Here is a 288,358-nt window from a genome sequence, read left to right on the forward strand (position 1 = left end):
TCTGTTTGTTATCAGTAGGTCCAAGATGTTATCTCCACGAGTCGGTTCTCTGTTTAATTGCTCGAGGTAATTTTCGGATAGTGCACTCAGTATAATGTCACTCGATGCTCTGTCCCTACCACCCGTCCTAAACATCTGAGTGTCCCAGTCTATATCTGGTAAATTGAAATCTCCACCTAAGACTATAACATGCTGAGGAAATGTATGCGAAATGTCTTCCAAATTTTCTCTCAGTTGTTCTGCCACTAACGCTGCTGAGTCGGGAGGTCGGTAAAAGGAGCCAATTATTAACCCAGCTCGGTTGTTGAGTGTAACCTCCACCCATAATAATTCACAGGAACTATCCACTTCTACTTCACTACAGGATAAACTACTACTAACAGCGACAAACACTCCACCACCGGTTGCATGCAATCTATCCTTCCTAAACACCGTCTGTACCTCTGTAAAAATTTCGGCAGAATTTATCTCTGGCTTAAGCCAGCTCTCTGTACCTATAACGATTTCAGCTTCGGTGCTTTCTATCAGCGCTTGAAGTTCCGGTACTTTACCAACGCAGCTTCGACAGTTTACAATTACAATACCGATTGCTGCTTGGTCCCCGCATGTCCTGACTTTGCTCCGCACCCTTTGAGGCTGTTGCCCTTTCTGTACTTGCCCGAGGCCATCTAACCTAAAAAACCGCCCAGTCCACGCCACACAACCCCTGCTACCCGTGTAGCCGCTTGCTGCGTGTAGTGGACTCCTGACCTATCCAGCGGAACCCGAAACCCCACCACCCTATGGCGCAAGTCGAGGAATCTGCAGCCCACATGGTCGCAGAACCGTCTCAGCCTCTGATTCAGACCCTCCACTCGGCTCTGTACCAAAGGTCCGCAGTCAGTCCTGTCGACGATGCTGCAGATGGTGAGCTCTGCTTTCATCCCGCTAGCAAGACTGGCAGTCTTCACCAAATCAGATAGCCGTCGGAAGCCAGAGAGGATTTCCTCCGATCCATAGCGACACACATCATTGGTGCCGACATGAGCGACTACCTGCAGATGGGTGCACCCTGTACCCTTCATGGCATCCGGAAGGACCCTTTCCACATCTGGAATGACTCCCCCCGGTATGCACACGGAGTGCACATTGGTTTTCTTCCCCTCTCTTGCTGCCATTTCTCTAAGGGGCCCCATTACGCGCCTGACGTTGGAGCTCCCAACTACCAGTAAGCCCACCCTCTGCGACCGCCCGGATCTTGCAGACTGAGGGGCAACCTCTGGAACAGGACAAGCAGCCATGTCAGGCCGAAGATCAGTATCAGCCTGAGACAGAACCTGAAACCGGTTCGTCAGACAAACTGGAGAGGCCTTCCGTTCAGCCCTCCGGAATGTCGTTCGCCCCCTGCCACACCTTGAGACTACCTCCCACTCTACCACAGGTGAGGGATCAGCCTCAATGCGGGCAGTATCCCGGGCAACCACAGTCTTAGTCCGATCGGGGGATGCGTGGGACGAGCTGGCCGTCCCCGACAAACCCCCATCCGGACCCCCACAGTGATGCCCATTGGCAACAGCCTCAAGCTGTGTGACCGAAGCCAACACTGCCTGAAGCTGGGAGCGAAGGGATGCCAACTCAGCCTGCATCCGAACACAGCAGTTGCAGTCCCTATCCATGCTAAAAACTGTTTTGCAAAGAACGTCTGAACTAATCTACAGAGAGCGCAAACAAATCGACAAAATTTAAACGGTTATTAAAATACAAGATTGCCTAGTAAATGCAGTAATGCTGCTACTAACGCACTGCTGACACACTGCTCGGCAGGGGAAGGAGACTACGCGATTTTACACTATTCAGGTACTAAAATGCGATGCTACAACTCGCAAATACTATAATACGCCCGAAATTTATGTATCAAACAATGCAAGTACCAAAAACACTCAAAGAAATTAAGAATTAAACTATGTAAGAAATGAGTGAGCTAGGAGTATACGACTTGCTGCTGCAGCTGCTTATCCAACGGCGGCAGGGAGCACACTGACTGACCAACCGACACTGGCCGTTCAAAACAAAAACTCTTTCAGGTCGACTGCTTCGTAGTCTAATATATTCGTCTTTTCACTCTATCCACCTTTTTTATTCTTCTACTTCCTATTTTCTTCTGTCGTTCCACTGTATCTTCGGTAACTGTCCTTAGAACTTCTTTTCCTCGCAGTATATGCCCCATACAGTTTGCTGGGGGGCGTCTCGGTGGCGTTCCTCTGGCTCCCAGGACACGTTGGAATCTGTGGAAATGAGGCGGCCGATATAGCGGCCAAGGCTGCAGTCTCTCTTCTTCGGCCAGCTATTCGATCGATTCCCTTCGCCGATCTACGGAGCGTTTTATGTCGTCGTGTTGTTCTTTTATGGCACGCACATTGGTCGACACTTCCCCAAAATAAATTACGGGACGTGAAAGCTCTTCCCTGTGCTTGGACCTCATCCTCCCGAACGCGTCGTCGGGAGGAGGTAATTTTAACTAGACTCCGGATAGGGCACTGTCTTTTTAGCCATCGACATCTTTTAAGCGGCGATCTTCCCCCACTCTGTCCCCACTGCTCTCAGCTGTGGACGATAAGACACCTTTTAATTGAGTGCCCCTATTTTACTCCGTTACGCGCCCGTCTACAGCTGTCGCCTGATATATCGTCCATTTTAGCAGATGACACGCGCTCGGCCGATCGCGTTCTCGAGTTTATTAGTGCCAGTGAGATGACGTCAGTCATTTGAAGCTTTTTTTGGGGACAACCAACCCCTTTCTGTAGTGGATTTATAAGTTTTCCTTCTGCTTTTAGTTTCTCCAATTTTTTGAGTTTCGTTCCCATTGCTGCTGGTTTCCATTTTCGTTTTTTACTGTTTCCTAAGTCACGGACCGGGCGCTAATGACCAAAGAAGTTTTGCGCCCTAAAACCAAAACAGAAAAAAACAAAAAGTTTGCTTGCCTCTTCTGTTGCTCCACTTTTCTTCAGTTTATCGACCTTACTTATTTTCTCCATTTACCTAAAACTTCACGTCTCGTGTTCTTAAATTTTATTTTTTTCTCTCTTCTTCGATGTCCAGCTTCCACATGTGCACAGAATAAAGAACAACACTCCACAAAGAGCATTACACCAAACTTTTCTTTAATTCCAACCTCCATTTTGCTGCATAATAAGCATTTCTTTTTCTGAAAAGCTTGCTTTTCTATTACAGTTCTTAATTTTATTTCTTTTTCACTCGTATAGTTATCAGTTAGCATGCTCCCCAAATGTCTGTACAACATCCTCTTCAACTTGACCTACTATACTTTCATCAACCTTAGCCTTATTTGAGTTGATTTCCATTTCATACTCTTATAACTGTTCTTTAAATCTAGGTGTGGTTCCTTGAAAAGATAATATTTCATCTCCAAGCAGTACCGTGTCATCAGCAAATTTGATGCTGTTTATTTTCCCGTCTCCTGTGCTCCACCTTTCTCTAGTTCGAGTGTTGTCATTATCAAGTCATCGTTATATGTGGTAAACAGAATTGGTACCAGATAACACTACTATTTTATTCATCTTCTGATTTCATTTCTTTCATTCATGGAGCCTGTCTGCTCTGAATATGAATCCTCAATTAGTTTCCTCCCTTTTGAGTTCACCTTCTTCACTTCAGCAATCTCCTTCGTCTTGTTCCATTTCTACCTGCCAAAGGCTTGCTAATTGTATGAAGCACAGACTCAATCTTTTCCCTCTTTCTATATGCAGGCTGGCTCTTATTAACGTTTAAAAACCCCCGAAGTGACGTAGATGACGCTGAGAAGTAATTTAATACATGACACATGGTGCCGCACATGACGGGCAATACCCCGAAATTCGATAAAAAATTTTGAACGTATGGCGTCACAAGACGACGTAGCTCGCCACACGTGCAGCCTATCGGCCTGTCACACCTGATTATCGGACCCAAGTCATGTATTCACGTAGATTGTGGCTCTGTGCCTACCTGCGCGATTTTAGCGTGGGGCTCGAATTTTGAGTCTTGCGTCTGGTAGGCAGTATTTTTTTCATTGCGTTAGACAATTATGTGTTTACATCGAAGTTAGATTTGTTATTTTATATACCGATCTCACGGTCGCTGCTGGACAGTCGGAAAGTGCAGTACAACAGAAACCTATCATACTACGTCACAAGTTACTTAGTATAAGATTCCGGGTTTCATCGCAAGCACTAAATAACTAACGTACTTTTTACTGAATAAAGTTTGTAAACAAAAAAACAGTACAAAAGGGAAGGAACACAAAATTAAAACAGCTTTCGCTTTGTTACACCGAGGAAAATAATTTTGTAACTTTTAAGTTTATAAGAGATCACAAAAGATGTTCGAAAACAGAGTAGCCTAGCGGAGCAATGTGCAGCACTGCTCCCTACCGGCGAGCGTAAGATTGTCAGGCGCATGAGCGGCGAGGTAAGTCATCTGGTGACGTCACGTGTTGAACATCTGTCATCCACATTTGGGGTATTTCTCGACATTTGCGGACCCTTGTGTCTTGTCTCAGCGTCATCTACGTCACTTCGGAGCTTTTTAAACGTTAATTAGAATCACCCTGTGTATTTCACCAATCATTCAAATTAGTCCAATAATATCTCTTGTACCTCTCTCTTTCCTGAAATCAAATTACTCTTCCCCTACGTTCTCTTCCACTGTGCGTACCAGTCTGCAATTCAATATTTTCGACATGTTTTTGACATCATGAGAGAATTCTATGCATTTTTTGATACCCGATTTCTTGGGCACTGGAACCATCACTGTCTTGATAAAGTCTTTCAGTCATATACCACGTTCGTATATGGCTTTGCTTAATGAGCGGCCAAAATAAAATTGGTCCGAAAAGTGTTTTAGACATTTCGTGGAAACGTCTTCCAAACAAAAAAGACCTCATATAACGACGTCAACGGTGGAAATTTATTGAACTCTCGTTAAAAATCAATTCCTCTGTTTATTAGCTAGAGTAACTTATTTTTATCAGGCATATTAACGTTTTCCGAACCATATCCGATAGAAAATTGAACTTAAATCTTGCTACACTACACAGACGTACGATTTCTGTATCAGTTGGTGAAATGGGTGAAACGTAACAGATAATAGCTAGTAAGAAGTGTCCCATAGTCTTTTTTACTGAGATTCCGAAACCGTCTCACAATTCCTCAGTATTCTCCTTGCAAATGAAAATGCTAGATGACGCTGTGTTCTAAAGCTCCCAATAACATTGTATCTATAATTCACAATTCTTTTCTTCTTTTACTCGCCAGAGTCAATTTTTTTTTAAAAAAAAAGTGAAGAAAGAAGATATGCATATGTATCTCAAATTTAAATCCTTTACGGCAGAACGGGAGTCTAAAAGTCTCTCTCAGGTAAGTCTATTGTACTTAGCAGGTTCCTATTGTAAAGTAGCACCTGTAATACGGTTGGTGATTAATAAAGATCTTCAATAATTTTTTACCAAACTGCGCTTCGTTTCCTCCGTCTTTCCCTCCCGTTCATAGTACGATACTAAGTAAATGAAATCAGTTTTTCGAAAAGGATTACTTACGAAACGTACATGCAACCCATCCTAGAATATTGTTCAAGTGTTTAGGACCCATACAAAATAGCAATAAAATGTGATATTGAATGTATACAAAGTAGGGCGACACAGGTTTATTTGACCCATGGAAGGGCGTCACAGGTATGCTGAAGAAATTGAACTGGCAGGTAGACGCCAAGAATCCGTGAAAGCTTACTAACAAAGTTTCAAGTACCAGCTTCACGTGATGAATCTAGGAATTTGCTTTAGCCTCCCAGGTATTACCAAGACAATATTAATCTGATTATCTAATTACACAGAGGCGTTTAAGCAATCGTGAATGTTCCGTACGTGAACGGGAAAGTCCCAATGAATGGTACAAGGGAAAGTACCTTCTGTCATACACTTCACAGTGGTTTGCGCAGTACAGATGTAGATGTGGATCATGTGGATCACCCCTTCACCCCATGCCCCCCCCCCCCTCCACCCAGACAACTGGGCATGCTCTTGCACATTGCACAGGCGTATGTATTGCGTTGGTGCAAAATAGTTCGTAGCGTTTTTCCGTAAGTTTAACACAACACATACATATAACAGAGACTTTAGTTATCAATAATATGTTCTCCTTCACTCTTTATAAGTCTGCCAGCACTGGGGTAACTGCCCGCAGCTCGTGGTCGTGCGGTAGCGTTCTCGCTTCCCGCGCCCGGGTTCCCGGGTTCGATTCCCGGCGGGGTCAGGGATTTTCTCTGCCTCGTGATGGCTGGCTGTTGTGTGATGTCCTTAGGTTAGTTAGGTTTAAGTAGTTCTAAGTTCTAGGGGACTGATGACCATAGATGTTAAGTCCCATAGTGCTCAGAGCCATTTGAACTGGGGTAACTTTTCGATTCCGCGACTGTAGAAATCATGTGGTTTTTGAAGCGAAGAACTCGTCGAGCCAGGTTCGGGCCGCATTTTCTCCGGGAAGGAAGCTCCTTGAAGGTTATTTGATAGAGAGAGGAAAAAGTAAGCATTTAAGAGCACAAGATCGGGTAATAAGGTGGGAGCGGAATCACTTCCAAACCCGACTATTGTACAGTGTTTTTCGTTAGTCTAGCAGCACATTGCGTCTGCAAGACGTCACTGTTGTTGGCAATAAATGTCAGCAGTGATGGTTACACCCAGGGGAAGCAATAGTTGGTACGCCACACCGTCGTTGCTCCACCAGATGCATATCATTATCTTTTGTGGATGTGCGCAGCTCTTTGTACTGGGTGTTGCATTTTTGTTACGGCTCAACCAGTCATTTCATTCCCTTAGGTTAGCATAAAGACGCCACTTCTTGTCACCAGTAACGATACAGAGTAGGAATGGTCGGTGTTGTTCACGAGCTAGAGATGCACATACAGGGTGTTTCAAAAATGACCGGTATATTTGAAACGGAAATACAAACTAAACGAGCAGCAATAGAAATACACCGTTTGTTGCAATATGCTTGGGACAACAGTACATTTTCAGGCAGACAAACTTTCGAAATTACAGTAGTTACAATTGTCAACAACAGATGGCGCTGCGGTCTGGGAAACTCTATAGTACGATATTTTCCACATATCCACCATGCGTAGCAATAATATGGCGTAGTCTCTGAATGAAATTACCCGAAACCTTTGACAACGTGTCTGGCGGAATGGCTTCACATGCAGATGAGATGTACCGCTTCAGCTGTTCAATTGTTTCTGGATTCTGGCGGTACACCTGGTCTTTCAAGTGTCCCCACAGAAAGAAGTCACAGGGGTTCATGTCTGGCGAATAGGGAGGCCAATCCACGCCGCCTCCTGTATGTTTCGGATAGCCCAAAGCAATCACACGATCATCGAAATATTCATTCAGGAAATTAAAGACGTCGGCCGTGCGATGTGGCCAGGCACCATCTTGCATAAACCACGAGGTGTTCGCAGTGTCGTCTAAGGCAGTTTGTACCGCCACAAATTCACGAATAATGTCCAGATAGCGTGATGCAGTAATCGTTTCGGATCTGAAAAATGGGCCAATGATTCCTTTGGAAGAAATGGCGGCCCAGACCAGTACTTTTTGAGGATGCAGGGACGATGGGACTGCAACATGGGGCTTTTCGGTTCCCCATATGCGCCAGTTCTGTTTATTGACGAAGCCGTCCAAGTAAAAATAAGCTTCGTCAGTAAACCAAATGCTACCCACATGCATATCGCCGTCATCAATCCTGTGCACTATATCGTTAGGGAATGTCTCTCGTGCAGCAATGGTAGCGGCGCTGAGGGGTTGCCGCGTTTGAATTTTGTATGGATAGAGGTGTAAACTCTGGCGCATGAGACGATACGTGGACGTTGGCGTCATTTGGACCGCAGCTGCAACACGGCGAACGGAAACCCGAGGCCGCTGTTGGATCACCTGCTGCACTAGCTGCGCATTGCCCTCTGTGGTTGCCGTACGTGGTCGCCCTACCTTTCCAGCACGTTCATCCGTCACGTTCCCAGTCCGTTGAAATTTGTCAAACAGATCCTTTATTGTATCGCTTTTCGGTCCTTTGGTTACATTAAACCTCCGTTGAAAACTTCGTCTTGTTGCAACAACACTGTGTTCTAGGCGGTGGAATTCCAACATCGGAAAAATCCTCTGTTCTAAGGAATAAACCATGTTGTCCACAGCACACTTGCACGTTGTGAACAGCACACGCTTACAGCAGAAAGACGACGTACAGAATGGCGCACCCACAGACTGCGTTGTCGTCTATATCTTTCACATCACCTGCAGCGCCATCTGTTGTTGAAAATTGTAACTACTGTAATTTCGAAAGTTTGTCCGCCTGAAAATGTACTGCTGTCCCAAGCATATTGCAACAAACGGTGTATTTCTATCGCTGCTCGTTTAGTTTTTATGGCCGTTTCAAATATACCGGTCATTTTTTAAACACCCTGTACATCCACCATGTAATTGTGATTTTTGCTTATGTCACGTGGTACCCATACACTCGATTTTTGAACCTTCCCCATTGCATGCCAATGTCGCCCGAGGGTGGACTGATCACAGTTCATCACATTTGCCAGTCCTCCAGTACACTGATGCGAATCATTGTGGATTAATGCTTTTAAATGTTCTTTAATAAAAACCCCGAAGGTCTTCCTGTACGTGGAGAGTAACTAACGTCAAACACGATCCTCCTTATAACCACAAAATCCTTATCTAGTCGTGTTCTGTCCACTGCTGTTATCTTCATACATGACACATATGTTTCTGGCTGCCTCCGCTGTTACCACCCCTCTATTGAACTCAAACAAAAGAATGTCGGAAATGGCACTCCATTATCTAGCGCCCAAAGCTCCGCTCACTATCTCCAAATGGCAACATTTAAACTCACGTAGCAACAGTGAACTACAAATAAAAAATTACTGTCGATAAATAAACCCATAGCAACCGGAATATCAACATACAAACCAAAAGCGCTACGAACTTAAGCGCCAGACTAATAATGCAACACAAATGTGTAATGATGGATTTCGTTTTAGTGTAATATTGTAAACTTCTGTCATCGTTTCAGTACTGCGCACAAACCGAAAAATATGAATCTCGACGTCAGTTCTATATAAAGATCACGTGAAAGTTACATTTACAAACAGCTATGCCCAAGCTTCATTGCCAAGGTTGACTAAACCCTCAGTGGTGTTGAGGAAAATGTAGTTTTGATGTCCATGCATGTCTTATTTGTTTTTTCGGGGCAGATTTCGTGAGCCGTGACAGCTGAAATAATTGACAACAGGGAAAATAGTGCTCGAGCTGTCTAGAATACATCTATTAACTACAGTGAAGTAACATACAAATGATCGCAACTGATTGAAATTTGCATTTATGTGTGTGTGTTTGGAATTTACAGGCGCTCAACGGCGAAGTTATCAGCGTTCTTACGAATATTAAAAGAAACTAATGTGTATAAAAGGGCTAAAAACGTTGTCACATTGTGAGGAGATAACTTACAAAATAACACACACACATTCACACCTACCTCAATCCCATTGACACGCACAACCACTCCATTTCACAGGCCGTAAGACAACTGAGAAAGGATGCAAATTTCTAAACCTGGGATTAAGCCGTAAAAAACAACATGTAAGTGTTACGGAGATACTTCGGAAACTCTGCAGGAAAATTTAGAAAACCGGTATTTGAAGCTGACTGCCGAACCATTTTACTGCCACCAACATACATTGCTCGTAAGGACAACGAAGATAAGAGACAAGTAATTAGGGCCATACGGAGGCATATAGGCAGTCGTTCATCCCTCGCTCTATTTGCGAGTCGAACAGGAACAGGTACCATCCGCCACGCACCGCATGGTGGCTAGTTGAGTATTTATGTAGATGTAGATGCAGACGACAGAGGAGCTGTACAGGGAAATTTAAATGGCTGACCACTTACAAGAAACATGGATGAGCCAGTCACTCTGCTAATACATTAAGAACATCTTCCCAAAATTTTAGGAAACAAGTTAGGCTATCACAAAACCTTAAAAATCTAAGCACATTCATTTGAATGTCTCTTCAAACACAGGGAAAATTTGCCACTGCCCTCAGGTCTGAAAATAAAACACAGTCTAGTAAAACGTGGCTTACAGTGATCTATACGTCACATGCACCACACATAGGTGCTCCTCTCGCCGGAGCAAGAAGCCATGAGCAATAGGGCTGCTGCCTATACGAAGACGAACAAGGAGGTCCTCATCCTGCCTGTATGGCTAGGAGCGGATACTCCACGGCCGCGATGTGGACTTTACTAGACGCAACTCATTGTCTGTCACTTTCAGCCACTTTTCTTCCCATTGACGCATGACTCTGAACCTCAACAGCGAAGTAATTTATATTAAGACAACACAGCAGGTTGAACTGCATCAGGCAGATTAGGCCAAAATTATTTGATGTGACTGGTGTGGAAGGTTGACCTGGCTGTTATAAGTGTGTGAGAGTTGAAGCTGTGTGTAATACACTTCTCGGTGTCAAAAAGAAGTGGCGCATGCGGAAGTCCTGGAATCACGACTTCGACAGTGAGTCAAGTAAGTACGTATCCTAGCTGTAACGCTTTAGTTTTCAAAAAAATATGCCCACTAGACTGTGCTACTGAGGTGTGAAATTACTATTGTTTTCAACTATGTTGTTTTCCTTGTTAAAATGAAGGTGGCCCAGAAACTTGTTTACACTGAAATAGAGGCATCCTTAGGCGTACCGAAGACTGCAGTACATTCGGTTTTGCATCGTTATTCAGCTGTCGAAAATATCCGTTTCCGAGGGATTCCGAGGATTTGTTGGGGTTTCTTCCCATTCCACCCATCTATGGAGCGATAAAAGAATGCTTAAATGCCCCTGTGAGCGGAATAATTGATCGAATCTTGTCCTCACAGCCCCACAGCAGCGTTACGTAAGGGGTCGTAGTATATTCCTAGACTCATTTAACACCGCTTCTTGAAACTTCCTTAGTACACTCTCTCGAGACAGTCTGCATCTATATTAAAGTACCTGCGAGTTCAGTTTCTTCATCATCTCTGTGACATTCTCCTATGCGTCAAAGAAACCTGTAACCATTCGTGCTGACCTTCTCTGTCTAGGTTTCAGTATCTCCTGTTAGTCGTATTTGGATCGCGTCCCTCACACTAGAGCAATATTTTAGTCTGGATCGCACGAGCGGTTTGTAAGCCATCTCCTTTGTGGACTAATTCCATTTCTCCAGTATCCCACCAATAAACCGAAGTCTGCCACCTCGTTGATATATGACTGAGCCAATGTCTTCATTCCATTTCAGGTCTCTGCTAAGTGGTACACCCTGGTATTGGTAAAGTTGACCGATTCCAACAGTGACTCGTTGATACTGTAGTCATAGGTTGTTGTTGTTGTTGTTGTTGTTGTTGTGGCCTTCAGTCCTGAGACTGGTTTGATGCAGCTCTCCGTGCTACTCTATCCTGTGCAAGCTTCTTCATCTCCCAGTACCTACTGAAACCTACATCCTTCTGAATCTGCTTAGTGTATTCATCCCTTGGTCTCCCTCTACGATTTTTACCCTCCACGCTGCCCTCCAATACTAAATTGGTGATCCCTTGATGCCTCAGAACATGTCCTACCAACCGATCCCTTCTTCTAGTAAAGTTGTGCCACAAACTTCTCCCCAATTCTATTCAATACTTCCTCATTAGTTATGTGATCTACCCATCTAATCTTCAGCATTCTTCTGTAGCACCACATTTCGAAAGCTTCTACTCTCTTCTTGTCCAAACTATTTATCGTCCATACAAATACTTTCAATATGGACTTCCTGACACTTAAATCTACACTCGATGTATTTCTCTTCTTCAGAAATGCTTTCCTTGCCATTGACAGTCTACATTTTATATCCTCTCTACTTCGACCATCATCAGTTATTTTGCTCCCCAAATAGCAAAACTCATTTACTACTTTAAGCATCTCGATTACTAATCTAATTCCCGCAAGATCATCCGATTTAATTCGACTACATTCCATTATGATCATTTTGCTTTTGTTGATGTTCATCTTTTATCCTCCCTTCAAGACACTATCCATTCCGTTCAACTGCTCTTCCAAGTCCTTCGCAGTCTATGACAGAACTACAATGTCATCGGCGAACCTCAAAGATTTTATCTTTTCTCCGTGGATTTTAATACCTACTCCAAATTTCTTTTGTTTCCTTCACTGCCTGCTTAATATGCAGATTGAATAACGTCGGGGATAGGCTACAAACCTGTCTCACTCCCTTCCCAACCACTGCTTCCCTTTCATGTCCCTCGACTCTTATAACTGCCATCTGGTTTCTGTACAAATTGTAAATAGCCTTTCGTTCCCTGTATTTTACCCCTGCCACATTCAGAATTTGAAAGAGAGTATTCAGTCAACATTGTCAAAAACTTCCTCTAAATCTACAAATGCTAGAAACGTAGGTTTGCCTTTCCTTAATCTAGCTTCTAAGATAAGTCGTAAGGTCAGTATTACCTCACGTGTTCCAATATTTCTACCGAATCCAAACCGATCTCCGAGGTCGGCTTCTACCAGTTTTTCCATTCGTCTGTAAAGAATTCGTGTTAGTATGTTGCAGCTGTGACTTATTAAACTGATAGCTCGGTAATTTTCACATCTGTGAACACCTGCTTTCTTTGGGATTGGAATTATTATATTCTTCTTGAAGTTTGAGGGTATTTCGCCTGTCTCATACATCTTGCTCACCGGATGGTAGAGTTTTGTTAGGCCTGGTTCTCCCAAGGCTGTCAGTAGTTCTAATAGAATGTAGTCTACTCCTGGGGCCTTGTTTCGACTCAGGTCTTTCAGTGCTCTGTCAAACTCTTCACGCAGTATCGTATCTCCCATTTCATCTTCATCTACATCCTCTTCCATTTCCATTATATTGTCCTCAATTACATCGCCCTTGTATAGACGCTCTATATACTCCTGCCACCTTTCTGCTTTCCCTTCTTTGCTTAGAACTGAGTTTCCATCTGAGCTCTTGATATTCATACAAGTGGTTCTCTTTTCTCCAAAGGTCTCTTTAATTTTCCTGTAGGCAGTATCTATCTTACTCCTACTGAGATAAGCCTCTACAGCCTCTACATCCTTACATTTGTCCTCTAACCATCCCAGCTTAGCCATTTTGCACTTCCTGTCGATCTCATTCTCGAGACGTTTGTATTCCTTTTTGCCTGATTCATTTACTGCATTTTTATATTTTCTCCTTTCGTCAGTTGAATTCAATATTTCTCCGTTACCCAAGAATTTCTACTATCCCTCGTCTTCTTACCTACTTGAAACTCTGCTGCCTTTACTATTTCATCTCTCAAAGCTACCCATTCTTCATCTACTGTATTTCTTTCCCCCATTCTTGTCAGTCGTTCCCTTATGCCCTCCCTGAAACTCTGTACAGCTCTGGTTTATTCAGTTTATCCAGGTCCCATCTCCTTAAATTCCCACCTTTTTGTAGTTTCTTCAGTTTTAATCTACAGGAAATTTTAGTCTCCCTTCACTATCTGAATAATTTCTTTTATCTCATCCGACATTTCTTCAAATTCTTCGTCAGCCGCAGAGCTAGTTGGCATATAAACTTGTACTACTGTGGTAGACGTGGGCTTCGTATCTATCTTGGCCACAATAATGCGTTCACTATGCTGTTTGTAGTAGCTTACCCGCATTCTTATTTTCCTATTAATTATTAAACCTACTCCTGCATTACCCCTATTTGATTTTGTGTTTATAACCCTGTAGTCACCTGACCAGAAGTCTTGTTCCTCCTGCCACCGAATTTCACTAATTCCCACTATATCTAACTTTAACCTATCCATTCCCATTTTTAAATTTTTTAACCTACCTGCCCGATTAAGGGATCTGACATTCCACGCTCCGATCCGTAGAACGCCAGTTTTCTTTCTCCTGATAACGACGTCCTCTTGAGTAGTCCCCGCCTGGAGATCCGAATGGGGGACTATTTTACCTCCGGAATATTTTACCCAAGAGGACGCCATCATCATTTAATCATACAGTAAAGCTGCATGTCCTCGGGAAAAATTACGGCTGTAGTTTCCCCTTGCTTTCAGCCGTTCGCAGTACCAGCACAGCAAGGCCGCTTTGCTTAGTGTTACAAGGCCAGATCAGTCAATCATCCAGACTGTTGCCCCTGCAATTAGTGAAAAGGCTGCTGCCTCTCTTCAGGAACCACACGTTTGTCTGGCCTCTCAACAGATACCACTCCGTTGTGGTTGCACCTACGGTACGGCTATCTTTATCGCTGAGGCACGCAAGCCAAGCCTGCCCACCAACGGCAAGGTCTATGGTTCATGGGGGGGGGGGGGGGGGGGTGTATAGTCATAGGAAACTACGTTTATTCGTTTCATGAATCGTGCAGTTTAACATTTATGAAAATTTGAAGCAAGTTGCCAGTCCTTGGACAACTCTGAATATACAGGGTGAGTCACCTAACTTTACCGCTGGATATATTTCGTAAACCACATCAAATACTGACGAACCGATTCCACAGACCGAACGTGAGGAGAGGGGCTAGTGTAATTGTTTAATACAAACCATACAAAAATGCACGGAAGTATGTTTTTTAACAAAAACCTACGTTTTTTTTAAATGGAACCCCGTTAGTTTTGTTAGCACATCTGAACATATAAACAAATACGTAATCAGTGCCGTTTGTTGCATTGTAAAATGTTAATTACATCCGGAGATATTGTAACCTAAAGTTGACGCTTGAGTGCCACTCCTCCGTTGTTCGATCGTGTGTATCGGAGAGCACCGAATTACGTAGGGATCCAAAGGGAACGGTGATGGACCTTACGTACAGAAGAGACTGGAACAGCACATTACGTCCACATGCTAACACCTTTTTATTGGTCTTTTTCACTGACGCACATGTACATTACCATGAGGGGTGAGGTACACGTACACACGGGGTTTCCGTTTTCAATTACGGAGTGGAATAGAGTGTGTCCCGACATGTCAGGCCAATAGATGTTCAATGTGGTGGCCATCATTTGCTGCACACAATTGCAATCTCTGGCGTAATGAATGTCGTACACGCCGCAGTACATCTGGTTTAATGTCGTCGCAGGCTGCCACAATACGTTGTTTCATATCCTCTGGGGTTGTAGGCACATCACGGTACACATTCTCCTTTAACGTACCCCACAGAAAGAAGTCCAGAGGTGTAAGATCAGGAGAACGGGCTGGCCAATTTATGCGTCCTCCACGTCCTATGAAACGCCCGTCGAACATCCTGTCAAGGGTCAGCCTAGTGTTAATTGCGGAATGTGCAGGTGCACCATCATGCTGATACCACATACGTCGACGCGTTTCCAGTGGGACATTTTCGAGCAACGTTGGCAGATCATTCTGTAGAAACGCGATGTATGTTGCAGTGCTCTCCGATACACACGATCGAACAGCGGAGAAGTGGTACTCAAGCGTCAACTTTAGGTTACAATATCTCCGGATGTAATCAACATTTTACAATGTAACAAACGGCACTGATTACGCATTTGTTTATATGTTCAGATGTGCTAACAAAACTAACGGGGTTCCATTTAAAAAAACGTAGGTTTGTGTTAAAAACCATACTTCCGTGCATTTTTGTATGGTTTGTATTAATTACACTAGCCCCTCTCCTCACGTTCGGTCTGTGGAATCGGTTCGTCAGTATTTGACGTGGTTTACGAAATATATCCAGCGGTAACGTTAGGTGACTCACCCTGTATATGAAGTTTCTTTCACACTACTCCATTATATACAACAGCATCATCTGCGAAAAGTATGAGGTTAGGATTCCTGTTGTCTTCAATGTCAGTAATATATAATATGACCAACACACATCCCTGCGGCACACCCTAAGTTACTTCTACACTTGCCAATGACTCTCCAAGATGTTATATTGATTCAAACCTTTTCGGAAATCGTGAAATACTGCAGCTACCTAACTAGCCTTAATTCATAGCTTTCAGGATGACAGGTGAGAAAAGTGTCAGCTGGGTCACATATGAGCGATGTTTTCGTAATGCTGGTTGACATATATACGTACGAACCAGAAATTAGGCAGCAATCAATTGTTTCTATATTCTCCGTTCAATCGGAAACATAATTAGCCGTTCGTTCGAGAAGCACTTCCAAGAACATTATCTCTGTATAAATTGAATATGTCCCTATTATTACTTTGAGAGATTCTAAGAATAGTTAATGCTGAAATGTTTAAGGCAAAAATAATCAAAAGTGCCACATTCAGGTTCTATAGAATTTGAGCTGTAGCACAGTAATTCAAGAATTGATTTTTTTACGCAAAAACATCGAATTAAGGTTTCAGAGCGCACATTAATCTGATTTATCAGCTAATGACAATTACTCTCATGGCCTCAACAATGTGTTGAATTTTTCCAAAATAATGTTTTTCGGTACAAAAATCAGACTTAAAAATTGTCCACAGTTGGTTCGAACGCACGCAAAACAAATTTTAAAGGCGAGTAAAACAATTTGCACCAAAAATGTTTTTTTAATTTAATTTCTTTTGTCAAAACTTGATAGACGGCCTTCGCATTATCACTAACGCTGCAGATCATTTATGATATGGCCCTGTGAAAGCCTGGAATACCCGGAAAAACTTTTGAAGCAATTAAAATAAATCAACGAGATCAGACTGCGTCATTTTGTACTTCGAGCTGCTGATGTTGCAGGGTCTCTTCACAAATATCACATCGCTTGGGCTTTGCATCAAAGCAAAAAAGGACCATAAAGTATCAGGCTTCTATCACGCTTAGTTACTAATTTCTACGGCAAGTAATTGTATTAACTACTTCCGTCCCACATAACGAAAGGAATTGTGCGATAAAATATTTAATGGTAAAGGAACCGAGACAGTGACAGTTAATGTGAACATTAAACATGTCCACAGCGTGAGGATTTCACTTCCGTTACTTAAACTACACAGCGACTTTTCGCGCAGTCGTTTAAATGATACTGTAACTATTTAGTCAAAGTACAGGCAAATGCATGTATTAATGATGTGTTCGTTAGATGGTTGTAGTGTTTATCGTGAGCAGGGATTCCGCTGTTTCTGCGATTCGTATCGCGTGGTAAGTTTGTGCAAAGATGACACATATACCTTAGTTATAAGTCGTGTTGTGTGCATTATGTCATCCCAAGTGAAAGAGTACACGTGAAAATGGGGTAATTTATGGTCTTTTGTTTTCTCGAGAAACCGTTGCGAAATAAATCAACTCTGCAGGGATTATTAGGTTACTATTAAGCGATTACGAAGCAAGTGCACAGCGATGAACTACGCTCAGGTTAAAATTCTTTAGCTGAGTGTAAGAACATCGTCCGGTACACGCTCGTCGCAGGGACCTTCTCGTGCAGTAGAGTTCATTTTAATACTGTGTTCCATTACACTTCGCATTAATATTTGAATATTCAACTAACAATGGAATCCAGCTAGGTGCTTGCTGTAGTGTATGATTTCTCTTTACATGTGGTTATATCGTTAGCTGTGCTGTGAGATGTTTAACAATCACTCTCAACTCTTCGTTCTCTGGTTCGGTACGTAGCACGCCCTGTCAAAAAACATATAACATCAACATTTTGCGTTAATTTTTGTAATTTATTAAGCGGGTGTAATGTAAAATAGTGATGAGGAGATGTGCTGTGTTTCTGCGCCAAAGAAGAAGATGGAAACAAAAGAGTTCCCAAAAAGTGAGGGACCTCAGTGCAGGCTTCAACTATATCGCACTGCGTGGGAAAATCCAGTATTTCGTGGATAGCGAAGGACCCTAGTAATGCCTATAAGATAAAACACTGTAATGATTTTATAGCACCTACTCTAACTGTATTAAAGAAACACATGCAGTCAGAAAAGAGTATTAATAAAATTAGTAGTATCACTGAAAAATCGTGCGCAATGTTTTAATACGTTTTATCTGAAAGCAAGACAACGTTCCACAAACAAATTATGGAAGCCCAGGTTAAAATTGTCGCTTTTCTAGCAGCTCATGATGTTCCTTTTAATGCAACTGACCATTTGATAGCTATGTTAAAAAATGGGTTTCTTGATTTTAAGATGGTGTAAAATGTTGCTATGTAAAAGAACAAGAGGACGTTTATGATAAGAAATAAAAATTATCTTACATTTCCAAGCCTTATTCTCCATTCTGACAAATGAAACCCCTTATATTGCTTCAGTTAGTTCTGCTTGCATTGTTTTGGGCTATTATTAAATAATAGAAAGCGAAATATCAAGCAAACTGTTCAATTTGACTGAAATAATGACAGTGCCTGTATTTGGGGAAACTGGGGCTAACTTGTATGAAACACTCACTCAAACATAAAGGTCACTGGTTTTGGCTCAGATGGTACACTGCTATGATGGGGAAGCACAATTCAGTAGTCAGCTGAATAAAAGAATTTCTTCCTGGAGTCGTATTAGCAAAATGCATTTGTCATTCAATTCATTTGTGCGCTGCGTATGGCTGCAATGCGCTTCCTGGTCGTTGTGAGGAACTTGCAAGAGATGAACATAACTACTTAAAACTAAGATGCAAACGGCAATGTCAGCTAGCTCAGTTGCAAAGTACATAAAATACTACATCCAACGCACACTCGTAGGCTTTCACTTATTTCTGTTATCGAACGAATTTTGGAGCAGTAGCCTGCATTTATTTTATATTTATTGTCAGTGGGCAACATAAAACGTTAATAATTCCAACGAGATCCTAAACTTCCTCTGTGATACATTTATTAAACTGTATTTCCAATTTCTAAAGTGGATTTAGTCCAAATTTAACACAATGAGTGCTTACTTCCAATCTTCAGAAGTTGTAGTGCTAAACGTAAGAAGCAAATGGAAAATATATTTTAAAGACGGTTTGCTAACTTATATGAAACAATATAATCACTTTACATCCTCTAGAGCTGCAAATGAGGCCTTTTTTCTACATTAACGGCATGGATTTGGATGTAGCATTGCAGGAAGCAATGAAATCGAACGATGTTTTGGTCATATCTCACCTCATAAGGAAATTTAGGGAGAGATGTCGCAACTTCTTAGTTCGTAGATGTAAAGGAATTCAGATGCGGTTTAAATTTACTTACTTTCTGTTGGAGTATTTCCTTTTATTATCTCCAAAAAGAGCCTTGTCTCGTACAACAGAAGTCACACCTACAGTAACGGAACTTGCAGATATTGTACCATGAGTTTAAACCACCTGACATGCAAAAAATGAATCATTAAAGGCGCTCTTTGGCCTTGGAAGTGAGTCCAGCAGTTGTTTCTTCGAAATCCTTAGCTGGTGGATTTTGTCGTAAGTATGTTTAGCTATTCTCAATAATATGCTGTTGTTTCAATCCGTATACCAAGGGAACAGTGTTGTGCCATGCTTTAAATGTATGTAAATACAGGCCTAATTAAGGGACAACGCGCATATTTTTCAGGTTAGACAAATCTAATCCAATGACAGTGTGCATTTGTGTGGTTCCTTGCGTAGTGTGTCCTGGCATTCCACAACAGAATGCGGGCGAGTATTCAGATACGATAAAAATCATTATTGCCAGAATATAGTATACTGTATGGCTGTTACTGTTACCATCCTTATTGGCAGCTAGTAAGATTATTTGATGAACGAGGAAGAGTGAGAGATGAGACATCGAAATTTCAAAATTTCCAATATTATTTTTTAAAATTAATTTCCTTTTAAATATTTGTTTTCAGCAAGATATTCAGAATGAAAACCAAATTGAGAAACCAGCTGTCTACGTCTACAATGAATGGAACTCTCCTGGCATCAAAGTGCATCAAATGGTCCGGCAAGTGCTGCACTACATTCGAGCCAACCAAGCCTAACACGGGAAGAATGACCACCGCTCATCCTTACCCACTGAAATATGTAGATGATTTTTGTAAGAGTCCAGTTATTATCACACGATTTTACTGAAGTCCGTGACAGTGAATGGATTCATTTAGACGATTACAAACAGTCCTAGCAGTGACATAGTTTGTTTTATTGTATTTTGTTAAATAGTTTTAATGTTTTTAGTAATTTTGTAACGAAGGCCAATTAATACTATCAGCATGGGCCGAAATGGTAGTAGGTGAGTAAAGACTGTAAAATAAAAATGTATGATATTTTCAGTGGCAGTATGATATTTTTTTAGTGGGTTGTATGATCCGTTTGCAGTGACTTCCTAATAATACCGCCAGGCGGTTACTAATCTCCTTTGGAGCCTGCTGAAGAGGCAGAGTAGACGTCTACACTCTGGACTGTAATGACGTCTCTTAGAGCCTACTCAAGAGGTAGAGTGGAAATCTTAGTTGACTGATCTGTGCACCTCCTCGCTGTTGTCCCCTGCCCTCGGTCTTTCCTTCCACAATTATTTTCTCGAGATATCGATATCTTCTCACAATGTGGCCGAAGAACTGGAGAATTGTTTTGGTTGACAGGAGAGAAGATAGGAGACGCCTGGAGAGTCTGGAAACGATCCATATTGTGCGCAGTATCCTGCTCCAGCACCATAGCTCAAATTCGTCAAGACGCTGTTTGTCTCTGGCCTTAAGCGTCCATATTTCGCAACCATAAGAGAAGGCAGAAAAAACGAGTTTTTCAACTAGCCTGATCTTTGTACTGTTTCTTACAGCCCTGTTATACCAGATTTTGGTCGGCTTCCTCAAATCCACTTGCCGCAACTTGCTCAGTCTTCTTACCTCATCTTCACAACTTCCCTGTCGCAGATGGTTGACCCAAGATAGATGAATAAAATAAAATAGAAAAAGCACGCCTTCCAGTTCTCTTAAGGGGCTCCGGAACGCCCTATACTTGCAATGTTAAAGTAACGCTTATAAATTACATCTTTCCTCACAAAGTATTTAAGGTAGGAAGTTGAACTTTTTACAGATTATTTATTGGAATATGGGCTACAACTTAACACAGGGATTTTACAAAATTTTAGTTCAGTTATTAAAGATGATTTTTTTCAATTGTAATGAAAATTCACAACATTTTTTTGCAATTTTTTATTTATATATTCAAAAATATACAGTTTTTTGGAAAAAGGCTGTGTTAAATTATGCAGAAGGTACTGTGTAACATTTACTGAAAGTTTGAAACAAATATGTGTGGAAGATCCTTAGAAAACATGTAATTAGTATGAGAAAATAAAAGTTTTGGGAATCGAGCGACAAAGATTGGAATAACTTTTTACTGCATTCCAGGTCCATAGGATGGATTATCTTCATCCTCTGCAAACTCCTCCTCCAGCTTCCTCTTGTTCCTCCTCCTGTTTACTCTTGCTTGTATTTCTAGACTCTTTACAGCCCTGTCTGCAGGGCCGAAGGCGTTCCTTGTCTAAAGCAAGCATCGCTCGTACCATGTTAGAACCTATCTTCACTCCCATATTTCTAAATAGCTTGCACCTTACAATGTTGCCATCATTGAAAGTCGCAACAGCATCATACACACCAAAGTGAAGTGTTTCTATTCCAACAAATACAGTCTTGGGGATTCTCGACCATATAACACTATTTACACTTTCATTGGGGTTTTGAGTTTTTCCGTGAATACACTTTTTCAACAGTTCAGGTGCTGCTAAGTCTCTGAAAATAGGTTTTATCACCTCCATTATTGCATGAGGCAGACTATGCTTATGAGTGTACACTTCACCAGTTAGCAATCCTTTGTTATATTTACACCAACTGTCTTCTTCTTTGGGACACAAGCTATGTTGGGGATTTTCATCGTCTTTATTGTTTACAGTAATAACACATACCTTTGGCTTTCCAACATTTCTCCTTTTCTTAAAAGCCTTCAGAGGATTTCTAATAACTTTACTTTTACTCATTATTATACTTCAACAAAACAGAGACTCAAGAAACAGAATTAATTACGAATATTTTCGAGATAACGACAGAGTAAATAAACATGAAACAATCGACAATCACACCAGCGATATATATTGAACCATCACAGGTTAGCCACAACACATACTTTATCTCACATCACTAAAATGTACCTGATGAACACGGACGTTAATAATAACACCATTTGACAGCAGTTTAACAGCGCCACAGTGGGTCACGCCCATGTAGAACACATTTCAAAAAAAAATTAAAAATAGTTGTAGTCTTCGGAATTGAATAAATTGTATATCTATTAAAAGGTAATAGTCTGCAGATTCAGAAAACGCAAAAAAGTAAAAATTGAACTTTTCATGATTTTGAGCCTTTCCGGAGCCCCTTAATAGACCTGTGAGTTGGACCTCCGCCGTCTGTAAATAGCTTAAACTACTCCAGTGTTCTTGCTGGCTGAAAGGTTGCTTACCAAAAGCCCCCCTTAGGATGCGGTAAGTCTGAGCTGCAGTTCTGCGGAGCGTAAACAAAAGTTAATGCAGAGCCATTTCGAAATTTGTTGACACAGTAGAACGCGGTGGAAACTAGTCAGCAACAATTTTCACACCAATGCCCCCACAAAGATGGCAAGAGACACAGTGTCAATTGAAAGCCACAACTAGTGGTGTCTAGCGGGACAAGTTTGAACTGCTGATAGTTTGGGCGCAATATTCAAATTCTCAGAAATTTTTGGTAGTGCTTCATATGTACTAGCAGTCAAAAGTTTTCGATAACCCACGGTCAAAACTATATACTTATTTCAGTGTATAAACATATTGTACAAACTAAATAGACAACCAAAATAAATAATTTCTTTCTTTGTCATAAGTGCAATATAAAGTATTTTAGATTTTAGCCTCTTCATAATATCCACCCCTTGCCCTCAGACCCAGCAGAAACTCTTGGCACTCTGGAGATGAGATTTTGTATTGTTTTTGCAGATATTACAACTCAACACGTCCGTAAATTATTCCATAGATCTTTAACATTAGATGATCTCAATTTCTTGATGTCCCCGTCAAGTTCATGCCATATGAGTGCAATGTGACTTAAGTCAGGTACCTAACTTGGCCAAATCATATTCTTCAGTTCCTCACATTTCTCTTTTCTACTGACATATTCTCTGCACAATTTAGAAGCATGTTTGTGGGATCATTTCTGCGGTACAAACCCATTACGAATAAGTCTCTTGCCAGATGTGACTCCATTATTGGTCAGTATCCTCTGATATCCTCCATCTTTAATGTTCCATTAATTCTCAATAGATTACCGACTTTATCACCCGCAAAACATCCCCAAACAATGAGTAACCCATCGCCATGCTTCACCATTCGTGTCACACATTGATTCTTCATACGGTCTCCTCGAAGTCGACAAACAATAATTCCAAGACGGCTTCCGAACACTTCAGTCTTAGATTCGTTCCTGAATGACAGACACCGAGCGAGGTGGCGCAGTGGTTAGCACACTGGACTCGCATTCGGGAGGATGACGGTTCAATCCCGTCTCCAGCCATCCTGATTTAGGTTTTCCGTGATTTCCCTAAATCGCTTCAGGCAAATGCCGGGATGGTTCCTTTGAAAGGGCACGGCCGATTTCCTTCCCCATCCTTCCCTAACCCGAGCTTGCGCTCCGTCTCTAATGACCTCGTTGTCGACGGGACGTTAAACAACACTAACCTAACCTAACCTGAATGACATCTTGGAACTGTAGTAAATTTGGTTTTTTGGTAGGTAGTTTATTTTTTAAAGTTTAGGGGGATAGGAACTCGTGAATGAGACTACCCCTGATTTTCGATCCAAAGTAAAATTGCCAAAAGAAAATTTATTTCTATGTGAACAAATTTCTATTAAAGTTTCCTAAGTCGCCAAAAGAAAGTGTTTTTAATGCAGTATTGAGAATGTAACTTTTCACGACCGTATCGGACAATATGGGTCAATTTACTACAGAATTAACAACCTTGGAGAATTTTTTAGATTTAACAGAGTGAATTTGCTTTTAGAATCCCTTTTTACCTAATTTTACAGTAGGCTGTGTAGATCTTCGTTTTCTCTTGATAGCTGCTGGCCAGTCTCCGTTGATTTTCTCCCTCCGATTCTTGAAGTAGGTAGGTATGGAAATGATTTTTTTCTAACTCTTGATCTTGCTGTTTTTTATATTCATTTATTGCTTGTACTTATTTACGACCATACGAAATTGAGTTGCAATGAAATCTGACATTATCGAATCTTCAAACTGGTCAATATCATTTACAAGAATACATCAGTCACTTGCACTGTTCCTATGAACTGCTCTACGTGTTATCACAGTAAGAGATCTTAATTGCAACCGCTGCCGCTCTCGACTGGCGGACGTCTATCAACGCTAACGCACCTCTTTGGTCAGAAATAGCAATGCCTTGTCTTCGCTGCTTCCGACCAAAGAGCGCGTTTACAAGAAAATTTATTTATTTATTTTAATATTAACTTACAAAAATGATAATTTAAATAATTAATTGCGTAATTTCATTTGAATAAAAAAAAATAAACATTTTCCTTTTTCGTCATTTGCGTCAGTGGGGAGGGGTCTGTTCCACTACAGAACATAGCTGCATGCTCCAGTTTTTCTGTTACTGTGCCCACTGCAAACTCTTCACCTTATTTTGTTTGCGAAATAAACGTTGTTTTGGCAGCAGTGCACCCCTTTAAATCTTGTTCACAGAGACGGCGTTTCGCTGTTGAAACAGAGATAGGAGCTGCTCGCTTATTGTTTACTTCCTCGCGAGGTTCTGGTGTAGTGCGTGTCCTCCGACGTTTACTCTCTACACATATGAACAGATCTTCCCTGTATGATGTTACTTGGGGTCTTCCAGATCGCGAAACTCTTGCATTGCAGCCAATTTGCTCTAAGTGCTGCAGTGTATACATCACTGTCGACTGGGCCGCTCCAACTTTCGTTTCTGTTGTGTTATTAGAATAGCCTTTCTGATGCAGAGCTACAATTACATCACCTTCTTTTCAATTCCATGTCCTGGTTTTGTCGCATGAGATAATATACTGTGAACCTAGTCGCACACCGCTAGATGCACACTGTGTACTGTTAACTAATGCAAACTGATTGATATGCAGACAGCTGAAGGAATGACGCCTATTCGAATGGAACTACACTAAGTGATCAAATGTATCCGTTATGCGTTTTTCAAAAATGAAATGGCTCTGAGCACTATGGGACTTAACATCTGTGATCATCAGTCCCCTAGAACTTAGAACTACTTAAACCTAAGTAACCCAAGGACATCACACACATCCATGCCCGAGGCAGGATTCGAGCTTGCGGCCGTAGCGGTCACGCGGTTCCAGACTGAAGTGCCTAGTGAGCTGTCACTAGGCTCTTCAGTCTGGAAGCGTACAGGCCGATGTCTTGACAGGCCGACCTCGTCGTTAACTGACAAAGACCGCCGACAACTGAAGAGGGTTGTAATGTTTAATAGGCAGACATCTATCTAGACCATCACACAGTAATTCCAAATTGCATCAGGATCCACTGCAGTTACTATGACAGTTAGGCGGAAGGTGAGAAAACTTGGATTTCATGGTCGACCGGCTGCTCATAAGCCACACATCACGCCGGTAAATGCCAAACGACGCCCTCGCTTGGTGTAAGTAGAGTAAACTTTGGACGATTGAATAGTGGAAAAACACTGTATGGAGTGACGAATCACGGTACGATGGCAGGGTGTGGATATGGCGAATGCCCAGTGAACGTCATCTGCCATTGTGTGTAGTGCCAACAGTAAAATTCGGAGGCAGTGGCGTTATGGTGTGGTCGTGTTTTTCATGGAGGAGGCTTGCACCCCTTGTTTTGCGTGGCACTATCACAGCACAGTTCTACATTGATGTTTTAAGCACCTTCTTGCTTCCCACTGTTGAAGAGCAATTCGGGGATGGCGATTGCATCTTCAAACACGGTCGAGCACCTGCTCATAATGCACGGCCTGTGGCGAAGTGGTTACACGACAATAACATCCCTGTAATGGACTGACCTGCATAGAGGCCTGACCTGAATCCTATAGAACTCCTTTGGGATGTTTTGGAACGCCGACTTCGTGCCATGCCTCACCGACCGACATCGATACCTCTCCTCAGTGCAGCACTCCGTGAAGAATGGGCTGCCATTCCCCCAAGAAACCTTGCAGCACCTGATTGAACGTATCCCTGCCATAGTGGAAGCTGTCATCAAGACAAAGGGTTGACAAACACCATACTGAATTCCAGAATTACCGATGGAGGGCGCCACGAACTTGTAAGACATTTTCAGCCAGGTGTCCGGATACTTTTAATCACATAGTGTATTTTTTAGCTAAAGGCATGTCAGTTTTACTGTGGATACTCACAGCATTCCTCTCTGTGAATAAACAGTCAAATACACAATAGGGGAGGTTACTCTTTACATGTTTATACTTGTTTTATTATCTGAATGGGGATAGGATACAATACCCAAAACGAAATCCCTGATATACCCCTCCCTCCCTCTGAGCGGATTTCCCCTCCTACTCCCCCTCCATCTCTTGTGCCTTCTTTCAGTGTCTCTGCGCTCCCTCCTGCCCTGTCTTCCCTTTTCCTCTCCCGCCCCACGTGTCTCCTGCCTCTTCGTGAACCCACGGTTGCCCCTCCTCTCTTCATCCCGCCGCTTCCCCAGCTGCCCCATGCTCTCCCCTCCTTTTCCATCCTCTCTGACCTTTCCCTCGGCAGGTCCCACCTGGTAGTTTTCTTCTTCGTCGTGTGTACTCCAAGTGGGTTTTAAGTGTGTTGTTTCCGAGTGTTTTTAATACTGTGGCCGACTTTTATCCTGTGCCTGCGCATCCAGTGACTTCTCTGTGTTTTACGAATCGCCGTGTTTTTTAACTTTCTGGTGTGTTTTTTTAACTGTCCCCAATGAACGTCTACATATCAGTGTATTTTTACCTCCATTTTCCCCCCTTACTCTGTTTTATGTTCCCCCTTTTTTACCTCCTTATGTATGTATTATTTTATTCTTGTTTTAATTGTCATGTCACTCGGCTGAAGAGCGGCGGATTGTGCTGCTGACAGCCCTCCCCTGCCCATATGGGGCAGGGGAATGAAATCACAATAAAGAAAAAAAAAACAAAAAAAAATCCCTGTTATAACCACGAATCCATAGGTGTGATAGGTGATCGAAAGCTTTCGACTGGTAGTGTATATGAAATAAAATTAGGCCTTTGTGCACAGATTAATAATTAGCCCAATGATGGATAGTGTACTTAGCCTTTGGCGCCTGCCGGCAAAAGGTGCCACGGTACAGTACATCCTCTGTACCAATGGCTCTTAAAAACTTAGTAAGCGGGCTTTCGTGGGACGCCTGTTTTGAAGTGCTTGTTAATTCAAGTTTTTCAGCATATTGAGTCAAACAAATCTATAACTAACGTTGCTGCCCATTTCTGTATACATTCGATTTCCCCTGTTAGTTCTACAGTGAGAGCAAAATATTTCATGCATCTCAGAATGGGTAACCCAACTTACATCAGTCATACCCTGGGACATGATATACAGGTGATTTAGCTGCCACTACCTATGGGTTTTATACCACCCGCAACGGCTTTAAATAGCAAGAGCAAGATTTTCATATTGTCTGCCTCGCCATGCTCTATTAGTCCTAGAGAAAAAGTAAATAGGACCGTTAACGCCTTAGTCTGGCTGACTAGCGGTAGAGCTGTATATATTGACGTTACATAAAAAAATATATTTGGGCTGCGCTGAAATCCCACCGAGTGCGTATTATTTGTCTCGATCAGATCAAGCAATTATGTGCTCCCCGACGTATTGAAACACAGCTACACGTAGGGATATATCAGTTACTATTTCGGTATTAATCATAGCTTCAGTACATACACAACACCAACATCTCCACTGAAGTTTTTCAGTTTACTTGAGCCTAATAGTTCGTAACAGAGCGATAATTGGTTAGTGCGGCAAAGAGTACTTATGCACGCCGCGTTCCTTGGACAATCAATGTCGTCGAACAGATATTTACGGAGTACACAATATTGAATGGATTGCAAGAAGTTATTAAAGCAGTAATAACACTGGATGCTGGTTTATTGCACTATTTTCACATCCTAACATTGCCGTAAGGAAGTAGTTTTTTCTATCTGGGTGGAGTTAATGACGTATACTTCAGTCCAAGACACTATGCAAGTTCCAGAGTCCATTAACTGATTTTACGAAAGTTAATTCTTTTCTCACAATTCGGTTTCAGAGTTTAGTCTCTATATCGGTCCATCATTAAAATTTCTAACTTTGGGTAATGTCCAGCCTTTTATCGAATTTTTAACTAACTGGATTCTACGTGATATCCTATTTGAAGTTCCTGATTTACTTCTTACAAGTTCAGTGCGTCGTAGTAGATCGCAAATCTTGGGCGTTCAAAAAACAATCTCGTCGCGCCCACGTATTCGAGCACACGCTGAGGTGCGACTTGCTCCGGCAGACTCTCGTAACACAGTAACAGTGCATGGCTCTTTCGTAGGTATTACACATGATTCTCTAAGAGTACTCATAAGGAGTATTCTTTGAGATCGTTCGTCCTACTCCGTGATTTCTAATTACGGTACTTTGTGATCTGCTATGATTTTATTTTGAAACTAATGGTACTCTATCTTTTTTATTTCTTTCTTTTTCAAAACACTAAGCTACTTGGTACGGAATTTTTTCTATCTACGTGCTACTATTCAAGCAACATTATTCCAGAAGGGACATTTTTTTCTTTTTTGAAACTTGGAACTTGATTTTTATATTCTTCATTTTTCGTTCAAAGGAAGCGGCGTTACAACCTATCTGTAGGAAATTTAATGGAGTTAAAATCTTGTACTGGGAGAAAAAGATTGAATAATCAACGAAAGGATAACGTTCTACGAGTCGGGGCGTGGAATGTCAGAAGCTTGAACGTGATAGGGAAACTAGAAAATCTGAAAAGGGAAATGCAAAGGCTCAATCTAGATATAGTAGGGGTCAGTGAAGTGAAGTGGAAGGAAGACAAGGATTTCTGGTCAGATGAGTATCGGGTAATATCAACAGCAGCAGAAAATGGTACAACAGGTGTAGGATTCGTTATGAATAGGAAGGTAGGGGAGAGGGTATGTTACTGTGAACAGTTCAGTGACCGGGTTGTTCTAATCAGAATCGACAGCAGACCAACACCGACAACGATAGTTCAGGTATACATGCCGACGTCGCAAGCTGAAGATGAACAGATAGAACAAGTGTATGAGAATATTGAAAGGGTAATGCAGTATGTAAAGGGGGACGAAAATCTAATAGTCATGGGCGACTGGAATGCAGTTGTAGGGGAAGGAGTAGAAGAAAAGGTTACAGGAGAATATGGGCTTGGGACAAGGAATGAAAGAGGAGAAAGACTAATTGAGTTCTGTAACAAGTTTCAGCTAGTGATAGCGAATACTCTGTTCAAGAATCACAAGAGGAGGAGGTATACTTGGAAAAGGCCGGGAGATACGGGAAGATTTCAATTAGATTACATCATGGTCAGACAGAGATTCCGAAATCAGATACTGGATTGTAAGGCGTACCCACGAGCAGATATAGACTCAGATCACAATATAGTAGTGATGAAGAGTAGGCTGAAGTTCAAGACATTAGTCAGGAAGAATCAATACGCAAAGAAGTGGGATACGGAAGTACTAAGGAATGACGAGACACGTTTGAACTTCTCTAACGCTATAGATACAGCAATAAGGAATAGCGCAGTAGGCAGTACAGTTGAAGAGGAATGGACATCTCTAAAAAGGGCCATCACAGAAGTTGGGAAGGAAAACATAGGTACAAAGAAGGTAGCTGCGAAAAAACCATGGGTAACAGAAGAGATACTTCAGTTGATTGATGAAAGGAGGAAGTACAAACATGTTCCGGGAAAATCAGGAATACAGAAATACAAGTCGCTGAGGAATAAAATAAATAGGAAGTGCAGGGAAGCTAAGACTAAATGGCTGCAGGAAAAATGTGAAGACATGAAAAAGATATGATTGTCGGGAGGACAGACTCAGCATACAGGAAAGTCAAAACAACCTTTGGTGACATTAAAAGCAACGGTGGTAACATTAAGAGTACAACGGGAATTCCACTGTTAAATGCAGAGGAGAGAGCAGATAGGTGGAAAGAATACATTGAAAGCCTCTATGAGGGTGAAGATTTGTCTGATGTGATAGAAGAAGAAACAGGAGTCGATTTAGAAGAGATAGGGGATCCAGTATTAGAATCGGAATTTAAAAGAGCTTTGGAGGACTTACGGTCAAATAAGACAGAAGAGATAGATAACATTCCATCAGAATTTCTAAAATCATTGGGGGAAGTGGCAACAAAACGGCTATTCACGTTGGTGTGTAGAATATATGAGTCTGGCGCCATACCATCTGACTTTCGGAAAAGCATCATCCACACAATTCCGAAGACGGCAAGAGCTGACAAGTGCGAGAATTATCGCACAATCAGCTTAACAGCTCATGCATCGAAGCTGCTTACAAGAATAATATACAGAAGAATGGAAAAGAAAATTGAGAATGCGCTAGGTGACGATCAGTTTGGCTTTAGGAAAAGCAAAGGGACGAGAGAGGCAATTCTGACGTTACGGCTAATCATGGAAGCAAGGCTAAAAAAAATCAAGACACTTTCATAGCATTTGTCGACCTGGAAAAAGCGTTCGACAATATAAAATGGTGCAAGCTGTTCGAGATTCTGAAAAAAGTAGGGGTAAGCTATAGGGAGAGACGGGTCATATACAATATGTGCAACAACCAAGAGGGAATAATAAGAGTGGACGATCAAGAACGAAGTGCTCGTATTAAGAAGGGTGTAAGACAAGGCTGTAGCCTTTCGCCCCTACTCTTCAATCTGTACATCGAGGAAGCAATGATGGAAATAAAAGAAAGGTTCAGGAGTGGAATTAAAATTGAAAGGATATCAATGATACGATTCGCCTGATGACATTGCTATCCTGAGTGAAAGTGAAGAAGAATTAAATGATCTGCTGAACGGAATGGTCTAATGAGTACACAGTATGGTTTGAGAGTAAATCGGAGAAAGACGAAGATAATGAGAAGTAGTAGAAATGAGAACAGCGAGAAACTTAACGTCAGGATTGATGGTCACGAAGTCAATGAAGTTAAGGAATTCTGCTACCTACGCAGTAAAATAACCAATGACGGACGGAGCAAGGAGGACATCAAAAGCAGACTCGCTATGGCAAAAAAGGCATTTCTGGCCAAGAGAAGTCTACTAATATCAAATACCGGCCTTAAGTTGAGGAAGAAATTTCTACGTCTGGAGTACAGCATTGCATGGTAGTGAAACATGGACTGTGGGAAAACCGGAACAGAAGAGAATCGAAGCATTTGAGATGTGGTGCTATAGACGAATGTTGAAAATTAGGTGGACTGATAAGGTAAGGAATGAGGAGGTTCTACGCAGAATCGGAGAGGAAAGGAATATGTGGAAAACACTGATAACGAGAAGGGACAGGATGATAGGACATCTGCTAAGACATGAGGGAATGACTTCCATGGTACTAGAGGGAGCTGTAGAGGGCAAAAAATGTACAGGAAGACAGAGATTGGAATACGTCAAGCAAATAATTGAGGACGTAGGTTGCAAGTGCTTCTCTGAGATGAAGAGGTTAGCACAGGAAAGGAATTTGTGGCGGGCCGCATCAAACCAGTCAGTAGACTGATGACCAAAAAAAAAAAAACTGCGACACATTTTCACTTGAGGTTGTAGTTTTCGAATTATTTAAGAAAAACGTACAAAAGTGACCTTCAAACTTGTTTTTCTTCAATAACTCGAAGATCATGGCCTCCAGGTATCCCAATACAAAATTTAGGTATATTAATTTCCAATAAAAAGATCCTATTGATGTTTTCTGTAGGACTAATTGTTTGCACCTAGCAAGAGAGAAGTATGAAAATCTCACACATGGTTTTTGATGACGTTATGGATTGCATAAAACCCATAGGTAGGGGTAGCTGAATCACCCTGTTTAAGCTGAGTTACCTATCAAAAAAGTTTGACAAAATGGTTTATTCATTTTATCAATGAAATACTTATCAGTATGTGTTCTCTGGCTATACTAATTAATAAAAATGCTCAATTTATTACACATTTGTAAGTCCACCATGAAGTATCACACATAATGTATCAGGAGCATCTGTGCTGAAAAAGTTAGAAAATAATCAGCCAGAAAATAGAAATGTCGACTTATGTTAGTAAACGCCCTCAGGGATAAGACATCGCCCAAAGGACTGGGGTCCACAACTAACTTATGGCCATGCATGTAATTTCACATTTACAACCACTTCATTATCAGAATCAGTTTCATGACTACCATCAAATGTTTCTTCCTGCATAGACAAACAGTCTACCCTACCTGCTGCATCTGTACGAGATGCCGGCCGAGCGGTTCTAGGCGCTACAATCTGGAACCGTGAGACCGCTACGGTCGCAGGTTCGAATCCTGCCTCGGGCATGTATGTGTGTGATGTCCTTAGATTAGTTAGGTTTAAGTAGTTCTAAGTTCTAGGGGACTGATGATCTCAGATGTTGTTGTCCACACTACCATTAGTTATTGTATAGGCAAAGGTGGAAAAATGGGCCCCTGCTGGTATTATGGGCCCCCTACATATTTGGAAGTACAGACCATGAATTCTAGCGGAGAGCACATGAGCTACTAGAACTAGTTGCCAAACTTCACTGTAGAGTATGCAGACGTAGTAACTGTCAAGGTTTGTGAGTAGTTGTGCTGTGAATTTTTTCGCTGTCATCAAAAGTTTGAAAGGTTAGTGTTTATTTGAATAAAACTCAAATTTCTAACATGTTATTACTAAAACTAAGGCAAGGTACGTATTTGGCTTGTTGTTGGGATCCCGTTTTACATTAATTAACGTCGGTTGCGAACCAAACTAACTGTAGGCAAAATTGTTTTTCCCAAGATGTCGAGGGTGGATATATGGGCCCCTTTTGCTGCTGGTATTATGGGCCCCTTAAAATCAATCAGATTTTATGGGACCATGTACAAATATTGCTTCTCTTTATGTTTCAGATGCCTCGAAGACATCTTGTACCATCAAAAAAAATCGAAACGGCAATCGTGGGACAAAGAAAATATGTCAAATGCTATTGTAGCTATTAAAGAGAAAAAAAATGGGGTTGAAAAAAGCGGTTAAAGTGTACTCTGTCCCTCGTTCTACGCTCCAAAGGCTTTCACGAATCGATAAACCGGTCGAAGAAATAGTTAATATTAAACTGGGCCGTCCACCGGTTTTACCACAGGGACTTGAGGACGAACTGGTTAAATATCCTCTCATTGTGGAATCCAAATTCTACAGCCTTACCAGAAATGACGTCAGGCGCATGGCCTATCAGCTTTGCACAAGAAATAAAATCCCTCATCCATTTGTAAAGGGCGAAGTTTCTGGTCGAACTTGGTTTGACCATTTTATGTCACGGCACAAAAATATTGTCTATTTTGAAGCCATCCGCAACTTCGATTTCACGTGCTAATGAGTTTAAGAAACAAGTTGTCGACAATTTCTTCAGTTTACTTGAAGCTGCGTACAGTAACTACAAATATCCTGCAGACAAAGTTTTTAATGTAGACGAATCAAAAAATGGCTCTGAGTACTATGGGACTTAACTGCTGAGGTCATCAGTCCCCTAGAACTTAGAACTACTTAAACCTAACTAACCTAAGGACATCACACACATCCATGCCCGAGGCAGGAATGGAACCTGCGACCGTAGCGGTCGCGCGGTTCCAGACTGTAGCGCCTAGAACCGCTCGACCACCCCAGCCGGCAGACGAGTCAGGTCTTAGTGTCGTTCAAAGAAAAATTTCTCGTGTCATCGGCCTGAGGGGAAAAAGGCACGTTGGTGCATTATCTACAGCTGAAATAGGATCGCTTGTAACGTGTAAAAAGATGCTTATGTGTGTGACTATTGTGGATAGACTAGGCGTAGGCAGTGAAAATCATCCCACCAGTAGACTAATTAACAATGTTCAGAGTGAATCTTTCTTTCATTATATACAAAAATTAAATAAAACTTTTTTTTCAAATTTTTGTTTCTTTTTATTTCAAACTACCTTGGGGCCCATATTACCAGCACAAATTCTTGACGCAACAAAATGCAGACTATCAGGAAAAATAAAATTTTGTTTCAACTATTAAAAAGTTGAACCAAAACACGTCGTAACTATTTGCAGGACATACTAGAGAAATGCTTTATGTTAATTTGAGGTGATTATACTAAAAATAAAAGGTGTTATATAAAAAAACAAAGTGGGGGCCCATTTATCCACCTTTACCTCTAGTAGTGTTCGAAACAGCAAAAATACTAGCTACATCATCTGCATCAGAGTCTCTTCCAAATTCTCAATCTTCTGCGTGCTTTTCTGTAAATTCTTCCCAACAACTCATTACACCTCCATCTGCCATGGAACTACGCCGCCTCATGAAGTTATTCTTATATACCTAAAAGAAATATTCATGAATATCACTATTATCCAACTGACTACAAAAACCAACTACAAATGACTACATAATACGAGTATACATTCAATTGTACGCATAATAGTTCTCATCATGTTGAATATGTTCAGTAATTATCCTACATGTGCACTGTCATCGGAAATAATTCGTGGAACAGTATTATCTGCAATGTTCATTCTTCACTAGAAGAAGCATTTCAGAGCATTAAATCAGTAAAATATTATGTCACTAGAGGCTAAATTCACGACAATCTACGTAGGTTGGAACTTAAATAGTGGCAACACTGCTGTGGAGACACTATGCAATGGAATCTACTAATATCGCTGATAGCACACGTTGTTGATATACCTACCTTACCTCGCCCGTCCCAAGTCACCGGCGTGCGCACGTCCGAGGGAAACACAGTCACTTGTAAGCGATCGGTCTAACGTAACGGTGTCACTATTTTTTCGAAACAGGAACAACGGAGTTGAATCAAGATTGAATGTGCCAGAGGTCGTACAGCACGACAGTGTCATCAAGGTCTTCAAGAGGCGTGCGAGGAATCCGCATTGCCGTACGGAACAGTGGCACCTTGCGTACAGCGAAGGTCGGCAAACTGTGGCAGACATGCATCGGGCAGGGCGTCCTAGCGTCTCTGAAGAAGAAGAGAATGCTGTTGCCGCGTTAGTGGACAGTGATCGACGCCATGCGATTCGTGAGCTCGCCCACGAAACCGGATTAGCGCATACGACTGTGCTTCACATCCGGAAGTAACGTCTGGGCATGCGAAAAATTGCATCACGATCGGTTCCGCATGACTTGACGGAAATGCAGAAATGGATGCGTTACGACGCTGCTCAGGCGTCCTTGGAGGGCTGTGAGCGCGAAGGAGAGGCTTTCTTACGCCGTATCGTAGCACTGGATGAGACACGGGCCACATCGTAAGAGCCAAAACTGAAACGCCAATCCACTGAATGGCGTCATTATGGGGCGAAAGTCGAAAGTGCGCCAGAGTCCCAATATGGTGAAAGTTATCGTCATTCTCGTGTACGACTGTGATGGTGTTATCCTAACGCATTACGTTCCTCCACAGCAAACCGTCAATGCGCAGTATTACTGTTTGTTTCTGGAGCATCACCTGTGACCAGCTTTGCGAAAGAAGCGGCGACACTTCCTGCGCAATCCACCCATCATTTTGCACGACAATGCGCGGGGCATACAGCGCAAGCTGTTGCGGCCCTGTTTGGCCGATGGGACTGGGAAGTACTTTACCATCCACCATACTCTCCGGACTTAAGGCCTTGTGACTTTGATTTGATTCCGAAGATGAAGGAACCACTTCGTGGCATTTGCTTCAGAACTGTTCCAGAGATTCGACAGGCAGTAGACCGCTTCATTCGCACCATCACCAGAACAGGCTCTGCTAACGGTATACTAAGCCTTCCTCATCGCTGGCAACGGGTTCTACACAACGCTGGTGACTACTTTGAAGGATAGTAACAGGTGCAAACATGTAACTCTTTTGTATCGGTTGTTCAAACGTTCAAATGTGTGTGAAATCTTATGGGACTTAACTGCTAAGGTCATCAGTACCTAAGCTTACACATTACTTAACCTAAATTAACCTAAGGACAAACACACACACCCATGCCCGAGGGAGGACTCGAACCTCCGCCGGGACCAGCCGCACAGTCCATGACTGCAGCACCTTAGACTGCTCGGCGTATCGGTTGTGAATAAATAGTTGCCACTATTTAAGGTCCACACCTCGTATTTGCTTATACGTACGTCGGGGAAGAAAGCTAGCTGTAAATACGCTTAGAAACGACCCTCGTTTTGATTTTACACTTTATACGTAGAAAAACTTAACTTGTTTATAACGGAAGATATAAGAAGAGTAAATCTAAAGGTGTCAAATGCTCAATGAACGCAAGACCAATCTGAAGATGAGTGCCTAAAACGCCATCGGTAAGTATTCATACCTTTACTCACTTGTTCGCTGCCATCTCAAGCATTCCGACTTAGAAACATGAAAATGATATTCACACATATTAGAGAAACTATTGTGAATGTGTTAATATCAATACAGTCAAATGTTTATATTAAATATGTAGTGTCGGCAGACTTGCCAACACTACGTACACTAATTGAAAGAGGCGGTCAAGATGCACGCGCTAACTCACGAAGGATGGAGTGAGGTCTGAAACAGGATACGTAATGAATGTTATAAAGAAAAGTACGTAGCTCCTTGAATACTTAACTTTTAATACATCCTTGTATACATCGTTCTTGATGAGACATCTGGAGATTGTGGCGATACAAGTGAGACTCTTTAGATACAAGCTATCTAAGGCTAATGGCGCCTTGCTAGGTCGTTGACATGGACTTAGCTGAAGGCTATTCTAACTGTCTCTCGGCAAATGAGAGAAAAGGCTTCGTCCGTGTAGTCGCTAGCAACGTCGTCGTACAACTGGGGCGAGTGTTAGTCAGTCTCTCGAGACCTGCCTTGTGGTGGCGCTCGGTTTGCGATCCTGACAGTGGCGACACGCGGGTCCGACATGTACTAATGGACCGCGGCCGATTTAAGCTACCACCTAGCAAGTGTGGTGTCTGGCGGTGACACCACAAAATAAAATAATAAATAGGATTTAGGACGTGTGTATATATACCAGATGATTCATGTAGCCCTATCGCTGTCGTTTTATTCAGCCTGCAATGTAATATCTGGCACGCGCGAAGGTTTCATATTCTATCGCTCGCTGCGAGCAAATTATTAGCCCTACATAAAAAATGTACAGGACTTTTTTGTAGAAAATTTAATCTAGTTAAATTTTGTCCTGGGATAAGTTTCCACTGCAGGCCACAGTTTTTGAGTTATTCGAGAAAAAATGTACAAAAGAGACCTTCAAACACACTCAATCGTAAACGGCCAGGATTTCTGGTATATTGTTCCTGCACTCCCTCCTACCACCGTACAAAAATTTCCGACTACACATGCTGTTCCCAACATTCGACCGAGCGAGGTGGCGCAGTGGTTAGCACACTGGACTCGCATTCGGGAGGACGACGGTTCAATCCCGTCTCCAGCCATCCTGATTTAGGTTTTCCGTGATTTCCCTAAATCGTTTCAGGCAAATGCCGGGATGGTTCCTTTGAAAGGGCACGGCCGATTTCCTTCCCAATCCTTCCCTAACCCGAGCTTGCGCTCCGTCTCTAATGACCTCGTTGTCGACGGGACGTTAAACACTACCCACCACCACCACCACCCAACATTCGACCTTTTTGGTCTCTATTGATTGGGGCATTACGCCACAAGCATAGTCGGCGATTTCGTTAGCGTTATTAATTTGAATGTGTCCGTAAGGGTAAAAACAGAAAAAACAACTTCTGTGACCGTTATGTTGAAACTAACTACGTTGATGATTCGGTCCAAACTTCACCCTAACAAGCGACTACTAACAATAGTTGAGTAGACAGAAGCCCTGACGGATACAACGTGTAATTGTTTATTTTATGCTGTTAAAATTCACAAAAAATGTTAGGTAAAATTTACACAAACGTCAGTTTTAAAATTTGTAAGTGCTCAACTAAGACGGTGGCGTAATGTCAATGAAGGCCAAAAAAAGTCAAATATCGGGAATAGCTCGTGTAGTCAGAAATTTTTGTAGACTCTTAGGACGGACCACGAACAACATACCAGAAATCATGATTGATGAGGGATAAGTATGGGGATTGGAGGTGCGTTTGAATGCCACTTTTGTACTTTTTTTTAATAACCAAAAACCGTGGCGTATCCCAATACATACTTTAACTGCATTAAATTTCCGACGAAAAAGATCCTGTTCATTTTTTTTCTGTAGGAATAATAGCTAGTTTGCGCGTAGGGAACGAGAGAATATAAAAATCTCGCGCGTGGTTTTTGAAGGCCAGATATAACATTGCAGGTTGCATAAAACGACAGAGGTAGGGACACCCAAATCACCTTGTATTTACGAGTGTCACTTAAAGGATTAAGCTGCACGAAATATTTTCCGTGCCCGCCCACAACCCAATGAATCCTTGATGTCATAAATCGATGTTGTCAGTACCATGTTTGGATTTTGACGTCCTGCCCATACTTTAAACTTGCTGCGAATTATCGACAAACCCTGTCCCCACTAAGTTGGAAAAGTTGGAACTTAAGACGACGTACGCTGCGAGAATATTTCGCAGTTGTCCCGTGCCAACACCCATCATGCAGTACAGTTCGATGCTATGGATATATTGGGTGTCTCAGAAGTCTTTCCCTGATTTCAGACATTCATGAAGCATAAAATATGTCATACTTTGCTTGTGACGGATCCAAGATTTTGTGTACATGCATAATCAAGGCACCCCATACCATCACGCCGGGTGATACGCCAGTTTGGCGATGACGAATACACGCTTCCAATGTGCGTTCACCGCGATGTCGCCAAACATGGATGCGACCATCATGCTGCTGTAAATAGAACCTGGATTCATTCGAAAACATGACGTTTTGCCATTCGTGCACCGAGGTTCGTCGTTGAGTACACTATCGCAGGCGCTTGTGTCTTTGATGCACCGTCAAGCGTAACCGCAGCCATGGTCTCCGAGCTGATAGTCCATACTGCTGCAAACGTTGTCGAACTGTTCGTGCAGATGGTTGTTGTCTTGCAAACATCCCGATCTGTTGACTCAGGGATCGAGACGTGGCTGCACGATCCGTTACAGCCGTGCGGATAAGATGCCTGTCATCTCGACTGCTAGTGATACGAGGCCGTTGGGATCCAGCGCGGCGTTCCGTATTACCCTCCTGAACCCACCTATTCCATATTCTGCTAACAGTCTTTGGATCTCGACCAACGCGAGGAGCAATGTCGCGGTACGATAAACCGCAATCGCGATTGGCTACAATCCGAACTTTGTCCAAGTCGGTAACGTGATGATACGCATTTCTCCTCCTTCCACGAGGCATCACAACAACGTTTCACCAGGCAACGCTGTTCAACTGCTGTTTGTGTATGAGAAATCGGTTGGAAATTTTCCTCATGTCAGCACGGTGTAGGTGTCGCCACCGGCGCCAACCTTGTGTGAATGCTCTGAAAAGCTAATCATTTGCATATCACAGCATCTTCTTCCTGTCGGTTAAATTTCGCGTCTGTAGCACCTCATCTTCGTGGTGTAGCAATTTTAATGGCCAGTAGTGTATATTTCTTCCCAAGTGTGGGGCAGAAATCAGAAATTCTCTTCGGCTATGGAAGTTGTTTCACGTTGGGCCAATGATACAGGCTGTACATACGCACTCTCGACTCTTCATCCCTGCTACGAAAATAATTTTGGTGAACCAACCCTGAACTCCATTGCAAAATTTGAACATCAACTATTGCTGATCTCTTTTGAGTCTAACACGTTGTTCTCACACTAAGTGCATCGTGTTCTCCCATCCCCTTGCACATGTTTATCTTTTTAGAAATCATTTCTTACGCTGCTTCTCACAATGTAAGTTTACACCTGCCAATTGCTGCCTCTAACCTTCTGCAAGGCTTTTATCGAAAGATGGGACACTCTATGATAGCATCCATCTGTCTACTGTGTACCTGGCTCGGAAATCAACCTTTCCATGAAGAACAGTTTTACGACTCGCTTACCGTTGCACTCCTGTAGTCTCCAGTTTCTTGCAGTCAGCAGGCGATCCAACTTACGGAAAAAATTACACATATTTTTCACCTGATAGAAGTGACATTGAAAAGTACTTTTTAGATTCGTAATTTTTGGTGTTGTTCCAGTTACATCCGCACTATCAAGCTTCGTGAGTAATTTGAATTAATTCGTTAGTCTTATTTGGAAAAGTGGGTAATTAATTAGGTTACAGAGAAGTTTTGGGAAAAATTGTCTCGTAACACTTTCTGTTTCATGGACATTACAATGTTCTGTCTCTCCTCTTTCTCTTAGTTAGTGAAAGTTCGCAGAGAGACCATTCAATTGATTAATTAAATCAAATGACATCCATGTAACAGATGCAGATAACAATCATCACGAGACAACAATATTTCACTTGACGATGGTACGTGATTCTGTTATCCCATGGGGTTCGTGCTTGGAAAAGAAAGTACATATCCCCAGTACAGAGTTTTGTATGAGAATACTACACCTTCTTTTTGCCATTGGATGTGGTACAGCGGAGCCTGTGTCTGACTGGTATTGAAGACAGACAACGTCATTGATTGGAGACCAGTGACCGAATCATTTTCATTACACCTTACACAAAAATTACTGTTCGGTTCTTTAGATGATAGGTAATGTCTCTCAGGCCTGCTTTGTACCTTGTTCAAAGACAAATTAGTGACTGAACGTGGTATGGTCCAGTCATTACGTCTCATAACAATTCGTTGTCGACTTCTCTGTTCTAGCCGTTGAATATTCTGAAAAATATTAAATATATATAAGAATTCGAAGAAAGGAATGTATTCTATAAATTACAAGAATAGGTATTCATAAACTTAATCTTATTTAAAGCCAGCTAAAAATACGTAAAAGGATAGACACTTAGAGAATATCTCATCTCTGCAGTGCAGAAGGCAGAAGAACAGGTCGAAGTGAGCTATCACTCAAAAAACAACGGAAGTAATTACATTTGCATGTTTTAACAAACGAATACTGCATCTCTCTGAATGTCTAGAAAGGTCTGATTTGAAATACAGATCACTGGTATCTTTCACAGATTGAACTCCGACTTAAGGCCACAAGTGACCCATCGGGACCATCCGACCGCAGTGTCATCGTCAGATGAGGATGCAGATAGGTGGGGCGTGTGGTCAGCACACCACCCTCTCGGTCATTATGATGGTTTTCTTTGACCGGAGCCTCTACTATTCGGTCGAGTAGCTCCTCAATTGGCATCACGGGGCTTAGTGCACCCCGAAAAATGGCAACAGCGCATGGCGGCCCAGACGGTCACCCACGCCCAACAGCGCTTAACTTCGGTGATCTGACGGAACCAGTGTAAACACTGTGGCAAGGCCATTGCCTTCATAGATTGACTTCCACGAAATTTATGTAAATATAATTAGAGAATGAAGGTGCACATACATTCTAGAGTTAGCCTCTGCCCTTAATATCAATGAGAAAAACATGTATATTTTATAAACAAACATCTCAACATTATCTTAGAGTTGCCCACATTTAAAGAGAGCTGCCACTTGTTACATCAAGTGCAAATTTTGTTGTGCGGTAAGTCTTTCTGCATTTCCACAAGTTCTTCTAACACCGATACTTTCAACATCGTCAGCGAGCAATCTTATCCTTATCTGATATTAGGGTTATGTAGAAGAAAATTGTGGAAGCGTCACTCATCAAAAAGTCGCTCCTTTTAGACCAACTTATACAGCTGGAAAACCAAGATCCTCATAATATTCCGACACATAGGGAAAGGCAGAGAGATTCATCGAAATAATCACATATCAATGCAAATGATCTGAAGGATCGCATCATCGTTAGGAAAATGTTGAAGAAAGGGTTCTAACTTGAATATACTGTTCGGATGAGATCATGTACAAATAAAGCATGTTGTATATTTCATGAGTGGTACTCCCTGAATTCATGTTAATTAGTAGTATAGCTATGGGGCCTCCAGCCTCTTAGTGCAGCATAAACAAGTGGTGACCTGGAGCCACGCCTACCCTTATCAGGACGCCACATCATGATCTCACAAGCCACGTACTGTGATTGGCTGTTTGGTGCTAAAATACTGCACTGTGATTGGCGGAGAGGGGCGTGGCTTACTGCCATCTCGGTCAGTGACTTCATAAATAAGGAAAATTGGTTGTCATGTGATAGATAAGGAGGGCATAACCAGTCACATGATAGACAAGGAGGGCGTGGCTTGTGTCGTGGGTACAGCGACGTGGCTTGAGCATCCCACTTGGTGATGTTGACGATGCATTAAGTGTGCTGGAGGTCTTGGTGCTACACTACTCTGATTCTTTGAAACAAGCTTCTGTTAGACCAAAGATACCATAATGTTCAAGCTGATGTTCTAGGATTCTGCAACAGACCAACCTTAGTGATACTGTTCTGTAATTATGTGCATCCCTTTTTGTAAAGAGGAGCAATCCATGCTCTTTACCTGGGCTGTTACCTTTGCAAGCGTTTTTCGTTAAATATGAACTAGAAAGAGGACTAATTCCGCAGTGTATTCTGTGTAAACTCTAACAACGATTATGTCAGGATCTGGTATTTTGTTCGCACTGAGAATTCGGTTGTTTTTGATATCTGTGGGTGCTTATTGCAATCCATCTCGTTTGTGACAGTGAACGGATGTCGATAATTGGTATGATACTCCTCACGCATGAGTGCTTTCCACACAAGTGAAGTGCAAATGCGAGTTCCAGAACATGGCATCAAACGAACAGCCACACAGCAGAATGCCGGAATGCACCCTTTGGAACGGACAGTCCATTATTAGTACAAAGTGTCTACCGCAGCAGAAAGAGGGATGCTAGCGGCGCTTTCCATTCCATTAGCTGTGTTTCCTGTATGCTACGAAGTGACTTAGCGATTCCCAGTGACCAATGATACAATTCGCGTTGTTAGGCAACCACAAACGTAACGCACACAGAGTGCAGTTTCCATTTTTCTTTTTCGAACAGAGTAGATATGCAACGACTGGAAACCAGATATCGCAGAAATTAGCGATAGTGGAGGAGCACGCTGTTATGTATAGAACGCTGTGAAAAATTGACAGTAAATAGTCAAGCACGGCTTACAAGAGGTATCCCACAAATATTTCAGTTATATGGTTCACAATAGTTCTTAAGATTTTTAATATTTGCAGAAATTGCGCTAACACTCTAATATGCAATAAAATATTACTGAGTAAATGACATGTACAGGTGTCAATATTCTACGCCAAATTATTTACATTAAGAACATATTCTCCAATTAAATAACTAAATAAAAAATTGCCACGTGTCACACACAAACATCCATAGTTACGAGAGCCACTAAAAAGTTTCTCGCTTGAGCCCCTTCCTTTTAGAAATGAGTCACAGGTTTGGTACCATATGAAAGATTAATAGCTTGCTATGTAAATGTGTAAGTAAGACATGTTTCCTACCCTTTATTTTTAATTTCAGATAGCACGTGAGATGGGCACACATAAATTTCACTTCTGTGGAATCCCCAAACTATACAGGTTGTTACAAAAAGGTACGGCCAAACTTTCAGAAAACATTCCTTACACACAAATAAAGAAAAGATGTTATGTGGACATGTGTCCGGAAACGCTTAATTTCCATGTTAGAGCTCATTTTAGTTTCGTCAGTATGTACGCTCAATGGAGCACGTTATCATGATTTCATACGGGATACTCTACCTGTGCTGCTAGAACATGTGCCTTTACAAGTACGACACAACATGTGGTTCATGCACGATGGAGCTCCTGCACATTTCAGTCGAAGTGGTCGTACGCTTCTCAACAACAGATTCGGTGACCAATTCCATGGCCTTCACGCTCTCCTGACCTCAACCCTCTAGGCTTTCATTTATGGGGGCATTTGAAAGCTCTTGTCTATGCAACCCCGGTACCAAATGTAGAGAATCTTCGTGCTCGTATTGTGGACGGCTGTGATACAATGCGCCATTCTCTAGGGCTGCATCAGCGCATCAGGGATTCCATGCGACGGAGGGTGGATGCATGTGTCCTCGCCAACGGAGGACATTTTGAACATTTCCTGTAACAGAGTGTTTGAAGTCACGCTGGTACGTTCTGTTGCTGTGTGTTTCCATTCCATGATTAATGTGATTTGAAGAGAAGTAATAAAATGAGCTCTAACATGGAAAGTAAGCGTTTCCGGACACATGTCCACATAACATATTTTCTTTCTTTGTGTGTGAGGAATGTTTCCTGAAAGTTTGGACGTACCTTTTTGTAACACCCTGTATATCTAACACTGACACTTTTCAAGTAACACACGTTGCACTAAACACACCGACAAAAGCTTCTGAAGTGATACGCAACGACGGTATTGCCATTAGCGTTGTCCAAAATGTTGCGGTTGACTTATTACCAGTCTTGACTGACATAGCGCGACCGCTACGGCCGCAGGTTCGAATCCTGTCTCGGGCATGGATGCGTGTGATGTCCTTAGGTTAGTTAGGTTTAAGTAGTTCTAAGTTCTAGGGGACTGATGACCTCAGATGTTAAGTCCCATAGTGCTCAGAGCCATTTGAACCATTTGACTGACCTATTTAATTTTCCTCTCTTGAATGTCATTCACCCAACTCACTGGAAAGCAAGCATAGTCCAACCTGTTCCTAACAATCACCTTGTGATCACTTGCCAATTATCATCTTCCTGCTACATCCAATATCATGGAATCCAATGTTCCAAAACAAATTACGGAATACTTGAAAAAAATTGAATCCGTATGGCAAATAGACTGTCAGAAAAAAATTAGTTCACTTGGGAAGACGACGTCGATTTTGATCCGAAGACGGCATTGCCACCTGGGTGGTAGCAGATCTACTGATAATGGTTTCAACGTCGATCGTTAAAATATAGCGTATTGGCACAGCTACCAGTGCGCCATCTGTGTGTACCCTTTAATAGGGAATGCTTTCAGCCAGAACGCTCAGCGTGGTGCAAACGTATGAAGGAAGCAGGTAACCATGCCACAGAGACGCACTCGTGCTTCCTACAGCCAACTGAACGAGTTTAAAACGGGTCAAATTGTGGCCTTCCGAGTGGCGGGATGGTTCTTCCGCAGAATTGCCACTCCAGCTAGATGTGCTCCGACTGTTGCATCATTGGTCACGTGAACGTTCTCACATCTGTAGATGAGTTTCTAGACGTCCCGCCAGGATCGTCGTACTGCAGGTGCAACAGAGGCATATCGTACAGCTAACACAGCACAAATGGGTTGTGAGCTCTCACTCAGTACGAACTGTTGCGAACCAGTTATGAGCAATGGGACTACGGACATGCACACCTCTAGTCTGTCTTCCACTCCCACCGCAGCATCGACGTGCACGGCTCGGCTAGTGCTGTCAAGAGGATCACTTGGAAGATGGAAAGGCGAGCCGTGGTCTTCAGCGAAGAAAGCTGTGTCTGCTTGCACGCAAGTGATGGTCGTTCGCACGTACGACGTAGACCTGGCGAGCGCTGTCTCTTAGAGTGCATTTGTCCAAGACACCACTGGCCCTATGCCAGACCTTAAGGTCTGGGGTATGATAAGCTACAATTGTCCACCTTTGGTGTTTCTGGAGGGGAACCTGTGCTCGGTATGTGCAGAAAGTTGTCAGACCTGTTATTTTGCCATTCTTGCAAAAGCAAGGTAGCTGTGTTGATTCAACAGGATAATGCTCGCCCACAAACTGCTCGTGAAACTCACTGAGCTCTGCAAGATGTGCAACAACTTCCTTGGCCAGCACGATCTCCAAACTCATCTCTAATCGTGCCTGTGTGGGATGTGTGATAGGACGAGAAGTGACTCGTGCAACTCGTCAATGAGAATTACAGAAGTACGTGAACAAATCGAGGAGGCTTGGCACAGCGTAGCCAGGACAGTATTCGCCATCTGCACGACAGACTGGATGCCACAGTAAATGCCTGCACTACCACCCGTGACAGCTACACCACGTACTAATATCGATGTTTCAGCATGGGTCGATACCTGGTATCCCAGAACCGCTAGCATTTTTGGTCCGTAAATGCAATCATTTCATGTACTCCATATGCACTGCTGCAACAATAAATCTTCAGTGAATTGGAAACCTCTAAAAGGGTGTACTAATTTTTATTCTGGCAATGCATTAGTCCAGTATTTGTAAACTCCACAGCGCAGACACTGTACTAATTAAGGTAATTGATGACCTGGAATGTGCCATAAGCATTCAGGATGTCACGAGATTGACACAATTAAACTCTCAGCGAAGCATTTGACACTGCCAACATTTGGTACCGTCGGCTTCGACATACTTTTTGGAAATACATGACACTAAAATTTTCAGATAGTACGCTGGTGTGGTTTGAAAACTACTTGAGAAATATACAGCAGCGTTTGGTTAGTAGGGATGGAAACATTTTCTTTCAGGAGTGCCACAGGGGTGGTTCCTGGGCCTACCTTTGCTCCCCTTGTTTCATAATGAAATTTCATCGATTTTATGCTCGTGTAAACACCAGTTCTATGCCAGAACGGCAATGTAATCTAAATACACCGTAAAAAAAGTCTCTGGTACTGCTGTTCGCCTTTGGAACTAGTTACCCTGCAGTTTGTGCACAGTACAAAGCCCTCTTGTATTTGAAAAACAGCTGAAGTACTTTCATCAACGTCGTAACTTTTCCCTAAAATTTAACACATATGCCCAGTTTTCTTTATGCCAAACGATAAAGCAGATCCCTTCATCTTGTCCTACCTACGCTTCTTCCTCTTTCCGCTTCTCAGTCAGTCATCCTTTCCTACAGTAATCGTATTTATATCATCTTGTTCTTTCTCTCCCTCCCGTATACCTTCCCTCATGTCAATTACTGCAGTTCCCTCAAGTTATCTGTATGTGGTCTGACTTTGTTGCTCTACCTTTCATGAACTAACATAAACTCAGCTTGTTTCCAACTAGATCGATGCTGTTTTCCACTATTTATATTGAATTCCATATAAAATAGAATTTTTTTCAAAATATCCGTGTCTTCGTATCAACGCAAAAAAAAAAAAAAAATAAAATAAAAAAATCAGCGTCTCGTTAGGCGTATAAGGAGTAAACTAAGGGACCTTTGAATCATTCCATTCAAGAGTAGTCAACACAACCATTAAGACATTTATCGCACTGGGAGACGAAACGATAAATTTCTGTTTCGTAGAAAGCGGTCAGCCGCTGATGGATCCACATCCGCACACACTTTTGCGCCTCCTCGGCCGACTGAATCCAACGTCTACGCATGTATTTCTTCAGGTCGCCAAAGATGTGATGAATCACACGATGAACGATCCGGGGTGTACGGATGATGTTGCACTGTTTCTCAACCAAATTGGTGAAGCCTAGCCTTAATCCGATTGCCAGTGTGAGAACGGGCGTTATCGTGCAAATTCGACTGCTGCGGCCCTGTGTTCAAGTTCCTAGACCGTGGAACCACAATCAATGCGCAGTCCTATGAAGACACTTTACAGAAACTGTAACGCGCCAGGAAGTCAAAAAGCCCTGGAACGCTGACAGAATAGTCCTGTTGCACAATAATGAATAATGCCCCCCGCACCCCTTCCCCCCACACTGCCAGTCAGACAAAGGCTATGCTTCAGCGAGGGGCCAGGGAGGGGGGGGGGGGGTTGAGGGGAGGATGGACATCAGCATGTGTATTAATAAAACTAGAAAGGGTTCCTCTAAGACCCCCCAGCACAGTAAAACCCTTGGTACGATCTGCACATCTGTGTTGAGCATTTTGAAGATAGACCTGTGCATACACAACCCATGATTGATTTTAAGGCGCCTGCGAGTGGGCAACCTTTTGACACCTTACAGCTGCGTGGTACAGCACTGCTGCTCTAACACCTGCTTGCAGGCAAGCGGAATCTGTGCATTCAACTTCACCACTGTATTGATTAGATTATCTAGGATTTTGTTATCACTCGTTTTCTCGTTTCGTTTTACGTCTTTACGGTTTATTTGTTACTCCAATATATTCTGGAGTTCATATCACTGCTTATCTGGGAAAACCTTTCAGATAACTCATTCTGTTATTAGGCTACAATCACAGTGGTGGATGACCCACTCCTACGAATATAAAGCCACAATTTGTCGTCATGGTTGTTCAGTGGTCCGGTCTCCAGCCATCGAAGCATTAATTTGAATACTAAGGCGCAAATTGTCGTGATTATTTTCTCAAATGGAGGGAGTCGCCTTGCACGATGAGGTTTGTTATCTAGGGACCAAGATATCTGACGACAGGAGAAGCAGACATGACACAAAGCGCAAACTGGCAATAGCAAACAAACATTTCTGAAAAAGATAAATTTCCTAATGTCCAATATAAAATGCTAGCAGTTTACTTGTGGTGATTGCCTAGAGTGTAGCTTTTCATGTAAAAATGGACGATAGACAGTTGAGACGGTAAGAGAATAGAAGCATTTGTAATGTGATGCTCACGCCCGAGTTCCCGGGTTCGATTCCCGGCGGGGTCAGGGATTTTCTCTGCCTCGTGATGGCTGGGTGTTGTGTGCTGTCCTTAGGTTAGTTAGGTTTAAGTAGTTCTAAGTTCTAGGGGACTGATGACCATAGATGTTAAGTCCCATAGTGCTCAGAGCCATAATGTGATGCTACAAAAGAAAGCTACACATTGAGGTGATAAATGTCGTTCGATACCTCCTAATATCGTGTCAGACCTCCTCTTGCCCGACACAGTGGAGCAGCTCGATGCAACTCGTGCAGATATACTGAGCCATGATGCCTCTATATCCGTCCATAATTGCGGAACTGTTTAGGTGCAGGATTTTGTGCGCGAACTGACTCGTCGATTATGTTCCATGGGATTCATGTCGGGCACTTGAAATATCGAAATGTTCTTCAGAAAAGCAGAAAACAATTGTGGCTCAGTAATAATGGGAATGGCCGGCAGACCCCTCACGGGGCGGTTCGGCCGCCGCTCCATAAGTTCTTTAACATCACTACGACGACTGGCGAGTGAATGAGGATGAAATGAAAGGCACACAACACCCAGTCATCTCGAGCCAGAGAAAATCCCTGACTCCGCCGGGAATCGAACACGGGACCCCGTGCGCGGGGAGCGAGAACGCTGCACCAAGACCACGAGCAGCGGACTGTAGCTCAGTGACATGGTGCGTTGTCATCTATACTCCTGGAAATTGAAATAAGAACACCGTGAATTCATTGTCCCAGGAAGGGGAAACTTTATTGACACATTCCTGGGGTCAGATACATCACATGATCACACTGACAGACCCACAGGCACATAGACACAGGCAACAGAGCATGCACAATGTCGGCACTAGTACAGTGTATATCCACCTTTCGCAGCAATGCAGGCTGCTACTCTCCCATGGAGACGATCGTAGAGATGCTGGATGTAGTCCTGTGGAACGGCTTGCCATGCCATTTCCACCTGGCGCCTCAGTTGGACCAGCGTTCGTGCCGGACGTGCAGACCGCGTGAGACGACGCTTCATCCAGTCCCTAACATGCTCAATGGGGGACAGACCCGGAGATCTTGCTGGCCGGGGTAGTTGACTTACACCTTCTAGAGCACGTTGGGTGGCACGGGATACATGCGGACGTGCATTGTCCTGTTGGAACAGCAAGTTCCCTTGCCGGTCTAGGAATGGTAGAACGATGGGTTCGATGACGGTTTGGATGTACCGTGCACTATTCAGTGTCCCCTCGACGATCACCAGTGGTGTACGGCCAGTGTAGGAGATCGCTCCCCACACCATGATGCCGGGTGTTGGCCCTGTGTGCCTCGGTCGTATGCAGTCCTGATTGTGGCGCTCACCTGCACGGCGCCAAACACGCATACGGCCATCATTGGCACCAAGGCAGAAGCGACTCTCATCGCTGAAGACGACACGTCTCCATTCGTCCCTCCATTCACGCCTGTCGCGACACCACTGGAGGCGGGCTGCACGATGTTGGGGCGTGAGCGGAAGACGGCCTAACGGTGTGCGGGATCGTAGCCCAGCTTCATGGAGACGGTTGCGAATGGTCCTCGCCGATACCCCAGGAGCAACAGTGTCCCTAATTTGCTGGGAAGTGGCGGTGCGGTCCCCTACGGCACTGCGTAGGATCCTACGGTCTTGGCGTGCATCCGTGCGTCGCTGCGGTCCGGTCCCAGGTCGACGGGCACGTGCACCTTCCGCCGACCACACCTTCCGCCGACCACTGGCGACAACATCGATGTACTGTGGAGACCTCACGCCCCACGTGTTGAGCAATTCGGTGGTACGTCCACCCGGCCTCCCGCATGCCCACTATACGCCCTCGCTCAAAGTCCGTCAACTGCACATACGGTTCACGTCCACGCTGTCGCGGCATGCTACCAGTGTTAAAGACTGCGATGGAGCTCCGTATGCCACGGCAAACTGGCTGACACTGACGGCGGCGGTGCACAAATGCTGCGCAGCTAGCGCCATTCGACGGCCAACACCGCGGTTCCTGGTGTGTCCGCTGTGCCGTGCGTGTGATCATTGCTTGTACAGCCCTCTCGCAGTGTCCGGAGCAAGTATGGTGGGTCTGACACACCGGTGTCAATGTGTTCTTTTTTCCATTTCCAGGAGTGTATTAAAATTCCATCGTTGTTTGGGATCATGAAGCACATGAATAGATCCAAAATGTCTACAGTGTTTGCAGTGAAATATCGGTTCATTTAGACCAGAGGAGCCAGTCCATTCCATGTAACCATAGACCACACCCTTATGGAGCCACCACCAGCCTGCAGAGAGCATTGTTGGCAATGTGGATCCATGGCTTCATAGGGTCTGCGCCACACTCGAACCCCACCATCACCTCTTACCAACTGAAATCTGGACTCATCAACCAGGCCACAAGTATCCATTGATCTAGGGTCCAACTGGTATGATCACCAGCCAAGGAAAGGCGTTGGAGGCAAAGTCAAGCTGTTAGCAAAGGCAGTCGTCTGCTGCCACAGCCCATTAATGCCGCACTTCGCCGCTTGTCGTAACGGTTACGTTCGTCGTACAGGGGTAGGTAAAATAATACGAACATCTGTACTTACTTGGGAATGGTTCATTAACAAGGGGTTGGATCCCTATTTGCCCGTAATACCGCTGCCATTCTTTTTGGAATACTGCCATGTAATGACTGTATAGTCTCCAGTGGAGTTCTTAGATCAGAACCTCTTGTAACTCCTGTATTGACGAGGGAGGCGGAAATCTGCTCCTGAGTCTGCACTCCAATAGTGCCTATAAGGGTTCGATAATAATCAAGCCCGGAGACTGTGCTGGCAAGGGAACACGCTGCAGTTCAGTTGCATGCTCCTCATACCACGATTGCACTGTCCCTGCTGTGTGAATGGATGCATTATCGTCCTGAAATATGACCTTCATTGTTGGGGAACTACATTTGTACCATGGTTGCACCTGATGACCTGCAATGTTCACGTAATCGTTGACTGTAAATAGCTTTTGAGAGTAATGATGGGACCAGCAGAATACCATGATATGTCTGCCCACACCAACACACTCCCATCTCCATGCTTAACCGTTGGAATCAGGCAATCAGGATTGCAAGCTTCTTTTGGAGTTCTGCAAACGTAAACCCGGCACGATGTTGGAAATAACGAAAACGTTGACGCGCCGGACCATATGACGTGTTTTCAGTGATCAGCTGTCCAGAATTTATGCTCCTGAAGCCATGTTTTACGTTTCTTTGCGTTGGTTGTCGTCACTAAAGGTTTCGGTATAGCAGATCGTCCATGAATATTCACTTTATTGAGTTCTCGGCGGATAGTGTCGATAGGTACGGGGTCTCGAAGATGGCTATTGAGCTCTGGAGTCACTTTACCTGCCGTAGTTCTGTGTTGTTTTGACACAATTGGTATTAGCGTACGACGATCTCTGTTATTTAGTTTTGATTTGCGCCCAGTGTTACGCTTACAGGATTATGTCTTTACATGTTTTGTGCAGGATGTCATGACTGTTGAAACAGTTCCTCTTGTGCCCTCTTTGGAACTCTGTTAGGTCTTTCATTGCAAGTCGACCTCTGCCTCTGAATGCAAATATGAAGTATTAACGTGCCACAGCAATGCCTGGGCGACGTGGTTACCGTCGTCGCTGGCGGCGCAGCGTTCCTGTTTATCGTTCTTTGAAGGCGATAGACATTGATCTTGCTGGACAGTTTGATAAACAACAACTAATTGGAGGTCCAAACGTATTTCGTGGACTACGTTTGAATTTTACATGTGATGTACAAGCTGTGTTTGGAGGTAGTACATGGCTTACACTTGCAGTTGTGTGGGGCAATCACTGTGATTATGGTGGCCTTGAAGCATTTCCAGATGCAAATATTCTTACATGGAAGACGTGGAGTATAACAGAGACAACAGGACTTTTGGCTAAACAGCCATATGGTACACCTGCTCCAAGTATGCCATTTGTGTTGAGTACTAGAAGGAAGAAGAAATTGAATGCAGATGAATACCTGTTTATTTGGGCTAAAGTTGGTAATGGAAATTGTAAAATAAAGATTAATGGTGACTGTATGTTATATTACAGACAATAAAGTTTGTCCTACCCGAGAACCATCCTTATCCATCCCGTGAGATTTTTTTTTCATAATTAAAAACTGTGGTGTCACTGCCAGACACCACACTTGCTAGGTGGTAGCTTAAATCGGCCGCGGTCCATTAGTACATGTCGGACCCGCGTGTCGCCACTGTGTGATCGCAGACCGAGCGCCACCACACGGCAGGTCTCGAGAGACGTACGAGAACTCGCCCCAGTTGTACGACAACGTTGCTAGCAACTATACGGACGAAGCCTTTGCTCTCATTTGCCGAGAGACAGAATAGCCTTCAGCTAAGTTAATGGCTACGACTTAGCGAGGCGCCATTGGCCTTACATAGTTTGATAGTTATCGTATGAAATGTCTCATCAAGAATGCTGTATTCACAACAAGGATAAATAAAAGTTAAGTATTGAGGAGCTGCATACTTTTCTTATTAGAATTCACTACTTATCCTGTTCCAGAATTTACGCCCGTCTGCGTTAGATAGCGTGCATTTTCGGCCTCCTCTATCTACAAGGTGTTGGCACATTCACCAACACATCAAAAACAATATTGACTTAAAACATTGTGGCTGAGCGCCTCTTGGTTGCTCGCTAGGCGGGTGACCTTGAGCGGGACTTAGTCGCTGCGCTGGCCGCTGCGCGGCTTCTGATTGGCTAGCAGGCTGTGGCGCGCAATTCGAACCGTGGCGCGCATTCAAATCGGGGGGGGGGGGGGGGGGGACATGCTGGTAAACAACCTGCACTGATGCGTAGTCCGTACTGAACACGCACTGTCCAACGCGACTCGTGACTTACCTGCGTTGTTGGCCGTCAAACACAACCATCCCATTACTACCACTGTTCACATTATTTTTCCTATCCCCTGTACGCCCCATACTGATCTATGCGGTTATTTCATGCAGTGTTGCTGGCCTGTTAGCGCCGACAACTCTGTGCAAAGGCCATTGCTCTCGGTCATTAAGTGAAGGCCGTCGGCCACTGCGTTGTCCGTGGTGAGAAGTAGTGACTTAAGTTTGGTATTCTAGGCACACTCTCGACACTGTGTGAAAGTTATTTGCTCCAACTCGATCGATTGTTCGTTCATGAGCATTAAAATGTTTGCCTGGTTTTAGTAAAAACAGAATCTACTGTCATTTGTTTTAAAAAAAAGTAACTAAAATTACTAGTGCAGCCAGTGTGTCTCAGTGCACACTTTTACATAAAGACAAACTAACTGGCGTTCACTGAGAAGGAAATTAAATCAAAACTGTTACTCAAAAACCACTACCAAAACGAAACTGTGCACGCTCAAAAGAAATTGAAACACTGAAATTACGTAGCAACGTTATGAAACACACACTGTTCACTGACCCATTAAAAATCTGAATTACAAAGAAAATGAGAATTTGCGCAGTACAAACGTGAGTGACAAACGAAAGAACCAACTAAACATGAAAAGAACATTGTCTGAAAAATTATAGAATGATCAGCAGCAACACCAATTTATGAAGCAATCGCGCCAACTAAAATACGCTAAAGGAAAACCAAACTACTGGGAGAAATATTGGAATGATTTTTTCATACTGTAACGTCCCCTTAGAAAAATTAAGAATGACAGTGCTGGAAGAACTCTTAAGTTATTTGATTTTCAAACAGCTGAGCAAAGCTCAACGTACTCAAACAGTTTTCTCTTTACTTATTCTGATCATCACTAAATTGACATACAATATTTTTAGCGCAACGCAAAATGATTTTCGAAAATCCCTACAAAAGAATGCCTCTGACTAACAATAACCTATACCTTTCATGAATAACTTACAAAAATCTTCGTTACTCGAACTACTGCAGTACAGTGAGCACAAAAACTGCCAGCTAAATAAAATGTTCTAACTACTGAAGGCACTATCTACTGATAGGCATAGTTAGCAAATGAAAGATTTTGACAGAGAACATACAATGTATTTACCTTAATAGTGTTCAGAAGTCATCATCAATTCATGACATCCATCATTACAAATTTCCTTTTTCTGGCGGACACACGTCCAGACCGTTCGCTTATAGTAACTTATCAAAACTCTGACATCTCTCTCTCCACATCCACAACTGCTGGCGGCTCACCTCCAACTGCACAACGCTACGTGCAATCCAACTGCCCAACACAGCAGTAGCGAATATTCCAACAATGCCAACCAGCCACAGACTGCACACAGCACAGTCAGTGATTTTCATACGTGGCGTAACCAACATAAAAACCTAAACAAAACAAAAAAAAACTTCTTACTTGAAATGAAATTCGGTCGCCCCTTAGTTTTGTTGCCGCATGTACACTGTTAACAGTGCACTTGGTCAGCGCCACCTCAATGTTCTGTGTTTCCGCGCGATATCGTGTGTTCACATGTGGTTTCAGTCTCCCGAGAAACGATCCATTGATGAGTGGTTGTGGGCGAAATGCAAGAGCAAGGGCATACGTATAGTCGTATTCCGGTCGGTGTGCGTAAAGGGGGAGGAGACATTCAGAAACGATATAAAATTGTCGTGATGAACGAACAGTGAAGAAGCCAGCAAGAATTTAAATTTTGTGCAGGTTCATAAAATGACAACAAAACCTTGTGGTATTTGCGGATCGAGTGTATTCCGCATTAATAGTGTAGTTATTTATTTAATCGTACGGCTAGGGCCCCCCGTCGGGCAGGCCGTTCGCCGGGTGCCGATCTTTCCATTTGACGCCACTTCGGCGACCGGCAGTCGATGAGGATAATAATGAGGATAGCACAACACCCAGTCCCTGGGCGGAGAAAATTCCTCGACCCAGCCGGGAATCGAACCCGGACCCTGAGGACTGACAATCCGTCACACTGAACATTCAGCTACCGGGGGCGGACAATAGTGTAGTAATAGTGCAGTAAGATCGGTAGAATCTCTAAATGTGAGCACGTTATTTTGATACTCCAAGAAAGAGATGCAAATGAAAACGTACATTACGGAATTTAAGAATTTTGACACAATGTTAGTGCGTAGAACTGTACTTCGATAGTACAACAGAGGAGAGTATCCGACGGCTAGAAAAATAAAGAGCGATCTGTGTCAAAAAATTAATTATTCTGGCTCAGAGACCACCGTTCTTTGTCTTTTCCGCTCACTTGATTCTTGACTCGGAAATATAATCGGAGATAAAAAATTTTGATCATATGCGGAGACTCTGCAGCAGCAAGAACGAAGCTTTGTGTAAAATGCACTTACTCCGTGCTGAGGACAATAATCTTTCAGCATACTTCGATAAAACTTGTACCTCACAAAACCGCACACATAAACATATTTTGCACGACTTCAAAAGAAATACTGGTCTGAAAGTGCCTACTGTTGCTCTGTGTAGCGTATATCGGAGATATTGGTGATGGATGCAGTGACGAAGGTTCGGTAAGAGCTGCAAGAGCTAGGGGAACTCGTATTGCCCGCATCTCGTGGTCGTGCGGTAGCGTTCTCGCTTCCCACGCCCGGGTTCCCGGGTTCGATTCCCGGCGGGGTCAGGGATTTTCTCTGCCTCGTGATGGCTGGGTGTTGTGTGATGTCCTTAGGTTAGTTAGGTTTAAGTAGTTCTAAGTTCTAGGGGACTTATGACCACAGCAGTTGAGTCCCATAGTGCTCAGAGCCATTTGAACCATTTGAACTCGTATTCTTATTAGTGTTAAGGCGGTCCGTCTGAACTAAAATCCTGGCGGTGGCATACTAGTACTCATGGGCGCTCTTGTAAGGATAATGCGTTCATACATGATAGCATAAAGTAATAATGTCTCAGATGTAACCAAAATTAATTTCATAGGAAATTTGAGGTAAGGTCCTATGGGACCAAACAGCTGAGGTCACTTAGACACTACTTAATCTAACTTACGCTAAGGACAACACACACACCCATGCCCGAGGGAGGACTCGAACCTCCGACGGGGGGAGCCAAGCGGATCATGACAAGGCGCCCTAGACCGCGCGGCTACCCCACGCGGCTAACTTCATAGTTTTCTTAACAACTTTCACGCTGGAAAATTATACAAGGTCCAACAGAACGTAAACTCGTCAGCGGCGACATTTTTCGTTACAAAGGCGGAACAGTTTCACATGTCTTATGGTATTTTATTGCTTATCTTAGAATACTTTATGTTCTCACGATAAGATATGTATCACGCGCATCTATGAACATGCAAAATGTTCATATATTATTTTCAGTCCAAATATGTCAGTAGTTCTGTTTTCTTCCACAGGTTGAACTAAAAAAGCATTTTTCTTCAAAATTTCTCGTAGCGTTAGATTTTAATAAATTTCCTTTACTTTGCGTCTGTGGCACAATTTTTTTGTCATCAGGCTACCGGTTTCGATCTATAATGGCCATCTTCAGGTCTTGTTTATGAAAACATGTGAGATCTGAAGATGGTGGTCTGATGACAAAAAATTGTGACCATAGACGTAAAGTAATGGAAATTTATTCTACACTCCTGGAAATGGAAAAAAGAACACATTGACACCGGTGTGTCAGACCCACCATACTTGCTCCGGACACTGCGAGAGGGCTGTACAAGCAATGATCACACGCACGGCACAGCGGACACACCAGGAACCGCGGTGTTGGCCGTCGAATGGCGCTAGCTGCGCAGCATTTGTGCACCGCCGCCGTCAGTGTCAGCCAGTTTGCCGTGGCATACGGAGCTCCATCGCAGTCTTTAACACTGGTAGCATGCCGCGACAGCGTGGACGTGAACCGTATGTGCAGTTGACGGACTTTGAGCGAGGGCGTATAGTGGGCATGCGGGAGGCCGGGTGGACGTACCGCCAAATTGCTCAACACGTGGGGCGTGAGGTCTCCACAGTACATCGATGTTGTCGCCAGTGGTCGGCGGAAGGTGCACGTGCCCGTCGACCTGGGACCGGACTGCAGCGACGCACGGATGCACGCCAAGACCGTAGGATCCGACGCAGTGCCGTAGGGGACCGCACTGCCACTTCCCAGCAAATTAGGGACACTGTTGCTCCTGGGGTATCGGCGAGGACCATTCGCAACCGTCGCCATGAAGCTGGGCTACGGTCCCGCACACCGTTAGGCCGTCTTCCGCTCACGCCCCAACATCGTGCAGCCCGCCTCCAGTGGTGTCGCGACAGGCGTGAATGGAGGGACGAATGGAGACGTGTCGTCTTCAGCGATGAGAGTCGCTTCTGCCTTGGTGCCAATGATGGTCGTATGCGTGTTTGGCGCCGTGCAGGTAAGCGCCACAATCAGGACTGCATACGACCGAGGCACACAGGGCCAACACCCGGCATCATGGTGTGGGGAGCGATCTCCTACACTGGCCGTACACCACTGGTGATCGTCGAGGGGACACTGAATAGTGCACGGTACATCCAAACCGTCATCGAACTCATCGTTCTACCATTCCTAGACCGGCAAGGGAACTTGCTGTTCCAACAGGACAATGCACGTCCGCATGTATCCCGTGCCACCCAACGTGCTCTAGAAGGTGTAAGTCAACTACCCTGGCCAGCAAGATCTCCGGATCTGTCCCCCATTGAGCATGTTTGGGACTGGATGAAGCGTCGTCTCACGCGGTCTGCACGTCCAGCACGAACGCTGGTCCAACTGAGGCGCCAGGTGGAAATGGCATGGCAAGCCGTTCCACAGGACTACATCCAGCATCTCTACGATCGTCTCCATGGGAGAAAAGCAGCCTGCATTGCTGCGAAATGTGGATATACACTGTACTAGTGCCGACATTGTGCATGCTCTGTTGCCTGTGTCTATGTGCCTGTGGTTCTGTCAGTGTGATCATGTGATGTATCTGACCCCAGGAATGTGTCAATAAAGTTTCCCCTTCCTGGGACAATGAATTCACGGTGTTCTTATTTCAATTTCGAGGAGTGTATATTCGGGTCACTGTATATAATTCGCGACTATGTCGCAGCTTGTTAGTTTTTATTTATTTTTTTATTAGCAGGTGGCAAGAAGTTTCTTTCGGAAAGTACTCCACGATATTCTTGACTAAATATAGAGACGTCTAATGTTTTTTTGGAAAGATTTACAAACATTTAAAACTATCACTAACTGGAAATGCTGTAGAACGGTGAGATAACTTTGAGGTGCCTATTTCCGTGACGGCCGCTATAGTGTGGAGAGACGCATCAAACCTGTCTGCAGGCTGAATACGACACCAATGACTACAACAAATTTCGTCACGCTCTCGGAGGAGGTAGAATTAAGGTGTCCAGCCACCAAAGCGAGTTCTTGCGAATTCGTTAGCTGCACGTCAGGCTATGTCGGCATATGCTGCCTCTAAATCTCTCCGTGGAACGCCTCCTTAGTCACCTGCGGGAATTCCGCGACCGCCTAGGCAGCAGCAGCAGGTGTTTGCCCTCCGCCTGAGTCAGTACTTGGCTCGTCACTGCCGGCTGAGCTCCCGATAATTGGGCATTAGTCGGCCACGCCTCGCTGCCTGCATTTGGCAAACCTTGTTGAGTCACAGATGACGAGACGGCCTTGAGCATACCCGTGTTACCACATTAGCTAGTCACTAGAATGTACGTAATAAACCAATGGTCGTATCAACTGTTTCTTCGATCGTGACTGATAAAAATTAATAAATACCGTAATTGCTTTCGATAAGACGCAATTCGTTGAAATATTCTAGACGCAGTCCTTATCAAAAATCGTCTGTGGCGAAACAGAAATTAAGTAACATAGTTTCTCCGTTCAAGCGCGTACTTTTCGTACGCGTTCCTCTGCCTCAGTGGTCAGTTAACACACCGCTGGCTGGTCCAGTAGCGCCACGCACCTTGCTCACTAATTAAAACATAGTGTCGTTTACTGTCGTTTACGGTCCTTAACTAACGTTCAACGTTACCACGTTATAAATAGCGTATATTGCCTGAGAATGCACCGATAAGTGGTGCGAAACCGGTCGCAGATTTAATAAAAATTATTGATACAGCTAGTGCGAAATTTTCTTTGGAAAAATGTCGAAGTTTGACATGTTAAACTAAAGTGCATTAGCATCGAAAAAAATGTACTAACAAAGAAAATGAATTCAACTGTTAACTGTGCAGTGGCCCCGCAGCTTGCATGAGATTGAAGTACGATATACTTTATTTCAAATAAAAACTTTTTTATTTTAAGTTATAAAACATGATAATTATGTAGAAAAAGTAATAAATTTCTTTCAGGATAACAATATTACATACATACAGCACAACCACACCAACAAATTCAATGCACAGCTCAAGAAAACAATTAAAAATTGTAATGCAATCTTTACAGAGAGAGATAAGAAATCATGCAACGTCATGAATCCCCCAAACCTATCTTTTCATACACGACCAGAAATGCGTAAAAAACTGATTCAGATTCGTCCAATAATTAACTATATACATAGCCTAACATGTTAAGCGAAAAACTAAATAAGTTGATAACCAGACTCTACAATATAACAAAAAATGTGCAATAAAAATCTCCAGAGTAGTACCACAGAACTTAAAAAAGATAGAAATCCTCTAAGCAATAAAATTCATTTCATTTGACATAACCAAGCTACATACATATACAAGTACCAGAAACAATAGGGAGCATAAAGAGAAACCTCCTACACAACAGAAAATTATCTGTCACTGAAACTTATGAAATGATACATGTATTACATGTTACTTCATCTCAAAACTATTTTGAATTTGAAAATAAAATGAAATAGCTATGGGAAATTGTCATAAATTGTCACAAATAAAATTTCTTCTCGCCAAAGTTCGCTTAAATACGTATATTTCAAATCGATGACTAATAGAAATATAAATTTACTTCTCGGTAATATTGCTAAGTACAAACGCTACAACACATAGCCCAACGTGATGAATTCATTCCCAAAATAATGCTAAAATTAGATGAGCTGTATACAGAACCAAAAATCACAAGTAAACCTACCTACGTTACAGCACCATACATAATCTAGATATCGGAAAAGATGAACAAGTAGTTTAAGAAAACAAAAACCAAATTAGCATTTTGTATGAATAACAACAAAAAATAAGATCTCCGCTGTTTCAAATCCAGGTATCTACGAACGTTCTTGTGACGTTTGCAATAAATTTTATGTCGGACAAACTGGTAGCAATTTCGGAATCAGATTTAAAAAGCAAACACACAAAGGTGCCAAACTAATCAATCTACATTTTACTTGCATTTAAAAAGCCATCGGCATAAAGCAGAAAATATTGAAAATGCACTAAAAATTCAATACAAAGTACCTAAAGGACATACAGTGAACATTTTGGAGGAAATGAAAATTAGCTCACACAGAAAAATACTCAGAAGACACCCTAAACGTACAAATAGATTTTAAACATAAAGAAATACCTAGATAATTCTATTGATATTATAACAAAAACGGGTAAATTATCGCACTAAACGCAAAACAATAGAATAATTATCATCTGCGTAAAAACCACTAAAATACTACCTCTGAAAAATTAAACTAATCACCGACTTTCCGCGAAACAGAAGTTCCATTGTAAACATGTAGCATCGCTGGAGCCAAAGATGTCAAAAAATATTACAGACTCACACAAATAAAAAGTAAACATATAAATACCGTGATCATATCATATAAAAAAGACAATCGACATTTACGCTCCAAGACGCCATATGGAGCACGTCATACCAGCTAATGCATAAGCATAAGCGATAGTAGGCAATGAAAACATCGTAACTACATTTTGTTAAATTTTTCCGGAGATGCAAAAATCTACATCTTACTTGCATTTAAAAAGCCAACGACATAGAGCAGAAAATACTGAAAATGCGCAAAAAATCTTAAAAAATTAGTGTAAATGGTTTCAGAAAATTGCTGCTTGTGTAACTGTATAGTAGAAGCCTAGTTATTGACAGATTAGAGAACTGCATGCACTTTCAAATCCCTCTTTGATTATGGAGTTACTGGCAACGAGTTACGAGGATTTCAGTGTCTATAATCGATAAGGTGCATTACGTAGACACAGACTAACATAGACTATACTAACATAGACGTAAGGAACTATATTGTACCTATTATACCATCTTCACAGATACACTTTATAATGACAAATTGCCGAAACGAGCTCGTATTGTAACTTGTATCACAAAGAGTAAATAACTAAATTGTGCAGCAAGAAACTTGTAGTTAAAATAAAGAAAATGAAATTTTAATTTCCCATCATTACAAATCATTCAGTAAACCAACACGATATCTCTTCTCAGAAGCCCTGATAGTGCATGCTCCACAACTGCGAAAATTCTTCTGATAATTTTTTTTTTTTTTTTTTTTTCAGTTTGCTTCTTGCCATGTGATAGTGTTATAACTGGGAATCACTCCTACCCACGTCTCCGATGTTCTTGTTATACTTCATGACAGCGTTTGACTTTTTGAACGATGTAATTCTTTGAATTTACTTCCTGAAATAGTGTCGTCGTGGTACGTGCTGACCATCGCGACTTATCTCTTGTCCTGTCTTTCTTTACGCCGTTGCGTAGTTGCAGTTCTTCAGTTTGTCGTTTTGCATGAAGCAAAGGAATTCCTTTCTCTTTTGCCGCATTACGCCGACAAGGTCGGTGTTCTCACTCGATAGCCAACTAAATCTGGACTAATGTACCAGTTTTCGAAATAAATACAATAACGCATTTGGAGTAAATCACAAGCAATATACAAAACAATTCGAAAAGTTATTTTCTTTTCAGGTCAATAGTTGCCATAATCTGCGTCATAAGTACAAATAACGTTATGACTAGCCGAGAATGCAATATCTCGACTGATGAGAGGTACCATCTAGTCCAGGGTTTCTCAACCTTTCTAACACAATGACCACCGTTTTCTTTTTTTGTTTTTTTTTTTAACACAAGAAGTAGATCCCCCCTCTCCACTCGTATTGGCAACAGTGTGAGCAACGTTGCCCTTCATTTCTCATATCGCAAAAATAGTGGGGTTCCGCGGAGTTTATAGCCTCTGTTCGTAAGATAGTTTCCTCTTACAAACCGACGACAGTTGAGATTAAAAATTAGTGTTTTTGGTTCTGGTTTTCCTTCTCAGCCTCCATAAAAGGGAAAGGAGGGAGGAATCTATAAAGTTATGCTGTATAAATTTATGTTGGCTGTACTGATTGTAGTGAACATGGAGATGTAAACAGTTGTACATGTGTTAGAACTTTTGTTTAAATGTTGAAGACAACTGGGCTGGAATCAATAGCTCTTCTGTGATTATTAGTATTTATTTATGGTAAACAGAGGCACAGTTAAGCCGGCATGTGACCGGTATGTTACATGACAGAGAAAACCAGGGTGTAGCATCAAGTTTGAGGTTAGTAGTTAGAAATGAGTTTATATGAAATATCTCAACGGAAAATGTAACAGTTGAAGCCCTGAATCATAACCCTTTTTTTAATTTATAATCTACTAAGAAGAATATACCAATGAAGTTTACGTGGCTTTCTCGTCTTGCAGGGATAGAAAATGTTTCAAATGGCTCTAATCACTATGGGACTTAAAATCTGAGGTCATCAGTCCCCTGGACTTAGAACTACTTAAACCAAACTAAGGATATCACACAAATCTATGCCCGAGGCAGGATTCGAACCTGCGACCGTAGCAGCAGCGCGGCTCCGGACTGATGGTCCAAGAACCGCTCGGCCACAGCTGCCGGCCTGCAGGGATAGAAACGTAGCTGAAACTTCCGCGTGCTTCAACTAATCTGGTTTTAAAATGGAGACTTATCTAAAAAGAACAATTCAATATTTTTCACAAGAAGCTGAAGAGAAGCAAGCAAAAAAAAAACATGGTAAATATAATGATTCCTATTTGGGGTTCTGATTTGCAGTATGTGGAAACCACTCGCAGACTGTTGTGTACTGTGATTTGTTATCTGCCGAAAGTATGAGGCCTTGTAAAAAGATTCATCATCTGGAAACGAAACAAGCAACTGCAAAAAATATACCTGTTGATTTTTCAGCGCAAACTCCCTGTGGTACAGAATCAAAAGGTGAGGATTACAAACATCAGTAATTGTAGCGAAAAGGCTCTTTATGCACCATATCAAGTTGCTTTAAGACTAGCTAAGAACGTAAGTCACACGTTATTGCTAAGAAGCTTATCGTGTCCAGCGTGGTTGGTATAGTATCTCTGTATAATATAAAAGGAAATGTCCTGACTGATTCACTGACTCGTGGTCGCCCAAACCAAACCGCTAGGGATAGACACTTGAAATTTGGAGAGGGTCTTGATCTTACACTGTAGGCATCCTTTAGGAAGGGAGTTTTCGAAACACGCATACGATGGAAGTCTCATACAATGGTGTCAATCGTGGTGTCAATAGAAAGGGTCAAGCCAGCTTACATGCCTGCCGACAGTAACGAGGAACCTTACCCAGCAAACAAGCCAGCAACGAGGATATCGGAGGAAACAGTTTCTCTTGTGCCTCCACCGTCCAGTCAGCAGACATCGCATAGACATACACGAGCAAGTTGGCGGGTACGCTTCAAGTACCCATCGTATGTCCCGGGTGCTCCGCAACTTTCAGCACGGAGGCTGTGTGGCGAACGACAGTGATTTCGAGTGGTCGCGCTAAAAGCAGAGACGTTCCAGCGCAGCGGAGTATGACTGCACACGGAACCCCTTTCGTTCCTTGATTATTCTTATTTTTTTTTTGTATCTGACCGCTTCGTGTTGGTTACTGGAATTATTTTGGGAGTTTTTGTGTGATTGCTAATTTGATTGTGTTTTGTGGATGCAGTCAAACAATAAGAGCCATCTAACACTCTCAAGAAGTTCTGCGTTATTTCAGCAATATATATTTGTAACTAATTCAACCGCTAAGGGGGTGAAATAGGGGAGTTTTAGAAATTCCGCTCCTAAGGCGATGAAATAGGTGTTGAAAATTTTTTTAAAGATGTCCATATTAAGGAAATTTTGAAGCTAGTACTACGATGCTTTCATTACGAAAGCATTTTTAGAACTAAAGCTATCAAAATGAGTAGTTGGCTTCTCGGTTGGAAACGAAAAATAGGTGTTTCAATATTTTTGGAAATTCACTCCCTAAGGTGGTGAAGTAGGGGATGAGGAGATGAACAGATAGCTGACGAGGAGATGGACAGAGAGTGGAAGGGAGGAGATGGACAGGTAGGAGAGAGAAGATGGTGGTGGAAAGAGAGGGGGATTTATTTAACCATGAACATGTTTTCGAGACGCTGCAGGCTCATCATGTGCTGGAGGAGTTACAAGAACATTATGTTGTGGACCAAGTGTAGCAGTGCTGGTGCTGCTGCCGGAAATGACGGAAATTTAGTAATCGGTGACGAAACATTTACAAAATCGAAAGTTTTTTTATGTTTTAGCTACTTACAGTTCACTACCTTGTGGTATCCATGTCACATTGCTTCTTATAACGTACATTATTAAGTAATGTACAAAAATACGTACAGCAGTTAGCTACACTTGGTTTTACACTGATTCAGAGAATGTAAGCATTCGACGTTTTTACAAAGAATCTGGATATGATATATCTTTACTATACAATAGTCTTTGGCAAGACATATATTGTATTATGGTACATATATTATTAGTACATATTTTACATTATTTTACATTTCAGTAAATGTTGCTAACTGCAAGAGTGTCTTTATATTGGCAACAACATTTTTAATATAGGTTACCAGCTATACAGAAGGTAAACGGCTTGAGTGGAATATATAATACATAATTAATTTTTTTATCTTACAGAATACCATAGTCGTTACATGCCAAGAAGAACAATATTTATGCAGGAAGATAAATGAATGTTGTTATTGTCATTTTTGTTCTTTTGGTGCCAGGATATCGAGAAAATTCTGGAAGAAAAGGTTTTGTGTTGACTCAGATTATTCATTCAGGATTTATGGGGTGATTTTAGTTTGTGGATGTAAATCTCTAATTGTTCAAGGAGGTCCATCGGTATTTCTTTTTCAGCAATGTGTAGCACAGAAAGATTGTCACTGATATCACCAACAGAGTGTTCATGATGAGCAACTTGTGATGCAAAACTGGACCTAGTTAAGTTTTTTGAGTCGAAGGGCATCCATATATTCTTTGTAACGAGTTGCAAAATTTCTCCCTGTTTGGCCTATGTAGAAGCAAGAAGAGGAGCATTTGAGTTTGTATATGCCAGAATTTTTATGCCAATCTCCACTGCATTTATCATTGTGAACACTTTTATTTTGTAATTTATTGTCAGTTTGGAAGGATATTTTTATGTAGTGTGGTCTCAAAAGATTTCCAAGTTTATATGACACTTCGCCTAGGAATGGAAGACAGGTAAATTTTGGCATTTCTTTCTTAGCTTGTAATGGTGACGATGGTTGCTTGACTTTACTTTGGATTTTTTCTGCTAGGATGTTTATCAAAGAGGCATTATAACCATTATTTTGGGCTATAGATTTACGTATGTCCTTTTCTTTACATGCACCTAGGGGTGCGAAGCATACCGCTCACAGATGACCTGAAGAAAGCAGTTTTATGTTGGTTCGGGTTGCAAGAGGTATAAGTACCTAAAACATAAAAAACTTTCGGTTTTGTAAATGTTTCGTCACCGATTACTATATTTCCGCCATTTTCGCCAGCAGCACCAGCACTGCGTCTAGATACACTTGGTCCACAACATGGCGTCCTTGTAACACCTTCATCTGATGATGAGCCTGCAGTGGCTCGAAAACATGTTCGTAGTTGAATAAATCGTAAAAAAGCGACTGGTTGCAAATTTATTACCAAATGTTGTTTCATTTCGTTAGTGTTAAAAAATTTTGGTAGTAATGTTCTAGACCCTTCTTTGTGCTACGGACAACCTCGATGCAGAATAGTGAATGTCATTTTTTTCTGGTATTGTAATTATGTACGTTATTATTCTAAAAAAGAAGCTGCAGTAGGTTATTTACAACAAATTTCATGAAGGAAAAAATATACCGTACTGTGAATCACTATTCAAATTTTATGGCTTCCTTAAACAGATCTTCACAAGATGAGCATGGGTTCTTGTAGCGCATTTTTGAGCAATGCAAGCTTTCTTTTTTAAAAAAAATCCTCAGAACGTTGTTCCACATGACATTTACGAAAATATCCTAAATATGTTCAATTACTGATCTCTGATCTGTCTCTCCCCCAAGATTAGTAATGATTCGATAAATAGGTTTGACTAAACTGAGTTGTGTAAGATGTTTGAAAACTTTTTTCTACTTTAAATTTTCAGTAATATGGACACTCAAAAATTTTGAAGTTTCGACTGTTCTTACTATTACCGCACCATGTGCTACATTTATCACTAATGTACTGCATATAGGCGTGCAGAACTGAATAGTTGTATCTTTTTAATATCAAGAATGAGACCATTTGCAGAAAACCATTCAATAATTTGAGAGCATTATTTGCGACCTCTTCTGTAGTAAAAGATTACTTACACTAGTAGCGTCATCTGCAAAATGAACTAATTGTACTAGTTGTACGAAGTTTTTCTCAGAGCGTATTTATTCTTAAGAGTTAGAATTTGTTGACAATAACAGCAAACATACACTGAAGAGCCAAAGAAACTGGCGCACCTGCCACCGAGCACGAAGAAGTGCCGCAACACGACGTGGCATGGACTCGACTGATGTCCGAAGTAGTGCTGGAGGGAATTGACGCTATGAACCCTGCAGGGATGTCCACAAATCTGTAAGAGTTCGTGGGCGTGGAGATCTCTTCTGAACAGCACCTTGCAAGGCATCCCAGATATGCTCAATAATGTTCACGTCTAGGGAGTTTGGTGACCAGCAGAAGTGTTTAAACTCAGATGAGTGTTCCTGGAGCCACTCTATGGCAATTCTAGACGTGTGGGGCGTCGCAATGTCCTGCAGCAATTGCCCAAGTCCGTCGGAAAGCACAACGGTCACGAATGGACGCAGGTAATCAGAGAGGATGCTTATGTGCGTGTCACCTGTCAGAGTCGTATCAGGGCTCCAATATCAATCCAACTGCACACGCCCCACACCACTACAGAGCCTCCATAAGCTTGAACAGTCCCCTGCTGACATGCAGGGTCCATGAATTCATGATTTTGTGTCCACACCCGTACACGCCCATCCGCTCGACAATTTGAAACGACACTCGTCCGACCAGGCAACATCTTTCCATTCATCAACAGTCCAGTGTCGGTGTTGAGGGGCCCAGGCGAGGCGTAAAGCTATGTGTCGTGCAGTCATCAAGGGTACCCCAGTGGACCTTCGGCTCCAGAAGTCCATATCAATGATTTTTCGTTGAATGGTCCGCGCGCTGACACTTTTAGATGGCCCAGCATTGTAATCTGCAGCAATTTGCGGAAGAATACACTTCTGTCACCTTGAACGATAGGTCGTCGTTGGTCCCGTTCTTGCTGGATCTTTTTACGGCCGCAGCCATGTCGGAAATTTGATGTTCTACCGGATTGCTGATACTCACGATACACTAGTGAAATGATTGTACGGGAAAATCCTCACTTAATCGTTACCTCGGAGATGCTGTGTCCCATCGCTCGTGTGCCGACTATAGCACACACTCACTTAAATGTTGATAATCTGCCATTGTAGCAGCAGCAACCGATCTAACAACTGCGCCAGACCCTTGTTGTCTTGTACAGGCGTTGCCCTCAGCGCCGTATTCTGCCTGTTTACATACCTATGTATTTGAATACGCACGTCTCTACCACCTTCTTTGGTGCTTCAGTGTATTTTACCCTAGGGTTGTTTAAGAACACGCATTCCGTGTTGGTAAAAGCTATTGTCTTGTGCTCGTAGTCATGTTCTCACTAGATGAATTACGCTCTCATCATCTACAAAGGGTATTCCATGTAGAGAATCCTTAAGTGACCGAAAAACATAGATATCCCAGAATGCTAGGTCCGGGCTAATGGCTGGATGACGCAATGACGTCCAATCCAATTTGCATATCTGATCCTTCCAGTGACTAAGTTTTAGTTTCCAGCTGAAAGAGACGCCTGTAGGTTTCGTCACCTGCTACGATCAGTAAGAGAAAGGTTTGTCCTCCAGCGTATCAGATAAACTGACCTTTTTTGGAATCTTGTGGCCTGTTGTGACCATTCGTGGAAGATATCTTGAGAACACTTTTGAATATCCAGTTCAATCACTGTCCATCCTTTTCGAAAGCTGACCTTAGCTGTAGAGCCGATTACTTAGTTGTAATGCACCGACCTGGGATACCTGAAAATGAGCAGTCAGATGTCCTAGCAAGGCAGGCATCTTTGCATGGAGCTGTTGAATGTGATAAATTCCTTCTCACAGATATGATGTCCGTGCTCAGAGTTGTCCTCGGACTGGCAAGAGGAATGGTCACGGACACCTAAAATCAAAGGGAGTTACTACACACTAACTCATTCAACGATACCAATGTGTGGTATAACAAAGCGCAAACATCAAGGAGCTTTATTACAGTTATAGCACAGCTGAATTTAATCATTAGAAGTTACAAAAACACCTATATCGATTCAACCTTAGCGCCACCACTCCATATATTTGCGGAGTATCCAAAACATATATTTCTACAATGTCCTCGGAATACATATCACAGACAAGCACTTGCAAGTAATCTCTGGCCCTTAGTTATCAGCTCCCAAGCAGTCTCCAAACCTTATTAGCATCCAACGAGTTCGTGAACAGTGCCAACATCAAGATATAGCTCCCTGCGATGCTAATCTAAAGTTCTTGGTAATTAGAATGCAAGATGAAGGTCAAAGCTCAATTAACTTACTATATTCCCACATTCTACTCAGCAGAATATGGAGCGCTCAGTCTCTAAATGTGTATCACTATGACCCTCCTATATGTTGGTATCTGAATCCTCGTGTAACCATAGATATGGCTGTAATATCCAGATCTGGCTGTTGTATGCCGCTCTCACGTTCTGTCTAGATGGTATTTACAGACCTGCACAAATATTCAATTCTCTATCCGTAGCTTTTCAAACAGTTCTTGCAGAACCTCGAAAAGAATATTTTGTTGTTAACTTAGATACAGTCATCAATATGGATTGAACGGGGAATATCACAGATGCATACCAAAGGCGATTTACCGTATCTTATTGTGTTACCAGTAGGATTTTTATAGCATACCACATCCGTATATCTTTTGTTACAGTTTCGTCGTGTTTGCACGTTCGAATACACTGTGGTTGTGAAACTTGTTTTCCGTCAGAATCAGTCCTCTGTTAAGCCTACCTACACTACTGGCCATTAAAATTGCTACACCAAGAAGAAATGCAGATGATAATGGGGTATTTACTGGACAAATATATTATATTAGAGCTGACATGTGATTACATTTTCACGCAATTTGGGTGCATAGATCCTGAGAAATCAGTACCCGGAACAACCACCTCTGGCCGTAGTAACGGCCTTGATACGCCTGGGTATTGAGTCAAACAGAGCTTGGATGGCGTGTGCAGGTATAGCTGCCCATGCAGCTTCAACACGAGACCACACTTCATCAAGAGTAGTGACTGGCGTATTGTGACGAGCCAGTTGCTCGGTCACCATTGACCAGACGTTTTCAATTGGTGAGAGATCTGGAGAATGTGCTGGCCAGGGCAGCAATCGAACATTTTATGTATCCAGAAAGGTCCGCACAGGACCTGCAACATTCGGTCGTGCATTATCCTACTGAAGTGTAGGGTTTCGCAGGGATCGAATGAAGGGTGGAGCCACGGGTCGTAACACAACTGAAATGTAACGTCCACTGTTCAAAGTGCCGTCAATGCGAACAAGAGGTGACCGAGACGTGTAACCAATGGCACCACATACCATCACGCCGGGTGATACGCCAGTATGGTGATGACAAATACACGCTTCCAATGTGCGTTCACCGCGACGTCGCCAAACAGGGATGCGACCATCATGATGCTCTAAACAGAACCTGGATTCATCCGAAACAATGAGGTTTTGCCATTCGTGCACCTAGGTTCGCCGTTGAGTACACCATCGCAGGCGCTCCTGTCTGTGATGCAGCGTCAAGTGTAACCACAGCCATGGTCTCCGAGCTGGTAGTCCATGCTGCAGCAAACGTCGTCGAACTGTTCGTGCAGATGGTTGTTGTCTTGCAAACGTTCCCATCTGTTGACTCAGGGATCGAGACGTGGCTGCACGACCCGTTACAGCCATGCGGATAAGAGGCCTGTCATCTCGACTGCTAGTGATACGACGCCGTTGGGATCCAGCACGGCATTCCGTATCGTCCCCCTGAACCCACCGATTCCATGCCGGCACGGTAACTCAGCGTGTCGGTCAGAGGGTTAGCTGCCCTCTGTAATAAAAAAACTGAGTTAATGGATCACGACGAACCGAACCGGGTGTCTTGCGACGTCCGCCCCGAGCAGATACAACGAACAAAATGAGATCAATTAAAAAAAAAATCCATATACTGCTAACAGCCATTGGATCTCGACCAACGCGAGCAGCAATGTCGCGGTACGATAAACCGCAATCGCGATGGGCCACAATCCGACCTTTATCAAAGTCGGAAACGTGATGGTACGCATTTCTCCTCCTTAGACGAGGCATCACAACAGCCGGTCAATCGCTGTTTGTGTATGAGAGATAGGTCGGAAACTTTCCTCATGTCAGCATGTTGTAGGAGTCGCCACCGACGCCAACCTTGTGTGAATGCCCTGAAAAGCTAATCATTTGCATATCACAGCATCTTCTTCCTGTCAGTTAAATTTCGCGTCTGTAGCACGTCATCTTCGTGGTGTAGCAATTTTAATGGCCATAGTGTAACTTCGCACCGTGATACGACTTAAACTATTATCTATTTTACATTGTCAAAACGTAATTTAACATTTGGAGTGTTGAGATTGTTGTAATGGGCACGTTTAGAAAACCAATAAATAAATAAAAATGAAAATGGCACCCGTGCGATTCAGAGTGTCGGGAGCGGTAGCTGAGACTGGATGTCCCGAACGTAACCAATCACGGAGCCCAGTTTTTGCTCTTCCTTAAGTGTTAACTCTGTTTACTTGTTTTCCAACGGCACTCGTACCAACTGCATCACTACCGTATAACGCACACAAAATTTTATGGATGTTCACCACAGTTTCTATTCCCCAACGAAAAATTGATTAATTAAAACATTCTGCTTTTAACGAGCCTTTTACGCAGACGCCATTTTGATGGTGCTCTACTGCTCTTCCATCTCTAGGAACTGTTCGTAACTTAGCACACGTACAGAAGAAACCTCAAAACGACGTTTCTTTTACGCACACTAATTATTTATTGAATGACCATCATACGTTAGATGTTAAGAACATTTACATATAGGGGATACAATGGAGAACCTTAGCTTTATGGATCCCCATGAGTGACTTTTTCGCAGTCAGAAGAATTCCCCCCCCCCCCCCCCCCCGCTCATACCGCATCAATTGTTAAGTGCAGAACGACGGTAAGATAATTTTTCATGACTGAACGTTTTCTGAGCAGCTAAGATGCAGATATCCACAACTAAAGTCTCTGCCAAAACATTCATCGTCGGGGAAAAATTTGTTGCATTGAAACGTGAATGTTTGTAGGATCCCTAACACAGTAAACACGTTTCAAGGCTGCTACTTGACTTTTTTTTTTGAGTCATTATCAGCATCATCATCTCCTTCCAAGGTTTGGGTGTTTTAGGCAGCTGTTCCGATTTCTATCATCCATCCATCTCTTATGAGGCTGTGCCGGTACCTAATGGTTACTACTGGTGTAACTGCTCTTCCATACAGCATTCCATACGAGCAAACCAGTTGCGTTTTTACCAATGGTTACTCGTAGTTTACATATCTGGCTTATGCATGGCTCTATTTAAAAAAGCATAGCTCGACGTAGTCCTAGGGTCGAGCCACCCACGTCTGCTTCCATGCCCCGCAGCTAATTCGCTGCAAATAAGAACATGCAGCTGTGATCCTGCAATCAAATAGTATTTAATACTAGCTACACCCGGCGAACTTTGTTCTGCCTCTGAAAATCTTTATATGTTATAACTGACCCGGCAAAAGTTGTTTTTCCACATAAATTACCACTAGTCTATAAGAATGATGTATACGTGTAACACAATGTATACCCGGCGAACTTCGTTCCGCCTCTGAAAATGTTTATATGTTATAGCTGACCCGGCAAACGTTGTTTTGCCATATAAATTATCTCTAGTCTATAAGAATAATGTATACGTGTAACACAATAGCCGTTGTTGGTGGGAGCTCGTGACACAAACAATAATAATGGCCGAAAACTGTGCAGGTAGTGAGAAAAGTCTTAGGGGGGAAGTCCGGCAGTATCGGCCACTATTAGTTCTGACGTTTCTACGGTAGATCGCGTGGATTTAACAACTGCAGCCGATACACGGCTCGTCCATGAGCATACAAACATAGCGGCAATTTCCTGTCGAAACGTGTTCGCTAGCATTACGAATGAGTCCAAGCGCACACGCATCGATTTTTATCGTATGTAAAAATATTATACGATTAAATTCTTTTAGAGCAACAAAGGAGAGCTTAGGAACTTCTTTGTTCCACTAAAAGAATTTGATCCTACGATATATTTCCGTACGCTAAAAATCGATGCGAGTGCGCTAGGCTTCAATGTCGGTTTGGCGAATGACGCGTGCTACCTAGTTAAACTACTCGAATCAAAGAGGGATATTCGAGTCGTTGCTTTTGGTACGTTTTCTTCAATTACGGCTCTATCGAATAGCGAAAGACTATCACCGGTAGACACCTGGCAGGGATAACTGATCAAGTGATAATTGATCAGTTATCGACCGGGGTTGAAAATTATTAAATTACTAAAATCTCTATTAAAAATAGGGGTTGGTGGTAGAAGGGTGAAAATTTAGGGTTGTGTGTATTTTTAATGCCACATCATAAAATAAAAGTTCTGTCCAAAAAACAAGGAAAAAATTTTTGGCGTGGACCACACTTATGACTTAGGGGTATGAAAAATAGACTATGACCGATTCTCAGAGTTATCGAATATACATGTAAATTTTCATCAGAATCGCTCGGGCCGTTTCGGAGAAGTATGGCAACTAACACTGTGACACGAGAATTTTATATATAAGGAAAAAGAAGTAGGGTTGTATTCTAACGACTGAAATTGATATAGACTGAAACGTCCCCTTTAAAAAATTACTGACACACAATATTCTTTAGCGCAACGCAATCTGACTTTCAATAATCCCTACAAAAGAATGGCCCTGACTAACATTAACCTACACCTTTCAGAAATCATTTACTTCACAAAAATCTTCGTTACTCGAACTACTGCAATACAGCGAGCGCCACTACTGCCAGCTAAATAAAAGATTCAAACTACGGAAGGCACTAACTACTGATAGGCATAGTTAGCAAATGAAAGATTTTAATAGAGAACAAACAATGTATTTACCTTAATAGTCATAATATATATAGCAGTTCATGACATGCAGTCTTACAAATTTCAAAACTCCGCCATCCCTTTTCCCACATCCACCACTGCTGGCGGCTCACCTCCAATTGCGCAACGCTACGCGCTGTTAACATCCAGCTGCCCAACACTACAATGTCAGACAACAATGCAAACTAGCCACAGACTGCACACAGCACAGCCAGTGATTTTCATACAGAGCGCTACGTAACGTTGCCAATAAGAAAACAAACAGCCAACTTACATAGCCCCCATGCTCCCCACAAAAAATTTTATAAATTGTTTTGCGCAGTGTCCAAAAATGATTTGAAGAAATTTTTCATAATTACAATAACAAATATATCAAATGCACACACTTATTGATACAATGTTGGTCAAAAGCTAAAATTTTCTCACAGTCCATAAAGACTGTCCTGATCATTCATCACAGTAAAATTGCAGTGTTTATTTTTTTCTCAAACTCTGAGCAGTAAAAGAGAATGCACATGGAAGTAGTGGATTTCCCTGCAGTCTTGAAGAAGTAGTGTTGTCCTTCCAACGGAAAGACAGAGCTGACTCTTGACACGCAGACAGGTAATGGGCCACAACAGAGCAGACCCACAGCAGAATCAGTCGAAGTTTTGAAGAATATTTGTAGGTAGGTCATCACAGAGCAGACCCACTATAGTCTTGGTAGAGAGTATGGGATTGGTGGGCCATCAAACGTGCAGACCCACTGTAGTCCTTGTAGAAATAAGGGTACTAGTGGGCCATCAAAGATGCAGACCCACTGTAGTCCTTGTAGAGACGGCCCGCAGCCATCTGTTGCGACTGTGGAGGTGCACAATCACCATCGAAGAGTCTTGCGGACAATATAGCAAGTCCATAAACCACCACTTGTGCACACACAAAAAATTTTTTTGAAATGTCCTTAAAACCAGCAATGCTGTTATCCTGTCCCTTGCTGAATTATCAACACACGTGCAAGCACTAACAGTCGCTACTTCTCACATATTGTCCAAATACTATAACCAACAGAAACGTGTGCAGTGAAATGGAACTTACAAGTCACTTAATTTGATGAACTGGTGTCAATTACAATTTTATAACATAAGAATACAATTATGAAGGTACAAAATACATCATTAAAGAACATAACAATACAGATAACATTTGTAGTAACACAAACTTTACAAAAGAATAGAAATAAACATATACATCAGTATTACACGAATTATGAAATAAGTAAATACATAAAATATCAGAATAACCTTTGAAACATCAACTTCACACATGAGCATTAAAACAAAACAGAATAAATAATGTCTAAACATCAGAAAAATTCTACAACGTAAATCTTATTAGCTAAACCCATAAAGACAGGAAAAACACAAATTCACATAGCATAATAACACAAAGGTACAGGACAGCGTTTGTTTTCATTGTGACATTTGGTACTGCAGTCCAACCCAAAACTTCATTCCATAGATCTTTCGTCTTATTTCAACATCTGTTTCCACCAAAAAAATCCTATCCAAGCATGCTTTCTGTATTTACATGTTCACATATTTCTTACCTCATTATTTATTTCCAAGAAAATCCTACTCAAGCCTGTTGTCTTTAAACCCTACTTTTTTGTTCATATCCTCTTTCAAAATACTTTTTTTGGCCAAACCATACATATTCTTATACACTCCTGGAAATGGAAAAAAGAACACACTGACACGGGTGTGTCAGACCCGCCATACTTGCTCCGGACACTGCGAGAGGGCTGTACAAGCAATGATCACACGCACGGCACAGCGGACACACCAGGAACCGCGGTGTTGGCCGTCGAATGGCGCTAGCTGCACAGCATTTGTGCACCGCCGCCGTCAGTGTCAGCCAGTTTGCCGTGGCATACGGAACTCCATCGCAGTCTTTAACACTGGTAGCATGCCGCGACAGCGTGGACGTGAACCGTATGTGCAGTTGACAGACTTTGAGCGAGGGCGGGTGGACGTACCGCCGAATTGCTCAACACGTGGGGCGTGAGGTCTCCACCGTACATCGATGTTGTCGCCAGTGGTCGGCGGAAGGTGCACGTGCCCGTCGACCTGGGACCGGACCGCAGCGACGCACGGATGCACGCCAAGAGCGTAGGATCCTACGCAGTGCCGTAGGGGACCGCACCGCCACTTCCCAGCAAATTAGGGACACTGCTGCTCCTGGGGTATCGGCGAGGACCATTCGCAACCGTCTCCATGAAGCTGGGCTACGGTCCCGCACACCGTTAGGCCGTCTTCCGCTCACGCCCCAACATCGTGCAGCCCGCCTCCAGTGGTGTCGCGACAGGCGTGAATGGAGGGACGAATGGAGACGTGTCGTCTTCAGCAATGAGAGTCGCTTCTGCCTTGGTACCAATGATGGTCGTATGCGTGTTTGGCGCCGTGCAGGTGAGCGCCACAATCAGGACTGCATACGACCGAGGCACACAGGGCCAACACCCGGCATCATGGTGTGGGGAGCGATCTCCTACACTGGCCGTACACCACTGGTGATCGTCGAGGGGACACTGAATAGTGCACGGTACATCCAAACCGTCATCGAACTTGCTGTTCCAACAGGACAATGCACGTCCGCATGTATCCCGTGCCACCCAACGTGCTCTAGAAGGTGTAAGTCAACTACCCTGGCCAGCAAGATCTCAGAAATCTGTCCCCCATTGAGCATGTTTGGGACTGGATGAAGCGTCGTCCCACGCGGTCTGCACGTCCACCACGAACGCTGGTCCAACTGAGGCGCCAGGTGGAAATGGCATGGCAAGCCGTTCCACAGGACTACATCCAGCATCTCTACGATCGTCTCCATGGGAGAATAGCAGCCCGCATTGCTGCGAAAGGTGGATATACACTACACTAGTGCCGACATTGTGCATGCTCTGTTGCCTGTGTCTATGTGCCTGTGGTTCTGTCAGTGTGATCATGTGATGTATCTGACCCCAGGAATGTGTCAATAAAGTTTCCCCTTCCTGGGACAATGAATTCACGGTGTTCTTATTTCAATTTCCAGGAGTGTAGCTTCTCAATGCATTTCTTCCAGTTCATCACAACTCGTTCTCTTATATAGCCTACCCCATTTTAAGCTAACTTAAATCTACTGAGCTCAGATATAAACGAGGCAATGCAGCAGCACAAAACAATTAATACAAACAGCAATGATAAAAAATACAAAAGGCAAAGCAAGCAGCATAAATTAGCAAATCAGATGCAATATTACAACTAACATAAGGCAATGCGCAGCAAACAAGAAAAATAAATTCGTAGTGAAACTGGCTTAACGGAGTAATACAAAGTGAAATTTAGTAGCACTATGCCTGGCAAACAGCAGCAGCAAATGCAATAACTTATATCTAAACATGACAAAGCTCAAGCAGAAAAAAAATTACACTAAAGACAACAATGCAGACAAGGGAAATGTATATTTACATCGTAATGTCTATGTAATTAAAGTGGTGCACCACAAAAACTAATTCTACAAAAAATTACCAAGTACTTGAAAAGAAACTTTTATATGCAGTTACTGTTATTAGTCCCTTCTTATTGTTCTTTCCATTCCAAGAGCTCCTTTTTCGAAGAATGTGGATCATAAAGTAATTATTTAATAGATCTGTTGACAGAAAGTGTTCACATTAGCAAATGCATTTAATTTTATTTTATGAAACCAATGCTGCAAGACAGCTGGAAAGCAGATATCAAATGAAATAAGCAACTATGTACAAAGTAAAGCATAAAATAATCATTCAGTAGTCATGAGGCATTTCATAAGTTAGTAGAAATTCTCTCAATTCTCGTAGATAGACACTTGTCCTAATCAGGTGTGCAGATGTAAGAATGTTTCCAAGTTATGAGCGTGTCGTATTTGCGGTGCTTTCTACAAAGGAATGTCAATAGCTAGGTTAATGGCCTCCTTTTTTCTCCACCTGTGCCTCTGAAAGGCACACACTAATGGCTTTTTTTCCAGGCAACTGTCACGCGTTTGGGTGCTTACAGTGACCTACCTTCCTTACCGAAATATTTACGACATCAGTTTCCGGTACAGTGACAGTTTGATAGAAATAAGATTTCACAGGTCGAAATATTTGCGTTCCAAATCTGTAGAAACAAAATCCTATAAAAATAACAGTGTCCAAAAAATTTTCGCTGGTATTGTGATACATTCACACATTTACACACATTTCATAACTCTTAAAGTACGATTCTTGGTTTCCAACATCCTTTTTCACAAGTCAGAGTCCCTAACCACTACTCATTATTCCTTACCTTATTACACATATACATATTCATCAACATGTCTTCAATAGTTCATCATAATAAATACATAGCATAATCAGATTCCTCATATAGCATCATCTCATTGATAATAAACATACCTCAACAACATAATACACATCGTCATCGTAATAATATCATAAAACCTCAGTCAAATCTCAAAAACGTCCTAGCTTTCTGCAATAATTTCAAAACCTAAAAAAAATTCTCAGCTCATTTAAATAGTGTCATCCACATCAAACGTACTTTAAATATCATTACCCACACCAAATACATCATTCAAAGCTCTCATAGTATCACAATGATTCTGAAAAAATATGAAGAGTTCACAAAATACATACAAAATACAATTTCATAAATGTGAAGTTACCCAACTGTGTAATTGCGTAAACATCTGTCACTGATGTAGTAAAAAAAATGTTTATCTCTCAGTTAAATGATCAGATAGCTGTGTAATTCTGTCACAGAGAAATATGGTACCGATGTGTAAAGTTGTATAAGCAAATACCATATTAGCTAGGGCTCCTTGTGCTTGCCAAACACATGGTACACAAAGTAAGCGTGTACCCCCCTGAGGATTAATGTAATTATACCCTCAGGTGTTACAGATTACAGCAATGGAATGAAATGTATCATGGAAAACCTTTGTATCATTGTACTTCAAATATCTTTAAAAATAAATGATTTAAGTACAAAATTAATCACTCAAATACGTGTCCGGTAGCGCTAAATGTGCGTCTTGGTGTAAGATAATCTCTGTGGAAGTGTCGTAGTTATTGTCCTCCGAAAGCTAAGTTCTGCAGAAGCCAATGTACTTACCTCATGATAAACAAAAGTGAAATGCTTTGCGTATAGATATCTTACTTATTACGCTTATTGCCGTGATGAAGAAAGTACTGTGCTGTAACGTATTGTTGTGCTACAGAAAAGGCTGTCACATTGTAGCTATATCACAAAAGTTACTACTAAAACATGTTTTGCTTTCCCGAAGAATTCAGAAAAACTGTGCAGATATAAAACAGAAATACCGCAAAAGCAACAATGTAAATTGTGTCACATATTAGTAGCGTCGTGATATAATTGTGTAGCTGTCAAAGAAACCAAATGGTAAGTCATCTTTAATTCCACAGAAAGTACTTCAAATAAAGAATGTCTTTTCAAGTAAACCAAAATGTTGCATTAAAATGTCATTAGCAGTACAAGTTCTAAGTATGTAAGCCTGATAGTCGTTACGTAATCGTGCAACTAACAAGCAAGAATGTGCACACACAATAACACTGTGTCGTCTGTTCACAATAACAATGCATTCGCAATTTCTGTTTAAATAAGTTCTCTTGGTTCTTGACTGGATATTTAACTTCAAACATTGTTGCATGGTAACAGTTTCTAAGTCTGACAATGCATACTAGAAATGTGAAGTGAAAAGTTTTATGGCAAAGACAAAGTTAAAAAGCAGATTATCTTTCTATAAACGGTGTTACATGCGAAATTCGGTGCAAGCCTTTACTTTTCCTACAATGCAGACCTCCAGCTTCAACGGAATTATCATGTGGTATATGGTACATCGGTAAAGAATGCTCAAATTTTTCTCAAGGTTAGCGTCTATGTTATTTTTCTCGGAGTCAGCCGGCGCACGTGGTTGCCTGCGGTGAGAGTCATTGTCTGCTATCTCTTTGTTGGCGTGCGTCGTTATTGGGATTAGGAGACCTAACTTCTACAAATTCACCTTGCCGAGAGGGCCCTGCTCTGTTTGAATCCCGCCAGTTCTGATAAAATACAGGTCTGTCGTTATGATTATATCGTCTGTCGTCATGTTGGTAGATTCCATAATTTCTTTCTTGTCGGTCACGTGGTGGAGAATTTCTCCCTGAATCGTAACTGCGCGCTGAACTGTTGCGTTTGAAGTTATTCTGTCTCCTTTGATAATAACGGTTGTGGTTCCCATATTGTCTGTTTCTACGGTTATCTCTGTCATATTCATTATTATCTAAATGCCATCTTTCTCTGTAGCTATTATTCTCTCAATGGTTGTCATAAGGGTGGCGTCTGTTTTGGTCACGATTTACGTTGTAAGAATAGCCTTGTCGTGTATTATTTATGTCATCGCGGAATTGTGACAGATGTGACCTGTAATTGTTGTGTTCCTGTTTTCGCGTTCCGCGATTATCAGTGTCAATTTCTAATTCTTGTAAGAGTCCCTGAAAAGCTTCAATGTCGTCTTTGCAACGTCCTGCCAAAATAATATGTCGTAAATGTTCAGGCAATTTGATTAAGCAAATGCGGATGAGTTCTGAGGGGCTGTATGGGTTTGACAGGTACTGATTCTTGAGCAACAGGTCTTCAAAATATTTCACAAGACTGGAAAATTCAGATTGTTCGAAATGTTTCATCATTATGATGCTATGTTTTACTCGGTCTTGTATAGCTTGAGACCAGTATGCTGATAGGAAGGCATGATAAAATTCTCCTTCACTGTGGCAATCGTGAATGACCGATAGCATTCTTACAGCTGGTTCATTCTCTAAATAGCCACACATAAATTCTAATCTGTGCTCTAATGACCAGTTGGGAGGAAAACAATGAGAGAATTGATGGAGCCATGCTTGTGGATGAATGTCGTTGCCAGAATTCTTAAATATTTTGAATTTACGTGTAGTAATGAACAGCTTATAGTCAAAATCATCATGTCGGCGAGTCGCATGTCGGTCATTGTTACGTCGTTTCGGCGGTTCCATCTCAAAATTCGGTGTACCTTGCCAATTTCTTTCATAATTTCCGAAGTGCCCTGAGTTATTATTTTGTGGCTGTTCCGTATTTGTATGTCCCTCTTCCCGTATCGGAGCGCGAGTGTCCTCTAAAATATGTAATTCCTGTATTACCTGTGTCAACTGATCTTGTACTTCCCGGATTTCTCTTTGGTGTTGCTTATTAATTTGATTCTGATTTTGTTGAATTTCCTAATTTGTTCGCACTCATCTGTGTCATTAAAGACTACCGGTCATGTGTCATTCAGAGTACCACCTACCTTCGTAGATAAATTATTTAGCTGATCCTTAAGTTCGACTACTTTCTCTGATAATGAACTAATTTCCTCCATGTGTCTTTCTGAACCAATTTTCAGAGTATCTACTGTGTCCTTTAAGTTTTCCTGAGTTTTTGCAAGTTGCGTAACCGAATCGGTAGATGCAACTGAGTCAATTTTAGCTTGCAGGGTGTCGTGATTTTCATGAACAATAGTTTGCAGTTCCTTTATGGCTGCTTCGTGATTCTGTAATGCATTTTCATGACGCGAAAAAATAGGTTGGAAATGCTCACAAATTTGTGTTTTTACGTCATTACAGACTTTTTGACATTTCGATTCGATTTTATGTAACTCAGTAGTTAAATCTTCACGTGTTTGTTCAAGTGTGGTGTCTAACTTTTGAAGATTTTGTTCCATTGTGTCTAACTTTTGAAGATTTTATCCCATTTGTTTCTGATTTTGTTCAAGCGTTGTGTCTAACTTTTGAAGATTTTGTTCCATTGTGTCTAACTTTTGTAGCCTCTGTCCCATTTGTTGCATTGACTGTAATGACTATGCACTGGTGTCTGAAACATGTTCCTCAGTGCTTTTCGGCAGTGAAGTTGCACCGGCAACATCCACATTTTGAAAAGCAGAAAATGTGTTTTGACTTATTTGAGAAAACGGTGAGGACCCAAAACCTGAATCTGCAGTATTTGCTAAATTGAGTCCTGTCATTCCTGATTCCTGAGGCGGGCTGTTGCCGACCGATCGATCGATAATGCTTCCCTGTTCACTAATTGTTTCACTGTCTACACCATTGTTTGCCGCCCGCTCCATTTCCCTATGCACAATTACCAAATTACTACTTTGAACATTAGTTAATTCATTACACGGTGACGCTAACACATTGCTTCCGTCTTCACTGTCATTTCTCAGTTTACTTTGGAGCCTAGTATTAGGTTTTTCACACGCCATTATTGTCACAATATTTCACACGACAACACAGAAAAGCACAATTTGAAGAGCACAATAAGAAAACACATTAACATAGCATTGAAAATGATATCTCGTTAATTGCAAGTGCAGCTGCGAAATACTTGGTGCAAATTTACATGCATGCCACAACTGTTTTACTGTACAACAATGAAAGACTGCAACTACAAAGGATATTCTCTCTACAATTAAGTGCTAGCAATAAACTAAAGCTACACTAATTACACAAACTACAAGAAAAAATCAGAAGAGTCCAGTGAGGTATCCTCGGCTAAGGGTCGACATATGAAACGTCCCCTTGGAAAATTACTGACACAGAATATTTATTAGCGCAACGCAATCTGACTTTGAATAATCCCTACAAAAGAATGGCCCTGACTAACATTAACCTATACCTTTCACAAATCACTTACCTCACAAAAATCTTCGTTACTCGAACTACTGCAATACAGCGAGCGCCACTACTGCCAGCTAAATAAAAGATTCAAACTACGCAAGGCACTAACTACTGATAGGCATAGTTAGCAAATGAAAGATTTTAATAGAGAACAAACAATGTATTTACCTTAATAGTCATAATATATATAGCAGTTCATGACATCCAGTCTTACAAATTTCAAAACTCCGCCATCTCTCTCCCCACATCCACCACTGCTGGGGGCTCACCTCCAACTGCGCAACGCTACGCGCTGTTAACATCCAGCTGCCGCTGCCCAACACTACAATGTCAGACAACAATGCAAACTAGCCACAGACTGCACACAGCACAGCCAGTGATTTTCATACAGAGCGCTACGTAACGTTGCCAATAAGAAAACAAACAGCCTACTTACAAGACGACAGAGAATTATGTAGAATAATGTTTATTCAAGAAAGAAGATCTCAAATAAACGAGAAGTGGTCTACGACATTGAGTTAAAATACAGACGGAAAATGGCCTTATCAAATTCAATAAAATTACTTTGAAAGTGTTACGAGAATGGTAGCAAAATCCCCAAATTAAATTGTAATCAGAGATTTGCGAAAACCAAGCTATCGTGTAATGCTTTCGTCTGAAATACCATACGTTGAAATCTCGCAAAGTGTTTAAAAGTTATTAACTCAGGGGGTTCATTGTGAAAATGTTTATTCACTGTGAAATATTAACTTCTGTAGTTTTAAAGATTTCTCAGTTTACTTTGGAGCCTAGTATTAGGTTTTTCACACGCCATTATTGTCACAATATTTCACACGACAACACAGAAAAGCACAATTTGAAGAGCACAATAAGAAAACACATTAACATAGCATTGAAAATGATATCTCGTTAATTGCAAGTGCAGCTGCGAAATACTTGGTGCAAATTTACATGCATGCCACAACTGTTTTACTGTACAACAATGAAAGACTGCAACTACAAAGGATATTCTCTCTACAATTATGTGCTAGCAATAAACTAAAGCTACACTAATTACACAAACTACAAGAAAAAATCAGAAGATTCCAGTGAGGTATCCTCGGCTAAGGGTCGACATATGAAACGTCCCCTTGGAAAATTACTGACACAGAATATTTATTAGCGCAACGCAATCTGACTTTGAATAATCCCTACAAAAGAATGGCCCTGACTAACATTAACCTATACCTTTCACAAATCACTTACCTCACAAAAATCTTCGTTACTCGAACTACTGCAATACAGCGAGCGCCACTACTGCCAGCTAAATAAAAGATTCAAACTACGCAAGGCACTAACTACTGATAGGCATAGTTAGCAAATGAAAGATTTTAATAGAGAACAAACAATGTATTTACCTTAATAGTCATAATATATATAGCAGTTCATGACATCCAGTCTTACAAATTTCAAAACTCCGCCATCCCTCTTCCCACATCCACCACTGCTGGCGGCTCGCCTCCAACTGCGCAACGCTACGCGCTGTTAACATCCAGCTGCCGCTGCCCAACACTACAATGTCAGACAACAATGCAAACTAGCCACAGACTGCACACAGCACAGCCAGTGATTTTCATACAGAGCGCTACGTAACGTTGCCAATAAGAAAACAAACAGCCTACTTACAAGACGACAGAGAATTATGTAGAATAATGTTTATTCAAGAAAGAAGATCTCAAATAAACGAGAAGTGGTCTACGACATTGAGTTAAAATACAGACGGAAAATGGCCTTATCAAATTCAATAAAATTACTTTGAAAGTGTTACGAGAACGGTAGCAAAATCCCCAAATTAAATTGTAATCAGAGATTTGCGAAAACCAAGCTATCGTGTAATGCTTTCATCTGAAATACCTTACGTTGAAATCTCGCAAAGTGTTTAAAAGTTATTAACTCAGGGGGTTCATTGTGAAAATGTTTATTCACTGTGAAATATTAGCTTCTGTAGTTTTAAAGATACTGAAATACCGTTTTGTCACTGGATGCGCCTCATTTTTCTGATATCACAAATGAATTCAAATTTACTTTAGTACTTGACTGTAAATTATTACAGATTCTCAAAGAGTTATAAGAAGGCGTCTTTCAGCTTGTCTGACACTCTGACATTTTTGGTGCGCCTCCTGCACAAAGACCCAAATTCCCAGTTTTGGTATTTACTCATTTCTGGCGACAGCGTTCGCCTCTGTACCTGGACTCGCCCGTACCGGTCACCTAGCCGGACCTGCCGTTACGTACCCTGAGCCCTAGACCACCTTGCGTTCAGCCGCACAAGAATTCACGTTACCCCGTACCAACATTGCTTGGCCGATTAGCTCGCCTGCATATGCATAATGTTACAAGGTCTACCTACTTCTTTCATTCTCCGTCAGCCTATAATTCATTATCTTTTTGGGAATCTGTTTTTTATAATTCCATCAGCACGATCCTCCCATTTTTTTCGGTTCCCTTGTATCTTGTCATTAACAGAAAATACTTTTAAATCAGATCTTCATGTTTCATTCCTTACTTTATCCATTTTATTACAGCCTCTTACATGTCTCATTAACTTCATCTTTTTTTTTCCATAGTCCGCAAGCCACCTGACGGTGTGTGACGGAGGGTAACGTGAGTCCTCTATCGGTTCTCCCTTCTATTCCAGTCTCGTATTGTTCGTGGAAAGAAGGATTGTCGGTATGCCTCTGTGTGAGCTCTGATCTCTCTGATTTTATCCTCATAGTCTCTTCGCGAGATATACGTAGGAGGGAGCAATATACTGCTTGACTCCTCGGTGAAGGTATGTTCTCGAAACTTCGACAAAAGCCCGTACCGAGCTACTGAGCGTCTCTCCTGCAGAGTCTTCCACTGGAGTTTATCTATCATCTCCGTAACGCTTTCGCAATTACTAAATGATCCTGTAACGAAGCGCGCTGCTGGATCTTCTCTATCTCTTCTATCAACCGTATCTGGTATGGATCCCACACTGCTGAGCAGTATTCAAGCAGTGGGCGAGCAAGCGTACTGTAACCTACTTCCTTTGTTTTCGGATTGCATTTCCTTAGGATTCTTCCAAAGAGTGTCAGTATGGCATCTGCTTTATCGCTTGTATTATCACGTAATAGGGGAGAGAGTGTGGCAGATATGATACGTGAGTTGGGATGGAAGTCATTAAAGCAAAGACGTTTTTCGTCGCCACGAGATCTATTTACGAAATTTCAGTCACCAACTTTCTCTTCCGAATGCGAAAATATTTTGTTGAGCCCAACCTACAAAGGAATGATCATCAAAATAAAATAAGAGAAATCGGAGCTCGAACAGAAAGGTTTAGGTGTTCGTTTTTCCCGCGCGCTGTTCGGGAGTGGAATGGTAGGGAGATAGTATGATTATGGTTCGATGAACCCTCTGCCAAGCACTTAAATGTGAATTGCAGAGTAATCATGTAGATGTAGATGTAGACGATCAATTTTATATGATCATTCCATTTTAAATCACTCCTAATGCCTACTCCCAGATAATTTATGGAATTAACTGCTTCCAGTTGCTGACCTGCTATATTGTAGCTAAATGATAAGGGATCTTTGTTTCTATGTATTCGCAGCACATTACACTTGTCTACATTGAGATTCAATTGCCATTCCCTGCACCATGCGTCAATTCGCTGCAGATCCTCCTGCATTTCAGTACAATTTTCCATTTATACAACCTCTTGATATACCACAGCATCATCTGCAAAAAGTCTCAGTGAACTTCCGATGTCATCCACAAGGTCATTTATGTATATTGTGAATAGCAACGTTCCTACGACACTCCCCTGCGCCACACCTGAAATCACTCTTACTTCGGAAGACTTCTCTTCATTGAGAATGACATGCAGCGTTCTGTTATCCTGGAACTCTTCAATCCAATCACACAATTGGACTGACAATCCATATGCTCTTACTTTGTTCATCAAACAACTGTGGGCAACTGTATCGAACGCCTTGAGGAAGTCAAGAAACACGGTATCTACTTGGGAACCCGTGTCTGTGGCCCTCTGAGTCTCGTGGACGAATAGCGCGAGCTGGGTTTCACACGATCGTCTTTTTCGAAACCCATGCTGATTCCTACAGAGTAGATTTCTAGTCTCCAGAAAAGTCATTATACTCGAACATAATACGTGTTCCAAAATTCTACAACAAGATGGTCCAGGGCTCAGGGCACGTAGCGGTAGGTCCGGCTAGGTGACCGGTACGGACGAGTCCAGGTAGAAAGGCGAACGGTGTCGCCAGAAATGGGTAAATACCAAAGCTGGGAATTTGGTTCATTGTGCTGCCTTTATACGTGATTTTTCTTGTTTGATTCGGAACCACATACTGGTCTTTGCGCGCCTGTCCCTCCTTCTCTTTGTGCTGCGCGCCGCCGCCTGCCCTGAGTCACGGCCGGCCCTCCTTCTCCTGACCGTTACGGCTGGCACCGCCACCGCCACCGCCCACACCTGGCGCGCCTCCAGCCGCTCACCTGTGCGTTCCGCCCCGCACGCACTCCCACGCACGCGCCGCTGCGCTGGCCTGGCCTCGGCTGCGCTGGCCCGCTGCCCCGGACCACTGACCACCACACACACGCACGCACACTGCGGCACGCATGATCTCAGGCGAATGGTGCAGTTGCACCTCTGCCAGCTACCACAACACGACTGCGTAGGACAATGACTCTGCATAAGACAGCCGGCGATCGCATAGTAGAGTGGTTCCCAACATGGTGTAACTGCCCACCGAAGGATAGAATGAAATTTTCGGAGGGGTGAAAACAAAAGCGTTCGATTGCGTTTCGGTCACAAAACTAAATTATTTTTAAGAGATCATTACTGTTATCGATATTTCCTAACAGTGTAATACTAATTACCAATAATTCAGGAGGTAATAAAATAAAACACCTGCAGGTGCAATTTTGACGTTGTTTTATCAGTCCTGGCTGCATTGTGATAAAACAACATGAAAACGACGTCTGCAGGTGTTCCATTTTATTATAATTGGTAAATGATGGCTGCAGACAGAATCATTCACGGATCTACGATATTTACGAACCGTAGCGAAAACTTGAAAGTGCTCTGCCGCCCCCCCCCCTCCCACCCCCTTCCATTAGAGCGTTTCTGTTAGGATGTCACATTTTTTTAAAAAATCGATTTTTCAAAAATATGTTCATTTTGTAGCGTACACCTTCTCAAGATGTTGATATACAAAACACATATGTTCGAGGAAATGTAAGACATATTGTTTGATCTTAAGTTGTAAGTAGGCTGTTTAGTTTTTTATGTTGATAACGCCACGTAGCGCTCTCTATGAAATTCACTGACTGTGCTGTGTGCAGTCTGTGGCTGATTTGCATTGTTGGAATATTTGCTATTGTAGTGTTGGGCACTTGGGTGTGAACAGCGCGTACCGTTGCGCAGTTGGAGGTGAGCCGCCAGCAGTGGTGGACGTGGGGAGAGAGATGGCAGAATTTTGAGAGCGGACGATCTGGACACGTGTCCGCCAGAAAAAGAAAATTTGTAAGCCTGGATGTCATGAACTGATATATGTATTATGACTTTTGAACATTATTAAGGTAAATACATTGTTTGTTCTCTGTCAAAATTTTTCATTTGCTGACTATGCCCATCAGTAGTTAGTGCCTTCCGTAGTTAGAATCTTTTATTTAGCTGGCAGTATTGGCGCTCGCTGTATTGCAGTAGTTCGAGTAACGAAGATTTTTGTGAGGTAAGTGATTTATGAAAGGTATAGGTTATAGTTAGTTAGGGCCATTTTTTTGTAGGGATTATTGAGAGTCAGATTGCATTGCGCTAAAAAAAGTATTGTGTGTCAGTCTAGTGTTGATCAGAATAAGTAAAGAGAGAAATGTCTGAGTACGTTCAGTTTTGCTCAGCTGATACCATGGACGAGTACTTCTCTCTATCCTTTGTCTCATACACAGATTGAGACTCACACAGTACTCACCACGTGGAAGTACTCGTCTCTAATTTCAAGTCCTACACACGCCATTTCTTAAATATTTCAACTTATGGTACACACGCTATTTCTTAAATATTTCAACTTATTGTACACACGCTAGTAATTCAGCTTAACTTAAGCACACGGAAGTATTTCAACTTATTGCTACACGTGGTTTCATTGTGACCGTTGGTCACTTCCGAAGATTACTACAATCCCATTAATATTACCTGCCTGACATTTAATTCTCCCAACAAAAGTTCCTGAAATAGAGAAATTATTATTTCAAACTACTCTTAAATATTCCACATGCATACCATATCTCCACTCTTTTGTCTTAACGGAGCACAACTAAAACAGGTCTTAACAGCACAAGATCCAGCGGCAGAGTGCTCGAAAAATGGCCGTTCTTCAGGTCCTCTCGCACCTCTGCTGAAGTGGGGGAGCACCTTGCTACCGTATTGGTCAGCCACATTTCAGGCACTCAAAGCTCAGGTAAATTTCATCTCTTTGGTCGCACCAAAGGTGGCCAAAGGATCGTCTCAAAGATGATCATATATTCACATTCACTATCTACGGTTAGCAGACGACCATACATTCATTCATTTCACAGATCTCACCAAACTGGATGTAGGGATTTATTTTGTGGGAGTGCACATGTGATCAATTAAATAAATAAATTGTCATTCTTTCCCACACTGGTATCCGGCTTCGCTGTATTAATTGAAATTGAGTTAGTTTCACAAAAAAATGTGTTGTTCTGACAAAAATAATGAAGTATGTTGTACCTATTTTCAATGTCGGGCGGTACTGTACCCTTTCACTATATAATGCGGAATTGACCATTAGATGTCACGAGGGCGGACCCGCCAACGTAGGAGGAGACGGGGAATCTCGTGTTGTCAGTGAAATAGCAGTAACAGCAGAATGGGCTCAGTGACTTCGAACGTAGACTGGTCATCATCTGAGTATGAAATCCGCGGGGGACATTTCAACCCTTCTAAGGCTGCCCAAGTCGGCTGTTGGTAATGTAACTATGAACTGGAAACGCGACGGAACAACTTCAGTACAAGCGAGACGAGGCAGCCCCAACCTACTGATGGAAAAGGGCCGTAGAGAATTGTGAAGAGTGCTCCTATAGAATGGCATCAAAGCAGGAGGAACCACTGGTGAAATCCAAAGAGCTACGCGTAGTCCAGCTAGCACAAGGATGGTACGGTATTACAAACTAAGGGGTAGAGTGGTTGAGCACCGTCTCATAATCCAAACAGCTCTGTGGTGAGTACTAATTGACACTTGAGGTAGTGTCAAGGGTGACGACACTGGACAGTGAGTGACTGGAAACGAGTAGTCTGAAGGGATGAAACGTGTTATTTCCTGTGGAAATACGATGGAAGGGTTGGAGTTTGGTCATTGCTTCAAGAACGTTACATTCCATCACCCAGCAAAAATCCAGATTTGTGCGTTCCATCTTAGAAATAGACATGCAGCAAGGAAATTTCAGGTGTTGTGGGAAGGTAAGCAATTAGAAAACTGCTTCACTCCCAGATATCTTGGAGTAACTCTTGATCGAACACTTACCTGCAGAATACATTGCTTGAACACCAAACGGAAGGTATCTGCAAGGAACAACATTTCCGGAAATTATCGGGTACAACCTGGGGGACGCATCCTCGCATCTTAAGAACTTCTGCTGTAGCTCTTTGTTATTCAGCTGCAGAATATGCTTGTCCTTTCTGGTGCAGACCTCGCCATGCTAAACAAGTGGATATCGCCTTGAACGAAACCTGCAGACTCATTACGGGATGTCTGAGATCTACACCACTTGATAAAGTTTGTCTAGCGGGCATCCCACCTCCAGATATCCGTCGTGAATGTGCATCCAGACTGTAAAAGTCTAAGGCATTGTACCTGAAGCCCCACGCACTACACGGGTATCAGCCAGCAGTACCAAGGCTCAAGTAAAGGAAAAGCTTTCTCCATTCAACTGAAAGCCTCACTGAACCACCTTCGAACTTCAGAGTCAGTTCATGGCGATCCAGATCCAGCCACCTTGCAGGATGGATAATCCAGACCGAAAGCCTCCCACCAGGTCACGAAGAAAGCTGGTCAATATGGAAGACCCTCAACAGGCTGCATACTGGAGTTGGAAGAACGAAGACCAACTTGAAAAAGTGAGGATTTGCATGCAACTCCACAGCATATGAATGTGGCGAAGAACAGACAATCTTCTTGTCTACAGCCTATGCCCAACGTCATGCTCGCAACAGAATGTCATCGATGCCACCAAAGAAGCGTGAAGTTGCTGCATACTGGTCACGCTGCATTTAATTGTAATTTTAATGCTTTCAGTACCATGTTTTGGAACATTTTGTATAACTTGTAAGCTATAGTGTGTGTTTCTGACATGATTGAATAAATTGGTTGGTTGGTTGATTTAGGGACGAGGACCAAACAGCGAGGTCATCGATCCCATCGAATTAGGGAAGGGTGGGGAAGGAAGTCGGTCGTACCCTTTCAAAGGAACTATACCGGCATTTGCCTGAAGCGATTTAGAGATATCACGGGAAACCTAAATCAGGATGGCCGGACGCGGCTTTGAACCGTCGTCCCCCCGAGAGCGAGTCCAGTGTGCTAACCAATGCCTGGCGCATGTAGTGCCAACAATGAAGTTCAGAGGAAGTGGTGTTACGGTATGGAGGTGTTTTTCGTGGTTGGGATATGATCGCCTTACCGCACTAAAGGAAACGTTAAATGTGGAAGTATATGAAAAAACTTTACAGCATTGTGTACTGCGTACAATAGAGGAACAGTTTGAGGACAATGATTGTATCAGCATGCACTCTGTCATAAAGCAACAATTGTGAGACACTGGTCTGTGGGACAGTAAAGTTCCTAAAGTGCACTGCCCTGTCCTGAGTCCAAGACCTCAATCCAATGGGACACTTTTGGGATGAGAACGTCGCCTTCACTCTATTCCTCTCTGTCCATCATCACTACCTCCTCATTACGGCTCATGAGGCAGAATGGACTGCCGTTCTTCCACAGGCATTCAGCCACCTCGATGAAAGTGTCCCCAGCAGAGTTAAAGCCCCATTAAGGCGAAGGGTGGACTCACTCGATGTTAATGTCCAGTAATAGATTTCCGAATATTTTTGATCAGGTAGTGTATACTCTGACAGCATCGCGCTAAGCCTACAGTAAACTACACTGTTGAATATATCTGATGGATGCAAATAACATCGTTTGTACTGATGTGTAACGTGGTTTGTGCGAAAGGGAGCATGAATAAAGTTACAGACCTATATCGTTGACGTCAATATGTTGTAGAATTATGGAACATGTTTTATTCTCGACAGTTATGACGTTTTTGGAGAATGAATATCTCCTTTATAAAAATCAACATGGATTCCGCAAACAGAGATCCTGCGAAACTCAGCTCGCTCTGTTCCTCCATAAGATCCACAGCGCCATAGACAATGGCCTTAACGTACATAAATGTAACATATTGCACATACATAGGGAAACAAATCCACAACTTTACAGCTACATTATCTACCGTAAAATATCTAGGAGTAAGTATCCAGAACGATCTTTAGTGGAATGACCACATAAAACAGTTGGAAAAACAGACACCAGACTCAGATTCATAGGAAGAATTTAAAGGAAATGTAACTGTTCCACGAAGGAATTGGCTTATAAGGCGCTTGTTCGACCGATTCTTGAGTATTGTTCATCTACCTGGGATGCCCACCAGATAGGACTCATAGAAGAGATAGAGAAGATCCAACGAAGAGCGGCGCGTTTCGTCACGGAATCGTTTAGCAGGCGCGAGAGCGTTAGGAGATGCGCAACAAACTCCATTGGCAGACGTTACAAGAGAGGCATTGTGTATCACGGAGAGATTTACTACTGAAATTTCGGGAGAGCTGTTTCCGGAACGAGTCGTCTAGCGTAATGACCACGAATACAAAATTCGAGAAATTAGAGCCAATACAGAGGCTTACCGACAATCATTCTTCTCACGCGCTATTCGCGAGTGGAACAGGGTTGAAGGGCTCAATTAGTGGTACGAAAAGTACTCTCTGCCATACACCGTTAGATAGCTTGGGGAATACGACGTAGATTATGAAGACAAAGATAAATTGCAGTAATAATACATCTGTGTACAAGATACCAAATTTGTCATTTTATAGGCCTCGTAGGGCCCACGAGGGGTAAGAAACAGCGCACTGTATTTCTGTTTAGCTACGATTTTTTTGTAACCAACAGACATTTTCGAAAGAGTAATATTTCTTCTTAAGAACAACACATAGACAGTAAACAGCAGAAGACGCGATGAATTGCAGATATCTGTGGTATATCTACACAATAACGCGAAGTTTTGTCCAATTTGAAACAAATCAGTTTATGCATGCGTAAAATAATAAGCTAATATCGAATGCAGTATCTACATTATTTAATGTAACAAATAAGCCACCGTAACTGTAGCATAAGAGAAAACTAGCGTACAGGCTTGATAATCAAATGACAAAACTAATAAAACTGTTTCCCGACTGAAAATAAGCCAATTCCTCAAATGTTGCTACCTGAGAGTCATAAACGTAAGCATTTTCCAATGCAATTGTCTTTTGGAGAAGAAGTAATTGTGTTAAACAAATATTCGTGATATGGAAAGTTGGTGAAAAATTGTCAAAGAAAGTGCCAGTTATAACAGTATTCACCAATAGAAACTGTGTTTATTAACTATCTTACTTGTGGAATTACCTGCAATTAGATGCAATTTCAGGAGTATTTCTTCATGAAGGCATTGTGCATTACATCATTTCATTCGTGAGTTTTGTCTCGGTTTACATTTATTTCACGATTCTTCTGGCCCTTGTAATGCTATGGTCGCAGAAATATTCCGAATAACTATTTCGTAAATTAAGTATGCTGCATCCTCATCTCAGCCGCCAACTACACAACGCGATGGCTTTGCCATCTGCTTTGTAGGAAAGTGAGACGTGGCCGGCTCGGATCGATCCTGTTGTATCAAAGTAATCGATCTCGTCGTACCAAAGATATTTGCGTAGCATGCTTCGTGAGCTTTGTCTCTGGCCACAGGAGGGTCGTGCGGCCAGCCTACGGGAGAAATGCGTAAATCTTCCGCCAGCAGCAGCCTCTGCCAGTCAGCACGGTTAGATAAACCAACGCATGCGCAACCAATGACCCCGGGCAGTTGGGCACTACATGGACACGCAGCCTTGAGGAGAAATTTCGTTTTCTGCTAAACATGCCTCTGATCGTTTTGGAGTCGATTCGTAGCTGGCATAAGGACCATGTTTTAAACGCCAGGACTACAAGTGCATCAGAGTGACTGCACAACGTTCGGTGTTTCAGGTGAGGTTTTGCATTTGAAAACATTTAACACTGTGTCTCCTGATATCCAATTGACTCCTGGTCGTGCTCCGATTGTAGCCACACGCCGGTTGGGGTTACAGTAAATTGATCTGCTCCTCCTCAACTGCTTAGTCATTGAGAATTTGACTGCATACTTATTTCGTAATTGGTGTGTTGTAGTTCTCGCTGTTTTTTGAAAGTGTCATTCTGCTATTTCCTGTTCTGTGTTTCGCCGGTTCTTGTGGTGGCGGAAGAATCTATTTGTATCCGTTCTGTCGAGGGTGATTTGCCTACATTTATTTTCACAATATATTATTCGCAGAATCTCCATGTTGTAAAATATGTATCTTGTATTTGTCTGTTGTTAGTTGATTAACTGTAATCGTCTTAAAAAAGAAAGGAAACAATTTTTTATCTAACATTATTTTACTTTCGATTCAGTAAGATTATTTTTTGCATTTTAATTCAGTCAGTATAAATTTTGATTCAATTAAGATTCAATGTAAGTTACAAAAAGTTGAGGCATTTTTTTCTTTAAGTTTTATTGTGCTATCAGATTTGGTAAAGTAAACTTATTAACGTCCTTTCTGTTAATTTTGCGTTGCACTAAGTGGTTTTTGTAACATGTCAAATTTCCTTGCAACTCGTCTCTTGGTTAAAACAAATATCTTATGATAATTTTAAATTGGTGTTCTGAGCCATCATACCTTACCACACCCTAGCTCTTGCTTACCTTGCCCAAAAAGTTAGTTAACTGGGTACAGAAAGAGGCTTGTAGTATCCGTGGCTGACACCTCACGATCCAACCACACAGCAGAGAGCCGTTGATTGCAGCCCTGTCAAGGCGTCTGCAATCAACTGCAGCTCATCCTGCCTGCAACAGCTGCTACCGTACCTGGGGGCGCCATAGCGCCACAGTGGGTGCCATTAGCTTACCTCCGTGGGCCATGCGATACAAACCCGATTTCCCAGTACTCCTCCGCCAGATGGCTTTATAAGGCGCCACCCAGCAGCTCGCCAGTCAGTCTGCGAGTGTGCAATTTGCTGCCCGAGTTAGCGAGTTCGACATTGTCGTTCACCGAGTGTCATTCGTCAGCGTACAGCGCTTCCCAGTCGGAACCAAGACATCGATAGAGTAGCAGATACGTACTTTGCCTACGGCAGTATTTCCCACGATCCTGTCAGGATCCCAGGAAACTTTCCTGGTCCTCCCAAGCCTCATATCCTCACTACTTTCAGAATGTTGTTGTACGTGGATGTTCTGCCGTGATGGGTCTCATTATCATGATGTTTGGCCTCTTCTTGGTTGTATCTCAGCCATGTAGACAGCAGTTATAAAAGCTGATAGCTTAGGTGTCAGCGAGTTCAGCTTATGCCACAGTTTCTTATTCCTTAGTACTGTGTTTACTAAACAATATTGTAGACTGTTGCCATATTCAATGCATTTCTGTCCTGGTCTGTACCATCTTGTCTAATGACACACTCCCAGACGATGTGATATGTTAGGAAACTTCTAATTTTGCAATTTTCTGCGATCGCACATACATTGTGACAGCAGTTTTCCGACATTCTGTGCTCTGTTGTAGTGTCAAACGAAACTTGTCTCTTTGCCCTGCCTGCTTCTTCGTCAGAACTATTGATCCCACAGCTTATCCAGTTATGAGGTCAGCAATTGCACTGCCCCACTCAGGACATTGCTCAGTAGACTCAACATTGTTTGGTGACACTGTCCTGTGTGCTACTGATGGGTCATCACAGCTTCTGTGTCATACATGGCACTTCCTGCACTCCATCGACATATTTCAGTGGTATCTCACCCATCCAGGACCTCGCCCCCTTCCCCCCACCCATCCAGGACACTCACCTACCAGCACCCTCTTAAGTTAATGACTCCGTAGAATCCCTGGCTTGCCTCTCTTGCCACACTCGACCACTTCCTTCATGTTTCTGTTCTTCCTGAAGCTTCCCTGCTGGCCTCGAGCGCACTCCCTTCAGTACTGCCTCCTGCGACCCTGGCCTGCCACCCCTGCTCTGGTGCCCCATGCTCCTGTACCACCAGCTCCTGTGTCACTGGCTCTTGCATCCTGGGCACTGCCAGTTTCTGCACCACAAGCCCTGCTGACTCCTGCAACATGGGCTCTGCTGGCCCCTGTGCCACAGGCTCCACCAGGTCCAGCTCCGCCACCACCAGTGCATCCTGCTCCAGCGCCTCCTACTCCAGTGCCTCCCATGCCAGCACCACCCACTACGCTATCTTCCAATCAGGTGCCTCCCGATTCGGCGCATTCCACTCTAGTGTCACCTCCACTGGCTTCTGTCACTTCAGCACCTCTCGCTCTGTCTCCCACTCTGGTACCTTCTGCACTGGTACCTCTGACTCTGGCACTTCCTGCTAAAGGACCTCTCGATCAGTGTCTCTCATTCCAGTGCCTCCAACAGCTGTCACTGTGGCACTACTGGCTCCTGTGCTATCACCCTCGACATTGGCCACAACGCCTCATTGGTACCAACACTAATGGCACCCCCCCCCCCCGCCCCCCCACTGTCGGTGCAGCACCTATTCGAGTTCCAGCACCAGTAACTTCGCTGTTGGCCAGAATGTCACATCAGGTTTCACCACCATGTGTGCCCCCCTCACCTTCACAGCACCAGCCCGTACACCATTGTTCCACATGCCACCAGTCTGTACGTCACTGGCCCACACATTGCTGGTCCACTTGACAGTCTCTGCCACCAGCCCCGCCATTATGCTTCTGTTTGTAAGTTCAACCTACATGGGTAACATCACTCTATCGTCTCCATTAGCCACACCTTTTCTCAGGACACATTGCCTTTGGTTCAGCCATCTTTTCTACCTGTTGCCAATGTTCAGGCCACGTCCTTGGAGTCCTGCTTTCTCTTGCAGTCATCTTCCCGTGGCAGTGTGGGTCTCACTTGTCCCAAGCGTTTGGTTTCCTCTCCAATGGTCACTTTTGTGGTGTGCATTGTGGCTGCTCAAGGACTCTGCTCAGTATCGCTCCAACCTAGTCGCCAAGTTCAGATGTTCAGAAAGGTTCAAAAGCAGGGTTACAATTGAGAGTGGAAGAGTGTCAATGACAAGATTCCTCAATGAAACTGAGAAATAATTGCAGGAAGTTTAAAAGGAATGCATAATCTAGTGAGCACAGAGTATGGATCACGACTAAATCAAAGAAAGACAGAAGTAGTGAAGAGTAACAGAAATGGGACTAGCCCTAAACATATCAAAACTGAGGACAGCTACAGAATTGTTCATCCTGTAGGCCTAGGTTAAGCTACAATGTTCCTGGCCATTGGACAGAGATTACGCCAGGTGAGTGAGCCGCTGGCGTTCGTATGTTACAGGCACATGCTTAGACTTTGTACAGTATTTATCGATTAGGCAGCAACAGACCAAGCATGTTTGCTAGTCGCAGCCTGTCCTGAAAAATTCTAGATTCTGTACTAGTAATTATAAAATGACGACGTCCAATTAAGGTAAAAGTTGTGTTTAAAAGTTATATGGAAAGCTTTTAAAAATTATATGTAAAAGCTAATATTGTGTAAGAATATTGTATACGTCGAAAAGACATAGACACACCAGAATGTTTCAAATACACTGTGTAACACAATTAAGGGATGACTTTTTCGAAACCCCATAGTTGATTCCAGTTGCGACGTAGAAGTTTGAAATTTGGCTCAAAAGTTCTTAAAACCTTCCTCTGTGCTGCTGCAAAAGCGTGGCGCTCTAGAACGCCATCCTAGAGCTCGGTGACGATTCAAACAAGGTGTCGACACACGCCGCTGATGGTGTTACGTCTGCTACTAGGCATATGGGATCAGAACAGTGTCAAGGGGATTGCCAGTCTACAAGCAACTAGGACTATATCACATGTTTTCTCTGTACAGGCAAATTTTTAAAGTGCTCAGCAAACGTGTGTGGACAGCACCGACGGTGTTACGAAACAGGAGGCCTTAGGGTGACCATTTATGGTTTTATTCACACATGCGTCAATGTCGCACCCCCTGTGATCACGACACAGAAGGGCGCGGGATGGAGGGCTGAAAAAGCATCAACATCCTTTGCTCTTTCGGATCGCGTTCAGATTTCGTCGAATGGTTCTGAGCGACCCCTTACTGATTCCACATTGCGCACCAGAACATAAATTGCGGTCATACTGTACTCCAAAGGGGTGCGATCACATTAAATGGTGTTGCTGACACACTATGTACTTAGAGAACGGTGGAAGCGTCAGGAGGATTTCAGTAGTGTCAAAAGTTGTCAAAAATGTCGCCCCATTCCTCAACGCACTGCCAGCTGCCGTTTTCGGCCGCGAAAGGTGTGGGAATCAACGCCGCAAAGGAAGGGGTTGTTTCGTTGATGCCCTTTAAACCGCCCCTTTGGGCCTTTTCGTATCGATTCCTTACGGCATTGTGCCCGCAATATTTTCCTCGGCCGTCCGTGAGAAAACCGAGTGATTTCAACGTTGAGCGTTGTGTTCTGACCTCCATTGTGGAGGCTTCAAAAGCAGGACCGAAATGTGGGTGAGAGGGGATGCGACGTCCTTCCCAATTTATGACACGTCCACGGTGACGTTAGGCAGAATTGTGGTGAAATCTGGTGTCAGTGTGATACCATTAACCCACCTTAACCCCACGTCAATTGTTGCACTCTGGCCGCATGTGTCGACACCTTGCTGTTTGAAGCGCCGCGGAGGCCGAGAGTGACTTCGTTTAGCGTCACGCTTTTGCAGCATCACAGAGGAAGCTTACTGGTACCTTTGAGCCGGATTTCAAACTTGTAAGTCGCACTGGGAAACAAATCAGTGGTTTCGAAAAAATGGCCATTTAACGATGTTGCACAGTGTACAAGCCGTAATGGTAGGAAGAAGATTTCAGACACTGATTTCAAACTGAAAAGCCTTTCCAGGAGCAGCTGTGGATTCTAAAGCTAATTTGTTGGTTCTGAACTGCAGATTATAACTGAATAAATTGCACAAAAATAATAATTTAAAGGGATACGACATAATAAGTTAGAACAACATAAGCTTGTTGCATTAGACAACGACCGACCGAAATAGGGGTAAGGAATACAATAGAACGGGTAGCCATGAGAGATGAAATAGTGGAGTTAGCAAAAAGAGAAGGTCCAGTAGGAAACGTTGGATAACAAATGAGATATCGAATCCAACTGACGAAAGGATAACATATCTGTATAAAAATGTAGCACACGAAACAGACAGAGGGGATACAGGTGTCTAAAAAGTGACATTTGAAACTGGCAAAGAGATGTGGCTAGTCGAGAAATGGCAGGCTGTAGGAGCACGCACGACAAGAGGAAAGAGACGTTTTGAAGAAAGAGAAATACCTGTATGAATACCAATAGCTCAGAGAACTCAGGTGGAAAGCTAGTACTAATCAAAGAAGGGAAAGCTGAAAGGTAGACCTAATGTAGAGAAGGGTTGTACAACGTTAACTAACTTGAAGATAATATTATAACAAAAAAGGAGTAAGTAACTCAAGATAAGACGAAGGATATAAAAATGTGAGATGAATATGACAGGATTCTGAAATATCTCCATTGAAACAAGTCCTCTGGCGTAGATGATATTCCCTCAGAATTACTGACATCTTTGGGGGAGCCACTCAAAACTACTCCATCTCGTATGCAAAATTCATCAGACAGAAATACCCTTAGACTTCATCGCAATAAATCGTATTCTAAAGAAGACACGTGCTGACAGGTGTGAGAATTACCTTCTTCTTCTTCACTTCGTATAATAGACATTTTGCCCGTTCCGCCTTCACAGTTGTCTCCATCATATCCTGGGTCATCCCCGATCTCTTTTTGCCCTCGGCGAGGAATCCATTGCTGTCTTGGAAAGTCAAGTATTCTCCATTCTTTGTATGTGATCGATCCAATACTGTCCATTGTTTAATATTTTGTTATGTACTTTTCTGCATATTTATTTCTTTGCTAATGTCCTCATTTCTGCCGATTGAATCTTACTCAATTATTCTGAGTGGGCGCTGAGGTTTCGCTGCCATAAGGTAATGCGGGCAAAGCCATTACTTTATAAAATATCATTTTCGTTTCTGTCCCAACTTTATTTTTAAAAGTTCTTTGAATGGTCCCACAAACAGATTGAAGTTTGTTGAATTTTTCCTGAATGTCATTAGAAAAAGTTACGATAAGCCAAAAAATTAAAATTCGATATTTGTCATTTTCTAGCATAATCTTCTATACGACTAGATGCTTCCCTCAAAAGGCCATAACTGTCGCTTTACTAACTGAGATTTCAGATTATGTTTGCGTGTATTATTTAAAAGATACATGGATTTCCTTTACTGTGTCTTATTCATTCGAATCATTATTTGATCTTGTATAAATAAAAGGAGTGTTTGAGTAGACGCCGTTTGATCATTTAATTCACGGACCTGCTGGCAATTTCCATTTCTTTAAAATTCGTCAGTATGCAGGACGGAAAGAAAGAGTCTCAAAAGTTTGTAAGAGCGTTGAAGGGTAGGTTGTGCTGAGAAATTATTGTTAAGAAAAAGATTCAATTCGTTGTGACGTTTCAGAGTTAATTAGTACGAAAGTTAACCAATCAGACCGTTGTGAGTGCAAATTCAAGTGACCCTCCAAACGGTGTAGCCAAGCGTGTGCTTTGTTTTCCCAAAACCGAACAAGAGAGCGACACGAAAACATGACGTGCAACGGTAGTAAGAATCGAACCTGAGTCAAAGGCCGAGCAGTCTCGTGCGGCTGACGTCTGCGCTATGAGAACAACTGACTAATTGTATCTGGCGGACGGCTTGAATTCGAGCGCTGCTGTTACCCGCGTCTGTTTCCTTGTAGGATGTACCGCCCGCTACTATCATTTTTATATAGACCTGATGGAGTAATAGTATAATTTCTGACTCGTGATCGGATGTGATCAGTGGGTACTACACGTGTCCGCAGGGCTATATTGCGCTCGTATCATACAAAGGAAAAGTTTTACGATAGGGGGAAAGATAGCTCAACGTAGGGGAACCGGGGAGAAGGATGTATATACACTCCTGGAAATGGAAAAAAGAACACATTGACACCGGTGTGTCAGACCCACCATACTTGCTCCGGACACTGCGAGAGGGCTGTACAAGCAATGATCACACGCACGGCACAGCGGACACACCAGGAACCGCGGTGTTGGCCGTCGAATGGCGCTAGCTGCGCAGCATTTGTGCACCGCCGCCGTCAGTGTCAGCCAGTTTGCCGTGGCATACGGAGCTCCATCGCAGTCTTTAACACTGGTAGCATGCCGCGACAGCGTGGACGTGAACCGTATGTGCAGTTGACGGACTTTGAGCGAGGGCGTATAGTGGGCATGCGGGAGGCCGGGTGGACGTACCGCCGAATTGCTCAACACTTGGGGCGTGAGGTCTCCACAGTACATCGATGTTGTCGCCAGTGGTCGGCGGAAGGTGCACTTGCCCGTCGACCTGGGACCGGACCGCAGCGACGCACGGATGCACGCCAAGACCGTAGGATCCTACGCAGTGCCGTAGGGGACCGCACCGCCACTTCCCAGCAAATTAGGGACACTGTTGCTCCTGGGCTATCGGCGAGGACCATTCGCAACCGTCTCCATGAAGCTGGGCTACGGTACCGCACACCGTTAGGCCGTCTTCCGCTCACGCCCCAAAATCGTGCAGCCCACCTCCAGTGGTGTCGCGACAGGCGTGAATGGAGGGACGAATGGAGACGTGTCGTCTTCAGCGATGAGAGTCGCTTCTGCCTTGGTGCCAATGATGGTCGTATGCGTGTTTGGCGCCGTGCAGGTGAGCGCCACAATCAGGACTGCATACGACCGAGGCACACAGGGCCAACACCCGGCATCATGGTGTGGGGAGCGATCTCCTACACTGGCCGTACACCACTGGTGATCGTCGAGGGGACACTGAATAGTGCACGGTACATCCAAACCGTCATCGAACCCATCGTTCTACCATTCCTAGACCGGAAAGGGAACTTGCTGTTCCAACAGGACAATGCACGTCCGCATGTATCCCGTGCCACCCAACGTGCTCTAGAAGGTGTAAGTCAACTACCCTGGCCAGCAAGATCTCCGGATCTGTCCCCCATTGAGCATGTTTGGGACTGGATGAAGCGTCGTCTCACGCGGTCTGCACGTCCAGCACGAACGCTGGTCCAACTGAGGCGCCAGGTGGAAATGGCATGGCAAGCCGTTCCACAGGACAACATCCAGCATCTCTACGATCGTCTCCATGGGAGAATAGCAGCCTGCATTGCTGCGAAAGGTGGATATACACTGTACTAGTGCCGACATTGTGCATGCTCTGTTGCCTGTGTCTATGTGCCTGTGGTTCTGTCAGTGTGATCATGTGATGTATCTGACCCCAGGAATGTGTCAATAAAGTTTCCCCTTCCTGGGACAATGAATTCACGGTGTTCTTATTTCAATTTCCAGGAGTGTATGACAGGACGGAAAAGTAGGCGATCTAAGATTATCGCCCGTTGTAGTCTTAGGAGTCCGTGTGTTTATGTCTTCTCTCTCTCTCTTACCAGAACCTTCGATGCACCGATCCTAGAAACCTTACATTTCAGCAGGATAATGCACGACCGCATGTTGCAGGTCCTGTACGGGCCTTTCTGGATACAGAAAATGTTCGACTGCTGCCCTGGCCAGCACATTCTCCAAATATCTCACCAATTGAAAACGTCTGGTCAATGGTGGCCGAGCAACTGGCTCGTCACAATACGCCAGTCACTACTCTGGATGAACTGTAGTATCGTGTTAAAGCTGGATGGGCAGCTGTACCTGTACACGCCATCCAAGCTCTGTTTGACTCAATGTCCAGACGTATGAAGGCCGTTGTTACGGCCAGAGGTCGTTGTTGTGGGTACTGATTTCTCAGGATTTATACACTCAAATTGCGTGAAAATGTAAAATATGTCAGTTCCAATATAATATATTTGTCCAATGAATAGCCGTTTATCATCTGCATTTCTTCTTGGTGTTGCAATTAGAATGACCAGCAGTGTAACAATGGCAGAAGTAGAGATGATATAAAATGCAGACTAGCAATAGTAAGAAAAGCATATCTGCAGCAGGGAAATCTGCTTACTTGGAATATAAATTTATTTTTGAGGAAGCGTACGGTTATTAAAAATGAGTGAAGTGATTTCACAGATTTCCTGTAGCTATATTATCTGAAATATTATCACAGAGCTTTGCACACTCAAATCGAAAAACACAAAAACTTTTTTGTTATGTTACTGGTGCTCCATATGTGCCCCCGACTGATTCTGCAGATATCACGTCGGTAATCAAGTTCTTACAAAGTTCGACGCAGCATGCCCCTATCAATCTGTTCAAGAGCATTGTTGATGTGAGCTCGCAGTTATGGTAGGCTTGTTGGTAGAGATGTAAACACTGAGTCTTTCACATAAAAATCTTAGGTCAGAAAAGCGTGGAGGACATGACATGAATTGCTGATCAGCAACCCCAACAGGACCGGTCCATTGGTTTCTCAACTTCCTGTTTAAGAATCCACATTATGAAAGTAGGGTGGAGCACCATCCAGTTGGTGGGTGAAGTCCACACAGTCGGTCTCCAATTGAGGCATTAGCCAGTTTTCCAGTATGTCGAAATACACGTTTCCTTGTAACGGTCGTTTCACAGAAGAAAAGTGGACCGTAAAATTTAAACCGTGAAACTGGACAAAACACAATAATTTTTGGTGATTCTCGAATGCGCTGCGCGGTATCGTGGAGTTCTCTGTCCCGCCGCTTCACACGTTGTCCCTGTTCACTGTGCCATTCACAAAAACGTGTTGCTTCATCACTGAAGATGAGTTTGTAACAAAACCATTTTCTTCCATAAGCTGCTGCAAATTCAAAGCGTTTGACAATGTCATCGGGAGTCAGGGCTCGTAGCGATTGTAAGTGGTAAGGCTTCAGCTCAGTAGCTTCTTTGAGATCTTCCAAACGGGTGATTGTGGTATGTTCAGCTCTGTGCTTACTCTGTTCATCGACTTCTGTGGGCTACGTGCGAAACTCGCCTGCCTACGGTCAACAGTTTCTTTACTCATTACAGGCCGAACTGTTGATTTCCCCTTGCTGAGGTATCGTGAAACTTTAAACTTCACGTATCAAATTGAGCTGCCGGTCAGTGAATACGTTTGAAGTACAACATACGTTTACTCTGCGCCGGTAGCCATCTTGCCTAACTACTCACTGTTGCGCTCTCGTGGCAGTAATATGAAGTCCACTGCAACAATACAAAATCTTTTGAGTTTTTCTTTATGAGTACTGAGTTTCGTGACAAAATGTCAATCAATGTAGCTACAGTGAATTTATGAAACCGCTTCAATCATTTACAATAAATTTTCTAAAAGTATTTTTATGGAAAAGATGGGCATTTGGAGTAAGTTTCTATGAGACCTAACTGCTGAGGTCTATCCAACTTAAACTAACGTTCGCTAAGGACAATACAAACACTCATGCCCGAGGGAGGACTCGAACCTCCGACGAGGAGGGAGGGGTGCGGGGGTGGGGGTGTTGAAGGGGGGGGGGGGGGGGGGGCGCGAGCTGCGCGAAACCTAGCAAGGCGCCTCAGAGCGCGCGGCTAAGCTGCGTGGGTATATTTCTGGATTGTAGTCTTGTACGGGTGTGAAACGTCAACGAAATATTGTCCAGACAAGAAAAGAATCGAAGTTTTCGAAATGTGCAGGAGAATGCTGAATGTTAGATGGATGCATCGTGGCTGTGATGAGTCGATTTGAGGAAAAGGAAATTTGACACAATCTGACAAAAGGAATGGTTGATAGGAGACATCCTGCGGTATCAACGAATTGTCCGTTTGGTAATAGAAATGGTGGAGGTGAGAATTGTAGAGGGAGACCAAGAGTACAATGCAAGTTCAGATGTATGTAAGTTACAGCGGTTATGCAGAGCTGACACGGTATGAATTATCATGGAGAGCTGCATGACACCACTCCTCGGATTAAGACCACAACAACAGCGACAGATAATGTATATGACGATATTGTGACTGTTTGCAGCTCTGTTGCCGTGCTTATAATTGTGTCTTTAACCCACCGTTACAGGCGCGAAAATTCGTGACACAGTCACTCGCGCGGATGACTGGTGTCATCCACAAAGCAAGCGGTCTATTTGTATACTTTGAACGGTCTTTATGACAGGTTTTATGATTTTTTATTAAATCTAAATATAATACATTTAATATTTGTACACAGTATAATATATTCTAACGTTTGAAACAGTTTGACCATTCGAAGAAAAATATCTTCAGCTGAATTACGGGCATTACATGGTCCCTCTTGTTGCTTACCGACGTACGGTTCTAAATTCAAAGTGTAAGCTGTTTTTACATCAACCAAAGCAAACATTTTTAACCCATACTTTGCTGGTTTGCTAGGAATATACTGCCTGAACGGGCAGTTTCCTCTAAATGCCAAAAGCTGTTCGTCAAGAGTAAGATATTCACTAGGTGCAAAATATTTTTGGCAATTGTTCGTGAATAGTTCAAGTACCTCTCTGATAGCTCTAATAGCAGCCAACTTGTCAATCTCTCTGCGAACACCTCTATTACGGATATTATCAAACCTTAAGACATCTCAAAAGACACCTGAATCGGTTTTCTGTTACACACAAACAACATGATTCAAGTCCGTTTCCCTTTGAGTCATCCCACAAGTCCGATATGCTCTTCCTAGAACATTTAAAGATTCACATAAATATAACAAACCAATGAAAGCTCTGATCTCTATAGCATCTGTTTCTTTAGCGTCATTTTCCATAGAGAAGTTACCACGAACTTAATTGATGTATATATTAGTGAAAGTTGCGATAATGCTTATTATGTTTTCATAAGAACAAATTCAGAATTTCCATTTCTGTCTTTTTTATATGGGCTTGATTTTTTGGTCCAGGCAAATGAGTAATAAAATTACAAGATCTGCTTCTAACACTGGTAGGATATTTATTTTTCCTCCGTTTAGTTATTCCATCTTTCCCTAAAAAAAATGCATCCTCTTGAGCTACTTCTTCCTGTGATTCATATTCATCATTTTCTGACACTTCTTGTTCTGTTCCTGAATCATGTCCGCTTTCATGAACATTCTCTGAGTCAGCGCTATCAATGTGAAAATCTTCATCACTCAGCTCATTGAACCATTCCAACTATGCATTAGGATCTCTCTTAAACTCTATCCGAGGTTTTTTGCCTTTGACATTTCTTCTACAATTTAAAAATAAAGAGAATACTAGGTAACATGGAAGGTAACTGCAATTAGTTTCAATACGTCTAAATTTACGCACATGAAAGATCGATTGAATCTAGGAAAGCAATAAAGTAATAGAGACTTACTTTGTTTCAGATTGTGGCAGGAGAACTCGCGCGGATGACATGTGTCCTCCAGACTATAATAATGTTTCATAAACAATGTATCTTTCGTAACTGAAAGCCAACAATGACTGGAGCTAACAGCCGGAGAGTTAACAGAAAGGTACTGAAAATGGCGCGAACTCAATCCAGCCCTGTCAGATAAAATTGAGCGGGGAAGTCATGTGGATGACGAGTGTCATCCACGCGAGCAACGGAGGGTTAACTTCCCAATAACTGCCGTATGCATGTTCTGCGTTTCATCATGACGCCCAAGGCTAAGTTCTCCGGTGATGTCCTTGCACGTACCGAACGAGAACAGTTGGCGGAAAACCATTGCTGCTCGGTCACAGCACGCTGGATTAGCGCACTCATTCAGCGCCTTTGTCTGGAGCGGCGGCCGTTCGGCTTGTCATCGTCCACTCCAGAGGAGACAGTGAGTCACAGCGCCCGGCTGGACACTTTCTCTCCTTCCAGGGACCAGCTGGAGTGCGCACGCTGCGCGGCAGGACAGCTGGACAGTTTGTCAAGTGTCACAGCTGGTTTATCGTCGTACAGCTAGTCTGTACCGTGGCCCATTTGATTTGGACTGTAAATGAATTAGCACAGTTTCAGATGTACGATTTTGGCAAATCATCTATGCAGTCTTATTTCATCATCAACGTCTAATCATCGGTAGCCGACAATAATCGACTCCAACGGCTTTTAACATTGGTGCTAAATGACGAATTTATACAACCATGTAAAAAGTTACATACAAAATGGTTCAAATGGCTCTGAGCACTATGGGACTTAACAGCTATGGTCATCAGTCCCCTAGAACTTAGAACTACTTAAACCTAACTAACCTAAGGACAGCACACAACACCCAGCCATCACGAGGCAGAGAAAAATCCCTGACCCCGCCGGGAATCGAACCCGGAAACCCGGGCGTGGGAAGCGAGAACGCTACCGCACGACCACGAGATGCGGGCAAAGTTACATACAAATATACTCAATACAATATTTATTAATTAAAAGACACAGCAATAATGACCAATAGATATCTAACAACTTTCTCTCTACAGACTATAACAATATTGTTAGAGACGTTTCTTCTTCAGTCTGTTGTGCTGCTGACAGAGAATATACCACGCTTTTGTGAAACTGACGATGTGGCTATACAGTTCAAATACACTGCCAAAAAAAAAGTACACCTGAAAGACGACGTCGATTATGATCCTACGACGGCATATGCCACATGGGAGACAGTAGATGTACTGATGATAGTTTCAACGTCGTCCGTCAATAATAGCATAACGCCATAGCTACAAGAGAGCCATCTGTGTCTAACCTTTAACAGGGATTGCTCACAGCAACAAGGCTCAGTGTGGTGCAAACGTGTAAAGCAAGAAGGCAACAATGTCTCAGAGACGTACTCATGCTTGCTTCAGCCAACTGAGCGAGTTTGAATGGGGTCAGACTGTGGCCTTCCGAGTGGCGGAATGGTCCTTATGGAGAATTGCCACACAAGTTGGATGTGCTGCGGCAGCTGTGCAACGATATTGGTATCTGTGGTCACATGAATATTCTCACGCCAGTACAGGAGGTTCTGGACGTCCACGCAGCACACACGCTCGGTAGGATCGTTATATTGCAACGGCAGCAATGGCAGATCGTACAGCTACCACTGTACAGACAGGGCTTGTGAGCCCAGATGAGCCCGCCGCTGTGGCCGAGCGGTTCTAGCCGCTTCAGTCTGGAACCGCGCGACTGCTACAGTCGCAGGTTCGAATCCTGCCTCGGGCGTGGATGTGTGTGCTCTCCGTAGGTTAGTTAGGTTTAAGTAGTTCTAAGTCTAGGGGACTGATAACCTCAGATGTTAAGTCCCATAATGCTAGAGCCATTTGAACCAGTTGGTTGGATGCCAGATACTTTGACTTTCAATATTAGTTACTACAATTACTTTATTGCTTGCAACGTAGTTTTCTAAGGAAATTTCACGAGTAGCCACTTGTATAGGCCGCAGAATGTCACACTCATTTGCCAGGTCTATAATGTCTGAAGCTGTTAGCATGGGTGATGACCTAGCATGGCAATTACTGAGGTTATTCATTGCTGGCAGCTGCGAAACCATATAAAAGTTTGACTTCTACTTACTGGGTACTTCATGAATTAATTTGTGGTCTGATTCTTTACCTGGTTCATCATTTGTCATTACACGTTTTTTTTAGACAAAATTAGAATTGGACACAGACTATTAATCAACTCGGGAAGTTTACCAGACCTGATAATAGATTTTCTTCACATAGAATTGAGTACGTGGGCTAAACTTCATACATGACTTCCTCCAGATGGAATTTCTACTTCTTTAACCAAATTTGCTCCTGCTGCAGTCACCACTGTCAATTTGCTGGTATTTATTTGGTTCAAATGGCTCTGAGCACTATGTGACTTAACTTCTGAGGTCATTAGTCGCCTAGAACTTAGAACTAATTAAACCTAACTAACCTAAGGACATCACACACATCCATGCCCGAGGCAGGATTCGAACCTGCGACCGTTGCGGTCACGCGGTTCCAGACTGAAGCGCCTTTAACCGCACGGCCAAACCGGCCGGCTGGTATCTATTTCCCATTCGCTACAAATCCGTATAAAACATACTCGAAATATATTCAAATGTGCGTGATCCTTACATTTAATAGATACCAAGATTAGCCGTTCCCATTTAATCGCCATCAATTTGAAGAAAGCTAATTCCCAGAAAGCTTCTTCACTCCACTGTCTGTCCGCATATAAGTCATGAGCGTTAAGCTGTCTACATTCTGAATGTTATTTTTGAAGTAGTTCTAAGTAACTTCGGATTCGTTTTCCAGCATCCTCTTGAATGGACGTTTCGTTCAAAATTGCTGTAGATAAGCATGCACTTCTCGTTGCAATTTCTGAAATATATTCTGAGAGATTTCGAAATTTTCAGTATTGGTTCAACAGAGCTTTCAGAGAATGAATCTGAAATACTACTTTCTCCCCTGTCCCCTGCACCCTCTGCAAATTGCAAATGTGATGCACCGCTGCCATTGTGAGACACGTTCACAAAAAGATTCGTTTAAATGACGAAATACTTATTGACAATGGTGATACGTAGACGTTTTGCCAACATTGACTGCTAATATTTTGTCTTTGATATCGATGTTTGGATGTTTTAAACACTCCACTATCAATATTGAAACATCAGTGTTTGAATTCCCAACGTCGATGTTTTGTAAATATCGGTGATCACTGAACATCTCTAGTTTCAACCAAAGCAGAGGAAGTAAATTTGTTGTGACGAATGTAACCGCTGTTCTGCTGTTATTATGGCCGACGTCGTGTGCAGGCGTTGTTCTCGTGTCGTGAGTGCTCTCAGAGCATATTTACGAGGTAGCCACAACGTTGCAACAGCACAGCACGACATACGGCCGTCGCCTGTTGCAAAGCACTTCCCAGAATGCAACCGCCGCCGCCACTGCTGCCGCCGCCGCGTGACGACAGCTAACACTTCACCTGAAGCATCGTATATCCCGACCCAGCAAGCAAGTACGTGTGTTTAGCGTTGCTACAAAGTGCTGCCCTACTATACAGACCGATTGGCTGAATTCTCAGCACCTTTTGAAATCCACAGCTGTACAATCACACAATTGATGACAAACTGCCCGTAACAGCAACTACTGTAAAATACCTTGGAGTAGATTCACTGGCGGCTCGAAGATATACATTCTGGGCGTTCACAGATTATTAAATTCAGATAAATATGAGAGTGCGAAAGTAATAGCATATGCTGTATACCAATTACGCTCATCAACGTATGTACACTACTGGCCATTAAAATTGCTACACCACGTAGATGACGTGCTACAGACGCGAAATTTGACCGACGGGAAGAAGATGCTGTGATACGCAAATGATTAGGTTTTCAGAGCATTCACACAAGGTTGGCGACGGTGGCGACACCGACAACGTGCTGACATGAGGAAACTTTCCAACCGATTGCTCATAGCCGGCCGCGGTGGTCTAGCGGTTCTAGGCGCTCAGTCCGGAACCGCGCGACTGCTACGGTCGCAGGTTCGAATCCTGCCTCGGGCATGGATGTGTGTGATGTCCTTAGGTTAGTTAGGTTTAAGTAGTTCTAAGTTCTAGGGGACTGATGACCTCAGATGTTAAGTCCCATAGTGCTCAGAGCCATTTGAACCATTTTTTGATTGCTCATACACAAACAGCATTTGGCTGGCGTTGCCTGGTGAAACGTTGTTGTGATGCCTCGTGTAAGAAGGAGAAATGCGTACCATCACGTTTCCGACTTCGATAAAGGTAGGATTGTAGCCTATCGCGATTGCGGTTTATCGTATCGCGACATTGCTGCTCGCGTTGGTCGAGATCCAATCACTTTTGGCAGAATATGGAATCGGTGGGTTCAGGAGGGTAATACGGAACGCCGTGCTGGAGCCCAACGGCCTCGTATCACTATCAGTCGAGATCACAGGCATCTTACCCGCATGGCTGTAACGGATCGTGCAGCCACGTCTCGATCCCTGAGTCAACAGATGGGGACGTTTGCAAGACAACAACGATCTGCACGATCAGTTCGACGACGTTTTCAGCAGCATGGACTACCAGCTCAGAGACCATGGCTGCGGTTACCCTTGACGCTGCATCACAGACAGTAGCGCCTGCGATGGTGTACTCAACGACTAACCTGGCTGCACGAATGGCAAAACGTCATTTTTTTCGGATGAATCCAGGTCCTGTTTACAGCATCGTGATGGTGGCATCCGTGTTTGGCGACATCGCGGTGAACGCACATTGGAAGCGTGTATCCGTCATCGCCATACTGGCGTATCACCCAGCGTAACGGTATAGGGTGCCATTGGTTTCACGTCTCGGTCACCTCTTGTTCGTATTGACGGCACTTTGAACAGTGGACGTTACATTTCAGGTGTGTTACCACCAGTGGCTCTACCCTTCATTCGATCCTTGCAAAACCCTACATTTCAGCAGGATAATGCACGACCGCATGTTGCAGGTCCTGTACGGGCCGTTCTCGAAACAGAAAATGTTCGATTGCTGCCCTGGCCAGCACATTTTCCAGATCTCTCACCAACTGAAAACGTCTGGTCAATGGTGGCCGAGCAACTGGCTCGTCACAATACGCCAGTCACTACTCTTGATGAACTGTGGTATCGTGTTGAGATGCATTGGCAGCTGCACTTGTACACGCCATCCAAGCATTGTTTGACTCAATGTCCCGGCGTATCAAGGCCGTTATTAGGGCCTTATACAAAACACATGGTTTCTACAACGAAAAAATGTCCTTCCACCTCCATCGAAATTTGTCACTACAATACTGTAATCAATCCTGAGGTCCTATACGCCTGCAAGACACTGGCTCTACACACAGAGGGCGACCTAGAGAAGAGCCTCAAAAAGGAAAGAAAAATTATCAGGAAAATTATTGGACCAAAACTCACAGACTAAGGATACAGGCTTCACTCCAGAGACACCACAGAGAAGTTGTTCTACCTCGCAGAGGACATTAGAAAAAGGCGACTAAAATTCTACGGCCACATCAGCAGACTCCCAGAGACCAGACTCACCAACAGAATACTCAGATACATCCAGAGGTTCAAAACCACTACACCTTGGATGGCACAAGTCAAAATTGATCTGGAAAAAGCACAGGTAGATTCAGCGGACATCACAGACAAAAACGTCTACAGACACAAAATACACAAGTGGGAATTAATGTCAGAGAAGACAGAGCCTAAAGCCCAGAGACCCCACTGGATCGAAGAAAGGAAAAGGGCTTTAGCGAACGAATGAATGAGTACTGGAAGAACAGGTCTGATGAAGGCCTATAACGAGTGTAATAATAACAATAATAATAGTACGCATAAAGTTTCTGAAAAAAGGAAGAATTGTTTTTGTGGAATTCTGTTGTTTTGCACTTAATTAAGTACAGTTTGTGACAAGAACGAAATAATGTTTAAGTTTTCGCTACTCTCCATTTTGCATTTTTGTGTAAGTGGGAGTTTTCGTGCTTTTTTTTTTCAGACAAATGTACACGATCCCTAATTCATGTGTTAGTTAACGAATGAACTTCTGGGCTGAAAATCAGGTTCTTACGATGCACCCACGTAACTACTTACGCTTATTATACACTCCTTTGTTAAATGTTCGCATGTAGTTACACTTACGAGGTGCGGCTAGAAAAAAACCGGACTGATGCTGGAAAAAACATTTATTTACAATTATTTACAATTTCATGTTATCTCCTTCAATGTACTCTCCTCCTCGGTCTCTACACCGCTCCATACGAATTTTCCACTGTTCATAGCAATGCTGCAGATCATTTTCGGTAAGTGCATACATTACTTCCGTCGCTTTTTCTTTTACTGCTTCAACAGTCTCAAATCTAGTTCCTTTCAAAGCTGACTTGACTTTAGGGAAAAGAAAAAAGTCACAGGGGGGCAAATCAGGTGAGTAGGGTGGATGATCTAAGATGGGAATGTTGTGTTTTGCCAAAAACGTCTTCACTGACAACGCACTGTGAGCTGGGGCATTGTCTTGGTGAAGGATCCATGACTTTTTTCTACACAAATCGTTCCGTTTTCTCCGTACTCGCTCACATAGGGTAGCCAGGACGCTAATGTAGTAATGCTGATTCACTGTTTGTCCCTCTGGTACCCAATCAATGTGCACAATCCCTTTGATGTCAAAAAAACAATCATCATTGCCTTGAATTTCGATTTTGACATTCGTGCTTTTTTTTGTCGTGGAGAACCAGGAGTTTTCCAATGCATCGATTGGCGTTTAGTTTCGGGATCGTAAGTAAAAAACCACGATTCATCGCAAGTAATAACATTTTGTAAGAAGGTGGGATCACTTTCAATGTTTTCCAGGATGTCAGAACAAATCATTCTTCGGCGTTCCTTCTGTTCAATTGTGAGACAGTTTGGAACCATTTTTGAACACACTTTGTTCATGTTGAAACTTTCATGAAGAATCTGCCTAACACTTTCCTTGTCAACTCCTGTTAACTCAGACACTGCTCTGATTGTTAAACGGCGATCTTGTCGAACAAGTTTACCGATTTTCTCAATGTTTGCATCAGTTTTTGCTGACAATGGTCTGCCAGTGCGAGTGTCATCACTGGTGTCTTCGCGGCCATCTTTAAATCGTTGAAACCACTCAAACACTTGTGTTCGCGATAAACAATCATCGCCGTACACTTGTTGTAACATTACAAACGTTTCACTTGCAGATTTTCCTAGTTTGAAACAAAATTTGATGTTAACACGCTGTTCTTTCTGTACACTCAACATTTTCCGACGCACAGACAAAACGTCAACTACTTAAAACAGACGCCACGGGCAGACTGAGTGCAGGAGGCAGATGAAACTCGAGCAGTAGGCGGAGCGAGAGTCACGTGACAGGCCACGCGACTTTCAGCCTTATTGCATTCGTTTTATTGTGTCACCAGTACTAGTCCGGTTTTTTTCTAGCCACACCTCGTATTTGATTTCGTCACTTTCTCAGACAACGAAACTTGTCTGGAATGCCCTAGTTTCTTTGCGGCTAGCTGTTCGTCGCAATTTTCATGCTGACCACAGGAAAGCCGATTCCTGCACAGTAGACAATCAACCCAAACACAAACTGCCGTTTGCGGAAATGATTAAATTCAAGTAGTACTACCTACCAACAAGGTCATTTTACTAGTATACAAATGAGGCGAAGCGATCCATAATGGCCAAAAGCACACAGTGTTCAACCCGCACCTACCCCCCCTCCCCCCTATTTAAGTGAATGTCAGACAAACAAGTGAGACAGCTTTTCGTGAATGCTAAAATATATATGTACAATGTGGGCCTACAGTACATAAAACTATAAGACCAACAGTGTCATAAGCGCGAATAATGCTACAGTCTCACAATCGACGATGACTTGTTTTATGGTTCTCAGTGCCTCAAATGGGTTGCTCTACGATAAAATCCAAAACTTTATGTACCATATCTCATTCAGAATCCCACAAAATAGGTTTTTCTCTCAGTATAACTACAACGTATACTGATGACTGATCTAATTTTAGTATATAGTGTGTGAATTCGCATATTTGGCGAGTGTGCTACCACCTAGTGGGATTTATGGCGAACTTTGATAACCGTGTGCTGCAGTGTGTTAGCACCTGGTGGCATTGATGTAAACTAGTAGTTGATGGTAAGAGCTAGCAGTGCACGCCATGAACTTTGCACATTGTTTATCAGATCCGTATGTATTTGGCCAGTAAAGCAGTTATGTCACGCCAGTTGCGCAAGCGCAGAAGCTAGAGCTAGAACACTAATGTTTGTTACTGTAGACTATCACAAGTGAGCATAGACTACAGCAGTTTTCCTTGTACCTTTGTTTAGTTATGATCTTAATCGCGTTACCTTTACGTTAGGTGTGTTGTATGCGTATCGAGCGTTAACTCATCTCGATTCCTTTATTCGCGTAAGCGATCAGTATCGTATTAGATTCCCCTAGAAACTGGAAGCGGTGAACCGTCTGGACACTGAGTGGGGATATTTAAAAGGCCACGTAACCTACGGAACATTTTTGCTCCAAATAGTTATGCTCCTGTCTGTTACTTAAAAATAGGCAGTATTTGTAGCAAACTGTAAATTGTCAGTGTTTAGTTCAGGTTTTATTCGAAAATTGTTGATCTATAACATGAAACAGAGGGACGTTGTAGTAAAATAAAAGGTATCATACAGCTCTCGTAAACGCCATTTCCTCACTAATAAAAGGGAAAATTGAAAACAAATCTCATAATAAAACTTATCAGGCATGGCTTCAATACTTCGTCGTGCTAATATCAAATGATGTGTTGTTGCCGTTCATAATCAACTTACGCACTTATCAAAGAAACAAGGAACTCTGGCCCCTGATCATGGTGGAGAACAAAATAACAATAATGAAATATATATTTTTTGTTTGCACGGTTAGATAAAACCACAGAAGTTACGCGATCAACTAATTATTATTTATATAACGCAATTTATATATTTCAGTGATATGAAATACACAATGGACTAACACTGAACGGTATGCGGTTCTAATTATGTGGAAAACAAAAAATAAAGAGAAGTCATCAGCACTCAGTTCCTCTCTCAAACAAATTTCTTTCCCTACCAACGCTATCAATACCACCATTTATTAGGTCATTTATGTACTGTACCAAAACTATCGAACCGAACTTTTGATAGAGTGCAACTCTGCCTAGGAATAGCAACCCGGAGCGATCTAAAGTCAAATGGTCACACGAAACAAACACTAGGAAAAACGGACGCCAGGTTCAGATTCATAGGAAGAATCTTTAAGGCCGCGCGGGATTAGCCGAGTGGTCTGTGGCGCTGCAGTCATGGACTATGCGGCTGATCCCGGCGGAGGTTCGAGTCCTCCCTCGGGCATGGGTGTGTGTGTTTGTCCTTAGGATAATTTAGGTTAAGTAGTGTGTAAGCTTAGGGACTGAAGACCTTAGCAGTTAAGTCCTATAATATTAAAAAAAAAAAAAAAAAAATCTTAAGGAAATATAACTCATCCACGACAGAAGAAGAGGCTTACAAAACGACTGATTCTTGAGTTGAGCTCATCAGTGTTAGACCCTTACCAGGTGGGGTTAATAAAAGTAACTGCTTCGTTTAGTCGACGCGAGAGAGATTCGGGGATCCTCAGCATACTCCAGTGGAAGACCCTATTAGCGGAGCGTTATGCATCACGGCGATGTTACTATTGAAATTTCGAGAAAATACATTCCATCAATATATGGACAACATATTACTTCCTCCCACATACGCCTCGCGAAATAATAACAGCCAGAAAATTTGAGAATATAACTAATGTAGAGGTTTAGTGACAATCATTCTTCCCATGCGAGAAAATTTGAGAACAGAACTAATGTAGAGGTTTAGTGACAATCATTCTTCCCATGCGAGAAAATTTGAGAACAGAACTAATGTAGAGGTTTAGTGACAATCATTCTTTCAGCGCGCCATTCGCGAATGGAACGGGAATGAGGGAATCAGCGGTACCAGAAGTACCCTTTGCCGTACACCATAAGGTGGCTTGCGTAGTATGGATGTAGATGTAGATTCTTCTAGATAAGACAAAATTTTCATTGACAAACATAGAAAATTTTGTGACAGTGTGACTAGATTGTGATGCTCTTCCCGGTATTGCAGACGGATCTTCAAACTGACGCAATATTTCGATGGTTCACCTGACCGTGAGACGGTGCTGTTGCGGAGATCGTCGCGATGATGCTACTTTAATGTATTAGACATATAGGAAAGTAGAAGCTCCACAGGGCATATGCCCTTCTGACTTCATACTGTGCCATAGGTGATGAGAAAAATGAAGGGAAGTGGATTATGTAAAGTGCTGTTGTTTGTGTAGTCTGGGTAAATATGTGTCAGTCTCTAAAGTGTCGTGTGAGGATGATCTTTGGTTGTTTATGAAATGAATTTGGGGATTCTTGGTCTAGTGATCTGATGAGATTGTGGGACGGAAAAGCTATGTTCGTATAGAACTTGGTAACTTTTCTCCAGATGGTATGGTACATGGATGGTCTCCCTAAGTGTTGCCCAATATTTATGTTGAAAGTGTAGTAAGGAGCGTCCGTTATAACTAGGAGTACCTTGTTCTGAAGAGCCTGCAGTCTTTTCAGGTGTTTGTCGGGAGTTATTGACCACACTTCTGAACGATACTAGATGGCTGAAAGTATGATGGTTCGCCAGGTAGTTTTGTGGACTAGTAGAGCGTCACTCTTGAAGAGCATGTGCAACTGATAAAATATGCAATAACCTTATTGACGTCAGTGGTTATGTGCGATATCAGTTCTATGTCTGTGGTGTGAGCAAGGTATGTGACGGAATCTCACCAATTTTTAAATCCATTCCGTCATTGGTGACCTGGCGGTTGGGAAGCTTGAGCTTGGTGGAGAACAGAATTGGTCGAATTTTCGTACTATTGATTTTCACCTTCAGATCGTGAAAAACTGGGTAATTCTGTGCAGATTACTCTGGAGGTACATCGAAATGATGTTTTGGATGCAGGGCTTGAATAGCGCAGTGTCATCGACATGCGGGGCGATTTCCCATCCCGACTCCTTGGGTACGTCGATGTTGTAGTTCAGCGAAGGCCAAAAATTCTGCAAGCGTGCAGCTCTCTTACTTGCGTGCCGAGTTCTGTCGGATTCCTGCACACTTCCCCCACTAGCATGTTGTGGTGTCACCGCCAGACACCATACTTGCTAGGTGGTAGCCTTTAAATCGGCCGCGGTCCGTTACTATACGTCGGACCCGCGTGTCGCCACTATCAGTGATTGCAGACCGAGCGCCACCACACGGCAGGTCTAGAGAGACTCCCTAGCACTCGCCCCAGTTGTACAGCCGACTTTGCTAGCGATGGTTCACTGTCTACATACGTTCTCATTTGCAGAGACGACAGTTTAGCATAGCCTTCAACTACGTCATTTGCTACGACCTAGCAAGGCGCCATATTCAGTTACTATAATTACTATCTTCAAGAATGTATTCTAAACAGATAATATTGTGAATCATGTACCGTCAAGAGCGACGTTCATCATTAATGGATTAAAGTTAAGTATCAAACTAATAATTCCGCTTTCTGAATTCTCATTCCTTGTCATGTTCCAGACCTCACGTCAGTATAGTTCTTCCCTCCTCACTCCAGCCTGCGTGAGCTAAAACGCGTGCATGTCGGCCTCCACTCGTAACACGGTGTTGGCTCTTCTGCTAACACAAAACATGTCATGCTGTTTGAGCAAAGGGAGGGCAAATTGCGGACATATCACATTTAGATGGCGAAGAAGACGCACAAGGAATACTGAACGTCTTCCTAGCGGATGTAAAATTCATAATTTTGTGAGAAAAATAGGGCACGAGGGAGATTTGAACACGTATCTCCCACATTGTATTCTAACAGCGTGAGCACACAACCTAGACGTCATGGTTTTTGCAATCCGCTCAGTGTTGCATATCTTGGACCGTCCACTGTTTTTATTTTGCTTCTTTTTCACAGTTCAGTACACCTTCTTCCAGTTTTCATGCTTGATCTTTATCCAGTTTTCTTAAGTTTTCTTACGGGCTATCCGTTGGGCCATCTGACCAAACTAAGGCAGGTGCGATGTGGAGTCTCCCTCGTAAGTTTTGGTCGCTCGGAAAATGAGAAACGTCTCCAGAATAAAAAAAAAATCAATAATATAAACAAAAAAATTAGACCATTATTTACTCGAAAATGAACTGAAAGAAAGTGGTACGAAGTGCAGTGTATTTTAAGGGTAATTTTACAAATAAGTTGTCCGTTTCCGGCAAGTAAAGTGTAAGTGATACAGTGAGCATTCAAATACGACATCTAACACGTTTCGTAAATACAGTGAAAAGCAGTTTCCTCTAGATTCTTGTGTATTTCAGATTGTCCGCAGTTTTTGACTATCCGCGAAATTTCGGTTCCATATTAAGCCGGATAACCTCGAGTTTGATGTATAAATCATTTGTAGAGGGGAAAGAAAAACTATAAGACAAATCCTAAGATCGATCGGGTATTAAATACTGTATTTTTTGGAGGTGTAGTCGGACACTAACCACCTAACGAAGCGTTTTAGGAGTGTAAGTAAATGTATAGGGCGTACACGAAAATTGTTTGCAAAATTCCACAGAAGCGTAGGTAAAGTAGAGACGAACAAATTTATGTGGGACACTTGTAGCCTATCAAGCAGGGAAATAGCCTCAAATTGGCATTCAAAAGTCATCTAAGGTACTGTGAATGCGCAATGATCCTTGCATTTTAAAAACCGTTTGATCTTAACAATTACAAAATGTAAAACAACGTCAGTCTAAACTTTAACTCAAAATAATGTGAAATTTTCGGTATAAACTTGAGAATTTAAATAGTTCTGTTTATCTGGCCTTCTTACTACGAATTAGTGCACGTAATGATTAAGTTTAGAAAGAATAGTAAACGTTTTCATAACGATTACAAAAGTCTTTTTTTCTTAAATTACCCTCACGGGGAAGTTTAGATTGATAATCTTAAAGAAATAGCTGACTTAAGCGAGAGCAAGAGAGCAATAGGATACCGAAAAATTTCACTCGGTGCGCACGCACAGTGGCTTAGGTTGTTTTTTAGGGTAATTTGTTGTCTTCCGGCTCGGCTGACCGCAAATGTCCTGTATCCAATTGTTCGTCTCGACTGCGCCTGTAGTACTGTGGTACGTTGCAAACATAGTAGATTACACCTTGCATACTGTTGTGTTGGCAGTAGAGGCCGGAATGCACGCGTTTTAGCTCACGCAGGCTGGCGTGAGGAGGGAAGGACTATACTGACGTGAGGTCTGGAACATGACAAGGAATTAGAATTCAGAAAGCGGACATAATTAGTTTGATACTTAACTTTAATCCATTAATGATGAACGTCGCTCTTGACGGTTCATGAGTCACAATATTATCTGTTCAGAAGACATAGTAACTGAATGTGGCGCCACGGTAGGTCGTAGCAAATGACGTAGTTGAAGGCTATGCTAAACTGTCGTCACTGCAAAGGAGAGCGTCTGTAGTCAGTGAACCATCGCTAGCAAAGTCGGCTGTACAACTGGGCGAGTGCTAGGGAGTCTCTCTAGACCTGCCGTGTGGCGGCGCTCGGTCTGCTATCACTGATAGTGGCGACACGCGGGTCCGACGTATACTAACGGACCGCGGCCGATTTAAAGGCTACCACCTGGCAAGTGTGGTGTCTGGCGGTGACACCACACATACACCACAAGCCTCTGTATGGTGCTTGGAGGAGTACGTATCAATTTTATTTTCGTAGTTTTTTTCATTTACGTATTGAGCGAGGGAAAAATGACAGTCTATATAGTTCTGTACGAACAGTTTCGACGTCGAACTTGACAATGAAAGCAAGAATGAGGAAAAATCAAGGGACGTTGATGGGATTCGTCGATCTGGAAAAAGCGTTCAGCAATGTAAAATGGTGTAAGATGTTCGAAATTCACAGAAATATGGGGGTAAGCTATAGGGAACATACAATATGTACTAGAACTAAGTGGAAAAAATAGGAGTGGAAAACCAAAAACGAAGTGCTCGATAAAAAAGGCTGTCAAATATGAATGCTTTTCAATCTATACATCGAAGAAGCAATGACTGAAATAAAAGAAAGGTCCAAGAGTGGGCTTAAAATTCAGTGTGAAAGTACATCACTGATAAGACTTGCTCATGCTCCTCAGTGAAGGTAATGAAGAATTACAGAGTCTGTTGAATGGCACGAACAGACTAATGTGAACGGTATATGGATTGATAGTAGAGCGAAGATACGTGAAAGTAATGACAAGTAGCAAAAATGAGAACAAAGAGAAGCTTAACATCGAAATTGATGATCACGAAGTAGACGAAGAATTCTGCCGCCTGGGCAGCAAAATAACCCATGACGGACGGAGCGAGGAGGACATGAAAAGCAGACTAGCACTGGCAAAAAGGGCGTTCCTATCTAAAAGAAGTCCGTAAGTATCAAACATAGGCCTTAATTTGAGGAAGAAAGTTCTGAGAATGTACTTATACGTATGGAGCACCGTACTTTATGGTAGTGAGACATGGACTGTTGGGAAACCGGAACAGAAGAGAATCGAAGCATTTGAGATGTGGTGCTACAAAAGAACGTTGAAAATTAGGTGAGTTGATGAAGTAAGGGAAGAGAAGGTTCTTCACAGATTCGGGGAAGAAGGGAATATGTGGAAAACACTGACAAGAAGAAGGGATGGGATGATATGACATGCGTTAAGACATCAGTGGATGTCCTCCATGGTACTAGAGGAAGCTACGAGGAGTGAAAGCTGTAGAGGAAAACAGATATTGGAATACAACCAGTAAATAATTGAGGACCATGGGTGCAACTGCTGCTCTGAGATGAAGAGGTTGACACGGGAGAGAAACTCGTGGCGGGGCGTACCAGAAGACAAAGGAAAAAAAAAAAACGTGCGATAGTATCTTGTACATTTTAGTCACGATCCCCATACATAATTGTCGCACTGTGTTCTTCGAATACAGGTTGCCTACATTTACCAACAAGGTTTCGCGACAATTACGGCGTATGTCTGCCAAGGATTGCTATTTTAGTTTCCTAGCACGTCTCTTACACGACCTGCTACCGCGTCACTGAATTCCTTCGACGCCTATTGTCGCGCTTACTTGATGAAGAATCCAAGCACTGGAAGAATATGAAAGAACTGGTCGCAATAGCGCTTGTGTGTGATTTCCTTTACAGATTGCTTGCACTTTCCGAGAACTTACCAGCAAATCTAAATATCCTGTTCACTTTCCATTATACTGATTTTACGTAACCTCCCACTTAACGTCGCTTTTCAGTGCTCAAAATTTCGTCACTAAACGGGTACTATCGGGTTTCTCCTCTGTGTTGTTGTCTTTATCTTGCTTTCATCCGCAATTAAAGTCAATTGTCAGAATAGACATTTTGACCACTTCTTTGTGCATTTACATAGGACCGTCTATCGACGATACTTCCCTGTACACTGCAGCATCGTCAGTGAACAATCTCGTAGGGCTGCTTATCCTATCGGACAAATCATTTATGCGTATTGAGAACACCAGAGGTGCTATTACAGTTCCTCGGTGCACATCCGAAATTGCAGACCCGAAATTACTTTCACTTTTGACGAATATTCGACGTCCAGTATCCTCGGCAAACACAGAGCCAAATTAAGACAGGCTGGAACACAGTGTCTTAGCTTATACGTAAACCATGAAGGAAAGCAAAGAGCGAGTAACAGCACTGGGGCATTGCCACACAACACTCGAGCGAAGAGGGCACAATTCTACCGCATCAAAATGGTCACACAATAACGCCATTCTGACAGCACCGTAAGGTGAAGTAAGACAACGTAACGCACACGCAAAATGGTCTCCACAACATCCAGACGTCGCAGAAGGTGCTGAGCCGTGGTGCGCCTTTTCTGCCACACCAGCTCTTTGGCACGACTATCGATTACCAGGCAGTACTACGATCTTTGCCGCTGTTGTGATCTGGCTGCGGGTATTTGCGGTCGGCGAGTTGGTCGTGGGACTCACTACGAGGCGCTAGGACGTGCTTGAGGGGACGAAGCAGCAAAACACGCGGGCTCGGCCAGCAGCGACGTGGCCGGTCTACCTTGCCACCTTACAAGACGGTCGCGAGTTTGTGGTGCACCTGCCTGATGTCGATTCCGGGGGCTGCTCGTCCCATTGCTGTGGTGCCTGTTTTCTCGGACACACCCATTCCTCGAGACCATCTCGAACAACGCTCTCCATCGAAGGTGTAAGTGGTTCTGGTGCCTTCCTTTCGTGGAACCATTTACGTTGTAGCGACTGTCACTTGGTGGTTGTTGCCCTATTGTATGTGTTGTTGAAGTAAGGGCAGCCGGCAAGGTATGTGATCGCATGGAGACCAGCAGTCACTACTTCCTTTAAGGAAATCAGCGTCCCCAAAAGATGTAGTAACTGTACGGTATTGAAGATATTAGGTCATAGTCTAGTTGTAATTTTCTGCAGACCATGCGTACACAATTGGCAGTTATATCGCAGACCTATGCAACGAAATTAAAGTGCACAAAACCTAGTTTTGTTGTAAAGTTGTGCATTTGAATAACGTGATATTATCTTGAAATTATTTCTATTTCATCTTTGCACATATTGTCGGTTTTAATCATATGTGCAATATTGTTGGGCAAACTATGAGAGTGTAAAAGTCTCATACTATTTTACAGCAATGCATTTGTGTACAAGTCTTAGTTTAAATGTTTTACAGCGCTCATCTCGTGGTCGTGCGGTAGCGTTCTCGCTTCCCACGCCCGGGTTCCCGGGTTCGATTCCCGGCGGGGTCAGGGATTTTCTCTGCCTCGTGATGGCTGGGTGTTGTGTGATGTCCTTAGGTTAGTTAGGTTTAAGTAGTTCTATGTTCTAGGGGACTGATGACCATAGATGTTAAGTCCCATAGTGCTCAGAGCCATTTGAACCATTTAAATGTTTTACAGCATTGATATTGCTACATTATTTAAGTTGTTTCTATGGAAAGCACTCACTGGTTTTCTTTAACTTATATTGTTTATTGATTGATGTTTGCTTGGCGTTTGCAGTGTTTTCTGCGGTCTGTTTGTTTTCCAGTTTTCTGCGAGTTGGGGTGTGTGGGAGCGGCGCCACGTTCTGCTTCGGTGCACAGAAGCTGTGACGTGTCGTCTAATGGGAAGTGACTCCCGGTTGGGCCCCGGCGTTTAGGTGCTGTTTTGGACGGCTGGTCTGCAGCTTCCGGCATTTTAAGTTAAGTCACCATTTGCCCAGGGCAGCCTGGCGTCACTGCCCGTTTGGTAGTTATTGGATCTACTTCATGTATATTTAGAAAGAAAGGTTTTTTTAAATTTGTTTGGGGATCAATTGTATTAATTAATGTGTTGTGCTCCTTGTGTTATTTGCGTTAGTAACGAACTGGTGTGTGTTGTAAATCACTTCCATATTGTAGATTATTTCCTTAAAAAAAGGGGAGACTATTTGTGCCACCTTTAGAATCACCTTCAGATTGTAGTTTGTCTCTTAAGTCTTGAAATCTCCGTGGCTCATCTTTTAAGTAAGTTGATGTAACTGTATTTTTGATATTGTCTTAAGACTTTGATTGCCTCTAATCTGTTTTATAAAAGCTTGTTTTGAATAAATTGTTAATAATTGATTTGCTAATTGTTGTGATAAGGAGTGACATAGTAGGGGCCTTGACCTTCCATGCTAAGTGTACCCCTCATCCCGACTTCCTAAGTCACAAGTGCCAAGCTGATGATCTGAAAACAACAGTTAGAACACCGTGGTTCGGTGTAGAGCGCTGACAGGCCTAGAAAACAGGGTCAAATTAACTCAGCGCCATGGCTTGGTTTTATGATAGGCACCAACTAACCAGTATAGATTCATGGGCTGGACACTTGAAGCACAGCATCAGTCAGTACAATAGTGTTAGTTACAGTGAATACAAGTAGAAGCTGTCCATGATGTGTCGCCAGTGGTTCATCTGATGACTCCAACTACAAGACCAAACAACCAGCCAGCCTGATGCACTCCATTGCCGTGGACTGCAGTTGCTGCCAGCCTTGCTGTCACTGACGTGAGCAATGAGTTAAGCACATCCGCTCACCAACTCACTGAGTGTGTGTGTGGGGCGGAGGAGGGGGACGGGAGACCCAAGAGCTGCCGACCTCACCATTCATCTTGCGGGAGAGGCTCATTCGTGCTGCTACTTGGCTGTACCCGTAAGCAGCTACCGGTGTCTTTGCCGTCTCTTCTTTGGAGGCCAGAGCACACTTCTGCATTGCTACCGTCACCCACAGCGCAGAGCTGTTCACCACCGATCAAGGCGCAAACTACGGTGACCACGAGAGCGCCTCTATGGAACGGTTCGCCAAGCTGTTAGCGCCTTGGCTGGACGGGCAACGCCTACCAAGCTTAGGGTTGGCATCCTGCACGACGCCTCCGCAGCCGCCAAGTGCTCAGTCCCTGACCACACCAACCAAATCTTCGGCAGCTGAGCCGGGCAAGTCAGCAACTCCCAGCCATACGCGCCACTCTGCCCGCAGACAGTCAGTCAACGCCACGGAGAAAGTACGAGGGCCGTTCAGAAAGTAACCTCCGGTTGATTTAAAAAAATACACCAAGTTAAATAAAAATATTTTAATATATACATCTTACAACTACATATTTGCACTATTTTTCTACATAGTCTCCATAGCGATTGAGGCACTTATCGTATCTCTTCACAAGCTTTGAAATTCCTTCTGCATAAAAATCACCCGCTTGTGCCTGGAGCCAGCCTGTGACCGCATCTTTGAGCTCTTCGTCGTCATCAAACCGCTGTGACCCGAGCCATTTCTTCAAATGCATGAAGAGGTGATAATCACTTGGCGCCAGGTCTGGGCTGTAAGATGGATGGTTGATAACGTCCCACTTGAAGGACTCAAGAAGGGCCGTTGTTCTGCGAGCAGTGACGACGGGCGTTATCGTGCAAAAAAACGATACCGGAAGTCAGCATACCACGGCGTTTGTTCTGTATAGCCCGTCGTAACTTTTTTATTGTTTCACAGTACACGTCTTGATTAATGGTCGTACCACGTTCCATGAATTCAACCAACAACACCCCTTTGGCATCCCAAAACACCGTTGCCATCAGTTTTCTGGCAGAAAAATCTTGCGAGGCTTTTCTTGGTTTGGTAGGCGAATTTGAATGTGCCCACATCTTTGATTGTTCATTTGTTTCAGGGTTCACGTACTTAATCCAGGTTTCGTCACCGGTCACGATTCTGTTTAACAAGGTTTCTCCTTCGTCCTCATAACGTGACAGAAAGTCTAATGCAGAGGCCATTCTTTGAGTTTTGTGGTGGTCGGTAAGAATTTTGGGCACCCATCGTGCACAGAACTTACGGTAACCCAATCTTGCTGTCACTATCTCGTACAAGAGAGTCTTAGAAATCTGTGGAAAACCAGTAGACAACTCCGACATTGAGAAACGTCGATTTTCACGAACTTTTGCATCAACTGTCTGAACGAGTTCGTCAGTCACCAATGATGGTCTACCACTCCTCTCTTCATCATGAACGGTTTCTCGTCCACTTTTAAATAAACGTACCCATTCACGGACAACTCCTTCACTCATAACTCTTGGTCCGTACACGGCACAAAGCTCACGATGAATAGCTGCTGCAGAATATCCTTTGGCTGTAAAAAACCTTATGACAGCACGCACTTCACATTTGGCGGGGTTTTCTATTGCAGCACACATTTCAAACTGCTACAAAAACTAAACTAGCGCAGGTACGACGTTCACTCGACCACGGCTTGATGCCGACTGACCTGTTGAGTGCGTGAACGCACAGACGGCGTCGCTACTCCCCCCACAACCCGCACTGTGACCAATCGGAGGTTACTTTCTGAACCGCCCTCGTATTTTCTTATATACGTTTGACATTGCGTCGGTTTGGGGGCGATCTGAAAGTTATATTATTCATGAAGAATCAAGTTTGCCAAGATCATTAGCAATTCTCTTTTATTAATATGATCGGTTTCGACAGATCTAGGCTGTCATCATCGGATCTGAAAGTTACAAAAACAAACATCCTAGGTGAAGGTGACTTAAACATATACGTTTTCACATAATCTCTGAGTACACTATTTCAATCTTAAAACGTACCTTGTAACATTATTAGTTGTATATGCTTGCTACAACACTTGAAATCACGTTGTGATGTTGCGTCAGGTAAAACATGGCAGGCAACATCAGCATGTCACAAATAAAACAACACACAATTAAGACATGCAACATGTTGTGCTGACGTCGCAGCATACACTAATCGCTTGACACCAGAATGGTGACTTTACTAGTATAATATTCTCACAGATAACGAAGCACCCAATTGTCTACATAGCAGTGTCCGATAATCGACAAATTTCGATACATATGCCACACTGCAGTTAAGTCTTCTCTCCAATCTCATTAAAATTATTTTCAAGACAATTTGCGTAACATTTTAAATTGCAACTTTAAACTAACATTGTGTTTTGAAAATACACAGTGTCATTTTCTTAAAGTAAAATTTACTGTGAAATATAAATTGTCATCCATTCCATGTAAATTTATAATAAACTGTCATTTTCTAAAATTAAGTTTACAATAAACATAATTCAGATTATTCATCAATACAGAGCCGTATCGAAAGTCCTAACAGGAAAAGTCATCAAGGTAGTTACACGCAAGACAAATATTGGCCATAGCCATGGACCATAAAAAATCACTCCATGACATACTATCAGGTTCACAAAATTGTATTCTTCGGGCCATATAAAATGAACTACACTAATTTTTATTCGCCAGTGATACGGTGCCTGTAGTCAAAGTGTAGCGCGTTCCTTAAAGAATTAGAGGTTAACCTGGCAGTGTAATCGCATAGCAGATGATTCAAAAATATTGTGAAGCTCATGAGAGTTATAGGTTAACCTGGCAGTGTAATCGCATAGCAGATGATTCAAAAATATTACACAAATGCACGCACTTACAAAAAAGTGTAACGTTTATTGTGGAATTCATAGCTTACGCATGCTAAAGTGCTCATTGTTTATAGCTTCTGCCTTTTAGTTTAAATAAGCGCAATGTACATACGGAAATCAGATGTGAACATGGTACCAAACGCCGACATCTTTTATGTAAGATTTCCTTAATCCACAAATGAAATTTCTGTATGTACACGATGTGTTGCTTGATGTTTATGTTCCTTACAGTGCTCTAGATTTTATTCAAGTAGATACAACAATAAATACATTATGCTAAGCAAAAGTGTGACCGTGAATAATTAAAGATCGCATAAAAATGATTTAGTACCAATGATAATATTTCACTCATAGTATCTTAATCCGTAAATGAAAAATCTATGTAATTGATGCTTATTACAGAAGTAGAGCTTTAGTTCATGCAGATGCACTACGATGTAGTGCTTGACGTGTACGCGAAAGCGTGTCTATTCAGGAGCAAGTTGACTGTCCGAATAAATCAATGCATGAGTCACTAAGTCTGCATAAGGGCATACATATTCCATCTGTGTATACTACATGCCTTCAGTCCCTGAAGAAAAACACAGATGTATTTCTTAAGGCTCCACGTTATAGTATGAGTCGCTGGTCGAGGTTTATACCTATTGCTAGTCTCTAGTTTTTAGCTTTAGCAGGCACAGGATACATCCGGAGATCAGATGTGAATGGTACCAAATGCCGATATCTTTTATACAATTTCCTAAAACATGAATGAGGATCCTGTATATAAATGATGTGCTGCTCTGTGTGTATGGTTATTAAAGTTCTCAAGATTTAGTTCAAGTAGGCACGACTATAATTGCATTGCGATAGGGATAAGTGTAACAGTAAGGAATTAAAAGATCATATGACAATATCTCACACATAATAACATCTTAATCCATGAATAAGAATTCTATATGTAAATGATGCGGTGCTCGATGTTTATGCTGTTACAGAACCTGAGATTTAGTTTAAGGAGTCCCAACATTACGTACATCATAGTAAACTAGATGTCTATGGTTATTACAGAACTTGGATTTAGTTCAAGTAGATCCAACAGTACATTCTTCTGTGTTAGATAAAGGTGGTACAGTACACAGTTCAGTATTTTGCTTAATAACATTCATAATATGTAGAATGAAACTGACATCCTATGCGCAACTTGTGTGGCGCTTGGGGTCTACCTAAAAACGTCTATTCAAGAACAGCACGACAAAAAAGGTAAATCAGTGCATGAGTCACAAGGTTTACATATCAGCATACATATTTCATTTGCTTATAGTACATGCTTTCATTCCACGTGAAACAGACGAGTATTGTAAAGACAAATATTGGCCATAGCCATGGACCATAAAAAATCACTCCATGAAATACTATCAGGTTCACATAATTGTATTCTTCGGGCCATATAAAATGAACTACACTAATTTTCATTCGCCATTGATACGGTGTCCGAGGTTTACATTTATTGGAGTACTCAGCCTTTAATAAACCCATAACAAATACATACATCAAAAACTAAAAGATGAAATAGTAATAATTAAAATATACTAAAACGATGCACACAGCATGACAAGATCTTGTTTGCGTATGATGCACTGCTTGATGTCTATATCAATAAGTCACAGGTACTATAGCAATAAACGATTACACAATCGTTTCACTGACACATACGACAGAGTAAAGTAAGGTATGAACTTAATGCAATTGAAGTTTTTGTCAAGGTCTACATAAGATCTTGTGCCCTCCTGAGAATATCAGTAAGGTCATATGGAAGTGACGCACAAGTACAGGTTTACTAGAAGACAACCATAATACCTTCATGAGTGGGACATATTCACACCATACAACAACCGACAAAAATTTTAGAATTTGTTGTTTACGTATCCTGTAAAGATTTGTATCTGTTGTAGTATTACGGTTGTTTTTAAATAGACATTGTCAGACTTATAATGGCAGTAAGTACTGAAATGTTACTATAAATACTTCCCTGACACATATGAACAACGAGACGGATACATGTGATGTTCTAGGTCTACCTATGTGTAGTGTGGGACCGAAAATTGATCTTCTTCTATATGGAACCTACGACCCGAAATTCATGGCTTGTGCACTATGGGGTGTTAGAGAATGGTTCGGATACATGTCCTCCGAGTCCTTCAGAGTGGCATGCGTGAATAAAATAACCTCGGTTCGGACATAGTGGTGGGTCGGTATTTCAGTTTTCATCAAGTAACTAACAACAGTTCATGCACTAAATTCCAAACGTTATTCAAGTTCTTGGCCTTCAGCCGGCCGGTGTGGCCGAGCGGTTCTCGGCGCTTTAGTATGGAACCGTGCGACCGCTACGGTCGCAGGTTCGAATCCTGCCTCGGGCGTGGATGTATTTGATGTCCTTAGGTTAGTTAGGTTTAAGTAGTTCTAAGTCTAGGGGACTAATGACCTCAGATGTCAAGTCCCATAGTGCTCAGAGCCATTTGAACCATTTTTTCTTGACCTCCAGCTTCATTGCAGAGCTTGGTGATGAAGCAGATGCTGAAATTAGTACAACTGAGCGATCAGCATTTCATTAACAACATTATTTTAGTGTTGTAGGGACGTATCAATCAATTTTTTTGTCGTCAGTCTTATGACTGGTTTGTTGCGGTCCACCATAATTGCTCTCCTGCGCCCATATCTTCACCTCAGAGCAGTATTGGCAGCCAATTTCATCAATTATTTCTTGGATATATTCCGGTCTCTGTCTTCCTCTGTAATTTTTATCCTCTACAGCTCCCTTACGTACCAATGACGTTTTCTCTCGCCTCTTCTTCTTTATCATTGTTTTACACGTGTTCCTCTCTTTGCAGATTTTCATGAGAGCCCTCTTATTCCTTAACAGTCCGGTTAAGTTTCAACATCCTTCTATAGCTTCACATATCAAATGCTTCGACTCTCTTCTTCTTCGGTTTCCCACAATACATGATTTACTTCCATACAATTCTTAGAAATGTCTTCTTCAAATTAATATCGATGTTGGATACTAGTAGACTCATTCTGTAAAGTAATGCACTATTTGCCTGTGATTGTCTGCATTTTATATACTGTTGTTTCGTTCGTAATGTGTTATTTTGCTTCCAAGGCAGCGCAAGTCGAAACTTCGTCTTTTCCTTGGTCCCAAATTTTGCTAATCCTTATAGTTTTCGCCTTTCTTCGGTTTACTTTGAATCCATCATGTGTGCTCATTAGACTGTTTATTTAATTCTAAAGATCTAATAATTCTTCTTTATTAGATTAATTCCTGTCAGTTACTACGAACTGCGACGTTTCTGACAGAAAATCGCGAATCCAATTGCGCAGCTCGGACTGTATAAATAAGCAATTCGCTTAGAAGCTGCTGCTGATCTAAAATGTTAAAGGCCTTTCGGAAATCTAAAAATATGGAATGGACTCGAGATCCCTTGTCGACAGCACTCATTACTTAGTGCGAATAAAGAACCGGTTGCGTTTTACATGAATACTTTCTGAGTCTGTGCTCATCGTGTGTCAATGACAGTTTCCTTCGAGGTGTTTCATAGTGTTGGAACATAGTATATGTTGTAAATCCCTACTACAAATCGAGCCAATGATAAGGATCTATAACTAAACACATTCCACTTCCTTTTCTGCGTATGGTGTGACCTGTGCAACTTTCCATTCTTTGCTTTCGGATCTTCCGTCGAGCGAGAAGTTGTGTATGATTGCTGAAAATGGAACTATTTCATCAACATACTCTGAAAGGAACCTATTCAGTAAAAGATCTAGGACGAAAGACTGTCCGTTATTAAATAAAGTAAGTTCCATTTCTGCACCAAGGATATGCACTTCCAAATTACTCATGCTGGAGCTGTTTTTGGTTCGTTTTTTTGGAATATTTAGTTCAGCTTTTTTGATAGAAGGATTATGGAAAAACATGTTTAGTAACTCACATTTAGCAGCATTTTTGTCGGTAAATTTACGACTTCAAATGTAGCACGCACTTTTCGTTGCTTCTGCAACAATGTCCTAGCCTGTTTTTTGTAACTCGAGGATCTGTTCCGTCTCTCATTAATTTACGTATATAAAGCTCCCAAGAGTCATCCAGAGTGTTTCTTTTGAGTCACATTAGGCCACGCTGATATAGTATGGAAGGAATAGAAAGTATTTGTTTTGTAAATAAAGCTGCTTTTTCCTGCTGCTAGTCACTTTATTTATCCCATACGCGTTTCGCCTTCTCCTGTTCTAAGGCATCACCAGAGGGATCTATAAAGATACAGTTTTGTTAGTTTTAGATTATCAAACAGTTCACTTCACGGTTTTTTGTACAAAAGTAATTACTTACGATTTGCTGATCTGCGTTTCCTCACATCTGGTCTGGAGGTCGCACTACCACTTTCATCACTGCCATATAATCACATCTTTGTGTTCTCGCCTTCCACACACTGTTCACCATGTTTCTCACTCTTTTTTATGGTGGACTATTGTTCTTTTGTCATTCGATACAACTATTTCGTCGTGCACTGCTTTTCACAGCGTAAATATTGCGACTCAATTACGTGTTTCATCTTCTTTGGTATGTTTACCTATTTGTTGCCAACCTAACGAAGTATATGTTCAATACTAACTTCTATTTATGATGTTTATACTGTGTGTGTATGTGTGTGTGTGTGTGTGTGTGTGTGTGTGTGTGTGTCTGTGTGTGTGTATGAGAGAGAGAGAGAGAGAGAGGGGATAGAGCCGACTTTTTTTGGGGGAGGGGGAGTGTACTAGCTGTTATCGAGTTGCTGTAAACTTTGGTGACAGCTATTTTGACTTTTCGTTTCAATATTCTGTGGAGGGGTTCATGGATGGGTGAGTGTAAAGATGTTGGGTTCTATTATTATTACATTGGACAGTATTATTATATTAATACTTTTTGCAAACGTTATTATATTATTTTATCTGTTTGTGTAAATAATGAATTGTTTTGCGTGTGTACTTGGTCATTCAACAGGATTTTCCCTTCTACTGTGGTTTTATGTACGTTGTAATTTTCTTGCATGGTCAGGAGGTGTTTTTTATAGTTGATTCTAATTATTTTCCTGTGGTCTTCTCTATTGGTCGGTTTGTGGTCATTTTCTCTTAGGTGTTCCGCAAATGTGAAGTAGTTTGTCCCATATAGAAAGTGTTTCTTAGGAAGGCGTCTATCGAATTCTCATCTCCTTTTTTTAAAAAGATGTAGTTTGCGTTTATTTCCCATGGGTTTGGAAATTCGGTGTTCAGTCTCGCTACAACAGTTTTGGTGCCATAATTCCTATATCCGTCATGACACTCTTTATTTGCTCTGGATTTTTTGTCGTTGAGATGTAATCACAACCCTTTACACTTCATTGGGGCTCCAGCCGCGCGGGATTAGCCGAGCGGTCTAGGGTGCTGGAGTCATGGACTGTGCGGCTGGTCCCGGCGGAGGTTCGAGTCCTCCCTCGGGCATGGATGTGTGTGTTTGCCGTTAGGATAATTTAGGTTAAGTAGTGTGTAAGCTTAGGGACTGATGACCTTAGCAGTTCAGTCCCATAAGATTTCACACACATTTGAACTTTTTTTTTTTTTTTTTGCTCCAGATGTAATTGCTCAAAATATTTTTCGAAGAAAGTATTTAGTATAATTTCGGACTATGTTTTATGCCTGCCTCCAACTAAACGTTCATTTTCGACAACATATGGCGTTACATTAAGGTTTCCACCATCTACGAGTCGATTACCTATTCGAAACGAGATTCAATTTCCCTTGAACCTTTCTGCACCTATGTCATCTCAGTTGTGGGTTGGTAAAAAGATCTAATTATTTATTTATTTTGGATGTCGGGAAAATTATTTACATATGCTAACAGCAAGCATCTACTTCAATTTCACTGCAAGACAAACTACTTTATAACACCAATAAATACGCCATCACCGGGTGAATTTAGTGTTTCCTTTCTGTAAAGCGTTAGGTTTGAAAATCTGGCTAAGACTGGAGATTTTATGAACGACCTATCACCGTTTCTGCTCCAGTGCTTCCCTAAGAGAGCTTGGAAATCTGGTTATTTCCACCCACCAAAGCATACAACAGCGATACCGATGTCTTCTGTTTCATTTGAGACAATACCCCTTTTCGAACTTTTCTAAGCTAAAAATCCACCCATTCCGGAGTAGGCAGCAGTAGGTATCCAATGACTGCTGTAGATGATATTAGATAATAAACTACTTGCCCGTTACATGTAGCAGAAAAATTCTGCATGTTATTAAATGCAACGGATTCGGAAATTTCGAAGTTTCCGCCTTAGATCCACTACCGTGTACAGACGCTTTTGAAAATAAATAATTTGTTGAGTGATTTCAGTACTGACAAACATTTGTTTGTCGTACATTCGTTGGTCGCTGAGCAGAACTACACTCCTGGAAATTGAAATAAGAACACCGTGAATTCATTGTCCCAGGAAGGGGAAACTTTATTGACACATTCCTGGTGTCAGATACATCACATGATCACACTGACAGAACCACAGGCACATAGACACAGGCAACAGAGCATGCACAATGTCGGCACTAGTACAGTGTATATCCACCTTTCGCAGCAATGCAGGCTGCTATTCTCCCATGGAGACGATCGTAGAGATGCTGGATGTAGTCCTGTGGAACGGCTTGCCATGCCATTTCCACCTGGCGCCTCAGTTGGACCAGCGTTCGTGCTGGACGTGCAGACCGCGTGAGACGACGCTTCATCCAGTCCCAAACATGCTCAATGGGGGACAGATCCGGAGATCTTGCTGGCCAGGGTAGTTGACTTACACCTTCTAGAGCACGTTGGTTGGCACGGGATACATGCGGACGTGCATTGTCCTGTTGGAACAGCAAGTTCCCTTGCCGGTCTAGGAATGGTAGAACGATGGGTTCGATGACGGTTTGGATGTACCGTGCACTATTCAGTGTCCCCTCGACGATCACCAGTGGTGTACGGCCAGTGTAGGAGATCGCTCCCCACACCATGATGCCGGGTGTTGGCCCTGTGTGCCTCGGTCGTATGCAGTCCTGATTGTGGCGCTCACCTGCACGGCGCCAAACACGCATACGACCATCATTGGCACCAAGGCAGAAGCGACTCTCATCGCTGAAGACGACACGTCTCCATTCGTCCCTCCATTCACGCCTGTCGCGACACCACTGGAGGCGGGCTGCACGATGTTGGGGCGTGAGCGGAAGACGGCCTAACGGTGTGCGGGACCGTAGCCCAGCTTCATGGAGACGGTTGCGAATGGTCCTCGCCGATACCCCAGGAGCAACAGTGTCCCTAATTTGCTGGGAAGTGGCGGTGCGGTCCCCTACGGCACTGCGTAGGATTCTACGGTCTTGGCGTGCATCCGTGCGTCGCTGCGGTCCGGTCCCACGTCGACGGGCACGTGCACCTTCCGCCGACCACTGGCGACAACATCGATGTACTGTGGAGACCTCACGCCCCACGTGTTGAGCAATTCGGCGGTACGTCCACCCGGCCTCCCGCATGCCCACTATACGCCCTCGCTCAAAGTCCGTCAACTGCACATACGGTTCACGTCCACGCTGTCGCGGCATGCTACCAGTGTTAAAGACTGCGATGGAGCTCCGTATGCCACGGCAAACTGGCTGACACTGACGGCGGCGGTGCACAAATGCTGCGCAGCTAGCGCCATTCGACGGCCAACACCGCGGTTCCTGGTGTGTCCGCTGTGCCGTGCGTGTGATCATTGCTTGTACAGCCCTCTCGCAGTGTCCGGAGCAAGTATGGTGGGTCTGACACACCGGTGTCAATGTGTTCTTTTTTCCATTTCCAGGAGTGTATATCGATTGTGAAATATACTAGTTGCTATATACTCCAATTTCTGTATTGGATGAGTACCAAAATGTCATACTCACGTCACAGAACAGCAGAACGCGTCAAAGCACTATCCTCATCACCGTTAAAGCATGGCCGAGCTGCAGTGCGCCATCATGACGTCAGCAGGCAACAACTCGTCTGTTTATGAGATTGAGTGTCCGACGGCTTCCGCGTCGATATCTGTTGGTCCGCATCGATGTCTCGAGGAGAGCTGATTCAGCATTTTCTTCCGACCTACACCGCCGTTGATTCTCTTTTCTCAGATACACGACAGTTGCATTTCATTATTTTCCGTGTCTCCTTTTCTCTTTTTAATATTATTTTCATCGTTATTATTTCATTACAGCCAACTAGGAGAATATTTATTCTTGGTCTATTTGACAGAAAACTTTACTGTATTTTTTCCCCGTTCTTAGTGTTTCGTCATCCTGCGTCTCTCTAGTAGCGGAACAGCTCCTGAAGTAACTTAAACTACTAAGCTATTGATAAAAATGGCTTTTATTTGCAGGTCGTGTAACGGAAGAGTGAACAGTTTATGTCACGCTCAGGTGCCTTCAGCGGAAACACCAGAAGCCGTTACTATCATATTTGCGCCGAAAACTTATTATACTGTGTAGCTACATACATTTTAGCTTTCCTTCCAATGAAATATCATTAGGAGTGTATGGGACCTTTACTATTACAGTTACGCATCGCACAACAAGACGCAGAAACTATATAAAATTATCCTCTCCAAACTATGCATGCAAAAACATGTAAACACAGAACACGAAACTTAAAAAAATGTTTAAATGTGTGAGAAATCTTATGGGACTTAACTGCTACGGTCATCCGTCCCTAAGCCTACACACTACTTAACCTAAATTATCCTAAGGACAAACACACACACCCATGCCCGAGGGAGGATTCGAACCTCCGCCGGGACCAGCCGCACAGCCCATGACTGCAGCGCCTGAGACCGCTCGGCTAATCCCGCGCGGCCACGAAACTTCAGTGGAGTACTTTCTCATAAGCAGTATTTCAAGAAGCGTATGTATTTGACGGAGGTCTGAACCTAGGGAATAGGTTCACACACACGTTAGTGGCTCAAAGACTTCAGTAACAGGGCCAAGTGAGTTGACCTTAACTGTGCGTATTCATCAGAAACAAGGGTATCGTCAGGAGTGACCCAGAGAAACGTGATAGAAGCGCTTTTGTTATCTGTATATGTAAATGGTCTGACGGATAGAGTGAGCAGCATTCTGCGGCTGCTTGATGATGACGCTGTAGTGTTCGGGAAAGTGATGACGTCGTTGAATGCTGAGGGAGGACACAGGATGACTTACCCGAACTTCTATCTGGTGTGATGAATGACAACTGGCTCTAAATGAAGTTAATGAAGATAACTAGGAAAAATAGCCTTGCGGCGTTCGTAGAGGGTATTGGTGCTGTACTGCCTGACACAGCCACGTCAATTAAATACTAGGCGTATCGTTACAAAGCGATATGAAGTGGAGCGAGCAGGCAAGATTGGTACAGGGAGGAAGAACGGTAAACTTAGGTTTATTGGGAGAATTTTTGGGAAAGTGTGGCTCACATATAGAGGGGACCACGTATAGACCACTTGTGCGACCAATTCTTGTATACTACTCGAGTGTCTGAGGTCACCACTAAATCGGATTAAAGGAAGACATTAAAGCAATTCAGATGCGTCCTGCTGGATGTGTTACTCACAGGTTCGATCAACATGTGAGTATTACGGAGAAGCTTCGGGATCCCAAATGGAAATCTCTCGAGGGAAGACAATGTAACTTTCCTGAGAAAATTTAGAGAACCAACGTTTGAGAATGACTGCAGAAAGATTCTACTGCCGCCAAAGCACATTCCGCGTAAGGACCCCGAAGATAAGGAGAATTAGCCGGCCGCGGTGGTCTCGCGGTTCTAGGCGCGCAGTCCGGAACCGTGCGACTGCTACGGTCGCAGGTTCGAATCCTGCCTCGGGCATGGATGTGTGTGATGTCCTTAGGTTCGTTAGGTTTAAGTAGTTCTAAGTTCTAGGGGACTGATGACCACAGCAGTTGAGTCCCATAGTGCTCAGAGCCATTTGAACCATTTTTGATAAGGAGAATTAGGGGTTGTACAGTGGCCTATAGACAGTCGTTTTCTCCTCTCTTTGTTTGCGAGTGGGACAGGTAAACTAGTGACTATAGTTGCTAATATATGCACGCTTGCCTTGTATGCATGTAGATGTATACATTTGCAACGCTGGTTCACAACGCCGATTCGAACACGACGCAGAAATAAATTAGCAAAAGAAAGAAACGCATCCTGTTGTATTCACCAAATGTTCTTGTCGTTAAACACATAAATGTGGCAGGAAGAGAGCCCCTTCTACCAAAAGTAGTTGCTGTTATGAGGTAACTAGCTTACACACAGCAACTGTAGAGATTCGTCATAGGATCACACAGGGTTAGGCAACAGCTATGGAAAAAATAGATGGCAACATAGATTGTGATTTATCGATCAAAGTTTTACAATTCTTTAGTGGCACTCGGAGACTGTGCATGGAATTTTAGTTCAATGTTCACTTTCAGCGATATGCCCTTAAACAGTGGTGTGGACCGAAATCCAGTGATCGATGACTAGCATCAGTTGAGTCGTGTCCAGGTCAGTTCTTTTTGGCGGCGACTGTCGATAAGCCCCGAGGCATTACCTGAGACACCTCTGATGATTCTCCGATGATTGTGTTCAGGTACCACCTGTTGAGTGGAGTCTTGAGTGGAGTTCATCGATCCACCTTCACAAACATTTTCTGTTATTCCGCTCTCGAACAGTTAGCGGAAAAGACAAACGCCTTTTCAGTTCGAGCTCAGATTTTCCTTATTTTGTTATGATGAACGTTTGTCCCTATGTAGGTGGGTGTCAATAACATATTTTCGCATTCGAAGGAGAAAGCTGGTGACTGAAATTTCTAGAGACGATTCAGTCGCAACGAGAAACGCCTTTGTTTCAATGATGTCCATCCCAAATCCCTTATCGTGTCCTTAACACACTCTCCCCTGTTTCTCAATAATACAAAGCGTGCTGCTCTTCTTCGAAATTTCTCTGCGTACTCAGTTAACCCCATCAGGTGAGGATCCCAAACCGCGCGGCAGTACTCTAGAAGAGGACGGACAAGCGTAGTGTAGCTAGTCTCTTTACCAGATCTGTTGCACCTTCTAAGTGTTCTATCAGTAACACGCTGTGTGTTCTTTCCAATTTAAGTTATTCGTAATTGTAATTTCTAGATATTTAGTTGAATTTAGAGCGTTCAGATTTGATTGATTTATCGTGTAACCGAGGTTTAACAGATTCCTTTTAGCTCTCCTGTAAATCACACTTTTCATTATTTAGGTTAAATTGCCAATTTTCGCACTATTCAGGTAACTTTTTCTAAATCTTTTTGCACTTCGTTTTTACCTTCACGGCCGGCCGGTGTAACCGTGCGGTTCTAGGCGCTTCAGTCTGGAACCGCGTGACCGCTACGGTCGCAGGTTCGAATCCTGCCTCGGGCATGGATGTGTGTGATGTCCTTAGGTTAGTTAGGTTTAAGTAGTTCTAAGTTCTAGGGGACTGATGACCACAGATGTTGAGTCCCATAGTGCTCAGAGCCATTTGAACCATTTTTTTGACCTTCACGTTTACAGATGGATGTCCACTTGGGATGTATTTTTGTCGCATTAGGCGGATCAATAACATGGTCCTTGTCGTGTGAGTCTTATCGGGAATCCAACTTTAACTACCAGTTGCATAACCTTAACTACCGGTCGGTTATAATTAAAGTGTAGCTACACACAGAGGTCCTGTGTGGGCTGTAATTAACGTATGGCAGCGAAACTTGGTAGACGTCCTAAGGCATTAATGCGGAATCAATTTACGCTGGGAAAAAGTAGTTCCAATTTTAGCCATGAGGTGCACATCTGGCGCTGTAAAGCATCTCGTGGACGTCTTCGATGCTCATACTGAACAAATTAACATCGTGCCTTTCTCATTTATTTGACCTTTTCTATCCACGTCCCGTTCTTAAACCATTACACGAGGAAACATTTCTATACGTCTTTCTTGCATTCACAGCTCCAGATTTGCTTCTGTTGGCCAAAATTAGAACTAATTTTTTTTCGAGCGTAAATAGCTTCCACATCAATGCATTAGAACATATACCAAGTATCGCTGGCTTACGATAATTGAAGTCCACACTGGGTGTGGCTGCACTTTAATTATAGCCAACCGCTACAGTGCTCCTAAGCAGTAGGAAGCTCGACCATCTTCTATTGTAGGCATATCCCTTTTCTTTTCAAAGACGCAGCACATTCACTCACGCTTTCGGGGCAGCACAATAAGCTTCAGTGACATGTTCGCGATCATATAACACTGAATGTAAAAAATGGTTATCAGAATGAACTACGGCCAACTATGTACGGGTACTGAACTGGTTAAAATATACCTTAATTTCTAGCGCAAGCTTTGTTTAACGTTTTTGAGTCATTAAGCAAGTTTCTGAAATCTGATGTGAGATTAATAACGTTTCATGCTTTGAGTTTTTACTATTTTACGAAACAGAAGCAAAAATAATTGGCATGGAAGCTCAAAGTTAATGTTCTCTGCAATTACTACATTCTGAGATTAAAGATGCATGACCGTGCGGTTAAAGGCGCTGCAGTCTGGAACCGCAAGACCGCTACGGTCGCAGGTTCGAATCCTGCCTCGGGCATGGTTGTTTGTGATGTCCTTAGGTTAGTTAGGTTTAACTAGTTCTAAGTTCTAGGGGACTAATGACCTCAGCAGTTGAGTCCCATAGTGCTCAGAGCCATTTGAACCAAAGATGCATGAAGTTAGTTAGTCGTCAGGTTACAACTAAGGAGGTCCGAACTGAACTACATCTGTCCGTCGTCTTAATAATATAGCTGTTGTGTCCTAGGAAATGCTATCAGAGCTTCCATTTCCGTCAATAAGCGAGTTCTCACTCGCTCAGTCGTCTTGTTTTCCGTTAAGGTGAGAGCGTCATGTAAACATGATCCCCTTGAGATTTCTCATTGATGAATGTGTTCAAGACTCGCGCAATGTTGGTAAAAAAGTATCTTTACCGTGTTAGCCACACTGAATATTTAGCCTGTTGACATCTGCGAAAATTTTGCATTTGCATTTGTGGTATCGGCTATTACTCATTTTGTATTAAAAAAAAGATAATAAAATTTCTATTAAATTTTGATGTGAAAGAAATAAAGTGCAACAAAGTTTTAGATATGTTAAATATTTCTTTGGTGACTATTATGAGTAAAAGAATGATTTACGAGTGGTATAAGATTTTCGAAGAAGACCGCGAGGACGTTGATGATAACGAGCGCCCAGCACATCAACTGATGAAATCGTAATAAAGTGAAAAAATTTTGAATATTTCTGAATCACAATCAGAAAAGCGGATGTTGGTGGCATGGCAATACGCTCCTGTCATGCACATTTTACGCTTGTTTTGCGTATGAAAATTGTTCCGGATACTTCTAGCAAAAACAGCGTGCATGCAAGTCGCTCAGAAGTCGCTAGATGGAGTCTACAGTACGTAAGTACAGAACTTCGTAACTGGCGATGAAACATATGCTCACAGATATGACATCGAAACTAAGGCTCAATCGTCCTAGTGGAAGCACTCTGGATACATGTCACTATTTTTCACCAAAAAAATTAAATTTATAAAAGTATCAGTCTCAATAAACAACGGTCGGAAACCTTCTACTAATAGTTCACTTCCTCGACTACAGAAATCCGCTTCTCTGTCACTGGCCACTAGGGAATCGCTGTGCGAACGTCACCATCGTTGAAAAATCTCTTTCCCTCCAAAGATGTACTCTCAGTTTGCTGGGAAGATGGAAAACCCATGGGCTAAATTTAGACTCTTCAAACAGTATCATCCACAAAGGCATGTTGAAAAGTAATGCCTCCAAATATTTTATGTGAAATCTCTTAAAGCTTTTAAATAACACGAACGTTATTCACGTTCAACACGTTTATTCTACATGTCAACATATTTATTTTTCAATAGTCATCTTGGGGACACAAATGTTTCTCCCAATAAGAGAGCAGTTTGCTGGTACCGTCACTGTAGAATGTTTGTTATTGTTAATGGAGCTACAACCTCACCTCAGTACCAAGGCAAAGCCAGTTCTGGCACACTTTTGATATCAAATTGATATGTTAATTAATTTAATTTTTCAATTTAGCCACCCCCCCCCCCAGTCCTCGCCCCTTAAACCAAATGTTCTGCTAAGTGGTTTATGACCCCTGAGGGTTGATTTATGACCTTCTGGGAATAATTAGTCCTTCTGAGACACCCCCACCCTCCACCTCCTTCTCCTCACCCCCTACCACTCTCGGAAAAGGGGTATGTGTTCTTTTCTGAGCCACTTTTCCACTGGTAGGGAAGCCCCTGGCCCTTCCCTCCTCTCCCCCACTACCCCCTTCTCTCCCCCACCTGGAAATTGGTGGGAAAAAGACTATCTCTGTTGGAGAGGAAGTATCTCACAACAAGAAATTCAAAACAACATCAACAATATATTGCTGCATACTCTTTACTTTTTCAGTCTACAGGCCTCTGCCTGGTGGGAAATAAGTCAGTTGCTGTAACTCCACTCTTATAATATCACCTATTCGTGGATACCAGTGCAGTCAGGTCAAAATCCTTATTGCATCAGTCCCACAACTCATCAGTTCCCCAGAAATACTGAGGCACTTTTCACTGATTCCTTGCATATTTGATAGGAAATACATAAGATTCATTAACTGCACAGAATATTGCAATTTGTGGGAAAAGCACTCCTCACATATTCTTGTATGCAGTGACATTTGATTACACAAGCACCCTCCTCCACTACTACAATCCATATCCGGCAAAAAACACATTCCAATCACAAATTTGCACCAACCACAGGGCAGACATGCTGGTCACCTCATGTTTTCCCATGCAGCCAATCTCATTATATCTTTAAAACAAGACAATATAAATTTAAAATTTACCAAGTGCATGTAGGAACCGACATGTTATCCAGTGATTTTGTACAGATATGCGCAGATTGCTGCAATCACACACACACACATTATGATTTTCTTGTTGTTGATAAATCAAAAAAACTAAATAATGATAGGTACAGACAAAACTTTCAGGAGTTTCTCTATATAAAGCTACAAAAAAAGTGATGAGTATGTTCGTATACCTCACACCATGTATAAGTTTCGACATGTCAGGCACTCAGCCTGAGAGGGTAGGTGTGCATAGACACAGAATGTATCTGTAGATAGATGGAAAGTTTGTCTCTCAAATGTAAAGTTACGGAGCAAGTTAACAAAACTGCCATAGAGGGCACTTGGAAAGGATTTGCCCCCCTCCACCCCACCATGCCCTTGGTAACCTACAGGAACACAGCATTCACCCATCCCTTACCTGAAAAATGTACTCTCAGTAACTGTCAGTCAGTGGAAGAATCATGAAGCATCAACAGCAGCTGAGATCCTCATTTGCCTCTGCATTGTAGAAGAAGCATAAACTAAGTACTCATTACATGTCTTTGCTACTATTGCTGCACATAGCAGTTACTCCTCTTCTTTGTCAAGTTCCATTTCTTTGTTCAACTCCATGTCTGTCTGTTGATGCTTTATGTTTCTTCTTCTTCGTTCAACTGCCTCCAGCGTTTCCAGACCACCAGCATGTCTGGACCAGCAGCAGCCACCATCGGCTTGTTGCGACCTGCAACAAACTCCAGCCTCAGTGCCACCAGTAGTGACAGCAGCATCATGAGATCCTGTAGCACCCCTGACCAGCATGTTGGAGCAGTACAATGAGCTGCTATTATACATCCTGCTCATTGATGAAGACACCCAGCCAGCCCCAACCCATAGGAGAACTGTGCTGGGGCCCTACATCACCTGGTGCAGGTTCAGTACTGATCTCTGACATAAACACCATTCCACAACATTACAGTGTTGCTGCAAGGGCAGAGAGTTGACATGTTGGATGAGAAGCTGCCACTTCCTCCCAGTGCACTACTGCTTTTTACTTCACTGCACCAATATGGTGTTGAAAGAAGTAGGTAAAGGAAGACCCATCAGTTTAAGAGAAATACATGCTGAATTCTGTATACACAAGAAGCATTTATTTGCTACTGTTGTGAAGATTGAACCAGTGAGTTATTACTGATGTATACCATTGTTGATGTCCAAATAAAAAAATCGCAAATCTTTGTTGTTTTTCTTACTTAACTACCCTGCCGTTATATAACATAAGGTGTAACTATTGTAGCTCAGTCAGTAAGACGATTGTGCTATATTGGCTACACATATTATTACTATTATTATTATTACAAGTGTACATTTCTCTATAAAGATCCATTGGACACCAAAACCTGATGTAGTCAGTATCACAGCATGGTGGGCAAAGCACTAGAACTTTGTTGTAAGTGGCTAGTCCTGCAATGATGAGGAAAAAGACCGGAAGAATGGGATACTCCTGCTCGATAATATGCTAGCGATAACTACAGATCCATGCAACTGCAGAAAGATAAATGTTCTTGTGTTACTGCTAATACAAGCCTATGACGTCTGCTTGATCATGTATGTGTATTTTCAAAAACGCTGATTCAGCCCATGTACCAGCTACTGCAAAAGATAAAAACCAGAATCAAATTCTACAATAATTCTGTTTTGGTCATCATATGAGTATCGACATATTTTATTTAAGTCAGACATTCCAGAATCCCAAAACAGGTGGTGAGGTATAATGAAAATCTCATTAAAGATTTTGAATTTAACACACATTTACCAGGTGCATGTAGGAACCGACATGTTATTCAATGATTTTGTAAATATATATGAGCAGATTGCTGGCATCTCACACAGTAGAGATTTCTCGAATTTGATAAATCAAGAAAACTGAATATCAGCAGGTGTAGACAGAACTTCAAAGAGTCTATATACAGCTATGAAAAAAGTGATGAGTGTGTTAGTAAACATCGAACAATGGACAGGCTCACACATATGTCAGGCACTCAGCATGAGGGGATAAGTACGCATAGACAGAATATGCATCTATACATAGATGGAAAATTTCAGTTTCTCGAATAAAAAGATTAGGAGCTAGAGATGTATGCCCAGACCCTTCTGAGACTGATCAGCGAATCAAATACCAAAGTTAAGGAACTAGAGACATACACCTGGATAATTCTGAGAAAGAAAGTAGCTGACTTAGCTGTAAAGGTTGATGGCATTGAAAAGAAAGTACATGAGTTAACCGTAAAGGTTGAGCAAACTGTATATAAGATGCAGCCTGTGAAGCAGCCCACTTAGTATATAACAAGATGTTGACTAAGCACAAGGTCGTCACTACCCAGAGAACTGAGAGATGTTACAGATGCTAAGGTTAGGGTATTTAGATGGAGAACATAAACTGAGAGAAACCTTTAAACCAGTTACTGAATCTCTTGATGAACTCTCAGCAAAATTACACAGTATGACGATGATGTTATTGTGGTTTCATTAACTGTGACAGTGATGCTAGGATAGACAAAACATTCAGTGTCAGTAGAGAAAAACCACAAATGTTGGGCATGCAGCCTACGTGTTTAAATGACTAAACAGTACAGATAGGCGACATAGAATTTCAAAGAACACCAGGTCTACTGAACTTAATTTTCTAAAACACTCAAAAACAATAAAATTTTCATCCAAAGATCTGGAGATGTTCGGTGAAATACTACAATTGACCAGTGTACACAGGAAAGCAGGAAACCAAATCAGTGAAAAATACAGATACATTATAAAACCATTATTATCAGATGGTCGATACAGCATGATGAAGGTATTTACATTCAGCATAAAAGAATCAACCCCCTCAGTATGTATACTATGATGACCCCAATGAGCTAACAGATCGACTACAACTGTTCACGGCATCAGCTGCTGCAAGTAATAACACTCATTCAAATGAGGTTGTCGCAATAAATTCAAAGCTTAGAGAGAGAGGTATAACCGAATAAGTATGGAGACGTAGTTCGAGAACTGCACAAATGAACATGTAAAAAATAGCCTCATAGTTATGTTATGATGAAAGTTTTGGATGGCTTATGGCAGGCTGATCTTGTAGATATGAATATTCAGATGAGATTAATGGATTCAGATGTATTTAAAATGACTACTGATATATGCTCAAAGTTTGCTTGGGCATTACCTGTGAAAACAAAAATATGGAAAGATGTTGCGGTGATGTTTGAGTGTTTGCTACAGGCAGGGGTGACTTGATGCCAGGAGAATCTCTAAACCGATCATGGTGGATAGTTTTACAATAGGTATTTCAAGGCCTTGAAGCAGCAGTGTGGAATATATCACTATTCAACACTCGCCCACCTGATGGTGAGTGGCATGGAATGTCTGAACAGAATAATAAAAGGTCAAATGTGAATGTGTTCCCTCATACAAATGGACAGATATGCTCCCTGAAATAATAACCAAACTTATCACAATAAAAATGAGACCAATTGATGCTCATAATAATGGAATCATAGATACAGTGTGCTATCGTATTAAAATGCTGGATCCATTGCGATTTAATATGGGTGATTTGGTACCTATCTCAAAACACAAGACAGCAATGGAGAAGTCATACCTCTAAAGCCAGGATGGTTCCTTCTAAAGGGCATGGCCGACTTCCTTTCCTATCCTTCCCTAATCCAATGAGATCGTTGAGTCCCATACCAACGTTATTACCTCCAAGTAACAGCTCAGACATTGCAGTATCTGGAGCTGCATATTAGTGACTAGGATAATTAACTTTGCTAGTTGTGGTGAAGAAATCATTGTACACCTAGATCTAAAGCGGAACCAGCAGTGACGTTGAACGTGCAGAAACCTGGAAGAGGCGGCGGCGATCTTCAGTGAGGCAGAACCTGTTGGAAGCAGAAGCGATAACCTTTAACTTGGCGGACTGGAAGCATCAGAGGCAAGCTTCAAGCAGTCAGGGATCGCAGCTTCCCCACATTGTCAACAAAGACAGGATGGGCGTAAGGTATGAAACCAACGTTTACAAGGCACAGTGCGGCACTTCACAGAAGAACACAAAGGTGATAACACATAAAACTGTAAGTTTCTTAAGGGGAATTAGAACGGAAACTTTTTTCACATTTTCGGATTTTTATCTCATTACAAAATTTACAATTTTATTTTTTTAAATATAATGTACACCGATTGGAAATGATAAAAATGTTATATGCATCACTTCAAGAGCTAAAAAAATTTGTAATTTTTATATAGAAGGCTGTGGATTGCTGTTTATGTATTGGTCATGTCCAGAAGAGGGAACTGAAACAAAGTTTGAGAGACAAGAAACTTTCTGAAGGTAAAACCATAGAGGTAGTCTGACAGACAAAATGATTGATGAACTACAGCAGTATTGTGGGATGGCCACTAGAAATAACACTGAGGATTTGTTGAAAATGAAGTAGGTGGTATGGGCTACCTTCTTCCACAGGCTATCTACTGACGAAAAACCAGTACACCATCTTTGCCCGCCTGGACCTGATTCATTTACTGCAACGCCCAGTACTCAAAGAGTTCATACAGCCATAAACATTCCACCCTAGCAGCAGTAATGGATATCATAAAACCTATTTACAGAGACCTGGCAAATCCATTACTGAAGAAGTGTCTGCATAGTCACACTCAAAATCCCATTGAGTCGTTGAGGAATCTTATATGGACTCGCTTACCAAAAAATGTTTTTGTTGGAATGAAGACACTAAAGTGGGGGGTCAGTGAAGCTGTTATTGCTTTTAATGATGGCAACACTGGTAGGGAGAAAGTGCTATAGCATATGGGAATTAATCCTGAAGCAAATTACATCAGAGAACTTGGACAAATGGTCAAGGTTCGCATTGATAAAAGCAGAGTATGCAGCACAGTTGGCCACTAAGGAGTTCAGAAAGAAGAAAAGAAGAAAACACTTGGAAAAAGATCAAGAGGGTGATATAAAATATGGTGCAGGATGCTTCTCAGTGACTAAAAGTAAAAAATTAAGCATATATTTAGTTACAGTCTTTTGAAGCTTTAGAAGCCATTTCTGAAAATTTACATTCTCTGTTGCATTTTTCCCTAAATCTCAGAAACCACTTCGAGTAGAGTATTCAAATTTTCAGGGAGCAATAACATATATATCCTGAGTCCACTGAACTAAAAGAAGAGCAGAATGTTATGTAGAATTAAAATTATTTAGGATAACGTACAAAAAAGTAAAAAAAAAATTAACTGTGTAATTAAAAAATTGTATTTCCGAAAGCAGTTGCTGAAATGCAATTATTGTAGTTCAGTAGACTGAGAACATACAGTTTAATGCCCTGTAAAAGTTTCATGCAATGGCTACAGTGGTTCCTGAAATACAGTGAAGACAAGTCACTAAATTTCACGTTGTCAGGATACTGCGTTCCAACTCCCTTCAATCAGTGGATCTGAAACGACACAATGACGTGGTTAGTGATAAATAGCCCAGTGGAATATTATGAATGTATTATATCAGGAGTACTTCTCACTTAAACCTTATGCATCAACCACATTTAAAAAGAATGATAAAATTAGGATAGTCAGCCAACTCCAAGATGCTTTAATCGTCCCATACTGGAGTTTCATATATCTTGAAGGATCATTTACAAAAAGGGATTGTACTGCTACAGTGGCATCGAACTTTACACGTAATGCAGTAGCCTTCCGGTTTCATGAGATACAATATGAACTTAACGGGGCCGAGATTGATCATACAGGCAATGTAGGTGTAACATCAACTCTTAAAATTGTTTCCATGCTTCCCCCTCGGATTTGAACGATTTAGAAAATTCTGTGTGGTTCATATAGGAGCCAGAAAATAGAACTGCACAGGAATGCAAGAGGTTTACTGCATGTATACCTTTGAAACTGTTTATGGGGTACTTTAAGGAGATGTGCCAAGTTATTCTGAATGATAGACAGGAATTTATTCTTGCTATAGGCAACAGCTCATACATCCAAGAAGATCGAAAGAAGAACGAGATCGCCATCAATAAATTAATATGGAAAATACCACACATCACTGTATCAAATGAGTAGTGTTGAAGCTTTTAGAAGTTTTGAATGCCATTGTATTTCTACTGTGATCTTTCTGTTCATGGGAGGTTTTCGAGTATCTGGTGCCACCAACTGCAAGCAGATAAATGTGGTTTATTCCAGTCTCCACAATTGGAATGCCAAGGTTCATCATACTTGCATATCAGTCCAGTGTAAGATGGAATATAGCAAATGAATCTACCAAATTTGACAGATGCAGGTTAACTAATACCAGAGTATACCTTAACTCCAAATTCTACCCACAATGATAATTTACACCTGCAATCGAATGAAAATGCATACAATATAGCGTATGACACATGAGGTTCTGTGCTCCTTCCTATAAGGAAGAGAAATGATGTCTGCTCCCATGGAAATTCAAGGAGCTGGCGCCAATCATCATAATAGACTGCTCAAAACAGGACGAGATAATTAAGAATGGACCTATAGATGTACAAATTGAATTTGAATGTCTGGCAAATTTCCCAGAACACATAGTAGCGTATACTCACATACTAGTTCCACATGGCCACTCACCAATGTTACACACTGTATCATAAGTGCTGTGCCATACTCAGAGCATTAAAAATGGTATCTCAATGTGTGAACATCACTGCAGACGCTCAGGGTTGCTATGATGATGAGAATAGGGAGTTTTTATTTAAAGATTTTGCATTAACACATTTCTACGATGGAATTCACTGGGATGATTCTGGTACATCCTATAATAGGGTGACATCGGTTTGATTGTCTTATCACATGGATACCATCATCTATATCAAAGGTGAGAAGAAGATCAAATGGATGCATCGAATCATCAAATTTGCTGCTATTCAAGACCTGGACTTCTACAGGGGTCCTGCTCTCCATTGACTCAAGAAGAAGAAGATACGTGAAAATAATGTTGTGTCTACTTATGAAAATGTAAAATTACTTTAAAGTTGGATGAAAAATAATTTTTTTCAACTAACAATCTGTATATGATTTCTCTTCACTCTGTTCACGCTTTTATAGTATACAGTTTTGCCAGATACTAGGTTTTCTTCAAGTGCTGGTGATATAATTTTAGACATGTTTGATATATGTCTTTAAAGCAAACATGGTCGTGTGCCTCCTGTTTCCATAAGCCAATTTGTGCTGAACAACAGGCATAATCCTATCCAACGATTCTGTATATTTTATTATCTTAGATGTTAAACTTCACCTACATGTTCAAAACTAATGTGATTTGTATCTTACACATCCTTTATATATACAACTGGGATAGGTATTTTTGTAAACAACAGCAACAAAGACGTATAGTAACGATTCTTCATTTATTCAATTCTCACAGGTACAATTTTATTCTTGAGCTACAGTTTAGTTCTTGAGGTGCAATTTGTTTGTAATATTCAATACACAGATACTTTTCTTTCACAATCTAACAATAATTACCTCTGGTTGAAATATTTACAATTTTTTGCTATATAAATCTACGCCCAAAACTAATTTGGAGATACTTTCATTCTTGCACTACAATGGCTCCAGAAGTATCAGTTACATGGGTGTTGTACAGCAACAATTGTGGTGGACTGTGAACTACATATATATATTTACATCTACACTTAAAAAACTAATCAGTGGTGGATTGCTAGCAGCAGATAAAACTTCAAAAAAATTCTATTTACATTATGTGCAAGTTGAGTGTATACATTTCTGATATACAATTAACTTTTGTCGCTGCACATGGTGCAGAGATATTTTTTTACTAACACAATTTTTGTCGACATAAACAGTGTGCAAAAATTTACAATTCTTGACAATGAACATGGTGTATAGTCTTTTTTTACAAGTTTCTTATATATACAATTGTACACAGTACACATACCTCACACGCATGGTATGCATAAATAAATATTTACTTGACACACGCACACACACACACACACACACACACACAATTATTTACACTGTCATAAAAGGGTTATATTATTCTGTAACAATTACACCCAATCTCATTCTCTCCACATCACACTATCAGAAACTCTCATTCCCTCTCACTCTCAACAAGTGAATAATGTTAGTACAGAAGAGTTCCAATCTCGTCATCGCAAATAGCCCTTTTATTGTCATGAGGAGACAGGCCAACTTTAGACTGCAGCATGGTATACATCTCTTATCCTTTCGATTGAATACTAGTTTTCCGTCATGAGGAGACAGGCCAACTTTAGACTGCAGCATGGTATACATCTCTTATCCTTTCGATTGAATACTAGTTTTCCGCACCATGTGCTACAGATACAGTGGAGCACCTCGAACACTGCCCTGAACACCGCTGTATGGTCACTGCAAATAGTCTTCGATAGACAGGGCTCTGGATGATACCTTTCAGCGTGCCATATGCATACATTCTTGATTGCAGACATACAAACTCCACAATTGGTGACTCATTCGCCTCATCTTTCATTAGGCCAATAACTTTCTTGTTTTGTGGAACAATACCATAAGGATTTTGAGCAATGTATGAAGTCGAGTTTTTCACCAAGGCACTTCATTACTTCATATGGATTGCTGTTTCTCACCCAATAGATGAAGCTACCTGTATCCATATAAAGTAATTTAGAGTCAGTATAATGAGTATTCCCAAACTCACAACGAAAGCCATACATGTGAAGTTTGGATAGGTCTAGTATACACATCGCTACATAGATAGGTTTCGTGAATGGTACTGAAACGTTCGCCATCACCTCAGCAACAAAGTTCTCACTGAATATTATGACCTGTTTAAAGTTTGGGCGGGCAATAAATTTTCTCAGGCCATAATGTCCATCCCATTCGGTTCTAATCAAAATTTCACAATTTTTCCTCAAATTCTCCATTGTTTTACCAAAAACTGAGCCCTCAGCTTCATATTCAAGTCAATGTACTCCTTCAGTCAGGAGACTCACTTGTAGGAGATAAACCAGGTGATTCTAATCAGTCTCACCCCCAAGCCAAGACACTACTGGAGATTACAATAATGAATATGGTATCTCTGCTTGTTTCCCAGCGTTGTCATTTTTGGGGTGGAGCCTCTTTGCAGAACTAGTTGCTCTGGAGACAGTAGCAAATCAGAATGCAGATCATTCATACTGATAGGGTATGTGAGTTCTGCCTCCACCACATACCCTCGATTTTTCCACCTAATTCCTTGCATTTGGGTTTGTACACCCATCAAAACTCCCCAATCAGCAGTGATCGATGCATGCCATGCCAATATATGTTATTGACATCCAAGTACATGATGTAACTCGAATCACGGAATATATTGAACTTTTCACCCACACATGGGTTCCTTGCCTTGATGTACCTATGGATACACTGACAAAGTCTCCACAGATCCCTCACTTGAAGAAAAGAAGTTTGTCAGCATCTGCCAACAGTTCGAATATGCAATTCTTTTTCTTAAGCAAAACATCCTAGGGAATAGGTGCAAATTTCTCGACCTCCGCTATCGGGTGGAGAAATGTAGGGTCCCCCTGAATAGGTCAGGCGTGCACTACACGCAGAAAGCGGCTACAAGGGTAGCGGAGTACGTGTGGAGTGCACATGTGGGTTTTTTAGGTTAGAGAATTCCCTCCCTAGGCCCGACAAGACGCCTCCTGAGACGCGGCAAGGTAGGAGTAGGCAAAATGCAACAGGGAATAACAATATTAATGTGCTAATAGTAAACTGCAGGAGCGTCTATAGAAATGTCCCAGAACTGCTCTCATTAATAAACGGTCACAATGCCCACATAGTACTAGGGACAGAAAGTTGTCTGAAACCAGATGTAAACAGTAATGATTCTAAACTCAGATTGGAATGTATATCGCAGAGACAGGCTGGACAGTGAAGGGGAAGGCGTGTTTATAGCGACAAGAAGTGCAATAGTATCGAAGGAAATTGACGGAGATCCGAAATATGAAATAATTTGGGTGAAGGTCACGCTTAAAGCAGGCTCAGACATGGTAATAGGATGCCTCTATAGGCCCCCTGGCTCAGCAGCTGTTGTGGCTGAGCACCTGTAGGGTAATTTGGAAAATACTTCCAGTAGATTTCCCCACCATGTTATAGTTCTGGGTGGAGATTTTAATTTGGCGGATATAGACTGGGAGACTCAAACGTTCATAACGGGTGGCAGGGACAAAGAATCCAGTGAAATTTTTTTAAGTGATTTATCTCAAAACTACCTTGAGCAGTTAAACAGAGAACCGACTCGTGGCGATAACATATTAGACCTTCTGATGACAAACAGACCCGAGCAATTTGAAATAGTTAACGCAGAACAGGGAATCAGAGATCATAAAGCGGTTACTGCATCGATAATTTCAACCGTAAATAGAAATATTAAAAAAAGGTAGGAAGATTTTTCTGTTTAGCAGAAGTGACAAAAAGCTGATTTCAGAGTACCTGACGGCTCAACGCAAAAGTTTTGTCTCAAGTACAGATAGTGTTGAGGATCAGTGGACAAAGTTCAGAACCATCGTACAAAATGCGTTAGACGAGTATGTGCCAATAAAGATCGTAAGAGATGGAAAAAAAGCCAATGTGGTACAACAACCGAGCTAGAAAACTGCTGCGGAAGCAAAGGGAACTTAACAGCAAACATAAACATAGCCAAAGCCTTGCGGACAAACAAAAATTACGCGAAGCGAAATGTAGTGTGAGAAGGGCTATGCGAGAGGCTTTCAATGAATTCGAAAGTAAAGTTCTATGTACTGTCTTGGCAGAAAATCCTAAGAAATTTTGGTTTTATGTCAAAGCGGTAGATGGATCAAAACAAAATGTCCAGACACTCTGTGACCAAAATAGTACTGAAACAGAGGATGACAGACTAAAGGCCGAAATACTAAATGTCTTCTTCCAAAGCTGTTTCACATAGGAAGACTGCACTGTAGTTCCTTCTCTAGATTGTCGCACAGATGACAAAATGGTAGATATCGAAATAGACGACAGAGGGCTAGAGAAACAATTAAATTCGCTCAAAAGAGGAAAGGCCGCTGGACATGATGGGATACCATTTCGATTTTACACAGAGTACGCGAAGGAACTTGCCACCCTTCTTGCAGCGGTGTACTGTAGGTCTCTAGAAGAGCGTAGCGTTCCAAAGGATTCGAAAACGGCACATGTCATCCCCGTTTTCAAGAAGGGACGTCGAACAGGTGTGCAGAACTATAGACCTATATCTCTAACGTCGATCAGTTGTAGAATTTTGGAACACGTATTATGTTCGAGTATAATGACTTTTCTGGAGACTAGAAATCTACTCTGTAGGAATCAGCATGGGTTTCGAAAAAGACGATCGTGTGAAACCCAGCTCGCGCTATTCGTCCACGAGACACAGAGGGCCATAGATACGGGTTCCCAGGTAGAAGCCGTGTTTCTTGACTTCCGCAAGGCGTTCGATACAGTTCCCCACAGTCGTTTAATGAACAAAGTAAGAGCATATGGACTATCAGACCAATTGTGTGATTGGATTGAAGAGTTCCTAGATAACAGAACGCAGCATGTCATTCTCAATGAAGAGAAGTCTTCCGAAGTAAGAGTGATTTCAGGTGTGCTGCAGGGGAGTGTCGTAGGACCGTTGCTATTCACAATATACATAAATGACCTTGTGGATGACATCGGAAGTTCACTGAGGCTTTTTGCGGATGATGCTGTGGTATATCGAGAGGTTGTAACAATGGAAAATTGTGCTGAAATGGAGGAGGATCTGCAGCGAATTGACGCATGGTGCAAGGGAATGGCAATTGAATCTCAATGTAGACAAGTATAATTTGCTGCGAATACATAGAAAGTAAGATCCCTTATCATTTAGCTACAATATAGCAGGTCAGCAACTGGAAGCAGTTAATTCCATAAATTATCTGGGAGTACGCATTCGGAGTGATTTAAAATGGAATGATCATATAAAGTTGATCGTCGGTAAAGCAGATGCCAGACTGAGATTCATTGGAAGAATCCTAAGGAAATGCAATCCGAAAACAAAGGAAGTAGGTTACAGTACGCTTGTTCGCCCATTGCTTGAATACTGCTCAACAGTGTGTGATCCGTACCAGATAGGGTTGATAGAAGAGATAGAGAAGATCCAGCGGAGAGCAGCGCGCTTCGTTACAGGATCATTTAGTAATCGCGAAAGCGTTACGCAGATGATAGATAAACTCCAGTGGAAGACTCTGCAGGAGAGACGCTCAGTAGCTCGGTACGGGCTTTTGTTGAAGTTTCGAGAACATACCTTCACCGAGGAGTCAAGCAGTATATTGTTCCCTTGTACGTATATCTCGCGAAGAGACCATGAGGACAAAATCAGAGAGATTAGAGCCCACACAGAGGCATACCGACAATCCTTCTTTCCACGAACAATACGAGGCTGGAATAGAAGGGAGAACCGATAGAGGTTCTCAAGGTACCCTCCGCCACACACCGTCAGGTGGAGTGCGGAGTATGGATGTAGATGTAGATGTAGATGTAAGTCATCAGTGTCTCCTCACATGGATACATCCATCGTGATGCTCTACGCAGAATCGGTATTCGTCTGAAATGATGACTTCATGTCACTCCTGTGTCTAGTTTTGTTGGGCGCTTCACTGGTAAGAGCAACTCTCATTGCTGCATCATCAAGGGAAACCACTGCAATGGCAATCACCTTGATGACCATAGCTCCAGACATCGTTTCACTGACAGTATGGATGCAACCAACCCTATTTCCCGACTCAGTTTACGTGACAAGACTGTACAATCCTGCATGGCCGAGTGAACGTAATGACTGTTCTCTCGGACGCTAGTTGAATGGGGCCGTTGGAATCTTATGTAGCGTTGCGTATAGAGCTCCTAAAAACGTCGATTTGCAGTAGGATTTTGGAACACATACTGTACTCGAACAGTATGAATCACCTCGAAGAAAACGATTTGTTTACAAATAGCTAACTCGAAATCAGAAAACATCGTTCTTGTGAAAAACAACTAGCTCTTTATTCTCGTGAAGTAATAAGGGCTATCAAAGGGGGAAATCAAACTGATAGCATATTTTTAGATTTCCACACGGTTTTCAACATCGATTATCACAAGCGGCTTCTAATTAAATTACGTACCTACGGAGTACCGGCTCAGTTGCGTGACCTGATTCGTAATTTCCTTTCAGAAAGGTCACAGTTCATAACAGATGACGGGGATACATCGAGAAAACGAAATTAATATCTGGCATTCGCCAAGTATGTGCCTTAGGGCCCCTGTTGTACCTGATCTACATAAACGACTTTGGTGACTATCTGGTCGGCCCTCTTGGATTGTTTGCAGATGATGCTGTCATTTACTGTCATATAAAGTCATATGATCAAAATAAATTGCAAAATCATTTAGACAGGATATGTTTACCGTGCGAAAAAGAGGTAGTTGGGTCTAAATCATGAAAAGTATGATCCACATGAGAATTAAAAATAGCCGACCGCGGTGGTCGAGCGGTTCTAGGTGCTTCAGTCCGGAACTGCGTGACTGCTACAGTGGGAGGTTCGAATCCTGCCTCAGGCATGGATGTGTGTGATGTCCTTAGGTTAGTTACATTTAAGTAGGTCTAAGTTATAAGAGACTGATGACCTCAGATGTTAAGCCCCATAGTGCTCAGAGCCATTTGAATTTGAATTAAAAATAATCCGCTAAATTTCAATTACACGACAAATAACACAAATATAAAGGCTGTAAACTCAATTAAATACTTAGGGATTACAATTACGAACAAAATAAATTGGAACGATCACATAGATACTGTTGTGGAGAAAGCAAACCAAAGACTGCGATTTATTGGAAGAATACTTAGAAAATGTAACAGGTTTCCGAAGGAGACTGCTTACATTACTCTTGGGCACCCTCTCTGTAGTATTCTGTGCGGTGTGGGATCCGCATCAGATAGGATTGACGGAAGACATCGAAAAAGTTCAGAGAAGGGCAGCTCTTTTTTTCTATCGCGAAATAAGGGAGAGAGTGCCACGTATATGATACACGAGCTGCGGTGGCAGTCATGAAAACAAAGGCGTTTTTCTCTGCGGCAGGAGTTTCTCATGAAATTTCAGTCACCAACTTTCTTTTCAGTGCGTGAAAATGTTTTGTTGGTGCCCATGTACATAGGGAGAAATGATTTTCGTTATAAAATACGAGAACTAAGTGATCTCACGGCAAGATTGAAGTCTTCGTCTTTCCCTTGCGCTGTTCGATAGTGGAACGATGGAGAAGCAGCTTAAAGGTGATTCGAGCAACCCTCTGCCACACAATTGTGAATTGGACAGTAATCATGTAGCTGCAGATGTAGATGTAGATATAAATATATTCACATTATAGCCGTGAGATCCCGACCAACGAAAGCAGCAATATCACGATAAGATAAACAGTAGTGTCAATAAGCCAGAAACTTCAGACGTTTCCGTCCGTTCCACTATGCTGCGTAACTCAGTCTTCTCACAAGTAAAAGAAAAAATGTTAAAAATTTCTGTAAACATAACATACTTTTCGGTCGAATGTAGATAACTTACTCGTGTACTTTTATTTTTGTGTATTTCACCAATATTATACGCATGTAATAATTGGAAATAATATCTAAAGAGATTCGAATTACGTTAGATAATTACTAGATATAAATTATGAATGCTGACTCATCAAATCTGTGATTTCAAATATGCTGTAAGACAAAAAAAAAAAAAAGAAGAAGAAAAGAGAGACGCACCACGAAGGAATTATCTGAATATGACGGAAATCAGTAGATGTGGTTTATACAGGGTGAGTCACACACACTTGCAACCTCTGGCGTAATGAATGTCGTACACGCCGCAGTACATCTGGTGTAATGTCGCCGCAGGCTGCCACAATACGTTGTTTCATATCCTCTGGGGTCGTAGGCACATCACGGTACACATTCTCCTTTAACGTACCCCACAGAAAGAAGTCCAGAGGTGTAAGATCAGGAGAACGGGCTGGCCAATTTATGCGTCCTCCACGTCCTATGAAACGCCCGTCGAACATCCTGTCAAGGGTCAGCCTAGCGTTAATTGCGGAATGTGCAGGTGCACCATCATACTGATACCACATACGTCGACGCGTTTCCAGTGGGACATTTTCGAGCAACGTTGGCAGATCATTCTGTAGAAACGCGATGTATGTTGCAGCTGTTTGTTACAACACGTAACTGAACGTCGGAGGTTTCAAGCGTCAACTTTAGGTTACAATATCTCCGGATGTAATTAACATTTTACAATGCAACAAACAGCACTGATTACGTATTTGCTTATATGTTCAGATGTGCTAACAAAACTAACGGGGTTCCATGTAAAAAAACGTAGGTTTGTGTTAAAAAACATACTTCCGTGCATTTTTTTATGGTTTGTATTAACCAATTACACTAGCTCCTCTCCTCACGTTCGGTCTGTGGAATCGATTCGTCAGTATTTGATGTGGTTTACGAAATAAATCCAGCGGTAATGTTAGGTGACTCACCCTGTATATACGGACGAACCAATGATTAAATTTCAGAAAAATTTTGCGATTTCTTCACAAGCTGAACAAGTAAAAAACGCGCTGGTCCACCTCTGGCCTTTATTCAAGCAGTTACTCGGCTTCGCATTGATTCATAAAGTTGCTGGATGTCCTCCTGAGAGATATTGTGCCAAAATCTGTCCATTTCACACTTTAGATAGTCTAAACCCCAAGATGGTTGGTGGGCCTTCCCCATAATGCTCCAAACCTTCTTAGTTGGGGAGAGATCCGGCAGTCCAGAGGACCAAGTTAGGGTTTGGCATGTGCGAAGACAAGCAGTAGAACCTCTGCCGGCCGCTGGTGGCCGAGCGGTTCTGGCGCTGCAGTCTGGAACCGCGCGACCGCTACGGTAGCAGGTTCGAATCCTGCCTCGGGCATGGATGTGTGTGTTGTCCTTAGGTTAGTTAGGTTTAAGTAGTTCTAAGTTCTAGGGGACTTATGACCTCAGCAGTTGAGTCCCATAGTGCTCAGAGCCATTTGAACCATTTTGAAGTAGAACCTCTCATAGTGTGCTAACGGGCCTAATGTAAGCCCAAGATGTCTCGCAGTGACGGACAACCAAAAGGGAAGTAGAATATCATCGACGTATCACCGTACTGTAAGGATGTCGAGGATGACAACCAAAGGAGCTCTGATACGAAAAAAATGTCCCCAGAGCATCACTCCTGGTACTGGAGACAGTCGGGCTGGTATCCCACCGCTGTCGAGGGCGCCTCCACACACGTACCGAGCGAGGTGGCGCAGTGGTTAGCACACTGGACTCGCATTCGGGAGGACGACGGTTCAATCCCGCGTCCGGCCATCCTGATTTAGGTTTTCCGTGATTTCCCTAAATCGCTCCAGGCAATTGCCGGGATGGTTCCCTTGAAAGGGCACGACCGACTTCCTTCCCCATCCTTCCCTAATCCAATGAGACCGATGACCTCGCTGTCTGATCTCCTTCCCCAAAGAACCCAACCCAAATCCACACACGTCTTCGATCCGGAATCTCATTGGCTGGAGTAGAATTGTCTTCAGTGATGAGTCGCGCTTAGAACTGAGCCCCAATGACAAGCGAAGACGTGTCTGGAGTCACCACGGACAACCAGGCCCGACAACCGTGATCTGGGGTGTCATTTCATTTAGTAGCAGGACCTCTTTCGTTGTCATCCGCGTCACCCTTACAGCACAACAGTACGACGACGATAATCTACGCCCCGTTTTGTCGCCTTTCTTGGTAAGCCATCATGGGCTTACATTTCTGCAAGACAATGTCCGCCCATATACGAGAGAGTTTTTACTGTTTGGTTTCGTGCTTGCCAAACCTTATATTGGCCGGATCCCTCTTGACGCATTATGGACAGGGCTATCCAACCAGTTCGGGATTTTGGGCAGAATCTGACACGATATACCTCAGGAGGATATCCAACAACTCCGTCACTCAATGAAAAGCCAAATAACTGCTTGCTTAAGCACCAGAGGTGGACCAATGCATTACTGATTTGCTCAGTTTGTGAAACTCTTCCTCTTCAATAAATCATCCAATTTTTCTGAAACTGTAATCATTTGTTTGTCTGTACATGTACGTTACACCTACCGATTTCCGTCCCATTCAGATAATTCCTTCGGTGTGCGACGGTATTTTTTTAAGGTATTACCATGATAAAATCTTGCCCTGTTCTCTTTATAAAAACAATGTTGATGTAGAAGAAAATTGCTAACCGTGGAACAGTACTGAGAAGAAATCAACAATCTGACGCCTGAATGTACTATGACGTTATTTCAAAAAACTGTAGCGACTGTGGGTCCCGGTTCAAAGACAAGAAATGTAAAATGTAAAAATGGTATTGTCTCTCGCATATCTTATTGCACCCTGTCCTCATTTCGCCTAATTCTCTTTGGGAAATCATCTAGTTTCTCCGAGTATTACTCGCATCTTGTCGTGTTATTTTCTGCTTCCATCGCTAAAAACCTACTTGAACGATTGTTTTAATCTATATTTCGCAGCTTCAAACGTGACTGTATTCAATACACTGGAGGTATGAATTAAAAAAAAACCTTCAGTCACAACTTTTCGTGTTTTATTAAGTACACGATGCATTTCGGGCCCCAGTTTAGAGCTCAAGCTAAGATCCATAAACTCCATGTTCTATTGAGCCCTATTGTTAATTCTAAAAATACACCTGCCTCCAGTCTCCCAATTACTGAACGAAATTCTGAAACAGTACTACACATCTGATAAATCAAACTCATAAGAACACAAATGAATTATCAACCAAAATTAAAGATATAGTTATTTCTGTAGGCGCCAGGTTTGCCTCTTTTGATGTAGTTAACTTATTTACAAATGTACCAATTGAAGGAACAATAGTCATAATCTTTGAAAACTTAATAAAACATAAAAAACTGTCAGTTGCAGAAATATCAGAAGCCAAGGACATGTTTCATCTAATATTGTGTCACAATCGCTTTACATTTAATGGGAAAGTTTTTCGACAGAATGAGGGTCTTGCCATGCATATCAAGTTTTGTTGCAGACATATTTCTCAATCATTTGGACTGTAAGTTCTTTAATCAAAACAGTAGACTCAAAAGTAAAATATTACTGCAGATATGTTGACGATACCTTGCTGCTATTTGATAGGACAAAAGATGAGATTTAAGAACTACTAGCAGTATTCAATTCTTTCGACAAAAACATAAAATTCACACTAGAACATGAGGACAACAAAAACATCAATATCCTGGATCTTAAAATCACCAACCACCAACAAAAACGTAAGTTAAGCATACACAGAAAACGCACGTACAAAGACATAGCACTGGACAACTCATCATGCCATCTGCCCACATTTGCATTTAGGTCCATGCTAGACATAGTACTGTCTCTTGATTTAGAAGAAAACACTCTCAAAAATGAGATAGATACAATAAGAGCATTGCCATAAGCAATGGCTACACAGGAAAAACAATTGACAGTTTAAAAAAACAAGTACACAAAAGTAAGACAACGAATGGGTACACTGTGAGAGAAGAGAAAATATTCGCCATTATTCCATACCTGGGCCCCATATCACAAAAAACCGGTAACCTTTTCAAAAAGAACAAATGTAACAGTTACATTCTCAACTAATAATAAATTAGAAACTGGTCCATAACAAAAAATCAAATACGAAAACATACAACAACAGTGGAGTGTACAAAGCATCATGCCCCAGTTGTCCTACTTTACTATGTAGGGAAAACAGGCAGAAACTTCAAAACTCCTTTTCAAAAAAACGTAAACGCTTTCAGGCTCAACCACTTCGAAAAATCAGTCATTCCACAACATATGTTGGAATCGAAACATATCATCAAATGTCTAGAAAACAATTCGGTAGTACTACATAATGAAGGCAATGGAAAGACCCTAAATCTGTTAGAACAACTGTAGATATACATCCACAAAAACAAAAAACCAGAATCTATGTTAAATGAACAAATAGATTTCACAGGCCACAGTTATTTCAGTAACTTTAAAGACCTATTCGAAAGTTACTTCCTGCATAAGTCACTTGTTTAATAATTGTATCCTTAGCACCACGAATAAATTCATCTTTGACCACACCAAGCACAAACACATATGTGAAGTGTTTGCAAACATGTGTACGCAAAAGTGCCTCTTGAATGAAGTGATATGTACGAAAGGATGGAGAAAAAATGTACGCTGGTGCTAAAACGTTAAAAACGCTTTTCTTGGATTATGTGGTAAGTTTACACTGTTCATATTTTCCACTGTTTTACACATATTTTTCGCGTTTGACTTAAGAAATTCATAACCTAACATCAAACCTTTTCGTGACAGGAATATGCATTTCACTTCATTCAAGAGAAAAAATAAAGCATGTATTCAGACAAATTACATCTGATGATGGACCCACACGCTGGTGACCATGCGGTTCTAGGCACTTCAGTCTGGAACCGCGCGGCCGCTACGGTCGCAGGTTCGAATCCTGTCGCGGACATGGATGTGTGTGATGTCCTTAGGTTAGGTAGGTTTAAGTAGTTCTAAGTTCTAGGGGACTGATGACCTCAGATGTTAAGTCCCATAGTGCTCAAGGCCATTTGAACCATTTGATGGACCCACAGGGTCCGAAATGCATCGCGTACTTAATAAAACACGAAAAGTTGTGACTGAAGGCGTTTCTTTAATTCATACCTCCAGTTTAACGATTGTGCTACTTATCTTCTCCCTAAATTTATTGCTTATTTACGTCCAGCATTTACGTCACCCTATTTCAATTTCGTTGGAGCATGATGCAATCTGTTACATTCGTTATTTGATCTGAACTACCTATTGTTGAAAAATGCTTAACTTTCTAGTTCCACTGAATGTAAAAACCATTTTTCCTTCTTCTTAAATGCGCTGCGGCAACAATTATCAAGCACATGCAGTGTTTATCACACTGCACTACTGGACAGTCACATTTCTTTCAGCAACAACTGCACGCATTGTTTTCATTTAACTAACAATCGCAGAACTTCTATCTGTAGCCTAATAACGGCAATTTAAATATCGTACACGCCTCTGTGTTTATTGTAGCAATTTTTTTTTTCAGTTCTTCGATGTTCTAATGGACGCCATCGAGAAACAAAGCACACATCGCTGGTGCTACGTGTTTACTGCCGACAATGTAAGCTTCGTTATCTCATAGAACAGCACAGAGGCTCGGACGTGCGTGTATAATTACATGTGAGTCCGCTTATTTCATTTGCCCTAATGTGTTTGGCTTGCGCTTTGCTTCTCTCGAATCCACACAAAATACCGTAAACCAAGCACGCCCCCAAAACCACACGAGAGCGGAAGGGTGGAGGGGGGCGATTAGGATGACATATTGGGATCACATAACAGACCAAATTTCCTCTGAATATCGTCGGTTTTGCATAAGAAATAAATGTGTACTGAATACTTTCCACGCGAATTTGACTTGTTTGTTTTAGCGAGGACATTCATAATAATAACCGCCATAAATTCCCAGGGGGTCGTGACACTGCCAACGGCGACAAACTATCATCTTTCAGCTGAGACGTCGAAATGTTGACATGATTTTGAAGTGTATACGTCTGACTGTGTACGTCTGTGATGGAGCTAAACAACGGAAAATAAACGAGCTCTGTAAAATAAATGTATGTTAACTCAGAAACTGAATGGGGCAACGTAAATGAAGATTCTTCATCATTATTAAATATTATTTTCCACTGAATAAATGATCTGGAAGGACAACAGCTGCAAATGAAGGACCCTCTATATGCTGAACTAAACACGTATGAAATGAACAAAATCGGATAGTTATATGAGATCGCCTTCTGAAGATTCATGAGCCGTATCGACTGATACTCCTCCAGATCAGTGCTAATTAAGCAACATGAAAGTACTTTATTGCTGCTTGAAGCTGGAGAACATTCGGACTCGTAATTGACAAATAATGTACTGCATCGAACACTTATTTCCGTTCACTTACGACATTTACACAGAGAGAACTAAGAAAACGTCCGAAGATGCCGTTAGTTGAATAGTTCTTTGTGCCAGAGAAGTTAATCACTAATTCCCTATAACACTTCCACATTCACAAAGGTTTATATCGCCACAAGTGAGGCACTAACTTCCCGAAAACATACACTACATCTAGGGTCGTTAATCATAACTCTTTCGAAGTGCCTAATAGGAAGAGAAAAAAATAAAGTGAGGTAGCAACGCGATTGCTATATAGCGAACATTGAGGGTAAGACAGTACAAAATAGTTGTATTGATATAAATTTGGCATTTTTGTGGATACTGGCATAGCTTTTAACGAAGAAGCCGATCATTTTGGCGAAGATTGGGTGAATGGTAGGTAATATTAGTCTAACATGAGACGTCGGCGACTGGAAAAACACGGTTTATTAGAACAAGAAAGATAAGCGCATCGATTCTGTTCTTGACACTCAGATGGCAAAAGAAAAAAAAATACTTGCTATAAATAAAGTACAGTAAAATTTATTAGGTTTTCGTCATTACATCATCTTTTTTACATAGAAGAGGAAAAAGGTTTGGTTCGTCGCCAAATGGTAAGTACTTATATCTTTTAGAACTACGAGCCAAATTCAGCTCTTTCTTTCAGAAGACGTACTCATAAGGACCTAAAAATAAAATAAAACATCATACTTCATATCCGTCCAAAGCTGTACACGAAGAATTTGTTACCGATCTAAGGATCAATAGGCATACCAACATTATTGCTGAAATGAAAAGTTTATATATTTACCAATATCATTTGATTCGACATTGTGTTTAGCATACATTGACCTGTTCACTTTGATGATGAGATATGTTGCACCCTCTGGAATTATTGAAAGGTCTGGTACAGTTCCTAGAAGAAAAAAATATCGACATAAAAGTTGTGGCGGTCAAAGCTACAATATTGCCAGTAACATGAGTAGTAAATATAATATGGTTGTAGAAAGTACCAAAAAACTCAGTTTTAAACATGGTACAAAAATACACAATCAAATGTTGTCCACAACCTGTCAGATTTTTACGTTTATGGAAGTCCTTACACATTTTTCTCTGCTTCCACCCTTCGATGGACACATATGGCAAACTAGTTGTCAAAAAGGACTCTTTCACGCCATGAGAATTTTGAAAATGGAGATTATAGCGTTAGTGTGGGTCAAGATACTGCAAGGGTTACAGGTCAGTAATTTTTCATTATATTCGTCACACCAACACCTATGTCTGACTGTCTAACATCTGTTATTCCGCTTTCTGCAGATATCCACCCCTGTTCAACTGAACTGCCTAGTGTGGTATTCCTTATCGCAGTCTCCACATCCTTAGCGAACTTGAAACGTGTCTCATCATTCCTCCATACTTCAGTGTTCCATCCCCTTCCTCACTGATTCTTACGTACGATTCTTTTGAAACACGGTCTACTCTTCATCATTCTTAAACTGTGATCTCAGTCTACATCTGCTCCTGGATACGCCTTTCAATCCAGTATCTGATTCCGGAATCTCTGCCTGACCATTGTTTGTTATCATTTATGGAATATTACGTCAGAAATTGAAGGAAAAGAGACATATTAGAAGCTGGAAAACAGTACTATGTTCCACAACAAAATTTATTTTATACTTTGTTGAGAACAGGCATTCGGCTTTCTAGGCCCTCGTAACACAACGTAAGACTGAACATACAGTCCACACAACATGAACGAGAACTTTTGGTTGTATAAACGTATGTTCCATTTAAAAATTTCTTGTTTCGTATCATTCTTAAATTGAAGCATTCCAATTTCGTGTTTTTCGTATGGACTGCCTGTTCAGTTATGCGTTGTCTGGACGATGTCGTAGAAAGCCGAAAGCCGGTACACGACAAAATACAAAATAAGTATTATAGTGGAACGTTATCACTGTTTCTTTGAGGTATTAATTACTATTGCCCGCCTTATGGTTGAAACCTCTGTTGGCTCTATTGACGGTTCAGCGGTTGCGCGTGCACAAAGCATAACGTTTTGCAGGAGTCTGTTTTTGTGACACTATCATTAAACTGTGCTTGGCAAAAAGACGTGGTCGAATGCTTTCGACAAGAAAATGGTTAACAGTTTGATAGAACTGACCGGGGTGAACAGTCACTATTGGTTATTTCTGAAAGCAAAACACTGTTCCACAACGGGGAACCAGCTTGGCAGGTAGGTGATGTCTTTTATACATCTACATCTACGTCTACATGGATACTCTGCAAATCACATTTAAGTGCCTGGTTTTGGGTGCGGATCTTTCGTCGAGCGAACGGTTGTATATGATTGTTAAGTATGGAGCTAATGCATCAGCATACTCCGAAAGGAACCTAATTGGTATACAGTCTGGACCAGAAGACTTGCTTTCATTAAGTGATTTAAGTTGCTTCACTACTCCGAGGATATTTACTTCTACGTTACTCATGTTGGCAGCTCTTCTCGATTCGAATTCTAGAATATTTACTTCGTCTTTTTTATGAAGGCATTCGGAAGGCTGTGTTCAGTAACTCTGCTTTGGCAGCACTGTCTTCGATAGTATCTTCATTGCTATCGCGCAGAGAAGGCATTGATTATTTCCTGCCGCTAACTAACTTTTCGTTACATAATTTAGTTTGGTTTGTATCACCTGTCTAAAAAACTTGTAATAATCTACCGTCTGAATCGCCATCATGATTTTCCACATAATAACAGTTGTGAGAAAGACGTGGAGAGTAACATGTGACACTTTAAATGTTGAATATTTGTTTCAGGACAGGTTTTTTTAGGCGGGGGGGGGGAGGGGAGGTAACAGAATAGGACATTTTATTGCAAGAAGGACTATTTTCTAATGAGAGTACTGATACCTATGACAAAAATTGCTAAGGTGAATTTTCCGACATATTCCTCTCTCTTTTTCTTATCAACATCCTGTTCGTGTTTAATACGTATTAGTATTCACATGTAAACGTCCGTCGTAGTATATTTTCTGTTCGTAATAAGTTTAAATGAATTGGAAACGCTTATCCTTATTGTTTTTGTGTGAAATTGACGATACCTTCAAAACTACCCAACTCCAATCACCTCGTTTTTTGTACCTGGTGCTATCCCTATTTCCCTCGTTGTGCACTATAGTGATTGTGCGGTTGTAGCTGTTGAGGTTTTGAAGATATGAGTGTTTAAATAGTTGTCGTCACATGTTGGTGGTCACTAGGATATCTTCTGTCTTTTTCGCATTAATGTATTTTTCGCATGAAAAACTTTTAGTCTGTTCTACAATGCTTGGAAGGAAGAAAGGGAGAAACATTAGAGTTTAACGCCCCGTCGACAGCGAAATCATTAAAGACGGAGCACAAGCTCGGGTTACGAAAGGGTGAGCAAGGGATCAGCCGTACCTTTTCAGAGGAACAGTACTGGCATTTACCTGGATGCGATTTAGGGAAATCACGGAAAATCAAAATCTGGACTGCCGGACGGGGATTTGAACCGTGGTCTTCCCGAATGCAAGTACAATATACTGACCACTGCGCCACCTCGCTCGGTTGTTCTACAGTTTTCTCAAGCTTTTAGCAAAATTCTCGAATTAAAAAAAAAAAAAGTTTCCGAATGCTCTAGATTACAACGTGGCACTGGCACGTTTCGTAATGACCCGCAGCCCGATAAAACCTTCATGATCGTGCGTAAAGTAGAGAAACAAAACATCGAAAAACTGTCGCCGCTCATATTAGGCTGGTGCAGGAGTTCGAAGCGTTTGTGTTTTGCGAGTTACTATTCCAGTTACTAAGAGTTTATTCATCGACTGTCAGTTTTTATTTATAGTTCACAGTTGCTATTTGAGTTTACATACTGTCATTTTGTCATTTGGAGTTAGTCAGTGGAGCTGTAGAAGCTAGAAAATGGAGGGCCCAGTGGAGAAATATTATTTCCGACGTGTTGATGTTTTTCCGATGGAGTTGAGTAGAGGGGTAACACCAGCGGAGACCCCAGTACGGGGATAATGCCGTTTGACAGAACGTGGTAGTAGAATGATTTTCTCGTTTTAAAGATGATCGTTTTGATAACAGTGACTCTCCACAATCAGGAAGACGTCGGATTTCAAACGTATTAATCCATAATGATCCTGAAACTTCCTGGCACATTAAAACTGTGTGCCGGACCGAAACTCGAACTCGGGACCTTTGCCTTTCGCGGGCAAGTGCTCTACCATCTGAGCTACCCGAGAACGACTCACGCCCCGTCCTCAGAGCTGTACTTCTGTCAGTACCTCGTCTCCTACCTTCCAAACTTTACAGAAGCTTTACTGCGAACCTCGCAGAACTAGCACTCCTGAAAGAAAGGATACTGCGGAGACATGGCTTAGCCACAGCCAGGGGATGTTTCCAGAATGAGCTTTCCGCTCTGCAGCGGAGTGTGCGCTGATATGAAATTTCCTGGCAGATTAAAACTGTGTGCCGGACAGGGACTCGAATCGGGACCTTTGCTGGTAGAGCACTTGCCCGCGAAAGGCAACGGTCCCGAGTTCGAGTCTCGGTGCCGCACACAGTTTTAATCTGCCAGGAAGTTACTATTCATAATGATCCTCATCATTGTACTGGGGAACTGGCAGATGTAATGAACTGTGATCATTGCACCACCGTGTGATATTTGCTTGCAATAGGGAAGATTCGAAAATCGGCTGTATGGGTACTGTATGCTCTAAGCCAAAATCACAAAAATCGGCAGGTGGCCATATGCGCATCTCTGCTTGTCCGTCACCAGTTGGCTCGTGAACAACACCAGCCATTCCTACCCTGTGCCGCTACTAGTGCCGAGAAATGGTGTCTGTAAGCAACATAAGGAAGATAAAGGAATGGTTGAGCCCAAACAAAGCAGGAACTTGCAATACAAAATCTGCGCGTATCTACAAAAGATAATGTTATGCATCTGGTGCAACAGTGACGGTGTGGTGTACTACGAATTGCTGACATGTATTGTCAACAAATGAAACGTCTTGCAGACGCAGTCCAAGAGCAACGACCAAGAAGACTGCGTTAACTGATGCTACTTCACGATAATACCTGCCCGCAATCTGCCTGACACAAAAAACATGACACAGGATTTAGGTTGGAAGTCATTCCTCACCCACCTTATCCATTTGATCTACCGCCCCCAGATTTTCACCATTTCCGCTCTCTACCGAACAGCTTTCAAGGAACTTCCATCCCAGATGAATATGCTCTCTGAACATGGCTCGACGAGTTCTTCGACCCAAAACCACGTGATTTCTACAGTCGCGGAATGGAAAAGCTATACCAGCGTTAGCATACTGTTGTAAATAGTGAAGGAGAACACATTATGGACGATTAATTTCTCTATTATATCCATCTATTGTGTTTATTAAACTTATGGAAAAACGCTATGAACTTTTGTAGCAAACCCAATAGAAAGAAACTACATGCACAGAAATCGCGGTAACAACTTTAGCAGCAGAAATAACGCAATTCAATAAAACAAATTCAGGGAAAACAGAATATGATACCAGGACCAGAGAAACTATTTAAATCCATTGATACAGCGATGATCCAAGACGAAAGCTTAAACTTCCAAACAGAATTTCTAATTTTGCCCTGTGTCCCCGGTATGCCCTCGCAAAAATTTTTAAACAACATCGTAGAAACGGTAATATTAACTGGAAAAGGAAGACATGTCCGTGTTCATATTGCGAATCCCACTCATTTCACCTAACTTATCACTCTGCTTTAAAAATCCCAAATTTCAGGTAAGATTAGCATAGAATATGACCGATAATAAGGCATAAGGGCAGACATTTTAGTGCTGTAGAGAAATTAAAAGAATCCTATTTCTGCCAGGGACAACTGAACGTAGCGTTTTCGCGTGTTGAACAACCACAAAATTATTCATCTTTGCATCCGAAAGCAAAACACCGGACGTAGTTTACAATAACTTACTTTGAAAAAGATGCTATACAAGTGAGGAGTTTAATTCACTTTTTTTCTAATTCAGGAAACAAATGCAAAAAAGGCCAAGCGAAACTGACGACGCTATGGTGTATGGAATGGTGTCGTAGGTGAGTGGCTGTAGAATGATACCGAATGATACTTCGACAAAAATTTCCAGATGGTGTGAACGAAGAGCAGCTTACTCTAAATGTAGAAAAATGTCAATTAACGCAGATGAGTAGGGAAAATAATCCTGTGATGCTCGAATACAGCAGCAGCAGCAGTGTGATGCTTGAGACATTCACGTAGATTAAATGCTTAGGCTCATTAGGACGGTAGTAGTGAAGGAGAATTGTCATCTTTGGTTCACTGGGAGAATTTTAGGAAAGCGTCGCTGCTCTATAAAGGAGACCGCGTATAGACCACTAATGTGACCCATTATTGAGTACTGCTCGAAGTTTGAGACGCCATCAGGTCGGCTTAAAGGACGACATCGATGCAATTCAGAGGAATGCTACCAGAATTGTTACCAGCAGGTTCGATCAACACGCAAGTGTTATAAAAATGATTCTTGAAGTCAAATGGAAATCCAAGGAGGAAAATTGACATTTTTTTGGTCGAAACACTATAGAGAAAATTTATAGAGCCCGCATGTGCAGTTGACTGCTAAATGGTTCTCCTGCCGCACACGTACATTTCGATTAAGGACCGCAGAGACAAAATAACAGAAGTTACGACGCGTACGGAGGCTTTTAGACAGTCATTTTTCCTTCGCTCCATTTGCGATTGGAACTAGAAATTCATTAACTAGCAGTGGTACAAGGTACCTTCGGCCATGCACCATACGGTGGTTTGCGAAGAATGTAAATAGATATAATGAGGGTCCTTTTAAGCTATTAATAATCAGTGATGCTGGATTACGAGGCAGTGTATGTACAATAAGTGCTCTGGAAATTTTAACGTTAGTATAGTACACACATCAAAAAACTTTTTGCATCACCCCGGTGCCTAGAACTCCTGAAGATCTGCATTGGCTGTGAATATTGTACCATTGAAACTTTCATTATAGAAAAGTTTAACCTCGCACCACAAAATAAAGTAGGTCCATGAATTAGAACAAATTGAGAAGTTTTACCAACTCCTCTTACTTCGTTCTTTTTACCCTTCGCAGAAGATGTCGAAGCACCAAGAGTGCCGTCCACATTGACAAGTGATTTGTAAATCAGCATTCGCCGGCGACGACGAAAACAACGTTTACGCATCATTGTAAAGCAGTGCCTCAGTGGCTATTCACTCAAACCGAGTGAATGCGCTAGACAGAACAGTGTGCTATTTATAGCATCAGTCCTGGCGAACGCAGCGGATTTGAACTCTTCGGAGATGTCAATAAACCAGTCCAAAAATGTAAACACCCATGCATGCACACTGCCTATTAGAGGGAGGGGTCCGACATCCGATCAGTTCCAGTCATTCCACCAGGAAGGAGGGACACGGTTCGAGTTGTCTGTAGTTCAGCCATGTGTAGACGGTCAATACAGCGGTTAGATCGCGTGCGCACTGGTACTTTAAGCCAGGAAGGGCGCTCAACAAGGGAATTCCCAGGCGTCTCGGGATCAACCAAAGCGATGTTGTTCGGACATGGAGGACATACAGGCAGGCAGGAACTGTCGATGACATGCCTCGCTCAGGCCGCCCAAGGGCTACTACTGCAATGGATGACCGCTACCTACGGATTATGGCTCGGAGGAACCCTGACAGCAACGCCACCATGTTGAATAATGCTTTTCGTGCAGCCACAGGACGTCGTGTTACGACTCAATAGGCTGCATGATGCGCAACTTCACTCCGCACGTCCAAGGCGAGGTCCATCTTTGCTATCACGACACCACGCAGCGCGGTACAGATGGGCCCAACAACATACCGAATGGGCCGCTCAGGACTGGCATCACATTCTCTTCACCGATGAGTGTCGCATATGCCTTCAGACAATCGTCGGAGACGTGTTTGGAGGCAACCCGGTCAGGATGAACGCCTTAGACACGCTGTTCAACGAGTTCAGCAAGGTGGAGGTTCCCTGCTATGTTGGAGTGGCATTATGTGGGGCCGACGTACGCCGCTGGTCATCATGGAAGGCGCCGTAACGGCTATACGATACGTGAATGCCATCCTCCGACCGATAGCGCAACCATATCGGCAACATATTGGCGAGGCATTCGTCTTCATTGAGGACAATTCACGGCCCCCTCGTGCACATCTTGTGAATGAATTCCTTCAGGATAACGACATCGCTCGGCTAGAGTGGCCAGCATGTTCTCCAGACATGAACCCTATCGAACATGCCTGGGATAGATTGAAACGGCTGTTTATGGACGACGTGACCACCAACCACTTTGAGGGATCTACGAAGAATCGCCGTTGAGGAGGGGCAATCTGTGGGACAATCTGTGGATAGTATGCCACGACGAATACAGGCATGCATCAATGCAAGAGGACGTGCTACTAGGTATTAGAGGTACCAGTCTGTACAGCGATCTGGACCACCAACTCTGAAGGTCTCGCTGTATGGTAGGACAACGTGTAATGTGTGGTTTTCATGAACAATAAAAAGGGCGGAAATGGTGTTTATTTTGATATCTTTTCCAATTTTCTGTACAGGTTCTGAAACTCTCGGAACTGAGGTGATGCAAAACGTTTTTTAGTGTGCGTACAACTGAGATCCTAATATCATTCTCTGATTACTGAAAACGTTACGACTACGTCTCCAAGTACTCGAGTTTACAGAGATCACACACACACACACACACACACACACACACATATATATATATATATATATATATATATATATATATATATATATATATAAGGCAATGTCCTGTCTGACACTAACTCGTCGTTGTCCAGGGCAAACCGCTAAGGATAGATCCTGAAATTTGGAGAAGTTGTAGATCTTATACTGCAGGCGTCGTTGAAGAAGTGATTTCTCGAAATTCCAACCCGAAGAGAGGCAACTAGGGAATGAAGGAGTTTCCTTTTTTGAAAAATGTCGCTATTAAGACAATTTTGAAGCTAGACCGACGAAAATTGGTATTTGGTTTCTCGGTCAGAAATAAAGAAATATGTGTTTCAGCAATTTTGGAAATTTAACCCTATTGGTGGGGTGGGGGGTAAAATAGCGGGTGAAAGTTTTTTGAAAGTAAATAGTAAACTAAAGAATTACTAAAGGATTTTAAATGCTACATCTGTAACAACTGGTACTAGACTTTTCGGTTAGAAATAAAGAAATTCTTATTTCAGTGTTTCTCGAAATTCAACCCCTATGGTGGTGCACAGCGGCTGAAAACTTTTAAGAAAATATTTCATTGCATTAAAAAAAATTTGTAATCTAAATTTATGAAAATTGGTATTTCACTTAGATATAAGGACATATTTATTACGGAATGAAATCTGCTGTGGAAATATCTCCACAAGAACCCAAAAGGCACAGTTAACAAAAACTTCGGACTTTAGCTGCCAGAATCGCTTTTTGGTCAGAAGTACATTCGGGAAAGACCACGCTTATGTGTTCTTAATTAGCGTGAAAAGCTTAGAAGGTTTAATTAAAAAACAAAAATCTCTGCAGACGATATAGTACACGCGAGTGAAGCAGCAGGCGCTAAGTTAGTGGTTTTATATAATAAAATAGGACAACGTATATCACCAAACATCTCTTCAAGAGTAATTATCAGTCCGTTTGTGTCCTTAAATCGAACTACGGTGAGAACCTATAACAGATCCGAAAAATTATGTGCTATACGAGGTGATTCAGTTGTTTAATGCAACGCACAACACTTTCAGTAACCAAGCACGAGATTTTCATATTGTCTCACTCGCTACGTGCATACCATTAGTCACACAGAGAAAATTAACTGGACTTTTTTGTGAAAACCTTAATGTAGCTAAATTTTGTCCTAGTAAACGTTTTCGCCGGAGGCCACGGTATCTCAGAGCAATATTTAAGTATATTTAATTTCCTAGAAATAGGTTCGGTTTTTTTGTAGGAGTAACAGTTCGCACATAGCGATTGAGAGAAAATGAAAATTTTGTGTGTGGTATTTGAAGGTACTGCGTGTTGCATAAAACGGGCTGCATGAAACCCAACTGTAGGAACGGCAGAATCACCCTGTATAATAGCATCATTTTTTTAAATTATTTTGTTGTATTTGATTTTTGCGATATTACAGCCGGCTAAGAAATGTGAAAAATACTCTTATTGACTCAGACAACCATAGTATCATATATTCAAGCTACACACATCATTCCATCCACAAATCCACATGGAGAGTTTTCCATGATGCAGCTGCAGATTCATGGTATCTCATACAAAATTCGATAACATATAGAGTTTAGGAAATCATGTAATATCGTATGTACAAACAATAAATTAATAAATTAAAATTCCTTTAGGACCTCGTGTGTCGGCCATGGATGAGCTAGGCGCTGTCACATTTTGATTTCGACCAGCGCAAGAACATTCGACAAAAATCTGCAAATTCTGATTTCCACCGTTGCCAGGAGAATTGTCGCGCTGAATGCTCCTCTATGTCCCGTGCTAGGAGTGGTTTCCATCCCATGTTTCCGCTGTTGACATTCAAGCATCATATGGTTAAAGTCTTCTTCCTCTCTTCGTTGGCAGTTCGACGGAGTCCGTTCTTACGAGTCGTTGCAGATGCTTTTCTAGCGTCTGTGGTCACCGTCACGCAAAACCTGCGTAGGATGGTTGTTCGGGATGCTGCTGTGTGGCCGGGATACCGGGATTCAGCTCACTATAGCACCGCCCTGTAGAGGCACTACATGTTCTTCATTCATTGTCTCAGTTGTGTGTTAGTGATGCCTACACAGCCGCAACGCATTCTGAATACTTGGTCATACTCATGACTGTTCGTGATGAACGCGCCCTTTGCTAGCTAGTCCGCTGTTTCGTTGCCCCGTTCAAATACATTTAATTTCGCCGTTGTTCTGTTGTAGAACGTTCACCTGCTGCATCATCACGGTCATTAGGAGGGTACTCCACCCTTTACGACGGCTCCTCTGTTGTGTTTACAGTGCTGCCTGCGAATCAAACAGCATTACCGCCAGTGGCGCAGTGTTTTGCGAGGCGGATTTCAGGACCGCTAAGATACGTGTCAACTCGATCAGCGCCAAGCCCGTAGGTTCTACGTGCCAGCGTATTCTGTTGATCAAAGAGCGCTGCACATTGTTTTCACACCTCTGATATACACGATGTTTACACCGTTACTTATTAGTTGCACGGATAGAAGGCGTGAAAGTGCGTCTTGTTTTCGCGGTATTCAGTTTATTATGAGCCACTGTTTTCTCCTGAGGATAGAGCACAATATTCATATTCTGTGTAAGAGAAATTGCACGTCGTGTTTTATCTGACGAATAAATTACCGATTTGCTGAATTTTGGAGACATTATCGATGTTCTAGGTAATGAAGATCATTTGAAAGACAAATGTGTCTTTGAAGGTGTCTGCAGTAGATTGCGTTCGGGCACAGAAGTGTAAAATCGTGAAGGAAACTGTTTTTTCTTTCATTCGCTCTTACTGGGAATATCGAATGCATTTTGGTTACACCATTTAAGACCTAGAAAATTACAATAACTGATTTCATTACCAATCTTGCCAACAGCTCCAAATACCCAGAACGGACCTGTAGGATGGCTGACACAGAGACAGTTCCTGCAACATTTACCAACCACAAAGAGAGGATATGCCTCCCGTGTACGTTATTTTTGCTCTTCAAAATCAAAGAAAGAAAGCGTGAAAGCATCTCGCAGGAAGACACGTTATTAGCGCGGCGTTGTGTATGGAAACCTGTTTTGTAATGTTTCATACGAAAACGCAGCATAAATCCATGTAGAAAATGCTATTGTATTTAAATACGATATTCAGCACTGAACATTATGTATTTACGAACTCATTTATTCTACCTATACGAATAAATGACATTTTTAATTTTACGAAAACAAAGTCGTGTATAATAATGTAATTTGTCCATATTATAAAAGACAGGATTTTGTTCATAGTTGTAAATTAAAGAAGACAAAATCGGCCTAAAATGCCGTTGTATTTATAAGTTCGACATTTGCCAAGATATAAATTTTTCAGCACAGCTAAAAACGCATTGATTGGGTCGGTAATAAGAGTTAATTCTGCTGCAGTGACAGATACCGCAAGGGGCAGTTACGTATTTTCGCAGCCTAATGAAAACATTGTTATTCGTACTAGCCACTTTCTGACTGGGGTTAGTACCATATTGGGAGAGTGAAGAGGAGGGACTTCCGAATTTTCTGGATCACCAATTTCGCATTAGAGGGCAGCGTGGAGGGTAAAAATCGTAGAGGGAGACCAAGAGATGAATACACTAAGCAGATTCAGAAGGATGTAGGCTGCAGTAGGTACTGGCAGATGAAGAAGCTTGCACAGGATAGAGTAGCATGGAGAGCTGCATCAAACCAGTCTCAGGACTGAAGACCACAACAACAACAACAACAACGCTACCTATGCTTAAATATTTTTTTGTGAATACCAGAATTCATCCCTGGAAACAGCGAGCATCGTGGAAAGCAATGCTCCCTCACTCAGTATTCAGGCTTCGCACATTCCCATTGGCGGGCAGGCCTCCGACGCATCCTGACCTTTTTAGAGAACATTTTTTACCGCTAACTACCGCGAAAGCAGAAAAAGAGAATTTTCAGGAAGGAGGCAACATCTGCAAACGTTCCCGGTGCCCATGATGCAGAGCCCCGATGCTCCGGTATGCAAACTGAAATAATTAAAAATGAATGAGAAGAGATCAGTTCGTTTGCACTGCGCATGTGCACACAGACGTCACGTACTGTTGTCCAAACAGAACGATTCTGCCGGGGATTTTTCCTGTGCTCCGGCTGCCGCTCCATCATTTGCAGCTGCAGTGTCCACACGCTCTGCTATTTTCCTCTAATTAAGCCACATAGAATATATGTTTGCTTCTAATTTTTGAGTTATTTAGTTTCTCTACTGCTTCGTTTAGTTCTCTTATTTTATTGCAATTTAATCCTTTTCAGGTTGATTTTTTTACTGTCAAATCACATATTTTTCAAATTACCATTAAAGTTGACTGTTTATAAAGACGACATTGTTTAGCGTAAATCGTTGAGAGCTATCTTCCGAGACAGGGAGGTAATCCACTTCAAATTCTGTCTTGCATTAACAACCATTAATATAATTTACTGGCCAGTCTATTCATGGTTATTAGGTAAAAACACACAAATCAAAGCCGGGCAGCTTCTCTCTACCTCTGTCTCGGAAACGCAATGCATTAATAAAACACGAAAACACACAGTACTGACAACACACTGTCCGCAGACAGACAGCGTAATTGCTCCCCTTTTCATCTAGAATGATAGAACGTAAAGGTCTTGCCGGAGATACGTAAGTGGACACTTGAGTTCGATGGTTTATATGTTTAAAAAGAGCCCTTAATCCTGACCATTTAATAGCTGTTTTAGTTTACCTAAAGTTAAAGTTGGTACTAGTGTCTTTTTGGTAATGGCTGCGGTAGTTGGCAATGAAGACAGCGTCTGTCTTTGTGGCAACACATTTCGACAGGTCAAAGACCGTACTTTATGTCCTGGCGGTTATGAAACAACAAAAATCTCTTTGCTTAAACATCACACAATGTTCCCTTTAGTAAACGAGGCTTCGTGAAATAGTGGAATATAGAGTGTGTGCCCCGTCGAGAGAATTTAACTGACGAACATATAGGTTTTTCCAAAATGATCTGTAAAACTTTGACCACGCATATTTCAGAAATGGGGTCAGGCAGAAATGTGATATTTTTGGCATAATGTTAACGAACACTTAAAGTTAAACATCGTGTCACAAAACGCACCTTTTAACTTCTCTCTATATCTGAAATATACGTGACCAAAGGTATAAATTTATATAGTTTAAATTTAAAAGTTATTATAATGTTCACGTTTTTCTTCTAGTACTTTTCGGGTTTGCAGCCGGATCCCGTCAACATTCTGTCACGATATTTCTGCTCAGAGACGTCGGCGATCCTCTGACGTGCAGACGAAGTACTGAAGAGACCTGTTTTTTTTTTTTTCCTTTATTGAGTTCGATTCCCCCCGAAGGGGGAGGGCTGGCAGCAGCTTAGTATGCTGCTCTTCAGCCTGCAGAATTTTTAAAACATAAGAAGAAGATAATAAACAATAAAAGCAGGCGATAAGAACGGTGACTTAAAATGTAAAATGGCGGAAAATTGTGGAAGTTAAAACATAAAACTAAAGGCTGGCGAAGCTAATAAAATACACAGAAAGCAGACAGGTAAAATAGTAGACAGACAATTAAGAAAACACAGTGACAGTCTGGTTTCAGTTCCCAAGAGATATAAAAATCACATGCAGTGGCAGGATGATTTCCAGTCGCAACACTTCGGAAAAGACGCACAACACTTAACACTCACTTGAAACACTGCACTAAAAAGTTAGCACGAAGATGACACTCCACAGCCAAGGGCAGAGGGGGGGGGGGGGTGACCTTGACAGATGAGGGGAAAAAGGGGGAGGAGAGGAAAAACGAAGTGGGGGGGGGGAGGAACAGCTGGAGGGAGAGGATTCATATGGGGGCGCAGGGCAGATGCAAGAGGGAGTGGGGAAATGCAGAAGAGGGGAATGCAAAAGGATTCGGGGGAGAAAAGGGAAGCAAAGAGAGGGTAAGCGGGGAAAAATAAGGATGGAAGGAGGGGGGAGAGGGAGCCCAGGAAAATGACAGAGGAATGGAGGGGGAGGTGAGGATCAGAGTTGATAGGAGGGATAAATGGAGGGAGAGAGGGCCTCATCTGGGAGGGGGAGTCGATTGAAGCCACCTTGGGAAAGGAGATGAAGGGTGTAGAGTTGGGGGGTAGGGGGGGGGGGTTCCAATGGTGAAGGCGCGGCAGAGGGCGGGGATTGGAGAGGAGAGGAGCAACCAGAGGAAGAGGGGGATCAAGGTGGTGGGAGGTGCAGGAGACGCGGATATGTTCGAGGAATAGGAGCAGATGGGGGAAAGGAGAAGAGACCTGATGCAGACATGGTATTTATAGCGAATTCTGCGCATGCGAATCGTACTGGCAGTTTACTGTGCATGTGTTGGGAGGTGACATACGCGAGGCAGCCAAGTTGTGTGTGCTGCCCTCAGTGGTGAAGTAAGAACAGTCTAATTGCTGAGTATCGACGAAGCATGTCGATTCCGTTGTGACCGCATAATTTTAATAATTGGATTCCAATTTTTATCCAGCTGAAAGCCGTTATCACGAATCATTAAATTATCAGCAAGGCGTATTTCCACAGATTCTTTGATTACAGAGTCCCAGAAGCTGGAAACCGATGCTAAAATTTTGGTATTATTGTATTTCATTGAACGTCTCATGGAAATGCAATGTTCTGCTACTGCTAATTTTAAAGGCTGACACAGACGGGTGTGTCTTTCGTGTTCTACAGTGTCCCTGGACTGTTCGTGTCGTCTGACCTATATATGCAGAGCCACACTCACAGGGAATTTTATCAACACCCGTGTTCCTCAATTGTAAATCGTCTTTAATGGATACAACTAAGGCCCTACTCTTTTTAAACATACTCTCTCCTCAACTTATTTATTACTTAATAACGAATTTTTTCAAAAAATTGACTTTGTCGCCATGGGGCGTCTCTTGTCCCCTATGGTGGCCAATCTTTTTATGTAGTGTCTGTATCGGAATCTACACTTTCTACTTGCTACAAATTGTCAGTTTTAGCCCAAAACATTTAAAAAAGTAAACTTTTGGATAGTCACCCTCACACTCAACATTCTAAGTCTTTTCCAAAACATATCAACCCCCTTTTTTTCAAGCAGTTCATCCTTGAACTCAGGAGCGGTGCGACCAGCTCCCGTCAAATAATTCTTCAGAATCGGGCGCAGTTCGGGTTTATTAACTGCAAAACCATAGGTAGCTAAGGCAATTACATTGCCACAAATTCCCTTCTTCGTCTGATAGTACTGATGTCTACCAGGTTTTCGAGGGACTGTAGATCCATTTTCCGTTGTCATTTTCATCCTTTACTAAATCACATTTCGGCGTGTTCCATATCTTGTTAGTAGCCTGCAGAGCTGTGACCCTTTTATTCTTCAAGTCGCAAATCTTTTCCAGCATTTTCGCTGAATAATTTTTATGTGCCTGGCTATCCACCTTTCATCTACTCGCTACCACACCAAAAGCCGTTTTTGTTACAATGAACACAAAAATATGCCACCTAAATATCATGGGTGCCGGACGTTTACTTTTTGGTATAAACTGGCACAAAATCTGAATGAACAAACAATTCAGATTGCCAAAGGTCGCATTTTGTGACTGATATTATTGAGATGAACATATAAACTTACCTGGTGTCTCAGGACACTGGATATAGCGAAGACAGAGGTGGCTATACCAATCACGTTAACACACGTGCAACGCACACTGGGTTTTCTAAACGTGTAGAAACGTTTAGTTAAGACCGATACAAAGTGGAATCTGTTCCACCTCTCCCAGACAGGTGCCGCAACTTACCTGATATTTTTCCGAAATTTTAGCTTGACCACCACAGCCGCCAGAGAGTCTGTATGTCAAAAAACGTGAGTGTGACGTGGTTACGAGCGTGTTACATAGCTGGGAGCGTGTCACGTAGTTGGGGAGTTTTCGGTACCTCTTAATTATCCAATCTTTCTACCAAGATAATCTTCAGCATAGTTCCATAGCACATTCCTCATAGATCTGGAGATCATATAAACTACAATGTAAAACTATTTATCATTCTTTGTTTGAAAGTGCTTAATGTCTCAGGTTTAAAAGTTTATTTCATTCGAAAATTTGCTCGCCATTGTAATTTTCCCACTATTTTCTAAACTTCATGTATGAGCTTTTAATGTAAAATAACGTTACCATTAATCTCTTTGAATATGTTTCAGTCTGTTAAGACTCATTATTGTCAGATTAACAGAATAATGCAAATTTGATAAATTTCATTAGTTTCATTTAAAAATGTTAACTTGAGCTCAGCCGAAGTCAGAACAACAAAACTGGTTTAAAATACATTTATATTAAAATATCCCGAATAAGAATAAGTAGTTGTTCAGTGACACACACAGCTTTGGAACAATATTTACTAGGAGAGAATCTTGTGCATTGGAACAGATTTCAGACTTTCACCTCTAGCCAGCCCTATGACAGAAGTTTAATATATTTTCTTATTTCATTTTCAAATGATAGCATCCACTTTTTATGTGCTACAGCTTTCTTCTGAAATTACAAAAATTACTACACAAAAGTAAGGTTTTTTCGAGTGAGTAAAAATGCTCCAAGGCACAATTAGGCCATGCACCTTGGAACAAACATTCCATTGAAATTTAAAAGCATTACAGTTCAGAAAATCTTGTCAGTACTGTGTTCAATAGTCTGCTACATTATCACTTTGCAGCAGACCATTAATCAGTAAGTCAAATAAATTTAAGTAAAAATATTATTATAAACTAGTATCAAGTTAAATTCACGCTTTAAGACAAGAAAAACGACGCACCACGAAGTAATTACGCAAATTGGTCACAAATTGATACTCAAACACTGATCGACGAAAAATGCAAACTGTTAACTTACGCGTTCGGTAGATGAGCGTGTGACGCTGCAGCGGCATTTCATCATGCAGCCGGCAACGATTGTAAACATCGGATATGTCGCTACCAGGGCATAAAGTCATTGCGAATTTCATTCCGTGTACTCATCTGAAGAGTAACTATGCTCCATAGACAAGGGCGTGCCGGCCGAAGTGGCCGTGCGGTTCTAGGCGCTGCAGTCTGGAACCGCGAGACCGCTACGGTCGCAGGTTCGAATCCTGCCTCGGGCATGGATGTGTGTGATGTCCTTAGGTTAGTTAGGTTTAAGTAGTTCTTGTGGCTCTACCCCGTACAAGTATGTTGTCGGCATCATGGTGGACATAAGTGGCGCCTTTGACAACCTGTGGTGGCCTTCGCTCTTCTCCTGTTTACGGGAGAAGGAGTGTCCAGGGCCGCTGTATGGGTGTCTGAGGAGCTATTGTGAGGATCGGGAGGTCTGGCTATCATCCCCTAGCACAAGAATAAGAAAAACAATCACGAAGGGATGTCCCCAGGGCTCCGTACTAGGTCCCCTGTTCTGGGACATCCACATGGAACCCTTACTGGATAACTTACAGCAAACTGATGAAGTGCTAGAGGTGATAGCCTACGCGGATGACCTCCTCCTACTGGTTGGCGGCCGAAGCCGTGAAGACATAGAGCCCAAAATACAACGAACAATAGAAACACTACAACTTTGGTGCCGGAATACTAAGATGACAATTTCACCAACTAAATCAACGTACCTCCTTCTAAAGGGACAACTAATCAGAAATCCAACAGTTAGGATAGAGGGCGTACCTGTTCTTAGGCGACATGAGACTCGATACCTAGGCATCATCATTGATGAGAAGTGGTCATTCGGCAGACACATTGAAACCGTAACACAAAGAGCTTTACAAGTACTCAATAACCTCATCTCCATTGGTCATAAACGCTTTCACCTCCCACCACATCTCATCAAATTATATCATAACAGCATACTCACCTCCATAATGGGTTACGGTTCAGGAGTCTGGGCACACAGGCTCACGAGGGTGGTGCCCGCCATGACAGTGAGAAAAGTGCAGAGAAATATGATTATGAGATCAATGGGGGCTTACAGGACCACACCGGGAGGAGCCCTGTTAGTAATAATGGGACTCTCCCCACTAGACATCAAAATTCGGGAGCAGGCTGCCTGGTATTGGGCAAAAAAGGGGAACTTGGACAAAATAGAGGAAATTCTAGGGAGTAGGACTGAAAACAAAGTAGAGATCAGGTTAAGAGGGGAACAGCTGTGGCAACTTTCATGGGAAAGCGAAGAAACAGGGCGCAGGACTTTTGACTTACTACCAGATGTCAGGGAAAGAATAGAAATGAAATATTTCGAACCAACCAGGGGACTCATCCATTTTCTCACTGGTCATGGACCCTATTCGACATATCTATATCGATTTGGGAAAAAGGCAACACCTGCGTGTGACTGTGGTGCTCCGGAGGGCACTCCTGACCATGTGGTCTACGAGTGCCCACTCTTTAATGATGTGGCCTCAGACTTACGCGGACAACTACCTCATAACAACACATATAGACTGCTAAGACATCAAGACACCTTTCAGAGCATTAACAAATTGGCTAACGCGGTATCACAGAAGGTCTTAAGGGACTACCTGAATGAACCAAATTAGCTCATGATTAGAGACCTATTGGAACACCGATAAAGACAGCACCCTATTCCCAATCCGCCCGGGAACGGAAAGGTCGACTCCTCAGTCTAGAATCCGCCGAGCCCCGGGATTAGGGGGAGTGGGGTGCAACCCCACCTATCTAGACAATGCACCCGATTGTGACGTTAGATTAAGTTTAGTTGTAGACCTAGAAATAGATACTTCTTTTAGGATCCTGCAGCGACTTACTCCATGGCCTGCCCAGTGTCAGGGGCACGCTCATTGGGGTTAGCTCAATGAGCAAGGCCAAACAGTAGGTTTATATTAGTAGCTGACACCTTTGTAACGCTGCAGGCTTAGTGACTAGTATAGTTAGTTAATTAGGTTACGACATAGTCGTTAGTCAACATAACAATTGCCCATTGCAGTTTCCATGTACTTTGCTACATACTAATTACTAGTTACTAACCTATATTTAGAAAAGCTGCAATTGTATAAATGTATGAGATCTTAGGCCCACTAATTAAATAAGGTAGTGGGCTACATTGTATAATTAATATTATATGGAAATAAAGATTTTTTTTTTTTAAAAAAAGTTCTAGGGGACTAATGACCTCAGAAGTTGAGTCCCATAGTGCTCAGAGCCATTTGAACCATTTTTTTTTTTTGACAAGGGCGTAAACAATATACGCAGATGTCACCATTTGAGAGCAGTCGTGTACTTGGACTCAAAGAAGCCGTAATGGAGTAATCGGCGAATCGCTCGACTTCTGGATAGAAGCCATACCACTATTCGACGACTTTGGCAGGAATGGGTGAACCATGGCCGAACACATTGTCAAGAACGAAACGGTCGATCTAGAAAGAGGTCAGAACGTGACGATCGAGCAATCATCAGAGAGGCGCCAGAAACCCGATCCTACGTGCAACTGACGCTTCAGTGGCAATAAGAGGAGGCTCACAGAAAGAGGCTGACCTTATGGTGCCATGGTGCCCCCTGCGCTCTTGCGCCGACTACCGTTGTCCTCTACAAACCAACAAGCCCTTTCGCAGTGGTGTCGGGCACTTTCGGCCTGGAATCTCATTGGATGGAGTAGAGTTGTCTTCATTAATTAGGCCTGCTCCGAATCGAGTCCCGATGCCAGCGAAGACATGTCTGGAGACGCCCAGACAGCGGTGGGAGGTTGGGTTTTTTGGGGGGAAGAGAGCAAACAGCGAGGTCATTGGTCTCATCGGATTAGTGAAGGAAGTTGACCGTGCCCTTGCAAAGGAACGATCCCGGCATTTGCCTGGAGCGATTTAAGGAAATCACGGAAAACCTAAATCAAGATGGCCGGACACGAGATTGAACAGTCGTCCTCCCGCAGTGGTGGGACACCACCCTGATTGGCACCCGCAATACCGCCCAACAGCCACGAGAGATGTTCTGTGTTTCCATTTCATTTCATAGCAGGATCCCTTTGGCTATCGCCCGCAGCACCCTCACAGCACAGCGGAACGCTGACGATATTCTACGGCCCATTTTGTTGACCTTTAAGGCAAGCCATTCTAGTGTTCCCGTTCAGCACGATAATGCCCGCCCGCACCCGGCGGAAGTTTCTGTTGCTTGTCTTAGTGCTTGCCAAACCTTACAATGCCCATCAAGCTCGCCGTATTTCTCAACAGCTGAGAACGTTTGGAGCATTATGGGCAAAGCCCTCCAACCAGGGCCAATTGGACACAACTTGGCACGATATCCTTCAGGAGGACAACCATCAACTCCGTCAATCAATGCCAAGCCGAATAACTGCTTCCGTAAGGGCCAGTGGTGGACAAGCTCATTATTGGCTTGCTCAACTTGTTGAAGCTCGTTTTTTTCGAGTAAATCATTCAACTTTTCCAAAATTATAATCATTTGTTTGTCTGTATATGTACATTACATCACATTTACCGATTTCCGTCCCATTCGGATAACTCCTTCGTGGTGCGTCGTTTATTTTTGTCTTAGAGTATATATGTCTCGCATGGCATGCCAAATGTGACAGAACAGAAGGGTTGTGCGTATTTCACCTTGTCATTAAGAAAAGAAGGATGAATTAGCACCATCTCAACAGTATTTCTTTTCAACCACTCCTTCTAGAAAACTAGTATTCTACGTCAACCTGTAGTAAAACACAATTCAAACCCAGTACCAACTAAGTAAGTTGTTCTTGCGTATTTGTGCGCAATGTTAGGGAAACTTCTGCAGCACCTATGTACACTCCTGTAAATTGAAATAAGAACACCGTGAATTCATTGTCCCAGGAAGGGGAAACTTTATTGACACATTCCTGGGGTCAGATACATCACATGATCACACTGACAGAACCACAGGCACATAGACACACGCAACAGAGCATGCACAATGTCGGCACTAGTACACTGTATATCCACCTTTCGCAGCAATGCAGGCTGCTATTCTCCCATGGAGACGATCGTAGAGATGCTGGATGTAGTCCTGTGGAACGGCTTACCATGCCGTTTCCACCTGGCGCCTCAGTTGGACCAGCGTTCGTGCTGGACGTGCAGACCGCGTGAGACGACGCTTCATCCTGTCCCAAACATGCTCAATGGGGGACAGATCCGGAGATCTTGCTGGCCAGGGTAGTTGACTTACACCTTCTAGAGCACGTTGGGTGGCACGGGATACATGCGGACGTGCATTGTCCTGTTGGAACAGCAAGTTCCCTTGCCGGTCTAGGAATGGTAGAACGATGGGTTCGATGACGGTTTGGATGTACCGTGCACTATTCAGTGTCCCCTCGACGATCACCAGTGGTGTACGGCCAGTGTAGGAGATCGCTCCCCACACCATGATGCCGGGTGTTGGCCCTGTGTGCCTCGGTCGTATGCAGTCCTGATTGTGGCGCTCACCTGCACGGCGCCAAACACGCATACGACCATCATTGGCACCAAGGCAGAAGCGACTCTCATCGCTGAAGACGACACGTCTCCATTCGTCCCTCCATTCACGCCTGTCGCGACACCACTGAAGGCGGGCTGCACGATGTTGGGGCGTGAGCGGAAGACGGCCTAACGGTGTGCGGGACCGTAGCCCAGCTTCATGGAGACGGTTGCGAATGGTCCTCGCCGATACCCCAGGAGCAACAGTGTCCCTAATGTGCTGGGAAGTGGCGGGGCGGTCCCCTACGGCACTGCGTAGGATCCTACGGTCTTGGCGTGCATCCGTGCGTCGCTGCGGTCCGGTCCCAGGTCGACGGGCACGTGCACCTTCCGCCGACCACCGGCGACAACATCGATGTACTGTGGAGACCTCACGCCCCACGTGTTGAGCAATTCGGCGGTACGTCCACCCGGCCTCCCGCATGCCCACTATACGCCCTCGCTCAAAGTCCGTCAACTGCACATACGGTTCACGTCCACGCTGTCGCGGCATGCTACCAGTGTTAAAGACTGCGATGGAGCTCCGTATGCCACGGCAAACTGGCTGACACTGACGGCGGCGGTGCACAAATGCTGCGCAGCTAGCGCCATTCGACGGCCAACACCGCGGTTCCTGGTGTGTCCGCTGTGCCGTGCGTGTGATCATTGCTTGTACAGCCCTCTCGCAGTGTCCGGAGCAAGTATGGTGGGTCTGACACACCGGTGTCAATGTGTTCTTTTTTCCATTTCCACGAGTGTATTTTCATACACTGATGCACTTTCTCTTCTGTCACATCGGCTGTAACAATGCTATCACACCTACAATAGAGATTGCGTTGAGAACAGAGAATTCTGTATTCTTATTATTCGTCTACAGGGAGTGATCCCTTGATGATGATTAGTTCGCTCCATGGCATTCTGATCTGCTCGCTTCCTGGCTGCCGTCCCATGCTGACTATGCTGTTTAAATATGCAAGCCTCACTTTTTGCTATTACGCGAGATATTACTTTCACAGTACTCTAAGCATCTCGCATTTATCTAGTTTTTGTATATCTTGGATACGGAGTTCATTGTTAATTTGAAAATGCTAGTTGTGGAGATGAGGAACTGTTTTTGAAAAGAAATGGTATTAAAAGTTCATCCACACATTTACAACAATTATAGGAAGTGGTCATACTCCTTGGCAACGAAATACCCAGATATATATATATATATATATATATATATATATATATATATATATATATATATATATATATATATATATATATAGGGTGAGTCACCTAACATTACCGCTGGATATATTTCGTAAACCACATCAAATACTGACGAATCGATTCCACAGACCGAACGTGAGGAGAGGGGCTAGTGTAATTGGTTAATACAAACCATAAAACGGAAACCACGTGTGTACGTGTACCTCACCCCTCATGGTAATGTACATGTGCGTCAGTGAAAAAGACCGATAAAAAGGTGTTAGCATGTGGACGGAATGTGCTGTTCCAGTCTCTTCTGTACCTAAGGTCCATCACCGTTCCCTTTGGATCCCTACGTAATTCGGTACTCTCCGATACACACGATCGAACAGCGGAGGAGTGGTACTCAAGAGTCAACTTTAGGTTGCAATATCTCCGGATGTATTTATCAGTTTACAATGCAAAAAACGGCACTGATTACGTATTTGTTTATATGTTCAGATGTGCTGACAAAACTAACGTGATTCCATTTAAAAATAACGTAGGTTTGTGTTAAAAAACATACTTCCGTGCATTTTTGTATGGTTTGTATTAAACAATTACACTAGCCCCTCTCCTCACGTTAGGTCTGTGGAATCGGTTCGTCAGTATTTGATGTGGTTTACGAAATATATCCAGCGGTAACGTTAGGTGACTCACCCTATATATATATATATATATATATATATATATATATATATATATATATATACTTCCGGCATAAGAAGTCAGCCTCATTCTGACAACGGCCTTGTCAAAGAGAGCGGAGGAGCGGATAGAGGTTCAGGGCACTCTCTTGTCCTAGGGGTGGGAAATTGCCCCTAAAAGCGGAAGAATCAGCAATTATCAACGATATGAGGATGCAGAAGGCAGTGGAAACCACTGCATTAAAGACACGTAACGTGTATCCACAGGACATGTGGCCTGTAATTGAAGAAGTGTCATGATGATGTCTCCATTGGCAAAAGATTCCGGAATAGTCCCCCATTCGGATCTCCGGGAGCGGACTGCCAAGGGGGAGGTTACCATGAGAAAAAGATTGAATAATCAACGAAAGGATAACGTTCTACGAGTCGGGGCGTGGAATGTCAGAAGCTTGAACGTGGTAGGGAAACTAGAAAATCTGAAAAGGGAAATGCAAAGGCTCAATCTAGATATAGTAGGGGTCAGTGGAGTGAAGTGGAAGGAAGACAAGGATTTCTGGTCAGATGAGTATAGGGTAATATCAACAGCAACAGAAAATGGTATAACAGGTGTAGGATTCGTTATGAATAGGAAGGTAGGGCAAAGGGTGTGTTACTGTGAACAGTTCAGTGACCGGGTTGTTCTAATCAGAATCGACAGCAGACCAACACCGTCAACGATAGTTCAGGTATACATGCCGACGTCGCAAGCTGAAGATGAACAGATAGAGAAAGTGTATGAGGATACTGAAAGCGTAATGCAGTATGTAAAAGGGGACGAAAATCTAATAGTCATGGGCGACTGGAATGCAGTTGTAGGGGAAGGAGTAGAAGAAAAAGTTATGGGAGAATATGGGCTTGGGACAAGGAATGAAAGAGGAGAAAGACTAATTGAGTTCTGTAACAAGTTTCAGCTAGTAATAGCGAATACCCTGTTCAAGAATCACAGGAGGAGGAGGTATACTTGGAAAAGGCCGGGAGATACGGGAAGATTTCAATTAGATTACATCATGGTCAGGCAGAGATTCCGAAATCAGATACTGCACTGTAAGGCGTACCCAGGAGCAGATATAGACTCAGATCACAATATAGTAGTGATGAAGAGTAGGCTGAAGTTCAAGACATTAGTCAGGAAGAATCAATACGCAAACAAGTGGGATAAGGAAGTACTAAGGAGTGACGAGATACGTTTGAACTTCTCTAACGCTACAGATACAGCAATAAGGAATAGCGCAGTAGGCAGTACAGTTGAAGAGGAATGGACATCTCTAAAAAGGGCCATCACACAAGTTGGGAAGGAAAACATAGGTACAAAGAAGGTAGCTGCGAAGAAACCATGGGTAACAGAAGAAATACTTCAGTTGATTGATGAAAGGAGGAAGTACAAACATGTTCCGGGAAAAGCAGGAATACAGAAATACAAATCGCTGAGGAATTAAATAAATAGGAAGTGCAGGGAAGCTAAGACGAAATGGCTGCAGGAAATATGTGAAGACATCGAAAAAGATATGATTGTCGGAAGGACAGACTCAGCATACAGGAAAGTCAAAACAACCTTTGGTGACATTAAAAGCAACGGTGGTAACATTAAGAGTGCAACGGGAATTCCACTGTTGAATGCAGAGGAGAGAGCAGATAGGTGGAAAGAATACATTAAAAGCCTCTATGAGGGTGAAGATTTGTCTGATGTGATAGAAGAAGAAACAGGAGTCGATTTAGAAGAGATAGGGGATCCAGTATTAGAATCGGAATTTAAAAGAGCTTAGGAGGACTTACGGTGAAACAAGGCAGAAGGGATAGATAACATTCCATCAGAATTTCTAAAATCATTGGGGGAAGTGGCAACAAAACGACTATTCACGTTGGTGTGTAGAATATATGAGTCTGGCGACATACCATCTGACTTTCGGAAAAGCATCATCCACACAATTCCGAAGACGGCAAGAGCTGACAAGTGCGAGAATTATCGCACAATCAGCTTAACAGCTCATGCATCGAAGCTGCTTACAAGAATAATATACAGAAGAATGGAAAAGAAAATTGAGAATGCGCTAGGTGACGATCAGTTTGGCTTTAGGAAAAGTAAAGGGACGAGAGAGGCAATTCTGACGTTACGGCTAATAATGGAAGCAAGGCTAAAGAAAAATCAAGACACTTTCATAGGATTTGTCGACCTGGAAAAAGCGTTCGACAATATAAAATGGTGCAAGCTGTTCGAGATTCTGAAAAAAGTAGGGGTAAGCTATAGGGAGAGACGGGTCATATACAATATGTACAACAACCAAGAGGGAATAATAAGAGTGGACGATCAAGAACGAAGTGCTCGTATTAAGAAGAGTGTAAGACAAGGCGGTAGCCTTTCGCCCCTACTCTTCAATCTGTACATCGAGGAAATGAAGCAATGATGGAAATAAAAGAAAGGTTCAGGAGTGGAATTAAAATACAAGGTGAAAGGATATCAATGATACGATTCGCTGATGACATTGCTATCCTGAGTGAAAGTGAAGAAGAATTAAATGATCTGCTGAACGGAATGAACAGTCTAGAGTACACAGTATGGTTTGAGAGTAAATCGGAGAAAGACGAAAGTAATGAGAAGTAGTAGAAATGAGAACAGCGAGAAACTTAACATCAGGATTGATGGTCACGAAGTCAATGAAGTTAAGTAATTCTGCTACCTAGGCAGTAAAATAACCAATGACGGACGGAGCAAGGAGGACATCAAAAGCAGACTCGCTATGGCAAAAAAGGCATTTCTGGCCATGAGAAGTCTACTAATATCAAATACCGGCCTTAATTTGAGGAAGAAATATCTGAGGATGTACGTCTGGAGTACAGCATTGTATGGTAGTGAAACATGGACTGTGGGAAAACCGGAACAGAAGAGAATCGAAGCATTTGAGATGTGATGCTATAGACGAATGTTGAAAATTAGGTGCACTGATAAGGTAAGGAATGAGGAGGTTCTATGGAGAATCGGAGAGGAAAGGAGTATGTGGAAAACACTGATAAGGAGAAGGGACAGGATGATAGGACATCTGCTAAGACATGAGTGGATGACTTCCATGGTACTAGAGGGAGCTGTAGAGGGCAAAAAATGTAGAGGAAGACAGAGATTGGAATACGTCAAGCAAATAATTGAGGACGTAGGTTGCAAGTGCTACTCTGAGATGAAGAGGTTAGCACAGGAAAGGAATTCGTGGCGGGCCGCATCAAACCAGTCAGTGGACTGATGACCAATATATATATATATATATATATATATATATATATATATATATATATATATATATACAACTTACGTTTATTTAGACTTCTTCCAGTCTCATGCAAGTTGGCGATATTTCCATAGTCGTTTTCTACGAGTGAGCATTATTATAGTGAAGGCAAGTAATTCCGTTTGTCATTATTTACTAGGAATTAAAAATAAATTCGTGCAGGGAAGAAGTACGAGGCAGCGTAAAAGGTGAAGACCATCATGCGTAGAAAAGTCTAGTGGTGTGTTTTATCCAGTAGTAGACCTCAAATGGCTCAACATGACGAATAACTGCCGACTTTTTTGGTGTTTGAGTGTACGTCCGAGTGCTGCTCTATTTGCTGCCATGTTCGCGGTACCCTGATGAGGCGAATGTGGTCGTGCGACCGGAAGTGCGTGGCGTGCGATGCGGGTTCGCGAGATATCGGCAGCCCCTGGGGCCGACAGCTGTGGGCTGGCAGCGCCGGCGTGCGCACACTCCCGTGGGACGTAACGCCCCACGCTGGCCCCCGGTCATCACCAGGGCCCTGTCGCTCCCACGCCACTGCCTCGTGCTGGTTAGCCACCGCTCATGTTGTGGAAACTGTGGCACACCGCTGAGCTTGCTGCGCACAGTGCCAGCCTATGCTGTGTCTGCTGCGAGTTGTGCTGTGTTTCCGCTACGACCCTTAGCCACTGCTCTGTTGCGTCTTGTTCTGGGGTATCCCAGCCTCTGTTCCGTCTTGTTCTGGGGTATTCCGGTCGTGGCCACGCAATACATTGTCCAACTTTATATAAATCTGGAAGTTGACAATCGTCATAAATATCCGAAATGCATGAAAATTCTCATTTTGTCCAATGCTATTTCGGTATCTTAGCCTTATCACATAAAATTGGATTTTGATAATCGTCACAGATAACTCAAATGCATGATCCGTATGTTAACAGCACCTGTCTCATGTTCTCCAACAATGTATCGATATCTCTGGCATCGGCAATTTAATTGTATTTCTCTGTTGAGATGCATCCATACCTGGTCGTAGACGCTGTAAGTAGGCTGTTTAGGGTTTTATGTTGGTAACGCCACGTACCGCTCAGTATGAAAATCACTGACTGTGCTGTGTGCAGTCTGTGGCTGATTTGCATTGTTGGAATATTTGCTATTGTAGTGTTGGGCAGTTGGATGTGAACAGCGCGTAGCGTTGCGCAGTTGGAGGTGAGTCGCCAGCAGTGGTGGATGTGGGGAGAGAGATGGCGGAGTTTAGAGAGCGGACGTGTGTCCGTCAGAAAAACGAAATTTGTAAGACTGGATGTCATAATGACTTTTGAACACTATTAAGGTAAATACATTGTTTATTCTCTATCAGAATCTTTCATTTGCTAACTATGCCTATCAGTAATTAGTGCCTTCAAAAGTTAGAATCTTTTATTTAGCTGACAGTATTGGAGCTCGCTGTATTGCAGTAGTTCGAGTAACGAAGATTTTTGTGAGGTATGTGATTCATGAAAGGTATAGGTTATAGTTAATCAGGGCCATTCTTTTATAGGGATTATTGAAAGTCAGATTGTGTTGCGTTACAAATATTGTGTGTCAGTTTAGTGATGATCAGAATAAGTAAAGAGAGGGATGTCTGAATACGTTGTGTTTTGCTCAGCTGTTTGAAAATCAAATAACGTACGAGGTTTACCAGCACAGTCATTTATAAATATTTCTAAGGGGATGTTTCAATGCTACCTACGTCTATAAAGTTACAATCGGTGTGATGTGAAAGCAATTTGTACATAATAACAATTATTGAGATATTCAAAGTAAAAGTCATATTGGTATAATTTTGCTCCTAAATAATCATAAGAAGCAAAATGAGGAACGTAAATAAAGAGCGTCATAACAGTGTGATATCGCTGGTATACTACTAAAATACAAATGATTAATTCATTCCAAGTATTACAAATTCATTATAAACTAGATTTTTAAGTCTAAATAAAGGTGGTAAAATGCCTAGTTCCATAATACAAAACAATGTTGCTCCTACATGTTTCGTCAAATCACCCACCGCTTCCATTTAGTTAACGCGATTGTTTTATGCCCTCGAATGCAGCAAAGAACGTCCTTCATTTAGCTACCATCCATTCGCCTGCCTACGTATCCTGTACACGACCATTTCATATCCACTGCAGTCGCAATTCCATGTTCGAGTGCAGCCTGTTTTCTCATCTAGCGTAATTCACATTGTAATTCACAACGTGCATCTATATCTACATACATACTACGCAAGCCACCGTATTGTGCGTGGCAGAGGGTACTCTATACCTCCACTAGTCATTTTCTTGCCTGTTCCACTTGCAAAATAGAGCGAGGGAAAAACGACTGTCTATATGTCTACGTTGGAACCTAATTTCTCGTATCTTATCTTCGTGTTCCTTACGCGCAATGTATCTTGGCGGCAGTAGCATCGTTCGGCAATAAGCTTGAAATGCTCAAGTGCCGGTTTTCTAAATTTTCTCAGTAGTATTTTATAGAAGAACGTCGCCTTCTCGCCAGGAATTCCTATTTGAGTTCCTGAAGCATCTTACTTTTTGTTCGAACCTACAGGTAACAAATCTATCAGCCCGCCTCTAAATTGCTTCGATGCCCTCAGTCCGACCTGGTACGGATCCCAAATACTCGAGTGTTACTCAAAAATAGATCCCACCAGCGTGCTATATCCGGTCTCCTTTACAGGTGAGCTACTGTCTCCTAAACTTCTCCCAACAAACTGAAGTCAACCATTGGCCTTCCGCATCAGAGCTCTCGCATGCTCGTTCTGTCTCATATCGCTTTCCAACTTTACACCCAGATATTTAAACGACTTGACTGTGTCAAGCAGGATACTAGTAAGACTGTATCCGAACATTACAGTTTTGATCTTCCTACTCATCCGCATTAACTTACATTTTCCCACATACTGTATAAGGATTGCTGCCATTCGTCACACCAACTGGAAATTTTTTCCAAGTCGTCTTGTATCTTCCTACAGTCACTGTACTTCGACGCTTAAGCGGTTCTAGGCGCTTCAGTCCAGGTTCGAATCCTGCCTCGGGTTTAAGAAGTTCTAAGTTTAGGGGACTGATGACCTCAGATGTTAAGTCCCATAGTGCTTACAAGGGAACCTCCCCATCGCACCCCCCTCAGATTTAGTTATAAGTTGGCACAGTGGATAGACCTTGAAAAACTGAACACAGATCAATAGAGAAAACAGGAAGAAGTTGTGTGGAACTACGAAAAAATAAGCAAAATATACTAACTGAGTAGTCCATTTGCAAGATATGCAACATCAAGGAGAGTTTGACCCCACGAGCGCCGTGGTCCCGTGGTTAGCGTGAGCAGCTGCAGAACGAGAGGTCCTTGGTTCAAATCTTCCCTCGAGTGAAAATTTACTCTCTATTTTCGCAAAGTTATGATCTGACCGTTCGTTCATTGAAGTCTCTGTTCACTGTAATAAGTTTAGTGTCTATGTTTTGCGACCGCACCGCAAAAGCGTGCGATTAGTAGACGAAAGGACGTGCCTCTCCAATGGGAACCAAAACATTTGATCACAAGGTCATAGGTCAACCGATTCCTCCACAGGAAAACACGTCTGATATTTTCTATACGACACTGGCGACGGCATGTGCGTCACAAGACAGGTATATGTTGTCGACCCACCTAACCTGTACACTTGGCGAATGGGTAAAATGATTCTTCTACCTTGCCCGATTTAGGTTTTCTTGTGAATGTGATAATCACTCCCAAAAAAGTGATGAAAACAAAAGAGTTTGTCATATAAACTGAAAATAAAAAATTAAACTTTTCAGTCGAGGTAAGACTTGAACCAATGACCTCTCGAACCGCAGCTGCTCACGCTAACCACGGGACCACGGCGCCCATTAGCTCACACTCTCCTTTATGTTGTCTATGTTGCTCATGAACTACTCTGTTTGTATATTTTGTTTGCTTTTTCATAGTTCTACACAACTTCTTCCTGTTTTCTCGATTGATCTGAGTTCAGTTTTTCAAGGCCTATCCACTGTGCCAACTTATAACTAAATCCGAGGAGGGTGCGATGGGGAGGTTCCCTTGTTAGAGCCATTTGAACCATTCGACGCTTACGTACACCACAGCATCATCAGCAAACAACCGCAGACTGCTGTCCAGTCTCTCTGCTAAATCATTTATATATAGAGAGAACAACAGCTGTCCTATCATGCTTCTATGGAGCACTCCAGACGATACCCTTGTCTCTGATGAACACTGTTCGCTGAGCGCCTCTTAGGTTTTGAAAGTTTTCTAATGTCCGTCACAACTGCCACAGACTTATTTAGGCTTTCCTTTTCAGACACGCTCGAAGCTTCGTTGTATAGATCCTATATGTTACCAAAAGTACTCCAGGACAGTTTTACTATGCTGTCGTGACAAAAAATAAAAACACCTACAGCCGTCTTATGATTTTATTTTATTTTGTCGTTACCAGATTCGACGCTTCACTGCGTTATCTTCAGGCTCTTTTGATGCGGTACAGGTTGATACGATCCCCATGCATAACCCATCAGTTGCCAGCATTACTGGATTCGCAGATAATGTGTCAGCACTCCAACCATCAACTATTGGAGTTGACAGTTGATGGCTGGAGTGCTGACACATTATCTGCGAATCCAGTAATGCTGGCAAGTGATGGGTTATGCATGGGGATCGTATCAACCTGTACCGCATCAAAACAGCCTGAAGATGACGCAGTGAAGCGTCGAAACTGGTAGCGACAAAATAAAATAAAATCATAAGGACGGCTGTAGGGGGTTTTATTTTTTATTTTTTTTTTTCACGATAGTAAACGGCCGTCTTCCCAGAGACGTCCTGCTAAAAGGATGGACATACAAAAGTTTCACTATGCTGTTTATTTCTTGTGTGGTCCACCTATAGCTGTTTTCTTCCACCTACGTAGCTAGTGTGGTCAGCTAAGATGGCTGCCATGCCCAGGACCCTGGTTCGATTCCCGGTATTGACAAGGATTTTTCATTTGTTGGGAGGACTCACCCTGGTGACCCCTATGGAGGAGCTACTTTACAGAGTAGTAGCGGTCCCACAGTCTGGAAAGTCTGTTGAAAGGGTCCTGTAGCCACCTTTCATTGCCAACTCTCGTAGTGGTCAAGTCGGCAAAGAGGTTTCCGCTACTTGTGAGAAATCCACCTGCGTTAGGTTGGTGGCGGAAATGGCACCCTGGGGTTTTCCGGTCCACGCGGAGCGTGGAAGAGGCTGGAGAAGCGGGAGGCAGTCTGCCACCGATACGGGAAGCGTACACAGCTGTGCTCCAGTCGAAGAAGGGTGAGTTGGACTGACCGCGTGGCGCGTTGTCACATAGAGAGCGGAGCTTTTAGCTTTTGGTCTCGAATTTCGTCTTATAAAGATTTATTTGCTGGGTTGCAGCAGGGAATGCAAGGCTTTTGTAGACTTTCAGTTTGATTCCCAATGCAGTCTTGACTTTGATCCGTGAGAGGAACGCAGCACAAAGGAGTTGCATATGTTGAAGTGCCCTCGGTTCAGTGTGAATGTTTATGTGCCTACAACTGTGTGTGTATGCTTCTAATCTTTTCCGGATCTTGGTAATTTTTGTGTATTTGTGAATTTTCTTTGTCTCATGTGATTAAAATTTGGCCACGGTCCATAGAAATTGTCTCCGCGGACCGAGTGGGCACGCGAGTCTGTTATGAAACGTATAGTATTTCACAACCAATTGTACATAGTTAGCATGCAACAGCAGTCTATAGATGCACTACATCAATGTTTTAAGGAATAAATAATCTTGCCTTCTATCTTATCTTGTGTACCGATGTTACGTCGCCGTTACCTTCGCCATTTACCTTGTAGTTTTCCTTGTTGGCCCATCTATAGCGTTTCCATGTGCACAGGTGTAGTGATTAGTGTCCCATTTTTTATCTGAAACAAATGCTCTGGAATAGATCGTGTTTTCACGAATCTTGCTGCAGGCTGCACTTACGCATGGTGTTCACGCCCTCTTTACTTTACTCAATATTTGATTCACGGGAAGAATGCCTGGATCATATTAATAATTAGATCCCATTCTTTATCAATGACTTTACAATGAATGTTCTTTTGTGAGTTTTTCTTATTAATAAATTAAGTAATTTTCCGACTCAGTGCTACCTCTTCTTTGTCGTGTGGCTAGAGTTGGTGGCGACCCTATCTTTTATATTGATTTCAGTGTCAAATAGCATTTTCTTATTCAAAGTGCGCGTGGCTCTTTTAGCTATCAGGATACATTCAAAGGGCGCTTCATGCTTCTTGCACATAGCGTCCTTTTATTCACGCTACTTACACTGTAAAACGTCCTGGAGAGAGGTAAGCTGACCACATGCCCCTCCATAACGTATCCACATGATGCCGAAAGGCATGGGTTTACACAGCGGTCGGTAAACATCCCTTGGGCTTTATCGGCCTAGCGAGGAGCTCGTTATTAGGTTTTTTTTAGCTGTCCTAAATACAAAACCACACCACATGATTCCATGACTTCTTTCTATTTTGTAACATCTTACATATGAAGATGGTAACTGTTCCTTCGGACATCTCCGAAAGAACAGATACCATCTAAGAGGTCCATGACTAAACAATTTATTGATAGCGCACTTGAGCAGATGTAATTTCGATGGATTGCTCACGCACTGCCTGCGGTATGTAAGTTGTAAGAGAATCTCAGACCAGAGAGCAGTGTCGTATGCAGTAGGAACCGTGTGGCACTAGGAGTAAGTAGCAGCGAGGAGTCGTGTGTATGGAGTTGGCTGGGCCGGTCGTGGGGAGCGATGGCAGCGCCTGAGCGATGTAATATAAGATAAAAGCAGCCGCGCGCATATGTAGTTTGTTACAACTAAATTTGTGCTATTGTTATATCAACTCCCATGTAAATGTTTTTAAACATCTCTTAATAATAATCTTTATAAAATTAACTCTTTGACAATCATTCGTCTTAATTTAAAGAATTTACTAATTTCTGCAGTCCATGGACATCCCGATTAACGTAAAGAAAAATCAGTTGTTTCTTTTTATACATGACAAATCTAGCGGCCAGCATTGCACTGGGCTGTGCCAGAAAAATTTCTTATAGGAGCAGATATATACCCGTTATCCGGCGACTTCATTGAGCTAAGAATTTTCAATTTATTGAGAATGATCTTTCAGGGCCATGACGCAGCACTGCTGATGTCCAAATTTACCAGTTTAGATTCACAGTCAGTTAATTATTGAAAGGTTATATATGAGTCACTTTTTTTATTGGGAGGTTAGTCACTTTATTATTGCGAGGTTACTGAATAATAAACTGTTGGGAGGCTACACTGAATGTCAATACTATACATATTTTATGGTGTTTCAAAAATGACCGGTATATTTGAAACGGCAATAAAAACTAAACGAGCAGCGATAGAAATACACCGTTTGTTGCAATATGCTTGGGACAACAGTACATTTTCAGGCAGACAAACTTTCGAAATTACAGTAGTTACAATTTTCAACAACAGATGGCGCTGCGGTCTGGGAAACTCTATAGTACGATATTTTCCACATATCCACCATGCGTAGCAATAATATGGCGTAGTCTCTGAATGAAATTACCCGAAACCTTTGACAACGTGTCTGGCGGAATGGCTTCACATGCAGATGAGATGTACTACTTCAGCTGTTCAATTGTTTCTGGATTCTGGCGGTACACCTGGTCTTTCAAGTGTCCCCACAGAAAGAAGTCACAGGGGTTCATGTCTGGCGAATAGGGAGGCCAATCCACGCCGACTCCTGTATGTTTCGGATAGCCCAAAGCAATAACACGATCATCGAAATATTCATTCAGGAAATTAAATACGTCGGCCGTGCGATGTGGCCGGGCACCATCTTGCATAAACCACGAGGTGTTCGCAGTGTCGTCTAAGGCAGTTTGTACCGCCACAAATTCACGAAGAATGTCCAGATAGCGTGATGCAGTAATCGTTTCGGATCTGAAAAATGGGCCAATGATTCCTTTGGAAGAAATGGCGGCCCAGACCAGTACTTTTTGAGGATGCAGGGACGATGGGACTGCAACATGGGGCTTTTCGGTTCCCCATATGCGCCAGTTCTGTTTATTGACGAAGCCGTCCAGGTAAACCAAATGCTGCCCACATGCATATCGCCGTCATCAAACCTGTGCACTATATCGTTAGCGAATGTCTCTCGTGCAGCAATGGTAGTGGCGCTGAGGGGTTGCCGCGTTTGAATTTTGTATGTATAGAGGTGTAAACTCTGGCGCATGAGACGATACGTGGACGTTGGCGTCATTTGGACCGCAGCTGCAACACGGCGAACGGAAACCCGAGGCCGCTGTTGGATCACCTGCTGCACTAGCTGCGCATTGCCCTCTGTGGTTGCCGTACGCGGTCGCCCTACCTTTCCAGCACGTTCATCCGTCACGTTCCCAGTCCGTTGAAATTTTTCAAACAGATCCTTTATTGTATCGCTTTTCGGTCCTTTGGTTACATTAAACCTCCGTTGAAAACTTCGTCTTGTTGCAACAACACTGTGTTCTAGGCGGTGGAATTCCAACACCAGAAAAATCCTCTGTTCTAAGGAATAAACCATGTTGTCTACAGCACACTTGCACGTTGTGAACAGCACACGCTTACAGTAGAAAGACGACGTACAGGATGGCGCACCCACAGGCTGCGTTGTCTTCTATATCTTTCACATCACTTGCAGCGCCATCTGTTGTTGAAAATTGTAACTACTGTAATTTCGAAAGTTTGTCCGCCTGAAAATGTACTGTTGTCCCAAGCATATTGCAACAAACGGTGTATTTCTATCGCTGCTCGTTTAGGTTTTATTGCCGTTTCAAATATACCGGTCATTTTTGAAACACCCTGTATATATATAGTTAAGGCTAACCGGCCATTTGACCATCTTCTCTTACTCTTACTCTTACGGAAATCGGCAAAAAGCCGCGAGTAACGAGTATAATGGGCAGGGTTACTATGAATATAGGGCGGGACAATAAGTTGGGAATGTGGGTATCACGGGAGGCGTGCCAGAGATAAGTCCCTGTAGTCGCACTAGCCTCTGTATCCTCGGTGGCTCAGCTGGATGCCGGCACGGTAACTCGGCGTGTCCGGTCAGAGGGTTAGTTGCCCTCTGTAATAAAAAAAAAACTGAGTTAATGGATTAACGGCGAACTGAAATAGGTGTCTTGCGACGTCCGCCCCGAGCAGATGCAAGGAACGAAAACGAACAAAATGAGATTGTAAGCAGGAGATCCCGGGTTCGATTACCGGTCGGGGCACACATTTTCAACTGTTCTCGTTGACTTATATCAGCTAGGGGTATTCGTTTCATTGTAATTTCATTGTAGCATCTTTTCGGTACGCTTGTTAGGAATTTATTAGTCTTACTATAACTGATTCTCAAACTTCCTCTATAAAGTAGTTCCATATATTGTTGATGTTCATGTACACTCGTAGCAAACTATCATCCAAAAAAGGAATAGACCACAGATATGTTCGATTAAGATATATTCCTCGTCCTTCTTCGCAATTTAAGGATTTCAAAACTGCTCCAGACCCATTCAGAAACGTGAAAATCATCGTTAAAAGTTCTGCACATAACCCGTTGCGCGAACTACAGACGCGTGGCAGAAAGACGCTGTTCGTTGGAGTGTCATGTGGTACACTGCTCTTTACCATAATCCATCTTATTATGTGCGCCACCACTATAGTATAGGTTGATCAGTATTTTGTTGCTGAGTGGTTTGTGTGGTCATAGGAATCTCAGGCGCATCTGATGGGCGAGTATGGAGACGATAGGCGCTCAGGCAGCAAACGACGGATTTGTCATCAGGGACGACAGTACGTCTATGCAGTGTCTGACTAGTAGCGATGGCTTCGACAACTACTTGCCTAGCTTCTTAAGCTGAGAATGAACATAACGTCACAGCCGTGGGGAGGGAAAGGGGGTGGGAGGGGTAGAATATGCTTAAGAGCTTTGAGAAGTATCTGTCGCCTCTCGTTCGTCGATTATTGTGTGTAGTGTGTCCTTACTGATTGTCCAGTCTATCGTGCATCATACAGTAGCAATTGCTGTTCAACATAAAGAAGGTAATGATATTTCTGTTTTCACTTACAATCTATGTACTTGTTACTGCAAGCCACAACATACATTCTGGTTGCACGTACCCCAGAACACGCTCACGATTTTGTTACGACACACAAATTTTGTGCGCACTGTTGCACTTCCAACCATAAACCTGAGAGCTCGATATGTCCTATTAACAGAAGTGATTTCGAACTAGGTCCTGGATCAGCAGATTGCATACATTATTCCACAACACAGAATCTAGAGGGACGCCGGCAATGAACTTGTGTCAGCTCGAAAACGTCAGATCATCTGGTGCTTATCCAACAGTCTTCCCAAATCAACCATCCAAGCTGAGTCAAGCTGTCAGAGGAAAAGAAACGCGCTGATGTGCGTAAGCAGGGACTGAACCTTCGGGTCGAATTACAGTTCAGTGCATTAATGACGAAATAAAAATATTCAGATTTCAAGGCCAGATTTTGTTAAGTAAAACCTAAAAATTGGAACACTGTGCGTATGTTTTTGCATAGGGTCCACCTTTAGCAAAACATACGTATTGTTAAAGCAAACACGGAAGAAAAGAGCTTCAACCCCAAGATGATTTTAACACTGTGGTTGAAGATGCTTTTGTTTCATTACGTAAATCGTGCTTTGTAGAATGTGCACCAGGAACTGTTACATTAGTCAAAAATGGAGAGAGAAGCTGAGGCCAATATGAAGTTGGCGATACAAACTCTTACGGATTTTAGTACAAGTGATGATACGTTCAACAATAAAGTATGTTTTCTGAAGGAACAGTTATAGTTAATGTACGCAAAAATGAATACAATATGGGGCCAAAAATATTTTACACTTTTCCTTATGACCATATTTTATGTAGAAATAGTCTTGCAAGATAGCTAACGCAGCTTACCGCAGCGAACCGCACAATAACCCTGGGTTCGGTGTGGGGCGGCTGTGGGACGTGTGGACTGCTTTGGCCTGTTGTGAGGTTGTGAACCACTCAGGGCTACGGCGGGACGAAGCCTCTCCATCGTTTCCAGGTCCCCGGTTCAATTCACAATACACACACACACACACACACATCATCATCATCATCATCATCATCATCTTTCCTTGCACTACTGCTAGCGCAGACTTTCACAATTGCTGTAGAAATAAGACATACCAACAGCCGCACATTTTATAAAATATATTCATTGACATATTATCAAGTATATTAATTAATGTTTCATAAAAAAGATGCGGCTGTGGTATTCCTTATTTCGGCAAGTTTATAACCAACCGCAGTCCCACGCCCACTTCAATGATGGATCATTTCTCACAACTGTGGTTTACTGAATGTTTTATATCGTGTCAAGCACTAGACGAATATATTTGTAAGCATTTGCAACACCTCACGGACCCATCAAACACCCAGTGTCTTCATCACAGTCGAGGTCTGTCGCTTACCGTGTGCCGTGCTTATTTGGCTAACTTGATACAAAAGCTCCTCTTTCCCTTTTTACGTTGGACTTCCTGTTTCCTTTGACAATTTCCATCTGAGACCTCACCACCGAATTTCTGAGGGCAGAATTGGTAACAAAATAGTCAGAAACGAGGAACTGCCACCTATAGATTTTTACACTGCTGTCGATTTAAACAGCAACACTATTTGAAGATGTACAAATGTGATGTTTCTTCAAAGATTAACGACAGTCACACAAAAATTATGACAAAAATCAGAGTGGTTGAATGGCTGGTATCTGTCAAGCAATATCGAACTATGTGGGGATCTCTGCCATGTACATATTCGTTTCGGCGACAGATGTGGAAAATAGCGAATTAACTTAATGAGAGACACATAGCAAAGAAAAATACTAACACATGCTGCAGCATTCATTATAATAAGTGAACATCAGCTAGGATATCACGCTCTAGCCAGAGATTTCAGTGTGTTATAATTAATTAACTCAGGAATATCCTGAGAATAATAGACATAACTACGGGCGAACGGTTCTCGATAGCATTGTTCTGCGCACACCACTGAAAAGAGCATGAAATTCCTACAAAGACTGTACGCTACATGCTCGCTAAATCCTATTATCAAAACCAAAAGAGTTTTGTATTAATGGCAAATGTTGCATATTCCGATCTTTGTGAAAGCTGTGTCTCCAGTATTAATAATCCTAGAAATAAGATTCAAGCTTAAAGGCTGCTAAAAGGTGCAAAATTTATTTAAGGTAGCTCGAAGACTTGAAAACTTAAGACTTCTTCCTATTATGGTGCGATTGTTCACGGACTACGTCCTGAAACAATGGAGGTGGTAAACTTTATGTAAGTCACACTGAAATACCAGATCCTACGTATGATTCTGGGCTATATACTGTAGACTGTTCAAATATAGTCGCGCTGGTGACTTTCCATTATTACTTTTGCGGCAATGTCAGCCAAATGATTAATAGCAACTAATCATTTTTTAAGAAAACGGGGGGGAGGGGTTGTGGGGGGGGGGGGGGGGTTTGCTATGCAACGGCAAAACTCGGTGCCGCTTTCGCCTATTTAATCAATGCTTCACCAGATGTATGTCATGCCCAGTAGTTCTTACTCTGAATAATAAAGAACATACTTTAGGCCAATGGCAATTTATTTCACGTTTTGCAGTTGCAGACTGAATACGGAACGAAACAATAGTCGCCCCTAAGCGAATACTGAGCCTTACTGAGCACACATTGTCTCATCGTCCAACGGGCAAATCGGCAACTAGCAAGTCGGCTAGCACTTACACTCTAAGTAAACCGTAATTCTCAGTGGTCAAATTGTAGGCTGTCAGTATGACTTCCCTGAAAGTAAATCCAAACCCGCCTAAAAATTGTAAATCCAGGACAAAGTGCTAACTTACACCTGATTACCTTGTTCTATAATTTGTTGCATACATCGTCAGGTCCTGTCTCCGTTATTTGTGGAACATTTAAGATAATTAGTTTTTTCTGTCCACATGAACGTTATGGAAGTGTTCAGTAAACAGCGGGGAAATAGAGTCTCAACAGTGCGATATAATTATTATTAAACTTTACTGCCAGTAGCACAGATGCTAAAGAAGCGAATTCGATAGCATTTCACTTTCCGAAATTCTATAAATACGCTGCCTGACAAGCAAGTAAAGCACCCAGAAGACATGATGGATGTCAACGTAAACGTCGTACAAGTGCTCGCCATCCGTGGGACAGGTAGGACGGCCACCAGAGTGTATTAGTGCTGTTCGCTTTTAATGTTGTTACCAGCGCTGGTTGGGTGTATAAGCGACGTGAACAGCGGCAAGTGTTTGAGTGATCACTGCGAAGGACATGCCACATACTCATGTGAGACAGCGTTATCAGCATCTTACAGAGTTTGAAAGGGGCTTCATTGTGGGTCTTCGTCTGGGTGGCTGGTCGAGTTGCGCAACGTCCAGATTTTTGGGGCATTCAGATGTGGCAGAGGCCCGATCTTGAAGGTAGGCACATTCGTCATCAATGTTCCAGTTGACCATATCTGGCACCTCAAAGGAGGATCAACGTACTGTGCACCACGGACACCATAAAGCCTTCGCATCTGCGACTGCTATCTGACAACAAGTAATGGGCTTCCTGCATTCTGTATTAACCCAGATCATTGGTCAGAGACAAGTAGTAGCCAGACTACGGAAATACTGTCCCACGTGTGTGCTTCTGTTAATATCACAACTCAACTAGCTACCTCTGGAGTAGGCTGGCAAGTACGGACTGATGGTCAGTGGCGTCTGTGTCCAGCGAGCGAGGTGATGCAGTGGTTAGCACACTGGATTCGCATTCAGGGGGAAGGCAGCTCAAACCAGCGCCCGACTATCCTGATTTATCTTAAAAGACGTCATATTCGCCGTTGACTGTCTGAAATATTTATTATCACGATTGCCATTTTGGCCTTAGGGCCATTTTCAAGTAACACTGCAAAAGTTACCTAAACACAAAAAACACAAAAAGGAAGCACAGGGTGTATATAAATAATTAAACAGACATTTCATTAATGAAATACACCCTGTGCTTCTTTTTTGTGTTTAGGTAACTTTTGCAGTGTTACTTGAAACTGGCCCTAAGGCCGAAATTGCAATCGTGATAATAAATATTTCATACAGTCAACGGCGACTTTTAAGAAATATTATATGACTGCGAATCCCAACCATGAGAAGCTTATCCTGATTTAGGTTTTCCGTGATTTTCGTAAATCGCTTCATGCAGATGGCAGGATGGTTCCTTTGAAAGAGCAGGCCGATTTCCTTTCCCACCCTTCCCTAATACGAGCTTGTGCTCTATCTCTAATGATCTTATTGTCGACGGAACGCTAAACATTAATCTCCTCCCCCTCTTCCATCGTCAGCAGTATGGTGCCGACCTGCGGAGAGGTCCAAATCGTCCAGTGTTTTGGAGAGACACTGCGGTGTTAATTCTGGCATCTTGGTGTGAGGAGCCATCAGATTACGACTTCACGTCACGGCAGGTAATGAATGAGCAAACTCTGGCTGCAAACACAGACAGCCTGCACCACTAGGTGTCATCTCTCTTGCGACAGTGTGGCGGTGCCATTTTGCAAAATGACAATGTCTCTATATACGGCGTACGTGATGTTGAGATGCTCACGTGTCCAGCAAGATCTCAAGATCTGTTCTCGACAGAACATGCGTTGAACCAGCTCCAATTTTAATTCCGTCCCACTGCCACATCCAGGATATCAAGGCCGAGCTTTATGTCACTTTTCCCGAGCTAATCAGTAAAAGAATTGCACATATTGCAAATTTATGTCACTTTTCCCGACCTAGTCAGTAAAAGCATCTAAGTCATAGGGGCTGCAACATCATACTGATGTGTCGATTCATAGTGCTATATTCTACTCGATATTGTCATTACTGAAATAACATCACATACCTCGTCAACACATGAAATTTCATTCGTTTCCTCGTCCCCTTCAGGGTGCTTCATTTTTTTTATAAGGCAGTGCATTTTTAGGCTAATTACGCTGTTTAAAACATGTTATGTGTCCTACTAATGGTCTGAAAAAATGCAGTGTGAGATGTACCAGTCATCTTGCACTCAGAATTTCGAATTAATGATAAGAGCTGCCTTATGTGTTTCGATTATAAATCATTTTCAGAGGTTAAGTGAAAAATTTACGTAGTATCATTAGCAAAATAAGTGGCTACATTGAATACACAATGGAAGTGAAACATACGTGGATAAATCTTACCATAAATGGAACCATAGCACCCTCTTGTAGCCGTCGTAACGTAAGACAACACGCAGTATCAGTTATTAGTTTCTACTTGTCTGTTGCTCACAATAGATGAGAAGGTGCCCATGTACCCACAGTTTATCATATGAAAAGTAAATGTGAAGACTTTTATATATGGTAAGATTTCTCCATAGATGTTTTCGTTCTAATGTGAATTCAATGTAACAATTTGTTTTGCCAATCGTACTTTGTAAATTTTCCAATTAGCCTTTGAAACTGAGGTAGAAACGAAACGCATTTCTAATCAATAAACAGAGTGGCTAAGACGATTTGAAATTTTGAGATGTTGTTTATCTGTTCTCACAAATAATTTGTGCGCTGTCTTATGTGGATATTCGCCTTACTGTTCAAAACTGTCGCGTCCGTTTGAGGGGGCTGTAACTACATGATGCAGCTAACAAGGGAAACTCCACATCGCGCCCCCCTCAGATTTACTCTTAAGATGGCCCAGTGGATATCCCGTCAAAAACAGATCAAGCATAAAGACAGTAAGGTGTACTGAACTGTGAAAAAGAAAGCAAAATAGAAACGGTGAACGGACAAATTCAGTATGTGCAGCAACCAGCATACGTTTTGCAGCAACCGCGTCGTGGTTCAGAGGTTACGGTGCTGGATTACAAAGGGGGAGATCCGTTTAAAATCTCGCTCGTGCCCCATTTTTTTCACAAAATTATGAACTGTCCGTGTGGTTATTGACGGGCCTGTTCACTGTATTCAGATTTGAGTGTGTGTCATGCTGTAACGTCCGTTTGCAACAGCGAGATGTAAAAAAGGGACTTCCAGACGGACATACCTCCTGTTTGTTCTCCACAAGTGCCCCATGTTATAACTCTTGCGTTCCATTCTGGAAGTTTTGACTTTTGAATTCCTTGGTTGTAACATAGTTCATAACCGCCTGTTTACAGCTTTTGATTCTATGAAAGGTCAGTACGGCATCTTGGCAGCTCTCACTATTCATCACATTTACTCAAGATGGTAATATATTCTTTCCGCACAACATATTCTACAGCCAAAGTCTGTTATGACAATTGCCTAGAGAAGGAGAAAAGACACGTCAAAAAGCGGACAGAAAGTTCATAATTTTGTGGAAAAAATTTGAGGTATGAGAGAGATTTGAGCACAGACCTCCCTCTTTGCAGTCCAATATCGTAACCACATAACCACGACGCCGTAACTACACGAGAACGCTCGATGCTGCGCATATGAATTCGGTCCGTTCACTGTTTCCACTTTGCCTCTTTTTCCACGGTTCAGTACACTTTCTTCCTGTTTTCACGCTTGACTTGTGTTCAAGTTTCGACGAGATATTCACTGGGCCATCTTACCACTAAATCTGAAGGGAGTGCGACGGGGTGATTCCCTTGTAAGAGCAACCGATTACTCATAGAAAATTTCAAAGAGCTGCATTTAAAGACGTATTTCCTCTCTTCCCCCTTCTATAGCAGTGTCACGGTGCACACTGCAATTCTTTCTCATCCGATACCACGAATATCCGTATTGTACAAGGCCTGTCCAGAAAGTAAGTTCCGATTGTTCGCGAAATGGAAACCACAGTGAAAATCAGAAATGTTTCGTTTGTAACAGTTAGCTACACCTTCCAGCTACTTCTCTACGTAGTCGCCGTTCTGACTTATTGTCGTAGCGTTGTACCAACTTTCCAATACTCTCACCATAGAAGGCAGCTGCCAGTGCTTTCCGCCAATTCTCCACGCTGGCCTACAGCTCATTGTCTGTACCAAAATGTTGTCTTCATAGACAGCGGTTCATGTGACCAGAGATAAAGCTCAGAGAGAGACAACTACAGGATGTATAGTGGGTAACCAAACATTTCCATTTGAAAACGATGCAAGAGCATCTTCATTGCCCCTGCAGAATGCGGCTGAGAATTGTCTTGAAGAAGAAACAGCACGACAGTTATGTAATGTTGTCTGCATAGCTTCAGGGGAAAGTTCTCACCAGGCCCTCGTACTTGGCGGGAGACACTATTTCCTAGACATCTTAACGCGCTCACTGTGAGCTCAGAAATGAGAAGAGCGACGTTATGCAATCTAGAGTCATACTAGAGACACTGTCCAACACATCTATGCAAAGCTTTATCGGATTTTCATAGTCGTTTCCATTTCGCGACAGATCGGAACTTACTTTACGGACGCCCCTCGAAACTGCAACGCTCTTTCCGTTCCTCATCGGAGCTTCCACGGCGTCGCAAGAGATCTCAGTCGAGATTGCAGTTATAATCCACTCACTCTTAGCGATGTGCGGTTTGTGACACGTATAACGTGATGTATGGCTTCACAGTTTACTCTGAAATGATGACCGAGCGAGGTGGCGCAGTGGTTAGCACACTGGAGTCGCATTCGGGAGGACGACGGTTCAATCCCGTCTCCGGCCATCCTGATTTAGGTTTTCCGTGCTTTCCCTAAATCGTTTCAAGCAAATGCCGGGATGGTTCCTTTGAAAGGGCACGGCCGATTTCCTTCCCAATCCTTCCGTAACCCGAGCTTGCGCTCCGTCTCTAATGACCTCGTTGTCGACGAGACGTTAAACACTAACCACCACCACCATCTGAAATGATGATTGGTGAATCCAGATCAGTTTTTTGCAAGAATAGACTTAAAACATCAATCGAGAGTCGCTATTCCGGCTTTGACCCACGATACAGGGTTTACAGTTCAAAAAGTACTGGGTATTAAAACCTTGTGCCAGTCCTGGACTCGAACCCGGTACCTTTTCCTTTCGCGGGAAGGTGCTTTACCGACTGAACTATCCAAGGTTCGAGTCTCAGTTAGCGCACGGTTTTAATCTGGGAAGAAATTTCTAATCAGGGAACACTCTACCTCAGTGTGAAAATTCAACGAGGATTATAATTGTCACTTCTCTTCTGTCACTAATAAATGCCCTGTGCCACTCTAGCTACTTTCAGCAAGATTCCGAGACCAGACAGGTGCAATCGACTGGAAAATATATCCACCGTCTTCATCTGGCTCCAGGCATTTTCCACCGATGATTTCCACTAAGTCAAAACAGGAGAACACTTAATAGTCTCTAGGCTTCCATGGAAAGAAATGTAATTTATTGGCTTTATTCTCATCCAGTTCGTCATTTTTATTAAACACCGACTCCAGCTAGTGAAGACTCCAATCTATGATATGGAGTCTTTTCGTACTGAGCATGGGGACGCTCAGTAAACAACCAAAAAACCCATAAAATGACTAAATTCAAAGTCGATAAGCGGGAATTCACTTTCTATTCCTATACTCTTTCTGCATTTTAAAACTTGTTCACAATGGAGCTCTAACTTCATACGTGCGAAATGTTAAATAATTTAAAACACCACCTCCATTTCACAGGCCACATGGTTACACCCACGATGGCTGACAGTTCCAGCATCCCCTATGGCTCCTAACAGGCTTCCCCCACTTCGCCAGTTTCAAACTGCTCCATGACATTGTGCTTGCACCATGTTACCATAGATACCAATTAACATAATACTCTCTATCAAGCTTTTCTCTGATATTCTGATGATGGGTAATGCCAGAAATGTGTCAATAAAAATGTATTGACAAGTGGACTCTTGTTATTAGTGACCTAAAGCATTGAAAATGAGGGCTTCGTTATTCAGAGAATGTTCCTAAAGTTAACTATTTTTGAGATCCTATAAATCAAACAGTGAAAAACCGTTTTGTTTAGTGCTGATGTGACAAGTGGTAAATTACATTAAACAAATCGGAGATACAGTCATGTAAAATCGACAGGGGTTCATTAAGTGTAAGACACCCAGAGTTTGAATTTTCTCTCATAATATTTGTGTTTTCACGCTCATAAAACTCTACAGTTTCTCGACATGTGTAATGATAGCCTCAGTAGCAGCTGAGTATAAGTGCACAAGTATCAACCAATGCAGACGTAACTGAAGAAGCATCGCAAAAATTTATCTTGAACATTCAACATATGTCTTTGGATTATCAGTGTCATGAGCAAAGAAAATATTTACATTAAATAATCTTTGGAATCAATTAGAGAAAAATGATCATCAGTAACGAGACATAATTAGCTCTAGAAATAGTAAGTAAGTACAGAATAGATATCTCTAAAGCAAGCTGCAATAAAATCTGAAACATGAGTCGTAATTTAAATTTGTGTATCCAGTCTAAGTGTGTATTGAAAAGCCAAAACTATGCCAGAATAGGAGTAATACACTCCATATCGTTGAATTGACGACTCACTTCCCTCAGAAGTTGGTCCATTATTGAATTTTCGTCCAAAAACTAGCTTCGTACACTTTGGTACTTACCTAAATTATCCACTTATTCTTTATACTTTGTCATTGTGTCAGTAATATTAAGGTACCATATGCCGATGGTTATCTGATTTTTAACAAGATGTGGCTGCTCTTTGGTGTGGTGTAGGATCTTTCCATGACTGTTGGTCTTTTTCATGATGTTTTCTGTACTGAATAGAGCTTATGAATCAGTTAAATCTAGTCTTTCTCCCGAAAATTACAAAGTGTTGTTTTAGATTCTGTGTTTCAATTTTACCCAGATGTTGGTTTATGTCATGATGATTTATGGCAATTATGAGTTTATCACATCTGATTAGCAAATAAAAATGGAATTTTGTATTACTTTATGTAAGTTGTTTACTTCTTTCACGATTATTTTCGTGATGAAGTATTGTGTGTTTTATAGTTTTTATTACGTCCACACACCAGAAGATGGTCTGTTAAGTACTGAAACCTGTTGTGTAATAAGTTTTGGAGTAATACAGCATTCTGCAATCGCGAGTTTTCAATATTTCCTTAAGGCATTGAATCATCACTTCCTTAAAACAGTTAGTAGTAAGCTTCACTAGTTATGTTTCTGGGTTCATGTGTGCTGGCAAAAAATGCAGTCCCCAGCACTGAGTCCACATTATGTGATGTCTATAGTTTCTGGACAAATGTCTTGTATTTCATGCTCCAAAATATTTATGTAGATACATAATTTATTCGTTTATTTGAAAATTATGAAAAATTCCTTATGAATACACAAGATCCCAGCTTAACTCCATCAGGTTATGAGGAGTCTACTGCTCTTCTCAACTACACTACTGGCCATTAAAATTGCTACACCACGAAGGTGACGTGCTACAGACGCGAAATTTAACCGACAGGAAGAAGATGCAGTGATATGCAAATGATTAGCTATTCAGAGCATTCACACAAGGTTGGCGCCGGTGGCGACTCCTACAACGTACTGACATGAGGAAAGTTTTCAACCGATTTCTCATACACAGACAGCAGTTGACCGGCGTTGCCTGGTGAAACATTGTTGTGATGCCTCGTGTAATAAGGAGGAGAAATGCGTACCATCACGTTTCCGACTTTGATAAAGGTCGGATTGTTGCCTATCGCGATTGCGGTTTATCGTATCGCGATATTGCTGCTCGCGTTGGTCAAGATCCCAAGACTGTTAGCAGAATATGGAATCGGTCGGTTCAGGATGGTAATACGGAACGCCGTGCTGGAGCCCAACGGCCTAGTATCACTACCGGTAGCAGTCGAGTTGACAGGCATCTTATCCGGATGGCTGTAACGGATCGGGCAGCCACGTCTCGATCCCTGAGTCAACAGATGGGGACGTTTGCAAGACAACAACCATCTGCACGAACAGTTCGACGACTTTTGCAGCAGCATAGACTATCAGCTCGGACACCTTGGCTGCGGTTACCCTTGACGCTGCATCACAGACAGGAGCGCCTGCGATAGTGTACTCAACGACGAACCTGGTTGCACGAATGGCAAAACGTCATTTTTTCGGAAGAATCTAGGTTCTGTTTACAACGTCATGATGGTCGCATTCGTGTTTGGCGACATCGCGGTGAACGCACATTGGCGTATAATCCGGCGTGATGGTATGGGATACCATTGTTTACACGTCTCGGTCACCTCTTGTTCGCATTGACGGCACTTTGAACAGTGGGCGTTACATTTCAGATATGTTACGACCCGTGGCTCTACCCTTCCTTCGATCCCTGCGAAACCCTACATTTCAGCAGGATAATGCACGACCGCATGTTGCAGGTCCTGTACGGGCCTTTCTGGATACAGAAAATGTTCGACTGCTGCCCTAGCCAGCACATTCTCCAGATCTCTCACCAATTGAAAACGTCTGGTCAATGGTGGCCGAGCAACTGGCTCGTCACAATTCGTCAGTCACTACTCTCGATGAACTGTGGTATCGTGTTGCAGCTGCATGAGCAGCTGTACCTGTACACGCCATCCAAGCTCTGTTTGACTCAATGCCCAGGTGTATCAAGGCCGTTATTACGGCCAGAGGTGGTTGTTCTGGGTACTGATTTCTCAGGATCTATGCACCCAAATTGCGTGAAATGTAATCACATGTCAGTTCTAGTATAATATATTTGTCAAATGAATACCCGTCTATCATCTGCATCTTCTTGGTGTAGCAATTGTAATGGCCATTAGTGTATTAAATATATTCAGTCCGCAGTTGCAGCTGTAACTTATACTAACATAACAGATGCACTGCCATGTTTTCAAAAGGTATTTAAGAACAGCAACCACAGCACAGTTTTGTGTACCCTTTGTACTGATGATTTAGTTGGAAACTCATTGTAGAATTCCACTATAATCGTAGAATCTTCATGGTCTGCATATGCTCCAAGTGGATGTGGAGATTCTAGACATTTTATGAATTAACTCTCATATTGAACATTTTAATTTATTTGGAGCTTGTAGCTCCAAATCATGTAACATACACTTCAATCAAACTCCAAACTACAATCTGTTCTCACACTATCTCTGCTTGCACTCATACACAATCATTTAAAATTCATGACCAACGCGCTTGAGAGGTAGTAACCTCCAAAGATATGCATGAATTTACACCAAAGAATGAATATTGTTTTATGCTTTTCTGTACACTTGTCAAAGCATAATTTTATAAAATGAAACAATTGTTTAGAATATTAGGTTTCCACAATGTAATAAAAAAGAAATGTCAAAATTTATTACATCATTGACTGGATATGACAGAAACACAAGTACAAGCGTTAGTTATACAACTGTGACTTGAGAAATGTTATGAAACTGGCAAAATGAACTGATCAATACCACCTCACAGTGAAAAACGAAGAGACCAAACCCAACAGATAATCTTTCATATGTCTAAAACATTACACAGTGCAAATCCTAGGAGTCTTAGATGGTAGAAATTCTTACTATTTATCAGAACTGAAAAAAAGAACACACCTTATAAGACATAATGGTTGTCCATTCACTATGAAGAGCTACGGTGTAGAACTAGTTAGCTATCTCAACAGTGGTTCTCGTAATTTAGAAATATAGGTATGTTTAATATTGTGTAAGTGTTTCTTCAAACGCAAAATTAAGTTACTTTGATTTGAAGAAACACAGTTTTTGTAGCCTAATCTGTCCAAAACTATTAAAATAACTTTTCTCACTGAAACACGAAATTATATTACAATTAGAATAATGATTCAATGCTGGAATACTGCATGTCAATCGACTACAACATCTGTCTAATAAAATCACAATATGTAAGGGTCGTTAAAAGAATATGAGAAAAACCGTGCCAGAATAACTATTAGCAGAGTAATTAATTCAAATTTCTTTAACGTCACTGACTACTTTCTTGTTTTAAGACCGTAGGTCATTAGTAAATACTTGAATTATCAAGCCAACTTAATAAGTAAGAAATTGAATTTTAATACTGCTACAAACAAATTTAGTGGGTCACTTTGATTACAGATATAGGGGTTATTTCATTAACCCAAAAAACCCTCCACTATAACTGAGAATAGACCTAGGACGTTATACCAGGTTTTAATGGCGTGAGGAAACTGAAGAAAACAGATTACACTTCACAACTACAATGCATTTGCATAATTACGGGGTATTTTTCCTGAATTAAAAGAGAATTCAACCGTCACGAACGTACAACAACAGGCAGTCGAAACCAATAATTGTTGTCAGAACTCTAAAATAGTGAAACACAAATGTCAACTGGCATAACACAACTTGATTATACATGTTCGAGCATAACTCGTCCATCGGCAATGTTGCTAAATCTGCATGATTTCTGGGAGATGAATTTTCCAACTGAGAATCATGTGTGAGAATCCATTTTATATAATTCGATTCTTTTTCAACAATTAAACCTTCGGAATAATTGAATTTAGCCGCTGCAGAATAACTAAAGCTCAGCCATTTCAAAGATTCCAGTAGAGAGTAGCAAGGTACAAGAAAATTGATCCCATTGAGCGAGAAAATGGTTTTTGTGAGACGACGTACGATTTCTACTGACTGCAGGGGATATTTCGCTACGGTGTGCACAAGTGCCTTAGGCTCTGCTGGCGCCGCAGAAAATTTCGTTCCATTGTGTGGGAACTGATGATATCGCTGTTCCGCCGCTCTATAGCCGCTTCGGCACTTTCAAGGCTAATTTTCCCAGACAATTAGCCACGTCTGTACGGGTATTGCCTCACCGAAGAATCGAGACGTGAAGGTCTAACGGCTGAAAGAGATCATGATCACTTAACTCTTGACAGAGTGTAATTTAAATACACTGACGAAAATGGAAAGTGATATACCGTGAAGCACTACTACAATGTTTATCAAATGGCTATTAAGTGATTATACGGGGTGTGCAAAAAGTCTCTTCGCAGTGCCGTATGATTGTTCGCCTGCCTGGCTTACTTCCCTTCAAGTGGACTCTCCCAACATTCCACAGTTTCGTTTATCTCAGCCAGCGTCAGTAGTATCGTTGGCGTGTGTCGTTACGTGTTGACGTGAACGTTTAAGTTTGTTTCATTTTCGTGACTGTTAAAATGCTAACCATTGAAGAACGTGTGTTTTTAGTCTTACAGGTGTTCACAGCTGGCGGTAAATACACAGTTTCAGTTCGTCAAACATTTAATTCAGTTTTCCCGGAGACAACACTCCCACATCTCGATACTGTGCGAGATTTGATTAACAAATTTCTAAGTACGGGTTCAGAGACAGATGCACCGAGAAGTGGTCGTCCTACCATTTTGACTGAGGATAAACTACTCGATATTTCCGATAAAATGTCCATGAGCCCGAACAAGCCAGTAATAAAACTCGCCCAGGAAATCGATGTTAATGTCGGAGCGGCCCACACAACTGTAATGAAAAAATTAGAACTTGTACCATACAAAGTGAAAGTCGTGGAAGAACTGAAAAATACTTATCATGGCAAGAGACTGCATTATTGTCAATGGTTAAAACATTTCGTTCAACAAAATGGAAGGGATATTCTCAATGAAACGTTTTTCTCAGATGAGGCGTGGTTTTATTTATTCGGGTACATCAACTCGCAAAATTCTCGTATGTGGAGTACTGCAAATCCATTGTGTATTCATGAGGAACCACTTCATTCTGTGAAAATAGGAGTATGGATTGCAATTTCTAACCACCGGATTGTGGATCCCATATTTTTCAACGAAACAATAAACGCACAACGATACTGCAATGATATTCTGTACCCCTTCAGAGAAGAACTTGTGTTAAGTGAAATACTGAACGGTTATTTTCAACAAGATGGTGCAACCGCGCATACAGCGCGTGTTTCAATCTTATTGATTGCTGCTGTTTTTGGTGATCGCATAATTTCACAGGGTCTTTGGCCTCCACGATCGCCTGACCTAACACCACTTTTTCTTCTGGGGTGCAACGAAAGCAACTGTCTATAAAAACCATCCAAAATCCATCGATGAATTGAAAACTACAATATCCACTTTCACTGCTTCTGTTACAGAAGAAATGTTACAGCTTATGTTTGGAAACATGATTAGACGAATTGAATTGTGTATTCAACAATAGGGTGGACACTTTCAACATTTAATGTGAAAATTTGTAAGTAAAAATGAATACTCAGTAAATTAATAACTTGTATTTCACTGAGTTTCATTTCGGTATATTCACTGCGGTATACGGCACGCGCGGCTAACAATCGTACGGCACTGCGGAGAGACTTTTTGAACACGCCGTATTTTCATTCCATTCGGAACTGAGATCCATCATCTAAATCAGTATGAGATGTGACACCCATGGCCACAATGCACTTTTTTATTCATTGTGGCCTGGAAGTAAAGAGCTCCCGAACGCCATCTTGTCGAATTTTTTGACATGTCTGAATCACATTCTGTATCAGTTGAAGATTTGTGGATTGAGGCTGTTATGAAAGTATACATCTTCTTGACACATCACAGATGTACTGTGTGGGTGACAAACCTGGGGAGTCAACAGGCCAGCCATGGATCTGCACATTTCTCAAGGCGTTTATGTTATGTACTGCAATGCGTGTTCTTGCATTATCCTGCTAGACGTATTCCTGGCCAGGATTTGCGCTCCCGGAGCGCGTTTGCACTATGCAAGCGTAACCAAGTTTGCTTAGGGCTCCAGCTTCCCCCATCAGGAGCAGGTTTGTGAGTGAAGTGGCTACATGCTGACGCTTGCACACGTGGGAAACTTGGGAAGACGTGTTTGCAACATAATGCAACTGCTTCTAAGAGCGAAACTAGCAGCGTAGTTTTCTAAGTAAGATTTTATCATGTGTGTATATTTTAAACTTTTTATTTTTCTTCCAGATTAAAAAAGTACATTAGACAGTCCAAACACAGTGAGTAGAACTACAAAAAGCTGTACATACAGGCATTTAACATTAAGTTGTGAAGTTTATAAATGTATACACATTCCGATTTTATAATATGTAATATGTCTAGAACTATAGTTCGTGCTGTTTCAAACAGATGAAGATACGCAAATTAAAATCTGTTAAACCTCAACGTTGGTTGGACACTGGCAAGGTCATAACAGGAAAAAATAGTTTGCACACTTCTCTTGAATCATACATTGAAATAACTTTAGCAACTTGTCTGTGCAGTCAAGGAAACTGCTCTTGGGATAATATTTTATAAAAGTCTTGTAAATTCCTGGCCTAGACAAACAGGTCACTAAACTGAGTGATACACTTGACACCTATCAGCTCAAGTACATGGGGTACATTAGCCGCGAAAAGTGAGAACAATCTCACAAATGATGCGAAATTCGTCTCCAGTCGTGCAATGTCTTGTAACCTTTCTGAAATGTTTCACTTATTAAAACCTAGTCAGCCATGTCTGGTCCATAAATGACTGCCTTGACATATGGGAAATGTTCCCTGTCATGACCCTGATGATTATTTTTCCATAGGATTACTTTTCTCTGTGGCACCAATTTTGTCAACCATATGTTACCAAATGAATCTCCCTTTGATTATGGCACTTAATGACTTCAACTACACACATCAAAAACAGTTTAGTACCAACCCAGTTCTAAGAACTCCTGAAGATGGACTGTGGATATTGTATCACACAGGCAGTCCATTTGAGTGTTCAGAGATGTCACTAAACCTGTCCAAAGATGTAAACAACCATGCATGAGCAGCGCCTATTAGACGGAGGAAGTCCGACAGCCGATCAGTTCCAGTCATTCCACCAGGAAGGAGGTACACCGGCCGTGTTGTCTGTAGTTCAACCATGCCTAGAGGGTCAATACCGAGGTTCGATCGCGTCCGCATTATTTCTTTGTGCCAGGAAGGGTTCTCAACAAGGAAATATCCAGGCGTGTCGGAGTGAATCAAAGCGATGTTGTTCGGACATGGAGGTGATACAGAGAGACAGGAACTGTCGATGACATGCCTCGCTCAGGCCGCCCAAGGGCTACTACTGCAGTGGATGACCGCTACCTACGGATTGTTTATCAAACTGAGGTCTGTTAAGAAATTGTAATTATTTGTTAATTATTACTTGAGAATTGAGTTCATTATTATTATAAATATGAGTGAATAATTATTTGTAACTTTAATTCCTCTCCCAATAAGCATTACCTGTGTTAATTATTTCTTTCCGCTGCAAGGAGCGCATCCATTGATGATAGCGATTTGCATTGCATTTTTATCTGTGTTTCTTACGAAAGTATCAAAGGTTTGCTTGATGAAAATTAGTCTAAATAGTGCACAATATAAAAATAAATTTTAATAAGCATTAATTCAAATACTTATCCTGTTAAAAGGAAATTTGTTCTAACAATAGAAAGTCTCTGTCAACTGTCTGCCGCCATCTTAACAATTATCTCAGCAGCAAATTCAAACAACGCAACTCTGCAGACATAAATGCCGAAGGTAATAAAAATGTGTAAAAATAAATGTGCACCGGTGGTCCCGAACTCATTTTAATGAAAATAATACGAAACAGATTGGTTCTTTAAAAACAGTGCTCATAGCACGATTCATATAACAAACTTTTTCTTGCTGATGTATGGAGTCGAAATTAATTACGCACGAGTTGCGAAGACTATTGTTTCAGGTAACACACGTCAGTGTTGTGCGCGGCTGATGTTCGGTGGTTTTAATGATCATTTTGCTGAAGATAACTGTATCCATCATAATCAATAGTTTAATAGAATCTGTTGTATGAACTGTGATTTAGTGACACACAATTTACAGACAACACTTTAACACAACGTTAACTTGGATTTCTTTAGGAACTTGACCAAATCTTTAGCCGGGAGAAAAAATTATTTAGTAATTACTCAATCTAATGAAATAAGATTATCATTTTCATTTACTAATTAGTTAAATACCAAACCACTAAATAACACAGCGAACGCCACACTCATCACAACTCTTTCTGCAGTCATTGAATAGAGCCAACTGTCCACGCTGTCCACCGACATGCGCTCTCATTCATTCATGTTGTGTTGCGATCAGCATCTGAAAAGATCCGCTAAGGTCAGACACACTTGATAGCTATCATGTACTCACACAGCTCTTCATTTGTACAAATGGATTTTCTGTACTGAGAAGAAGCTCACATAAGGGTAAAACTTCAATTAGAATACCTCACAGCCATGAAAATGCTGGAATTGTAGTTTGGTAGTTTTCGATTAAGGTAGTCATGACGAAACGCTTTCGATTTTCGTCACTGTGACTATCCACTTATAATGACTATTAATACACCATTTGTATAGGCATTGTCATGTTGGTAACACCGATTCCCTCCCGATCACCGAAGATTAGCAATGTTTGGCCTGGCTGGTACTTGAAGAACAGGGTACTATTGGTTTTAAGGACACATAAGTAAGTAGCGTCCAGCTGAAAGATTTGCACCAGATTGTGGCACGACACGACATTTATTTACTTACATAGAGAAAACATTCAAAAAATGTTGAAATGTGTGTGAAATCTTATGGGACTTAACTGCTAAGGTCATCAGTCCCTAAGCTTAGACACTACTTAAACTAAATTATCCTAATGACAAACACACACGCCCATTCCCGAGGGAGGACTAGAACCTCCGTCGCGACCAGCCGCACAGTACATGACTGCAGCCCCTCAGACCGCTCGGCTAACCCCGCGCGGCTAGAAAACATTATGTTTCATCACCTCAGAACAGTAAAGTACTGGCAATTGTGGATTCCTTATACTCAAACTCATTAATAAGAATTTTTCGATAGATTTTGCGTTTCCCTCGCTCTGCTGTGTCAGTATTTCAATAAGTAGCCATTGAAGCAGTGTTGTGTCAGAGCCTTTAATACATCGAGACATAAACTGGTGCTGTTGCTGCAGGTGAAGATCATGATGATAAAGATGATGGTGATGATGATGATGATGTCCACTCTGGACTGACCGTAGCAGTTATCGAGTTTGAAAAGCGAAAAGTTTAAGAAGGGGCTGCTTTAAGTTGGAGTTATCAATACATGCAATCGTCTTTGTTTCTTTTTCTGCCTCTTTTCGAGACCCAACGTGAATACCCGGATTCGGTGAGAAAACCGACACGTGGCTTCCGAGTTCATTTGTTTGAAAGCCCTCGCCGCCCAGACGTGCGGCGGAAGCTCTGCGTGCGTACTGCGGGGCAGGGGTTTAGGCGGCTCTCAGCCACGCGGCGCGAGAAATCCCTTTCACTGCCGACCGGCCATCAGCTCGTCTAATCCCGTTGGGCTGAGCAGATTATACAGGGGCGTTAGCCTGCACTCGGCTTCTGCGAGCTCTGGACGTACATGTGGAGGAGCTAAAGGGAAAAATTCACCACATGTCACTCCTTTCATTTTGTCCGCTATCACGGAAGTACACCGATTCGCTGTTTTCTCTCCTACGTTCTATTCTTACGCTTACACGCTAATACCGGGTATATCATAATTACGTGACACAAGGGTGACAGTGTACAACAGTAGAAGCACAAATGTTACAGTAAACACGGATCCGTTTACGGACAGTATGGGAAATAATTACAAATGTGTGGTCACGACCTACCACTTATCTCAGAATGGAGTTATGGCCTAGTTAGTACAAATCTATTAGGTTGATGCGTAAGTTGGTAGCGTTTCTGTTTTACAAATTGGTATTCAAATGGTTCAAATGGCTCTAAGCACTATGGACTTAACATCTGAGGTCATCAGTCCCCTAGACTTAGAACTACTTAAACCTAACTAACCTTAGGACATCACGTACACCCATGCCCGAGGCAGGATTCGAACCTGCCACCGTAGCAGCCGCGCGCTTCCGGACTGAAGCGCCTAGAATTGCTCGACCACAGCGGCTGGCAAGTTGGTATTCCCTTTGCTATCTGTTTATTTATCGTATTATTTTTTTATTCTAGTTCGTTGTTGCTATTTGAGTTTACATATTGTCGTTTTGTCGTTTGGAAATAGTGAGTGAGTTGTGGACGTCAGAAAATGGTGTGTCAGGTGGAGAAATCGGAACGTTTTCGACCTATACTTTTGTTTGACTTGAAGGAGTAGCGGTGGAGGTAGCCTGAAACATACGCGCAGTTAATGGGGATTTCACTAAATAGATTACAGCAAGAAAATGTTACAACTTTAAACATAACTATGTGCAGCAACCATGAAAATATTTTTTGTAGTAAAGACAGCCCACTGGTGTTAAAATTGTAGGACGAGAACTGTAATGCTCAACTTTTTACGTATGTAATATAAATTCTGATGAAGACTCCCTCAGTTTAGGAGTCGAAACCATGGTCAATTCGACAATAAAATCCATTGCAACCAGTGGGCTGTCTTTACTACAAAAAAAAGCAAGAAAATGGTTTGCTCGTTTTAAGTAGGATCGTTTTGACATTACTGACGCTCCACGTTCAGTATGACTGGCTTTTGATGAAGATCGGTTAAACGCATTCATCCAGATTTCGAGAACTGGCTACTGTGATGAACTGTGATCATTCCACCATTGTGCGGCATTTGTTTGCGATAGGGAAGGTTCAGAAACTAGGTATATGGGTACCGCATGCGTTATGCCAAAATCACAAAAATCGACGGGTGGCCACATGCACATCTCTGCTTGCACGTCATCAACTGGCTCGTGAACAACACTCACTATCCCTATCCTGTATCATTACTGCTGACGAGAAATGTTGTCTTCATGAGGAAAAGAAAGAAATCTTCAGCCAAAACAAAGCAGAAACTCCCCGAGCAAAGACATGCATTTGGTGGAACAGCGACAACATGCTGTACTACAAATTGCTTCCTCGATGTATAACCACCGCTGCTGACATTTATCATCAACAAACGAGATGTCTTATAGACGCAGTCCAGGAACAACGGCCAAGAAGACGACGAGAACTGATGCTACTCCACGGCAATGCCCGCCCGCATTCTGCTAGACTGACGAAAAATGCACACATCAAAAAAAGTTTTGCAGTACTCCGGTTTCCAGAGCTCCTGAAGACAGACGTTGACTGTGGATATTGTATCACAGACCCAGTTCGTCTGACTGTTCAGAGATGTCACTAAACCCGCCCAAAGACGTAAACAACCATGCATGAGCAGCGCCTATTAGATGGAAGGGGTCCGAGATTTGATCAGTTCCAGTCATTCCACCAGGAAGGAGGTACACTGCTCGTGTTGTCTGTTGTTCAACCATGCCTAGACGGTCATTACCGCGGTTCGATCGCGTCCGCATTGTTACTTTGTGCCAGGAAGGGCTCTCAAGAAGGGAAGTGTCCAGGCGTCTCGGAGTGAACCAAAGCGATGTTGTTCGGTCATGGAGGTGATACAGAGAGACAGGAGCTGTCGATGACGTGCCTCGCTCAGGCCGCCCGATGGTTACTACTGCAGTGGATGGCCGCTACCTACGGATTATGGCTCGGAGGAACCCTGACAGCAACGCCACCATGGTGAATAATGCTTTTCGTGCAGCCACAGGACGTCGTGTTACGACTCAAACTGTGCGCAATAGGCTGCATGATGCACAACTTCACTCCCGACATCCGTGGCGAGGTCCATCTTTGCAATCAGGACACCATGCAGCGCGGTAGAGATGGGTCCAACAACATGCCGAATGGACCGCTCAGGATTGGCATCACGTTCTCTTCACCGCTGAGTGTCGCATATGCCTTCAACCAGACAGTCGTCGGAGACGTGTTTGGAGCCAACTCGGTAAGGCTGAACGCCTTAGACACACTGTCCAACGAGTGCAGCGAGGTGGAGGTTCCCCGCTGTTTTGGGGTGGCATTATGTGGGGCCGACGTACGCCGCTGGCGGTCACGGAAGGCGCCATACCGGCTGTACTAAACACGAATGCCATCCTCCGACAGAAAGTGCAACCACATCGGCAGCATATTGGCGAGGCATTCGGTTTCATTGACGACAATTCGCGCCCCATCGTGCACATATTGTGAATGACTTCCTTCAGGATAACGACATCGCTCGACTACAGTGGCCAGCATGTTCTCCGGACATAAACCCTATCGAACATGCCTGGGATTGAAAAGGGCTGTTTATGGACGACGTGGCCCACTAACCACTCTGAGGGATCTCGCCGTTGAGGAGTGGGACAATCTGGACGAACAAAGCCTTCATGAACTTGTTGATAGTATGCCAAGACGAATACAGGCATGCATCAGTGCAAGAGGACGTGCTACACGGTATACAGTGTGTACAGCAGTCTGGACCACGACCTCTGAAGGTCTCACTGTATGGTAGTGCAACATGCAACGTGTCGTTTTAGTAAACAATAAAAAGGGCGGAAATTATCTCTATTTCAGTTTTCTGTGCAGGTTCCGGAACTCTCGGAACCGAGGTGATGCAAAACTTTTTTTGATGTGTGTACTATACAAGACTTCGGTTGGGAAGTAAATACACATCCACATTTTCAGCTGATCTTGCAATCTCAGATTTTCATCTTTACCGCTCTCTATTGAAAAATCATGAAGCAACTTCCTCTCCGGATGAAAATGAACTCAGAACATGGCTCGACGAGTCCTTCGCCTCAAAGCCACGAGATTTCTAGGGTCGTGGAATCTAATACTCCAGCGTTGGCTGACTGTTGGAAATAGTCAAGGAGAACACACACTGAAGCGCCAAACAAGCTGATATAGGTATGAGTATTCAAATACAGAGGTATGTTGAAAGGGTCCTGTAGCCACCTTTCATTGCCAACTCTCGTAGTGGTCAAGTCGGCAAAGAGGTTTCCGCTACTTGTGAGAAATCCACCTGCGTTAGGTTGGTGGCGGAAATGGCATCCTGGGGTTTTCCGGTCCACGCGGAGCGTGGAAGAGGCTGGAGAAGCGGGAGGCAGTCTGCCGCCGGTACGGGAAGCGTACACAGCTGTGCTCCAGTCGAAGAAGGGTGAGTTGGACTGACCGCGTGGCGTGTTGTCACATAGAGAGGGGAGCTTTTAGCTTTTGGTCTCGAATTTCGTCTTATAAAGATTTATTTGCTGGGTTGCAGCAGGGAATGCAAGGCTTTTGTAGACTTTCAGTTTGATTCCCAATGCAGTCTTGACTTTGATCCGTGAGAGGAACGCAGCACAAAGGAGTTGCATATGTTGAAGTGCCCTCGGTTCAGTGTGAATGTTTATGTGCCTACAACTGTGTGTGTATGCTTCTAATCTTTTCCGGATCTTGGTAATTTTTGTGTATTTGTGAATTTTCTTTGTCTCATGTGATTAAAATTTGGCCACGGTCCATAGAAATTGTCTCCGCGGACCGAGTGGGCACGCGAGTCTGTCATGAAACGTGTAGTATTTCACAAGCAATTGTACATAGTTAGCATGCAACAGCAGTCTATAGATGCACTACATCAATGTTTTAAGGAATAAATAGTTTTGCCTTCAATCTTATCTTGTGTACCGATGTTACGTCGCCGTTACCTTCGCCATTTACCTTGTAGTTTTCCTTGTTGGCCCACCTATAGCGTTTCCATGTGCACAGGTGTAGTGATTAGTGTCCCTTTTTTTATCTGAAACAAATGCTCTGGAATAGATCGTGTTTTCACGAATCTTGCTGCAGGCTGCACTTACGCATGGTGTTCACGCCCTCTTTACTTTACTCAATATTTGATTCACGGGAAGAATGCCTGGATCATATTAATAACTACATCCCATTCTTTATCAATGACTTTACAATGAATGTTCTTTTGTGAGTTTTTCTTATTAATAAATTAAGTAATTTTCCGACTCAGTGCTACCTTTTCTTTGTCGTGTGGCTAGAGTTGGTGGCGACCCTATCTTTTATATTGATTTCAGTGTCAAATAGCATTTTCTTATTCAAAGTGCGCGTGGCTCTTTTAGCTATCAGGATACATTCAAAGGGCGCTTCATGCTTCTTGCACATAGCGTCCTTTTATTCACGCTACTTGCAATGTAAACAGGCAAAATGCGGCGATGCGGTCGGCAACGCCTGTATAAGACAAGTGTGTGGCACAGTTGTTAGGTCGGTTACTGCTGCTACAATGGTAGGTTATCAAGATTTAAGTGAGTTTGAACGTGATGTTATAGTCGCCACGCGAGCAATAGGACACAGTATCTCCGAGGTAGCGATAAATTGGAGATTTTTCCGCACGACCATTTCACGAGTGTAACGTGAATATCAGGAATACGATAAAACATCAAATCTCCGACATCGCTGTGGCCGGAAAAAGATCCTGCAAGTACCTGACCAACGAGGACTGAAGAGAATCGTTCAACGTGACAGAAGTGGAAACCCTTCCGCAAATTGTAAACGTAGGCTTCTGCGGCCGTTGACACAGCCAGTAAAATTCTTCTGGGTTTGAGGCCGCATTGTCATCTGTAAAATTCCGACGTTTCGGCGACTGTTGCAAGGCGCCTTCCTCAGGGTGTATTGCCAACTGCACTCGCTGGACAGTGTGTCTAAGGCGTTCAGCCTGACCGGGTTGCCTCCAAACACGTCTCCGGCGATTGTCTGGTTGAAGGCATATGCGACACTCATCGGTGAAGAGAACCTGATGCCAATCCTGAGCGGTCCCTTCGGCATGTTGTTGGGCAGAACTGTACCGCACTGCATGGTGTCATGGTTGCGAAGATGGACATCACCACGGACATCGGGAGTGAAGTGGCGCATCATGCAACTGCAGTTGATAGTTACCAGCCGTACACAGGCAGGGTGACGACTCCAGCGAGCGACCAAATGGTGTAAATTGCCCTGAAGATGACCCCATCACGGGTCGCAACCGGTTGGCGGGAAAATAAATAATGCGATTATGACTGTCATTTTGAATAATTGATTGTAGACTCATGGTTGACGATATATGAAAGTTTGAGTGGGGCTATGAGTCGTGTACGGATAGCTAAATGTTAAGGCGACCACTCGCGGTAAGTCGGAAATCCGATTAAAGTCCCACACCTTCACAAATTTTCATCGTCGTCATTCCATTCTACAGCTGATGGCTGTCCATATTCGCAGTTTCGAATACATGTAATATAATTATGATGTGGGTGATGGGCCACTGTGCTGTAAGAGGAAATGTTGTCACGCTTCCGTAGGACAAAGAAATATGGCCAAATTTCGTATGTAGGCTTTCTGCAGTAGGACTGGATTCTATTTAGCACCTTGGAACAGTAAAATACGTCTCTCACACCAATATAAGAGATGTCATTCTTCGAAATTAGCCCGAAAATTCCATGATGGACGTGATACCTGGCAGGAATACATAATAGGAAGTTTTTCGTGAAAATTTCCCGCTTCCGCTTTAATCACGGACGGCCTAGACAGCACCATCATCCATTATAATAGGCATATTTAGATCTGTGCGAGTGTAGCGTGGAGGTGGTGTCTGCTGTCTGCAGCCAGAAGAAAAAACTAATTTATTGTAGATTCTGCTGAACAGTGGAAAACAGTTACATATGCGTGTGAAGACTTTGTAAATGGTGGTGATGTGGCGATGTATGAACCACATAAACCTGTAGTCCCTGGTAAAATAATACGAGGGCTGACTGAAAAGTAATGCCTCCACCTTCGTAACTCTTCAACAGTTGGCAGCATTGGTATGCGGCAGGTACTGGCTTGTTCCGTAGCCTCTTCTCTACAGCTCCAGTTGGCGGGAAGCCTCAGCATTGAACGGTTGTGTTGTTACAGTCTAAAGTATGAAACCCTGCGCAGACGGTCGGTCTATGCGATTTAAGCAACGTGCAGTTATTGAATTCTTGACAGCATAAGGTGTCACCCCAAAGGAGGTTCATCAGAGAATGAAAGAAGAAAAATGTTCATTGTGTTGATGTGAGTACTGTGCGTCGTTGGACAATTAACTTTAAAGATGCTGATGCGGAAAAATCTGACCTGCATAACAAACGAAGAGTTGGACGTCCTGCGACAGCAACCACCGACTTTCACAAGCAAATTGTTGATAGGACGATCGTTTTATCACTCAGAGAGAAACTGCAAGCACCATCGGCATTTCACAACAACGTGTGGGTCACATTACTGCTTTTCTTGGCTATTAGAAGATCTTTGCACAATGGGTACCCCCCAGATGCTGACTCTTGAAAGCGCACAGACTTGAAATTTGCCAGGTTCTCGCGTTACAAGAATGAGGGGGACGCCTTGCTCCATTCAATTGTGACAGGAGACGAAACATGGGTTCATCATTATGACCCGGAGAAGAAACGTCATTCTATGGAATATCGACACAAAGACTCGCCCCAGAAAAAGAAATTCAAGTCGCAGCCCTCAGCTGGAAAAATCATGGCCACAGTGTTCTGGGACGCAGATGGTGTTGTTCATGGTGATTTCCTTGATCGTGGAACAACAATAAATTCAGAATGTTACATCAAAACGCTGTGAACTCTGAAACGACGGCTAACAGGTGTCCAAAAGGAAAAAGGAAATGTTTTCCTGCAGCATGATAATGCCAAACCACACACTTCACGTGCGACCACAGCAGAGCTTCAGAGACTGAATCTCACAACCGTACGGCATCCTCCATAGAGTCCAGATTTAGCACCGTCTCACTTCCATCTGTTCCCGATAATGGAAGACGATCTGCGGGGACATTATCATGCTTCTGATGAAGACGTTGAGAGAACCAAGAGTCTGTGGTTGCGGAAACAGAGTGTCGACTTCTTCCGTGACGGCTTCAGAAAACATGTTCATCGTTGGCAGAAACGTATCCTATTGGCTGGTGATTGTGTGGAAAATATTGGTAATTAAAGATCACATTCTAAGGATTATTTCTGCGTTTTATTTTTTAAAAGATTCACGTCCAAACCCAATAAACGAAGGTGGAGGCATTACTTTTCATTCAACCCTCGTAATGTTGGTTGGTTGGTTGTTTTGGGGAAGAGACCAAACAGCGAGGTTATCGGTCTCATAGGATTAGTGAAGGATGGGGAGGGAAGTCGGCCGTGCCCTTTCAAAGGAACCATCCCGGCATTTGCCTGGAGCGATTCAGGGAAATCACGGAAAACCTAAATCAGGATGGCCGGACGCGGGACTGAACCGTCGTCCTTCCGAATGCGAGTCCATTGTGCTAACCACTGCGCCACCTCGCTCGGTCAACCCTCGTAAAGTTTCATGCTGTTGTTTCCTAGATTTCTAGATCTAAAAATTCTGAAGTACATAATTTTTTTGCTTGTGTACGCGCGCTTGTGTGTGTGTGTGTGTGTGTGTGTGTGTGTGTGTGTGTGTGTGTGCCTGTATGCTACTCATGTATAGTTGACAGACCAATTGTTTTTTTATGCTCATGTTTCAAAAGTTTTCTAAATGCGTGACGTTCGGACGCAATTAAAAGGTTTCGTAATACTGTCCCTGATGGACGCAGTATATTTGTGCAATTACTTCTACGTGATCCAGATTTCCATTATAGTTAAGTGCGTGTACGTGCGAGCAGTATCTCCTTTCACCTGCCATGTGTGGATGTTATTCTACGCTTTCACTGGCAGAACCATAGAGTACAGGGTGTTTCAAAAAGAATAACGTGATGTTGGAAGGCAATAATTACGAAACATGGGACGTAACGGCAAGGAAATGTGTGTTTTTTGAATGGGCGTGGTCTAGAGTTTCAGAAAATCGCTGTTAGATGTTAGCCAATGCGTCTTCTCAGTTTGCGGTCAGTCCGAAGTAAGATGGTGTCCACTCAACAGAAGGCGTTTTGTGTGCTGGAGGTTGCGAAGAGTAAATCGGTGATTTCGGTCCAGCGTGCTTTTTATCGGCGTTTTAGCATTGATCCGCCTGCACCCAAAAACATTCGTCGTTGGTATCGCCAATTTCAAGAGACAGGATGCTTGTGCATACGTATGAGTCCAGGTCAGATGTGTGAAAATCGCACCCAGCCAAAAATTTGTGAAATTCGCACCCAGTTTTGCTGGAAGCTACCTGCTCAAGGGCAGAGCCTACCTGTGCCGCTGGGATTTGTCATCCAACGGAAAGGATCCTTGCGCGGCAATGGCCTACATGCATTAGAGAAGTCCTCGTCCACTCAAGTGACTGGCAGCTTGGCAAGTCACTCTCAGTGTGAGTCTAACTTTCGGAGTGTTTAGTTCGTTCGCTTTGTGTCTCTGTGTCCGATATGGAATTGTCAACAACCACCCACAGTAAACCATGCACCAACTATAATGGTTACTCGCACGTCGTAAAGAGAGCTAAAGCAGATAGGACTGTGATATGGCGCTGTTGGAAACATAGAACGACATATTGCGGAGGAATGTTTAAGGACAAAGACTGTAGCGTGCTTAGTTCAAACGAGCTTCAATGTGGGGCGCCGGATGACGCTCGATTAGAAGTAAAAAAGACGTTGAATCAGGCGAAGAAGAGATCACGAGAGGAGTACACTTCGATTTCTAAAACATATCCGAAGAGTTAGGCGACTTGCACAATCAAGGGTATGATTTTGTTACCGAAGAAGATATTATAAATGGCCCGATTCAAATCACACGGCATTCAGAAAGAGCCAGAAACACGACAAGAAGTTGACCTTCAAGCAGAGTTATAAACCTTGAAAGACGGCAGCAGTTTCTCGTAAGTGTTGACAGCTTCGGAGACAGGATCATAGCATTTTGCGGAAAAGTAGGAAAAGAGGCTCTAAAGACTAAACAAGACTTTTTTTATGGATGGGAACTTCCAATGCTGTAGAAAGCAGTTTTCACAAATATGTACTACTCATGCAGACTTCGGAAGTTGAAAGTAAGAAACAAACATCTATCCGGTGACTTTTGCATTCTTACAAAACAAAAGAAAAGAAACGTATATCCGTCTTTTCCGCAATGTTATCGATAATGTACCAGAATGGAATCCTAATAATATCACCGTTGATTTCGAACCAGCTGCGATTTCTGCGATAAAAGTTGTGATCCCGTCGGTTCAAGTGCATGGCTGCCATTGCCATATGAAGAAATCTCTCTGGAGGAAAGTGCAAAACTTGGGACTTACTTGCTATTTCACAGAAAACAAATAAGTTAGGCTGCAAATTCGCATGTGTGCTGCTCTGGCGTTCCTTCGATCTGAAGATGTCTGCGATGGCTGGCTCGTGATACATTCACAAGCACAGGATATCGCCAAGTTTTCTCAGTTTTTGGATGTTTTGTAGATGTTGTTGTTGTTGTGGTCTTCAGTCCAGACACTGGTTCGATGCAGCTACTCTATCCTGCGCAAGCTTCTTCATCTCCAAGTACCTACTGCATCCTACATCCTTCTTAGTCCTACATCCTGCTTAGTGTATTTAAAAAAAATGGCTCTGAGCACTATGGGACTTAACATCTTAGGTCATCAGTCCCCTAGAACTTAGAACTACTTAAACCTAACTAACCTAAGGACATCACGCACATCCATGCCCGAGGCAGGATTCGAACCTGCGACCGAAGCAGTCCCGCGGTTCCGAACTGCAGCGCCTAGAACCGCTAGACCACCGCAGCTTAGTGTATTCATCTCTTGGTCTCCCTCTACGATTTTTACCCTCCATGCTGCCCTCCAGTACTAAATTGGTGATCCCTTGATGTCTCAGAACATGTCATATCAAACGATCCCTACTTCTAGTCAAGTTGTGTCACAAATTTCTCTTCTCCCCAATTCTACTCAGTACCTCCACGTTAGTTACGTGGTCTGCCCATCTAATCTTCAGCATTCTTCTGTAGCACCACATTTCGAAAGCTTCTATTCTCTTCTTGTCTGAACTATTTATCGTCCGAGTTTCACTTCCATACAGGGTTACACTTCATAAAAATGCTTTCAGAAAAGCCTTCCTGACACTTAAATCTACACTCTATGTTGACAAATTTCTCTTCTTCAGAAACGCTTTCCTTTTCATTGCCAGTCTACATTTTATATCCTCTCTACTTCGACCATTACCACTTATTTTGCTCCCCAAATAGTAAAACTCATCTACTACTTCAAGTCTCTCATTTCCTAATCTAATTCCCACACCATCACCTGATTTCATTCGACTACATTCCATTATCCTCGTTTTGCTTTTGTTGGTGCTCATCTTATATTCTCCTCTCAAGACACTGTCCATTCCGTCCAACTGCTCTTCCAGGTCCTTTGCTGTCTTTGATAAAATTACAATGTCATAGGTAGACCTCGAAATTTATATTTGTTCTCCATGGATTTTAATTCCTACTCCGAATTTTTCTTTTGTTTCCTTTACTGCTTGCTCAATATACAGATTGAATAACATTGGGGATAGGCTACAACCCTGTCTCACTCCCTTCTCAACCATTGCTTCCCTTTCATGCCCCTCGATTTTTATAACGCCATCCGGTTTCTGCACAAATTGTAAATAGCCTTCTGCTCCCTGTATTTTACCCCTGCCACCTTCAGAATTTGAAAGAGAGTTTTCCTGGCAACATTTTCAATAGCTTTCTCTAAGTCTACAAATGCTAGAAACGTTGGTTTGCCTTTCCTAAATATATCTTCTAAGATAAGTCGTGGGACCAGTATTGCCTCATGTGTTCCAGCATTTCTACGGAATTCAAACTGATCTTCCCGGAGGTTGGCTTCTACCAGTTTTTCCATTCGTCTGTAAAGAATTCGTGTTGGTATTTTGCAGCCGTAACTTATTAAACTCATAGTTCGGTAATTTTCACACTCGTCAACACCTGCCTTCTTTGGGATTGGAATTATTACATTCTTCTTGAAGTCTGAAGGTATTTCGCCTGTCTCTTACATCTTGCCTACCAGATGGAAGAGTTTTGTCATGGCTAACTCACCCAATGCCATCAATAGCTCTCACGGAATGTTGTCTACTCCCGGGACCTTGTTTCGCCTTAGGTCTTTCAGTGCTCTGTCAAACTCTTCACACAATATCATATCATCATCTTCATCTACGTCCTCTTCCATTTCCATAATATTGCCCTCACGTACATCGCCCTTGTATAAACCCTCTATATACTCCTTCCACCGTTCTGCTTTCTCTTCTTTGCTTAGAACTGGTTTGCCATCTGAGATTTTGATATTCATACAGGTAGTTCTCTTTTCTCCAAAAGTCTCTTCAATTTTCCTGTAGGCAGTATCTATCTTACCCGTAGTGATATATATGTCTGTACGCCCCTATATTTGTCCTCTAGCCATCCCCGCTTTTCCTCTAGACATCCCTGCTTAGCCATCTTGCACTTCCTATCGATTTCATTTTTGATACATATGTATTCCTTTTTGCCTGCTTCATTTACTGCATTTTTATATTTTCTTCTTTAATAAACTAAATTCAATATCTCTTCTGTTACCATAGGATTTCTATTAGGCCTCTTCTTTTTACTTACTTGAGACACTGCTACCTTCAGTATTTCATCTCTCAAAGCTACCCATTCTTCTTCTACTGTATTTCTTTCCCCCGTTCCTGTCAATTGTTCCCTTATGCTCTCCCTGAAGCTCTGTAAAAACCTCTTGTTTAGTCAGTTTATCCAGGTCCCATCCCCTTAAATTCCCACGTTTTTGCAGTTTCTTCAGTTTTAATCTACAGCTCATAACCAGCAGATTGTGGTCAGAGTCCACATCTGCCCCTGGAAATGTCTTACAATTTAAAACCTGATTCCTAAATCTCTGTCTTACCATTATACTGTATAATCTATCTGATACCTTTTAGTATCTCCAGGGTTCTTCCATGTATACAACCTTCTTTCATGATTCTTAAACCAAGTGTTAGCTATGATTAAGTTATGCTCTGTGAGGAATTCTATCAAGCGGCTTCCTCTTTCATTCCTTACCCCCATTCGATTTCCACCCACTACTTTTCGTTCTCTTCCTTTCCCTACTATCGAATTCCAGTCCCCCATGACTATTAAATTTTCGTCTCCCTTCAGTATCTGAATAATTTCTCTTATCACATCGTACATTTCTTCAATCTCTTCGTCATCTGCGTATAAACTAGTACTACTGTGGTAGGCGTGGGCTTCGTGTCTATCGTGGCTACAATAATGCGTTCACTATACTGTTCGTAGTACCTTACCCGTGTTCCTATTTTTTTTATTCATTATTAAACCTACTCCTGCATTACCCATATTTGATTTTGTATTTATAACCCTGTATTCACCTGACCAGAAGTCTTGTTCCTCCTGTCACCGAACTTCACTAATTCCCACTATATCTAACTTCAACCTATCCATTTCCCTTTTTAAATTTTCTAACCTACCTGCCCGATTAAGGGATCTGACATTCCAAGTTCTGATCCGTAGAACGCCAGTTTTCTTTCTCCTGATAACGACGTCCTCTTGAGTAGTCCCCGCCAGGAGATCCGAATGGGGGACTATTTTACCTCCAGAATATTTTACCCAAGAGGAGGTCATCATCATTTAACCATACAGTAAAGCTGCATGCCCTCGGGAAAAATTACGGTTGTAGTTTCCCCTTGCTTTCAGTCGTTCACAGTACCATCACAGCAAGACTGTTTGGCTAATGTTACAAGGCCAGGTCAGTCAATCATCCAGACTGTTGCCCCTGCAACTACTGAAAAGGTTACTGCCCCTCTTCACGAATTGCACGTTTGTCTGGCCTCTCAACAGATACCCCTCCGCTGTGGTCGCACCTGTGATACGGCTATCTGTACCGCTGAGGCACGCAAGCCTCCCCACCAGCGGCAAGTTCCATGGTTCATGGGAGGCGATTTTTTAGATAGATGTCTGGAAAATGACGAAAACCCGATCAGTCTTTGTAACTGCTACAGATGGCGCCATCGTACCACCAATCCCGTAGAAGGTTAGCATAAATAAACTAATAACCTTGACGGAAATTTTCTGTTTCCTCTTGAAACCTTCTTTTGCCATTGCAATTCTTTTCCTAATTTCTCTTGAGCAATACATATCATATATTATTACACTTCCCAAGTACCTGAAGTTATTCACTTGCTCTAGTTCCTCTCCCCCTATTTTAATATGGTATTTTCTCCCCTTTCCTCCAATTACCAAGCGTTTCGTTTTTTCCTTGTTAAACTTCATTCCATATTCTTCTAATTTTGTGTTTAGATCATCTAACATTTGTTCCATCTCTTTCTTGCACTCTCTGTCACAACCATGTCGTCTGCAAATCTTATACACTCCACTCTCTGTTCCCCTATATAAAAGTCTTGGGGCAACCTATATTCAGAGCCACTCTGCATTGTTGCCAGATGTATCCGACATGGCGGCTTTTGGCGGGAAGTTTGAATATTGGTGGGAAGATATGTCAATTGGGCTACCTCTACTAACCTAACCCTGCTTACACTGTCACTGACCGACCCACCCTGCAGCACCATTACCGAATTAATCTGCAACCGACCAGAAAAAAACCGCTTCACTCCACGTCTCGTGAATGAATGGAGCTTTCCGAGTCCTCACCCATCCAAGTGCATGAGATTTCTCGAGGTGCGCCCATGTCGAGGAGCTTAGCAATCCTTATCGGTGTATAGTAACAGATTTCGAAGTGTCATGATGTAATAACATACAATTAAGAAGAACCAAGATACGAATATTTTTTATGCGCAGTGGAGCTCCAGAGGGATGGAGTTCGATGCGTTTTTAGGTAAATCAACCAAGCTATCAACTCTAAAGTATTGTTCTAGAGTCTAGGATCGGTACCTGGAAGGTACTGGTAACAGAGAACATAAACAAACGCACTCCTAAGGCTACAACATACTGCACTCAACGGGCTATAATATTAGATCGCCTGCATTTTCGACCTATCAGTCGTGTGGAATGTAGCGCTGTTAATACGCCAAAGTAAGAAATATATTTCAAGAACATGACATATATCCTTCTTCCAAGTTTCTCTACAGTAAACTGCACTCCTGGAAATGGAAAAAAGAACACATTGACACCGGTGTGTCAGACCCACCATACTTGCTCCGGACTCTGCGAGAGGGCTGTACAAGCAATGATCACACGCACGGCACAGCGGACACACCAGGACCCGCGGTGTTGGCCGTCGAATGGCGCTAGCTGCGCAGCATTTGTGCACCGCCGCCGTCAGTGTCAGCCAGTTTGCCGTGGCATACGGAGCTCCATCGCAGTCTTTAACACTGGTAGCATGCCGCGACAGCGTGGACGTGAACCGTATGTGCAGTTGACGGACTTTGAGCGAGGGCGTGTAGTGGGCATGCGGGAGGCCGGGTGGACGCACCGCCGAATTGCTCAACACGTGGGGCGTGAGGTCTCCACAGTACATCGATGTTGTCGCCAGTGGTCGGCGGAAGGTGCACGTGCCCGTCGACCTGGGACCGGACCGCAGCGACGCACGGATGCACGCCAAGATTTCCCAGCAAATTAGGGACACTGTTGCTCCTGGGGTATCGGCGAGGACCATTCGCAACCGTCTCCATGAAGCTGGGCTACGGTCCCGCACACCGTTAGGCCGTCTTCCGCTCACGCCCCAACATCGTGCAGCCCGCCTCCAGTGGTGTCGCGACAGGCGTGAATGGAGGGACGAATGGAGACGTGTCGTCTTCAGCGATGAGAGTCGCTTGTGCCTTGGTGCCAATGATGGTCGTATGCGAGTTTGGCGCCGTGCAGGTGAGCGCCACAATCAGGACTGCATACGACCGAGGCACACAGGGCCAACACCTGGCATCATGGTGTGGGGAGCGATCTCCTACACTGGCCGTACACCACTGGTGATCGTCGAGGGGACACTGAATAGTGCACGGTACATCCAAACCGTGATCGAACCCATCGTTCTACCATTCCTAGACCGGCAAGGGAACTTGCTGTTCCAACAGGACAATGCACGTCCGCATGTATCCCGTGCCACCCAACGTGCTCTAGAAGGTGTAAGTCAACTACCCTGGCCAGCAAGATCTCCGGATCTGTCCCCCATTGAGCATGTTTGGGACTGGATGAAGCGTCGTCTCACGCGGTCTGCACGTCCAGCACGAACGCTGGTCCAACTGAGGCGCCAGGTGGAAATGGCATGGCAAGCCGTTCCACAGGACTACATCCAGCATCTCTACGATCGTCTCCATGGGAGAATAGCAGCCTGCATTGCTGCGAAAGGTGGATATACACTGTACTAGTGCCGACATTGTGCATGCTCTGTTGCCTGTGTCTATGTGCCTGTGGTTCTGTCAGTGTGATCATGTGATGTATCTGACCCCAGGAATGTGTCAATAAAGTTTCCCCTTCCTGGGACAATGAATTCACGGTGTTCTTATTTCAATTTCCAGGAGTGTATGTTATCGAACCTTAAAACGAAAAAACTATTTCCATAAAACATTTTGTCTGCATTATACGAGCACAATATAACTTTCTGGAGATGTATAGTGTCCACTGTTCACATCCAATCATGGTTCAGAAATTATACGCCCCTTGCTACTCTGTCATCAACAGTAGAGGCACGTGCTGCCCAGAGGTACCTCGCTTATGAGACTGACATGATTGTTCCTTGGAGTTCTGTGATGTCAGTATCACACTGACAGTATACTCGAAAATAGAAACACCTTTCATCTACAGTGGCATGAGAGCAATGGGTTGCATCCGTCGGTGGCTCGCGTCGCTGTCGGTACGCGCGCCCCTGGAGCGTCTGCGTTCCTGTCCGGTCGGGTCAGCAACAGTGCCTAGGTAAACATGGAGGTATAAGGAGGGGAGATGGCACTATAGCCGTCTGCTGTACGTCTCTTTGAAGCCGGTGGGCCGCCATGTTTGATTGGTCAAAACAGTGACAGAGCTCTTGTTAGAATTGCGTGTTCTTCATATTTAACGTTATGTCTGCGAAATAACTTCAGATGATGACTGTTACAATGTTTACATGCATAACACAACGTCGGAATAGCTTTTTCAGGTGTTTTCGTTTTGTTTTTAATGCGTTTTTGCCCCAGCAATACAACTGATTTGGTCTCGTTAACTTAAGTGTTTCTTTTGGATACGAACTTCGAATGATGAAAAATAACAGTGTACAAAGCTCTTTTCAAACTCAAATCACCTTTTACTGTATTTGTGTCGGTGTAAACTGAAAGCAGAACCCGAAAGCTATGCTAGTTTACATACCGGATGATATTTCTTACTCGTTTACACACTTATACAAAATTTCATTTGTAAATACAAACATCGTTTGTGCTTTGTCAAGAAAAATAAGCATATGAACCCACAGAGCACTACGAGCTTCATTGATCGGAAATCTGAAATAAAATAAGAAGAAAACAGTTTCACAAAACGTAAACAAGGCCGCACATCTCACGAATATAAACGACAATATTTTACGAACGGGGCCACTTACGCATGGAACGTGATTCCTTTCAACTTGGTAGCACTATTCCAACGGTTAGTACACCCGTAAACAACGCAAACCGGCATTTTAAAATGAAAAAACCTTCAGCAGCTCTAGACAGTAGCACAATCGGAAACGAGTCTTCTGACCAAACTGCAATGGCGGAGCTCGGTTTCTGTCGGCTTCAAGTTTGTGACGTCATGGCATCTCCCCTCCTTATACGTCCATGTAGGTAAACGTGTATTTCGAGAGGAATTTCTCAGGTACCAAGTATGAAAGGAATGTCGCCGCCTCATGCTTGAGGGTAACTGTGCTTGGTTTGACTGCTGATGGCCACATCACTTCATGGGCTGTAGGTAGCCTCCTGTGCAGTCGACTAGACGGGGGTGGCAGACGCTGTCTGCGTACGTTGTTTGTGTGTCAGTTGCATTATTTTGCAAGCAGGTATGTAGGCTGTGCTATACGTTATTTGGACATTTTACGAGTACAGAGTGTGTCTACACATCAGTGTACTGCATTATTTAGGAGGAGTCTGCATGTCTGTACTGAAATTATTTCGGTAAATTACGAGTTTGTTTGCGTGTCTGCAGAGCATTATTTAGGAGTAGTTTACTGGTCTGTGGGCTGTGTGTTTTGTATCTGTGATAAACATTCTCTGTCCCTAAATAAATTGTTCCAAAATAAATAAAGTACACTCTTTCGTTACTCTCTCCAGCAACCCAGCGCAGACTGAGTAATTTTCACACCATTTCCCCCCTTCAGACCACCATCTTGGATTACGTCAGAGGAGGGATGACAGCAGCCTCTGGTGGCAGTATTGCGTACTAGGTCAGATGGAGTCTAGATCTTGTGGTGGAGACACTGCATGCAAAATAAAAACTAATGTCCAGCTCAGGCAGAGTCGTTTTCCCACCATTTCGCCCCACCATCTTGGATTATGTCACAAAATGGACGACAGTGCGATCTGCTGGTGGGACTGTGTATTAGGTCCAGACCTTGTGGTGAACACATTGTTTGCCACTGTCTTGGATAATGGTACTTGCGTTATCAGCTGACGTCATGGCTGCCATCTTGGCTTACTTCACAGAACGGACGACAGCACCCTCTAGTGGTGGTTCTGTGTATTAGGTCTGTTGGAGTCCGGACGTCATCGCAAACACACTGGATGGTGGTGCTGCCTCTGATTGTTTAAATAAAGAATGGTGCATGCTTTTGACAGTTGACGATTAGCAAGCATGTTTGCAGAGTCTTTTAGATGGATTAATATTTTGCCAATTTACGGGTTGTTTGGCTCTCTGGACATAAAGGTATTGCATTATTTACGAGTGCCTTGCAGGTCTGCAGGCAGTGCAATGCGTTATTTTGACCGTTTACAATTAGCAAGCACTTGTGCAGAGCATTATAGATGAGTTATGTAGGAGTAGTTTGAGGGTCTGTATGCTGTGTGGCATGCCAGAGCTTCTGTTCTGTATCACTGTGATAAATATACTCCATCCCTATGTAAATTATCCCAAAATAAATAAAGTAAACTCCTTCCTCTCTCCTGCAGCCCAGCACTGGTCAAGTCCTTTTCCTGCGAATCCCTAGGAGGAGGTGGAGGTCAGGTGACTTAGGTTAGTGGGGGTATCCAAAGTGACCTATCTATTTTCTTAGGTTAGTAGGGATAATTGTGGTGTCACGGATTATCCTGTCGGAATTTAAACTTCCCGCCATTTTTCTGGGGGTGGGGAGGGGAGGGCGGTTACGTTAGTGAAGGTAGCCCAATTGTCCTATCTTCCCACGATTTTCTTAGGTTAGTAGAGATAACTGTGGTGTGATGCATTATCCTGTTTGAATTTGAACCTCCAGCCATTTCTCTGGCGGAGGGGAGGGGAAGGGTTGTTAGGTTAATGTAGGTAGCCCAATTGGCCTATCTTCCCGCCAAAATTCAAACTTCCCACCAAAAGCTGCCATGTTGGATGATGTCAAGGCCGCCATCTTGGACGACGTCATGTGCTATTGCCAAGTCTACACGCCGCCATCTTGGATGAAGCCATCGCCTCCATCTTGGATACATCTAGCAACAATGCAGAACATAGGTTGCCCCAATACTTACAAACTACTCTCCTTCCATCAAAACTTCCATTAATAATTTCATACACATAGATATTGAACAGTGATGCACCTAATGTCCTGAAAATGTAGTTTCGAGAAAATGAGAAAAGCTTGTTCTCAGTGTTTTTGACTCACCTTATGCCTCTTTCAGAACATTCCAGCAGCATTATTCTTGCTTCCCAGCTCCTTCTTCATCGTCTGTAGACTCTTTAAGAAATCTTTTTCTTAGTCTGGACCGTTAGTGCTGACTTTCGCATACCTTTCAGCTTCAACTACTTCCTGACAATCTTTGACATTCAACACAGCTATCATATTATTTCCTGGTTGGATGTCTAATTCATCCATTAGTTTTCTCTTGCTAATTATTCCGTCACTGAAACGGATGACAGCATCCATTACACTTAAGTACTGTCAATCGAACAAATACTTTCTTTGGTACTCTTTGTCACGCGCAGCTGTCGGAACTTGCATTAGGGTTTGGTATAAGGCCATGCAGACACCTGTAAGTAATTTTGTATCTGGCTTTATTGTTTCCATGACTGTGATATTTCTTGCCTGTCGCATGAGCGTGGCTGGCTCGCAGGCATTTGTTAACAGCGCGTTCAAAACCAAATCAATGATTGAAAACAAGTTAAAAAATACATTTTTTTAAACGGGATAAATATCTCTTTCAGACAGTGACAAAAATATGTCTTCGAAAATTTCAGTCATTTAACGTCCAGGTCGCCTTAAATGTCCGTCTGTCCAACGTAGACTTTATTACATTCGTTACATTCGTCATTTTAATTGCCAGAATAGTTATATTGCCATGTTTTGGCTACTTTATAAATGATGTTGTTGTCGAGTGTGTTTCTGTCAAAACTGCGATAATGCCTGCAATAAATAAGCTAGCGCAATCCAATGAGAGCAAATTCTCCAATGAATATAAAATACCACATCATGCTGAGTAATGAAGGTACCACAAATATATATATATATATATACGGTGCAGTAAGGTGCAAATACAAATGTGACATCTTCGACGCAGATCTGAGATACATTCAAATGGTTCAAATGGCTCTGAGCACTATGGGACTTAACTGCTGGGGTCATCAGTCCCCTAGAACATAGAACTACGTAAACCTAACTAACCTAAGGACATCACACACATCCATGCCCGAGCCAGGATTCGAACCTGCGACCGTAGCAGTCGCGCGGTTGCGGACTGAAGCGCCTAGAACCGCTCGACTACCGCGGCCGGCTGAGATAGAATGAAGTGTGGTGCATGAACAGAAGTGTCCACACCAAACACATCCTAAATACAAAATACGTAAATAGTTACCATATGAACCACATTATTTATGATACCTTTATTATCTACAATCAACACATCAATAGATTTTTTTCTGTGTAAGAAGTGGCTTGTGAATATGAGTGAAATCCGAAACTAGTCAACCAACATCCAGCCAACGTCCAGGTCGCCTTAAACGTCCGTCTGTCCAACGTAGACTTTATTACATTCGTTACATTCGTCATTTTAATTGCCAGAATAGTTATATCGCCATGTTTTGGCTACTTTATAAATGATGTTGGTGTCGAGTGTGTTTCTGCCAAACTGCGATAATGCCTGCAATAAATAAGCTAGCGCAATCCAATGAGAGCAAATTCTCCAATGTATATAAAATATCACATCATGCTGAATAATGAAGGTACCACAATTTATATATATATATATATATATATATATATATATATATATATATATATATATATATATATATATATATACGGTGCAGTAAGGTGCAAATACAAATGTGACATCTTCGACGCAGATCTGAGATACATTCAAATGGTTCAAATGGCTCTGAGCACTATGGGACTTCACTGCTGGGGTCATCAGTCCCCTAGAACATAGGACTACTTAAACTTAACTAACCTAAGGACATCACACACATCCATGCTCGAGCCAGGATTCGAACCTGCGACCGTAGCAGTCGCGAGGTTCCGGACTGAAGCGCCTAGAACCGCTCGACTACCGCGACCGGCTGAGATACATTCAAGTGTGGTGTATGAACAGAAGTGTCCACACCAAACACATCCTAAATACAAAATACGTAAATAGTTACCATATGAACCATATTATTTATGATACCTTTATTATCTACAATCAACACATCAATAGATTTTGTTCTGTGTAAGAAGTGGCTTGTGAATATGAGTGAAATCCGAAACTAGTCAACCAACACTAAATAATTAATTAGCAACTTAGTTGTAAACGTTTAAAAATGTCTTTTCTTCCACATTTTTGAGCTGTCAGACGCGACGCACTGAAAAATTTTATATCTTTGAAGTTCATTTCTCATCCATATGTTTCTTGGTACAAGACATTTGCAATGCTTCGGTGGAAGGGCTCAAAGAATTTATTGAAGTGGTATACCAGAGCTGAGCAGAGTTATAGAGCGTGCAAAGCAATGTACACAACCATCGCAATAAAGCAATAACAGATGGCAAATTGACGCCCATTTGAAACGTGTGATGAAGCTCCAAAAACGTTTAGGCGTCTTAATAATCGACGTAGAATAAAATTTCTGTTCTGTACCGCAGATCTTCTAAAACGATAACAGTGAGAACGTCCTTTTTCAGAATTCACTCTTTGTATACATTACTTCCTGTTTCTTTCGCTATAGTTGTAGATTTATTTATCACGTACATGGACTTCTCGTTGGTTGTCTCGTTTGCCCAATCTTGCATACCTGTAGACGCTTGTGTATTCTTGGAGCAGTGGTTCGTGTAAATCATTAGACGAAACTAATCTCCAAGGACGAAATAATGCTGTTTCGCGTGGCTTGAAACAGCAGCACTGTCGGCTGAGAAAGAAGAATTGAGGCTGAGAGACAGACAAGAATTGTGATGGATATGGCCTGCGCATTGACACGTTGCAGAAATGTTGCTGACAACACTATTGCGACCACGCATTGTCGTAAAATAAGGCCTTCGGCTGTCCTACCTGTCGAGCGGCAATGGGACGGAGAGATTAGAGGACTTTTCTCGACCTTTTCTGGGTACGAATCTCACTGGGTGCGAATTTCAGGACACCGTCCAGGTCGATCTCTCACTTCTGGTGACATGGCGGAAAGAATTTGGCAAACGTGCGAGTGGAGTCCACGATAGTCTACTCGCCACGCAAGCAGAGAACTGGCAACGCCTCATACGACTATCTGGCGAGTGTTACTGCGTCGTTTGGTCTATAAACCATACAGACTACAATTAGTGCAACGACTTCGGGTTGACGATAAAAGGAAACAGATTGACATCACCAATTCTCTGCTAGAGCACATAATACATTTCTACCGCGGTTAATTGTCAGTGAAGAAGCAGCTTTTCTCATTGGTAGTAAAGTAAACCGATATAACGTGCGCACGTGGGGATGCTAGAACACCAATGACGTTACTGAGCATGAAAGAGACTCATCTAAAGTGAACGTTTTTTGCGCCGTTTCTTGTGAAAGGGTGTATGAGCCTCCCCGTTTTTCAGGGAAACAGAGTGACTGAAATGAGCTACCTTCAAAAGCTGCAGAACTTGATTTTTCCACAACTTCAGGAGGACTCCGACGACTTTATTTTCCAAGAGTTACCTGACATTTCAGGTGTAAGGGTCTCCTCCCAATGTCGTATCACACAAATTTTCTTTATCGCAGTTTACACCAGATGATGGAACTTTAATTGTTTCGAAACCGGTCGTATATACAATTAGAAATTGTTGACTAAGCAACTCTTGTGATGGAGCTCCACTACACTGGTACAAGAAGTAAAGTGTGTTCAGCTCTACTCTACCTCGTGACATAGAAAAAGAGAACAGAATCACAGTCGCCATAACTTCTGTGAACGCAGACACATTGAGTAAAGTTCGTGACAGATTTGGCTATTGCCTACATGTTGATCGTGCTGCTGATGGTGGACATATAGAGAATTTGTAATAGCATAGCTAAAACTTCAAGATTTTGTGAGTATTTTGCAATCCATCCCATGTTTGTAGCATGTCTTTATCAATAAACACTGAGTTTTGAAATCAGGTCAGTCGTTTTGAAACACCCTGTATTAATAGCAAAGGTTATAGAAACATGTCTGAATCAGTGAAACAGTAAGGTGAGTTAGTGTTATACATGACATACTCCTCCCGTCGAAAGATTGAACTACGATATGTAATACACCTCGCAGAGGGTGCGTAGCTGAATGTTGAAATTAATGCATTACTTTTTAAATCAAAATACAAAAAATATTTATAAGCTTGGTCAGGAGTACGGCAAAGCATCGTAATAAAGCGCGACAATTCATATACTACCTACCTGTCATGATTCCCATTTCTTACCGACGCCTATATGATTCCTATCAGACTTCAAAGCCTCCACTTCGGCATATATATCAGCGTTTGTAGCGGATGTTCCAGTGACGAATGCCCGAGGGTTGAAAGCGGTTTAAGTAATAATCCGGTCTTAAAGGAAGCCGCGAGCGGCTCACCGCTGCAAGGGGGAACGTAAAACTGCTTAGCTAGCGAGAAATTAATAGCGGCTAGTTTAGGGGCTCCGCAGTTCATAACACCTAAGCCAAACAAGAACAAGAAGGTACATCGTGGTGATCAAAGAGATACTTTGTTTCTTAAATTTTTTCCTTTGTGTATGAATTAAAAATGTTCTTGTAAATGAATAAATATACAAAATTATAATTAAATGGGCAAAATGACCTCTTTCGTTGTAAAAGAACTTCAATTGAATTGTAGAACAACATTGGTTTATATTCAGCATTAATGTCAATTGTTTGATTGATTTGGGAGGGGAGGGGGGGATTATGGAACTAAACGGCAACAATTGTATTATTAAGGCTCTTCTTTTGGCCAAAAATTTACTCTTCCTAGGTGAAACAGACTATTTGGTGTACAAATTCTTTCTTATTGCAAAAGAATATAACTACAATGTCTCGACTGCAAAAACTAAGTGGTCTACCACGAACCGAAAGCTCGAAGCGCACCTGTGCCTGTGCAGATGTTGCTAACTGATCTACAAGGTAATTCTCGTTCTAAAGACAAATCCCTTTAACGTTAAAGCTATCCAGGACATCTACATGTCTTTCCTCAGATAGACTTTCCATGTCTCCATAATGGGTTTGCAAAAGTGCTGAAATATTTCGACCAACATATTTGTGTGAAGGACGTTTTTTTGATTGAGACTCGAGTCTCGGTCGGGCACACAGTTTTAATCTGCCAGGAAGTTTCATATCAGCGCACACTCCGCTGCAGAGTGAAAATCTCAATCTGTGAAATTGTCTGCGTCTGTCTGTATGCCGACAGGTATCAAATAATTATTATGTCTTCTGCGCGCCAAAAACAATGTTACTCTTTTTTTCGTTTTTGATGTTTTCTTGAAACATAAAACCAAGTTGTACACAGTGCGACTACATTGCGATTTAAATTCGGTGTGTTTGTAGATTTTCCCTCCACACGCTCAGACAGTGAAAATGAAATGATCGTATAGCATTTTTTGCCCGGGATATCACCTTCTCAGACAGTATGGTATAGAGGTGGGGGAAATGTGTCAGCCAAGCTGAGCGCTATGGCACACGACGGGGTACGGCCCGCGAGCCGAATTATTGGTCGCCCCTGCTATAAAATAACAACCATTAGGAAATTTTCCCTCTACAGCGGAGTGTGCACTGATATGAAACTTTCTGGCCGATCAAAACTATGTGCCGGACCGAGGCTCGAACTCAAAACCTTTGCTTTTCGTGGGGAAGTGCTCTACCAACCGAGCTTGGCAAGCACGATTCACGACCATTCTTCACAGCTTTTCTTCCGCCAGTATCTCGGTCTCCTAAACTTCACGGAAGTTCTCCTGCAATACTTGTGGGACTAGCTCTCCTGGAAGAAAGGATGAGGAAGAATGTGCGCGAGGGTCTACCGCATCGTTGATTGTCCAGTAGAGAGAAACCACTTCCTTAAAACCCCTGCAACCACCGCTGGATACTGCTGCGATCCATTGTGTTCTCCCCATAAACAGGGAGCAGCTTCCTGTGAATCGATGTGGCAGAGTCATCGCCGGTCTGTCGCAACCTGACATCTAATTCATGGTCCATTATGGCTCACCTGTAAATAAAAGAAAATACTTTTATATTCCAACTTATAGCCTAATGTTCCAAGTATGTTATAAAAAAAATCATTCTCCTCCTGCAAAAAATAAAAAAAAAAAGTAGAGACGACTGTGCATAACTTTTTGAACGCCCTTTGTACTTGAAAAGAGCTACCGTGCCACGAAATAAGTGTTATAGTAAATGTTGAGTTTCTTAATTTGTCTAGCTGTTATCTGCGCATTCATATACTTTTTGTGTGCTTGTGAGTCTATCTGTCTACAATAGGAGTCCATCTGGTTCTTCATTAGCGATCTCAATACCCGCCGCGATCAAACTCCGTCCTGTGTGCAGCTGCGACAACGCAACAGAAGGGGCATCTGTCGTCTAGAGGGAGAACGACGTCGTCAGTAACGCTCGTCGCGGCATTTATAGGAACTACTGTGCTGCGGTAAGCTGGCTTTTATTGGTCTTGCGAATGGGAGCTGCAAATTTTCGGCATTGCTAGCGTTTCATTCGCAGCGCGTTTAATTAATTTGCGGTAGGATAGGTTTATGGACAGCAGAAGATCTCTCTTATAACAAGCAACCATATGTTTAATCAACGTTGCGAATAACAGTTTGCTTGTTTCACGATCTGTTCGCAATTTCTGCTGTCGCAATAGCGTGCCACCCTCAAATTGCTAGCAATTAAAGGGAAACGTTACTGTTATTTTGCTATACCGTCAGAACAAATGGTGGTGCCATTTTAAAACGCGCCGAAATGCAGCCATGAATGTGGAGCATGTAACTTGATTGTCTGATTATTGGCGGAGGGTGCATGATAAACGTAGTGGCCAATGTGGAGTCTCTAACTTCATTGTGTAATTACAGGGAGGAAGACGCGTGCCTGTCAGTCGTAGTATTCTGATTAACGACTGACTGAATCAAAATTCTGAGTGCTACATTACGTCATGTTTTCGTCTATGAGGAATTGTATTTGATAAATGAGACTATATACTGAAATGCAGTAATGTAACGTTTGGTCGATGAAGAGAACGTGACTAAAAGAAGGAAGAAAAATTATTGTTCAAAGACTCGTGGACGACGAAGCACAAGTTCGGATTTCGAGAAGGAAACTGGGCCTATTCAAAGAAACCACTACGACTTTGCGTACAGTGTGACGAGTTTTGATCTGTGCGTTTTCAGATTCGTTATCTAATTCTACTTTTTCCCTCCAAGAATTAGCCGTTAGATTAGTTCCTGCTTCTTTAGCTGCATTTATATTGCAACCACAGTTTTTCCAAATAATGAACATGGTAAGTACCGTGACGACATTACCTCTACCGCAACTAAAATAAAATAAAAACTCTTTAACAAACCATGTGTTCTTGAATGCCCCCTCCTCCTCCTCCACCCTTGCAGGAGCGACAGATTGTAGCATTTCGTCGCCAGGTCGCGCAATCTGCCCGTAAGTCGCACGTGTCTGGGCAAATCGCAAATCGCAGAGATTATTTGTTTATCGCTCTAATTCTTACCCAATGGATCATTGGCGACGAATCACCAATGTGTGGCAATGCATCTGGCTTGTTTTGACTTGTTTGTCTATTAAGTGTAACTGTGTAGTTTTATAGTAAGAATTTTATGTTACAATTTGCAGAGTTATTCAGGAAACATTGCAACACTTGGAGCTTAGTCTGAGAGCTGCGATAGTTGTACGAAAATTTGGAAACACCTAAAGCACAACACATTGCCGTCCCTAACACGGTGTGGGGAAACTCGTTGGCATTAAAAACAGATTCCGATCGTCTCGGAATGGATAAATACAGGTCTTGTGTGGTTTTCAAGAGAAACATAAACTTCTTCATGCAAAATAGTAGCCAGTTCAGTTAACGATGTCGGATGTGGATAGCTATCACCCATCCTTCTCTCCAAAGTAGACCACAAAGGCTCAGGGGAGATGCGGCAATTCATCCTCGTCTTCACAAAACCAGTCCTTGTCAACAGGGGCACTGTTGTCTTGCAACACAGCATTACCATTGGAAGCAAGTATTTTAGCATGGGATGGACCTGATCATCCAGAATGGTCACGTGATGCTTGGCAGTAGTGCAACTTTGCAGAGTAACCATGGGCCCAATTGAATACCACGATATACGAAGTCACTCAAAAAGAAATGCACACTATTTTTGTAAAAATACAGTTTTCATTCTGCATGTGCGGAAGTTTTACAGTGTGTAGATACATCCTTCCCGCTTATGGCGCCATCACAGCATGTCTTCAAGATGGTTGCTACACTTGACGTTTGTCAGAAGCAACATGCTGTCATAGAATTCCTGTGCTGTGAAAACGAGACGGTGGGAAACATCCACAAGAGGTTGAAAAAGGCATATGGAGATGCTGCTGTCGATCGCAGTACAGTTAGTCGGTGGGCAAGCAGGTTACGTGATGAAAGCGGGCACAGCAATATTGAGGATTGTCCTCGCAGCGGCAGGCCTCGTACTGCACACAAATGGTTCAAATGGCTCTGAGCACTATGGGACTCAACTGCTGTGGTCATAAGTCCCCTAGAACTTAGAACTAGTTAAACCTAACTAACCTAAGGACAGCACACAACACCCAGCCATCACGAGGCAGAGAAAATCCCTGACCCCGCCGGGAATCGAACCCGGGAACCCGGGCGTGGGAAGCGAGAACGCTACCGCACGACCACGAGATGCGGGCGTACTGCACACACTCCAGACAATGCGCAGAGAGTTAACGAATTGGTGACTGCTGACAGACGCATCACAGTGAACGAATTGTCATGCTACGATGGGATAGGGGAAGGAAGTGTATGCAGCGAACTTTTGGAAGAGTACGAGAATGGTGGAGATTCTTGGAAGGATTGAGACAGGCGATGAAACTGAAAGACTCTGTTCGTGGAACAAGGTTTGAAGATGATGACTCCCTTGTGCACGCTGCCAAACAGTGGCTCCAACAGGTTGGTCCAGAATTTTACCGTGTGGGTATACAGGCGCTGGTTCCAAGATGGCGTAAACAGTTGAGAGGGATGGAAATTATGTGAAGAAATGAAAATATTGTTCAAAAATGGTTCAAATGACTCTGAGCACTATGGGACTTAACATCTTAGGTCATCAGTCCTCTAGAACTTAGAACGACTTAAACCTAACTAACCTAAGGACATCACACAACACCCAGCCATCACGAGGCAGAGAAAATCCCTGACCCCGCCGGGAATCGAACCCGGGAACCCGGGCGTGGGAAGCGAGAACGCTACCGCACGAAATATTGTTCCTAAAGGATGTATCTACACACTGTAAAACTTTCAAACATGTAGAATAAAAGATGGATTTTAAAAAAAATAGTGTGCATTTCTCTTGGAGGGACCGTCGTAGCTGCACAAATCAACACCATGTTTCACTCATGGGACGTAAACTCGGCCAGTAGTTGGAAACAGTGTGTAACAAGACTCATCCGACCAAATGACTTCATTCCATTGTTCCATCGTTCATGTCTTATGGGTCCAGCATCACGCCTTCCTTTTATGCGCATTTGCGTGACTGGTGAGTGGTTCTGAAATTGCAGCTCGCCCTGACGTTCCCTACTTACAGAGCTCCCTTCGTGTTGCGCTGGTGCTGACAGGTTTCGCGAATGAGACATTCAGTTCTGCAGTGACTTTCCCAGCTGTCGGCCACTTATTTTTCGTCACAATCCTCTACAAAGGCGGTATGTCATGGTCTGTCACGATCAGTTAACACATAGTTTCGTCGGCATTGTGACCTAGTGGATGATGTTATTTTCCGCTTCCCCTGTACCTACATCTATATCTACATGGATATTCTGCAAATCACATTTAAGTGCCCGGCAGAGGGTTCCCCGAACCACCTTCACAATTCTCTATCATTCCAATCTCGTACATCTCCTGGAAGGAACGAACATCTATATCTTTCCGTGCAAGCTTTGATTTCCCTTATTTTACCATGGTAATCGTTCCTCTCCGTGTAGGTCGGCGTCAACAAAATATTTTCGCATTCGGAGGAGAAAGTTTGTGATTGAAATTTCGTGAGAAGATTCTGCCGCAACGAAGAACGTCTTTGTTTTAATGATGTCCACCCCAATCCTGTATAATTTCGGTGACACTCTACCCCCTGTTTCGCGATATCACAAAACACGCTGTCCTTCTTTGAACTTTCTCGACGTACTCCGTTAATACTGTCTGGTAAGGATCCCACGCCGCACAGCAGTATTCTAAAAGAGGACGGACAAGCGTAGTCTAGGCAGTCTCTTTAGTAGTTCTGTTACATTTTCTAAGCGTCCTGCCAATAAAACGTAGTCTTTGGTTTGCCTTCCCCAGTTTAAGTTGTTCGTAATTGTAATTCCTAGATATTTACTTTAATTTACAGCCTTTAGATTCGACTGATTTATCGTGTAACCGAAGTTCAAAGGATTCATTTTAACACTCATGTGGATGACCTCACACTTTTCGTTATTTAGGGTCAGCCAACTTTCGCACGTACAGTTACTTCTCTATAGCGTTTTGCAATTTGTTTTGATCTTCTGATGACTTTAGTAGTCGATAAACGACAGCGTCTTCTGCAAACAACCTAAGACGGCTACTCAGGTGGTCTCCCAAATCGTTTATATAAATAAGAAACAGCAAACGTCCTGTAACACTACCCTTGGGGAACGCCATAAATCACTTCTGTTTTACTCGATGACTTTCCGTCAATTACTACGAACTGCGACCTCTCTGACAGGAAATCGCGAATCCCGTCATATAACTGAGACGATATTCCACAAGCATGCAATTTCACTACAAGCCGATTGAGTGGTACAGTGTCAAATGCCTTCCGGAAATCCAGAAATTCGGAATCCATCTGAAATCCCTTGTCGACAGCAGCCAACACTTCGTGCGGGTAAAGAGCTACACTATGTGATCAAAAGTATCGGACACCCCCAAACACATACGTTTTTCATATTAGGTGCATTGTGCTGCCACCTACTGCCAGGTACTCCATATCAGCGACCGCAATTGTCATTAGACATCATGAGAGAGCAGATGGGGCGCTCCGCGGAGTACGCGGACTTCGAACGTGGTCAGGTGGTTGGGTGTCACTTACGTCATACGTGTGTATGCGAGATTTCCACATTCCTAAACATCCCTAGATGCACTGTTTCCGATGTGATAGTGAAGTGGAAACGTGAAGGGACACGTACTGCACAAAAGCGTACAGGCTGACCTCGTCTGTTGACTGACAGAGACCGCCGACAGTTGAAGAGGGTCGTAATGTATAACAGGCAGACAAATATCCAGACCATCACACAGGAATTTCAAACTGCATCAGGATCCACTGCAAGTACTATGACAGTTAGGTGGGAGGTGAGAAAACTTGGATTTCATGGTCGTGCGGTTGCTCAAAGTCACACATCACGCCGGTATACGCCAAACGACGCCTCGCTAGGTGTAAGGAGCGTAAACATTGGGCTATTGAACAGTGGAAAAACGTTGTTTGGAGTGACGAATCACGGTACACAATGTGGCGATCCGATGACAGGGTGTGGGTATGGCGAATGCCCGGTGAACGTCATCTGCCAGCGTGTGTAGTGCCAACAGTAAAATTCGGAGGCGGCGGTTGCAACCCTTGTTGTTTTGTGTGGCACTATCACAGAACTCGCCTACATTGATGTTTTAAGCACCTTCTTGTTTCCCATTGCTGAAGAGCAGTTCGTGGGTGGCGAATGCATCTTTCAACACGATCGAGCACCTGTTCATAGTGCACGGCCTTTGGCGGAGTGGTTACACGACAATAATATCCCTGTAATGGACTGGCCTGTACAGAGTCCTGACGTGCATCCTATAGAACACGTTTGGGGTGTTTTGAAACGCCGACTTCGTGCCAGGCCTCACGGACCGACATCGATACCTCTCCTCAGTGTAGCACTCCGTGAAGAATGGGCTGCCATTCCCCAAGAAACTTTCCAGCACCTGACTGAACGTATGTCTGCGTGAGTGGAAGTTGTCATCAAGGCTAAGGGTGAGCAGGCCCAACATTACCGATGGAGGGCGCCACGAACTTGTAAGTCATTTTCAGTCAGGTGTCCGGATACTTTTGATCACATAGGGTAACTGTGTTTCACAGAAACGTCGTTGGTAAATCCGTGTTGACTTTGTGTCAATAGACAGTTCTCTTCGAGCTAATTCATAATGTTTGATCACAGACTGCTGAATACAGTATGCTGTATAAATCTTCGATACGGTGCCTCTTGAAACAGAAAACACTTGGGCTGCCTGGGGTTACGGAAGCATCCACCATACGAGTACCGACAGTTTGCCCACGCTAGAATTCGCTTGGCTCCAGTGCTCTCACAACTGCACAGAAGTCTGTTCTGACCACGACTAACACTTGCGACGTACTGAGGGCTTTGCACAGACGCCGTTTGTGCTCAAATACAACAGTCCAAACTGCAGGCGTTGGTAATATCTGTACTTATGTTGAAGGACGCTTTTGTCGCGGTGTTTCCATAGTTTCTATATATTGATTTGATAGAATTTTATAAACACAATCCGCTGAAAGAATTGGTGAAATCCTATAAGTGGGATAATGAAGATATCAACTGGACTTTGCCTGACTGCCTATCGCTTCCTTCCCACTCTCAAATAAAGACTGCCTTTCCTAGAGAGAATTTCGAATTAAAAACCCTTACTTGCAAAATGGTTCAAATGACTCTGAGCACTATGGGACTTAACATCTGAGGTCATTAGTCCCCTAGAACATAGAACTACTTAAACCTAACTAACCTAAGGACATCACACACATCCATGCCCGAGGCAGGATTCGAACCCGCGACCGTAGCGGTCGCGTGGTTCCCGACTGAACTGCCTAGAACCGCTCGGCCACACCGGCCGGCCCTTAGTTGCAGTTTATTCTTTTATTACCAAAGCGTTTCGCCTTAGTGGAGCATCTTCAGATTGCCTTAAAATTTTCCATTTTATAACACTTTAAAAACTGTAAAACGTCTCGACTGAAGCACGCGTCAAATTAGATAAACCCGGAGAGATTTGAGAGTGCTTCAGTCGAGCCGTTTTATCGTTTTTGTTATAGAAAGGAGAAATGTAAGACAATCTGAAGATGCTCCACTAAGGTGAAACACTTTGTTAATAAAAGAATAAACTGCAACAAAGACCGTTTTAATTCAAATATTCTACATACGGTTGCTATACCAGACTGCCTAATGGAGTGGGAGATATTCTTCTTGAGAGATATTTTCTTCTTTGATCGAGGCAACGTCGGACTTCTTACTGTACTGCTGATGTTTCTGCCGGAACTTACGGTATGAGTTGTATTGAGACAGTTGGGACGGTGACAGAGAAGAATCAGTTAGGGTAAATTTTAATGCAATGCAGTATCGTTCTTCAAACACAAATGAAATTTAAGGCTGCCTTTCCATTACGAAAGTTCTAGAGTTCCAGAGATTCGCTGTAAGTGGATAAACTTACCACCTTAGCGGTTGTGCTTGGGCTCAAATCTGGCATCCGTTAATCTCATATCCTTGATACGCGATTGATTTCAGATCGAGGATGGACTCTGGAAGTCCGACTGCAAAGTAATAGTGGTCAGAGCATACTGATATCTAACATGATGGCAGACTGCTGTATCAGGGATTCACATTACCAAACAACAAACAAACAACAGCAAACGAACGAGACGCGAATGAGCAACGGTTGAGAAATGAATGAGACGGAGTGCAGTATCTCCAGCAGTTTTCTGGCACGTGTAGTGTGCTTTCATGGCTAGAAAGTAAACCGCGTTTTCTGAATAAAACCGGCTGCATCGCTAAATGAAATTTCTCTTTCTGTAATTATGTTTTGGCTGCTGCTGTGATTGGATACCAAAAAACTCTGGATTTGCGAAACGAGGTTCGGTGTTAATAATAAACGCCTTGATTAGGTGTAGGTTATAATACCGACACTGAATCTTGTTTACAGTGTTCAAATTTTTTATATATTTCATGCTGGTAGTAGCCAAAACTTCGTTATAAATGAAGAAATTTTAATTAGCGATCTAGACGGTTTTATTCATAAAATATTCACCTGTAGAATCTGCAACTGGAGTTTAGAGGAACTGATTATTAACATGCTCTTTCTTTATATGGACTGGATGTCCCGGTCAGTTTACCCTTGCCAGCGTGAGAATGAATCATCCGGAAAAGTTTACGATCTACACTCTGAAAAGTGAAATCAGGGCAGGAATTGTCATGCGAAGAAAAGATGCGAATGTAAAAACAGTGATACTATTAGATGTTGCAGTGGTAAGCATTTTGAAGCTTGTGCCTCAGAACGAGGAATGTACTAGGTTTTGGGGCAATTTTTAGTACGAAAAACACTACTGTTGCACAGAAAAAATTCTGAAAACATGTTAAATTAACGAACTGAATTTAAAAGCCGCAATTCAAAAAAAATGGCTCTGAGCACTATGGGACTCAACTGCTGTGGTCATAAGTCCCCTAGAACTTAGAACTACTTAAACCTAACTAACCTAAGAACATCACACACATCCATGCCCGAGGCAGGTTTCGAACCTGCGACCGTAGTGGTCGTGCGGTTCCAGACTGTAGCGCCTTTAACCGCTCGGCCACTCCGGCCAAAAGCCGCAATTATTGCAGTAATTTCAGACCTACACTTTTTCCTAAAAAAGCAAGAATTTGATATTACAACCATTTTACAACGTGATATCACATTCGACATCTGCCCAAATAATTTGTTTTGAAATGACATCTGTGTATGAATAATAATGTGGGCCTAACATATTTGTATCACATTAGCAATAGCAACAGCTGTGTATACGTGGAAATGTAACATCTTCACATCTGGATATTCTTGGATTTGTTTGAATTTTGTTTTCAGATATTCTGAGAGAAGATATGTGTATAAATATGTCTACACACAGAGCGCCCAAAAGTTGTGTAACAAATGCTGGAAGCAATAAGTAATTTTTCGTTTTTGCTATACTTCTATAAAAGCAGTAATCATTATGTGCTGCCTTGTAGTATATCTAAGTACTTTTAACCTGTTTTCAAGAAATTATGTCGATAGATGAAGCACCTGAAGATGTACCCTCACGACTCGTAACATATCGTGTATTGAAATAAAATTCAGGATCTGTAACTGAAGCCCATTTGACTTTTCTTACGGTAGTGATACAGTAACTGCAGAAACACTGACAACAGTGGTCAAAATTTAGTTACTTGAGGAATCAGTCATAAGCTACGCCTTTTATTCCTACCGATTTTGGCTTGTTTAGTAGAACCTTGTTCAGAAACATTGACAACAGTGGTCAAAATTTAGTTATTTGAGGAATCAGCCATAAGCTACGCCTTTTATTCCTACCGATTTTGGCTTGTTTAGTAGAACCTTGTTTAGAAGCATTACGAATATCTAAGAACATTCGTGTGAAATTCTTAAGAGCATCAAATGCCACTTTTATGAATTATAATGTGGCTGACTCTGTACTTTTACCATTTTAGAACCCAAAGAGTGACTTTTTATTTATGTTGGTGATCGAAAACTCATGAAGTCAAGATCAAATATGAAATGTTCTTTATTTGGATCGATTATTAGTTTCGGCTAACAATCTAGCCATCTTCAGATCACACAAAAAACGTCTTTGATTAGTGTTGGTGTCATTACGGCTTCACAAATCGTCCAAATCTTTCTTAAAGTGGCAACATCCATACGTAATTAAAAACAGCATTTCAACCTTCGTGGCCACTGTAACTCAGCGATGGACATAAAACCAAGGCGTTACGCCGTCACAGCGCTTAGTACTAACACAATTAGCATTTACATAAATCCGTAACAGCGAAACAGCGATCATCGTAGCAATATGTATGACTGGACCAAAGGCTGGATTCCTACTACACGTCAGTCAGGCGTCATGTAGCTATGAAACTGGTTTCTCAGATAAAATAACTCGGTGAAAATTCGTAAAGTATTTTACATTAAGTTTTACTAACCTCAAGGATTGACTGCAATCCCTTCTTCCTGAGCTTCAGAAAAAAACTCTCGAAATAGAGAAAGTGTGTTTCATCTGAGGAGAGACTATGGCGCTAAGATAAGAACTTCCAACTGCACTTACTGTTAATTTTCTACATAATTACATATTATTTATTTACACATTTATCATTTATTGCTTATTGCTACATTACTCTATGCAGTTTACTGTTTTGTAGATACCTTGCAAGTGCGAATTCACAAGTTTCTGTGAACTTCAGTTATAGAAGTCCCCTGCGTCAGCTCAATGGATCATCATTTCACCTGTAAGTCATCTGGAAAATTCTGACCCCTACTGAAATACAGCAACCAATTCAGGCAGCTTGGAAGAAAATAGCTGAGGGCTTTGGCGAGATGTGGCAGTTTCCTAAACGTATAGGTGGTATCGACGGAAGACGTGTGTTCACACAAGCTCCGCAAAAGGTGGAAGTCCCTATTATAATTATATTATTTCTGTGGTGTCGAGATCGGAAAACGACATCATTGTATCCGCTATATCTTCGAAATAGATCATTAATTTTCTTTTCTTTTCTGGCACTGGAGTTGTTGCCGGGGCTAACTCCTGGCTCTTACAACAACAGTCAGTGCAGTTTCCAGGCTGTTATTAACGCGTCCATGCGCGATCGACGACCCTTGACTTCTGTTTATCTGGCCAGCACGCGTTAATGTTGCAGAACTTGCAGGAGAGGAACTTCTGCGATCCACCGAGGATGTATCTACCTCAGCTTCCTCATTCTCTTCTCCATTTACTAAATCATCTAGAGAACTTTGAACGTCATCACAAGCTTCACGTTTATGAAGAGAAGGAATTAAAAACTGCATTTCATCCTCCAGGCTGCATTTCTTTATCTTCTTTGTAGCGTGGTCACATTTGGTTTTGCATCCAGCATGAGCTCGAATAAAATACGACCTCAGTAGCTCCCATTTGCCTGTGTACATTCATCACTTACAAGCAAGCAAAGTTATAGCGGAATGTGAAAAATATCACTGTTACCTTCAGCAAGTACAAAAAAGTTAACACGAACAGGAAAACAAAACCTATACATACTGAATTTGTTAAGCTTCTCACCGAAGCCCCTCCATATATTGACTTTCACAAGAGTACTCTAATTCTTATGCGACAAAGCGTAGAGTTCTGGATACAGCTGAACAAGTATTACAAGCTGCTCGTCCGCGTTTACGAAAAAGAAGCCGAGTCTAGTGTGAGATCAAACATAACACGTGCGTTCGAGAGCGATTCGAAGTAGTTCGGGCAAAACGGGAAAGAGCTGACCACCGAACGACCGCCAACAGGCGACGTACTACTAGGGTTGGAACTTTAATAGTGGCAACAATTTATTTAGAGCTCGTACAAAGTAGATACGGTTTCAAAGTTTTGCTGACCTTCAAAGTAGCTACCAGTATTGTGTATAACCCGTTGCTAGCGATGCGGAAGTCGTAGAATACTCTTAGCAGTGTCAGTTGTGTTGACAGTTCGAGCTGCGGGGTCTATTGCCCGACGAATTTGTAGCAGTTCTGAAGTGAATGCCGTGAAGTGTTTCCTTCAGTTTACAGGGTGTTACAAAAAGGTACGGCCAAAGTTTCAGGAAACATTCCTCACACATAAATAAAGAAAAGATGTTATGTGGACATGTGTCCGGAAACGCTTAATTTCCATGTTAGAGCTCATTTTAGTTTCGTCAGTATGTACTGTACTTCCTCGATTCTGATGATCAAATTGTAAATTTTCACAATCAACATGTGTGGGCTGACGAGAATTCGCAGGCAATTGTGCAATCACGTCATCAACACAGATTTTCTGTGAACGTTTGGGCAGGCATTGTTGGTGATGTCTTGATTGGGCCCCATGTTCTTCCACCTACGCTCAATGGAGCACGTTATCACGATTTCATACGGGGTACTCTACCTGTGCTGCTAGAACATGTGCCTTTACAAGTACGACACAACATGTGGTTCATGCACGATGGAGCTCCTGCACATTTCACTCGAAGTGTTCGTACGCTTCTCAACAACAGATTCGGTGACCGATGGATTGGTAGAGGCGAACCAATTCCATAACCTCCACGCTCTCCTGACCTCAACCCTCTTGACTTTCATTTATGGGGGCATTTGAAAGCTCTTGTCTACGCAACCCCGGTACCAAATGCAGAGACTCTTCGTGCTCGTAATGTGGACGCCTGTGATACAATACGCCATTCTCCAGGGCTGCATCTGCGCATCAGGGATTCCATGCGACGGAGGTTGGATGCATGTATCCCCGCTGACGGAGGACATTTTGAACATTTCCTGTAACAAAGTGTTTGAAGTCACACTGGTACGTTCTGTTGCTGTGTGTTTCCATTCCATGATTAATGTGATTTGAAGAGAAGTAATGAAATGAGCTCTAACATGGAAAGTAAGCGTTTCCGGACACATGTCCACATAACATATTTTCTTTCTTTGTGTGTGAGGAATGTTCCCTGAAAATTTGTCCGTACCTTTTTGTAACACCCTGTATAAATCGAGTTGAACTCATGAAGGCTTAAGTCAGGTGAGTACAGTTGGTGGTTCAGCACTTAGCAGCCCCATCAGTCATACAAATCAGTTACAGCTTGCACTGTATGTGCTTGAGCATTGTCCTGCAAAATGATGATCAGGTCCTGCAGAAAGCGTCATAACTTCTGTCTCAATGCTGTTCACATTTGGGACACAACCTACGGCCAGCTAAGAGACAGAAGTGATGACACTTTGTGCAGGATGCTGTTCACATTTGGAACACAACCTACGAGTGTATCCTACGACTTCCACATCGCTGGCAACGGGTTATACACAATGCTGGTGATTACTTTGAAGGTCAGTAAAACTTTGAAACACGTATCCATTTTGTACGAGCTGTAAATAAATAGTTGCCACTATTAAAGTTCCAAACCTCGTACGTTCCCGCTGCGCACCCGTCATCTATCGAGGAATCGCTCTCCCGACGGAGTGCAGCACAATAGGCTTACTGCATAGGCACAGCAGCCATACAACAGGCCATGTAGAAATGAGGTGCTAGGCGCCTATGCAAAGTGAGCTGGATGAGTTCAGTTACGATCCCAGGCTTCAGGACACTGAGCACAGTTGAAACACAGTCTGAACACCGTACCCCATGTACAAACCAGCCCTTCCACCGTCTTGTGCGTTGTACATCTTGGTTATTGCCTATTACAGGCTTCTTCACTGTTGTCTTAAGCATTTTCACACAAAACAAGAATGATTGCGGTAACATACCAAATAAATCATAATTACGAGGGCGGGAGGGGGGGGGGGGGGCAGAAAAGTAATGCCTCCGAATCTTTTATATGAAAACTCTTAAAGCTTTTTCAGGAAAACAAACTTTATTAACACTCACTCTTCATCTTTATTCTTCAAGTCTACATATTTATTTTTCGACAAAAAGTTACACGCCGAAGAGCACGTTTCTCCCAACGAGAGATCAGTTTCTTGATACTGTCACCGTAGAATGTCTGACAATTGACGAAGCCACAACCTTCACTTTCAAAGTGAAGTGCTCGGAGGTGTTCTTTCAGTTTAGATGAAAATCGGATGGGGCGAAGTCAGGACTATACGGAGCGTGATCCATGACATTGAACCTAAAATGTCGGATTGTTCCGTATGTCTCCGCGTTGTCATGCAGGAGGAGAGGGCGTTCCACGTGAGGACGAGCTCTTCGTATTCGTGCTCTCAGTTTTCCAAGGGTCTCACAGTACCTTACAGAGCTCATAATGCTACCTTTAGGCATGAAATCCAACTGCACCACCCCTTGAACATCCCAGAACATTGTGAACACGACTTTGCCTTCTCATTGCACGGTCTTCAAGTTTTTTGCGCCGGTAATCCCTTGCGACGGAACTTGCTCTCTCGTTTTCATGCTCAGAATGGTGAACCCACCGTTCATCACCTGTCAAAATGTTGTTAATAAATCCATTGCCCTCGCGATCAAAACGCAGAGGGAGTAGTTGACAGATGTCCAATCTCCTATTTTTCGTGTCAAAAAAAATGGTTCAAATGGCTCTGAGCACTATGGGACTTAACTTCTGAGGTCATCAGTCCCCTAGAACTTAGAACTACTTAAACCTAACTAACCTAACGACATCACACACATCCATGCCCGAGGCAGGATTCGAACCTGCGACCGTGGCGGTCGCGCGGTTCCAGTCTGTAGTGCCTAGAACCGCTCAGCCACCCTGGTCGGCTTTTCGTGTCGGCTGTGAGCATTCGAGTCCCCCACCGAGCATACGGCGTCCTGTTCCGCGGTTCTGCAATGATAGCCTGTACACATTCTCGTCATAAGCCACACTTACCTGAAAACTGTGTCTCTGTTATCCGACGATTTTCTCGCTCTAATGTTTTAGTCATATGTTCACCTGAATCTTTTAGTGCCACGAAACTAGTAGTGATCCAATAATAAGCGACTAAATACAACTGAAGTGGTTATTAAGACCCAAGATTTCTCGCATGATATCATCAAACCGATTACGATGAGTCTCGTCGGTGGCTGTACGCTATCATTCACTCCGAGCCCTGTCACAAATGGTTCAAATGGCTCTCAGCACTATGGGACTTAACTTCTGAGGTCATCAGTCCCCTAGAACTGAGAACTACTTAAACATCACACACATCCATGCCCGAGGCAGGTACCGAACCTGCGACCGCAGCGGTCACGCGGTTCGAGACTGTAGCGCCTAGAACCGCTCGGCCATTCTGGTCGGCTAGCCCTGTCACACATCGTCTCCTTCAGTTACAAGCACGAACAACCTAACGTCTCACATTACTGATGTCCATGCAATCATTAATGTACACAACTTTCATTATTCTGTGGATTTCAGTTGGAGGCACCTTCATTGCCGTTATAAACTCAATTACAGCACGGTGTTCCTCTCGCAAGGACACAATTCTTACACACCGCCATGTTGAACGCTACAATTCGGAGCCCTCTAGCTGCAGAGGGTAGCACCAGGCGTCAGCGTAGCAGGAAAGTCGACCGAGTAAAACGCATGACATGTAATACCCCAACAGATATTCCGAAGGGAATAAAAAATTCGGAGGCATTAGTTTTCAGTACGCTCTCGTATATTATTACCCTGTAACGGGTGGCCAGAGACTAAGAGTCCTTTATACCACAATTCTTACCAGGTTCCCTTGAACAGTCTTTGAACGTTTGTCGGAGGAGTTCTTGTCCACCCTGTACGTGTTTTTAAACATCTCTAAAAACTGTTCTTAATTTTAACTGTGGCCGGAGCTACGCTCGTTTCTTGGAAATAGCAAACAATTTCGCGCAATACAAGTTTACTGCATGGGAAGTGGCAGGCACAGGGCACAACACAATAGTAGCTGACAATGCCAGTACAGTTGGAGCGGCCAGGTGTGCTGCTTTAGCCGGACACGTCGGCCTTTTACGGTAGTGTCCGGCCACTTGTATACGGCGCGGCCTCTGTGGCTTTTGTTGGGCTTTATAACAATTAAGTAGAGAACGCCCTTATAACGCTCGTTCGAAGCTAATGACATAAGCGTGAGGAGTAAGCAAAAGGAGGAATAAGGAGATTGGAATAAAGCTCTAAGCACTATGGCACTTGACATCTGAGGTCATCAGTCCCCTAGAACTTAGAACTACTTAAACCTAACTAACCTAGGGACATCACACACATCCATGTCCCAGGCAGGATTCGAACTTGCGACCGTAGCGGTCGCGCAGTTCCAGACTGAAGCGCCTAGAACCGCTCGACAACAACGGCCGGCCTTGGAATAAGGATATACAGATACATCAGTCAATTCTATTCTTATATCTCTGAACTGATTTTCGTAGTAAGCCGAACGAGCCTAATGCACAATGTCACAACCGAGGTACGCACAGCGCGAGTGAGGAAAATTATAACGCGCCGATCAGCCGATGCCAACCAGCCCGACAGATAACGCTATTTTTTTTTCCTTTTTGAGATTCCACTTGAAATAACAAAGGTATTGAATATCTTTTCGTTGTCCGTCCCAGAAGAGTAGATAATTGTTTATTTCGTTTAATGAAGATCGCTTCGTTATTTTGACATGATACTATCTTACGTAGAAGATTGACTAAGCCATCTTAGCTGCCATCATAATTACCAAATTATAAAGCTGTTTACTGATTATTTCTTAGTATAAGTGCGTTTAAGGTTGTTATCTCAAATAACTGACCGTAGTTGATTATTAATTAACGACTGAAAACATCCAGCTGGATCTATTATTACTTAAAATACAATGAATCGCCAAAAAAAAAAAAAACTAGTACAGGCATGTTTATTCAAACACAGAGATGTGTAAACAGGCAGAATATGGTGCAAGGGTCGGCAACGCCTATGTAAGAAAACAAATGTCTCGTACAGTTGTTAGATCGGCTACTGCTACTACAATGGCAGTTATCAAGATTTTAGTGAGTTTGTACGTGATGTTATAGTCGGCGCACGAACCATGGGACACAGCATATCCGAGGTAGCGACAAAGTGAGCATTTTCCCATACAGCCATCTCACAAGTGTACCGTGAATATCAGGAACCCGGTAAAACATTAAATCTCCGACATCGCTGCGGCCGGAAAAAGATCCTGCAAGAACGGGACCAACGACGACTGAAGAAAATCGTTCAGCGTGATAGAAGTGCAACCCTTCCGCAAACTGCTGCATATTTCAATGCTGGGCCGTCAACAAGTGTCAGCGTGCGAACCATTCAACGAAACATCATCAAATGGCCTTTCGTAGCAGAAGGCCACTCGTGTACCCTTGATGACTGCACGACACAAAGCTTTAAGCCTCGCCCGGCCCTGCAACGCCGACAATGGACTGGTGATGACTGGAAACATGTTGCCTGGTCGGACGAGTCTCGTTTAATATTGTATGGAGCGGATGGACGTGAACGGTTATGGAGACAACCTTGCGAATCCTTAGACCCTGCATGTCAGCAGGGGACTGTTCAAGCTGGTGGAGACTCTGTAATGGTGTGGGGCGTGACCTGGGACGCCTGATACGTCTAGATACTGACAAGTGACACATTCGTAAGCTTCCTGTCTGATCCATTCATGTCCGTTGTGCATTCCGACAGACTTGGGCAATTCCAACAGGACAATGCGACACCCCACACGTCCAGAATTACTACAGAGTGGGTCCAGGAACACTCTTCTGAGTTTAAACACTTCCGCTGGCCACCCAACTTCTCAGACATGAACTTTATTGAGCACATCTGTGATTCCTTGCAACGTGCTGCTCAGAAGAGATCTCCGCCCCATCCTAATCTTACGGATTTATGGACAGCCCTGCAGAATTCATGGTTCAAATGGCTCTGAGCACTATGGGACTTTTCTGAGGTCATCAGTCCCCTAGAACTTAGAACTACTTAAACCTAACTAACCTAAGGACATCACACACACCCATGCCCGAGGCAGGATTCGATCCTACGACCGTAGCGGTCCAGACTGTAGCGCCTAGAACCGCTAGGCCACCCCGGCCGGCGAATTCATGGTCTCAGTTCCCTCCAGCCCTACTTCAGACATTGGTCGAGTCCATACTACGTCGTGTTGCGGCACCTCTGCGTGCCTGCGGGGGCCCTTCACGTTAATAGGCAAGCGTACCAGTTTCTTTGGCTCTGCAATATAGGTAGTCCTGCTTTTCTATATTTGGATCTGGCAACCCAAGTACAGCACACGTTGGTATAATGATGGTGGGAGCAGTCCAACCCTCTAGTTATCAAATGCCGCCTACTTTCAATCAGGCTGTAGTATACTGGTCATTCCTTCAAACAGGTCCTGTAATACTTCCCCACTTTCACCGAGGTTGGCAGTGCCACAAGTGAATCTTATCACCGATATCCTTCCGCTTTGAATTTTAGTGATAGTACCGGGTGGTTATAATTAAACGTTTCCTGTTTAACGCATTACAACACGGAAACTAACCGTACGAGTACCAAACTTGACAGCATTAATGTCCATAGTATGGCGTGCATGATTTCAATGCGTCACAGTTCCAACTACTGCCACCAGGCGCCATTATCAGTCACCGTGATTCATAGTCTCGCACACCTGACCAGTCGCAGTGCACTTGTTGACGTGTGTGCATGAGTTTGGACAAAAGGAGCAGGGCATTATTCGTGAAGCTCTGTTATCAAAACAACAGTAATGCTGCAGCTGCACTTCGAGAGGATTACCGGAGGGTCCTCTTTCTGCACCTGCTGTGCGGAGCATGGTGAAAGAGTCAACTGGAGAACAGGGCGTTGCTCCGGGAATAGGCCGACGACCAATTGCACCACAGGTGGTTGATGAAATCGCTGTTGCTACGGCAAACAAAGCTGTGGGCAATTCCCGATCGTCAGGCAGTGCGCGTGCTGTGTCACGACAGTTGAACAGCCCGTGATCCACTGTACAGAAGGTACTTCGAACCATTCTCAAATGGTATTTGTACAAGATCCATATCATACAGCATCACAGGACGCACAACGACGTGTTCTCGCAAGGATTGAAGTTGACGAGGGCTCGCCCTGGACCATACTATGGACAAACGAAGCTCATTTCCCTCTGACAGGTGAGATGAACACAGAAGTGTGATGATCATCACCTCCAATCACTGTTCATGAAGTTCCTCTGCGTGGTGAACGTGTCACCGTATGGTGTGGCTTCATGGCTAAGTTCATCATTGGCCCATTCTTTTTCGAACAGGTTGTCGCTCAAGGACCAAAGACGTGCAGTTCGACTGGCCAGCGTTACAGCCATATGCTTCGCCAGCTCGTAATAACCACCCTACAGGAGAGAGGTGCATTGAACTCAACAGTTTTCATGCAAGGTGGGGTCTCACCGCACAACGCTCTGAAGTTCGCCTGCTTCTCCGAAACTTATTTGGAAACGATCTAACTATCAGCAGATCGTTTCCAAATGCTTGGCCGGTACGATCACCTGATTTTACTCCCTGTGATTTCTGGTTATGGGGCTGCATGAAGGACAGGGTTTACTAGGGTAACATTCACACATGTGGCGATATGAAGCGCAGCGTATCAAGAGAGGTAGCCAGTATACCTACGGATATGGTTTTGTTCTGCTGTGCAGAATTCAATCCTGCGCTTTCAGACTCTTCTGGACACTGATGGGCACCATATTGAGCCCCCTTCCTACCAGTAATGGTACCGGTATGTAATGATATGATGTACCGTAGCAGCACCTTTAAAGTGTTTCAGTTGAATTGATTCTGCATTATCTCTGTTGCCCATGTCCTCGACATTAATGCTACCAAGTTTGATTCTTGTACGGTAATTAGTTTCTGTGTTATGACGTGTTAAATTGGGAAAGTTTAATTATAACCACCAGGTACGTGTTTTATCCCGAGGAGAAGGTAGACAGAGTTGTGTCATCCGCGCCCTATGGATGCCTATAAAGGCCCGCAAGATAGGCGAGGCTGAGCGCTCTCGTATCATCTGGGCGAGACCTGTTGCTGGCGCTATCAGCTGAGTCACCGTCAGGCGCGGTCTGAGTCAGCGCTTATCTGGACGGCAGCTGCTCCGGCGGGAAGACCTCTGGGGACAGGCAAGGCACCACGTGTCTCCGGATCCCCGCCGCCGCCGCTATTGTACTCGATGAGTTCATAGCTACCAGGCCAAGCCGGCTAAAGTCGACGCCGTAATCGACTGGTATTAAAGTCGACCGCTATGTTTAGCTCGGCAGATGCGAACGTGGGACAGTCATATTTACAGATGTACAGTTGTCTCTTTCTGGCGCTATGAGTGTAAATGAAGATCGAGACCGCATTATGCAGTGACATGAATGTATACAGATTGCTTCAGATGTACCGCTCGGACACTTTTATTTGGAAATGGTGAGCGCAATCTTTTTCCTGTGGAAGTAAATTAAGGAAACCGATAAGGCCAAACACAATGGTGAATGTCACTTTGCCTATTGTCTGTTCAGCATTACGAGTACTTCCGGATAGGCTGTGGAGAAGCGAAGCACTTGCCACCTTTCGTGCAGAACACACGAGTAATCTTACATTTCACTAAACTCACTCAAACTAGTTAGCTATTTGATGTATCGAGATTGACCTGGTATCAGTGTCCTCTGGAAGAGCGACAATAGGATTTCATTTTAGTTTTATCTGGGTAGCTGATTTTAACACGATGTTCTGAGAGCTTACAAAAATGCATTTCCTGACAAATTTTCGAAATGCAGGAAACATTTTTGTTATTCAAAATGATTCAAATGGCTCTGAGCACTATGGGACTCAACATCTGTGGTCATAAGTCCCCTAGAACTTAGAACTACTTAAACCTAACTAACCTAAGGACATCACACACATCCATGCCCGAGGCAGGATTCGAACCTGCGACCGTAGCAGTCGCGCGGTTCCTGACTGAGCGCCTAGAACCGCTAGACCACCGCGGCCGGCTTTTTTGTTATTGAATTGAAGTGAACACATTATGTGAACGGAATCTTCAGAAGATGCAATATTTGCACTTGCTCAGAACCAAAACTTTGTCGGACATTTCTGACACGAAAGAAATTGCGTTAAATGTGAGGCACTACAATGTCAATGTAACTCCATCTTCTGGTGGAGTATGTGAATATGGCTGTTCAGTGTTCAATAAAGACAATACCAATTGCCGTTGTATAGGTTTATTTCTAGGCAACCAGTTTCGACGTTACACTACGTCATCTTCAGACCTAAACAGCTCCAATCCAGTAACCTTCGTGTTCGCTGGACAACAGTCAGCAACTATCACACAATACATTCCAATGTATGCCCGTAATAGCTATTACGAGACCAGTTAAATGCACTGCTATATTTGTAACACGAAGGTTACTGGATTGGATCAGTTTAGGCCTGAAGATGATGTACTATAACGTCGAAACTGGTTGCCTAGAAATAAACCTATACAACGGCGATTGGTATTGTTTTTATTGAGCACTACAATGTGTTCTCGTGTGAATAGCACAACTGTCGTCCTTGTTCATTGCGAGAAACGGAGCGTTAGATTAATGATTAACTCGTTATTACATGTTTTGATCAAACTTTCCACTTATTTCTAATACAACCACGATGTGCCTGTTAATATATTTGAGAAAACATTAATTTACAAGAAAGAAGAATAGTAACACAGTATAGCAACAAATATAATGCAAGCTGTTAGGGGCATTTATCTTGTGCAATTGAGTTCCCGAGATGAACTACATTCGGACTCAGTTGCTGATAATACCCTTCTCATTTACAGTCAACATTTACGGAACTATAATTCAGATATGAAGGTACTTAAACCGCACTCAACATTCAGCTGAATCAGCCTGCGCATCTTCTTTGTGGTGACAATGGAAAAAATCCACTAACAGTACTCTTGTTGCCATCACAGATGCTTGAGAAGACACTGTCAATGGCGTTATTTGATGACGTCATAATTTCCTCTAATTATGTGTTTGGAATAGCTCAATTGTGCCAAGCCTTTACCGTGGCGTGCTGTGTATGATTGGCGGGTGTCTTCTAGGCTTCAGAGTTGACTTTTGTAATAGCTTCTTTGCTGAGTGCCTCGGCTGCAGACAGCGTATTTTTTTAAATTAATGCTGACAACGTAACCATTAATCTGCGTCCACATCAATTCTGTTGAGTTGAAGTGGCAGTCTAATGACTGTATTGCCGTATGTTTTTGCCAGCTGCGCGGGATTAGCCGAGCGGTCTACGGCGCTGCAGTCATGGACTGTAGCGCTGGTCCCGACGGAGGTTCGAGTCCTCCCTCAGACGTGGGTGTGTGTGTTTCTCCTTAGGGTAATTTAGGTTAAGTAGTGTGTAAGCTTAGGGACTGATGACCTTAGCAGTTAAGTCTCATAAGATTTCACACCCACACATTTTTGCCAGCTCGTCGATTTCGCATATGGGGAACTGTGGTTTGTGAAGAGATATCAGATTCATACACTCAACCCTTTTCAAGTTCATCACTTACTTCGACGTTTCGACGGTGAGGCCAATCATCTCCTCTTTACGCTCGTCAACAACAACAGAGCGGTCGGTTGCACTATCAAGAGCAAAGTGGGCAGGTAACTCTCAGACCATTTCGCTCGAATGACCGCGCATGGCATACTCTTGGGCAAGGGAGCGACGTTCAACATTACCACTAAATAACATTTGACAAACTTGCTTACAACACCCAATAAACAATAGTAATAACGTGTAAATTATCAACCCTGGAAATACAAGAAATTAAAACGAACAGACTATTAGTGGGTGTTCAGTCCGGAACCGCACGACTTCTACGGTCACACGTTCGAATCCTGCCTCGCGCATGGATGTGTGTGATGTCCTTAGGTTAGTTAGCTTTAAGTAGTTCTAAGTTCTAGGGGACTGATGACCTCAGAGGTTAAGTCCGATAGTGCTCAAAGCCATTTGAGCCTTTTTGTTAGTGAGTACAGAACGAATGATCCCAAAGGACAACAAATCACCTGAAACTGTAGAATAGTGCAAGCAGGAAGTGTTGCGCCGGTGAGGAAGAAGATCTGGAAGTGGCGGGTGGCTGATGCGTCTGCAGGTCTCGTGCTTTGCCTGAAGGAGTGCCGTGGTTTCTTCATGAGCCTCGCCACACTATTTCCTTCGTAGCTGTTAGTCGTAAAGTAACTTTGACTGATTTTAGAAGTTTCTGGAAAATGTAGAAAAAGAACACAAATTCATAATTTTTTGTGGGACTAAGGGATAAATACTAAAAACGGGCTCTTTCTTTTTTTTGCTCCGTTTCGGTGATAAGTCTTCCAGGAGTTACGACTGGAAGAATGGTTAAGGAAAGAAAAAGAAATAATATAGAATAAAATTTTATGCTTTTCAGTGATGTGTGAGAAAAACGTGTTCTTAGACTTCTATCTTTTGTGATATTGATGCTGTGTTCTGCACAATAGCCTTGTCCATCACCGCAAGCTCAGCATTCTCCAGTCCTCGCCGTTTCCCACCATCCTTGTAGCTGTGTATGGTGTACTTATCGCGGTGTCGCGTCTTAATTGGTATCTTTTCAGACCACTGGTCATCTTCCCAATCACCATTCTTCCTAGTGCACCTTTGTTATGCAGTCTCTTGTCATCCAGTGCCCTATCCAGTTTCGTTTCCTCCTCTTGTTCCCAGTATTTGTCTTCTTTCGTTCACCTTTTGTAACACAATCTCTCTCTCTCTCTATTTTATCTGTCCACTTCGTACCACTCTTCTCCATTTCTGTATCTCAAAAGCCTCTAAGCATTTCTTTTCTAACCGCCACAGTTTCCATCTTTCGGCGCTATACAGTTCAACACGCCAGACAAAGCACTTCACTAATCTTTTCCTTTACTTTCTTTTACATTATCACATAAACTATTCCTAATTTTCTAAAACATTCATTTTACAATATGTATCGTCGTTTTTATTTCTTGATACGGTGGATAGTCAGCATATGGCGTCAAAAAGGGACACACCTCCAGCATTTTTGACAGATTTCGTCGACTGTTCTTTGGTGCCCAAACGGATCACCTTGTGGGGGAGGGGGCTTACGACCAACATAAGCGAGACTGAAACACATGCGTGAGAATGTGCTCCTGAAATAATGAAGGCACTCAAAAAAAGTGGCAGCAAAGAAATTGTTTGGAGCGAACGGCTTACCCCTAGAATTTTATCGAGCTTTGACAGACCTCATGATGACCCGATCGATAACAATGTACAATGAGCTCTTGCAGCCTGACACTACATGCCAAAGGCTGCCTTCTCCCGATAACGAAAAAGGCAGGGAGGTCACAGTGTGGATCAGTTCCGACTGCTCACCATGCTTAATAGTGACTATGTGATCTTTGCCCGATTGATGGCGTCACGGTTCAAGACGATGTTGTGACACAGCATTTCCCCAGATCAAATGTGCATTGGAAAACACGGAAATGTACAATCGGCGCTCAGCGACTATAAAGACGTGATCGTAGATCGTAGTGGTCACTCACCGCCTGTCGGCTCAGAGCATCTGAGGTCTCTGTCGACTTTGATCAAGCTTTTGACCGGATTGAACATAATTTTCTAACATCGGTTGAGGGATTGCAGGGCACTCTCACTTCTGGTACAGTATTATGATGCATTATGTGCTTAGGGAAGTTGACCTTCATTACTTTGTTGATATACCTGGATATGATCTGACTTCAATCATATGACTGAATGGTTGACAGTAGTTAACACTGTATCTTGTGTGCTCTAGTGAAGGAATAGCGGTAAGCCGATTTAAACGGCTGCAGTAAAAGCGTATGCCAGCTGAGGGCCAAGGGGAGCGTTTTTTCTGCAGAACTTAGGTGAAAACATTGCGGACTGCTGAGTTCCTCGGTCTCACTGTGTAGACACCTTCGATGGTGCTGGTCGGTCGGCAGCAGCGTCCAGGTAGGCTGACTAGCGCTGAGGGGTCGCCGCTGCTATAGCCAGAGCATTGATGACTGGCAATAAAGCAGAGGATGGGCCCTTGTTAGGCAGGAAGCCCGTGAGACGAGTGTGTGTTTCTGCGAATTTCTGTGGGACAGGTCAGTGGCGCCCAGACGTCCAGACTCTGGCACAAAAGATACTTGTGAAGGCACGAGACTTTTAAGGAGTTTATGGTCGTTCTTTGGAAAGTTGGACGCAACATTGAAGCAACGATCTTTTTATGGAGAGCCGTGGTTCCATCCAGGCTATGCTTTTAGTAAAACACATGGTCTAAATGCATGGAAAGAGGCCGCAAAGCTGAATCCTTTTTCCTTTTCTCCCAATTAATTTTTAAAGTCGCTGATTGGTCAAATCTGTGTATGCAGAGCAAGGGGCGGTCTCCCTGCTTAAGGTGCCGAACTCCAGCTCGTGATTTGCTTGGGCTAAAGTGGGAATAGTCTACGATGTAAATGTGCTAGGCTCCCGAGCTGGCTAGGAAAGCTAAGAGAAAGAGAAGCGGACACTCTTGTATTGGTGCTTCGCTGGTAAAGAACTGCAGTTCTTTACCTAAATAGCGGGACTTGAGCCATATGCTAGAGTGTCACTTAGAGCCTGTGCCAGTCACCATCTGAAATGTCAGAGGTACTGCTTCTAGCATCACACAACGAGTGATGCTTGGGGGTACTTATTTGTTTCCAGTCGGCCGTCTAAACATTTGACATATTCCGTCACACATAGTCGTGGCACAGAATCACACTGGTTTGGCAGACCTGCAAACGGGTCCACCTGCACACTAGAATCCACCAGGGCTTCAGAGGCTCATAGGGAAGTACCTGGGTTCCAAATTAGCCGAACGCGAGACTGCGTACTTGCATTTTTTTCTGGCGTGCGCCATTAATAACACATTGCTGCCGTCCATGACTCCATTCGCCGAGTGCATCGTGGTGTGCTGCCCTGACCAGCAGGAGGGTAAAGTATTCGCTGCTACAGCGTAGGGCTCCAATATACGCTTCTCAGCACACTGTTCTTTGGAACCACAATTTTCTTCATGGAACAGTAGAGTATAGATGCTTGATAGTGAAACGTCCCCTTTTAACAATTATACATGACTGTGCTTAAACTGACACACAATATTTATAGCGCAACGCAATCTGACTTTCAAAAGTCCCTACAAAAGAATGGCCCTGACTAACATTAACCTATATCTTTCACAAATCACTTACCTCGCAAAAATCTTCGTTACTCGAACTACTGCAATACAGCGAGCACCACTACTGCCAGCTAAATAAAAGATTCAAACTACCGAAGGCACTAACTACTGATAGGCATAGATAGCAAATGAAAGATTTTAATAGAGAACAAACAATGTATTTACCTTAATAGTCATAATATATATAGCAGTTCATGACATCCAGTATTACAAATTTCAAAACTCCACCATTTCTCTCCCCACATCCACCACTGCTGGCGGCTCACCTCCAACTGCGCAACGCTACGCGCTGTTAACATCCAGCTGCCCAACATTACAATGGCAGACAACAATGCAAACTAGCCACAGACTGCACATAGCACAGCCAGTGATTTTCATACAGAGCGCTACGTAACGTTGCCAATAAGAAAACATAAACAGCCTACTTACATAGCCCCCATGCTCCCCACAAAAAATTTTACAAATTGTTTTGGGCAGTGGCCAATAATGATCTGATAAAATTTTTCATAATTACAATAACAAAGATATCAAATGCACACACTTATTGATACAATGTTGGTCAAAAGCTAAAATTTTCGCACAGTCCATAAAGACAGTCCTGATCATTCATCACAGTAAAATTGCCGTGTTTTTCTCAAAGTCTGAGCAGTAAAAGAAAATGCACACCGAAGTAGAGAATTTCCATGCAGTCTTGAAGAAGTAGTGTTGTCCTTCCATCGGAAAGACAGTGCTGACTCTCGACATGCAGACAGGTAATGGGCCACACAGAGCAAACCCACCGCAGAGTCAGTCGAAGTTTTGAAGAATATTGGTAGGTAGGTCATCACAGAGTTGACCCACTGTAGTCCTGGTAGAGATTACGGTATTGGTGGGCCATCAAAGATGCAGACCCACTATAGTCCTTGTAGAGATAATGGTACTGATGGATCATCAAAGGTGTAGACCCACTGTAGTCCTTGTAGAGATGGCCAGCAGCCATCTGCTGCGACTGTGCAGGTGCACAATCACCATCGAAGAGTCTTGCGGACAATATAGCAAGTCCATAACCCCCACTTGTGCACTCACAAAGTTTTTGGAATTGTCCTTAGAACCAGCAATGCTGTTATCCTGTCCCTTGCTGAATTATTAACACACGTGCAAACACTAACAGTCCCTACTTCTCACATATTGTCCATATACTGTGACCAACAGAAACGTGTGCTGTGAAATGGAACTTACAAGTTAATAATATGATGAACTGGTGTGAATTACAATTTTATAACATAAGAATACTATTACAAAGGTACAAAATACATCATTAAAGAACATAACAATACAGATAACATTTGTAGTACAGGCTTTACAAAAGAATCGAAATAACATATACATCAGTGTTACAGGAATTATGACATGAGTACATACATAAAAGATCAGAATAACTTTCGAAACATCAACTTCACACATGAGCATTAAAACAGAACAGAATAAATAATGTCTAAACATCTTTACAAAGAAAATAACATATTATCAGAAAAATTCTACAACATAAGTATTATTAGCTAAACACAGGAAAAACACAAATTCACATAGTGTAATAACACAAAAATACAGGACAGTGTTTGTTTTCAGTGTGACATTTGGTACTGCACTCCACCCCAAAACTTCATTCCATATATCTTTCCTCTTATTTCAACATTTGTTTCCACCAAAAAAAATTCTATCCAAGCATGCTTTCTATATTTATATGTTCACACATTCCTTACCTCATTATTTATTTTCCATTATCTTACCTCATCATTTATTTCCAAGAAAATCCTACCTAAACCTGTTGTCCCTAAACCCTACTTTTAAAATACTTATTTGGCCAAACCATTTTCTTATAGCTTCTCAATGCATTTCTTCCAATTCATCACAACTTGTTCTCTTATATAGCCCACCCCATCTTAAACTAACTTAAATCTACTGAGCTCAGATGCTAAACTAAAGGACGAGGCAATGCAGCAGCACAAAACAAATTAACACAAACAGCAATGACAAAAAAATACAAATTGGCAAAGCAAGCAGCAGTAAATGTAATAACTTATATCTAAACATGACAAACCCACAATCAGAAAAAATAGTACACTAAAGACAACAATGCATGTGAGGGAAATGTCTATTCAAATTTTAATGTCTATGTAACTTAAGTGGTGCACCACAAAAACTTATTCTACAAAAAATTACCAAGTACTTGAAAAGAAAATTATATATATGCAGTTACTGTTATTAGTCCCTTCTTGTTGTTCTTTCCTTTCGAAGTGCTCCTTTTTCGAAGAATATGGATCATAAAATTATTGTTTAATAGATCTGTTGACAGAAAGTGTTCACATTAGCAAATGCATTTAGTTTTATTTTATATAACCAATGCTACAACACAGCTGGAAACCAGATATCTAATGAAATAAGCAACTATGTACAAAGTAAAGCACAAAAATATCATTCAATAGTCATGTGGCATTTCATAAGTTAGTAGAAATTCTCTCAACTCTCGTAGAAAAACACTTGTCATAATCAGGTGTGCAGTTGTAAAAATATTTCCCATCAATTCATTTCAATAAGTAGCACAAAGTACGATATGTTTCCAACTAATGAGCGTGTCGTATTTGTGATGCTTTCTACAAAGGAATGTCAATAGCGAGGATAATGGCCTCTTTTTTTCTCCACCTGTGCCTCTGAAAGGCACACACTGATGGCTTTTTTCCAGGCGACTGTCGCGCAGCTGGGTGCCCACGACGCATTACGTGAAGGTGGTCACTTAACTTTCTTACCGAAATATTTACGACACCAGTTTGCACTACAGTGACAGTCTCATATAAAATTTCACAGGTCGAGAATTTGCGTTACTAATGTGTAGAAACAAAATCCTTTAAATATAATAGCGTCCAAAAAATTTTCGGCAGCATTGTGATACATTCACGCATCTACACACATTTCATAACTCTTTAAAGTACGATTCTTGGTTTCCATCATCCTTTTTCACAAGTCAGAGTCCCTAACCACTACTCCTTATTCCTTACCTTATTACACATATACATATTCATCAACACGTCTTCAATATTTCATCATAATAAATACATAGCATAATCATATTCCTCATATAACATCATCTCATTGATCATAAACATACCTCAACAGTATAATACACAACGTCATCATAATAATAACATCATAACAGATCAATCACATCTCAAAATCGTCGTAGCTTTCTGAATATTTTAAAACCTAAAAAAAATTCTCTGCTCATTTCAAAAGTGTCATCTACCTCAAACGTACTTTAAAAATCATGATACCATACTAAATACATCATTCAAAGGTCTCATAGTATCATAATGGTTCCGAAAAAATATGAACAGTTCACACAGTACAGACAAAATACAATTTCGTAAGTGTGAAGTTATCCAACTGTGTAATTGCGTAAACATCTGTCACTGGCGTAGTAATAAAAACATATTTGTCTCTCTCAGTTAAATGATCAGATAGCTGTGTAATTTATGTGTTAGAGAAATATGGTACGGATGTGTAAAGTTGTATAAGCAAATACCATACTAGCTAGGGCTCCTTGTGCTTGCCAAACACATGGTACACAAAGTAAGCGTGTACCCCCCTGAGAATTAATGTAATTATACCCTCAGGTGTTACAGATTATTGCAATGGAATTAAATGTATCACAGAAAAACTTTGCACCATTGTACTTCAAATATCTTTAAAAATAAATGTTTTATGTACAAAATTAATCACTCAAATACGTGTACTGTAGCGCTAAACTGTGCGTCTTGTTGTAAGATAATCTCTGTGGAAGTGTCGTAGTTATCGTCCTCCGAAAGCTAAGTTCTGCAGAAGTCAATGTACTTACCTCATGATAAAAACAAAAGTGAAATGCTTTGCGTATAAATATCTTAGTTATTACGCTTATTGCCGTGATGAAGAAAGTACTGTGCTGTAACGAATTGTTGTGCTACTGAAAAGGCTGTCTCCTTGTAGTTATACCACAAAAGTTACTACTAAAACATGTTTTACTTTCCAGAAGAATTCAGAAAAACTGTGCAGATATAAAACAGAAACACCGCAAAAGCAACATTGTAAATTGTCACTCATTAGTAGTGTCGTGATAAAATCGTGTAGCTGTTACATAAACTAACCACTGTGTCATCTGGTATCTCACAGAAAGTACTTTAAATCCAGAATGTATTTTCAAGTAAACCAGAATGTTGCACTAAAACCTCGTTAGCAGTACTGGTAAATGTTCTAAGTATGTGAGCCTTATAGTCGTTACGTAATCGTGCAACTAACAAGCAAGAATGTACAAATAACAACATTGTGTCGTCTGTTCACTATAACAATGCATTCGTAATTTCTGTTTAAATAAGTTCTCTTGGTTCTTGACTCGATATTTAACTTCAAACATTGTTGCATGTTAACAGATTCTAAGTCTGACAAAGCATACTTGTAATTTAAACTGAAAAGTTATATGGCAAAGACAAAGTTAAAAAGCAGATTATCTTTCAATAAACGGTTTTACATGTGAAATGTGGTGTAAACCTTTACTCTTCCTAGTACGCAGAGTTTCAACTTCAACGCAATTATCATGTGGTATACGTCGGATTCCGTAAGGTCCATTGTAAACTAGAAAGAATTTGTGACTCAAGTGTTTCTTCTTATGTGACAATGAATGAGCTTTAATGAGAACTTTCTGACCAATATATAATTTCTTTGCATTTGCTTTACCGTGTAGTTTTCTCTTTTTGTCTGCTGCAGATTTTATATTTATAATAGCCAAATCAATTATGTCTTTGTGTCGAAGTTTACGTGTATTCGGGAAAGGTACAAGCTCTCTGATTCTGTTCGGTGGTTCTTCATTCTTCAGTACAAGAGTAAGTGGTAAAGCAGTGGAGTCATGAGGCATTTCATTCAGCACATTTTGAAATACGTGTAAATATCTGTCCCAATGCTGATGCTTTCTGTGACAATAAAGTCTGCAAAGCTTATTGATTTCTTTCATAATCCGTTCGGAGGGGTTACAATGTGGTGAGTACAATGAAATAAAAACAGGTTTGATTTTATGATTCCGAAGCATGCGTGACCAAACAGCAGATCTGAATTGCGGAAGCATGCGTGACCAAACAGCAGATCTGAATTGCGGTCCATTATCTGAAATGACTTTACCAACGTGTCCAACTTCACGTAAAAAATTTTTAACAAAGGCGTTGGGTACAGACCGTCCAGTGGCTTTACGTAACGGTGTGAAAGAAACAAATTTTGAAGTAAGTTCATCAGCGACTAGAACGTACGAAAATCCATTCGATGTTCTGACAAGCGGTCCCAAGAGATCAACAGCAGCAAATTCTTTTAATTTAGAAGGAATGATAGGAAACAGCACAGCACGATGGGAGATAGTAGATGGTTTCGCCTTTTGACAAAGTTTACAAATAGAAAAGACTCTTCGAATTCTCTTTTCCATATTGTTAAAATAACAAGTCGATCGAAGAATATGATAACATTTTCGTGGGCCAAAATGTGCATAGCTGAAATGAATGTACCAAATGAGCTTATTAACAAAATCGTCAGGAATGCAAAGTACCCATAGCTTGTCATCACCAGTGCAGCGTTTGAACAGTATGTTGTTTCTAACCAGATAATGACGCCGAATCTGTGTGTGTGTCTTTTCATGCCATTTGCTCTTGATGTCTTTCCAAATCGGATCTTTATCTTGTTCATGAGTAACGTCCTTTAAAGATGTGGTGATGAAGTTTTCAAAGGCGACTTTCTGAATGTAAATAATACTGAAATTTTTCTCAAGGTTGCCTTCTGTGTTACTTTTCTCAAGCCCAGCCGGTGTGCGTGACAGTGCGTCCGCAACAATGTTCTCCTTGCCGGGAATGTAGGCTATTGTGAAGTGGAATTCTTGCAGAAACAATGCCCAACGTTTTAACCTGTCATGATTTAATTTTGAAGACATAAGAAATTGTAATGCACGATGATCACTGTATACTTTTACGTGCTTACCAGAAAGAAAGAAACGGAATTTGTTAAATGCCCAAACGATAGCTAAAGCTTCTAATTCAGTAACGGAATAATTTTTTTCAGATTTTGTTAGCACTCGGCTAGCAAAAGCAATGGTTTTCTGAACAGTAGTGTCATTTTCTATGGCTTCTTGAAATAAATGGGCACCAAGACCGACTTTAGAAGAATCCGTGCTAAGGCAGAAATCTTGTGACAGATCTGGATGAGCTAGTATTGGCGCGTTAAGTAGCGATTCTTTCAAAGAATTGAATTCCAACTGTGCTTGTTCGTCCCAGTTCCAAATAGTATTTTTTTCCAGTGAGAGAACAAAGTTTTGGTGTAACAAGAATTTGCATATTCAGATAACGATCGTAAAAATTTACGAGACCTAGAAAACTGCGGACTTGTTTTTTGATGGATGGAACTGGAATGGCTCTGATTGCTTCTAACTTTTCAGGATCCGGCTGAATGCCTTCAGAAGAAATAATATGTCCCAAAAACTTCACCTTTGTGCTACCGAATTCAGACTTTTCCAAGTTAACTGTAATTCCAGATTCTGCAAAAATATGTAACACACTGTTGAGGATGCGATTGTGTTGTTCCCATGAGGCTTCTGCTATCAGAATACCGTCCACATATAAGGTGATGTGACGTTTTAAGAACTCAGGTAATATGGTATTTAGCCCACGAATGAATGCTGCCGAAGAAATGTTGAAACCAAAAGGAAGTTTCCGAAACTGATAACAAACGCCGAAACAAAGGAAAGCTGTGTATTTTCTACATTCTGGATGAAGTTCGATCTGATAAAAGCTGGATCTGAGATCAATGGAAGACAACACTTTTACACCATTAAAATTTTGAAGAAGTTCTTCCAACGTTTGCGGCCTGTCTGTTTCAGGAATAATGATAGTATTGATTTGTCTCGAATCTAAGACAAGCCTGATCGATCCATTTTTCTTCTCAACAACATGTAATGGATTGTTGTATGAGCTTACTGCAGGCTCAATAATGCCCTCGTCAAGTATAGATTGTATTTCTGTTCTAACACGGTCCCTATAATGTGCTGGAATTACGTATGGTCTAACACAAGATTTAGTATGCTCGCGAACACGAAATTGGTATTGAAATCCATTGATTGTTCCTGTTTTGTGAGTAAAAACTGTGGAATGTGCTTGTAAAATCTCAAAAAGGTCGTGTCTATCACTGTCATTATAAATGTCAATTGTTTGAATTTTATTCTGAATTAACTCATTAGTTTCAAATATGGCGTCGATATCATCCCTATCAGTACTTGCAGAGTGATTGTTAGTGTCTAGTTCCGTAGAAAATTCCGAACTGTTGTCTAACAGAAGGTAAAGCCGATTAATTTCCTCATCATGGTTTGAGAGCCAATCTTCAAATTTCAAAGCTATTGACTTACCTTCTTTCTCTAAACTTATTTCAGCATCGTGAAAGTTTAAGATTGCTTTGTATTCATTCAAAAAGTCTACTCCCAGTATAATTTCCGTCGACAATAATGGAACGATAAGAAAGTTCATAGAGAAGCTGTGGCTTTGACAAAAGAATTCTAAGTTGGTTTGTTGGCGTACATCTACACTTTTTCCAAAGATTGCACCTTGTAATTTAATCTTACGTAACGGAAGTGTGGGGCAATCGTTCGATTTGTTGCATTTGCTAAAAGCTGTTTCACTAATTACTGAAATGGGACTGCCAGAGTCAAGCACTGCCGTAAATTTTACGTCATTTACAGTAATGTGAACCACAGGATATGCAATGTTGTTATGTTTTGCGTCGTGTTCCTGGAGTAAGATGTCCCTAATGTCTTCCATTTTTACGTAATTACTAGCTACGGCAGCTGCGTCGTCAGTTTCATAAGTACGTTTTGTGGCTGCCAGCGGTATGAGTCATTGCCTATTGTCTCTTTGTTGGCGCGCGTCGGTATTGGGATTTGGAGACCTAACTTCTACAAATTCACCTTGTCGAGAGGGCCCTGCTCTGTTTGAATCCCGCCAGTTCTGATGCATTTCAGGTCTGTCGTTACGATCACATCGTCTGTCGTCATGTCGGTAGATTCCATAGTTTCTTTCTTGTCGGTCACGTGGTGGAGAATTTCTCCCTGAATCGTAACTGCGCGCTGGACCGTTGCGTCTATTCTGTCTCCCTTGATGAGAATTGTTTTGGTTCCCATATTGTCTGTTTCTCTGATTGTCTCTGTGATATTCATTACTACGGAGAGGTGATCTTTCCCTGTAATTGTTACTAATCTGCCAACGGTTGTCAGTGTCAATTTCTAATTCTTGTAAGAGTCCCTGAAAAGCTTCAATGTCGTCTTTGCAACGTCCTGCCAAAATAATATGTCGTAAATGTTCAGGCAGTTTGATTAAGCAAATGCGGATGAGTTCTGAGCGGCTGTATGGGTTTGAAAGATACTGATTCTTATGCAACATGTTTTCAAAATATTTCATAAGACTGGAAAATTCAGATTGTTCGAAACGTTTCATCATTATGATGCTATGTTTTACTCGTTCTTGTGTAGCTTGAGACCAATACGCTGAGAGGAAGGCATGATAAAATTCTCCTTCACTGTGACAATCGTGAATGACCAATCGCATTCTTACAGCTGGTTCATTCTCTAAGTAGCCACACATAAATTCTAATCTGTGCTCTAATGACCAGTTGGGAGGAAAACAATGAGAGAATTGATGGAGCCATGCATGTGGATGAATGTCGTTGCCAGAATTCTTAAATGTTTTGAATTTACGTGTAGTAATGAACAGCTTATAGTCAAAATCATCATGACAGCGAGTCGCATGTCGGTCATTGTTACGTCGTTTCGGCGGTTCCATCTCAAAATTCGGTGTACCTTGCCAATTTCTTTCATAATTTTCGAAGTGCCCTGTGTTATTATTTTGTGGCCGATCCGTATTTCTATGTCCCTCTTCCCGTATTGGAGCGCGAGTGTCCTCTAAAATATGTAATTCCTGTATTACCTGTGTCAACTGATCTTGTACTTCCCGGATTTCTCTTTGGTGTTACGTATTAATTTGATTCTGATTTTGTTTGAATTTCCTAATTTGTTCGCACTCTTCTGTGTCATTAAAGACTACTGGTTTTGTGTCATTCAGATTATCATCTACCTTCATAGATAAATTATTTAGCTGATCCGGAAGTTCAACTACTTTCTCTAATAATGAACTAATTTCCTCCATGTGTCTTTCTGAACCAATTTTCAGAGTATCTACTGTGTCCTTTAAGTTTTCCTGAGTTTTTGCAAGTTGCGTAACCGAATCGGTAGATGCAAGTGAGTCAATTTTAGCTTGCAAGCTGACGTGATTTTCATGAACTATAGTTTGCAGTTCCTTTATGGCTGCTTCGTGATTCTTTAATGCATTTTCATGACGCGAAAAAATAGGTTGGAAATGCTCACAAATTTGTGTTTTTACGTCATTACAGACTTTTTGACATTTCGATTCGATTTTATGTAACTCAGTAGTTAAATCTTCACGTGTTTGTTCAAGTGTGGTGTCTAACTTTTGAAGATTTTGTTCCATTGCGTCTAACTGTTGCTGTGTTTGTCTCTGGTGTTGTTCCATTGTGTTTAACTTTTGAAGATTTTGTTCCATTGTGTCTAACGGTTGCTGTGTTTGTCTCTGGTGTTGTTCCATTGCGTCTAACTTTTGAAGATTTTGTTCCATTTGTTTCTCATTTTGTTCAAGCGTTGTGTCTAACTTTTGTAGCCTTTGTCCCATTTGTTGCATTAACTGTAATAACAATGCACTGGTGTCTGAAACATGTTCCTCAGTGCTTTTCGGCAGTGAAGTTGCACCGGCAACATTCACATTTCGACAAGCAGAAAATGTGTCTTGACTTATTTGAGAAAACGGTGAGGACCCAAAACCTGAATCTGCAGTATTTGCGAGATTGTGTCCTGTCATTCCCGATTCCTGAGGCGGGCTGTTGCCGACCGATCGATCGATAATGCTTCCCTGTTCACTACTTGTTTCACTGTCCACACCATTGTTTGCCGCCCGCTCCATTTCCCTATGCACAATTACCAAATTACTATGTTGAACATTAGTTAATTCGTTACACGGTCGCGCTAACACACTGCTTTCGTCTTCACTGTCATTTCTCAGTTTACTTTGGAGCCTAGTATTACGTTTTGCACACGCCATAATTGTCACAATATTTCACACGATAACACAGAAGAGCACAATTTGAAAAGCAAAGATAAGAAAACACATTAATATAGCACTGAAAATAATATCTAGTTAATTGCAAGCGCAGCTGCGAAATACTTGGTGCAAATCTACATGCATGCCACAGCTGTTTCACTGTACAACAATGAAAGACTGCAACTACAAAGGAGATTCTCTCTACAATTACGCGCTAGCAATAAACAAAAGTTTCGCTAATTACACAAACTACAAGAAAAAATCAGAAGATTCCAGTGAGGTATCCTCGGCTAAGGGTCGACATATGAAACGTCCCCTTTGAACAATTATACATGACTGTGCTTAAACTGACACACAATATTTTTAGCGCAACGCAATCTGACTTTCAAAAATCCCTACAAAAGAATGGCCCTGACTAACATTAACCTATATCTTTCACAAATCACTTACCTCACAAAAATCTTCGTTACTCGAACTACTGCAATACAGCGAGCGCCACTACTGCCAGCTAAATAAAAGACTCAAACTACGGAAGGCACTAACTACTGATAGGCATAGTTAGCAAATGAAAGATTTTAATAGAGAACTAACAATGTATTTACCTTAATAGTTATAATATATATAGCAGTTCATGACATCCAGTCTTACAAATTTCAAAACTCCGCCATTTCTCTCCCCACATCCACCAATGCTGGCGGCTCACCTCCAACTGCGCAACGCTACGCGCTGTTAACATCCAGCTGCCCAAGACTACAATGGCAGACAACAATGCAAACTAGCCACAGACTGCACACAGCACAGCCAGTGATTTTCATACAGAGCGCTACGTAATGTTGCCAATAAGAAAACATAAACAGCCTACTTACAATAGTAGCGTAGCTTTTAGCCCATACCACTGATTCACATGTATGACGTCAGGTAAAGCAATTAGTTCTGGTTAGTGTTGTGTGTTGATCTGCAGCTGATCAGTCTGTTTACCATAGACCGCATATCACAGAAAGCGTTTTTCCAATAAAAAAGTGTATGTGTGTCGTTTATTTGGCCATTTTTGTTGTTTTTGTCCTGTGATGTTAAGAATGAATAAATCTATTGTTATTTAGACCACAACTCCTCCCAGTGTTCTGATTAACATTACCTCTGCCATTTTTATTTAAGTCTTGATTACAATTGAAAGTAGAAAGGCAGCATGGTCATGTGCCGAATAGCTTTTCCGCCATTTCTTAATCAGATCATCATGCAGCTGCTGCGGACAGCGGTCTCCATAATGAAAATGAATGGCCGAAATGCGGTCCCTTTACCGATTATGAGCTCGGCGAGACAAGGTAACCCTATATCAGTGATCTTCCTCGTCGTAGGGCTTGAACAGCTCACAAATGAGCTGTGGTATACGCTCCCTAGCATGCTGTTGAGAGGGAACACCTTCATTTGTCGAGAATATGAAGGTGGCCTATTGTTCCTTGTGCGATCGGCAGAGGAGGTGTGAAGGTTTTCGATGTGATCACGAAGTATGGAGTCGAAATGGGCAGTGTTCTGATAATGGCGAAACCGGGGATACTTCCCATTGGATTTGGACTGGATGGGAACCTTGACACATTACAAGTGATGGAAACGTTGAGGTTCCTGAGGATTCCGTTCACCTGTGATCTACAAAGGACGGCGACGGCGAGTTAAGGCACCTGCTCCAGATGATTCGCATTCAGATGAGAGATAATTACTTAAGAGTCCTGGAGGTGATACAACGCGTGCAATACGTCAATGTGCGAGGGAAAGTCAATTATTATCCGCAAAGTAGTTATAAAATTTTATTTTAATCAAATAGTAAACTTACAAGTACATCATTTTCGATATACCCTACTGGCCATTAAAATTGCTACACCAAGAACAAATGCAGATAATAAACGGGTATTCATTGGACAAATATGTTATACTAGAACTGACATGTGATAACATTTTCACGCAATTTGGGTGCATAGATATGAGAAATCAGTACCCAGAACAACCACCTCTGGCCGTAATAACGGCCTTGATACGCCTGGGCATTGAGTCAAACAGAGCTTGGATGGCGTGTACAGGTACAGCTGCCCATGCAGCTTCAACACGATACCACAGTTCATCAAGAGTAGTGACTGGCGTATTGTGAGGAGCCAGTTGCTCGACCACCATTGACCAGACGTTTTCAGTTGGTGAGAGATCTGGAGAATGTGCTGGCCAGGGCAGCAGTCGAACATTTTCTGTATCCAGAAAGGGCCGTACAGTACCTACAACATGCGGTCGTGCATTATCCTGCTGCAATATAGGGTTTCGCAGGGATCGAATGAAGGGTAGAGCCACGGGTCGTAACACATCTGAAATGTAACGTCCACTGTTCAAAGTGCCGTCAATGCGAACAAGAGGTGACCGAGACCTGTAGCCAATGGCACCCCATACCATCACGGCGGGTGATACGCCAGTATGGCAATGACGAATACACGCTTCCAATGTGCGTTCACCGCGATGTCGCCAAACACGGATGCGACCATCTTGATGCTGTAAACAGAACCTAGATTCAACCGGAAAAAATTACGTTTTGCCATTCGTATACCCAGGTTCGTCGTTGAGTACACCATCGCCGGCGCTCCTGTCTGTGATGCAGCGTCAAGGGTAAGCGCAGCCAAGGTGTCCGAGCTGATAGTCCATGCTGCTGGAAATGTCGTGGAACTGTTCGTGCAGATGGTTGTTGTCTTGCAAACGACCCCATCTGTTGACTCAGAGATCGAGACGTGGCTGCACGATCCGTTACAGCCATGCGTATAAGATGCCTGTCATCTCGACTGCTAGTGATACGAGGCCGTTGGGATCCAGCACGGCGTTCCGTATTACCCTTTTGAACCCACCGATTTCATATTCTGCTAACACTCATTGGATCTCGACCAACGCTAGCAGCAATGTCGTGATACGATAAACCGCAATCGCTATAGGCTACAATCCGACCTTTATGCCAGCCGGAGTGGCCGAGCGGTTCTAGGCGCTACAGTCTGGAACCGCGCGACCTCTACGGTCGCAGGTTCGAATCCTGCCTCGGGCATGGATGTGTGTGATGTCCTTAGTTAGGTTTAAGTAGTTCTAAGTTCTAGCGGACTGATGACCTCAGAAGTTATGTCCCATATTGCTCAGAGCCATTTGAACCATTTTGAAGATCGGGACTATATGGAGGATGACCCAGTACTTCAAATTTGAGTTTCTGCAGCGTTTCAGCAGTGTGGGCAGCAGTATGCGGACGGCCATTGTCATGCAACAACTCAACACCCTTTGACAGCAATCCTTGGCATTTGCTTCGAATTGTAGGCTTTAGGCTGGCAGTACTCATGTCCCTGTAACGTACACCTTTTATTATTGTGCCCCTTTCCTCATAATGTTCCAGTATTGGATCTTATGCGTCCCAAAAAAACTGTAAGCATCAGTTTTCCTGAGGACGGTTGGGTCTTTTTCTTGCGCGGCGAATTTGAGTGTTTCCATTCCATATTCTGCCGTTTACTCTCCAGCTCGTAATGCAGGAGCCATATTTTGCCACCAGTAATGATTCTGTCTATGAAGTTGTCCCCTTCGTTACCATAGCGATCTAAATGGTTTTTTTTTTTTTTTTTTTTTTTTTTTTTTTTTTTTTTGCAGAGGGCCAAGCGCGTTTGGTTATGCAACTGTGTGAGTTGTTTTGGGACCCATCTTGCACAAACTTTATGAAAACCAAGTCTGTTGTGTATGACTTCGTAGGCAGAACCGTGGTTAATTTGCAGATGATGTGCCACTTCGTCAATAGTTAATCGTCTCTCTAAGAGAATCATTTCACGTGAACGTTCAATTGTTTCTTTATTTGTGGCGGTAAACGGTCGTCCGGCTCCTTCATCGTGCGCAACACTTGTGCGACAATTTCGGAAATTTTCAATCCATTCGTATACACTCCGTTGTGGCAAAACACCGTTCCCGTACTGTACGGAAAGTCTTCGATGAATTTCGTCACGTGATACGCCTTCTGACCACAAAAAAACGGATCACTGAACGTTGCTCTCCTTTGGTGCAAATAGACAGCGGAGCAGCCATGGTTAAACAGCACGGCAGCGATAACGAAACTAAGCTAGCAGCTTGAAAATTGAAAACATATAACAACAAACAAACAAAGCATGTGTCATCAACGTAAAACGACAGTAGTACCAACATAAACAAAAATATAACTAAACTGCGGATAGTAATTGACTTACACCGCAGTTGCCACACATTGCACAGATTTTACCGCTGTCGAAGGGAATCGTGGATCGCTTTTTGCCGATTTTTGGATATTTTATCAGTCACGGGATGATACTCAAGATTCGTTATGCCACTCTAAACCTCGGCATGTGGCACGGTGGCCTCAGCCTCACGAATGACTGCCTTAAAGCTCCGGCGCTGTTCAAGCGAGCGATGTTCAGAATATTGCATCGTCGGACGCACACAATAACACCGGATCTGATTTAACTATGCCACACTTTTATGTGCCACTTATTTCAGTCGGCAAATTTTCGCTGGTACTTTCCCACATTCCAACGTTTCTTATAAACTATAGGTACGTCCGCCATGAGCTACCGTCGTTAAGAGACCCGTCGCTGCGAGATATTTCTCGTCTCTTAATGCGGTATCACGACAGGGACGTGATGAACGGCGATACCTGATGAGAGCACGGCCCACCCTCTGGTGTTCTGTGCATCCCCCACACTTGAACTCGGTGGCTTGATCTTTACGGTATATTCTAGTTACTCACAAGTATATGACACGGGTCAGACTACATGCAATAAACGTGACTGATTCGCCCCTCTACACATGTGAGCTGAGAACACGGATGAACACCGTTTAGTGTGTTGAAAGGCGATGGAGGTGTGGACTCTGACACGTCATAGTACAGCCTTACTTAGGTGTATCACTTACACAGAGATGGCAGTGAGTTGCATGAAGCAGGACAATGCAATGGGCATGCTGCGAGATTGGACGTGCTGCGAGAATTTTGGATCCACGTACACAATCAACACGAGAAGATACAGCGACGAACGAAGTAAGGAACACGTGATCCCAATTTCTTAAAAAGAGTAATGGATCCTCCCAATAGTTGGGATGTTCTAGTTTTGAGAAGTTTTTCTGCATAGTTAGTTACGACTGGATACACGAACGAACCCTTACGGATAGTGGATTCCGAGGAGCCGACTGGCTCTCCTCTGTTGGAGAGCTGGAGACTAGGATGTTCTTTCTGTTTGGCACAATGTTGCAAGTCAGTTATAAACCTATTGCAGGAGTGCATATCCGATTACTTGGTTACAAATTTCGGCCTTTTATGGCATTTTATAATGTTTTTATGTGGTTATCTGTGAAATTTGTGAAATAATTTTCAAACACGCTTTTTTCTAACTAACTTCCTGCACGCTGGAATAGCTGTGGGTCAGCAATTTCTGCTAATCGGTATAACGGAAAACTATTCCCGAGTTTAGTATTAATTGAAAACAGCCTTGGTTGCAATTTTAATATTTTTTTTCTTTACCAACTAAGCGTTTCACCTTATTTAGGCATATTCAGGCTGATCTACATAGAATACATAGAACAAATACATCTATTTAAGGATCGCGATCAAGTTGTGCAGACTTGGATAACCTAAAAGCATGTATAAACAGATCAAATACTGAAAGAGCAGATACCTTAATTTGGTATTTCTTAGGACGATCCTTTAGCCAGTGTAGCTAAAAGGCATCGTCGAGTACATCAGGCCAACATCGCCTGCGTTAAGCTCAGTAAATACTAGAAATATAAAATAGAAAAAACGGACAAGAGAATTGACCAGTGATCGGACACTGGAAGAATTTCTTTTCCACAGTTGCAAACCTCACTTTTTTTGTTCACTCGATGACTAAAAACCGGGTCCCGGCCTGAAAATAATCATCCAGTGAATGAAAAAAGTGAAATTTGCAGTTTTGGGCTGATGTTATTTACTGTTTGTCGTAAGAAAATTTAAAAAAGCTGTTAAGGCGACCGCTCGTGGAAATCCAGTTTCGAGTCCCGGTCAGACACACATTTTCATTGTCATCATTCCCTTATACAGCTGACAGCTGTACGTACTCGCAGGTGCGAATGCATTTCATATACTTTAAGTGCACTACTGGTCATTGAAATTGCTACACCACAAAGGTGACGTGCTACAGACGCGAAATTTAACCGACAGGAAGAAGATGCCGTGATATGCAAATGTTTAGCTTTTCAGAGCATTCACACAAGGTTGGCGCCAGCAGCAAAACCTACAACGTACTGACATAAGGAAAGTTTCCAACCTATTTCTCATACACAAACAGCGATTGACCGGCGTTGCCTGGTGAAACGCTGTTGTGATGCCTCGTCTAAGGAGGAGAAGAAGGTGACGTGCTCAGACGCGAAATTTAACCGACAGGAAGAAGATGCTGTGATATGCAAATGATTAGCTTTTCAGAGCATTCACACAAGGTTGGCGCCGGCAGCTTTTCAGAGCATTCACACAAGGTTGGCGCCGGCAGCTTTTCAGAGCATTCACACAAGGTTGGCGCCGGCAGCGAAACCTACAACGTACTGACATAAGGAAAGTTTCCAACCTATTTCTCATACACAAACAGCGATTGACCGGCGTTGCCTGGTGAAACGCTGTTGTGATGCCTCGTCTAAGGAGGAGAAGAAGGTGACGTGCTCAGACGCGAAATTTAACCGACAGGAAGAAGATGCTGTGATATGCAAATGATTAGCTTTTCAGAGCATTCACACAAGGTTGGCGCCGGCAGCGAAACCTACAACGTACTGACATAATGAAAGTTTCCAACCTATTTCTCATACACAAACAGCGATTGACCGGCGTTGCCTGGTGAAACGCTGTTGTGATGCCTCG

This window comes from Schistocerca nitens, chromosome 4, assembly GCF_023898315.1.
Source record: "Schistocerca nitens isolate TAMUIC-IGC-003100 chromosome 4, iqSchNite1.1, whole genome shotgun sequence".
Classification (NCBI taxonomy): Eukaryota; Metazoa; Arthropoda; class Insecta; order Orthoptera; family Acrididae; genus Schistocerca; species Schistocerca nitens.